Here is a 270,977-nt window from a genome sequence, read left to right on the forward strand (position 1 = left end):
TCCACTACTGAACATACCGTTCGTTGCAACCCGTTACGCTCGCTGTTCCAGCTCGCTTCACTACTGGATATACCGTTTGTCACAACCCGTTACGCTCGCTGTTCCAGCTCGCTTCACTACTACGCGATCGCGTTCGGTGCTCGAAGGTCCAGCATGCTTGAAGGTTCGGGGTGCTTAAAGTTCCTGCGGGAGGTGCTTGAAGGTCCGGGTTCACCCCTGTCCAGTGTATGTCTTGTATTTCGCGCGCTGTATCACGAAATGTGTGTGGCACCCTGAATAGCAATATATTCTAACAGAGAGAGCTTTGGCCAATCACAGAGCAGTAATAATATATTATATATTTAGCTCACGCCCAGAAGGTCGTCCTCTATTCACTTTATAGCGCTATCGCGCACATGTACAGGCTACTATGTCGCGGACGCAGCGCATCGTTGTCGCTGTGCGGCGCTCGCGTCCTGTGGGGCTCGCAGCGGCGCCCGACGTCCGAGCGCTTCCTTGCTCCGCCGCGCGCGGAATTCAAAAAAGGAAATGTGAACGCTGAGCCGAAATCGGCCAATCACAGCGCGTTATAATTATCACGCATGGCTATGCTGTAATATCGGGCAAACATAAGCCAATCGGGATGATGGTGAGATGCCATAGGGCAGGTTACTAATGCGCTAATGCAGGGCCGTAGGGCGATGCGCTACGGCAGGCTGATGCCCCAAGGGAGGGATACGACGGACAGGAGACAGACAGACTGGAGACTCTGTTAGTTGTAGGGGACTAGCCGATCGCCGCCGCTTCGCGGCGGTGTGTGTGTGGTTAGTCATAGGCGGTTACGCTCGCTGTTCCAGCTCGCTCCACTATTTGCCATAGCCCCCCTCCGCTTCGCTCCGGCGGAAGTACAGTACGTCCCAATCCGTTACGCTCGCTGTTCCAGCTCACTCCACTACTTGCCGTACTGTTCGTCCCAACTCGTTACGCTCGCTGTGCCAGCTCGCTACACTACTTGGCCTACCGTTCGTCCCAACCCGTTACGCTCGCTGTGCCAGCTCGCTTCACTACTGTATATACCGTTCGTCCCAACCCGTTACGCTCGCTGTGCCAGCTCGCTTCACTACTGGATATACCGTTCGTCCCAACCCGTTACGCTCGCTGTGCCAGCTCGCTCCACTACTCGCCATACCGTTCGTCACAACCCGTTACGCTCGCTGTGCCAGCTCGCTCCACTACTGAATATACCGTTTGTCCCAACCCGTTACGCTCGCTGTTCCAGCTCGCTCCACTACTGCGCGATCGCGTTCGGTGCTTGAAGGTCCGGTGTGCTAGAAGGTCCTGCGGGCTTCAAGGTCCGACGTGCTCGAAAGTCCATGTTTACCGTTGTCCAGCACACGTCTTGTATTTCGCGCGCTGTACACTACTTTGCCTACCGTTCGTCGCAACGCTGTGCCAGCTCACTCCACTACTGGACTTCCTGTTGGTCGCAACCCGTTACTCTCGCTGTGCCAGCTCGCTTCACTACTGTATATACCGTTCGTCCCAACCCGTTACGCTCGCTGTGCCAGCTCGCTTCACTACTGTATATACCGTTCGTCACAACCCGTTACGCTCGCTGTGCCAGCTCGCTCCTCTACTTGCGATACCGTTCGTCGCAGCCCGTTACGCTCGCTGTTCCAGCTCGCTCCACTACTTGACCTACTGTTTGTCTCAACCCGTTACGCTCGCTGTGCCAGCTCGCTCCACTACTTGGCCTACCGTTCGTCCCAACCCGTTACGCTCGCTGTTCCAGCTCGCTCCACTACTACGCGATCGCACACGGTTCTTGAAGGTCCATCGTGCTTGAAGGTCCTGCGTGCTTAAAGTTCCTGCAAGTCGCGTTTGAAGGTCTGGGTTCACCCCTGTCCAGCGCACGTCTTGTATTTCGCACGCTGTATCGCGAAATGTGTGTGGCACCCCGAATAGCAATATATTCTAATAGAGAGGATTTCGGCCAATCACAGAGCAGTAATAATATATTATGTATTTATCTCAGGCCCATAAGGTCGTCCACTATTCCCTTTAGGGCGCATGTACAGGTTGCTATGTCGCACACGCAGCGCACCGTCGTCGCTGTGCGGCGCTCGCGGACGGTGGGGCTCGCAGTGGCGCCCGACGTCCGCGCGCTGCGTCGCTTCGCCGCGTCCGAATTCGAATTCAGAAACGTAAAATTTAGCGCGGAGGCAATTTCAGCCAATCACAGGGCGTTATAAATATAACGCAAAAAATAAGCCAGTCCGGAAGATGGTGGTATGCCATAGGGCAGGTTACTAATGCATTAATGCAGGGCGGTAGGACGATGCTCTACCGTAGGCTAAGGCCCGAAGACAGAGAACGGACGGACTGACGGACAGACTGACAGGATACTCTGTTAGTTGTAGGGGATTTCGAAATGGCTAAGATAAAGACGAGCACGGCCGCGACGACAAAACAGCGGACAAGTAGAGGTAGCTGTGACCTGCGCCGTGAGCATTGTCAAGCCACAATACTAATTTCCTGGTATGGCACTATGTGTTCAGCGCGTGTTGAATACGCCATGCACTTCACAACTATACGAAACGGTATGTAGGGTGTACTCCCTGAGTATATTCGTGGTCTATCTAGATCTGTGTGTTGTGACTGTGGTGTTGGGTTTTGATTGTGAAGCGCCACGCCGAGGTCTAACGGCATCGAGGCTTTGAGAGGAGAAGACCGAGGCCTCCTATTGGCTACTCACATTTACCGCGCCAGAGTGACAGAAAGCTAGTTAGTGACTGTGGGGCTCGGCGGGTCCTAATAAATTCCCGCCGAGCCCCCCAGGTAGTCATAGTGGATACCCTTTTTGCCTCCTATTAGGAATCCGGACTTAAGACGAAGGCTCGTCCGGTTGTAGGATTAGACCGAAGGCTCGGTCCATATTAGATATTTGTATAGACATTAGGGATTAGTTATAGTCGAGGCTTCACCGCCTCTAACTATTAAATCAGAGCAGAATATTCCCCCCAAGCCATCAGGGTCAAGTCCGTCTACGGTAAGTCTAGCTAGCTTCGCTGTAGGGTCAGGATACGCTCGGCCGACGCGGGGTATGTCTGCCGGTGAGCTCAAGGTACATTGACCGAGAGTTCGCCCTGGTAAGGCCAAGAGTGGATAGTGGCCGAGTGTTGGGAGGTAGAGAGTCCTCCCTGTACGTTTGTACGTTGACCTGGGTGCGTGGCGTGACCCCCCAGTGTGTTTGACTCTTTGGCCGAGGTTTCACCTCGGCGCCCCTGTTAAAGGCCTTGACCGGCCCGGTACCCTTCCTTTCTGAGGGACCACAGCGGGTTTAGCGCGAAAGCGTTTATATTTACGCACCCCAGCCGTTGCTCGTGGCTGGCGGTGCCTGTGTGTGGGCTCTACCTACCTGACCGATACTTCAACACAGGGCATATTTCCAGCCCAGTGTAAGGGATCGGACCTGGTCTTCAGGTTTAATCCCAACAATCTTCGCCGACCTTTCGAGGGAAGCGTGTGTTGTTGGTGGGACTCGTCCCATTTGTCGAGGCTGAGGGACGAGGACTCGTAAAATCGTGAATTCCTACACGACAACTGGTGCCGCGACCCGGGACTGGTGTGACCGAGTGTTTGTTGTTACGGTCTGTGTAGGTATTGCCCCTTAACGAGCATTGAGGAGAGAAGGAGGTAGAAGAGAGAAGAGAACAAGAACAAGAAGAACAAGATGGCGAACGGATCCAAGTTAGCGGTACGAGCAACGCCGGCAAAGTCGACGCGCGGACCCACCGAGTACTCGTCAACCGTCGCTAGCGACTTGACGTCTCGGTTGTCGGTGATCACCGAACGGTCGGTCAGCTTCGAAGAGTCGGTGGATGAAGATTCCGACGCCAAAGATGAAATGATGGACTATGATGACCTGGAAGAGAAGTCATCTGCAGCGATGCAGGAGACGGACGACCAGGAAGACGCGATGTTGTCCGCGGGACACAGCGGGGTTCCCCGCTCGCTCTCGCGAAACCTCGTCGAAGAATTTGATGAAGTGGCGGAGCCGGACCACGCCTACGACGACAATGAGGACGGCACCGAGGGCTCGAAAGCCCTGGTGCAGGTTACTAAGGGTCCTCAAGTTGCCCAAGGCAACCGGCCGCCGATGAATGGCAGCCCTCCAGCTGCAAACAAGGTGCTTGGACGAGTGTTCAAGCAAATGATGGAAGAAAGCGAGTGGATGCAGCAATTCTCGCCCAAGTCGGTCCGACAGGCCATCTGGGTGGAGTTGAAGGGCGAGCTGGCCTGGCCAGTAAACTCTATCAATACCACTCAGGTGGCCGAGGACACGGTCTCGCTCATTCGGGCTATGGGGTGTGAGCCGCAAACTCACCCCTCGGATGCTGCAATCCGTAACTGGCCCCCTGCCATAGCTGGCCGTGAGCTCCAGAAGTGGAAGCGCAAGCTCCGTCTGAGCTTTGGCACCACAGACATCGGCCTGGCTGGCCAAACCAAGGCCTCGGCGGAGCAGGAGGAGGACGACCCGTCGAAAGTCCCACTCCCACAGACACCTCAGAAGAAACCAGAGAGCTCGACCAGACGGCAGACTACTGATGGTGTGTTTTCGGTCCGTACCGAGGGTACGCCGTACTTCCAAGATTCGCACATGGTGACTCCCCGGTCGACGAGCCGCGCGGAACGCATTTCGCGCACCGAGGAGTCGAAGCCCACTCGCAGTACACAACGCGGGAAAACAGACCGACGGTTCACCCCTCGATCGGCCTCCACTGACGAAGATGATGACGAGGATGATTACCTGGACCACGTTGACGGCCGCGACAGTCCTAGTGACGAATTGGCCCGCCAGGTCCGGGAGGTGAGCGAGATGGAGCGCTTGAGCTCGACGCCGAGACTTGAGCTCGCGACCCACCGACCCCTCGCTCAGATCAAACATTTTTCCGGAGCCCGCAACAAGAGTGAAAACTCGATGCAGTGGCTCCGAGCTTTCGTATACGAGATGAAAGGCACTCACACACCGCCCAACGAGTGGTGCATGGCGTTTGAGTTAAGCCTTCGGGATGGTGCCCTTCACTGGTACCGTCAACTTCCGAGGAAAACCAAACGTCAGTGGAAGTTGCTCAGCGACGCCATCATTAAGTACTACTGCTCGCAATTCAAGCAGTCTGCTAAGGCTCGGTACTACTCGGCGAAGAGGGATGGCGCCGAGCACATTTGCGACTACCTAAATCGACTGAATGGCTACGCTCGCAACGCTGGCCTCCAGTTCGAGAAGGGTGGTCTCGATGCGAAAGACCATGTGCACCGATTCCTCGAGTCGTGTGGGGACCGAGGGCTCGAACGGCGGCTCTGCCACGTTCGAGTGAAGGACATTCACGAGTTGGAAGACATGATTAATGACATCTTGAAGTTGGAAGAGCGTGGACAGTCCCGCGAGACTTCGGCTTACCCACCGAGAAGCCGTGAGAGTACTCGCAGACGCGATGCCAAACGCCCCGAGGCATCGTGGGACAGTTACCGACGCGATGACCGACGCACCGACTCTTCGCGTGACGGTTACCGTCGCGACCGATACAATCGTCGGGACCGAGACTTTGACCGCCGTCGCGATGACTCGCGCCATGTGCCGCGAATCTCGTTGGCAGAGGCTTCGCTCGCCGACATGATGACCGAACTCCAAGTCCGAGGGTCTAGGGGTGGCCGTACCGAGCGTTCGTCACCACACCGACACTCGTACAGCAGTAGCGAGAGCGAAGCTGGCAACGGCCTCTACTCTGAGGACGATCTAAGTGGCGGCGACTATAGTGATGACTACAACTCCGAAGATGAAGGTGGGCATGTAGCCGCGGCGAACGATCATGAAAGACGTGCAGCGGCAGACGGGACCTATGCCCGCTCCGACCACCGTCAGCGCAAGAATGGCGACTCGGTCGAAACGTCGACCGAGGAAATCGAAACCTCGGCCGCGATAACCGCGAGGGTCGCCCCCGTCAATGTGGACCGTGCGCTGCATGCGGAGGGCTCGGTCACTCGGCCCACTACTGCTACCGTCGCTGCAAGCTATGTCAGCAAGTGCATGATGTCGGAAAATGTGAAGCTCTGCAAGCGCTCACTTCTCTCCTTCGAACGAAGGTTGAGAAGAAGGACCTCACCCCCGAGCTCCAAGGCCTAGTCTTCGGTGGCCATTTAAACTAGGCAGCCCGCCAACTGAAACTGGGTTGGTCCCAATCGGGCTGCCACAGTTAGCCGAACCCGCGATCGACGCAGACTGTGTCTACGCATTCGTGGGGAAGTGCAAATGGCCGAACCATGACAAGGAATGTATGAACCCGATGGAAAATGAAAAGGAGAGAGGTGGAAACCTCGGTGGAGGTGAAATGAGCGACGCGAATGATGAAGATGAAGATGGAAATGGCACAGAGGCTTGGGTTTCAAGCGCGGTGCCGGTAGGACGCACCAGCCCAAAGCTCGGTGGAGTGCTGAAGCTACTCCCGGGCGAGAGGCTGGGGTGGTGGTCCGCGTGGAAATTCGACCAGAGGGCTCGGATGAGAGCTCTGGCCCGAGGCGCAGTGAATGATGTGCGCACCCGAGTCCTTTTGGACACAGGAGCGAATGTGAGTGTGATGTCGGAGAGATTTGCAAAGAAGTTGCGGCTGCGTGAAATTCAGGGTCACGGCCGCTGTATGGAAATACAAGGGTTTACCAAAGGAAACGATGGCTACAGAGCGCCGAGCCTTGGTCAAAGTGACGCTCGGCTGGGAACGAGTGTACGAGTTTGAATTGTGGATTATGGATCATGGCGCCGGTGTGGACGTAGTCCTCGGCACCGACTTTATGATTCCGGCTGGAGTGCGCCTGGACATGTTCCACGCGACTGCCAAACTGCCGGGCGAGGTGAGCATTCCGCTCATCAAGACGAAGAACATGCTCGATGAACGAAGTCTCGGTCCGCACATCAACAGCGGACCCGCCGAGGATTTACTTATCCCCGGTCACGAGTGGGTTGACTATCGACCACCGAAGCGCCAACCCTCGGAGGAGACCCACGAGCTGTGGATACGCCGGACCGAGACGTTGGTGCCCACGGTGAAAGCGTTTAGACGGGGCAAGGTCTCTCGAGTACGAGTGACAAATGTGAGCGACCGGCTGTTGTCTTGCCGAGCTCACACGCCCCTGCTCCTGTGGGTCCCAATTGGGGACCTCCCGTATGATGAGGGGTACACTCGGTTGGAGTCGACCAAGTACCGAGAGTGGCAAGTGGCCGCATTTGAGGAATCTCGCGACGAGGATTTGCTCCAGCGCGAGTACGAACTCTACCAGAAGTGGCTAGCCGCGCAACCACCGGCGGTTGATCTGCCGAGTTATCCAACCCCGGCCGGAATAAAACCTCGGCCGCCTGATGACTCGCCGGGCCAGGCATGCCGTTTAAGCTGCGCCAAGCTTTGGGAACGGGAACTCGCGAGGCGCGAGGAGATGGAGCAACTTGCCGCCGACGGCTCACCAGTGGGTGATGATCCGGCGGCGCTCCCTACTCAGCGCGCCGAGCTTGAGTACACCAGTACCGAGACCTCGGCGAAAGTTACGAACGAGGTCACGTTCGACCAGCCCAGCGACGGTGGCTCCGACGTGAGCTCGGAACTAAGCGTGTCTACCGATGAGGTCCCAGAGGCGGCGGAATCCACTTATTACCAGCGTAAGCCTGGGCTGTCTGAAGACTCGGCCGAGGAGGCGGCGGGGGAAGACTCGACGGATACCCTAGAAGCGACGTACCTGTCTGTAGCTACTGCGTTGGCGACGGAAGAGGGCGCAGATGACGGGGGTGATCAACCCTCGTCGGAGCATATGCCCAATGAAATCAACTTAGAGGACTACGCTCACGAACTGGCGTTCCTTCCCGACCTAACGGAGACCTCGGTGACAGACCTCGACTACTCGGCGCCGAATGTGCGTCTCCCAGGAGTGAGTGCGGAACGCCAGGATCGCGTGTGGAAGTGCTCAAGAAGCACGAGAAGATCATGATCTCTAGTGGAAATGCTTTGCCTCCACCCGCTTATGGGGTGGTGTGTGATATCGATGTGAACGAACACTCGCCCATCAAACAGAGAGCTCGGCGAGTGCCCCTTCGGCACCTACGGAAGTTGTACGAACTACTACGAGGCCTGCTCAAGGCGGGCCTGATAGCGTTTTCGAACAGCCCGTGGGCTTCGCCAATCGTGATTGTGTTGAAAAAAGAACGGCGAGGACATCCGGCTATGCATTGATTACAAGATGGTGAATGCTATCACCGCAATCATGGAATATGCAATGCCTCTGGTCGATGACCTTCTCACAGACCTCGAGAAGTATCTGTGGTACTGCTCGTTGGATGCGGCAAGTGGATTTTGGGCGATTATGATGACAACGAGGGCTCGCCAAATCTCGGCCTTCGTGTGTGCCCTCGGTCATTTTGAGTGGCTCAGGATGCCTTTTGGACTAAAGAATGCACCGATGATTTACCAACGCATGCTCGATAATGCACTGTGGGGGTTTGTACAACCGAAAGGTGGATGGAAACACTACGCAGAGTTAATGCGGTGTGCGGAGGAGAGTGACCGAGGCCTTGGTCGAACCCTCGGACTGACCCTGGCTGAACCGTCGGACGATCCGTCACCTGACCCAAACCAAACACCCACGAAGTTTGAAGCAAGCTGCGACAGCACTCGGGCCGAAGACTCGGTCGCGGAACTCATTAATAGCCGGGCAGCCGACATGTTCGCAACTGGAGAACCCGACGAGTCCTCGCTAGTCCCGGTGTTTGAGCGTCGATCATTTGTGGACGATATTTGCTTCGGGGGTGAGTCGTTTGATGACTGCCTCGAGACTTTGGACCGACAGCTCGCCCGCTTCGAAGAGTGCCGTATTAGTGTGAGCTTCACTAAGAGCATCTTTGTGCAGCCCAAGGTTGATTTTTTGTCGCATGAGGTGACGCGAGAAGGCATTAGAGCTGACCCCAAAAAGCTCAAGGCCGTAGCCGAGCTTTCATTTCCTCGGTCGAAAAAGGGGGTACAAGCATTCCTCGGTGCGCTAAATTACTACAGCCGGTTCATCCAAGACTTTGCAGTATATGGAGCGACACTATACCAGCTGAAGGACGAAGATTTCACTGACGGGGGTGACCTCAGTGTCACCAAGCGAAGCTTTGCTGCGTTACAACGAAAGGTCGGTGAGGCACCGATCCTCCGACACTTCGACCGTGACCGAGCAGTCCACGTAACACTCTTTGCCAATGAGTGGGCGCTCAGTACAACGCTGATGCAAGAACACGGTGGCAAAATGCACCCAGTACGATTCTGCGACCGAGTCCTCAAGGACGCAGAGATGAATTATCACCCGGCCGAAAAGGAGGTCCTGGCCCTGCTCCAAATGTTGAAGGTGTGTTACACCCAACTCGCAGGCCGGACCATCCATGTCTACACGCGATTTTCAACGCTCGACTGGGTCCACAAGTCGAAGACTCTGTTTGGACGAGCTACCCAATTTGCGGTATTACTGTCGCCGTGGCACCTGGTGTTGCAGCGAGTTAAGGAGAAAGATTGCGCTTTTGCGCAACTTTTGCAGTCGACCATTACTAGTTTCGTCGACCTCGAAGACTCGCTGGCCTCGGTAACCCCACCGACATGTGGTTCCCCGATTGTTCGTATGAACCCCCAGTTGCTATATGCGCGACTACCCCGTGCACACCGAGGTTTTGTACTCTCGTTCGATGGATCAGCCAAAACCGAAAAACACGGTGGCTATGGCAGTTGTGCCTGGATTTTGTGGAAACTCCCGGAATGGAATATAGTGATCGCTGCGAGTGCTTTTCTCGAGACCACGACGGTAAACCTCGCCGAGTACACCAGCATGAATAACGGCGTCTCGGCGACCCTAGAACATGGGACCGAGGACTTAGTTATCGTGGGAGACTCGAGACTCGCAATCCAGCAATCCCTAGGGGTGATCGCTTGTCGTAAGGAGTCGTTAATGGCACAACTGAACAAGCACAAGGAACTCACGGCGAGACTTCGCTCGGTGAAATACTTGCATGCAATACGTGAATTCAATGCGGCCGCTGATTCGCTCGCGAGCGAAACATTGGAAAAGAAAGCCTCGGTGGTAGTGGACAGTGAAGAAAGGAAGCAAGAATTGATGGAGTTGAATCGAATCCGAGAAGTTATCTACGAAGGCTCGGCGGACGCTGTGGAAAACTCGGCGGAAGAGACTACACGTTCTGTCAACTCAGTCCAAGTACTGACACCGCACGACCAAAACCGTAGTCGAACGTTTTTCGATTTTGTACGGGAATCGGGATATGTAGCCGCGGTGACCAGACGCCAAGCAAAAGAGCGGCGGAAACACGTCCGCTTTGCGAAGGAAGTCTCGGTGATCGATCCAGGCCGCGTAGAACACGCGTCAGGCCCAACTGGGGCCAACACCGAGGGTTTAAACGACGAACAGGCCCAACCGAGGCTTGATGCAACAGCGGTGCACGAACCGAGTGCTGACGACATCGACCCCACGGTGGTGCAGGAAGAGCGCCGCCGACGCATAAGCGACGCCCAAGATGAAGAATTACGCTGGTCGAACCTAAAGATGGTGCTGAAAGGAGAAGAGGCAAATCTGAGTTACAAAGCCGCTCGCGAAGCCTGGAAAATGACCGACAAGTTTGCACTGAGTGAAGATGGATTGCTTTATTTCCTTGGAGTGAACCGTCGGTGGCGAAAGGAACGGACCGACGAGACTACATTTAGGATGGTGGTACCGACAACGATGGTCCAGGAGGTCCTACAGAGCTGCCATGACTCACTGGAGGGCGGACATCAAGATATCGTCCGCACCTACCACCGAGTTAAGGCGGACTATTACTGGATCGGCCTGTTCGCTGATGTGGAGCGGCACGTGCGCTCGTGCCCGGACTGTAGCTCAAGTAAAAGCGTCCCACAATTCCGTGGGTACTCACCAGGGAACATCCTAGCCGAGCGACCGATGCAAATAGTATCGATGGACTTCGTTATACCTCTGCCGAGGTCTCGGCGAGGGAACACCGCACTGTTGCTATTTCAGTGCGCATTCACGGGTTTTGTCATGGGCAAAGCCATGGCCGACACTTCAGCCCTCTGCGTGGCACAAGCGTTCGAGGAATGCGTCTACCGAAGGTTCGGTGCGCCGTCGTTGATACGTCACGACCGAGATCCTCGTTTCATGAGCGAGGTCTTCCAAGCATTCACCGAGATGATGCAATCGAGGTCTCGGGCTACACTAAGCTATCGTCCACAAGCAAATGGCCAGCAGGAACGCTCGGTTAAGACCGTAATGCAGTCTGTGCGAGTGTATGCGGAGGACCCGCTCCAGCAAGATTGGGATGAGATTGTGGAAAAGCTCATCTTCGCTATCAACAATTCGCATGATGCTACAAGGAAGGACACCCCATTCTATCTCGTGCATGGTTGGGACGCTCGATCGAGTCTTCGAGCGATGTCTTCGTCTCTTAAGCGAATGCTCGGCCGGCAGTCCAACGCCTTAGCGTGGCGACGTGAAGTCAACCGACAACAAGAGATCGCCCTGGCTATGGCTAAAGAGTATCAGGCGACCGAGAAGGCCCGGCGTGCTGAGAAGCATAACGCCACGTTGAACGGACTGGAGAGGGCAGCCATGCCTGGGTCAGTACAGGACGACGTTTCCGACGGTGAACGAGGAGTCGGCAGAACTGATGGAGCCGACGAAGAGTCGGTGGCGAACTCTCTGTTCAAACCTGGAGATCGAGTGTGGTTATACATGGAGCGCGTGAAACATGGGCTGACAAAGAAACTTGCACATCGCTGGCATGGACCTTTCCGTGTCAAGAAAAAGGTCGACGAGTATGCATATGAGTTGGAGCTGCCTGATCGAAGTGGATACCGGTTCTACCCGGTGGTACATGTGTCGCGATTAAAAACTGTGAGCGAATTCGGCGATCGACCGAGAACTCGGCTGACCCCAGAGGTCACCGAGGGATCGAGACTTGACTTTGACGAGGAGCTGCTGCCCGAGGACAGCTGGGAGCCAGACCAGCTCGCTGGCGAGTACGAGGTGGAGGCGATCTTAGACGATCGAGTTCCACTCTCGAACAGCACCGAGCGCTCGGTCAGAGAGTTCCTGGTGAAGTGGGCCGGTTACGACGAGCCCTCGTGGGAGCCAGCCGCCAACTTGTCTTGCGGCGGCCTGCTGTATGACTACTTGCGCGAGAAACGCCGCGACCGACGGTTGCAAATGGTCCAAGTCGCTGACGAGGACTAGCTGCAACCTGTCGCGAATGATGAACTGCCGGTGGGGCGATGCAGCCTACCCAAGCAGACGAAAATGACTACTGCACCAAAATGATTGTATATTTGCATGTAATTTGGAACGAGCTTACGAGTGGAGATTACGATTGGAGTAAGGTGACGAGATACGTAAAGATGATGAAAAGACGATTAGCGAAAACCTGTAGTGGGTCTAACTTGACTCACTACTTTAGCTTACACGTTGCGCAACGTGTATGAGGAAGCGTAAGTACTTAGTAATTACTTAGGTTAATTATATTTGAATACACAAATATAAGTTAACTTAGACAAGACTCCAAGTAGCTAGTTTAAGGTAAAATGAGAACTGTATTGTTTGTAAATTGATCTTCCTCTAAAATCTGCTAAAAACTGTTTATCATCTATGAAAGGGTTGGCAGCGGCTGGCTGTCAGAGCCCCGCTAATATGCATGTCTCTGATTGGTAGAAAGATGCTGCTTTCTACCAATAGGATCTTTGGGTATGTGTGGACCACTCACTGTGGTGGTCCACTTCAATGTATCCATCGGTGTGTCTTACACCAATGTGAGGAAGTATCCAAAACGTTTAACAGATAACCTATCTGTAAAAATTAACAAGTGGCTTGCAGCCACTTGTACGTGTAACCCCGTTACACCATCCCCCCCTTAAGGTTAGACGCGCGGGGTCCCCGCACGTCAATCTTTTGGAATTGACCATTCGTCAATTCTCCGCGTTTGGAGAAGAAACCCGCGCTCATTCAACGATGAGCGCGCCTCAGAAGAAGTCCGCAAAGTCGGTGGGGAGTCATCTCTCCATCGACGACTACTTCGAACGCCAGAAGGCGAAGTACGGCGACGTCGTCGACTTCGACGACGACGATGAAGACATGGAGGGCGAGGAGGACTCGCCCTCAAAGCGTAAAGACTCAGTGTCGAGCGAATCGCTCGACCCTCACGCCAAGAACGTCCGCCCGCGTGAAGGGGACGAATCGGACGCTTCGAGTTCGAAGCGTTCGCGAACTGAGAGTGATACCCCACTCGCTTCCGCTGGGGCTCTCAGTTCTCCGCGCGCTGCAACTGCAGCGCGTGATTCAACAGCTCAAGGCTCTCCGCGCGCTGCGCCTGCAGCGCGCGATCCATGGATGCCGTCCGCGTCCGAGATCGCGGACCGGTATGGGAACTCGGTACCTCCGAATGAGGTGCCGCTGTACGTATGCAGCGCCATCAAAGATGACGCTGTGGCTGCCGAGCTGCACTTTGATGCGGAAACGCATCAAAGGCGCGATTACTACATCGGACTCTTTCATGAGCTCCGATGGTTTCAAAGCAAGAAGGCCTCTTCTCGCAGCAAAGTGCCCGAATGGCAGGCACTTTGTCAAAGCTGGAATGCCTTTGTTGAGAACTTCAACAAGAGGCCGATTGCTTACCGTGATCGGATTAAGCAAGCGCGTGATCGCTTCGAGACGTACTCGAAGCGTGGAAAGCTGGAGCAACTTCATGTTGCTGCTGAGGAGGCAAATGTGCCGTGCGCTGTGCCCGAGGGCTTTCAGTGCACGAAGTGCTTTCCAGGCGCGGTCCGCTTGAGCGACCGCGACCTGAACGGGTACACGTCGTTCCGTGTGCCCGAGAGTCTCAAAGCGCTCCGTGCTAAGTTCTTAGCACGTGAGGGTTCGGGCGCTGGCGATGATCGCAGCGCTCGTATTACTTCCGCTGCACCAGCGCGTACTGCACCTCGTACGCCCTCACCATTTCCGGAACGTCCTCCAGCAAGACGTTCCGCGGCTCCCATGTATCTTGATGGGGAGGAAATCCTCTCCAACGAATGCGAAAACGAGCCCCTTGAGGGTTCGTTTTCGGGATACAATGGTTAACAATCCGCTCAACAATCCAGCGGGTTGAGCCGCGGGCGTCACGGATCGGCGGTGGCGGGAGTGGGAACACGCCCCGGGTATGATCATCCCCGGGCTGATCAGTATGCGCCTCTCCACGACCGGGTGACCGCCGTGGAGCGTCTGCAGGGCGCTGAGTTCGCCGCCCTGAAACAGGAGCTGGCGAACCAGAAGGCCCAAGTCGCGGCGGTCTCGCAGACCGCCTCGAATATCCAGGTCGAGCTGGGGACCCAGATGAAGGGGGTTGCTCCAGCGCGTCCGCGCGCTGGAGGAGAGGTTGCTCGTCGCCGAGGCCAAGTCCTCCGCTTCTGCCTCGGCTCCTGCCGAGGCTTCGGGTCAGCCGAGCTAGATGGCTCGTGCTGCCGGTATGGCTTCAGCCGTCCGACGTAAAAGGTCGGATGGAGGCGCATGCTAGACGGTATGTCTAGCGTGTATGCGTTGCCGTGCCGTGCCAACACAGTGAACGGCCCGATGAAGCGCGGAGCAAGCTTGCTTGCTCCGACATCCGAAACTGCATGTCTAGGCAGGTTTTGTGTAGCTAACAAAACTAATGAACCAACTTTAAATTCATTTGTGTTGCCTCTGCCCGCATTGTCTGCGTTCAGCTTCTGTTGATCAACAGAAGCTGCTATAGTGTCTTGGACAAACCGAATCACGGCTTGTCTTTTGGTGATGAAACTGATTGCATCCGAGCTGAAGTCATTCAGCTCGCTCTCCGCTAGAGGCCCGGCCTCTGCGTGGTTCTTTGCGGTGTCTGCGCCCTGCGCAGACCCGTGGTCGTTGGCCATATTGTTGGGGGAGTCTGCGCCCTGCGCAGACTCATGTGGTTTGTCCATTGTTGCAGCTGACACTGTGCAAGTGTCAGCGGTTTTCTGCGGCTGCTGTATTGCAGTCGTAGATCCTTCCCCACTTAAAGTGGGAGCCATCACTCCGAGTAAACTCGGTAGGCGTGGATGCCGCATGGCATTCACGTAGAACGGTGTATGCCCTGTTGAGGCATGCACTGAGTTATTGATGGCAAACTCTGCCATCGATAGGCACTCGCTCCAGTATTGGAACGAGTGAGCGTAGCTCTTCAGAATGTCGACGAGCACGCGGTTCACGCGCTCGGTTTGACCGTCCGTCTGCGGATGATCCGCAGTCGACATGGAAAGCTGGCTCCCGAGAAGTGTAAACACTTCTTGCCACAGGTGCGCTGTGAAGCGCGGGTCTCTGTCCGACACGATGTCGGACGGCATGCCATGGTGTTTGAACACCATGTCGACGAACAGACGGGCCGTCTGCTTCGCGGTCACTTCTGCCGGCACCGCAGCAAGATGTACCATCTTGCTGAAGCGGTCGACGAAGACCACAACACCGGTATTCCCTCCACTGTCCGGGGGAAGACCAAAGATGAAGTCCAAAGCCATGGACTTCCAACACTCCGACGGAGTCGGTAGTGATTGTAACGGAGCCTGCGCGAATGGCGCAGGCTTTACGCGTTGGCATACCTCGCAAGCACGGACGTACTTGCGCACCCACTTATACTGGTGGTGCCAGTAGAAGTCACGCGTGAGATGGACGTATGTCTTCTCACGTCCGAGATGTCCCGCAGTCGGGGCATCATGGTATTAGTACATGATCCTGAGTCGCAGGTCATGGTCATTCGGCACGACAACGCGGTCCGCGTTGTCGTCGACTGCATTATAAAGCAGTAATCCGTCGTGCACTCGAAAGCGGTGTGCACGCGCTCGAAGGTGCTTGGGCAGCTTCTGACGGGGCTTGTCAGAAGGCGCTGTGCCATAGGCCAGCAAGAGCCTCGTGTCCGCGCCGTGCGCGTACGCGGCCTTCACATCGTCCAACAGAGACGACGTGGGTTTGCTCGATCGCGTGACGTAAATGGTATTGACGTCAGCGGCTTCTGCGTAGTCCGGCCGACGTGATAACGCGTCGGCCACCACGTTCAATCTTCCGGGTTTGTATTCGACCCGGAAGTTATACTCCGCAAAGAATGAGAGCCATCTCGCCATTCTTTGTGATATGTGTGGTGACTTCACTGCAGTGCGCAGTGATGCATGGTCGGTGTAGACCACAAATGGTCTACTCCCAAGCAAGTACACTCGGAATTTTGCGAGTGCATACTTCATGGCAAGGAGTTCCTTGTCATGCACCGGATAGTTGCGCTCAGCTGGCTTCAGCTGACGCGATTGGTAGTAGACGACACGATCACGGCCCTCGTGATCGTGCTGCATTAACGCGCATCCGATCGCGAAATCGGATGCGTCACACACTACGTGAAATGGGCGATCTTGGTCAGCTACTGCTAAGATCGGCGCCTCAGTCAAGCCCCGCTTGACTGCATCGAATGCCTTTTGGCAATCGGGTGTCCAATTCCACACAGCTTCTTTCTTAAGAAGCTGTGACAGCGGGCGGATCTTGCCCGCATAATCCTCCACGTACTTGCACAAGTACGTGGCCAAGCCAAGGAACTGCCTCAGTTCCTTGACACTTGAAGGTGTTGGCCATTCATTTATCACTCTGACCTTTTCCGGGTCAGGGCGAACACCATTCTTCCCTACGAGACACCCGAGGACGGGTATCTCGCTCGCCCCGAAGATATACTTCTTCAGGTTCGCGTAGAGCTTATGCTTTCGCATAAGCTCAAGTAGCTGCCGGAGATGCACCCTGTGCATCTCTACGTCGGTCTTCCCGTCCACAGCCCGGCTGTGGATGAATACATCATCGAAGTAGCTCGGTGCGAAGTCGCGCACCGAGCGCAACAAGTGCGTCACGCACCTGTTGAAAGTCGCAGGGGCGTTCTTAAGCCCCGGTGGCATTACTAGCTACTCCCAGAGCATGCCGCTTGGCGTGCTCACTGCCGTGAGAGGGATATCGCTCTCACGCATTAGGATTTGATAAAATCCATCTCGCAAGTCGAGAGCACTGTAAACGGTGCTCCCGGCCATCGAATCGATGATAACATCTTTTCGTGGTATCGGCGTCTGCGCCGGTACCGTCGCATCGTTCAGCTTGTTGTAGGCATGAACGATGCGCCATCCGCCCTGTGGCTTCTTGACACAGAACGTCGGAGCACTGTGCGGGGACTTTGATTCCCGCACTTGTCCTGCTTTACGACGACTTTCAAAGAAGTCGTCGATCGCTTTCACTTGCTCTCGCGGCAGTGGCCGCTGCCGCGTGACACAGTACTTCGTGCCCGGCACGAGATCAATCTCGTGCTGAATGCCCTTATCCTGCGGAAGCTCCGCAGGAATCTCTTCCGGGAGTACGTCTTTGTACTCCCTCGACAATTCGTAATAGGGACTCGACTTCAGCGAGTCCCAACCTTGTTCCTCGAAGCGCTCTCGCTTCGTCTTCGCACTGAGAGTGTCTTCACTCTCAGTGGTACTTCCCATGAAGAGCTGCCTCAGCTCTTCGCTCTCGCTCGCCGTTCTTTTGCTGTCCGAAAGAACGCAGACTTGCTCGATGCGTCCATCGTGCAAGTCGCGCGTGAAGCGATTCCAGCTCATGGCTGGAAGCGAAGTCAACTCCGACGCCGTCGTCGGAGGACTAGCGAGTTCCATGTCACGATACTGGAATCCAGTATCGGTGCGCGTCAAGACGCTTAGCGTCTTGACATTCGGCGTCACCGCCGCAGTCTGCCCAGCAGACTGCTCTTGTTGCGTATCGGTCCCGGACCGAGACTTGCGCAGCGTTTTCCGCTTGCGCCGTCTTCTTGTTGTGCGGAGCCCGGCTCCGCACAGTTGTTCTTCTGGTCCAGGCCCGGCCGTGGACTGTCGTTCGCCGGCGGACCCTGTCCGCGGGCGCGCGGTATCAAGCCCGGCTTGATCGCATGGCGCTTCGTCGTGCAGCCCGGCTGCACGACAGCATGCAAATTGCGTCAGTGCGGTACGTTTGCAACCGTCCGCACTGTTTGCAGCGTCAACTCCCGGAGTTGACACGCCTTCGTCACCTCGACGCCATTCATTGGCGGAGCCCCTCATGACCGAGGGTGCGTCGGCTCCCGGAGCCGACGCGTCGTTGTCGACCTGACCGCTTCGGGTCAGGGACTGTCCCTTACACGCTTGAACGTGGGTGTTGGTTCCCGGAACCAACACATCTTTTGTCTTCCGACGTCGGCAGCATTGCCGACGTGGGTCTCACTGTGCGCGCCCTCGCGCACTTCTTGGGCACTCCGGGACAGCAGCATAAAGCGCTGTCTCGACTGGTGAGCCGCGCGCACCTGCTGGTGCGCGCGCTGCGTTAACAGGGCCATCGCTCTCTGTTCCGCTGTCGCGTCCGAAGCGCACGAGCGTGCCCTTCCTCGAGTCTATCACCGGATCATGCCGTGCAAGCCACGGCATGCCCATTACCACGTCGAACTTATCGTCCAGGTCCAGGACGATAAAGTGTTCGACAAACACTCGTTGTTTGTACGAGAAGCGCACGTTCACGACGCGCTTCTCGGTCTTCACGATGGCACCTGTTGCCAGTCATACCTCCAGAAGACTTCGAGGTGTATCTACCTCCTCGAAGTCAAGTCTCGGCAGGCTTCGTAGTCGAACAAAGTTGTTCGACGCGCCTGAATCTACCAAAGCTCGAAGAGAGTCATTCGCTCTCTTCGAGTAAACCTCAAGATGACTAGGTTCGGCCTGTCATCTTGTTTCTTGCAGTGAGAGCTGGTCTCACTGGGGCTGCAGTCCTCAGTGTCGCGTGCCCGATATCGGCACGCGCGACTGCATTACCAGTAGGGCGCCCCGCGCCTACTGGATGTTCGCGTTTTTGTTGGTCCGCGGCGATGCCTAGCATCGCCACGACGGCCACCTCCAGGGGCATGGGAGCTGTGCACTCCCGTGCAAAGTGACCGATCCTTCCGCAACGGAAGCATCGCACGTTACCTCCCTGCTGCTGGTAACCAGCAGTTGTTACATTCGAGAGGTCCATTGGTTCTGGACCTCCCGGCCTCGCTACCGGGCGCGGTTGCGGCCTCGGTACGTTCACGTGTAGTTTAGCCTGCCGCAGGCTAAACTCTTCTTGCATGGCAAGAGTGATTGCAGCTTCGAGAGTACTCGGGTACTCTCGGAAGAGATAGGTCTTCACGGGCCCATCTCTAAGCCCCTTCATGAACGTGACGACCTTGGTCGCCTCGTCAATTGGGTTAGTCACGATATTTGATACCAAATATCGTGCGCGCTGCGCGTAAGCATGGACGCCATGCTTACCCTGCTGAAGGTCGAGGAACTCCGCCCTCGACCGGAACTCGTTTTGCGGGGGCTCAAACGCTTGTTTGAGCTCCTCTTTGAACACTTCGTACGTGCTGAAGCACGTAGAATCGGAGAGTCGGCGTCCATACGCCCAACTCCTTGCGCGTCCGCCAAGGCAGGACATGGCGAACGCGACCTTCGACAGCGGGTCGACGATGCGTCGAGCCGCTATGGCTGTGTCGAGTTCGACAAGCCATCGGAGGAAAGGCTCGCCCTCTCTTCCCACGTAATTGCTTACGCTCAACTTTAATGGTTGAGCACGCGGTGTCGTCCCTGACGACGCCGTCACTGAGGAAGCAGCGTCACGCTGCTCCTTCATGATGAACCCCAGAGCAACACCATGTTGCTCCGTCGGCGATAGCGTACGCAGCATTGTAGCTATCGCCGCTTCTCCAATGACTGTTGACAGTCGTTGGAGGGCCTCCCACTCTGGGTCAGACAGGTGGGGGCAGTCAGCGCGTGCAACATGCGTTGCAGGCGTGTTGGAGCTCTCCATGGGCACCTCCGTGCTCATGTGGTTCTCGGCTCCGCGTTCGTACACCGCGTACGAACGTCAAGCAGTCGGTCGTTGGACGGACTACAAAGTGCTACCAGGTGTAGTGGGTCTAACTTGACTCACTACTTTAGCTTACACGTTGCGCAACGTGTATGAGGAAGCGTAAGTACTTAGAAATTACTTAGGTTAATTATATTTGAATACACAAATATAAGTTAACTTAGACAAGACTCCAAGTAGCTAGTTTAAGGTAAAATGAGAACTGTATTGTTTGTAAATTGATCTTCCTCTAAAATCTGCTAAAAACTGTTTATCATCTATGAAAGGGTTGGCAGCGGCTGGCTGTCAGAGCCCCGCTAATATGCATGTCTCTGATTGGTAGAAAGATGCTGCTTTCTACCAATAGGATCTTTGGGTATGTGTGGACCACTCACTGTGGTGGTCCACTTCAATGTATCCATCGGTGTGTCTTACACCAATGTGAGGAAGTATCCAAAACGTTTAACAGATAACCTATCTGTTAAATTCACAAGTGGCTTGCAGCCACTTGTACGTGTAACCCCGTTACAAAACCTGAGAGCTAGCTACCCTTACGCTACGACAACTCGGTGACTCTGAGTTAACTACGGCTGCGAACGTGGAAGCGGAAACGAGGGCTCGAGGTCTCAGTGGCCCGAGTTGGAGGCGACCGAGCGAAGATGTCTCCTCGGCGCGCCGCTTCGGAAGCGTCGCCCGAGTTATCCACCCGAGTGTTCAGGCCCGAGCGTTCGGGCCTGAGAGTTCGGTTCCGAGAGTTCGGCACTTGGGGCCGGGTCGACAACGGCTTGGTCGTCACCGAAGCGGAGGCAACACTCCGAGACGCGACCCTTCGGCGCGCCTTTTCGCCATGTCGCTTCTGAAGCGTCGCCCCGACTTGGGCGCGCCCGAGCGATCAGGCCCGAGCATTCAGCACTCGGGGCCGAGTCTCTGACGGCTCGGTCGCCATCAAAGTCTCGTCCCTTGAGTGCTCGGCCGACGACTCTGTCGAAACGTCGGGGCGCCCCGCTGTTGGAGGCGGAGGCGAGGGTTGAGACCGCCGCGGCTGCGGCCAACCGAGAAGGCGCCGGTTGACTAAGGCACACCAGTAGACGAAGGCGCGGTGTGCGCATGCGTGTCATACTGCAGCAGATGAAGATACCGAAGATGTTAGCAAGGAAAATAGGAGAAGCCGCAGCACTTCGCATAGCTTACCGTGAGCTCACGGCAGACGTCTCTCGCCGCGGGACGACACACTTGTTACGCCGAAGGCTCGGCGGGCGCGACATGCTGGCGATAGGAGAAGCGCACCACGACGCTCACCACTTGGGAAGGATCGTGTCGAGGTGGGGGCCGTTGTGGTGTTGGGTTTTGATTGTGAAGCGCCACGCCGAGGTCTAACGGCATCGAGGCTTTGAGAGGAGAAGACCGAGGCCTCCTATTGGCTACTCACATTTACCGCGCCAGAGTGACAGAAAGCTAGTTAGTGACTGTGGGGCTCGGCGGGTCCTAATAAATTCCCGCCGAGCCCCCCAGGTAGTCATAGTGGATACCCTTTTTGCCTCCTATTAGGAATCCGGACTTAAGACGAAGGCTCGTCCGGTTGTAGGATTAGACCGAAGGCTCGGTCCATATTAGATATTTGTATAGACATTAGGGATTAGTTATAGTCGAGGCTTCACCGCCTCTAACTATTAAATCAGAGCAGAATATTCCCCCCAAGCCATCAGGGTCAAGTCCGTCTACGGTAAGTCTAGCTAGCTTCGCTGTAGGGTCAGGATACGCTCGGCCGACGCGGGGTATGTCTGCCGGTGAGCTTAAGGTACATTGACCGAGAGTTCGCCCTGGTAAGGCCAAGAGTGGATAGTGGCCGAGTGTTGGGAGGTAGAGAGTCCTCCCTGTACGTTTGTACGTTGACCTGGGTGCGTGGCGTGACCCCCCAGTGTGTTTGACTCTTTGGCCGAGGTTTCACCTCGGCGCCCCTGTTAAAGGCCTTGACCGGCCCGGTACCCTTCCTTTCTGAGGGACCACAGTGGGTTTAGCGCGAAAGCGTTTATATTTACGCACCCCAGCCGTTGCTCGTGGCTGGCGGTGCCTGTGTGTGGGCTCTACCTACCTGACCGATACTTCAACACAAGGCATATTTCCAGCCCGGTGTAAGGGATCGGACCTGGTCTTCAGGTTTAATCCCAACAATCTTCGCCGACCTTTCGAGGGAAGCGTGTGTTGTTGGTAGGACTCGTCCCATTTGTCGAGGCTGAGGGACAAGGACTCGTAAAATCGTGAATTCCTACACGACATGACGTTTTGCTGGGGGGAAAAGATACCAGTGATGGTGCTGTTGAAGCATCACTGCCATGTCGAAACATCGATTCTACGATGGAAGGCGATCCAGCGATAGAGGCGCCGACGCCAATGGAACCGATGACGGATCGACCTGCTCGAGCCCGAGCATTAAAGCTGGCAAAGCATCTCCGCCGTAAGTAAGAAAGGGGGTATAAAGGTGGTTAAATCTAACACATTAAAATGCTTGCTAATAGGTAAAGAGGTGCATTCTCTACGTGTCCTTCTAGCCACATATGCACGCAGCTTTAAGAAAAGCAAGAAGTGCGGGGACGAAGACGAGTAGTGAATGTTGTACTTGTCAACGATTGGGGGTGTATGTTTATAATAATCTAACTGCTAATAAAAATGTTGTGGTTGTGGACGTGCAGCCACTGACCGCAATCTCAAACAGTGTTTCTCTCGATTTCCATGAGGCGGTGTGCGTTGAGTCCGATTGCTATCTTCGAGCGTGACTGCTTACTCCATGTTGCCCATAAAGAGCTGCCGACAGCGTATTGTCCTGGCGTAGCGTGTGATCTCACCTGAGATCAGATAGCGCTCTTGACTTGCATCGCTGGTGGTGCTGTGCTCTTCAGTAGCGGTCGATTTAGAGTCTGGTCGCCAATTACCTGGCACCCAACTTGTTTACATCTTCGCTATCGTTTTAGTGATTGTCAAAGATCTGAAAGGGAATTAAACATATCGTCGGCGCGCTTAGAAGTTGGCACGTCAAGTAGTGGATCAGGCGTGTGTGAGGATAGGTAGATTGTGTTACCGTGGTCTCATTGCCGCATTGTGAGCAATCGCTATTTGCTTCATCGCATTGATTGTAGGTAGTGCGGCAAGCTTGATTTTCTCGACAGCATTCTGAATGCGACGTTCTTCATCTCTAAATATTTGGCAAGTCTCAGTTGAACTCGTCAGTTTGTCCAAAGTCAATGGAGTCGTAAATGCAATGTCATCGCGAGAGCGAACCCTTGACAAAGCTACGTAAGCAAACGATGTATTGGGAATAAATAGCGAATGGAAAACTATCTTGGGGCAGGTGAGGCCCTGAACTTTATGGACGGTCATTGCATAAGCTAATCGCACTGGTATTCCCTCTCGAAAGACAATTAAATCACTGTTTTTGTCCAACTTATTTTTCTTAGTATAATGGGAATAATGTTGGGCACGTCGGGTAAAAACGACAGTCCATTGTACATATCTGTGATCTGCACCAGTATTATAGGTAATTCATCCGAAGACGGAAAAATGAAGTCAAATATTACTGCATTTGTTCCATTGCAAAGACCTGCACGTTGCTTCATGTTGAAGGTCTTACACCATGCTACGAGATACACCACTGGAGCTAGAACACACATCGTTTATTCAGACTGAATATCTACTTCTCAATCGAATGCGGAGACCTCCGCGCTGCACGGTCAATAGCAGAGATATTTTCGCACATCATATCAAAGCTGACGTCGGAGCGAATCTTCATGAGATGGTCAGCATAGAATCGACCCTTGACTTCGTGAAACTCACGCCGTCTCTTTTTCTCCGCTGCAAGAGCTGCCACGGTTCTTCGAGCACGCTCCCGCCGAGTTTCGTGTGCTCTCTTCAGATATCTCTCCCGAGGAGTGGATGGCTCTCGGTCTTCAAGATCCCACTGAATAAAACTGGGGGCAGCGCATTCTTGGTCGTCTTGGCTTGACACTGCGTCGTTTGATCGTGGAAAGGTGGCAAAGAGTGCTTGGTCACCGCTGAGTGCTTGGGCTTGCTCAGCGCTGAACGAAGCACTTTACGCTTCTTAAACGGTGTAGGTAGCGGGCTTGTCGCGGTGACCCGTTTTGTATTATGTAAACTCCGGCAGTTGGAGCGCGTTGGTGATCCCAGCTCACTAGTAGCCAATACGCCCCGTGTAGGTTCGGCCTCCATACCTTTTACTATACCCACGCAGCGCAATTCAAACAATGAACAAACCCCACCACAGTCACTGTGGCCTCGACCCAAGCCTTTGTCACGTTGAAACGCCTGAGCGATATCATATCCTTTACTCCACCACACGAATATCACCAAACCAGCACCGACGCGGTGACGCATATCATGGCTTCTCTTGTACAGCGTGTTATTGTATAATCTTGCTGCTTGTAAAACAGGCGGGCAGCCGCTAGCATCTCGTCCAACCGCTCCAGCAACTTATTCTTCTTCCGCCGGGAGTTCCGGACCATCTCGACTCTAAGTCGCTGTGTCCACAAAGGCGACTTCGGCACAATGTACCGCAGCGCGTAATTACACCTACACCCTTTTTACGTGGCCATAAACTCACACAGGTTTTGCCTGTTATTAAGACCTTTACAAGGGGCTCCAAGCAATGGCTTCAGAATCTAAAAATCGCATTTTTAGGCCATTTCTAAGGTCTCCGCATTGAAAGGTCGTTTCCCTAATAAATAGATCTGCCCCCGCGTTTAATGACCACTGGTTCTTAAACCGAAGAGTCGAAACGACCAAAATGTCAAATCCTGGTAATGATCCTATATCAAAATGTTCTTATACACAGGTTTTTTTTCGATTTTTGGCCTCCAGTAGAGAGATTCCTAAATCCTTAACCTAACCCATTTCCAAAACTAATGCACCCATCTCGTAAAAACCTAAATAGGAGTGTAAATGAGAGTCCCATGATTATAGGGGGGGCTTCGCCCCAACAATCCTGCGTTCGTAGCAGATCCTAAATGTGGCGGTACTTGTACCCATGTAGCGGCTCGTTGACAATCTCCCTCATCCATTCTCGGTATACATACATGTATATGGAGTTCTTATTGCTGTTCGTTTGCTAGAACGCGGGTAATTCGGTGGTGTTCTTCAAATGAGTGTTCATCGCGAATGAGTCCAATCCAAATATCCGTGGTTTTTCGATGTAAGCCCCCATCCATGAAGATGTTTTGTGTTTGTCGAGTTATCTGATCCGTCCGCATGCGAAATTCTAAAGCTGGGCACATGCGCTGACGGCACCTGCACTGCTACTTGTGTCGATGGTGAAGGCAGACAGCAGATAAGTAGAGTACCCAGGAATTTGTAGATTGTATTGAGGCCACCTAGGTAACTACGTGTATCTGAGTTCAAAACAAAACGAGTTTCGAACTCCACCAGTTTTCAGCCAATGTCAAGGATTCTAGAGCTGGACACCAGCGCTGACGGTGCCTGCACCGCTGCTCGTGTCAATGGTGAACTGCGCGCACAGCGGGTTCGTGATGTTGTCCCCGTACACATTGCACCACGTGTCCGGCTTGATGGCCACCACATAGTTGCTGTCTTCGACGATACGCTTGAGGCCGTGGCCGATCTGCGGCTGGTACACGCCCCAGTCCTCCGACGACAGCGAGAACGACACATCCGCCGACTCGCCCGCCTGCAGCTCGATCTTCTTGAACTTCTTGAGCATCTTCATCTCTGGTACCGAAATCTTGCGGTACGGCTGGATCAGGAACAGCATCACCGTCTCCTTGCCCGCGCGGGAGCCCACGTTCGTCACGGTCACCGTGGCCGTCAGCGTGTCGTCCGCGTTCGCGATGGCCGTCTTGTCCAGCGTGACGGACGAGTAGTTGAACTTGGTGTAGCTGAGCCCGGCGCCGAAGTCCCATTGCATCCAGCAGTTGTCCCACATGCAGCGCGTCGTCACGCGGTGGTTGTACGGGATGGCGATATTAGCCGGGTCCTTCGGGTATGTGATCGGTAGCTTGCCGCTCGGGTTCACGTCGCCGTACAGGATCTCGGCGATGGCCTGGCCGCCGAGCTCGCACGGCAGCATGCCATCGATGATGGCGACGGCGTGGTCGGGGATGGATCCAAGCAGGCGCGGACGGCCACCAAAGAGCACAACGACGACCTTGGTGCCTGTAGCCGCCAGTTTCTCGATGAATTTCTCCTGGCCCTCAGGCAGGGCGGGGTTGTCGATGTCACCGGGCTTCTCCGTGTACGACGACTCGCCAATTACCGCAATGGTGTACTTGTGCTGACCAGCGAGCTGGACAGCCTTGGCCATATCCGCATCCGAAATCGATCCGTCCGGCTGCAGACCATTGAAGTACGTGAAGGAGTCGTTACCGACCATGTTTTCCAGACCTTTTCGGACGGACACGCCGTGCGGGAACATCGCGTTGCCCGAGTGTCCCTGCCAGATCAACGTCCAGCCGCCGCACTGGTAGCCGACATTGTCAGCCGAGTGGCCCGTGAGGAAAACCGAGGAGCTCTTCGGCAGGGGGAGGGAATCGTTTTCGTTCTTGAGCAGCACGATAGATTCGCGAGCCATCTCCAGCGCAGTCTCCTTGTCCTTCTCGTTACCCACCATGGACACATACTCCGCGCCCGGCACCGGGTTGTCGTAGAGTCCAAGCTGGAGCTTCATCTTGATGACACGCTTGGCCGACTCACGTAGACGGGCTTCTTGGTCCGGGTTCTCCTTCAGCATGTTCTCTGCGTACGTAATGAAATCCGTATCTGACGGCACCATGCTCACGTCAATTGACGTCTGCTGTAGGGAGGTAGAGACTGCGATCTCACGGGTGCTCGCAACGCGGTGGAAATCGTGGAGGTTGTAAATCTCGTTCCAGTCAGTAAGGAGAACTCCTTCGAAGCCAAGATCCGTTCGAAGGAGATCGTTCAAAATTCGCGAGCTTTCCACGACCGGGTCACCGTTGAGAGAAATGTAGTTCTCCATCGTGGACAAAGCGCCAGCCTCAAAAGCAGCCTTGAACGGTGGCATGAAGTAGTTCAAAAGGTCGAAGTCGCTCATGAGCACGTTGTCGCGGTCGTGTCCTGTGGGTGTCTTGGAGTAGCCGATGAAGTGCTTGACACAGGCAGCTGTCTGGTTGTAGCTTTGAAGTCCGCGAACGTAAGACGCCCCCATGACCGAAGCCAAGTACGGGTCCTCTCCGTACGTCTCGTAGGTGCGGGCCCAGAGCGTGTTTTGCGATATGTCGAGGATAGGTCCGAAGATCCAAGGGATACCCGCAGCTTCGGTGTCGCGCGCAGTCACTTGGCCCACCTTGTAAACCAGGTCGGGGTTGAAGCTCGCGCCACTGTTGATTTCATGGGGAAACAGCATGGCGCCCGCGACATAGCTAGCGCCGTGGATGGAGTCGATGCCGTAGATCATAGGGTGGCCGCCGTTCTCCTCCATGGTGATCTCTTGGATGCGCTTGATCATGGAGCGGAAGCCGGTGGCGTTGAAGCCGTAGCTACCGTTGATCGGTTGGTCTCCCCAGTTCGTGTTGAGGTACGAGCCGACATTCAGCTTGGCGAATGCGCGCACCGCGGTTTCGTTCAGAGAATGATCGCTGCCATTGATGATCAAACTCAGATCGAGCTGAGTCATTTGGCCAATAACTTGAGCGGCGGAAAATCCGTCGACAATTGCTCGAGCTTGAGCATCGTAGGAATTGAGTTGGCCAGCAGAGAGCGCCGTTGCCACACCAGGAAGGGACAGCATCGATGCCGCCAACCAGGACTTCATCGTAGCGTTGGTTGGGCGAAGTCTTCTTGGTGGAGCTGGTACTGCAATGCGAAGTGCGGAAATTGGAGAATGAGATATCGATCACCGCTGAACTTGGACGCCGATAGCTTTTCTATAAGAAGAACAACGTGACTGCGGCCGTCACTGTTGGAACGCCTGGACTAGGTGACGCATTTGGTGTAATCAAGGATAACGTGCAGCACCAGGAGCCATATTGCGATGGGGTTACCGTACATATATGCCATAGAAATACCCTAAAAGACAGCTCACAACCGGAAGAAGCGCCATACCGACCACTAAAGTTCAAATCGCGGCTCGAACGGATTTGTTTTCCAATACATGTAAGGTACTGTACAAACGAAATCCTGGCATTTTCGCTCCACATGTATACTGAAGTACATGCATATCGAATCCAAGTAATCATGTATTATGTCGATAACGCACTTGTGTATGACAGCTGCAGTCGTAGCCTTGTTTGGATTGTCCAGTCTCACATATGTTCATGACACTTGGGGCACCACATTTCCTCGGAATCCACATATTTTAATTAAAATAAAAGGATCCTTAGGCCCGATACTGGGGAATCGACTAGACACAGTGCGTGCCCCTGCACGGAGGTATTTAAGTTCGCATTTATAGATAATGTAAGAGTGCCCTTTTGAAGGACATCAATTGCAATCCCATCCCTGTAGATGTACATTTGATTATGCTCAACAATTTCACGACAACTGAGCGAGCGTGAACAATGTGGGAAAGGACTGAGCATTTGCAACAATGTTTACATTGTGCAGTACATCACACCGTTGGTATCGAATTCGGGTGCAGAGAAGGCAGGAAGCAAATTCAACTGTATCTGTGCATACTATAGTATCAACCGCAATGAGATCCTACTACATGTACCCTCATACAGACAATCCCTCCCCAGTCATGGCTTTATTTATTCCTAGGTGAGGGTATTCCTGTCATGGAGGGTATTCCTGTCATGGGGTGTGTCACAGCTGTGGTGCAGTACATCACATATACTGTGGCCGTTACCTTGTAGGACATTGAGAGCCATCGCGATGTGTGTGTGTGTGTGGGGGGCTATTTACTCCGACTCAGAGGAATGGGGTGGGCAAACACGTTGAAGTTCGAAGTTAAAAGTGGAGTTGAGAGCTTTGTGGTCGGCAACCTCCTAAGTATTTGATCCGATGCTGCAACATGTCATACTAGCCCATTTTAAACGACCTCGACGTAGTAAATATTAATCAGACGTAAATTTGGGGTATGCCCTTATTTACATATTTACATAATGGGTATTTTCTATAGTTAATCACCCCAGAAATACCATATGTGCGATTTTGAATTCCTTATGACGGTTGAGGGGTAAGGGGAATGATTACTTGACCTTGTATTGTCATTTCCGCCCAAATTTGCCGCAGGCGGGTGATTTGGAGAAAGGCAGTAAATCAACGCGTAGCTGTGAGTGGTCAAAATTGAGCTATAATAACCAATGGGGTGCTCGCATTATGTTGAAGTGCGCACCGCGCGGAGAGGACTATGGAGGAGCAGTGATGGCCAAAACTGTATTGCGGGTATTGGCATTTTGCAATACCAGCAGAAATACTTTATTGCAAGCGCTCTGGGGCATTGCAATACGTATTGCAGCGCCGCCGGATATTGCAGTACTTATTTTCAAGCGATTCCGGGATCCCTTTTCAAGGTGATATCCAAAGGTCCCGCTGATTTACGCATCGAGCGCTTTTGGCGCGAACTGCGAGGCGTGTGGTCACGAGAGCTCGGCCTCCAAATTTGGGCGCGAACTCGTTAGTTGGAGCTGTGAGCAGGTCTCACTTTGGTTTTTGCCTTCTAAGCAGCAGACGCAATGGCCCTCCACTCCAGCCCACTTTCGATCGACAGCGTTCCTGGCGACGTCCGCTTCTACTACAACATCTCTCTCGCCGACGGCGTGGTCTCGTATCAATGCCGGAAGTGCCCCACCAGACCGAAACAGGCTTGGAAGTCTGGATACTCGAACGTGCGGAAGCATCTCGCGAGCTGCATTGGAGTTGATTACATGGAGAGATACGAGCAGAGTATTCGTGCTCAACCTAATTCACTGGGATTTGTTCGTGAGCAGTACCTGTCCGGGAAGGAGTTGAGCGTATTTAGGTGGCGATGGAGGGGGGCAACGGCAGCAGCGACGCTAGTGTTGAGGGGTAGTATTGCAATAGTATTGCAAACAAACCAGGTATTGCAGTACTTACTGCAGGACCGGAGAGTAGTTGCAGTAGATATTGCGTGCTTTTTACTTTTTTACAATGCCCAGCAATGTATTTTTGGCCATCACTGTGGAGGAGGCTGCTACACGGCAACTAACACGGTGTACCATTGCTTGTTTGCGTACTACAAGCTCGGGGCACCTGGCACATATCTTCAACAAGTCCACACAGCCTTTATGATGTCATCAAAAGAATTCCCACTGAAAACAGCGGTGCTAAGAGTCTCAGCCGACGTATCGAGTTGATTGGTCGACGCCTTCACGATAGGCCGAACAAGCAGCTGATAAAGATCGTCAGGGGCTGCCGTAGTCGCTGCGGTTGTAGGCGTAGCTGTCGGAATCCCTTCGGCCGCCGTAGTGACTGCAGAATCGGGTGGGGCAAGTTGTAGTGAAGGTGCACTCGCAGAATCATCCGTGTGATCCACGACAGCACTCGGTTATTCGCTCATTGGCAGCTGCCTTAGTTGAAGAGAGGGACTTCTCTTTCCGTCTCGCGATGCATGAATGCCCGAATGGAGGCGCGCGTGTGTTGTGGCGGCTCAGCAGCGTTCGGAGCATCGACGAGCTTGTCGTATTGCACAGTGCGCCTACAGCAGGAGTGATGGTTACTGTCGGATAGAATATTCCGTATGACAGGATGTTGCATTGCCTCCTCGATTGGGATCACGGAAATTTCGAATGGAACGCACAATATATTGAATACAACTGTAACTCGAAAATCGTCTGGAGAGGGTATTCCTTACCTAGGGATTACTACCGAGGGGATCGTCTGTATACGTATGCCGTACACGTTTGAAGAATAGGAAAGCATGCTCACCGGACGTCAATTCCTAAGCCAACTTTGTATTCTTGTTACATGCGTGAGCACACAACTGCAACTCAACACGCCAGTGGAAATTGGTTGTCCTTAATTTAGGATAAGATTTGTTTGGTTAGAATTCTTAAACTAGTAACTTGCAGCGACGTCCTCAACTAGTCACATGAGAATGACAGTGCTAATTGTACTCCGGGATCCGTCATCGCGTCCTTCGCTGCGCTAGGGATCTCACGGGAACCTACTCAGGTCGACCGCGAAACGCACGACCTCCGGTACGCTCCGGTTGCAGACAGTCTCTCTAAGGCTTCACTCGGCAAGACCCGCCTTCGGCGGGCGTTGGTGCTCCTACCCAGGGTACAGTAACCAGTCGAAAATGTATTTTGCAATTAGATAACAGACGCAAAAACCATCCTCGCAGAAAACTGATGTAAATGCAATTACAGGCGTTTTTTAGATTTTTTCAGAACGCAGATGAAGCTATCTCGCAATACACTGTTATTTCGAACAGATTCGAATCTCGGCACAAAATTTGTGCCTATTTAATATCACAGCAGCGGATTCGAGCCTGGAACAAGTACGATCCTATGAAAAAGTGTTGGCTACATTTGTGGCTCCAAAATTTATTTTTTTTAGGGATTCTGGTCGAATGGTTCTCTAAATATCTGCTGCTAAAATTCAAGTAGGAAAGAACCAATGAACTGCCGTCGCGAGTAGGTTGGCAATCTTGTAACCCCACTGGCGAGTAAGACGGTCTAGGACTTGGGCGGCGGTGGTCGGCATCTTGCTGCTGGAATGTTTAGAAATGAGGCTCAATCAGGCTGATCTTGTGCCGCGAATGGCTCATCAGTAACGGACTGGTATTTTGCGAAAGTTATGTACTTTTTAGATAAGGCAGTCTCGTAACAGGACGAAATTTCACGAAGGCAAAATATAGCTCTGTGGTTGGCTAAACGAAGCTGTATGCACCAACAGGGAGTATGCAACAGACAGAAGGAATACGGCATTGCATTTCCAATGACTAGGCCAGTCAAGCACATGGTCTACTAGCACGTGTTCGACCTGCGCGTTCACAGTAAGCTGACCTCTTTGTAGACCAACCACTCACACGGGGCTCGCCGGCGAGGTGGTAGGATAGCAAGGTGTGACAATTTCGAGCCCCTAAGATGGTCACTGATCAGGCTGACGTGTTTATATATGAGACCGCGGCAAACAAAAAGATGCTTAGCCACCACTTAGAGTTTTCGAGATAATCGTGTTTAAAGTTGACCAATAAAAAATCGTACATAACCGGACATCACAAACATTAAAGCTAAAAACACTCGTCGAAAACGAAAACAACCCTAATTCGATTGCTTTTTACGCGAGATTTTCGACAATATACAATATGTTAAAATTGAAAAAGTATTGAGGTCACACGACCCGAATAAAACCCCGGCTTTCGGGGGTCCGGAAATCCGGAAATGGAGCTTTTTTTTACCGATGTAACTCCACGAGTTCTTAACATTTTCTAACGATCAGTAGCTTAAAAGAAGTTAAATCGCGATTCGTACTTAGATTCGTAAGCATTTTTTTATTTGACGCGGTCTCATATATGCATTTTCTTTAGGTTTACACTCGTATACGAACCTAAAGAGAATGTGAAGGTGGTACATACGTACTGGCTTGCCGAACAGCGTCTTCTCAAGCTTGCGCCAGTATTACACGAAGTTAAATATCCCCCTCCGGATTCCACTCTTGTAGGGGTTTTTTCGACGGGGGGGGGGGGGCGTGAAGAGTGCGACATTAAGAGAAGTTCTCGATGAAAAAGTCGAGCGATTCACTCAATGTCGGGAGGTCATCGACGTCCATGAGGGCGAAGACCGAGTCGTCAAACAGGAACGACGACGACACCGAGGACGGCGACGCTCCGTCGTTGTCCATGATGGGGTTGAAGTCCTTATCGTTTAGCACAATGGTGGGGCGCTGAAACTCGGGTGCTTTAGTCTGCTCCGCCGCCACCGCGGGTGTTGTCACAACGGGCGCATGTTTCGCCTCGTTGGGGCGACTCCGTCGTGGGTGCTGGTTGCGCACTTCGGACGGAAAGCTGATGAGCGTGTGCAGCGCCAAAATGTCGTGGTCGATGCGGTGTTCACGCCGCAGTCGAATGGCTTTGCCCGTTTGCATGCCGTGCAGACGGCGCGACACTTTTTCCTGGTACTTCTGAGCATGCGTCTGCACCTGGCGGACAGATCGTGTGCCGACATACTCGGTGATGGCTTTCCACGGGCCCTGCGGGTACCTCTTGAGTGCCTCGAGGAAGCGGTCGTGCTCCTCGCTGGACCAGACGCCCACCGCTCGACTGGGGTGGGCCGTCTTGCTGGTGTTGGGTTTGGTGGAGATGGTCGGGCTGTCTGCAGCAGCCACCGCGGTCGGGGAGGTTAGCATCGTCATTGCCGAGTCGGGAGGTGGCGACGTGGTGTCAACTGAGAAGCTGGTCGAGGCTCGTGCTGTTGCAATGGCCGCCATAAGGAAAATGGGGGAGTGACTGCCTCCGAGGCGAGTGAAGGACGATCGCAAGCGAAGCAAAGACACTGGGACAGGCTCGCGAGTCGCCAACACATATGCGGAGACTCTCGACCACAGACGCGGGCTCGGTCGATCAGCGCTTCCGTCCCGCAATACTCTGGCTGTCGCACAGCTTTTGCAGACGCCCGCCAACAGCGATCGTATCGAGAGTGGGCGTGCGAGTTGAAGCGCTCGGCACAACATATTCCGGGCTGCAGCGCCGATCATTGGGTCCGTTGCCGCGCGCAGTCCAGATAGCGCCGCGAATTTCAACACAGAAGGCCGCAAGTCTCCAGTGACGCCTGATTCTAGTGACCGGATGGGGCTCATTTGCCAGGCCTGTGGCCAGCGACGGCTTGGCCCGAGCCTCGACAGGAATCAACTTCGGTGCCGGCGGGGGGCCCTGCACAGCCACATTGTGGAGTCCCAGAAGATCGGTCGTACACACACACACACGCACGCCTCGAGTGGCGCGGCCTGGACATGTGTTTGCTTTGGTTAGCCATTTCAGATTCCAGAGTTTAGTGTCTCCGACGCGAACGAATTTTGCTCGAGCAAGTGTCGAGACGGTTGAAACCGCGCGAGGTTAGAATGCAGACTAGGCGTGTCGACACTTTCGCTCTCAACGGAGAACTCTGGCACCTCGGAGCCTGTTCCAGGCTGGAACTTTCATCTCCCTCAGAGCTCTTCGAGATGCGGAGATCGATGCCCGCGCTTCCACGTCCGGCATCATTTCTTCATATCGCAGCTGTGCACGCAGTCGCGCCCAGCGGCAACTCTGTCCACTGGTCAGCGCTTTCTGGGCTTGAACGCGCACGCACGCGCGGCATATTAAGTGCTGACATGGCTGCAGAGGGCGTGGGCTCAAGCTCTTCACAGCTCTTGCAGTCCAGACAACACCGACACGAACGTTTGCCGGCGATCCAAGTGGTGAGCAACCTGCAGAGCTGTCAAACCTCCTCGCCGTGTCGGCTGAGAGGCCAGAGGCCGTCGCGAATCAAGTCTGACACGAACAAAAGTCACAGGCTTTCGCTGTGCCTTTCGCCTGCAGAAATTCTGAGCCATCGGTCGTATGATCAATCCGTCTTGTTTCCTCCTTCTGTTAGTGTCCTGGTGGCTCCCGTACGGCGAAAAGATTGAGGGCCCTCGCTGCCACCGAAGCCGACCGAGGCGTCACTCCTGGCTAACCATTCTACCACTAAACACATACCTACCTATCCATAGGCTGCCACTCGATCTAGTTCGTCCCGACGCCTTTACCGGCGCATCCATGTTATCAAAAGGCCTCGCTCGCCTTCAACGCGCCCTACTTGTTCCGATGGAAGAACGAGTTGCGCGGGTTGTGCTCGCCGCTGTGGTTGCTGCGGCCTGAGCGGAAAATACTCGAACGGTAGCTGCTCGGACTGCCGGACGAGATGGCCGAGCTCGACTCCATCGGGGACAGACTCAGCGTGGACGCCGACATGCGGCTGCTCGAATTCCGGCTATTCGAGTTCGCGAGGATCGAGATGCGCTGGAAGTCCTCGACCTCCATCGGAGGTGAGCGTTCTACACGCGGGTGGGCCGTCGTCGAGCGGTGGCTACCCTGCTGCTCCAACTGTGACAGCGTGATCCGCATGCTCGTGCCGATAAACTCCTTCGTGTGCACGTGCACCTGGATATCTGGCCGCTCCGCGAGCTTGGGAATCACGAGTTGCATAAATCCATCCAGCATCATCGGCGTCACGTACTTGAGCTCGACGCCCATAGGGAACGTGTCCGACACGATCGGACCGCCGTCCAACACGTTCTTGAGCCATCGCGTCATGTAGTCTAGCTTCTTCGGGTTGCCCTGCGCCCAGTCCGTAAGCAGTCGCTTCCACGGCACCGAGCCCAGCGTGTAGTGCATGGGCGGTGGGTAGTTGCGGATCTCCTCCCAGTGGTCCTTGACCCGACGCGCGTTGCCCTTGCTTGAGACCTTGCTCTTCGCGTGTGCGATACGGGCCGCGCTCTTCAGCAGCAAGTGGTGCGCCTCGGCCGACTTCTGGTCCATGATGCCATTAGCCGCCGCGGTGGCGAGCAGGGACTTGTCCGACGACAGTGAGGTCAGCGAACCGCGGCCGCCAGTAGTGGGTGCCGCTGCGTTTGCCTGGGTAATACTACCAATATCGGTTGGCAGCTCGCGCGTCTCGCAAATGTACGAGCGAAGCTTCTCGTACTCCGTCTCGATCGCTGCCAGGTACGTCAGGTCCTTGCTCTCCTGGTCGCGGTGCGCCAGCTTCTGCACTTGTTCGCCCACTTCCTTGGACTGCTGCCAGTTCTTCAATGTGCGGTTCTCGGTCTTCAACCGCTGGATCTCAGCCTCCTGCTTCTCGAGCTGCTGACGCAGCTTCTCGTTCTCTTCATGGAGAGCAGTAATCACTTCGTGGCTTTCGTCCAGTATGCCGCTGGTGCCGCTGAAGCGACTGTTAATCATCGAGCCCCGAGTGGAGCTACTGCTGTTCGTTCCGCGGTCACTGCCGGGTCCCGACGTGTGCGGCGCATCTGACGGGCTGGGTGACCGAGCCTTACCAGACGGCGACATCTTCGCTCCGGTGTGCACCTGCTTCCTGTCCAACTTCATCTGGAGTTGCGCCACCTTCGATCCCAGCTCTTTGTACGCCTTCTCCTTCTCCATCTTCCGCAGGAACACAAGACGCAGGAGCGAGAAGCGGAAGAAACCCTGTAGCCGCCTCACAGCAGCCAACTTCTTCAAGTATCGCTGGCGCTCAGTGTGCATGCGGCAGTACGCCTGGAAACGCACGATGCGGTAGTCAAACTTGAGCACGCGGTACATCTTGCGAGCTGACATACCGCGCACTTGAGCCTGGAGCAATACCACGCCTCGGCGCAGCGTAAGATGCCGCTTGTGCACCACGTAACGACGCCAGTACTTCTGGATAACCACAATTTGCTGCTTTTGCCGCAAGTAGCGTCGGCGCATTAGCCAACAGCGCACGTTCTTCTGCAGCACGATGGCGTACTTGCGCAGCGCCCAGCCACGCTTGGTCTCCAGCTCTTCCAGCACACCTTCGCGGAAGTACACGCGGGTCAGACCCACCTGGTAGTCCTGGATGTTGCGTCCTGGCAGCAATTTATCCATCAATTCCTCGCATTTGGATTTGATATCCGGGTCCGACTCGCTGATGAATTTGCCTTGTGTTGGGACGACACCTGTAAGCAACACGCGGAACTTCTTGATGCATTCCAGGTGAGGCATTCGGCTTGGGTACGCACTACGAGAGACGCGAATGGCTTCGATGACACCGGCACAACGCAACTGGCTCACGATATCCCCGTGCGCAAAGCAGTTGGCGCTCTTCAGCGGGTTGGGCTTCAGACAACGCACATAGTGCACCTCTGTGAGTCCGATCTTCTCCATAAGCTGGGACAGACTCTCCTTGAACTGGGTGCCCACAGTAGTGCGTCGTGTCTGAGCGTGGCCTCCCTTCTTGTTGCTGCTACGTGAACGGCTACGGGACGAAGATGCGGTCGTGTTAGCACTGCTGGCGTTCACGTCGGCCGTGAACATCTTGGACAAGATTGTCAGCTTCGACTTGCTCATGCACTGCTTAATATCCGGCAAGATGGCGTCACGGTGCTTGTCGAGGAAACCCGACGCGTCGTAGGTCACCTTACCAGCGTAGTGGTAAATGGAGAAGGCGCACTTGTTTAGCCGCGGGGTCTCCAGCAGCGGGTTGTTCTCCATCACCGCACCCAACTTGCTCGCGAACGAAGCGTCCGTGCCGGTGGCGAGCAGCGATTCTTCGTTCAGGAAGCTAATCACACCCAGGCGGCCTTCGATGAGATTCAGCACGTCCTGGTTGTCGGCGAAAGTAATGTGCGACCACGTAATATTCTCCTCCTCGTACTCGATCTGCACGGTCTTGAGCACGTCCTGCACGAACTTCTGCTGCAGTTTCTCGTTAGCGTAGTTGATGCAGAACTGCTCGAACGAGTTGGTCTCGAAGTGCTCGAAACCGAAGATATCGAGAATGCCGATGAACGAGCCCGCGCCCTTGGTCTTGACGCCGATCGTCTCGTTAATCTGCTCCACCAGCCACAGGAACAGCTTCGAGTACAAGCTCTTGGCCAGCGCATCTCGGCAGTCCGCCGCCTGGTCCTGCGTCATGGGCTTCAGGATGACTTCGCGACCCACGAACACGTTGCGGTTGCACACGGCGCGCTCGAGGGCGTCCACCTCGACTCCGAGTAGTCGACAGGCCACCGTGAAATGTTTCAAGTCGACGAGCTGCGAGGCGTCGACGTCTCCGTTGCGCGTGGTGAACTCGGTCTCTCCGAGGTGCAGCACGGCCGCCAGAATCTGCATGATCTCCTGCTGCAGCGGCTGCTCGATGCCCACGACTTGGAGCGCCTCTCGCGTCCTGCTGAGATCTCCCTCCTCGTCTCCGCCGGGGGCCTCCGCCCTTGTGGACACGTACTTGAACGAGTCGAGCATGTCGAGCGCGAGGTCCGGGAACTGCTTGCGCTGCGCCAGCAGCTGGTAGAAGATGTGGAAGTTGCGCTCTCCGTCGGCCTGCGTCGTGACGCGGCTCTTCTCGAGCAGGTACGTGCGCGAGCGCGCGCCGATGAGCTGGCCCTCGAGCGTGAACTGCAGCTCCGTGAACTTGCCGAAGCGGCTCGAGTTGTCGTTGCGCACGGTCTTGGCGTTGCCGAAGGACTCGAGCAGCGGGTTGGCCTGGATGATCTGCTGGATGACCTTGGAGTTGGAGTTGGTGGCCAGCGCGGCCAGGTGGCTCATGACGATCTTGGTGGTCTCCGTCTTGCCGGCGCCGGACTCGCCCGAGACGAGGATGCTCTGGTTCTCCTGCTTCTGCCGCATGTTGAAGAAGGCCTCCATGGACACGGCGTACACGTGCGGGGGCTTGTTCTCGCGCTTGCCGTCGCTGAACTTGTCCATCAGGGCCTTCGAGTACAGGTCCAGCCACTGGTACGGGTTCACGGCGATGCAGATGCGCCCCGTGTACGTGTCTGCGGCTCGCAATTATTGCGTCGGCATATTTAAATTATAATATTGTCAGTCCAAGACAAGAGACATGGCAGCGCAAAAAAATCTCTAACCTGGTTAGAGACGTTTGCTCTTGTGTCTCTCTAACCTGGTTAGAGAATTTTTCCCTCTTGTGTCTAAACTACGTACATGGCAACTGGCGGAAGAACCGGCGGCGCAGGTTGTAGAGGATGGAGGCCTCGTGCAGGTGGTCGATGAGGATCATGTCCTCGAAGCCGCTGGCGCTCTCGCTGCTATTCTGCAACGGCAGCGACGGCTTGTTGTCCCCGGACTCCACCGACGTGTTCTTGGCGCTCAGCGCCTCCAGCACAGACGCGTCCGTCAGGTCCACGGCGCGCTGCGAGCCGGCCAGCGCTCGCAGCTCGCGCTCCGACTCGATGCGCTCCAGCGCCGCCGCGTCGCGCGGCCCCACCACCTCGTCCAGCCGCACGGTCAGCTGCTTGCCGTCGCCCGCAGCGGCGCAGATCACGCCGGGCAGCCACACGTGCTCCGGGTCCGGCGTATACACCTGGAGAGGGAGGTTTAAGGTTAGCGTAAAGCGACAGGGGCGGCTGGTGTTAACACTAGCCTAACGGCGGTAGTCACCTTAATCCCCTCCATGGCTGTGCGTGTGTCTCTATATGGCTGTCTTTTCGACGCCGCGTCGGCCTGGGGAGTGACTGACTGACGCTGTCGTCTGTGCGTGGCGAGTGCTCGACGTGCTCGACGCTCCTTTTCTCCTTTGCCTTTTGCTCCCCCTGTTGGGATAGGTCAATCGGCCGGCCAATCGCAGCGCCAGGAAGCGCGCCAAATGGCTTCACTGGTGTGCCGCACACATTTTGCGACGACCGCGACACCTTGACGTGCGTGGATTTTCCCGCTCTACGCGGCGCCGTCTCGGCGATAAACAGTTTATCGCCTGGGTGGGGCTTTCCGCCACGCATAAGCGGAGGCTGAAGTCACCGGCGTCAGATGGCGGCATGCTAGTCGCAGCAGCCACCCCGAAAGAGAGACCCAAAAAAATCAGAGGCGGGACCAAAAGGCGAAATAAAGCGCGATCCTTTTTTTGCAAAATAGTCCATCACAATTGCACCGAGATAGTCCGACACATTTCGAGCGGCCACGATGGTGCGCACAATGCTGGGGCTGGGCGCCGCTGCACGCCAGTCACCGTGGTCTCGCCGATGTCTGCACCGCTCCGCATTGACCAGACAGCAGCTCGGATGCTTCGCGTCCGCCGACTCGTCCTGGGAGTGGCTCAAAGACCCGGCCAACCCGCGTCTGCAGCAGTTCCTCAAGGTTCGGACTCCTGTCAGCCACGCATGTAGCTCTGCAACGCTGCTAACCGCTGCGTGCTGCACTCTTTATATTGCCTGCTGCCGCAGCTGGAGCGCAACTACCTGGCCAACCAGCTGTCGAAGCCCAAGTTCCGCAAGGTGGGGCGCGCGTTCCACGTGGAGCTGCGTAACCGCCTGCTGCGCGAGGACTTCAGCGTTCCCGAGTGCGTCGGCGACTTCGAGTACTTCATGCGGCAGGCGCCGGGCGAGAACTTTCCCGTGTACTACCGCCGGCGTCGCCAGCTTTCCGCAGAATCAGACACAAGTGCAAGTGCAACGGCAACTTCAACGACCAACGACGACGAGGAGGTCGTGCTCAACCAGAACGTGGAGTCGGCGCTCAACCACGGCTTCCAGTTCGTCGCCGGCATGAAAATCTCGCCTGACGCGACGCAGCTGCTGTTGGTGATGGAGAACGACCACGAGCAGTGTCGAGCGGTGCTCAGGGACCTGAAAACGGGCAAGTTGCAGCCTCTGGAGGACGTCGCGGGCATCAAAAACGTCGAGTGGAGCTCGGCGCCCGCGCCGACGAGGGTCTTTTACTACACCAAAGTGGACGGCCACGGGCGGCCATGCGCGGTGTACAGGTACAATCTTGTGACTCACGCGATCGAACTGGTACGTGACGTGATCGCTGGCTCTACCACTTCAGGTTCTGCTTCAGACTTGGAAGTGGAAAGTTCAGCAATGACGAACAGCAAGGGGGATGGGCTTTTAACATGGCTACACATGTTGCACTTAGATCTACGAGGAGCAGGACGAAGCCTTCTTCGTAGATGTATCGCAGACCAAGGACGCGCGTTTCGTGCTGATCAACTGCAACTCCAAGAACACGTCCGAGATCTACGCGCTGGATGGACGGGACATCGCCGCCCGGCCACAGTTGCTGCGTCCGCGCGAGGCGGGCACGCTGTACTTTGCGGACCACGCTGCTGGCCAGTTCTTCATTGTCACGAACGCGGACGGCGCACTCAACTACAAGATCGCAACGTCCAAGTGGGACGCAGAGGCGGCGTCCTCAGTTGGGCAATGGAATACCCTTGTTCCTGAGCACGAGGACGTGAAGATCGAGGACGTGGATCTGTTCGAGAAGTATCTTGTGTTGTACGAGCGAGTGAACAGTGTACCGCGCATCCGAGTCTGCAATCTGGATAGGCAGATCGACGCTGACAACGATGCGCATTACATTCCGCTGCCGAAAGAGCTCGAAATCTGCCGCATATCGCCTGGAATCAACCGAGACTATGAAGCTCACCACGTACGATTCCAATTGTCCACTGCATTGGTTCCTGAGACCGTGTTCGATTACGACATGAAGAACAGAGAACTGCACGTCCTCAAGGAGACGGAGCTCACGGACAGGTCAATCACTCAAGAGCGCAAGCGTAATAAGGACACGCAGTCGACGTTTGACCCGAAGATGTACACTTGCCAACGGTGCTATGTGCCCAGCATGAGCAGTGTTGGTGTGAAGATCCCCATGACTCTCATCCACCGCCGCGATATCACGCTGAATGGACAGAACCCGACGTTACTTATCGGGTATGGAGCGTATGGCACAAATCTAGAGGCTGACTTCGAGCTCGAGCATTTGAGCTTGTTAGAGCGCGGCTGGGTGATTGCACTTGCTCATGTTCGTGGCGGAGGTGAGCTGGGCTTGCAATGGTACCAGGCTGGCAAGGGCTTGCAATGGTACCAGGCTGGCAAGGGCATGCAAAAGCGCCACACTTTCGACGACTACGTGTCGTGTACCCACCATCTGCTCGACGCAGGCTTCACAAACCCGAAGCGTCTTGCTGGGAAGGGGGTGAGTGCTGGCGGACTCATCATGGGATACGTGGCGAACGAGTACCCGCATCTATACCAGGCTCTGGTAATGAAGGTGCCCTTCGTAGACATCTTGGCCACGATGCAAGACCCGACTTTGCCGCTCACAGTCCACGAATACGATGAGTGGGGTGACCCGAGAGGACCGAAGGCGCACGAATACATTCAGTCGTACGCCCCGTGCGAGAACGTGCGCGAGAACCAGGTCTATCCAGCCATGTTTGTCACTGGTAGCCTGAACGACCAGCGTGTGCAGTTCTGGGAGCCCGCCAAGTGGATGTACAAGATGCGAAAAGTTCAGGCATCGCTGCCGAAAAGCGACAAGCGTCTCATGTTGCTGAAAATGGGCGAAGACGATGGTCACTTCGGTGGCGGTGGCCGCCTCGAGCAGCTGGAGGAGAGTGCTATGGAGATCGCGTTCCTATATCGAGCGCTGCACCTGCCATCCCCGCAAAAATAATTCCTCGCGCTTGTTTTTCGTGACCATGTCTGTAAATAGAGGTCTCTGGTTGTGGAACAGGGAGTTTTGTGAATGTCGTGAGTTTAAAGCACTCGCGCGTTGTGAATTCGGTGGAAGAGCACTACAAAGTGGTGTTCTCGCTCTTCCGTAGACAATGTCATCTACGACGCAAGAGCTGGAAAATGAAATCGCGCAAATGGAAGATCGGCTTGCAAACGTAAAAGTGGTGGTCGAGGTGGAGAAAGAGGCCTGGCGACGTAGCTCACGGACTGGAAAGCGCGGTACTAAGTGGAAGGGGGCAGCACCTCCGCGTACTAAAGACAAAGACTCGACCCCATCTTCGACATCTAGCGCGAATAATACGGAGAGTTATGATATCGATGAAGCTGTGACTATTATGCCAGAGTACTGGGACTCGTTGGAGCTCGCGCAGTATCTAAAATCCAAGCAACTCGGGAGCTATGCGCAAGTGGTGGTGTACGAGCAAATCACAGGCAAAGTGCTGCTAGACACCCCAGCACCGAAGCTTCGCAAGCTTTTTGAGGTCGTAGACACCTCGGCGAATGACCCCAATTGGAAGGCCTTCCAGAACGAGTATGTGAAACTGAAGAAGCATCAACGACGTCTTGAAAAAGCTATCGCTACTGGCAGATCGCAGCCTGACTCCGCTCGCTCTCTAGACTCATCGGCTGAAGGAAGTGACCGCCGACCTTCGCCATCTGCAGTTATGAGCTCAGCAGGTGTGGCCCTCGTCTTCCCACTGATTTCGCCTCGAGCACTAGCCGTGAACAGCTCAAGTCAAGTGCAGCAGCCACAAGGAGCGAAGCCTCCAACGGGGTCGAAGCCTCCGTTTCCATTACGGAAGCCAACGTCGTCTAGCAACATCCCCATGGCGACTTGCTGGAACTGCAAAACGCGGTTCTTTCGTCCACACGTCAAGCGGCCAGCAGGAGGAGCCGCTAGTGTCGACCCAACGCAGCCGGTTGTTTCGTCCTCGATGCGTGCTTCGCTCGTTTCACGCGCGTACTGCTCTAGAGTCTGCCAGGAAAGCATCGAGTCCAGTGATATCCGCATCTCGCCCTCTCTCAGTGCTCGTGTCAAGGTTACGTTTGGAGCTTCAACTGCCCCACTTGAAGAGAAAACCAAGCGCACTCGGCCCTCTCGTGTAGCAACCGGGCTCGCTTCCATGTCGTCGTTAACGAGCGATCAATTAGATCCAGACGCTCTATCGCGCAGTGACGGTATTGCTGCGAATCGACTCGGAGTTAGTACAAATGCGGGCGGCAGCAGTGGCCCCCCACAGAAAACGAAACACTTGCGGAAGTTCAATACATTCGCTCGACGATCGTCCAGACCAGACGCATCGCTAGACGGTCCTAGCAACTTTGATTTCCTTCACGTGGCAGCTCCTAGACGTGAGGCGACAGCTTTACCGTCAGCGTCTCCGCGGCAAGAGTACGCAGAGGGATATTCACACGCGAACTTGGTTTACGGTGGTCGCCAGGCATTTGAAGGAGCGAATTCACCTGGCACATTCACGATGTGCCCTTCAGCTACTTCACTTGCGATTAACTCGTATCGAACTGCTGGAACAACTGGTGAACCTATGAATCGCTCACCAAACACCAAACCTGCCCCGCAAGAACTGATGCTCAGTAACTCGGCGCAACAAACCGGACAAAAGCAATCCAAAGTGTACCAGCAATCCCGGTATAAGCTGGACCCTGACCTATTCCAAGCCCACCAAGAAACCTTCTCGAGTTGCTTTGGTGCGCTGCCACCGAGCAATCGTTCTTACAGACCCGGTGCTTCGCGCATTGACCACGGTCGTGGTAACCTTCTGCAGTTGCAACAGTTCCTCACTGTTCGCGCATTGCACCGACTGAGCTTGACATCTCGTGCGTGGTATGATCTGATCACGGTGCCATCGACCTTCAGCGATGCGCTTTGGGGTGTTCACGTACTGCATATATGGCGGCCGTCGGAGGATGACGAAGTATTCTTGCACGACATTGGCGTGCTCAAGAAGCCTGAGCGGCCTCGACGTATGCTGCAGATACTCACTCGACAGGTGTCTCGCGTAATGGTAGAAAACATGAAGGTGCTTCTGAACGCTGAGAGCTGGCAGCTAGCCACAATCATGACGCCGAATGAAGGCGAGGGCATAGTCTCGTTGAGTAAGATGTTGGCGAGGAAGCGAGATCGACCTGTCAATCGAGAAGAAGGCGAGCTTGAACACCAAAACCGCCATCCTCCACCCGAGCTGTATGAGCAGATCACAGCCATCTACACTCGCGCTGGCGAAATCGTGGCTGTTTGCGCTCGACAACTCATCCGGCCAGTAGATCCCATGGCGCTGCTCACCGATATTCTGCAAGGGCTCAAGAGTGGCGAGCTATCGCGCATGCAGTGCCGCCGCCTTCGATTATTCTCGCAGGCAAACCGACTGGCCTTCGACCAGTGGGGGTTTCTACCCCACTGCAATCGCACTGTGGTGGAGTTCTTCTGGACCGGATCAGGCTCGGAGGCCGGCGTCGTGCCGCCGCTGGTGCTGCCCGTGTGGCACCAGAAGATTTTCAGTAAGCTCCAGCACTCGCTGCAGCAGCGACTGCTAGGCAAGGACAGCGTCAACTTCGTCATCAAGGTCGCCCACGACCAGAGCGCGTCTGTGCCCGTACTTCTCTCGCTCGAGAAGTTCCTCACGCGTTGCCATAGCCACGCTGTGGCCACCAGTAGCAGCCAGCAGCCACGAACAAGCGAGTCAAACGCAGCAGGGCAATGGGTGGCTACACTTTTTGATTAGTACAGTATTTTGATTATGGCGGCGACTACCGGATGGTACACTGTACCGTGCAACGTGGGGTTCATAAGGTCGCCAACACAGTTACGAGTCTCTTAACTCAAGTCCCCCCACCCACCCACCGCGAAAGTATCATTCACCATCGTGGTCGCGCCGTTCGTAGCTCTAGTCACCACGGCGCGCCGGCCACTACACTGCGTGGACGCATACATGTACATGGCTCTCGCTAGTGGACAGCAAAACGAAGTGTACGACAGGCCAATTGGCCAACCTGCCTACGGTAAGTCAGGATGACGACCACTCTGGTCATGCAGGATTTTTCCCTGCAGTGTCTGCGTTGCGTTTCCGCAGCGAAGCTGAATCTCGACCGGAACCGAGCGAAAGCTTCTCGCCCCTCGAGCGGTTGAGATTGGCGCCGGAGAGAGCGGAGACCGACTGCCGTCCAGTCCTTGGACGCCACGCTCGTTCTGCGCCCGCTTATGCCAGCCTTGCGCGTGAGGTGAGCACAAGCATCGTCATTGAGCGTGAGTCTGAGCGGGTCCGTCTGCGGCGCCCTCGTCCACGCACACCAGCGCCGCAACCGATGAAAAATCCAACCGATGCGATCGCCTCAGCCGGGTACCCATCAAGGCCGGCGATCCTCGCACAGCAAAAAAGCGAAACGCTGTTGGCTGTGCCAGCCTGGCACACCAAAAATGGGCTGCGCGTCTACAGCTCCGCTGGTGTGGATAGGCTCTACTAACGTTAGAGCAGACTGAGGCGGGACCGCAGCCGAGATTCGGCGACGCCGTTAATCGCCTTTGTCACCTTGCCCACGTGGGGCTGTTGCGCGAGGTGATGGTTTCTTCGCGTGCATTGTGATCTCGCTGCATTTACTTGAAGACTTGTGGGCAGCAGTGCGGTTGGCATCTTGGCGATTGCAGATCGTGCCGCACGTTGAAGCGGGTTACGCGACAATCACAGAGTCGGAGGAGAAGCGCTGGCCGTGTCGGTAAACGAACCCACATCGCCCGTGCAGTGAGGAATGGTGTTGGCTTGACGGCGCACCGTGTCCAAGAAGCACCGCGCGTATGACTCTCGCGCCGTCGCTTGGATTCTCGCCCGCCCCTGCTCACCTCGGCGCGGAGTTTGACACAAGGCTCCAGCTAATAGCAGCTCCGCTGACGAAACACCAGCGGAACATAAGCTGGGGGATATACCAGCAGCAGCAGACGGACAGCGAGCGAGCGTATCACTCGACTCCCCGTTGCAGTCAACAACAGGCAGCAGAGACCCCGCGCCAGCGGCGGTCCAGCCCAGTTCGGATTTCGCCTCACAGCACGCACAGCTCGCAGTCAGTCGCTCAGCGCTTAGTCATGTTGAAACTAGCCAACACGCGCAACACCGAGCGGGGCCTCTGGTCGGGCGAGGAGCACGACCGCTTCTTGGACGGGCTCAAGCTCTACCCGCACGGCCCGTGGAAGAAGATCGCGAGCTACGTGGGCACGCGCTCGCCGCGCCAGGTGCAGACGCACGCGCAAAAGTACTACGAGAAGGTGGGGCGCCGCCTGCGCGGGCTGCGCAAGGACCGCAAGAAGCTCGTGCGCCCCGAGCACAGGCTCGACGAGGACATGGTGCAGCTCTGCCAGCTGGCCAAGACCAAGAAGGACCCAAGCGGCCGCGTGGACCCGATGCTCGCCAGCCGCCTGCGCGCGCCGCTGTCGTCGCCCTCCAAGATCAGCATCTCGCTGCTGGCCGTGGAGGCGGCCGAGCTCTCGACGCCAACGTCCTTCCAGGAGGGGCTGCAGCAGGCCTCCTCGCCCTCTTCGGCCTCCACCGACAGCGACGCCACCATGGACCTGTCGGACTTCGACGACTCGTGCCTCGACTTCCTCATCGAGGTGCTGAGTGGCGCGGACGCTGCATCTGGCAGCAGCAGCACCGGAGACGTGGTGATCAACGTGTGACGACTCCCCAGGCGGCGTCAGTATTGTGCAGATTTAGTAATAGCTATGAAGCGACCAGCAGCATCCGGTAGAACACGGAGCTGACACCACCACCACTACCGCCGCAGCAGCAGGCGACAGACCTCCCCCACTCCTTCGCAGCGTCGAGCGTACATAACTTATAAACGAAGAAGCCCCTTTTGAGTCTCAGCAATATGGAGTCGGTCGCAGCAGCGGATTGGTTAGCGCGCGTCTGGCAATCATCTTGAACTTTGTATGCCCAAAAATCCAGTACCCGTCGGGCGCAGCAGCGGCTGATCACGAGATGACCAGGAGGATGTGTCGCGTCAACATCGGACAGCAAAAAACGGTACAGTGTACCGTCGCGGCAAAATTTTGCGTCCACATCCGCCGAGCGACTTCAACCACCAACGAGGTGCGACCGCCCCCAAGTCATTAGCGCTCCATGGTGAAGGTCCAGCATTCCACGGCACGTGGCCGAGGAAGCTCTTCAAATGAATGTCTTAAGCACTTGAGTATGCACGTCTTATAGTCTGCCAACGCCTACAGTACACTCTCACCAGCAAATGCCCGCGGCCAGCACGGCAGATGCAGTGGCAGCAGCCAGCCACCACGTCGCCGTCGCCGTCGCCATCACCGCCGCGCTGCTGACTGTGCTGCCGGTGGTACCGTCCGCACCAACGCGCGACTGGCTGCTGCTGCTGTCGCCGGCGTCGTACGCGGCCTGGTCCGCCGCCGAGATGGCCGGGAAGTTGCTCAGGTCCACGTCCAATTGCGCCGTGGCGTCGCTGGCCTCAGCCCGCAGCACGGCCAGCAGTGCTGAGTTCTCCGCCGCCAGCCGCGGAGCGCCAGCGGCGTAGCCGTCCGCGCAACTGGATCCCTGAGCCACCACCTCCCACGTCGTGCGGTTGCTGCTGCTCACGCACGCCACGTGACTGATGCTCGACGAGTCCGCCACACCGTACCACCTGCCGTCCGCCGCCGAGAGCTGCACGGCCGTGGCGGTGCCCACGTCCGGCTCGTTCTCGGCCCAGGACCAGACCAGCGCAGCCATCACCGTGCCGTCGAGGCCATCCGGGGCCAGGACGTTCACGCCGGCGGCCACGAAGACCGGCAGACTCGAGGCGTTCACGTGGCCGGGCTCAGTAGCAGTGTCCACCTCCACGCTGTCACCACTCAGGGCGTCTTCAGTAAGTGTGGCGTAGTGCAACTCGCTCTTGAACGCACGCACGAGCGTGCCGGCGTTCATGGTCTCGCCGAAGAAGGTGCCGGACGAGCCGGTCGTGCTGCTCGGGACGTCCGCCCAGCCCGCGCACAGCTCGCGCATGTAGAACATCTCGTCGTTCGCCTCGGGCGTGGCCACCAAGATGACCTGCTTGCCCTGGCCGATGAGAGATTCCAGTGTGAAGCTGTTCCAGTCGCTACCAGCGCTCTTGAAGTCGGACGGCGAGAAGAGCAGGTCTCCGAACGCGGTCGTGTACAGCTCCAGCAGAGCGTCCGTCTGCTTGAATGTGCTCACCTCGACTCCGATCTCCGTGTAGATCACGACCAGATCGTCCGGGTGGCCTGACAGCCAAGTGGCGATCTCGGCCAGCGACTCGTTGTGCAAACGCTGCTCGTTGGCCTTGATGCCGCTCAGCGAAGGCAAACAACCCACCAGCGCCGACTCCCATTGAACCGTGCTGTCTTCGCCGCTGGCGTCCAGGACGGACTCCAATGCAGACACCAACGCCGCTGCGGCGTCGTCGACGAAAGCGATTCCGAACTCGGAGCAGTGAGCGCTGCGCAGCGAAGAGGCGAAGTAGTGCACGTCCAGCTCCACGAAACGCACGCCGAGGTCCAGCTGATCGGTGAGGCTCAGGAACTGGTTGCTGGTGCGCATGTACGAGTCGGCGTTCGAGGCGTTTAGCTTCGCGTTGAAGAGCTGGTCGCGGTTCCCGTAGCCGCGGGCTTGGGTGATGATGCTGTTGTGGGTCGCTGGGATTTCCGCGTAGCACAGCGTCTCCGCGTACGAAAGATTGCGCTGGTAGGTGATGGCGCGAGCCACCCACGGCTCGATGAGCGCAGTCCCCGCCTCGCACACCTTGCTGCAGACGTCGTCGCCATCGCAGAAGTTCACCCGCGTACACGTAACGTTCTCCGGAGATAGTGTCTTGCTCTCCGCGGCGGTGCTGCTGGATGAGGAGCCTGCACTGGAACTCGAGCTGGAGATTGTGAAGGATGGTGACGTGCACGTGGAGCCGAAGCTGCAGCCCTGGATCGTTGAGTAAAGGGAGGAAAACTGCGTCGCGGCGTTCTGCCGACTGGTGATGAGGGTGAACAGCTCCGCCATCGTGTTACCCGACAAGTGCGTCGCTACTGCGTCCACACTCTCCAAGAAGGAAGACAGTGGCAAGGCACAGCACGACGCCGCATAGTACGAGATATCCTTGCCACTGGCCAGGCCGCTGGCCAGGCTGGTGGTCTCCAGCGTTGAGCACACGTCGCTCTCGGAGGCAGCATACAGCGGAACGCCAGCCTGGAAGATGATGGCGCCAAGCAGCGACGACTCGTCGCTCGTCACGACACCAGACAAGTACGAGCTCAAGGGCACCGAGCATAGCTCATCGTTGGAGCTCGTGGTCGTGCACAGGGTCTGGTGCAGCCCGTTGATCAAGCCCAGCAGCGTCTGCTCGAGCGTCTGGCCCGTCGGGACGATGAGCTTAGCCACCTCGAGGTATCCGTTGAGTTCACTGCAGCACGTGGCGTCGCTATCCAGGAGCGAGATGAGCTCCGGCAGCAGCGCCTCCACGCAGGGCCCCGCCTGCGTGTTCATGACGTCGCAGAAGCCCTTCAGGGTGCTGCTGTCGTCGCTCCACGAGGACAAGGCGCTGGATAGGTCCACCGATCCCGACCCGGAGCTGCTGGAGCTCACGACGCCGGTGAGAAGCAGGTCCACCACCTCCGTGAACGCGGCCGAGTCGGCCGAGTCGCCGCTCACGAGCGAGCTGAGCGTCGTGAGGTTGCACTGCGAGCCCGAGCCGGCGATGGACGGGTACAGCTGCGCGATGTTGGAGGCGATGCAGCCCTGCAGCCCGGCGACGGACGGCAGCGCCGACAGGTACGTGGACAGCACGCTGCTGCTGGCGCTGGCGTTGCAGGCGGCCTCGTCGTCCGCCATGGCCACCTGCTCCTCCAGCAGCCGCGCATAGACCTCCTGGTCACTGGCGCTCAGTTGTCGATGCGGCGAGCTCGACACGACGGCAGCGAAGGCGGTGAGCAAAAGCAGCAGCAGGGCGAGCCATGGTCGGTAGAGCGCCATGGCGGGGTGAGACTCCGGCGTAGCTGGTAGCCGGCAGGTCCGGGAATGAGCGCAAGGGAGCCAGCAGCAGGTCAGAGCGGCAACGGTCCCTGTACTCTGTTAGAGCCGCATGAGCCGTTATTTCAGTTGACGTTGGATAACGTTTTAGTATTGATGTTAGTAAAAACGAGTCGAGTACCCTTCGAAGAAGTCCACGCTGTAGCCATTTTGCCAGCCGTCCGGGTATGTAGCAAAGCTCGGGATTCATTTGGGCGCGACTAGAGGATGAACAAGTGAGCAAGGCGAATCGTCATGGCTGCGTGCCTCGGAGACTTGCGCACGTGGCTGCATGCTGTCACTGAGTTAATTTTTTTAAGTTTGCATACACGAGACCCAACGTTGCCACCCCAGCTATTGCTCCGCGTTGGACAGCGCCGATAGCGACTCCATCTTCGTCGAAGGCGCTTCTTCAATCGTCGTGACATGCGCCCGCAGTTCACGCTGACGGCGATGACTGCGTCAACGATTTGTAGTCGCCATCGGACTCCGTAAACAAACAGGGTCCGCCAACTCCGCCAACGGCGTTTAAATGTACATGTACTGGTATGGAACGCCTTCAACACCTAGACATGGGCCGGCTTTAGCCCAAGTTGATCAATAACATTGTGAACAGGTACACAAAACATTGCAAGAAAGCTTTCATTTGTCGTTACCCCAGTTTTTTTCTCTTCTCGTAGAGCATGAGCCCACTGCATCGAAGAGTGTGACCGTCTAAGTCACGATTTGCGTGTTGGAACCACTGGGGTTGAATTGGGCGGTCGCCTCAGTCGAGGAGCTGCCGAGGTCCACAGCTAATTGAGCCGCCACATTGCCCCCCTCCGCCCGCAGTGCTGTCAATAGCGCCACGTTCTCTACCGCCAGTCGAGGAGCTCCGGTGGTGTATCCGCTGGGGCAGATTGAGCCCTGGCGGACCACCTTCCACTCCATGCGGTTGCTGCAGCTCACACACGCGACGTGGGAGATACTGGTTGAGTCGACCACGCCGTGCCAGCGACCGTCGGCACCCGAAAGCTGGACGGCGACAGAACCAGAAGGCGGCTCATTCTCCGCCCACGTCCAGACCATTGCAGCCATCGTCGCACCGTCTAGTCCGTCCGGGCTCAGGATGTTCACTCCAGCATCCACGAATACGGGGAGACTTGTTGCGTTCACGTTGCCAGGTTCCGCGGCAGTGTCAACGTTCTCGGTGCCGTTGGCCGAGCCTCCAGCGTTGAGAGTGGCGTAGTGCAGTTCACTCTCGAAGGCGCGAATGACCTTACCGGCGTTCATCTTCTCGCCGAAGAAGGTGCCGGAAGGACCCGACTTACTGGTCGGAATTTCCGCCCAGCCAGCACACACCTCGCGCATGTAGAACATTTGGTCATTCGCTTCAGACTTGGTCACCAGGATGAGACGCTTGCCCTGAGCAATGAGGTCCTCTAGCTTGAATCCATTCCAGTCGGCACCGGCGATCTCAAAGTCGGACGGGGTGAAGACAAGATCTCCAAAAGTATCCGCGTAGAGTTTCAAGAGTGCGTTCATCTTCGAAAAGGTCTTCACCTCGTCTCCGATCTCCACGTAGATCACGACTAGATCGTCGGGGTGGCTTGTCAGCCACGACGCAACCTCAACTAGCGATTCGTTGTGCAGACGCTGGTCTTCGGCGCGGATGCCACTCAGTGAAGGTAAACAACCAACCAATGACGACTCCCATTCGACCGTGCGGTCTACTCCACTGGCATACTCAGCAGATTTCAGCGAGGCCACCATACTTGCCGACAGTCTGTCGATGGTGACCCCCACGCTAGAGCAGTGGCCCTCACGCAGTGACGAAGCAAAGTAATGGGCGTCCAACTCCAGGAACCGCGCTCCCAAGTTGAGCTGGTCCGTCAGACTCAAGAATTGGTTGTTAGTGCGCATGTACGAGTCGGTGTTGGAGACGTTTAGCACCGCATTGAAGAGTTGATCGCGGTTGCCGTACCCGCGGGCCTGGGTGATGACGCTGTTGTGCGTTCCTGGCAGTTCTGTGTAGCACAGTGACTGTGCGTAGGACAAATAGCGCTGGTACGAGATGGCGTTCGCCACCCACGGCTCGATACTCGCAGTTCCGACTTCACAAATCACGCTACAGACGCCGTCGTTGTCGCACAAGCGCGTTGACGTGCACGTCAAGTTTTGCGGGGAGCGAGTCTTGCTGTCGACGGCCTCCCTGCTAAGCGGCGAGGTAGCGTTTGAGCTGTTGGAGGCAGACATCGTGAAGTTCGGCTTGATACACACGCAGCCGAAGTTACATTCCTGGACGGCAACAGGGTAGACCGTCGAGAATTGCGAGGCAGCATTATGACGACCGGTGATGAGGTTGAAGAGCTCGGCCATCGAGTTGCCCGACAAGTGCGTCACGACAGAGTCCAAGCTCTGCAGAAATGACGAAAACCCCGAAGCACAACAAGACGCCGCGTAGTAGGGAATGCTCGCACCACTGGCCAGCCCGCTGATCAGACTGGGTGTCTCCAACGACGAACAGATATCGCTCTCAGCAGCAGCGTAGAGCGGCACTCCCGCTTTGAAAATGATGGCCCCGATCAGTGAGTCATCACGAGTGACGACACCTGACAAGTACGAGCTCATAGACGCTGAGCAGAGCTCTCCGTCCGAGTTCGTAGTGGTACACATCGTTTGGTGGAGACCATCGACCAGGCCGAAGATTGTTTCTTCGAGCGTCTGGCCAGTCGGGACGAGAAGCTTCAGAACTTCCAGGTATCCGTTCAACTCGTGGCAACACATCGCATCACTCTTCAAGAGCGAAATCAACGCGGGAACCAACGCCTCAATGCACGGGCCAGCTTGATCGTTCATCATGTTACAGAAACCTTGAAGGGTGCTGGTGTTGGAGCTCCACGAAGACAGCGTGGATGCTAAATTAGCACTGCTGTTCGCGCCAGCCACACCGCTCAACAGCGTGCCCATCACTTCCATGAATGCCGCGGAGTCGTTCGAGTCTCCAAGCACCAGCGATGCGAGGGCCCCAAGACCACATTTCGAGTGCTCGATCGCTGAGTAAAGATCGAAGAGGTTGGCGTTGACACAGGTTTGGAAGCCGCCAAAGGCCGGGAGCTTCGTCATGTACCCGGATAGAAAGCTATCCTGGAGCATTTCTTCGCAGGTCGCTTGGTTGTCTGCCATTTCTGCTTGCTCATTGAGTAGGCGCTGGTAAATTTCTCGATCACTCAGCCGCCGAAGTTGGTGCAGTGGCAAACTCCACGCCTTCGTCACCATGACCAAAATCGTAGCCAGAACGACAAGCCATGCGCGCCGAACGAACATGGTGATAAGGTCTTGTGTTGGTGGTGGCAGAAGTGAGAATGAATGGACATGGACTTGAATACCCCTAGCAGATATAAGTTCGCCTCTGTTTAGGGGCATGCAGCGGCGGCGAGTAAACCGTCAACGTGAGTGAACGATGCCTTCAGGATAACATGTGCGATGGGAACGACGGAGAACAGCGTATTTGATGATCAATACAGTACATACATGTATATGCAGGCCAATCCGCGTACATATCTTGGCGTCATATCGTCAGTCCTAGGTTTCTCCGTCTGTGTCTGCGTCCGGGGATAAACGACGTCGCAATCCCCCGATGCTGTCCCCAGATTGCTGGAGCTTGGGTTGGTGTTGCTGCTACACATACCCTGTCAAAATCGTTTTCTAGCTTGAGCCTCCTCTCAGTTGGAAATTTTCGTCATAGCGGCGTGTCATGGAGATGCCCGCGCTGGATGCGGCGCTCCGCCTGCTGGACTTCCCACCCCCTGCGCAGCCCGCCACTGTGAGTGTCGCTGGCGACGGAGAAGATTCCGCCCGCGAAGAAGCTCCGACTGAGCCGGAGCGCGTAAATGGTCACCAATAGACAAGCGCTGCAGCGTAGTCGCCTTGGCAACCACGGGATTGTCTGCCTCTCCAAATTGATGCCTATCTCGGAATAAAATCCTCAAACAATACCCACCCCCTTGGAGGTGGGAATTAATGGCTTGTCCGGGGATAAACAGCCAGCAATCAGAATTGTTCGATTTATTCCGAGACTCAGACAGAGTCTGACAGACACGGACTGAGAAACCAGGGGGCCTCAGTGACGCCAATATATCTCACGAAGCACGATGTGTTGACATGCCGCGTGAGGAACTACGACTTTCATGTGCGCTGTATGACTTAATGCCACCTGATCCTATTGCAGCACTAGTAGTCCCGAAGGTTTATGAGTAGCGTTCGGTTGTGTCGCATGTACGCATTTGTCGATGCCAATCTGCACCAGTGCATACCGTATGCACCTGTGGGCAACCCTATTCTCTGCAATTTGGACGGGGCAATCATTTTGGTTTATTAACCCGCGTGATCTGCGAAACCATTGACGATTCATCAATGACGAAGCAGAGCAACGATTTGTTTTTTTAAATCCCTTTAAGGGTTTGATACGACAGGGTGCAAACGTACAATAGTATCCGCAGCTACATTAATATGAAAGAGTGAATCATATACCCGCGGTCTAGTCGATAGAAACGTAGAACTAACTCAACCAGCAAGTTAGTCTTTTTATGCACAGTATTGCAAACGCTATACAGGTAATAGCGTTTATACCTGGTAATACTCAATGAATATAACGTTACAGTTAATACACTACACTGCCCTGTCTACTGGGCTACTGGGTTGATCGTGAGACAACGCAACGGCAAAATAGGCTTTGCGGCGGGCAACACATCGCGTTCGTAATCATCGTAGGCCACGCAATGCCAACAAATGTAGCGTCCAGCTTCAAGCCAGAGAACTCAACGTTACAGTCGTATGGTAGGTTTGTACACCATTTCCTTACCTACACGTAGAGAACATGCAAAGTTTCCCCAGCAATGTAAAAGGGGGATGAGCTTAAAAAACACGGCAGGTCAAGACAGAAGAAGGCATATTTCCCAGTTGAGCCAATTTTGCCCATCACCCGTTCCAAGCAAAGCGAAAGGCGCCAACTTTTGGCAGTGAGCAGCCATCTGTCCAGAACTGTGCACTACGGGAACAGGCAGGTACTGCTATGGCTGGGCCCGTACAGTCCCATGTTGAATCCCATCGAGGGGTGTTGGGATGTGTTCAAGCCCGCTTCATGGCTACGAAGAAGCAAGAGCTACTGGTTTGGGAGAGTATGACATCTACACGGAGCAATCACCCGGCGCCTCGTTTGGTGGCTTGAGCGTCATGCGGTCAAGGCGTGCACCTTGGCGGCAGGGAGTTAGGCCCTTAAGTTTAGATTTCACTTTGGTTGGAACGCGTGATGGGCAAATGTGTGGAAAATGAATCTTTGTTAACGTAAAACCTCATTTTAGGTCTTTCTCTAAAGACCTCGATTTCATTTTGGTTGGGAAACTTTGCAAATACTGGTAGTTTGGGAAATGGTGTATGAACATTGCAACTCCGTACCGATATTTTATCATTGATGTCTTTGTCGTCGGCTAATACCGTGTACTATTAGACGAGCGCAAAGCCTAACAAATGGCAAGATTCTTGCAGTACCACGTTGACTGCTTCAAATTCGCCTAGGTCTCCTGTTAAATAGTACTATCACTGACATAAATCCCACTGTTCACGCATTAAACGCGTATTATCGAGGCTTTGGCCGTGTATGCAAGTCACCTGGGGAATTATTCGGCGCTGATTGAGATTTTCACCTGTGCAGCAGTGCCCTCCCTTTTAAAATTAATACAAAGTTGTAGGCACGAGTCGCGTCATTCGGGTGACGGCGGCCAACGTGAGCATTCTGAGTCGACACCAGCGGTGATCGACTTGACGATCGAGTAACATGGCGAGCGTCGGCACGGACGGTGACCACATGAGTGGCAAGGGCGGCGAACGGTGACAGGAGCGAGCCAGCCGGCTCGAGCCACAGCAAGGAGGTCCAGATTGAAGCACGGCGACGGCAGAAGATCGCGAGGAGAGGTGAACGGCGGACGGCGACGGAGAGCGAGTATCGACGAAAGCGAGGCGACATCGACGGCCGCAGCGAGCGGCCAGCAAGCGACGAGAGCGGGGATGAGACCCCGGGGGGAGAGGCCCAGATCGTAGGAGTAGGAAGGCGCCGTAGGTAGGAGCGGGTAGGTCGACGGGGGGTAGTTTAAGTGGGGGCACCGAGCTGCGGCTGCAGCTCGACCCTCAGTTGCGATTTGGTTACAGGCTTGTAACTAGTCTCAGCTAATACAGAATTGCGCCGCAAGAGCACGGGTTCCAGCGTCTGGTACTGCGACCGCGGGGAAGGTCGGCTGGCGCACGGAGTAACAGTGAGGTAGGCGATAGTGGCGGGCAGCGCACAAGGGGCGTATGTTAGTCGAATATGATGGCGGGACCGTGGGGAGAGACCACGGGGGCACGAGGAACGCTTGGAGATGAGGAGCACCTTGGCCGAGTGGGAAGAGCCCCGAGCGAGCCGCAATGGCGCGTGGTGACGGACCTCTTCCTCCCATGTGCATGTTGTATATCCGGACTGGACCTGCTGGGGGCAGCCTGTGGATACCGGAGCCCAGGTGCCGAAAACGCTCCCTCCTTGCCGTCTCTATCTCGAGGGCGTCTGGTCGATGGGCCAGTAGCTGTCTGGTTGACTACTACGGCTCGCGCTTGCTGGCAGTCGGCCCCTACTCGCTGACCTAGGTGTTGACGGTCAACTCGGCTGTGAGAACGGAATGGGCACGGTGGACGTGCAATGGAAACGGGAGTGCGGTTGGAGAAAGCTTCATGGTGGTCATACAGGGGCCTTCCCGGCACAACTGTGGGGACTAGTTGTTGCGGGCTTGGCGTCAGAGGCTTAACCCCGCAGGCGAACCGGAGTACGTGATGGGGACGGAAACGGGTAGCTAAGTGTGAATGTGTTGTATGATTTAAGGTTAACGGAAGAGAACGGAAGAGATGACTACGAACGTGGGAGTGGTTGCGCGCGACCAGCGCACCGAGCGACGCTCGTCGGAGCGGGCGAAGCAGCAGGCTACGATCACAGTGGACGCGGACGACGGCGGCACCGTGACGTTGAAGACGGAGGAAATCCGCGGCGTCTCCGGCAACACGTCGATGGGGGCTGCCAGCGGCACGAGCGTGACGATCGACGACGGAGCGGGGCCTAGCGACGTCGGCGCGTCAAGAGGCAACGACGGAGGACGAGCGTCTGGTAACCGGGGCGGCGATCAAGCCGGCGGTGGTGACGGTGGACGCCCCACGAGCGGTCAAGGCGGCGCCCAGACGAGGGGTGACGGTGGGGACGCGCCGTCTGGCGCGACTGGCGAAGCGGCCGGTGGGCCGACTAGGACGACGTACGGCAATGGTGGAGCTGGATCTGGTTGGGCACCACCTGCGCGACGGGCGGTGGAAGCGATAGCGATGGGCGGCACGGCCGGAGTGACGCCGCAGCAGATCGTGGTCCGCGAGCGTCCGAAGTCCCTGAAGCTGACCAAGTTCAAGGGCTTGGACGACACCATGCCCGTGACAATGTGGCTGAAGACGGTGAGGGCCGAGGTGCGCCGGCAGGCGGTGGCCATGGGCGTGCAGTGGACCGGCGCGCAGCTGTACCACGAGGTGGCTCTGAACCTCGACGGCGAGGCGAAGCGCTGGTTCGCGACGGTCATGGAGTCGGTGCCCCCGGAGGAGGAGACGATCAACACCTCGGCGGGGATGCTTAGGACGAAGTATATGACGCAGAGGTCCGGCCCGGAGGTGGTTAATCTGCTGAATACGCGGCGACAGATGCGCGGGGAGCGCTTGGTGGACTACGCGCAGTCCCTGCACGAAATCGCGGAACGAGGGGAGATCGGCGACGACTGGAAGGTGAGCGCGTTCCTCAATGGCATGAGCAGCGTGGCGGGGGCGACACACGTGCGCGGCCATCGGCCCCGGACTCCCGACGAAGCCTTGAACGTGGCGACCCCGCTGGTGGTGGAGTATGGAGAAGGTTATGGAGTCGGGCTGGTGGCGGCCATCGCAGCGTGGGACGCGAGGGAGGCCACGGCAGGGCATGGCCCCTTGGCGGCGACCACACCAAGGGTGCACGACAAGGAACAGTCCGGGCTCGACGGGAACTTGGGGAATGTGGTGTCCGGATACGGCCCGGCGTTGGGCACGGCACCGAAACAGCCTCGGTTCGATACTGAAGGGAGACCAGTGGACGGAGGGAAAGTCAGTGCGGGCGAATGGTGGAAGGCGATCCCACCAGGGTTCCAACTGGTACCCACCGGCACCAATCAGACCACGTCTAGCAGTTTGAAATGTCAAACGCCCAGCAACGGCCCGGATCAGACTGGTGGGCGGTACAAGCGGCAGGAAGCAACGGACCACCATGGGAAGCATCCGGCCAAGACGCTGAAGATCGAGGGGGTGTACGGCGGCATAGCGGGCCAGGGCGACGGCTACAACAACCCTGCGCTCGCTACGCGCGAAGGCCGCCTGCGCAATCACGAGAGGTACCTGAGCGAGAGACGGCGGCGAGGGGCAGGAGGGGCCGACTTCTGTTTCTACTGCGGTAAGCCAGGGCACTTTGCCCGGGACTGTCGCTTGAAGGCGGCGGACCTGGCGGCAAGTGGCACCCCGACGACAGCGGGATCTTCTCAGGCGCGAGGTGACGACCTGGGAATCGAGCAGCGAGCGTAGGGGACCCGACCCTACGCCTCGCTGAACCGGGATCGGGAAGACCGGCGGTCGTGCGGGCGAAGCAAGGGGAACGACGGCCGACGGAGCAGCGGCAAGGCGGCCAGCAGCGGAGAGTGACGTTTGAGAGGGGGGATGGTGCGGCGGAAACTGTGCGCGAGGTGACAACGGAAGCGGCGGTGGGTCTTCAGTCTGTGGATGGCGCAGCAGCCACTACACGGCTGCGGGCCACCAACGCGACGGCGGGTTGTTCTCGGACTGGGGATGGCGACGACGGACCCGGCGAACCGGTCAGGCCCACAGCGCAGGCGACGGAGTGCCGTGGCGCAACGATGGAGACGCCGGCAATGGAACAAGATAATGACCAGCCGGAGACGAAGGTGGTAAACGCCGAGAGCAGCCAGTACGGCGGCGGGGTGACCGGCGAGACTCACGAGAAGGAGGTGACAGCGGCGGTGACGAAGCAGTTGGATGCGTGGGTAATCGCGCAAGGTGACAGCGGAGTCGCAGGAAGCAGCGCAACGCCGAGTGTGGTCCAAGCGGCGCTGGAAGAGGAGATGCAGGCGAAGGACGTCGAGAGGAGGCGCGTGCTGCTGGCAAAGGCGAGCACATTACAAAACGAGGCGGTACAGACGCACGAGGCTGACCAGCAGCGGCGCCGACGGCAGAAGCGGGTGGAGCGGACGAAGGCTCGGCGTGAGCGAAGAGCCGATCGAGAACACGCGGTCGTCAGCGCTGGCGGCAGTGGAGCGGCGAATGGCAAACGGTCGCCGACCGAAGCCTCGAAAGAGAACGCGGTGAGCGAGGACACGGGGAACGTGAACACGGCCGAGATGATCACAGATGGACACAACGATGCCCTAGGCGAGGAGCAGTACAGGCACGCGGCGGAGTGGAGGGCGTACATGACCGGTGCGCTCGAGGCTTTGCAGCGAAAGGAGCATCAGCTGAGAGCTGGTCTTGGCGAGGCCGTGGTACACGGCGAGGGCGACGGGAGCGCGAAGGCGGCAACCACGGCTCTGCGCGCTTCCCGGACGCGGCGACGATTTGAGAAGATGGTGACGAAGGCCCGGGCGAAGGCGAAACGCGAGCTGCTCGCGTGGCTAGCGGCTCGAGAGTGCCCAGTGAGGCGTACTTCGTGTTCGACGAGATGTGGCGGTACGACAGGGACACACCAGCGCGGCCCCAGACGCGTGAGGAAGCTGAAGCTGTGGGATTTGTGGCCCCACAGTCGACGGAGATGGTGACCAAGCGGCGTGGCCGGCGAGGGCACGAGAAGCGGTACGAGTACTGATGTGGCAGCGTGGACCAAGGCCAGGGCGTGAAGAAGATTAGCGGAGGCGACTACCCTGTGAGAGTCGGACGACTGCGGGCAGTGCATGCCCCGGCGGTGGACGCCCTGCCAACGGCGATAGTGAAGGCCAGGACGGGGTGGAAGCGTATCAAGTTCGAAACGGGTGCGCAGTATAGCATCGCCAGTGAGGCGTGGAAAGAGGAGGGCGTGTTGCAACAAGTGGTCCGCCAGTTGACTACGTTGAAGGCCTTACGGGGGCGATAGCGCGCGGGCTGGGCGTGCGCAGGTTCAAGTTCCTGACGCAGTACGGCCAGGAAATGGAGGTCGACGCGTTGGTGGTGGAAGGAGCTGCCGACGAGTTCCTCCTCGGTGAAGATTGGATGCTGCCCAACGGCGTGAAGATCGACTTCACGTCGTGCGAGATGAAATGGTACGACGGCGACGATAAGAAGATCGTGCCGTTCAGCTGCCAGAAGCACGGGCGGCTGGACGAGCACACAGTACGAGTCCGGTTGGTGAAGGGGGCGAAGGTAACGACGAGTACGTGCAGGAGGGTGGAGTTGGCGGTGGTGGCGCCGGAAGGCACGACGGGTCTGTTCATGCCCGCGCAGCGAGCCGAACCCCATTTGATGCTGGCGCCCACGCTGACTACGGTACACGACAGCAAGGTCGTGGTTCCGGTGATGAGTTTGGTGGTGTCCACCACCAAGTTGCCGGTGAGGGAGGCGCTCGGCACGTTGACGCCGACGTCCGAGGATATGGAAGTGCTGAAGGTAGGCGGCATGCTCACCAGGAGTGCGGTGCGGCGATGGTTGAACGGGCCGGGCCGGAGCGAGAAGCTGCCCAGCAACGAGCAGGATCTGGATATCGGCGGCATGGCAGAAGAGGACAAGCAACTACTGCTGACGCTGTTGCGTCGTTACCCGACGCTGTTGGAGCCGAGAGAAGGATGCCCGCCCATGACAACATTGGGCGTGGAACATGAGATCCACACGGGGACGGAGGCACCGGTCATGGTGCGCCCGCGAAGGCACGCGCATGAAGAGCAGCGCGTCATCGATGGCGAAGTGGACTCAATGCTGAAGACGGGGTGATTAAAGAGGGGAGTGGCGCGTGGAGATTCCCCGTGGTGTTGGTCAAGAAGAAGGACGGCACGGTGAGGTTTTGCATTGACAATCGGCTACTCAATGCAATTACGAAGCAGGATGTCTACCCCCTCCCTAGGATAGATGACACCCTCGATAACCTGCACGGCGCGAGGCGGTTCACTAGCCTTGTAACGGGGTTACACACACAAGTGACAACTGTCACTTGTGCATGACAATTGTCACTTATGGTTTAACAGATAAATATCTGTTAAAGGTTTCAGATACTTCCTCACATTGGTGTAAGGCACACCAATGGATACATTGAAGTGGGCCACCACAACGAACGGTCCACACCTACTCAAAGATCCTATTGGTAGAAAGCAGCATCTTTCTACCAATTAGAGACGTGCATATGAGCGGGGATCTGACAGCCAGCCGCTGTTAATCCCTTTCATAGACGATAAACAGTTTTAGCAGATTTAGGAGGAAGATCAATTTATAAACAATACAGTTCTCATTTTACCTAATCTACGTCACTTGGAGTCTTATCTGATTTAAATTATATTTGTGTATTCAAATATAATTAACTCAAGTAATTACTAAGTACTTACGCTTCCTCATACACGTAGCGCAACGTGTAAGCTAAAGTAGTGAGTCAAGTTAGACCCACTACACCTGGTAGCACTTGTAGTCCGTCCAACGACCGAGTGCTTGACGTCGTACGAGGTGTACGAACGCGGAGACGAGAACCACATGAGCACGGAGGTGCCCATGGAGAGCTCCAATACGCCTGCAACGCATGTTGCACGCGCGGACTGCCCCCACCTGTCTGACCCAGAGTGGGAAGCCCTGCAACGACTGTCAACAGTCATTGGAGAAACGGCGATAGCTACGATGCTGCGTACGCTATCGCTGACGGAGCAACATGGTGTTGCTCTAGGATTCATCATGAAGGAGCAGCGTGATGCTGCTTCCTCAGTTACGGCGTCGTCAGGGACGACACCGCGAGCTCAATCATTGAAATTGAGCGTAAGCAATTACGCGGGAAGAGAGGGCGAGCCTCTCCTCCGATGGCTTGTCGAACTCGACACAGCCATAGCGGCTCGACGCATCGTCGACCCGTTGTCAAAGGTCGCGTTCGCCATGTCCTGCCTTGGCGGACGCGCAAAGAGTTGGGCATATGGACGCCGACTCTCCGATCCTACGTGTTTCAGCACGTACGAAATATTCAAAGAGGAGCTCAGACAAGCGTTTGAGCCCCCGCAAAACGAGTTCCGGTCGAGGGCGGAGTTCCTCGACCTTCAGCAGGGTAAGCATGACGTTCATGCTTACGCGCAGCGCGCACGATATTTGGTATCAAATATCGTGACTGATTCAATTGACGAGGCGACCAAGGTCGTCACGTTCATGAAGGGGCTTAGCGATGGGCCCGTGAAGACCTATCTCTTCCGAGAGTACCCGAGTACTCTCGAAGCTGCAATCACCCTTGCCATGCAAGAAGAGTTTAGCCTGCGGCAGGCTAAACTCCATGCAAATGTACCGAGGCCGCAACCGCGCCCGGTAGTGAGGACGGGAGGTCCAGAACCAATGGACCTCTCGAACGCAACAACTGCTGGTTACCAGCAGCAGGGAGGCAACGTGCGATGCTTCCGTTGCGGAAGGATCGGTCACTTTGCACGGGAGTGCACAGCTCCCATGCCCCCTGGAGGTGGCCGTCGTGGCGATGCTAGGCATCGCCGCGGACCAACAAAAAACGCGAACATCCAGTAGGCGCGGGGCGCCCTACTGGTAATGCAGTCACGCGTGCCGACATTGGGCACGTGACACTGAGGACTGCAGCCCCCAGTGAGACCAGATCTCGCTGCAAAAAGCAAGATAACAGGCCGAACCTGGTCATCTTGAAGGTAACGTCGAAGAGAGCGAGCGACTCTCTTCGCGCTCTGGTAGATTCGGGCGCGTCGAACAACTTTGTTCGACTGCGGAGTTTACCGAGTCTTGACTTCGAGGAGGTAAATGTACCTCGAAGTCTTCTGGAAGTTCGATTGGCAACAGGTGCCATCGGTAAGACCGAGAAGCGCGTCGTGAACGTGCGCTTCTCGTACAAACAACGAGTGTTTGTCGAACACTTTATCGTCCTGGACCTGGACGATAAGTTCGACGTGGTAATGGGCATGCCGTGGCTTGCACGGCATGATCCGGTAATTGACTGGAAGAAGCGCACGCTCGTGCGCTTCGGTCGCGACTGCGGAACAAAGCGCGATGGCCCTGTTACCGCAGCGCACGCACCAGCAGGTGCGCGCGACTCGCCAGTCGAGACAGCGCTTAATGCCGCTGTCCCGGAATGCCCAAGGGGTGCGCGAGGATGCGCACAATTGGGATCCACGTCGGCGGTGCTGCCGACGTCGGAAGATGAGGATGTGTTCGTTCCGGGAACCAACACTCGCGTTCAAGTACGCATGGGACAGTCCCTGACCCGAAGAGGTCATGTCGACAACGACGCATCGACTCCGGGAGTCGACGCACCCTCGGTGATGAGGGGCTCCGCCAAAACTGGCGTCGAGGTGACAAAGGCGTGTCAACTCCGGGAGTTGACGCTGCGAACAGTACGGACGGTTGCAAACGTCCGTACTGACGCAATTTGTATGCTGTCGTGCAGCCGGGCTGTACGACGAAGCGCCATGCGATCAAGCCGGGCTTGATATCGCGCGCCCGCAGACAGGGTCTGCCAGCGAAGGAACACATTACCGTGCAGCCGGGCTGCACGAAGAAACATGCGGTCAAGCCGGGCTTGATACCGCGCGCCCGCGGATAGGGTCCGTCGGCGAAAAACCGTCCATGGCCGGGCCTGGACCAGAAAAACCACCGTGCGGAGCCGGGCTCTGCACAACAAGAAGACGGCGCATGCGAAAAACGCTGCGCAAGTCTCGGTCCGGGACCGAGACGCTACAAGAACTGTCTGCCAGGCAGACAGAGGCGGTGACGCCGGGCGTTGAGACGCTGAACGTCTTGACGCGCACCGATACTGGATTCCAGTATCAGGAAATGGAATTCGTTAATCCTCCGACGACGGCGTCGGAGTTGACTTCGCTTCCAACCGTGAGCTGGAAGCGCTTCACACGCGACTTGCACGATGGACGCATCGAGCAAGTCTGCGTTCTTTCGGACAGCGAAAGAACGGAGAGCGAGAGCGAAGAGCTGAGGCAGCTCTTCATGGGAAGTACCACTGAGAGTGAAGACACTCTCAGTGCGAAGACGAAGCGAGAGCGCTTCGAGGAACAAGGTTGGGACTCGCTGAAGTCGAGTCCCTATTACGAATTGTTGAGGGAGTACAAAGACGTACTCCCGGAAGACATTCCTGCGGAGCTTCCGCAGGATAAGGGCATTCAGCACGAGATTGATCTCGTGCCGGGCACAAAGTATTGTGTTACGCGGCAGTGGCCACTGCCGCGAGAGCAAGTCAAGGCGATCGACGACTTCTTCGAAAGTCGTCGCAAAGCTGGCCAAGTGCGGGAATCGAAGTCCCCGCACAGTGCTCCGACGTTCTGTGTCAAAAAGCCACAGGGCGGATGGAGCATTGTTCATGCGTATAACAAGCTGAACGATGCGACGGTACCGGCGCAGACGCCGATACCACGAAAAGATGTCATCATCGATTCGATGGCCGGGAGCACCGTTTACAGTGCTCTCGACTTACGAGATGGATTCTATCAGATCCTAATGCGTGAGAGCGACATCCCTCTCACGGCAGTGAGCACGCCAAGTGGAGTGGCTAGTAATGCCGCAGGGGCTCAAGAACGCCCCTGCGACCTTCAACAGGTGCGTGACACAATTGTTGCGCTCGGTGCGCGACTTCGCGCCGAGCTACTTCGATGATGTGTTCATCCACAGCCGGGCTGTGGACGGGAAGACCGACGTAGAGATGCACAGGGTGCATCTCCGGAAGCTACTTGAGCTTATGCGAAAGCATAAGCTCTACGCGAACCTGAAGAAGTGTATCTTCGGGGCGAGCGAGATACCCGTCCTCGGGTGTCTCGTAGGGAAGAATGGTGTTCGCCCTGACCCGGAAAAGGTCAGAGTGATTAATGAATGGCCAACGCCTTCAAGTGTCAAGGAACTGAGGCAGTTCCTTGGCTTGGCCACGTACTTGTGCAAGTACGTGGAGGATTATGCGGGCAAGACCCGCCCGCTGTCACAGCTTCTTAAGAAGGAAGCTGTGTAGAATTGAACAACCGATTTCCAAAAGGCATTCGATGCAGTCAAGCGGGGCTTGACTGAGGCTCCGATCTTCGCAGTGGCCGACCAAGATCGTCCATTTCACGTCGTATGTGACGCATCCGACTTCGCGATCGGATGTGCGTTGATGCAGCACGATCACGAGGGCCGTGATCGTGTCGTCTATTACCAGTCGCGTCAGCTGAAAGCAGCTGAGCGTAATTATCCGGTACATGACAAGGAACACCTTGCCATGAAATATGCACTCGCAAAGTTCCGAGTGTATCTACTTGGAAGTAGACCATTTGTGGTCTACACCGACCATGCATCACTGCGCACCGCAGTGAAGTCGCCACACATATCACAAAGAATGGCGAGATGGCTCTCATTCTTTGCAGAATATAACTTCCGGGTCGAATACAAACCCGGAAGATTGAATGTAGTGGCCGACGCGTTATCACGTCGGCCAGACTACGCAGAAGCTGTTGACGTCAATGCCATTGACGCCATGCGATCGAGCAAACCCACATCATCTCTGTTGGATGATGTGAAGGCCGCGTACGCGCACGACGCGGACGCGAAACTCTTGCTGGCCTATAGCACAGCGCCTTCTGACAAGTCCCGTCAGAAGCTGCCCAAGCACCTTCGAGCGCGTGCACACCGCTTTCGTGTGCACGACGGACTACTGCTTTACAATGCAGTCGACGACAACGCGGATCGCGTTGTCGTGCCAAATGACCATGACCTGCGACTCAGGATCATGTACAAATATCATGATGCCCCGACTGCGGGACATCTCGGACGTGAGAAGACGTACGCCCTTCTCACACGCGACTTCTACTGGCACCACCAGTATAAGTGGGTGCGCAAGTACGTCCGTGCTTGCGAGGTATGCCAAAGCGTAAAGCCTGCGCCATTCGCGCAGGCTCCGTTACAATCACTACCGACTCCGTCGGAGTGTTGGAAGTCCATGTCTTTGGACTTCATCTTTGGTCTTCCCCCGGACAGCGGAGGGAATACCGGTGTTGTGGTCTTCGTCGACCACTTCAGCAAGATGGTACATCTTGCTGCGGTGCCGGCAGAGGTGACCGCGAAACAGACGACCCGTCTATTCGTCGACATGGTGTTCAAACACCATGGCATGCCGACCGACATCGTGTCGGACAGAGACCCGCGCTTCACAGCGCATCTGTGGCAAGAAGTGTTTACACGTCTTGGGAGCCAGCTTTCAATGTCGACTGCGGACCATCCGCAGACGGACGGCCAAACCGAGCGCGTGAATCGCGTGCTCGTCGATATATCGAAGAGCTACGCTCACTCGTTCCAATACTGGAGCGAGTGTTTGTCGATGGCGGAATTCGCCATCAACAACTCAGCGCATGACTCGACCTGGCATACACCGTTTTATGTGAATGCCATGCGGCATCCCCGTCTGTCGAGTTTACTCGAAGTGATGGCTCCCACTTTAAGTGAGGGAGGATCTACGACTGCAATACAGCAGCCGCAGAAAACCGCTGACACTTGCACAGTGTCAGCTGCAACAACGAACTAACCACATGAGTCTGCGCAAGGCGCTGACTCCTCAAACAACAAGGACAAAGACCACGGGTCTGCGCAGGGCGCAGACACCGCGAAGAACCACGCAGAGGCCGGGCCTCTAGCGGAGAGCGAGCTGAATGACTTCAGCTCGGATGCAATCAACTTCCTTACGAAAAGACAAGCCGTGATTCGGTTTGTCCAAGATGCAATAGCAGCTTCTGTTGATCAACAGAAGCTGAACGCAGACAATGCGGGCAGAGGCAACACAAATGAATTTAAAGTTGGTTCATTAGTTTTGCTAGCTACACAAAACCTGCCTAGACATGCAGTTTCGGATTTCGGAGCAAGCAAGCTTGCTCCGCGCTTCATCGGGCCGTTCACTGTGTTGGCACGGCACGGCAACGCATACACGCTAGACATACCGTCTAGCATGCGCCTCCATCCGACCTTTTACGTCGGACGGCTGAAGCCATACCGGCAGCACGAGCCATCTAGCTCGGCTGACCCGAAGCCTCGGCAGGAGCCGAGGCAGAAGCGGAGGACTTGGCCTCGGCGACGAGCAACCTCTCCTCCATCGCGCGGACGCGCTGGAGCAACCCCTTCATCTGGGTCCCCAGCTCGACCTCGATATTCGAGGCGGTCTGCGAGACCGCCGCGACTTGGGCCTTCTGGTTCGCCAGCACTTGCTTCAGGGCAGCGAACTCAGCGCCCTGCAGACGCTCCACGGCGGTCACCCGGTCGTGGAGAGACGTGTACGGATCAGCCCGGGGCTGATCATACCCGGGGCGTGTTCCCACCCCCGCCACCGCCGATCCGTGACGCCCGCGGCTCAACCCGCTGGATTGTTGAGCGGATTGTTGACCATAGTATCCCAAAACCGAACCCTCAAGGGGCTCGTTTTCGTATTCGTTGGAGCGGATTTCCTCCCCATCAAGATACATGGGAGCCGCGGAACGTCTTGCTGGAGGACGTTCCGGAAATGGTGAGGGCGTACGAGGAGCAGTACGCGCTGGCACAGCGGAAGTAATACGAGCGCTGCGATCATCGCTAGCGCCCGAACCCTCACGTGCTAAGAATTTAGCACGGAGCTCTTTGAGACTTTCGGGCACACGGAACGACGTGTACCCGTTCAGGTCGCGGTCGCTCAAGCGCACCGCGCCTGGAAAACACTTCGCGCACTGAAAGCCCTCGGGCACAGCGCACGGCACGTTAGCCTCCTCCGCGGCAACGTGGAGCTGCTCCAACTTTCCACGCTTCGAGTACGTCTCGAAGCGATCACGCGCTTGCTTAATCCGATCACGGTAAGCACTCGGCCTCTTGTTGAAGTTCTCAACAAAGGCATTCCAACTTTGCTGCGAGAAGATGTCTTCTTGCGTTGAAACCATCGGAGCTCATGGAAGAGTCCGATGTAATAATCGCGCCTTTGATGCGTTTCCGCATCAAAGTGCAGCTCGGCAGCCACAGCGTCATCTTTGATGGCGCTGCATACGTACAGCGGCACCTCATTCGGAGGTACCGAGTTCCCAAACCGGTCCGCGATCTCGGACGCGGACGGCATCCATGGATCGCGCGCTGCAGGCGCAGCGCGCGGAGAGCCTTGAGCTGTTGAATCACGCGCTGCAGTTGCAGCGCGCGGAGAACTGAGAGCCCCAGCGGAAGCGAGTGGGGTATCACTCTCAGTTCGCGAACGCTTCGAACTCGAAGCGTCCGATTCGTCCCCTTCACGCGGGCGAATGTTCTTAGTATTGGGGTCGAGCGATTCCCTCGACACTGAGTCTTTGCGCTTTGAGGATGAGTCCTTCTCGACCTCCATGTCTTCATCGTCGTCGTCGAAGTCGACGACGTCGCACATACTTCGCCTTCTGGCGCTCGAAGTAGTCATCGATGGAGTAATGACTCTCCACCGCCTTCGGGTTCTTCTTCTGGGGCGCGCTCATCGTTGAATGAGCGCGGATTTCTTCTCCAAACGCGGAGAATTGACGAATGGTCAATTCGGAAGATTGACGTGCGGAGACCCTGCGCGTCTAAGCTTAACGGGGGGGAATGGTGTAACGGGGTTACACACACAAGTGACAACTGTCACTTGTGCATGACAATTGTCACTTATGGTTTAACAGATAAATATCTGTTAAAGGTTTCAGATACTTCCTCACATTCGTGTAAGTCACACCAATGGATACATTGAAGTGGGCCACCACAACGAGCGGTCCACACCTACCCAAAAGATCCTATTGGTAGAAAGCAGCATTTTTCTACCAATTAGAGACGTGCATATGAGCGGGGATCTGACAGCCAGCCGCTGTTAATCCCTTTCATAGACGATAAACAGTTTTAGCAGATTTAGGAGGAAGATCAATTTATAAACAATACAGTTCTCATTTTACCTAATCTAAGTCACTTGGAGTCTTATCTGATTTAAATTATATTTGTGTATTCAAATATAATTAACTCAAGTAATTACTAAGTACTTACGCTTCCTCATACACGTAGCGCAACGTGTAAGCTAAAGTAGTGAGTCAAGTTAGACCCACTACACATGGGGCCCGGGCGATCACGGTGGTGCATGGGCTGGTGTGCATACAGATGGAGGACGGCGGCGCCCGGGTAGTGCTGCCCGTGGCGTTGCGCGCGAAGGCGTTGCGCGAGAGCCATGATTCTGTCTACGCGTGCCACCTCCGTACGCCGCAGACGTACGCGAGGCATGCAGTGGGTTACTGGTGGCCGGACATGGGCACGGATGTGCGCAAGTGGGTGCAGTCGTGCCGTGATTGCGGGTCGAGGAAAGCCAAGGCCAAGGAGGTGATCCCGCCTCTGAGGTGCCAAGGTGTTGGCAGTCCCGGTGACAGGTGGGCCCTGGACGTGGCAGGCCCCTTGCCCGTGACGGAAGATGGGAATCGGTACGTGGTGGCGGCTGTCGACTACGCTACCCGATACGCTGTGGTGCCGGCAACTCCACACCACACGGCGAAGGACATTGTGAAGTTCATTGCGGAGAAGTTGGTGCTGGTTCACGGCCCGATGAGAGAGATCGTGATGGACGGGGCCCCGGAGCTCAATGGCAACGTGGTGGAGGCGCTGGTGGAGGCGCTGCAAGCCAAACAGATGACACCGGTCCCCTACCGCCCTACTCTGTTAGGCCTGGTAGAGCGGTTCCACCGCACCTGGAAGGACATGGTCGCAATTTACGTGTCGGAGGCGCAAGACGACTGGGATACGTGACTGCCATGCGCTGCGTATGCGTATAACGGTGCGAAGCACTCGGCGTTGGGCTACAGTCCGAACGAGTTGAGGATGGGGCGGCGCTTGCGGGCGCCGAACGAGCTGTTTAGGACGAGCGAAGTCACGCAGATGGGGCCCTTTGCAGACTACCACACGGTGCTGGTCGACAACATTGCGCGGGCGTTGGCGGCAGCACGCGCGGCGCTCGAGCGAGATCAGCAGCGCAGAGAGAAGTACCACAATCGGCGGGTGTGGCGAACGATAGTATTCAGCGTCGGCGACTTGGTCTGGGTCCTAAAACCGCCGCGTGGCAAAGGGATCACCAGGCTCGCACATCAGATGGTCGGGCTGGCGAGGTTGGTACAAGATGCGGGCTACGACAACTGGGAAGTGCTGCGAGAGAACACGGGCGAGAACCTCCTGGTGCACAGCAGCTTCTTGGTCTCGAGTCATTGCCCGAGCCACTCCTTGGGATCGGTGGCGGAGCGAATCATCGCTGAGCTCGCGGACGAGGACTCGGACGTTGGTCCCAGTACCACGGCATTGACGGGGAGGGAGCAGACGGCAGAATTGGTGCAGTTAGCAGCAACGGCACCGGCAGACGCAGGTACAAGCAGCCTCATGGGCCAGGAGCGGCGCCGCGAAGACGGAGATCGCGGGCGCGGATCAGGGCGAGCGGCGTTGGGAACCGGTGAGCGCCGTGCAGGTGAAACGGCGGGCGGGAGTGCAGACGCCCATGGTTCAGGGTACCGGAGGCCGTTAGCGGTAGGCTATGGAACAGCTCCTGGTCAGCGGCCTGGAATAGCTGCAGCCGAAGCAGGGCAGACTAGGGCAGGACCGGCGGCAGCAAGCACTCGATGTAGTGGGTCTAACTTGACTCACTACTTTAGCTTACACGTTGCGCAACGTGTATGAGGAAGCGTAAGTACTTAGTAATTACTTGAGTTAATTATATTTGAATACACAAATATAATTTAAATCAGATAAGACTCCAAGTAGCTAGTTTAAGGTAAAATGAGAACTGTATTGTTTGTAAATTGATCTTCCTCTAAAATCTGCTAAAAACTGTTTATCATCTATGAAAGGGTTGGCAGCGGCTGGCTGTCAGAGCCCCGCTAATATGCATGTCTCTGATTGGTAGAAAGATGCTGCTTTCTACCAATAGGATCTTTTGGGTGTGTGTGGACCACTCACTGTGGTGGTCCACTTCAATGTATCCATCGGTGTGTCTTACACCAATGTGAGGAAGTATCCAAAACGTTTAACAGATAACCTATCTGTTAAATTCACAAGTGGCTTGCAGCCACTTGTACGTGTAACCCCGTTACACCATCCCCCCCTTAAGGTTAGACGCGCGGGGTCTCCGCACGTCAATCTTTGGAATTGACCATTCGTCAATTCTCCGCGTTTGGAGAAGAAATCCGCGCTCATTCAACGATGAGCGCGCCTCAGAAGAAGTCCGCAAAGTCGATGGGGAGTCATTACTCCATCGATGACTACTTCGAGCGCCAGAAGGCGAAGTATGTGCGACGTCGTCGACTTCGACGACGACGATGAAGACATGGAGGTCGAGAAGGACTCATCCTCAAAGCGCAAAGACTCAGTGTCGAGGGAATCGCTCGACCCCAATACTAAGAACATTCGCCCGCGTGAAGGGGACGAATCGGACGCTTCGAGTTCGAAGCGTTCGCGAACTGAGAGTGATACCCCACTCGCTTCCGCTGGGGCTCTCAGTTCTCCGCGCGCTGCAACTGCAGCGCGTGATTCAACAGCTCAAGGCTCTCCGCGCCGCCTGCAGCGCGCGATCCATGGATGCCGTCCGCGTCCGAGATCGCGGACCGGTTTGGGAACTCGGTACCTCCGAATGAGGTGCCGCTGTACGTATGCAGCGCCATCAAAGATGACGCTGTGGCTGCCGAGCTGCACTTTGATGCGGAAACGCATCAAAGGCACGATTACTACATCGGACTCTTTCATGAGCTCCGATGGTTTCAAAGCAAGAAGACCTCTTCTCGCAGCAAAGTGCCCGAATGGCAGGCACTTTGTCAAGCTGGAACGCCTTTGTTGAGAACTTCAACAAGAGGCCGAGTGCTTACCGTGATCGGATTAAGCAGCGTGATCGCTTCGAGACGTACTCGAAGCGTGGAAAGCTGGAGCAACTTCATGTTGCTGCTGAGGAGGCAAATGTGCCGTGCGCTGTGCCCGAGGGCTTTCAGTGCACGAAGTGCTTTCCAGGCGCGGTCCGCTTGAGCGACCGCGACCTGAACGGGTACACGTCGTTCCGTGTGCCCGAGAGTCTCAAGAGCTCCGTGCTAAGTTCTTAGCACGTGAGGGTTCGGGCGCTGGCGATGATCGCAGCGCTCGCTCTACTTCCGCTGTGCCAGCGCGTACTGCTCTTCGTACGCCCTCACCATTTCCGGAACGTCCTCCAGCAAGACGTTCCGCGGCTCCCATGTATCTCGATGGGGAGGAAATCCTCTCCATGAATACGAAAACGAGCCCCTTGAGGGTTCGTTTTCGGGATACTGTGGTCAACAATCCGCTCAACAATCCAGCGGGTTGAGCCGCGGGCGTCACGGATCGGCGGTGGCGGGGGTGGGAACACGCCCCGGGTATGATCAGCCCCGGGCTGATCAGTATGCGCCTCTCCACGACCGGGTGACCACCGTGGAGCGTCTGCAGGGCGTTGAATTCGCCGCCCTGAAGCAGGAGCTGGCGAACCAGAAGGCCCAAATCGCGGCGGTCTCGCAGACCGCCTCGAATATCGAGGTTGAGTTGGGGACCCAAATGAAGGGGTTGCTCCAGCGCGTCCGCGCGATGGAGGAGAGGTTGCTCGTCGCCGAGGCCAAGTCCTCCGCTTCTGCCTCGGCTCCTGCCGAGGCTTCGGGTCAGCCGAGCTAGATGGCTCGTGCTGCCGGTATGGCTTCAGCCGTCCGACGTAAAAGGTCGGATGGAGGCGCATGCTAGACGGTATGTCTAGCGTGTATGCGTTGCCGTGCCGTGCCAACACAGTGAACGGCCCGATGAAGCGCGGAGCAAGCTTGCTTGCTCCGAAATCCGAAACTGCATGTCTAGGCAGGTTTTGTGTAGCTAACAAAACTAATGAACCAACTTTAAATTCATTTGTGTTGCCTCTGCCCGCATTGTCTGCGTTCAGCTTCTGTTGATCAACAGAAGCTGCTATTGTGTCTTGGACAAACCGAATCACGGCTTGTCTTTTGGTGATGAAACTGATTGCATCCGAGCTGAAGTCATTCAGGTCGCTCTCCGCTAGAGGCCCGGCCTCTGCGTGGTTTCTTGCGGTGTCTGCGCCCTGCGCAGACCCGTGGTCGTTGGCCATGTTGTTAGGGGTGTCTGCGCCCTGCGCAGACTCATGTGGTTTGTCCATTGTTGCAGCTGACACTGTGCAAGTGTCAGCGGTTTCTGCGGCTGCTGTATTGCAGTCGTAGATCCTCCCCACTTAAAGTGGGAGCCATCACCCGAGTAAACTCGGGAGGCGTGGATGCCGCATGGCATTCACGTAGAACGGTGTATGCCCGGTCGAGGCATGCACTGAGTTATTGATGGCAAACTCTGCCATCGATAAACACTCGCTCCAGTATTGGAACGAGTGAGCGTAGCTATTTAACATATCGACGAGCACGCGATTCACGCGCTCGGTTTGACTGTCCGTCTGCGGATGATCCGCAGTCGACATGGAAAGTTGGCTCCCAAGAAGTGTAAACACTTCTTGCCACAGATGCGCTGTGAAGCGTGGGTCTCGTCCGACACGATGTCGGACGGCATGCCATGGTGTTTGAACACCATGTCGACGAGCAGACGGGCTGTCTGCTTCGCGGTCACCTCTGTTGGCACCGCAGCAAGATGTACCATCTTGCTGAAACGGTCTACAAAGACCACAACACCGGTGTTCCCTCCGCTGTCCGGGGAAGACCAAAGATGAAGTCCAAAGACATGGACTTCAACACTGACGGAGTCGGTAGTGATTGCAGTGGAGCCTGCGCGAATGGCGCAGGCTTTACGCGTTGGCATACCTCACAAGCACGGATGTACTTGCGCACCCACTTATACTGGTGGTGCCAGTAGAAGTCGCGCGTGAGGAGGACGTTTTTCTTCTCACGTCCGAGATTTCCCGCAGTCGGGGCATCATGATACTCGTACATGATCCTGAGTCGCAGGTCATGGTCATTTGGCACGACAACGCGATCCGCGTTGTCGTCGACTGTATTGTAAAGCAGTAGTCCGTCGTGCACACGAGAGCGGTGTGTACGCGCTCGAAGGTGTTTGGGCAGCTTCTGACGGGCCTTGTCAGAAGGCGCTGTGCCATCGACCAGTAAGACCTTCGCGTACGCGTCGTGCGCGTACGTGGCCTTCACATCATCCAACAGAGACGATGTGGGTTTGCTCGATCGCATGGCGTCAATGGCATTGACGTCAACAGCTTCTGCATAGTCTGGCCGACGTGATAACGCGTCGGCCACCACGTTCAATCTTCCGGGTTTGTATTCGACCCGGAAGTTATACTCCGCAAAGAATGAGAGCCATCTCGCCATTCTTTGTGAAATGTGGCGACTTCACTGCGGTGCGCAGTGATGCATGGTCGGTGTAGACCACAAATGGTCTACTCCCAAGCAAGTACACTCGGAACTTTGCGAGTGCATACTTCATGGCAAGGAGTTCCTTGTCATGCACCGGATAGTTGCGCTCAGCTGGCTTCAGCTGACGCGATTGGTAGACGACACGATCACGGCCCTCGTGATCGTGCTGCTAACGCGCATCCGATCGCGAAATCGGATGCGTCACACACTACGTGAATGGGCGATCTTGGTCAGCCACTGCCAAGATCGGCGCCTCAGTCAAGCCCCGCTTGACTGTATCGAATGCCTTTGGCAATCGGGTGTTCAATTCCCACACAGCTTCCTTCTTAAGAAGCTGTGACAGCGGGCGGATCTTGCCCGCATAGTCCTCCACGTACTTGCACAAGTACGTGGCCAAGGAACTGCCTCAGTTCCTTGACACTTGAAGGCGTTGGCCATTCATTAATCACTCTGACCTTTTCTGGGTCAGGGCGAACACCATTCTTCCCTACGAGACACCCGAGGACGGGTATCTCGCTCGCCCCGAAGATACACTTCTTCAGGTTCGCGTAGAGCTTATGCTTTCGCATAAGCTCGCGAGCTTCCGGAGATGCACCCTGTGCATCTCTACGTCGGTCTTTCCGTCCACAGCCCGGCTGTGGATGAATACATCATCGAAGTAGCTCGGTGCGAAGTCGCGCACCGAGCGCAACAAGTGCGTCACGCACCTGTTGAAAGTCGCAGGGGCATTCTTAAGCCCCTGCGGCATTACTAGCCACTCCACTTGGCGTGCTCACTGCCGTGAGAGGGATGTCGCTCTCACGCATTAGGATCTGATAGAATCCATCTCGCAAGTCGAGAGCACTGTAAACGGTGCTCCCGGCCATCGAATCGATGATAACATCTTTTCGTGGTATCGGCGTCTGCGCCGGTACCGTCGCATCGTTCAGCTTGTTGTAAGCATGAACGATGCGCCATCCGCCCTGTGGCTTTTCGACACAGAACGTCGGAGCACTGTGCGGGGACTTTGATTCCCGCACTTGTCTGCTTTACGACGACTTTCAAAGAAGTCGTCGATCGCTTTCACTTTGCTCTCGCGGCAGTGGCCACTGCCGCGTGACACAGTACTTCGTGCCCGGCACGAGATCAATCTCGTGCTGAATGCCCTTATCCTGCGGAAGCTCCGCAGGAATGTCTTCCGGGAGTACGTCTTTGTACTCCCTCAACAATTCGTAATAGGGACTCGACTTCAGCGAGTCCCAACCTTGTTCCTCGAAGCGCTCTCGCTTCGTCTTCGCACTGAGAGTGTCTTCACTCTCAGTGGTACTTCCCATGAAGAGCTGCCTCAGCTCTTCGCTCTCGCTCGCCGTTCTTTCGCTGTCCGAAAGAACGCAGACTTGTTCGATGCGTCCATCGTGCAAGTCGCGCGTGAAGCGCTTCCAGCTCATGGCTGGGAGCGAAGTCAACTCCGACGCCGTCGTCGGAGGACTAGCGAGTTCCGTGTCACGATACTGGAATCCAGTATCGGTGCGCGTCAAGACGCTTAGCGTCTTGACATTCGGCGTCACCGCCGCAGTCTGCCCAGCAGACTGTTTCTTGTTGCGTCTCGGTCCCGGACCGAGACTTGCGCAGCGTTTTCCGCTTGCGCCGTCTTCTTGTTGTGCGGAGCCCGGCTCCGCACAGTTGTTCTTCTGCTCCAGGCCCGGCCGTGGACAGTCGTTCGCCGGCGGACCCTGTCCGCGGGCGCGCGGTATCAAGCCCGGCTTGACCGCATTTTCCTTCGTGCAGCCCGGCTGCACGGTAATGTGTCCTTCGCCGGCAGACCCTGTCTGCGGGCGCGCGATATCAAGCCCGGCTTGATCGCATGAGCGCTTCGTCGTGCAGCCCGGCTGCACGATAGCATGTAATTGCGTCAGTGCGGTACGTTTGCAACCGTCCGCACTGTTTGCAGCGTCAACTCCCGGAGTTGACACGCCTTCGTCACCTCGACGCCATTCATTGGCGGAGCCCCTCATGACCGAGGGTGCGTCGACTCCCGGAGTCGATGCGTCGTTGTCGACATGACCTCTTCGGGTCAGGGACTGTCCCTTACACGCTTGAACGTGGGTGTTGGTTCCCGGAACCAACACATCTTTTTCTTCCGACGTCGGCAGCATTGCCGACGTGGGTCTCACTTGTGCGCGCCCTCGCGCACTTCCTGGCACTCCGGGACAGCAGCATGAAGCGCTGTCTCGACTGGTGAGCCGCGCGCACCTGCTGGTGCGCGCGCTGCGGTAACAGGGCCATCGCTCTCTGTTCCGCTATCGCGTCCGAAGCGCACGAGCGTGCGCTTCTTCCAGTCTATCACCGGATCATGCCGTGCAAGCCACGGCATGCCCATTACCACGTCGAACTTATCGTCCAGGTCCAGGACGATAAAGTGTTCGACAAACACTCGTTGTTTGTACGAGAAGCGCACGTTCACGACGCGCTTCTCGGTCTTCACGATGGCACCTGTTGCCAGTCGTACCTCCAGAAGACTTCGAGGTGTATCTACCTCCTCGAAGTCAAGTCTCGACAGGCTTCGTAGTCGAACAAAGTTGTTCGACGCGCCTGAGTCTACCAAAGCTCGAAGAGAGTCACTCGCTCTCTTCGAGTAAACATTCAAGATGACTAGGTTCGGCCTGTCATCTTGTTTCTTGCAGTGAGATCTGGTCTCACTGGGGCTGCAGTCCTTAGTGTCGCGTGCCCGATGTCGGCACGCGCGACTGCATTACCAGTAGGGCGCCCCGCGCCTACTGGATGTTCGCGTTTTTTGTTGGTCCGCGGCGATGCCTAGCATCGCCACGACGGCCACCTCCAGGGGGCATGGGAGCTGTGCACTCCCGTGCAAAGTGACCGATCCTTCCGCAGCATCGCGTTGCTCCTTCATGATGAACCCCAGAGCAACACCATGTTGCTCCGTCGGCGATAGCGTACGCAGCATTGTAGCTATCGCCGCTTCTCCAATGACTGTTGACAGTCGTTGGAGGGCCTCCCACTCTGGGTCAGACAGGTGGGGGCAGTCAGCGCGTGCAACATGCGTTGCAGGCGTGTTGGAGCTCTCCATGGGCACCTCCGTGCTCATGTGGTTCTCGGCTCCGCGTTCGTACACCGCGTACGAACGTCAAGCAGTCGGTCGTTGGACGGACTACAAAGTGTTACCAGGTGTAGTGGGTCTAACTTGACTCACTACTTTAGCTTACACGTTGCGCAACGTGTATGAGGAAGCGTAAGTACTTAGTAATTACTTAGGTTAATTATATTTGAGTACACAAATATAAGTTAACTTTAGACAAGACTCCAAGTAGCTAGTTTAAGGTAAAATGAGAACTGTATTGTTTGTAAATTGATCTTCCTCTAAAATCTGCTAAAAACTGTTTATCATCTATGAAAGGGTTGGCAGCGGCTGGCTGTCAGAGCCCCGCTAATATGCATGTCTCTGATTGGTAGAAAGATGCTGCTTTCTACCAATAGGATCTTTTGGGTGTGTGTGGACCACTCGCTGTGGTGGTCCACTTCAATGTATCCATCGGTGTGTCTTACACCAATGTGAGGAAGTATCCAAAACGTTTAACAGATAACCTATCTGTTAAATTCACAAGTGGCTTGCAGCCACTTGTACGTGTAACCCCGTTACACTCGACGTCAAACGACACAACGCGGACGACTGCGGAAGCGGAAGGTGGCGGTAGAAGATGCAAGGCGCGACGACGAAAAACGAGCAAGAGAACGACGTCGAGATCCAGACGCTGAACGGGAAGCTCGAGCGACACGGCGGCAAGCTCATCGTGACGAGTCGACGACGGCAACAGCCGAGGAAATAGGTACAGACGGTGTTGGTGGGGTTCGTTGCAGTGCAGATGACCTCCACGCTGGAGAGGGAGCGATTCGAGACGGTGGTGGCGGCCTGGGGGTCCGCGACGTTAGGCAAGACACCAGCGGCAGCAAGGGAAGACACGGGCGAATGCCAAAAACGCGTGATTCACCAGCGGAAAGCGGAACGGGGGCGGCAGCGACTGGGGCCGTGGCTGAGATGCTTCGAGGACGGGGCAGGCCGATGCGGCCAGAGCCAATGCCCGCCCTCCTACAGGTGCAAACAGCAGGCCATATCGTCGAGCAAGCACGACTGCGATCACGAAATCGTGCGGGTCGTTATGAAGTGGAGCACGAAGCCGAGTTCGGCAGCGCACTGGGCGGACCTACGGAGCGGCGGTGGTTATCACATGCAGCGTTTGAAGCATTGGCCGACGCAGGCAAGATCGCGGACGATCTTGTCGGCGGGGATGGCGTGTAGGCAGGGGTCGCGTCATTTGGGTGACGGCGTCCAACGTGAGCAGTCTGAGTCGACACTAGCGGTGATCGACTTGACGATCGAGTAACATGGCGAGCGTCGGCACGGACGGTGACCACATGAGTGGCAAGGGCGGCGAACGGTGACAGGAGCGAGCCAGCCGGCTCGAGCTACCGCAAGGAGGTCCAGGTTGAAGCACGGCGACGGCAGAAGATCGCGAGGAGAGGTGAACGGCAGACGGCGACGGAGAGCGAGTATCGACGAAGGCGAGGTAACATCGACGGCCGCAGCGAGCGGCTAGCAAGCGACGAGAGCGGGGATGAGACCCCGGGGGGAGAGGCCCAGATCGTAGGAGTAGGAAGGCGCCGTAGGTAGGAGCGGGTAGGTCGACGGGGGGTAGTTTAAGTGGGGGCACCGAGCTGCGGCTGCAGCTCGACCCTCAGTTGCGATTTGGTTACAGGCTTGTAACTAGTCTCAGCTAATACAGAATTGCGCCGCAAGAGCACGGGTTCCAGCGTCTGGTACTGCGACCGCGGGGAAGGTCGGCTGGCGCACGGAGTAACAGTGAGGTAGGCGATAGTGGCGGGCAGCGCACAAGGGGCGTATGTTAGTCGAATATGATGGCGGGACCGTGGGGAGAGACCACGGGGGCACGAGGAACGCTTGGAGATGAGGAGCACCTTGGCCGAGTGGGAAGAGCCCCGAGCGAGCCGCAATGGCGCGTGGTGACGGACCTCTTCCTCCCATGTGCATGTTGTATATCCGGACTGGACCTGCTGGGGGCAGCCTGTGGATACCGGAGCCCAGGTGCCGAAAACGCTCCCTCCTTGCCGTCTCTATCTCGAGGGCGTATGGTCGATGGGCCAGCAGCTGTCTGGTTGACTACTACGGCTCGAGCTTGCTGGCAGTCGGCCCCTACTCGCTGACCTAGGTGTTGACGGTCAACTCGGCTGTGAGAACGGAATGGGCACGGTGGACGTGCAATGGGAACGGGAGTGCGGTTGGAGAAAGCTACAAAGTAAATTGTGTTAAGTCAACCGACTTTGCTAACACTTTTTCCCTGTCGGCTAGTTAATACCATCCTGTAGCACAGGTTTCACAGGCGTGGCCCGACGTTCACGTGCTAGCGCTAGAAGCAGCAAAGTCTACGGTTTGACCGCCGTCGCGAGTTGGGCTCACCCAAACGACCGAGAGACACTGCGCCGCGAGCGATGCCGCCAACATCGTACATGACGCTGCCTGGGTGACAGGAGCAAGCAATCTACATTTTGGGAAAGCGACAGTAGAACGTTTGTCAATCATGGTATGGTAGTCGCCCCGCTCAGACCCCGCACATACACGCTAGCCATCCGAGGACGACCGTTGCTCAACGAACAGCATAAATTGCAGTGTGGATTTTCAAAAAGTTTCGGTGGGGCCGGCGGATGAAGCTATTCGCTCCGATTCCAGTCGAGAAGCCGGCAGAGTGATCGCATCAAACAAACATGAGCGTGAAAATCCTGCCTGGGATGGCTGTAAGCGGTGTCCGTTGCGCCCGTGGATGAACGTCACTCCACAATATTTTGTGCAGGTCTAAAGCCTAGCGCTTTACAAGTCACACCCACCACAGCCTCCAGCGCTGTCCCCACCCTCTCCTGCCGTCAGGAATACCCCACAGCGAACCAGCTCAATCCAACCGAGCCCAGCCCAGGTCATGACGAGCGGCACTTGGACCGAAGACGAGCACGACCGCTTCCTGCTCGCTATCAAGGAATACCCTCGCGGTCCCTGGTCGGTCATCGCACAGACTATCGGCACTCGGTCAGTCCGGCAGGTGCAGACCCACGCGCAAAAGTACTACGAGCAGATCATGCGTCGCGTGCGGGGACTTCGCAAGGACCGCAAGTCGTGGACACGTGTCGAGCACCGCATCGACGACGACATCCTGGCGTTCTGCAACCACGTCAAGGCTCACGGTATCAATTCCGACGCCAGTCCTCCAGGAGTGATGCAGATGCCGGTCGACGGGGCTGTGGCGTCCACACTGCTGTCGGATGGCTGCACAGACACATCGTGCGTGACCCCAATTGATTTCGACTGTGGAGTCGCCGAGATGACTGGCAACGAGGGGTTCGATACAACCTGTCTCGAGCTCGACACCGAGCTGGATCAACCGCTCGATTTCGACAACATGCTGGGACTGCCTCCGTTGGAAGAGGCACTTGACTTCCTCATCTCCGTGATGGAGGAGTGAGGCCTAGATAGCGACGGCCAGATTATTGGGCCAGGAACCACCATTTTTGCTTCACGAAAACAATAGATGTAGTTTAGAAGAAGAAAAAAATCGGGTGGTGCCGCGGTGCAGGTCCAATGCGTGACCCACTGCAGCTGCAAGCTGTAGCGGGCCAACCAACCCCCTTGAGTTGCTGATCCCCGCATAGACGGTGGTGCTCCCTGCCGACGTTGGTCTGGATGGTACGCCGTGAACAACTTCGAGCTTGCTTGGTCGACCCGCTCATCGAGGTACTTTGATCGCGAGAGTGGTGACCACCTAACGTCGTGCACTACGATCGGCAATGTTGCTTTTAAAAGCGACGGAGCCTGCTGTCCCATTACCCGTTGAAAAAAAATCCAATATATCGCGTTCAAGTTGAAGTTGTTGCTCAGTTTTTGTCGAGGCTCTATAGGTGGGACCGACATACATGCTCTCGCCGCCGCACTCCGAAGCAGTCTAGCCTCATCGATAGGCGCGATGGCAGATCTACAGTGCGAAGCACCCGATGCCAGCCATGCTGCACTCAGCTAGTAGCCACCCAGCCGATCAGAGCTACCGACAGAGCTGCTGGGTGTGGACAGTGCCTCCATCTAACCTCGCCGCGAAAAAATCAGACGGGGGCTGGTCGCCATCGTGATCGCGGTCGCTGGATGCTCTTCACGCGTCTTTGATCAGTAGACGGACAATGCGCTTTGGCGCGATCACGTGACGAGAAGACACGCGCACCGAGCCGAGTGTGGAGCGCGCCAAGTTTTCCTCAGTGACGGATTCCCCACCGAAGGCTCGCCAGCATGGCTACCTGAATTCTCTTCGCTCGAAGTTACTCGTACACATCGGGCAAGCGCATTCGTAGATATCCACGCCACCGCTCGATGGTCGATGGTTGATGGACCGTTGACCACTTCAACTTTGGGGTACACGGGTTACGTCGTTGGTTACACACCGGTTACCCAGTTCTCCCGAAACGCGGAAATGCTCATGCACGGCGCGCTCAGGTAAGCCTCCCCGCACAGCTTCTCCGGAGCGTACCTCGGCCGCCACTGCGCGCCCTCCATCCATCCCACCGTGCTCACATGCGCCTGTGTCTGCTCTTCCCGGCCATGCTGGAACCTCCTCCAACCGCCCCCGACAACGCGCACAACTGCAGCGCGTACCTCCGCGACTCGGCCGGCTCGCTGTCGGACCCGCTGCACGGCCACAGCTTCCTGTGCGTGCAGCTGCGGCTGCTGCCGACGGTGGACCGCAGCCTGCTCTTCTTCCGGGACTGTTTACTTTGCCGCGAGCGGCTGCTGGCCATCGGGCGGCCGCAGAACGCGCGGCGACGCCGACTGGCGGGCGCTGCGGCCGCCCAAGCCGCGCCCCGGGCGGCGAGCCCCGGCGTCTGCCAGTGCCTGAGCTGCGGCAGGTTCGCGCACCGCGAGTGCGTGAGCTTCTCGCACGCGCACCGCCACTGCAGGGGCCACGAGAGCCTCATGCCCGCTTGCAGCCACGCCGCGCCGTCGGCGGACGCGCTGCTGCTGCTGCCGCCGCCGACGGAGCAGCTCCAGAGCAACAGTAGGGAGGACGGTAAGGGTCAGAGGAGAAGCAGCGGCGGCAGGGCGGAGAGCTTCACGCTGGCCACGCTGATCGAGGAGCTGAACAGCAGCAGCGTCAGTGCTGCAGGCGTGGGCTCGGTCGTGAGCGCTGCGGGCGCGCAGAAGCAGCAGCAGCTGCTGCAGCTGCAGACGGCGTCCAAGATCGCCAAGAAGCTGGCGCCCGTGCTGGCGGCTGGCGGCGTGGTGGGGGCCATCGCCATGGGACCGGCGGCGGGCGTGCTGGCGGGGCTGAACATGCTGGTGGCCACTGTGGGCGCGGAGACGGTCATGGCGGGCATTGGACTCACGGCGAGTGCAGCGGCCGCTGCGACGGTGACCCACCAGAGCAAGGTGAGGGCTGCGCAGCGGAAGAAGGAGAGGCTGAGGAGGGGTGAGTGGGCGATGGAGATATGCTGGAACTGCAAGAAAAACTTCGACGGAGCCCCCTCGGACGAGGCCTGCAAGAAGGACGCAGAGTTCCTTCGTCGCTTCCAGCTGCCAGACCCACGACATCGCCAACGACACCACTCGGAAAAGGATGGGGATGATAGAACAGCGACGTCTTCAACAAGCGGAGAAGCCCTGGGAACGCAGGAAACCATGCCGGACGACGCCGAAGTGTACCGCTTTTTGTTCGGCATCTTTTCTTCGCCCAGCGAGCTTCTCGGCCAGATGAATGTGCAGTTGTGCGAGGCATTCCGTAAGCGTTTTGCCGAGAGGCATCAGAAGCAGCAGATTCGGCGACCGAGCTTCACGGGGAAGTCTAGCACCGCCGAGATAGCTGCCGCTCGCGCGCTAGCCAAGGATACTCTTCAAGATACGAAGATGTACATTGCGCACGTTCTGGGTGCGACCTTGCAGTGCTTTCCGAGTTTGGCGAGCACACCGGAAGCGGTCAACAGCTGTACTCTTGCGGTGGAACGCATTATTTACGACGACATCCACGCCATGGTGTTCGGCGAGTTCCAGCGCGCGTTCAAGGATGCGGACAACGCGTTTGCTGACAACTTGGCCGACATCCGACGAGAGCAGAAATATCACTCCGCGGCACTATTGCATTCCCAGCCAGAAGGTGCTAACAGTAAGCAGGCTCGCCACCCCGTGCTAGCCGAAGACCTCCAGAAAGCGGAAGCACATCTCGTCACCATGATGCAGGAGACGTCTTCGCCGCTGCTGAAGTTGGTGTTGCTCTGTGATGGCTTCCGGAGTATTTGCTGCTTTGCGGAGAAGCTGCACCAGTCGGCCTCGAATGCGGACATGTTAATACCGATTTTGTGCGCGTTCCTGGTCGAGTGTCCAAGATTGTGTCGTCCCGGCTCGGACTTCGTAGCAGAGATCACGTACATCTCCTTCTTCACGAATGGGGGTGGCAAAGGCGTCGAGGGCTACGTGTTGACCACGTTCCAGGCCGCCGTCCAGGTTATCGCTGCTGTGGACTTGCCGAGCGGCCACGCGAAGGAGCTGGAGCTCTTCATCAATGACGACGAAAGTGAAGCCGCCGACGATACAGAAGACGATGGGGAGGACGAGTTCTTTGACGCAGTGTCCACAACGACGCCGGCGTCTCAGTTGCAGATCTGACCCTGATTCGGAAGCCAGCGATAACAGTAGACTGTAGATAGGTGCGTAGGCCGTAGAGGAATATCACGCTGTGACTACCATTGAGACCGGATGCAAGGTGATTGACTAGCAAGACGTATCCTCTGAAAAATTGGGCTAGTCGACCCTGTAGCGCCGCAAGATCTGCGTTGCCGGTGCCAGTCTTCGGTGGAGCGATGGTTGTTCGGAAATCTCGAATAGCGAAAGCGTTCATTAGTGGCGCAGAGCTGGGCGCGTCTTCACTTTCGAACGCCGAACTCAGCGCAAAAGTCCTCGTGGCGGGTGGTTAAACCGACGGACACGAGCTAGACACAGTGGATTGCACCACACGTGTAAGTTAGTCGAGTTGACCGCGGAGCAGACCAGGGGGTCCGCTCCGCATTGCTGTGAATTCATCTGCACCGCATGCCAAGCCGGAACGCACTGTGGGGGACCGAACGGTGTTGCGACCTCTAACGGCGATCTTGCCGAGTGGAAGACATTTGAGACCGCGCGATGCACGTTGCCGGACTAGAGGACACGTTAGGGCGGGGGGCTTGATAGCTAGTCTTCACTTTTGAATTTACCCGCGACGGTGCCCCTTGCTCAACACGTACCAGCACTACGTACATCACTACCCAACCATGATCACCGGTCTCTGGTCTCAGGAAGAGCACGCCAAGTTCCTGGTCGCCATCAAGCTGTACCCGCACGGCCCGTGGCGCAAGGTCGCGGCGCACGTGGGCACGCGCTCCATCCGCCAGGTGCAGACGCACGCCCAGAAGTATCACGAGAAGGTCGTTCGACGCATGCGCGGACTGCACAAAGGCCGCAGGTCTTCCAGTCGCAAGGAGCACCGCATTGACGACGACCTGCTCGCCGCCTGCAAGGTGGGCGAGGGCTTCGGTGTCGTCCTCCCCAACCGTATCGGCTCCCCGCCGCAGAACCACCCAGCAAGTCCAACACTGGGCCCCACGGAGCTCATGCTCCCGCTCCTGCTGGATTCGACGCCTGGCTCCACGAGCCCCGACCGTGTGGACTCGAACGGAGTCGCTGACTGTGAAGCTGACGCGGAAGTCGTGGCCGCGTCTTGCCAACTCCCAACTATCGACGAGTCCCTCGACTTCTTGATTGAACGCTTGTCCAAGGCCGGCACCAAGGCTGTCGATGTAGTGCTCTGAAGAAGACCGTATAGATGCATGTGTATGCTTCAAACACGCATTTACACTAGCCCATCACTTCCCCTGCGTCTGTTAAAGATCAAAGTAATTCTACCAGCTACAAGTGTGAATGATCACGTGTACTAAGTCATCGGTGATAAGGGTGAAGTGTCCTCGCCGGGGCGGGGTTTTCCTAGCGAACTATTTCGCGGTGCTGATATCCGTCGTCAGCGACGGAAGTGTATAACGAAGCGATCGAGTCGCGTCTCCATGACTTCAATCAGAAAGTCGATCGCCTCTTCGAACGGTGGGAGCTCCAAAGCACTTACGCCTTCAAAGCTGAGCGAAAGATCGGGTATGTCCATCTTCGGCGAACATCTCTCCAGCTCGTGCTTGATCCTGGCGCCGTCCATTGCGAACGCCGCGCACCGTCGTAAGGGGCTGTTGTGCGGACTGATGCATCTGCTCTTGGCGTTTTTGGTGCGTGGTCGGTTGGACTTGGGGGTCGACGGCGACTCGCTCTCAGTCTTGCTGCTTGTCCTCATGAGCTCGCAGAACTGGAGGATGTCGTCGTCAATGCGGTGTTCGACCAGGGGTCCGACAATACAGTATTCTATTGTACTGCAAGTGCATGCCGAGCGTAGTAATAACGGCAATACGAAGCACAACAATAATAATAACTGGGCCAATATCAGTATATTGTTGCCGCATGTTACTCGTCCTCAGGTAAACGTCATCTACTCGGTGGTGAGAAGAGAAGTCGCGTTCCACAAGTCGCGATTCACGCGCAGGAACGCCAACATTTCGAAGTTAGCGGGCAGCATGCAAGACCGCTGGGGTGTAAGAATAAACTTACACTGCGAAAAGAGTCGCTCAACCGTGTTCGAGGTCGGTGGCACGACCTTCGCCAGGTCATGGTAGGTGGCCGACGCAGCACCAGATGATCTCGCCTTCTTTCCTCCTCGGAGAATCTCATTGGCGTAGTCGCTCGACGACCTCTCCTTCCTCTTGCCGCTGCTGGCAGGAGGGTCAACCACGAATCGCTGCACCGATCGGGCTTCAGCCGCAGTTAACTTGACCTTGTTCTCGATCTTGACCAGGGCCGCCTCAAACACAGGAGAATGCACGATTTTGCGCTTGGGCGCAAGTGGCTTGCCATATCCGGATAGTCGTCCGCCACCTGGTCAAACAGCACGCGCACGTCCGCCATGCTAATGCTCTCGCCCTGCAGTCTCTTGCACACGCTATCCAGTTTCTTCACTTCCTCCAGAAGCTCGAGTAACTTTTGTGAGTCGCACCCGCGGAATAAACTCTTCAACAGCATCAACCTGTCGAATCGAATCCCGGATTTTTGTAGCGGCGCACCATCTCGAATGTCGACGACCACCGTGTCACATTCCGTTTGACAGGTTTGAGGTCAGTGTACTTCGCCAACTCCGCTGCGTTGTTGACGTGCCGAAGCTGCACCATGAGACTGTTGACGGCAGCAAGCTCGGACTCGTAGGCAGCCAGGTATCGGTTGACTGCGAGGTTGTAGCGGTGACTCGCGCACCGACCAAGGGCAACTCCATTAGCGTAGCGATTCGGCGGTTGGTGGCGCAATTATCACCAACCAGAAAAGCCACCATTGAGACGTTCTTGTTGTACAGAGACAGTACACGCTTGAACATGGCGATGTGGACTTCCGCGTCTTGGCTACCGTCCACCAAAGGTGACAGCGACAGCAGTCGCTCACGGCGCTTGCCGTTTACGAAGGTCACGCCGTAGATACCCACGTAGTGCACGGTGCCATGGGTCCACCCGTCCCACATGACACCGAAAATGTCGCCCAGCTCCTTTTCAATCACGTCACCGACGTTCGCCGAGCACGTTTGCATGTCCAACTTCAACGTCTTGGACGATACAGGCTTCCAGCTTGCCATGGACCTCGTGAGGGGTCGTCTACCTCCGAGATGGGTATGTTGCGCTCCACCACCCACTGTAGCCACTGGTAGCGATGCTGGGTCGCCTCAGAGACGAACCCAAAGCTCGAGAGGGGCGCATCCGTAGCCACCGATGCCTGGTAGGTCTCCTCGAAGTCAGGGTGCGTGGAGGTGAGGTGGGACAGCAGATTGCTGTACCCGGAGCCGACTTGCTGCTTGCGAGAGGTACCGCAAAGCTGGCAGCGATAGTCACCTGGCCCTTGTCCTCGTAGAAAAAGCGCAGATCTCACGGTTGGGGCCATCTTGTCGAATTGGAAAATGAGGGAAGCTTGTTAGACTGCTAGGCAAGCGGCAAGGCGTCTGTGGTGTCTTGGTTGTCTACCAGTCGTTCTAACGACTGGCCGAGATCAGTCGAGTCACAAAATCGCTCTAAACCGGTATTGTACTGGTATTATTGGTACAATATCACATTTTATTGACTTTGTGAAGACCCAATAATAAATAATTGTACCGCAACAATACAGTAATTACTGAACTGCTATTATTTTTTCCGAGCACTGTGTTCGACCCTCGTCCACGTCCTGCGGTCCTTGCGAAGCCCTCGAACTCGCCTCATGATCTTCTCGTAGTATTTTTGCGTGTGCGTCTGCACCTGGCGCACGGAGCGCGTGCCGACCGCTTGGGCGATGGAGAACCACGGGCCTCGCGGAAACTCTCGGATGGCTGCGAGGAACCGGTCGTGTTCATCCTCAGACCAAATTCCGCTCCTCGAGTTGTGACAAGGACACTGCCTGTGAATGGGTGTTGGCATGGCCAGACTGCAATAACCCTCGAGATCCAAGTGAGGGCTCAAGCGAGGGAATCGCAGAATGAGACGTGATGGCGAGACTTTCGGTGGGGGATCCTCGTGACGAGTATCGTGCGTTGACGCGTTACACACCTTGGCTCGGTGCGCGTGTCTTCTCGTCACGTGATCGCGCCAAAGCGCACTATCCGTCCACTGATCAGAGACGCGTGAAGAGCATCCAGCGACCGCGATCACGATGGCGACCAGCCCCCGTCTAATTTTTTCGCGGCGAAGTTACATGGAGGCACTGTCCGCACCCAGCAGCTCTGTCGGTAGCTCTGATCGGCTGGGTGGCTACTAGCTGAGTGCAGCATGGCTGGCATCGGATGCTTCGCACTGTAGATCCGCCATCGCGCCTATCGATGGGGCTAGACTGCTTCGGAGTGCGGCGGCGAGAGCATGTATGTCGGTCCCACCTATAGAGCCTCGACAAAAACTGAGCAACAACTTCAACTTGAACGCGATATATTGGATTTTCTTTCAACGGGCAATGGGACAGCAGGCTCCGTCGCTTTTAAAAGCAACATTGCCGATCGTAGTGCACGACGTTAGGTGGTCACCACTCTCGTGATCAAAGTACCTCGATAAGCGGGTCGACCAAGCGAGCTCGAAGTTGTTCACGGCGTACCATCCAGACCAACGTCGGCAGGGAGCACCACCGTCTATGCGGGGATCAGCAACTCAAGGGGGTTGGTTGGCTCGCTACAGCTTGCAGCTGCAGTGGGTCACGCATTGGACCTGCACCGCGGCACCACCCGATTTTTTTTCTTCTTCTAAACTACATCTATTGTTTTCGTGAAGCAAAAATGGTGGTTCCTGGCCCAATAATCTGGCCGTCGCTATCTAGGCCTCACTCCTCCATCACGGAGATGAGGAAGTCAAGTGCCTCTTCCAACGGAGGCAGTCCCAGCATGTTGTCGAAATCGAGCGGTTGATCCAGCTCGGTGTCGAGCTCGAGACAAGTTGTATCGAACCCCTCGTTGCCAGTCATCTCGGCGACTCGACAGTCGAAATCAATTGGGGTCACGCACGATGTGTCTGTGCAGCCATCCGACAGCAGTGTGGACGCCACAGCCCCGTCGACCGGCATCTGCATCACTCCTGGAGGACTGGCGTCGGAATTGATACCGTGAGCCTTGACGTGGTTGCAGAACGCCAGGATGTCGTCGTCGATGCGGTGCTCGACACGTGTCCACGACTTGCGGTCCTTGCGAAGTCCCCGCACGCGACGCATGATCTGCTCGTAGTACTTTTGCGCGTGGGTCTGCACCTGCCGGACTGACCGAGTGCCGATAGTCTGTGCGATGACCGACCAGGGACCGCGAGGGTATTCCTTGATAGCGAGCAGGAAGCGGTCGTGCTCGTCTTCGGTCCAAGTGCCGCTCGTCATGACAGGGCTGGGCTCGGTTGGATTGAGCTGGTTCGTTGTGGGGTATTCCTGACGGCAGGAGAGGGTGGGGACAGCGCTGGAGGCTGTGGTGGGTGTGACTTGTAAAGTGCTAGGCTTTAGACCTGCACAAAATATTGTGGAGTGACGTTCATCCACGGGCGCAACGGACACCGCTTACAGCCATCCCAGGCAGGATTTTCACGCTCATGTTTGTTTGATGCGATCACTCTGCCGGCTTCTCGACTGGAATCGGAGCGAATAGCTTCATCCGCCGGCCCCACCGAAACTTTTTGAAAATCCACACTGCAATTTATGCTGTTCGTCGAACAACGGTCGTCCTCGTATGGCGAGCGTGTATGTGCGGGGTCTGAGCGGGGCGACTACTGTACCACGATCGACTAACATGCTGCTGTCGCTTTCCCAAAATGTAGGTTGCTTGCTACAGGCAGCATCACGTAGTATCACAACCCGAGCTTGATGTACTCAGACTTGGCAACTTGTAACGGAGTTCGAAGCTCAGACTACAGAATCGGTGCGATGTTGTTGGAGAGTAAGTCTACAACGGTGACCGCGTTTGCGCATTTTGCAGAGTCAATTGGCGTGTGCTCAACGTGTACGACGCAACACCCAGCATCCACTTTTGCTAGAGTACTAGGTGACGCGCTTGGGCCTCAGCTTTCCGGCGAAGGTCTCGGGTAATGCTCTACACCCTGAGAAGTAGGATCAAGTCCAAAATGATAGTATTCGCCACAGCGTAGGAGACATGTTGCGCTGGCCCGGCAAAGGAATTTATGAGTTTTTGGTCAGTATTTTACGTTTAAAACAGGGAGTATACAGGACGACGCTAACCGCAACAAACATTGACCGTAACAGAAACGAGCGGTTACGATATGGTGGCTATCATCGACGTTTGTACAGCCGCTCCGAGCACAGTAGTAATTAAGTTGCGAGTATGGTGTTGGCTTGCTTGCTCCATCAATACTGTGCTTCTTGAGCGAGCATTTCACAATTTGGACAGCGATGGATGCAGCACAGTAAAATATCAAATGCAAAATGCGAAAAGAGTGGAAATTTCCGATGCCCAATGCTAACCTATATAAACACCTTCAACGTTGAGGATTGTATTTGCCACCGTTACCCTGCTAAGGCAACGAGTTAGATACCACCGCAACGATATGAACGCCTTGGTTTCCTTCCCTTCTTCTACAAACGCCATACTCGAAAATTTTGTTAAACATCCCAACTGAGTTTAAAAGAGAGAACAGTACCGAATACGATAGCTACAGTATTCATCATCGACGTGTTTGTCAATGAAATAAGCGCAAAACCGACCTTTAAAGATTTTTTTTTACAAGGAAACTCTACACCTCTCAAACACATTGGCTCGTGCATATGTGCGCGACAGAAATGGCATTAATATGAATTGTCTCGCACGAATCGATTGCCCTTCTTACCAAAGATTTCTTGTTGTTCAAAGTTTGAACGTCAAGAAATCTTTGGTAAGAGTGAAATCTTCATGTATGGGCTACCGTGCCGCGTATATTTTTTTATTAATTTGAAGTTCATTGTTGTCATTTAGCTAATACTTAATTAAGTATCGTATACTCACCTGGCGTGTAAATGTGTGTGAGGGACCCAACAATTCTTTAAAATAAAGTGGACAAGAAATTCTTCGTCACCACTGTCCTCGAGCATTTGGTTGCTGTGTATGCTGGTTCAACCGAATCCCAGCTACGAGCCTGTTCAAACGATGGCGAAAACATATTTCATTGTGTACCAAAACAAGAAACAAAAGTTTCTACCAACTTAACGATGGTGATCTCGTCAAGGCTTTTGCTGCTTGTGTTACGACCATGAAGGCTGCGTGGAGCTTAACCAGGACGAATGTATGACATCGCCAGTGACTTTGAGACGTGGTATTTTTTGCGGCGTACCTCACATAGGTTGTCTCACAACTATTGCATTGTGGCAAGGGCTGCAGAACATGTCGAGCCGTATGTTTGGCATGCTCCACGATTGCAAATTATCGGTAGCCTGTGACAGAGGCAGTTCCCAGCGCACCGGTAGAAGAGGACGCGGTGTACATCGCGCATTCGACATTTTTTTTTCGGTAGCAGCACGCCACACTCTTGCCATACATGAAGAAAGTCGAGATATTTATTGTTTTGATTCCAATCCTGTGCACATTGATTCTGTGATAACTATTGTGTCAGGGGTTTCGGCGTTCGGTCAACTATTGACAAACGCGTCACCAAAGGGACACCGGTTGTCCCGACAGAAAATCTTCGATTCGGTTTGCTCCAGCTACAAAGATATAAAAAAAATCGTGAACTGGTGCCGTCTCTTCTTCATCTGTACAACCTAAATGGAGTGTTACGATTGCTATCGGGCCTTTTACTCCCTCCACACTTGCAGCAATGCCTAACGCTCTATTGCACCTTCCTGTTGGCGTGATGACTACGCGACGACTACCTGCCGATTGTATCTGTAAATTACAGGCTGTCACAGCCTGGCTGTATCCTTAGAAGTCAACTTTGAAGTTCCAGGGGATACAAGGAAAGTGTCAGACTAATCTAATCTAATCGCACGTGGGATCGGAAACCAGCTTCAACCCTGATATTGATCGCACAACAAAAGTCACCTTACCGCGGCGGTGTTCTGGTGATTGCAAGGTGCCAAAGCAGACATGTGAGGCTATTCGTCCGCGGGGTCAACTCGAAAAGCGTTTACGAGTGTCTGCCAGCCGCTAGATAAATATCACATCTGATACTCTGGGATCTGCATGTACCATGGTAACATGGTCTACAATGTCCCGTGCAATCTCCACATACCGTCCAGAGCACGTCGCACCGCACGGACGTGAGATGGGTGAGTCATCTCGAACCAGGCACCCCAGCTCATGCGCGGAAATGGTAACACGCAAATGCTGAAAAGGTGTTTCTGCACCATTGCTCAGAAGATACCTACCTTCCTGTCGCTAGTGATTCACCATTTTCAAGTTCGCGTTCGTGACAACCGCGTTGGGTTCACCGCGCGCCAGTTGTCGCTCGCAGTGCCACGACGCTCGTTACAAGCGTGTGCCGGTCTTGCCTCACCTGCGTTCACCTCGCGCCGATGCACGTACGTGTATCAGCCGAAGGGGCTTCGTCCGGCGGACAAGAAAATCCAGCCGCTGCTCTTAATTTGACCTAGTGAGGGAGGGCTGCGGTCGAGTTCAGCCGAGCCGTTAAAGCGCGTTGCGGTGCGCGCTGGTGGCGCTGGTGGTGAGATTTGCTGCTCATCAATCAAGGAGGCCTTCTCTTCCGAGGATACCGACGGTCGGTCTGACCACCGTCGCGTTATCCTTGGGGCTAGCGCCGACACGAACGCGGCCCGGAGAAAATCCACCCGGCCGAGCTCAGCTCGGGACGGACACTCGTGGCATCGCCGCTGGGCGAGAGTTGTCCTGGGATCTCCGCCAAGCAGGACCTGCCGCGTCGGAGCTGTGGCTGTTGCGTGCGTCGTGCAGCCCACAAACGATGTGACGGAGGTCTCTGACTGACAGACAGCCAAAGCCGAAGTGGGGGCGGCGACATACACTGGCCCACATGGGTTGCTGGTCAAGAATGCGGGGAAGTAACGACGGCCCGCACCTGCCCGCACGCCGAGCAAAATTTGGGGTGCTACCCACGGGTAGCGCAACGGCGCAAAAGGAAACTAATGCTGCAAAGCAGGCTGCATGCCTTTTCACGGTGCGAAATGGCTTGATTTCCGCAATGTTCCGAACGCCGCAGCAGGGGGTTATGTGCTGCGATAGTGTTGAAGTGGCTCAGAAACACGAAGGCACTCTGCAGCTAGCGTCCATCTCACAGGAGCCGTTCGCGAGCGATGCCGCTCGTCACTGAACTAGAGTCCGGCGCGCTCGCTCGCCTGGATTTTCGTGCCCTAGTGCGCGCGGTGAGAATGCCCAAACTTCCGTTGGCCCAAAGATATACTGCCAAGTACTGTGCGTTGCCAGCCCTCACTCGGGCTTTCGATATTTTCGCTGTTTGAGGGAAAGTTACCGTCGATTTGCTCGGTCAAGTCACTTCAAGGCCGTCGTGATAGAGAGGGGCTCGCGTACGTTCACGCCTCGCGCGCGTTGCACGATGCGTCATTCCACAATTCGTTGGGAAGGCCTCAAAGCTGCCCGAGGTGGTGGCTTTACCCAGACACACCTCACTGCTAGAGTATCCATTCCGCCTAAGCCGGAATACCCATGAAGCACGGCATCTGGTCCGAGGACGAGCACGACCGCTTCCTGCTCGCCATCAAGGAGTACCCGCGCGGCCCCTGGGGCTCCATCGCCTCGGCGGTCGGCACGCGCTCCGTGCGCCAGGTGCAGACCCACACGCAAAAGTACTACGAGAAGATCATGAGGCGGGTTCGAGGGCTTCGCAAGGACCGCAAGACGTGGGCGCGCGTCGAGCACCGCATCGACGACGACATCCTCCAGTTCTGCGAGTTCATGAAGAGCATGGGCAGCAACAAGGTCATGGTCACGTCCCCCGGCGCGCTCAAGATCAACGCCGCCGTGTCCCCGCCGTCCAGCGCCAGCTCCAGCCCGTGCACCAGCCCCGTGCAGTTCCGCCTCAGCCTCGAGGAGCCGGAGGAGGAGCTCGACACATCAGAACAGCAGCCTCTGACCATTGACACAACAGCACCACAGCTGGACCTTCCGCCTCTGGGGGAGGCGCTGGACTTCCTGATAACTGTCATGATGGAGAAGTGACCCCGTCCGTAGCTCATCAGATCAGTGTCAGCAGTCATCCACGTCGTCTCGGATAGCATAGCCCCCTACAGCAACAACAACACCACACCACACTACCCCGTGCAATGTTCTCTATAAGATCGCGGTTAATAAGAAATCATACTACTGCCATCCTTCGAACCGGCGGAGCTCGAACCTTCCCTGCGCTGCTCAGTCCTGCTCACGTCACCTCCGTGTCTTCTGTCGCTGACGGTAATAATCTTTATTGGTCCACAGGGACGATGTTCTCCTCGTCTACCACCAGCGTGTAGCTGTAGAACTGCAGATACTGCGAGAAGAAGGCCCCCTCGAGCGTGATCAGCACCTTGAAGATGTGGTCGTTCCACGTGAACGTAAACTCGCTGCCAGAGTCCCACAATATGTCGGACACGCTGCGGTTCTGCAGCAGCGACTCGCCGTCGAAGAGGATGGAGCGGAAGCCGCCGCGCAGACCGTGCTGCAGCTCCACACAATGTCGCTCTTCTGACCCCTCCAACTCGAAAATCCACCACACTTGTTTCCACGGGAACGTGAACAGCAGCGCGCTGGCGGGGTGCTTGATCTCCTCCAACGTGCAGTTCCATACCGTGTTGCCGTCGTCCAAGCTCAGAGTGCCCTTCCGAGACAGCGGCACACCATCGCGACCTTGAGAACTCGAGGCCAAGATGTTGCGCGACTCGAACACCGACATCTGCAGAATCGTCTCCTCCGCCAGGATCGTGCGGCAGCTCTCGTCCGGGACCTTAAACCACGTGCGATTTGGGTATCCGATACTCACCCAGCTCGGCGGCATAGCGTAGAGGTTATACAGCTCCTCTGATATCCGCACGAGAGTTCGTGGTGGGCCGTCTTCATTTTCACTCGTAGACTGCATGCTGAAGATGCTGCGACTGGATTGCCGACTCGTAAAGCTGCCTGTTCGTGGTCTTGCCGCATCAAGCGCCACCCACCCTTTTTCTTTCGTGAGTCGTACATACGTTTCCTGTGTACGTGGTAATGTGTACTCCATTTCGGCCGAGAAAATTGTGTTCGCGAACAGGTAGCGCACAACTTCGCTCGTCCGCTCGGGTGAAAGAAGCACTTCCTTCTTTTCGCTAATTACTCGGAAGAAGAACTTACCATTCTTCTTCTCTGGGTCTTCATCCACAGCCTCCAGCACTTGATCGCCACTAGGTGTTTGATCAAACAGCCACCCGTTGCAGGCGCTATTTGTTGACGGGTGCGAAGCGCTGGCCACTTTAATGTACGTGATGCGGCTGCCTGGTGGTGTGTACTGAAGGCTGCTTTCGAACACGGTACCTGCCGTCATTGGAGCCACACCAGGCAGTCTTGGACACTCGAAGTCTGGCGCGGAGCGCAAATACACTGGAACTAGGACGCGATAGAACTTGGGTAAATCACGGGTGACAGCATAGCCCTGAACCTGTTCCAGCAGGAGCTTGAACGGCGAGTGCAGCTGTCGCTCACATATCCAACCCACGTCGTGTCGAAGTTTGACAAAGCCTATCTGAGGCACATCAGCCTCACCGGCGTCTGCCAAAACCGGAGGCACCGCAGGCACAAGCCTTTCGCTGCACTCAATCAGCGTGTCTTTCAGACGCTTACGCCTACCGGGCGGGCTAGAAGGGGCCGAAGCACTTGAAATTGGTGGCCTCTTTCCGCCAGCCGGTGTGGGTAGCACATCCACGTCCTCCAGAACACGATAAAACAGTCGCTCTACTTGCCGCACCTTGGGCTCTGCCATAGGCTCCAGCACCACCTGTCCGTCCATGGTTGTCTCGAAAATCCATCCGCCGTGACACGATGGCGGTGCTGACAGCGACGAGAATTGCTTGTCCTCACTTAACGACTCGCCGCCACTATCACCGCTGCCACCTTCCGCACTATTCTTGCGGGCCATAGATTTCGGGCTCGATGCGCTCCCTGCATGGCTCCGCGAGCAGCCACAGCGTGAATTTTTATCCTTGCACACTCGAACATAGGTGATTTTACTGCCCGGCGGCGTGAATCGCTGCGAGGCCTCGACAATCGAGTGCAGCTTGAAGCCCTTCCCGGAGCGCTGCGCCATAATATGGGGCGCCACGCGTATGCCAACCGGGATCTTCACCACGTAGAAGAAGTGTCCGTACTGGATGTCCGGCTCCGTGGCGAGCCTCTCCAGCACCTTGATGCCCGAGTTGAGCGTCTCGAAGAGCCAGCCGTCCTCGTACGCCAGCTTGACGAACGTCACGCCGCTCTGCGGGCAGCGGTAGGTCTCGTGGCACTCGATGATCTCCTCTGCGTTCTTGAACACATGTCTCGAGATCACGGGCGCCAGCAGGTCGGGCGCCTTGCGCAGCTCGATGGGCACGAGCACGCGGTAGTAGAACCTGCCCTTGGCGACGACCGCCCTCTCGCTCTCGGGCAGCGGCTCCAGGAAGAGCTTCTCCGCGGCCGCGCCGGCCTCCGCCGTCTTGCTCGGCTCCTTGGTGGACAGCATCATGAAGGCGTTCTCCACGTGCGCCAGGCGGATGAACCACGTGGGCGCGTTGGTCGCGCCGAACAGGCACTGCAGCCGCCCGCTGCTGGCCACCACCTCCTCGGGCATCTTCATCACGCTGAAGGCTGCAACCAATAAAACCCACGTCAGCGCAATAAAACCCACCTCTCTCTCTATCTATCAATCTGTCTGCGCGCACCGTTGCGCTCCTGCTGCAGCATCTGCTGGCGGCTGCGGGCCGAGGCCGTGCGGCCGCTGCCGGCCTTGGCCAGCTCCTGGATGCGCACCACCTTGTAGTCGCTCTCGGCCAGCGACGTGGCGCGGCGCCGCAAGTCGTCGGCCTCGTCGTCGTCGTCGCCGTCGCCCGCCAGCAGCCCGCCGAAGTCGATGGAGTAGAGCTTGGCCTCCTGCAGCACGCGGTAGAAGCGCGCCTCCTGCAGCACCGCGTTGCGCAGCGTGCGCGCGGCCGACACGGCGCGGCTGCGCGTCGCGGAGGAAGCCAGGCCGTCGCCCGGCGACTCCAGCGCCGCCAGCGCCGCCGCCACCTGCTGCTCGTCGCTCGTCTGCGGGATCAGGCGCGCGTAGAAGGCCGCGGAGGCCGGCGCCATGCCGCGCACCCGCGACTCCATGGGTGCTTCGGGGGGCTTGATGTGAACTGGAAGAAGGCGTTCGAAATGGTGTGTGTCACACAGCTTATTGGTGCTGGAGGCTTCCAGGTACACGTGAAAGAATGAGGAAATTGCACATCTAGTCGGTAAGAGACGCTAAATAATAGGGGATTTTGACTTCGCGGTAGTCAGTTTGCATTGAGGGAAATTACAGATCGGTGCGCTCGCCCGCCACGTTGGGCACGGCGCTGGAGACGGGCAGGTCCACGTCGCGGTGGGCCGAGATGTCCATGTCCTGCATGACGCTGGCGAGCGTGGCCTCCTGCTGGTCGTGCGCCTTCTGCTTCTGCTGCTTGATGCGCGCCAGCAGGTCGGGCAGGTACTCGTCCTCGTACTGCTTGGCGGCCTTGTCCACGGCGGCGAAGAACTCGGGCATGCCCTCGCCCGTGGCGGCCGACACGCCGACCGACGTGAGGTTGTTGTAGAACTCCTCGAGCACGAGGCTGAGCGAGCGCGAGAGGCTGCCCATGTAGCTGTCGTCCTGCACGTCGTCCAGCGCCGTCTGGAAGGCCTCGAAGTCCGTCATCCACTCGGTGGCGAAGTCGTGGCGCAGCACGTCGATCTTGTTGAACACGACCACGAACGGCAGCTTCAACTTGTACAGGATGCTGCAGGCGTACAGCATGTTGGACATGAACGTGTTGGGGCTGGCCGTGCGCGGCGTGTCCACCACGTACACGATCACGGACGGGAACGTGGACGCCAGCGACTCGGTGATGATCTGGCCCGAGGCCGACCACGTGAACGCCTCGATCTGCCCCGGCGTGTCCACGATGGCGTAGCTGCAAACACCCCAATCTCCCACCCATTAGACCCAATTACACAATCACCCACCATTAGACCCAATCACCCAATCACCCAAGCGGGACGTACTCGAGGTCGTCGCTGCGCTTGCCCAGCAGGTCCACGACCTGGTCGAAGCGCGTGGCGAACAGGTTGAGCGACGTCATGATGGCGCCGTTCGGGCCCAGCCCGTATTCCTTCATGACCTGCTTGTAGTCCACCGTGTCGCGGATGTCCACGTTGGCTGTGTAGCCGGTCTTGCGCACCGCCGGGTCCAGGTTGATGACGTAGTTGCGCAGCCCCGCGTCCACGCCGTAGGCTGCCAGCCGCTGCAGCAGCGTCGTCTTGCCGCTGCCGGCCATGCCGATCACCAGCACGGTCACGGGCTTCGGGTAGATGCGCGGCAGGCTCGGGTCCGCGGCCGCGGCCGCGTACACATTGGCGGCGGGCGCGGGCGGCGGCGTCGCGGCCGCGTCGGCAGGTGCTTGGGTCGCCATTGAATCTCGCTGGTTGAAAAGTGGCGACGAAAATGGGTCCACTGGGTCTTTTGAAATTGGGACGACTTGGGTGATTAAGCAATCGTGGTTGGGTACTTTATTTAGGCAAGTTGAAGTGGAGTAGCCCATTTTTAGGGTGCAGTTGCTGGCTGTCGAGGTTGGTGCGGTCTCTAGTGGCTTCGGTGCCGATGCTGCCAAGCCAATGCTGATATTATAGAGTGAACTTCTGGTACCTGCGCAGGATCTTCTGCAATTGGCAGTGCACCTCGCCGACGCTGGGGCGCGCCTTCGGGTCCAAGTCCACGCAGGCGTGGCCCAGGTTCACGAGCGCTGCCGGCGCGTTGGAGGAGAACTCGATTCGGACGCGACCCATGGTCACCATCTCCATCAGCGCGGTCTCCGTCACCTTCTCGCCCGACTCGGACGTCAAGGAGGCGATCGCGCTCGCGTATGGCGTCAGGTGCGAGTCTAGCTCCGACAGGACGACGCCGAACGAGAAAATGCCAGTGCTCGTGTTATAGTGCTTGCCCATCATAACCTCAGGCTCCATCCACCGCCTCGTGCCGACGCCGGTCGTCATCGTGTCCACGGTCCACTTGCGCTAGACGCCAAAGTCCGTGAGCTTCGCGTCCCAGTCGGACGACAGCAGAATGGTCATGGACTTGAGGTCGCGGTGCAGAATAACGGGGTCGAGGGAGTGCAGATACGTCAGCGCCTGCGCCACGTGCAGCGCGATCTTGGCCTTGTCGACGTCAAAACCTTGAGCACGGTGCTCCACGCGGTCGAATCGGAGCTGTTGAAGTGCACGCGTGTACTGCAAGCGAGCGGCTGAGGATTGGCCGCAGAAGATGCGTCGGTAGGCGACGTTCCCTGCCACCTGAGAGTGGTAGCGCGGTAGTAGGTGCAAGGTACCATGGCTACATGTAGCTGGGGCTGAGTTAAGCTCAATCTCACTCTCTCTTTTACTGCGTCGTTAGCAAGTGCAATCCCGCCCGAGGGCAGGACATTCAACAGGAGCAGCAGCGGGAACAAGTCGCCCCCAGGCATGAACTCGGAGACTGCGCTGAGATCGCTTAGGGCATCCCACGCCACTCCGACGAAGCGCACGATGCGAGGGTGCTCCACCATCGCCATCATCTTGATCTCCGAGAGGAAGTTGTTGGTCTGACGCATGTCTTTCCTCTTCTCGGGCAGAAGCACCTTGATAGCGACGCACTCTCCGCGATACAGACCATGGTACACCTCGCCGTGCCCTCCCTCATTGATCAGCTCCTTGCGGATTAGTTTCTCCATGGGGATACGCGCTGCCAGAATGGCCTCGTCCACCCACAAGTTCGAGCTCGACTTGGTGGATTTCTTGGTTGTCACCGAAGCCGCGCTGCTTTCGAAGTGAACGTGGAGTCGAGGTTCGCGGTGCTGTCGAGGTTCACCGTCCTGTCGAAGTTGTTGGTCAGATCGCCAACCTGGATCGCGGGCGCTGGCGTGTAGTTTTCTAGCGCGATCGCATTGACCGCGGGCAGAGTGACTGGTGCTATGGCGTAAGAAGCGTCGAAGGAAGGCGACCTCGACGTCTGTTTCTGCTTCCTACGGCGATACAGCCAGAAGGCTATCCCCACGACCAGGAGAACTACTGCTATCGATCCGGCAACGATCCCGAAGACGGTTCCTGTGCTCACTCCTGCAAAGCCAAACACAACCGGTAAGTCGTTGTCGAACGGAAAATGTGAGAACGTGTGAAGCTCACCCTCGCTACTGCCTTGCAAACTGGTAAGCCCCGACGAGGCATCCCCGTCATCGGAGTGCGAATTCACATTGATGACCACCGTCGTGGAAGCGTTTGCAGTGGCGGAAGCCGAAGCCGGCGCAGAAGTCTCGGAAACCCCGCTGGAGCTCGAACTGGAAGTAGGCGCAGATGTCGACTCCGCTCCGCTCACTGCCGTCATCACTGTGGTTGTACTTGTCGGTGTTGACGTCTCTGTCGTGGACGTAGATGAAGTTGCAGTCGGCGCAGCGGTAGTCGCTGCTGGAGCCGAGGTAGTCGATGCGGGGGCGGCGGTGGTCGGAGCCCTGGTCGTTGGCGATGGAGTCCTGGTAGTTTGTGATGGAGTTCTGGTGGTTGGTGACGGAGTCCTGTCGTTGGAGTCGGCGTGGCTGTTGTCGCTGCCGGCGTGCTCGATGTGCCCGTCAAGTCCGTTGTGCATGTGATGATGTTCGATGCCGTCCCGAGAAGCGACATGGTGATCGACCTAGACTGGTTGAGTTCGAAAGCGACAGGATACCCTCCTCTTGGTCCCTGTGAAGATCCGGGCAATGTGTGTGAGGTGCCCTGCGCGTTCTGAACTGGTCTACGAGCAGGAAGGGGAGACCACGCGCTTCCCGAGGGCAAGACAGAAACGGCATTGAAAGTGCGGGCGGCCCGTGTCAACGACGTCGTCAGCGAGCCGCTTTGCCTCAAAGTCTTGAGGTCTATGCACGGCCAACATCCTCAGCGGCATCTTGACATGCATGGAGCGCTGCACGGATGTGTGCTACGTTTGACCGGGTGTCGGCGTTTTCGGTGGCTTCGATCGTGCGCGAGAAAGTTTCGGTGGCGTTGCCATGTTGGCAACTCGGATAGACAGCCTGGCATTGAACTGGATTACGATCGCTTTCGGGCTGCAGGCTCAGCTATATGTGCATGTAGTTCTTGCTTGTACCTACGGTCACAGCGTGTACAGCTCGTACGTCTGCAGTATGAGTTGCAGCTGGTAGTGCACTTCGCTGGCGCTGGGCCGAGTCAACGGGTTGAGGCTCACGCATGAGCGGCCGAGCTTGACGAGCTCTGCCGGCGCGTTCGATGAGAAGTCGATTCTCACTTGCCCCATTGTCACGAGCTGCAGCAGCGCTGCGTCGGGAACTCGTTGTCCGCTGCTGCTGTTTATCGGGGTTTCTGCGTACGGGTACAGGTGCGAGTCCAACTCGGAGAGCACAATACCGAACGAGAAGATGTCTGCGCTGGTGTCGTAGCGATCGCCCAGCATGACCTCCGGTGCCATCCACAGCGACGTCCCGACCGCGGCCGTCATGCTCGTGAAGCTGTATTTGCGAGCGAAGCCGAAGTCCGACACCTTGGCGTGCAATGAGGACGTCAACAGGATATTCCTCGATTTGAGGTCGCGGTGCAGCACCTTTGGGTCGAGCAAGTGCAAATACGTCAACGCCCGTGCGGTTTGGAGGGCGATCCGAGCCTTGTCGAGGTCGAATCCTCGAGGCCGCTGCTCCTGCTTGAACCGGTCAAGCATAGAGCGCAGGTCACCCCCTTCCATTAACTCCATCACAGCCGACAGATCCGAAAGCGAGTCCCAAGCTACAGCGAGGAATCGCACGATGCACGGGTGATCGATCGTTGCCATCATCTTGATCTCCGCCAGGAAGGCGTTGATCTGGTCGAGGTCCTTTTGCTTCTCAGGCAGCAGCACGTTGATCGTGACGGTCTCCTCGCGGTACACCCCACGGTAAACTTTACCGTAGCCGCCAGTGCTCACCACCTTCGTTATCGTGAGCTTTTCCATCGGCACGCGCATCGCTGTGATCACCTCGTCCTCCAACAAACTGGAACTCCTAGTTTCGTCCGACGCCGAATGAGGCTCACTATTTAGCCGTGCAGTGTGGAATGGGCCGAAGGACATCGACGTAGACGACGTCTCGAATCGCTCGATGCCCCGAGTGTTGAACACTGGGAGGTTTCCCGTCGCCCCAGTCTTACGTGGCTCACGGAGCTCAGCAGAAGTCGCCGACTTCGATGCAAACACCAGCTTACAAGAGGGCCAAGAGGAGGAATGCTCCTACTGCACTTAACCCGAAGCCGACTATACAGGCAGTGCTCGGGTCCGTGCCCGTCTCATCGGCAATCCCTGCTTCTCCGCTTCCTTGACTGCTTGATCTGCTGGAGCTTCCGAGGGAAGCGTCAACGTAGTTCTGCTCTCGACTCCCATGCAATTGTGCAAAGCTCGACCCGCTCCCACCCGAGATGGACAGACTAGCACTGCTGCTGTCGGCTGCACTTGGTGAAGCGGTGAAATTTGCTGGTGATGCCATCGTCACTGCTGGTGTCGCATTGCTGAGTGAAGACGCCGCATCGGAGACGCTCGAGCTGCTAGTACTCGAATTCGTAGCCGGTGCCGCCGTCGTTACCGTTGGTAGCGAAGTGACTGAGGATGGAGCGGCCGTCGTGGAAACAGGAGCGGAGGTGGAGTGAGCAGGCGCGGAAGTTGTCGATGCAGGTGCGGTGGTGCTAGTACTGGAGGGCGCGGATGTCGTTGAAGCTGGAGCAGACGTACTCGAACTCGTGGATGGAGATGCAGTGGGCGAAGGTGTTTGGCTGGACGAGGTGTCTGTGGTTCTTGTCAAGGTGGTCGCACCGTCTCGGTCACCGTACTCACCACGGATCCGATGAGCGCCTCCTTCATTTGTCGAGCAGTGACGATGGTTTGCAAGGGATACTCGGTACGAGTCAAAGTGCTTCGCCGCGACCAGCCAAGCGAGACCACGTCTGATACGATCCAAGCGCGCGGACATTCTCCACCGCAGCGTGCTGGGCCACGTTCATCGCGGAGGGTGTCGATGTGAGTCGCACTTTGACCTACGCGAAAGTTTGGCGAAATGGCTTCTACTGGTCGCAGTAGCATCATGGAGAGACGAGGCCGGACACCTTTTTCGAGTCGATGGGCTTGCACATTGCTCAGGCACCGGGTCTTGCCTCGTCTTCGGTGTGCGATCACGTGACGAGTCCCCACGCGGCGTCGACGACAGCGACAAAAATCCGAAGATCGTTCGCGATCGAAAGTCTCGGCCCACACGAATGCCATTCATTGAATGGGCAGACCAACGTGCACATGAGCGAGGATAGCCGCAAATGCCAGAGGCGTGGAATTGATCGTGAGACACACTTAACTCACGTCTTGCTAAGGCTTGTCGTTCAGATCGTGTAGGCCTCGTACATCCGGAGAATGAGCAGCAGTCGGTAGAGCACCTCGCTGGCACTCGGACGCGCGGTCGGGTCCAAGTCTACACACGCGTGACCTAAAGCCGCGAGCTCCGACGGTGCGTTGGACGAAAATTCAATGCGAAGGCGACCAACTCCACCAGAGCAGTCTCGGAGATTTTCTGACCGCTCGACGACCAAACCTCGCGGTACGGCGGCAGATGCGAGTCGAGCTCCGGTAGCACGATGCCGAACGAGATTCTGACATCTTCTCGTAACGAGAAGATGTCAGCGCTGGCTCCGTAGTGTTCTCCCAGCATAACCTCGGGGGCCATCCACAGCGCAGTCCCGACCCCGGCGGTCATGGTGTCGATGCTCCATTGCCGTGACACCCCGAAATCCGTGAGCTTGGCCTCCAACGTGTGCGTGAGCAGAATGTTCATTGACTTGAGGTCTCGATGGAGTATTCCAGTGAGTGCAAATATACCAGTGCAAGGACCACTTGCAGGGCAATGCGCGCTTTGTTGAAGTCGAAACCGTGCAGGCGATTGTTCGTCTCGAAATATTTGAGCAGCGAGTGCAAGTCGCCGCCCTCCATGAACTCCGACACGGCATACAGGTCTGTCAGAGAGTCCCATGCTACACCGATGAAGCGCGCGGGTGTTCGATACTCGCCATGATTTTGATCTCCGAGAGGAAGCTGTTCACTTCTTGGAGCCTTTTCCTCTTCTCAGGGATTAGGCGCTTGATCGCCACGCACTCGCCTCGATACATACCAAGATAAACCTCTCCGTGCCCTCCGTAGCTGATGAGTTTCGTGGTCGTGAGCTTTTCGAAAGGTATACCATTGCGGTGATGTCTTCGTGGCTATCGGCATTGATGAGGCGCTGGACGGAGGACTGCTATCCAGGTTATTGGTTTGAAAGGGGGAGCGCAGGTCAGTCACCGGCGTCTGCGCCCCGACGCAATGTTGTCTGCCGTAGCGTAGATACTCGGAGCAGTTGGTGTCGCCTTGCGAAACGAGCGCTTGGACTGAACGTACCACAAAGCCAATGCCCTGACCAGCAGCAATAAGCACGAGAAACTGACGGCGATTATCGATGCTGAGGTCAAACCTGCACAGAGAGTGTACGTCAGCTATGTTCACAAGCCTCCGAACGATTAAAGGTCGTATCTTCATCCTCAATTTCGCGTTGAATGATAATTTCGCCGAACGCTTCGCTACTGCCACGGTAGCTGGAGGAGCTGGAGCCGACTTGGTTGGTTACCTCGCCCATGCTGGCGCTCGAGGATCTATTCATACTTGAGAGCATCGAGGTACCCTCTGAGGATGACGAGGAACAGCCCGTGCCACTTGAATTGTCTGGCACAGCAGTCGAAGTAGACGCAGGCATGACTGTAGTTGCCGCTGGCGAAAGTAGTCGAGCTACTCGAAGAAGATGCCCACGATACCGCTTCCCCCTCACTTGCGCTCGCACTGGTGTCGTAGACCCTATCAGCGTGTCTGCTGTAGATTTCGCGGCATTGGTAATCGTGCCTACAGCAGCGCCGATGAGAGATTTGAGCATGACAACACCTTCGACGTTGATCTCAAGTGAATGCGACTAGTATCACACTGCGCAGCAACCAAAAAGAATCATGTTAGCCTTCTTTGTAGTGAAATAGTCCAGGTATCGGCTCTTACTGGTCTTATTGACGCATATTTAGACATATCTAAATTGTTGTGGCTGAAAGGGATTGTATACATTGATGATCCTGCCTCTGCCTTCACCAACTGAGGAGCGCGGCCACGCAATTTTGTTTGCTAAGTCAACATCGATAACCAGTGGTATGATACCACACAAGATACTTTCGATGACAGCTCTTGTGCAACAAACCGAACGCACACATTGATACACATAAGACGAAAGTGATTCCGCACCACAAGTTGTTGGCTCCAGTCTGCTGGGAAATATTTTTCTTAAAACGAGGCGGTCTCGTACGTGTTCATAATGAGTTGCAGTTTGTACAATACTTCACTTGCTGTCGGTCTTGCTTCAGGGTCCAGGTCCACGCACGCATGGGCCAGCTCAATAAGCGCTTGAGGCGCTTGAGAAGAAAACTCAATCCTCAGTAACCCTACCGACACGAGCTGCAGCAATGCCGTGTCTGGGATCAAACGCCCCGAGTCTGTCTCTTTCGTGGCTGCGTACGGCAGTAGATGAGAGTCCAATTCCGAGAGCACGACACCAAACGAGAAGATATCGGCGCTGGAACCATATCGCTCGCCCATCATAACCTCAGGGGCCATCCACAAGCACGTCCCGACTCCAGCCGTCATGGTCCGATCGCTACTTTCTCGAGATACTCCAAAGTCAGTGATTTTAGCTTCAGCGCTCTTTGTTAGTAAGATGTTCTTGGACTTGAGGTCGCGGTGAAGCACGAGCGGGTCAAGTGAGTGGAGATACGTCAGAGAGTGCGCGACGTGCAGCGCGATGCGTGCTTTCTCAAAATCAAATCCGTGCGGACGGTGTTCTTCGTATTCCACGTGATTGAGAAACGAGCGGAGATCGCCTCCTTCCATGTACTCGGCCACAGAGCAGAGGTCAGCGAGCGAGTCCCAAGCAACACCGATCAGCCGCACGATTCGGGGGTGGTCCATTGCCGCCATCAGCTTGATTTCAAACAGAAACGCGTTGATCTGGCGTAAGGTTTTCCTCTGCTCAGGCAGCAGTCTCTTGATAGCGACGGCTTCTCCACGATACGAGCCGCGGTACACCATGCCGTAGCCGCCTTGGTTGATCAGCTGCCCATACGTGATTTTCTCGAACGGAATTCGCATAGCTGTGATGATTTCGTCTTCCCACAAATCACCCTGTGCTGCTTGAAGTGACTTTGCGCTGGCCCCCATTGCACGTTCAGGACGCTGTCCTTCAGTGAATGGACCGGTAGAGGAAGTATCGAGGCGAGTGTTGACCGTATCTACAGACACGTTAACCTTCGGGTCCCTGGTGTGCTGGCGCTGGAACGGCGGGGATAGTGAGGCTTCGTCATCGCTTTCCCTTCGCTTATGACGCCAAGCACCAAGCCCCATGATAAGTAACACCACAGCAACCGCGGCAAGCGAAATGGAAGCGACCATCCATGCATTCACACCTAAAGCGCAACAGACCAGCACGGTTAGACGGATAGACCAGCCACCAAAACCCAAAAGCATGCATACCTTGTGAGCTAGTTTGTCCCGCTGAGTCTTGACTGGCAGCTAGTCCATGGCTGTTTAGTGAGCCAGCACTACCCCAGCCGCCTATGCTACCATCGGTGCTACTGGACAAGGAAGCAGTGGTAAATGCTGCGTCTGCTGATGCCGAGAGGGAGGTATCATTGGCTTCAATCGTCGGCACGGGGGTCTCCGGTGCTTCCGTTTGGGTAGATCCGCTGCTGGAGGTAGCTGGTTCGGGTGTGGGTTCTGGAGTGCTGGTTGATGTTGGGGACGGAATGAGTGCTTCTGTTGTAGGTTCAGGAGTTCTAGTCACAGGTCTCCTCGTGGTTGGCGCTGGTGTTTTAGTCGTGGGCGATGGAGCCCTCGTAGTTGGGGTGGGCGCTTCAGTCACGGGTGTCGGTGCTTGGGTTATTGGCGTGGGCGCGACCACAGGCTCCGGTGCGCTGGTGGGTTCTGGAGTGACCGTCTCGGTGGTGTCGCCGCCGCCAAGCACTGAGTTCACGATCGACCCGATAAGGCCCTGGAGCCTTCGCGGCTGCTCCAGCCGAGCCACTGCTGTCTATACACAAAGCGAAGCAGGTCAGAGCGTCACACCAACATCCAAATTCATCTCGCGGTTCGCGCACCATTGTCAGCAGGCGATCCGCTGTGATAATGGCTAGTGGACGTCACTGCCGCCCAATGGGGAACTGTCGATCCGCCAGAAACTCGATCGAGTACCATAAGGCACCGGTCAACGTGGTGGTCTTATCCCCTAGCTCCTACTGAAGTGGCAACATCGCCAAACCATCAACAAGATTGACAACGCAGCTGGCTGTACACACAAGAGCCCAAGTTCCGGAGATGAACAGGACAGAGGAATGATACAGTACAGAGCGACCAAAGTTTGAATCGAATAAACATCAGGAAGGATCTGAACCTGAGCTCGTGAACCTGACGCACAACCTGTATCACCCTCATCGGACGTGGTCATCAATTCAAACAAGGATGGTGCACCAATATTGCATACATTTGACTGTCTCACGCAAAATTACTAGCGTCTACCTGCCTTCCAGTAACTGCACGATCTGCTGCGCTGTAAGGCGCCTCGCCGGGTCCTGTTGACAGCACGCTTCACCAAGGTGTCGGATGAAACTCGGACACTCCGCGCTGAAGCTCGGTCGTAGTCGTCCTTCTTTCACCAGCTCGAGGGTCTCGGTTTGCTCCATGTTGCCTCCGTTGAGTGCAAGAGCGTCAAAGTAGGGCGCCCGGCACGTGTCCAGCTCGGCGAGCAGCACTTCGAACGAGTAAACGTCAGCTGCGGGGGAGTATGGTTCACCCTTTAGCACTTCGGGCGCGACCCAGTAGGCCTGGTGAGACTTTTGTTTCGCCCCGAGCGATGGTTTTGTCTCGGTTGAGCCGCAGCTAGCCAACTTCGCCTCCAGTTCGTCCGTCAGAAGCACGTTCTTGACACAAAGTTCGTGGTGGATGAAGGCGGGGGTCTGCTTGTGTAGATACGCCAGCCCTCGAGCGATTCCACCGGCGATCTTGGTCTTCTGCGACGTCCAAGCAGTCATACCATCCTGGTTCCGGTCCAAAAATGAGCGTAAAGTTCCCTGTGGGTGGAACTCGACGACCATGGCCAGATCCTGAGCCGAAGTCCAACCAGCTCCGATGAACTGGACCAGATTCCGATGACCGGTGTGGGCTCGGTTCTGGATCTCGAACGCGAGACTCTCCACTGCTGCAACGTTGACGCTCGAGCTTGGGGCAAGTCGCTTGATCAGAGCGTGTTGTCCGTCGTAGCTACCAATGAACGAATCGGTCTGGAGTGTCGTCATGGGGAGTTGGCGCTCGACTTGCAGCTGGTTGAGTTGAACGCGTCTGCGGTCAACGGACGGGTCGGCTGCCAGAACTTGCAATGCGTTGTGAGGGCCCATACCAAGAATCTTCTCGACATGGGTTGGTGCTGTCATCGGGTTTGAGGGTCTAGCACTGCGTCGGCGTTCCTTGAACTGAGAAGAGGCTACAGCAGCAACGCCAATATCAACAGCTTCGGATCCGAAAGAGTGCTCTACTGCTTCGTTCGACGTCGCCTGCTCCGGAGTTGGTTGTCGATAATCCCCCTGAGCTGGAGGAGGAGCTTGGTTTCGATTCTGGTGGCCCCTCTCGTAGCACGGAGGTAGACCCTCAGGAACGGCAGCTCGCTGGTTTCCACAATACAGTGGGGGTGGCCTAACACCGCTTTCGGTGCTAGGATTCGACCAGGCATCTTCTGATGAGCGCATCGTGGCCCTGGAGCGTTGGAACGGGTCTTCATTATCGGAGGGCCGCTGCGTAGGCGGCTTAGGACGATGATCGTATTGTCTTCCGTTGGGCGACGTCATCGCAACGTGATTGAACACCATCGGAGACGATCGATCACCCGAGTCATTGTCATTTGACTTCTTTCGTCGAGTGAACACAAACAATGCAACCAGAACAGCGACGAGCAGAAGACCGAGTCCTCCACCTACTGCTCCACCCAGCAACGCAACATTGGGACCAGCCTTGCCATCGGGTGGTGCAATGGACGCTGATGAATCTGTTGTCAGTGAGTTGGTACTGGAGGACGTCGATGGACTTTTGGTAGCAGTATGAGTGGATCCCGACGCTCCACCCCACACAGTCGCTGAGCTGCCAGTACTGGTAGACCCGGTGGCGTATGATTTCATCCACGACGTGACCCAGTCGGTCGGAGTTGGTACAGTTCTCTTGCTGCTCGGGATGTCATCGGATCCATAGCACGGGAAGTTGAGGTAGCCGTAGGTTTCGGTGCTAGGACAGGCCCCATAACTTCGCTCCGAGTCTGTGTTGAGCGTGTGGACTGCGTACACTTTGTAGCTCACCCCACCGTCCGTCCACGTGTGCTTCGCGAGCCCGATCTCCGGGACGGTGTCGATTCTCCGCCTACTGACCACGCCGCGAGGTTCAAGTTGGTCATAGTGAACTCATCAACGACGCACTTGGCCGCCGTCAGCATTTGAGTTCCCGTGCACAGGTGGTTGTTGTGAGCCATCGTGCCGTCCGGTTGCGTGCAATCGAATGTAGTGCACGTGGTTGCATCGAACTCGTCGAGTGTCAGTGCAATCTCCGCCATGGAGCGGCCGTCGAGCGTCCAGATCTGCTTGACGTCGTTGGCGGGCGTCAATGCGAAGCCGCTGTCCCAGAGCACAGCTCGCTGCGCAAAGCCGTCCAGATCGTCGAAAGCCACGTTGACATCGCCGAGCCGCGAGGTGACGGTATCCGGTATTGACGAGAGGCTCAGTTTGTCGAGCGTATCGCCAGCCTTGGAGCGCGTGTATAGCTGTAGGGCGAGGTCGGACGTGCTGCCGTCGAAGCTGAAGGTCCGAGTGGGCGCCCACGAGTCTTCCAGTTCTCGCCGCATTTGCAGGGTCGATCACTTGACCACGCTGTCGTTGAGGCGATTTTACTTGTGCAAACTGCCGCAAGTTTTCAACTGACGGAGCCGAGTGTAGCTGGTCTCCATGAGGGTATCCAAAGGCTAGAAAGCCTCCTCCGTTTCTCTTCCGCCTCTAGCGCTGGCGACTTGCACTGGAGACCTACAACGGACGTACGCACTAGAGTGATATGCTGCGGTAAACCCGGACCGATCTGCTCAATTGTCGTGCAGTGGTAAAGACGTATGCGCTGGTGTCTTCAGATGGCGCTGCAGGTGGTCGGCCACTCGGACCACGGAGGACCATCACGCCTCCAGCCGACGTAGAAGTTGGTCAGCCGTTGGTCGTCGGCGGGCATCCTGTTGGTAGCATCCGACGCTGATGACCCGAATCCGCCGAGGACAGTCGGCTCTGAAGCTCGGGCGCAGCGTACCCTGCATGACCTCGTTCAGCACTTGGATAGGTTTGAGTCTCGTGCCGACGGGCGACACGGCATCATAGACCGGGGGTCTCGCCGCGTCGAGCTCCGTGAGCAACACGCCGAAGGCGTACATGTCTGCCTTGGCAGTGTACGGTCTGCCGCGCAAAACCTCTGGCGCTGACCAGAACGGCGGTGGCCCCGCGACGTGACAGCGGTGGCTGTGCTCGTCCAGACAGGACGAGTCGAAGCCCGAGAGTTTCGCCCGCATGGCCTCGGTCAACAGCACGTTGCTGGCTCGCAAGTCGCGGTGGGCGACGGGGGTGGGCTGGCTGTGCAGATACGCCAAGGCTCGCGCGATGTCGATGGCCAAGCGATATTTGCCGCGCTCCCCGTCATGTACTCTCCGTAGTGGCTCAGGTACGAGAGCAGATCTCCCAACGGGTAGTGCTCTGTGACCAGCATCACGTCGGCCACGCTGCTCCACGCCACGCCCACCAGCGTCACAATGTTCGGATGCGAGATCGTGACGCGCAGCTGGAGTTGGTAGATGAACTCCTGCAGGTGGAAGACGTGCGAGCGCTTGGACTTGAGCAGGCGCTTGACGACAACCTGTCGGTTCTGGTACTCGCCAAGGCGGACTTCTCGGGTCTGGCTGGTGGCCAACCTCGCACGAAGCTTGAGCTCCTTGAACGGGATCCGCTTGCGCGTCACGTTTCGGTCTTCCTGCAGGCTTCTCCGGGCGTAGTTGGGACCCGAGTCCGACCCGAGTTCATAGGCATCTCGGTGAGGAACTCGTCGGAAGTGCGCCGTATCCTCCCCAGTCACGTGGTACATGCACACTGTTTGAATTGAGCTGGGCGTCACGACATCGCTCATGTCGCTCGGCCGACCAAGCTGAGAGAACGAGATAGCCACTGCTCGACGACCGCCGTGAGCACTGGGGCGTTCGCCCCTCCGCCCGGACTTCTCCCACTGCCGGTGCATCCAGCAGCAGCACAGCCCACCAAGGAGAAGCAGCACGGCCGTGCCGATGATCGGCACGAGGAGACCCACGTTGAAGTTCCTGTTGTCGTCGGACGGCGACGACGAAGACGAAGTCGACCCACTGAGCGAGCTGGTGTTTGGCATTGCGTAGTTGGTGAACAAAATGAAAGTGGAGGTGAGCTGTTGCAGCAGTTCAAGTCGAGGGGGACGGTGGATTCCAACCAGAACAAAGTCACCCACCAACAATAATTTTCTTCGACTCTCTTTCGAGCTCTGATGTGTTGGAGAAGAGTGTGACCACAGTTTTGGCAATCACTATTTGAACACCCGACGAAATTATGCTCGGCGGTCCATTGTACAGGTGAAGCACCCCGTACTTCACTTCGCTCTCGACTTCGTGAATGTGTTTCGGAATCAGCTGCATTTGCGATCACTTTGCCACCTCTCCACACAACCACTTGAAGCATGATGGAGCGCAGTTGAAATGAGGCCATGAGGATAGTGATGGCAGGATACTCAACGCTGTGGCGCTGGAGGAAGTACGCGTAGAACATTGACTTGCCATCTCCTGCAGCACGATTAGTTAGTTCGTAGCGACAGTTGATGCGTAAGAACAACAAAGACTTGCCTGGTGTTTCAGTGATAGAGATCAATTCAACATCTTTGTGGACAGAGGTTGTAGTAATGTCGATTTCGCACCTAAAGTAACATTAATAATTCGGAAGACGATTTTGATTTACTAACTGTATTAATATTACTAATTGGGAGCGTCGAAAATGAATTATTCATACAATAGGCACTAATAGTAAAATCAAAACTGCTAAACTGCCTTACACCAGATTCCGCTCGCATTTCCTCACCCGCTCGATCTCTACATCTTTGTGATGAAGAACTAGTTGGCGCTGGGCTCGCTCATGGCTCGTGCGTGTGCGGAGAGGGCTCAATACAAACGAAAAGACTGTTGAGGTGCAACGGGCGTCCCGATCTCGGGAGGGTTTGTAATGGCCAACCAACATCAGCCGAAATCCCAACACCAGATTCACGACTCGTTATTGCTTGAGTACGGTTGTCAGACTCCACGAGAGTAGCTTCATACACCTCCGTAGCCTGACTCGACACAGATATCACTTGACTGCTTGCTGGGGAGGCTCACCGTCCGGTTGATCTTTATTCCTGTACGTTAGAACGCACCCTGGACTGCAAAAGCCACGCATCGAGGTGGCCGCGTTAGATGCTAACAAACCATGGACCCTAGTAGTGCTGGCCATACTGTTTGGAAAGCTCAGCCTAACCCCAGAGTTAATTGCTGCAGATATGGTGAACAGGGTGACCGCAGATGCAAAACGGCGCCATTTCCGTCATATCAGTCAAACAGCAATCGGCCTTGGAGCACCTCATCGGACCCGGTTGCAATCTTCAGGGAGGGAAACACAAAACGAGCAGAAGAATACGACATAGCAACTCGGTAACCACCCATTGCGCGCTTCCTTTAAAGATGTTGACCTTGAACTTCAACCTGAAATTTAGTAGGACATTCAATAGTTTTTTTGTACTAATATCGTGTTTTTTCTACTAAGTTTCTGTTAGTACTAACAGCTATACTTGGGAGTTGTAATGTTACTATTACTAATAATAATATATTATTGTTAGTGTATACCGTACCTCACAGAAAGAATGCTTTGGGTGCCGCACGTTTGGCACTCTTCTTACCGTTTGCAGGCGTGCCAAAAAGGCAAATATGCATTCTTCATGTTAAGATTTAGCTTGCAAATTTCAAAAGGTGGAAAGCGTTCCACAGCTTCCCTACTCCAAAGAGACGTCGAAATTCAGCAGGAATAGGCTCCAGGACGGTGTTTAGCGTCATGTGCTCGATAAATGGTATCCATTTAGGGTAACACGAGTGCTTGGATACCCAATTGTAGAAAGTTGCATGTCGAACATCGAAAACCCTGAATATTACTTCGGCGTCCACGCTGCCAAGTGCTGGATGGAGATAGTAAAAGATGACTACCGATCTTTCCTTCCATGTCATCGTACTGTAGTTCTTGCTAGTGGGCAGGACGCCAAGTGGAGATTCGCCACATTGAAGCGACAGTTGTGCAAAGGCAACCTCAATCGTTGAAGCAATTGTGTCGCCACAAAATCTGCGAATTTTCTGCTGTTGAATTCTTGCTTCTGCAGCCTTGCCGTCGATGTTGGCCCTGGATTTACGTGACAGTTCTGGAAACGCCTGGATACGAATTTGCACGTTGACGCTGTTTTGCTTCGTGCGTGCCTCTTGAGCTGCCGCCCACCCTCCGTTTGAAGCATCTCGCAGCAGAAACTTCTTCGTAGGGACTACGGAAATCGGAGAATGATCTCACCTAGCTTTTCTCGTTGTTTTTGGCTTCTTATAATAGAACGGTTGCGCCCAAAGCTATTGTAATGGTATTTTGGGCTTCTAACATTAGGCAGGAAAGGCCCTAATGCATCAAATATCACGTTAGCCAGGAATTGGAAACTGCTTTCTTTGTGTTAATAGAGTGCTCTCAAACGAAACCAAATGCGCAAAAATCTGGTTTTGGCATTCTACTTGTTACGCATTCTTTCTGTGAGGTACGGTAGTACTAATCGTGATTTTACTACCAGTCTTTTTTTGTCGAGCCCCGCTTATGGTACCTGGAATTGGACATGAGCGATTAGATTTCAAACTGTTGGGTGATCTGTTTTCGAGAAGTGGTTGACAGAAGTAGTCTTTTGATGGACATTTCATGACTAGAGACTTTCCTGGTGTGACGACAGCCCCAGCTTCACGGACTCAACGTTTTCCTTGATGCCTCTTAACCGACTTTGGTAGTGCAACAAAACCCTTCCCCAGGCTCCACGCAATCAGTACTTGCGCAGGAGTGGCGTTTAGTTCGTTCGCAATCTGCGCGATGACAGGGTCATCTAACTTCTCAGCGCGGGCCAGCGGAGAAGAAGCCTCCACGATAATTTCATGGTTCTTGCAGAGCTTGGTCGTGTCGGAGCGAGCGAACCACGGATGCAGCTCGATCTGATTCACCGCCGGCTTTTACGCGCCAGGTCTTCGCCAACTTCAGTAGGTGCTGTTCACCGAAATTGGACACATCAATGTCGCGCACGAGTCCTTCGCCTGCATATCTTCGAGAGCTCTCCAAGCCTCGGCGCGGGTGGCAAGATCGCATGGAGCGTGTAGCAGATAGAGGTCGATGTATTCAAGCCCGAGCTTCTGATTGCTCTCGTGAACTGCGTCGATGACCTCCGGTAGCTCCACGGTTGTTTGGGTGCGGCCGACCATGGGACCCACGAGACCTCGAAGTACTTGGTTGTGACAAAAATCGCCCGGCGGGAAATGCCCGAGTCCGAATGGCTCTACCTACGTCGCTTTCATTTCGGTAGGCCGTTGCTGTGTCGATGTGGTGGTAGCCAATTTTCAGCGCCGTCAGCTCGGAGTTGTAGGTTTCAGGTCCAGGGCTTGTCCGGTAGACACTGAGTGCCACGACCGGGATGCCGTATCCGCTGGGCAAAGTCTTCGACTCGGCAAATGCGCTCATACGTTGGCTCGTGCACGCTGTGGAATATGTGAGCGCGTGCTGGAGAGTAACAAAATGAACGAATACCATCGAAATGCCAGGCCGGAACAACGAATCTCGACCGCTGCATCGTATACAAGGTGGATTACGGTGAATGCCAATGAATGCTGACGCCGCCCCTCCCCCCCCTAAAAAGATAAACAACTTGGAATATCGTAGGAAGAAGCAGCCTCTGCTCAATTCCTGTTCGCAAAGAGCTTAGTCGAAAAAGTTGAACGTCTTCCTACACCAATTCGTAAGTCGAAGCCAGTAGCCTGCTCCTCGGCCGTGGTTTTCGTCTTCGACGGCCCACATTCGACCCCCTACGAAGATATAGGTGCTGCTGTCAGGCGGCGAGTTGAAGCGACTCAAGCGATGCCAGTGGCGACAAGCAGCGATGGTTGCAATGATCACAAGCAGGATGATCAACAAAATTATCAGGAGCCACCACCAGCTGATACCACTGCCACCTTCTTTTCCCACATCCGTTGTTGCCGATGCGTGAGATGGCGCACCGGACGAGTGCGATATCGGCACAAGTTTTCTGTGCTCTGAAATCCATTTTGTGACCCAGTCTGACCCCTTCGGAGTTGTGATTCGGTCTCTTACTGAGTCTGGGACGGTATCATTGCCGAAGCACGGGATGACCAGTGACCCAGCCCATTGACCAGCAGGACATTCACCGGTCGCCGAAGGTTGATCTTCTGATGCTGTCGTGTGTATCAAGTAAACCGTGAAGTTGCATCCGCACGAGGTCATATCAACCGTTTTAACGACGCGGATATCTGGAATCACGGTTGAGCTGCCGCCAGTAGCCCACACAGTGCTGCTCGAGCTGCCGTCGCTTTCAAACACTTCGACAACGCACTTAGAGACTGCTAATACATCGACTGGACCATGACGACACGTTTCATAGATTTGTACTGCCTCGCCGTTTGAGTCGGTACACACCAACGCTTCGCATCCGGCGGTGTTTAACTCATCAACAGAGATCGCTATGTCTGCCATGGTGCGGTTATCCAGCGTCCAGACTTGAACAGCGCGATGACCGGAGGCGAGGGCGAATCCCGAGTCCCAGAGAACGGCGCGCTGCAGCAGGCCGGGAAGCTCCTCGAAATTCACCGAGAGATTGTCCAACCTCGACTTCACAGCACCCGGTACTACTTCCCGAGCTATTTGGTCAACTTCATCGCCGGCTTCGTAGAACTTATAGAGCCACTGTGCGATATCCGATGCTGTACCGGCAAACGCCAACGAGTTTGACCCCTCAGCTGCTGCAATCCCTGTAGCCGATACCAACGTCGGCGGTGGCGAGCAGTCGCACGCACTGGGGCTGCCATCTTTGCTGGTGGGCGAGGGAAATCCTGATGACGACGGAATCGATGCCGACTCGGATCCAGAAGATGATGGCTCGGCCGAATTCGACCATGATGGAGTTGTTGTGCGTGGCGAATTGCCGGATCCGTCCCCGCAAGAGCTGGGGTTATTCCACGCGCAGCCACTCTTCATCAGGAGGAATGTACATACCGCAGCGATGAAGCTTCGAGGTCTCATGTTGCAATTGAAAAACACCAAATGGGCTTGAAGTCGTCATTACAACATATCGGAGATCAACGCTAACAGTGGCTGCCAAAGTTGAATTCGCGTCAGCCAGGACCTGCCAATCAAATTTGAAAATCTAGTTCACTTCAACTTGTGCGCTTCAACTTCCACGACCTGTGGCCGACGACGCTGCTTTGGCACGACTTGTATTGACGCAGAACTTGGACATTGTTACATAGTTCTCGCGGGTGCTGCTGTCGCACCAGCTTCTTTTCCCAGCCTAGTCCTGCCGGCCACCTTCAAGTTCCTGGACCAGCTCGCGCGCCGTTGGGCGAGCTGACGGGTCGATCGACAAGCACGCAAGGCCGATACGCTGGATGCGGGGCGGGCACTCGTTCGAGAAGCTGGGACGCAACTTGCCAGCCATGACGTCTTGCAAGATCTGGAACGGCTTGGGCATACCGCCACCCTCCGTCGCGGCATTGGAGTACGGGATCTTGCACGTATCCAGCTCCGTCAGCACCACGCCGAACGAGTAGATGTCCGCCTGCTCGGTGTACCGCTTGCCCTCCAGGATCTCGGGCGCCGTCCAGTACGGTGTGCCCACTCCAGCCGTCATGGTCAAGTCGATGGTATCCCGACTCACTCCGAAATCGATGAGCTTGGGCTCCAGCTGGTCTGTCAACAAAACGTTGTTGGACTTGAGGTCGCGGTGAATGAGAGGGGGTGTGCGAGCGTGCAGGTACTCCAGCGCTTGGGCCACGCCGATGGCCATGTGGATCTTGTCGCGCGCCCAGGACAGCAGGTCTCCGTGCTTCTGGAGGTAGTTCTGCAGATTGCCCTTGGGGAAGAACTCGAGCACCATGACGAGGTTGTTGAGGCTGTTCCAGGCGACGCCGACGAACTCGACGATGTGAGGGTGCACGAGGCTGGCGCTGAGCCGGATCTCCTCAGCGAAGGCCTGGACGTTCTCGGCCTTCTGGTCCTTGGTCTGCAGCAGTCTCTTGGCCGCCACCTTCTGCCCGTTGTACTCGCACACCCAGACTTCTCCCGACGCGCCCTTGGACAGAGCTCGCTCGAACGCGATGCTGTCGAACGGGATGCGCTTGCCCTGGAGCTGCTCACTACCCAGCAGAATCTTGAGCGTCTTGTTGGAGCCCGCGCTCTCGTACTGGCTGGACACGGTGGAGCCCTGCGTGGTCGGGTGGCTGCTCATCATGGTCGGGTGCAGGTCGGGCGTCCCCATAGCCACGTACTGATCCACCTCCAGCTCGCACGCTGCAGACGTGGATTTCTGCGCGCTTTGCCTGGCCCTGCGCTTCCAGCAGAACCAGCCGAGGCCCCCAATGACCGCGAGAGCTCCGAGGATGATCGGCACCAGCAGCACCATGTTGAATCCGTCGTCGTTCTGCGCGAACTCCTCCTGCAGCCACGTGGTGACCCACGCCGTGCCCGTGGGCGTCGTTGTGTTCTCCGCCATGTAGGCGTCCGTGAACTGGTCTCGTCGCGTGCAGGGAATGCTCACGGCGCCGTAGTCGCCGTCGTCCGGGCACGCGCCCCAGGCCACCTCCTTGGAGCTGGACACCGTGTGCACGACGTAGACGGAGAAGTAGGTGACGCCGCCAAAGGCGCTGATGTTCTCGGACCACGTGTGATCGCGCAGCTCGATCTCCGGCACCACGTCCGGGTCGCCCCCGCTCGCCCACATGTTGCCCAGGTACGTGGACGCCGCGTTGTCCTCGAAGGCGTCGGCCACACAGTGCGACGTGTTCTGCATCTGGTAGCCCGTGCACGTGTGGCTGTAGTAGGCGGTCACGCCGTCGGGCTGCGAGCAGTTGGTGAAGGTGCACTGCACGTTGCTCACCTCGTACTTCTGCACGGCGATGTCGGCCATGCTGCGGTTGCCCATGGGCCAGATCTGCACGGGCACGTTGCCCGGCGCGACGGCGAAGCCCGTGTCCCAGAGCACGGCGCGCTGCACGAGGCCGGGCAGGTCGTCGAAGTTGATGTTGAGAGGGTCCAGGCGGCTGCTCACGGCGGCGGGCACGGCCGAGAGCGACACGCGGTCGCGCGAGTCGCCCGCCTGGTGGCGGATGTAGAGCTGCCGCGCGATGTCCGAGTTGCTGCCGTTGAAGACGAAGGAGGAGGAGGCAGAAGCGGCACTGGAGGACGAAGTCTCCGCTTGCAGGCTGCGGAACGTGACGGTCTGGGCTGGAGCGAGGCCGGCGACGGCCGCCAGCAGCGCTGGCAGGATGCGCCACTGCATGGCTTGGATGTGGGGCGCGTGGTAGATTGGGGAGTGACTGGCCTTGTCTGTCGGTGCTCAGTGCCATGCTGTCATGTTGCCCCGCACTGCTGGTAACGGACGGGTCAGCACTGACAGAGATATCATAGCTGTACCCATTGCTAACTTCCCGGCTAGGCGGGTGCGGAAATAAGAGCAGTTTGGAATGTGTGGGATTTTGAAGTTGAAGTAGCGCTGTTGCGCTGTCTAAGTGCGGATTACTAGCGTGATGGGCGGACTCAACACTCGCCAACTGTCGGATCTGCTGTTCGAAGCGTGCCACTATGCAGCCATTTCGACCGAATAGGTTCCGAGCAGATGACTAGGTCGCGACCACTGCAACCAAGGTCCTCGGTCCGAGGGCCTTTACCTGTTCTTTGATTAAACGTCAACACGCTCTCGCTTGTGCCCCGCCGATCATCGGCGATGGGGGAGCTGGCAGTGGATTCCCAGCCTGGCACAGGATGCAACGTCGCCATCGGTTAATACCTGTAATAGCGAGCGACAGCAACAGCTCGGAATACCTATTAATACCGTACATGCTCAGAATACAACAAGCTGGCCTCGTATCCACCACGGGGTCGGCACAATTGTGCGCCTGCCATTCGGAGACCGGCAGCAAAAACTATTGTAGTCGTTAAGTGGCCTGTGTATAACTCGCAGCCGCTGCCAATTCGCCTTCTTGTTGCAATGCCCCGTACCGGTAAAAACGCCATTGAAACTTCGTGGCCAGTGGCAATGGGCTCAGATGCAGTGTGGCGTTAGTTATTAACGCCCCGAATGACGGTTCACTGGAAAGCGTTGGCTGTGCGTGCGGCGCGGACTTTCGCCCGTCGCGAAACGTGCAGGCAAATTGGCCCCAGTCGCAATCTCGCATTCTCCAGCGAGAGCGCGCTCTCCCTCCCAGTCAATCGATTCTTGCGATGGTTTTCGGCTGCGCCGATCGACGTCTCGCATCCGACTCGTCGTACAAGGACGCGGTGCTGCCTTCGAATGCCTCGTTCTTCGCCTTCGACGGCACCAACTCGGATCTGGCGACCCAGCTGTATCTGCGCGCCAAAGAAGGCGACGAGACGTCCAAGTTCACCAACTTTGCAGTCCCCGACGCCATTCAGCAGCGCCTGGATTCGCTCGACCTCGAGTGGGACGACCTGTCGGGCATCGCGCAGCGGGCGCTGCTGTGGGACTCGGGCTTCAGCGTCACAATGAACAACAAGGCGGTGCAGATCTGGCCGCTCGCGGGCCACTCCATGACGGACCTCGCCATTCCACTGGTCCAGTTCGAGTATGTGAAGTGCGTGGCGACAAACTGCACGCAGCCCGACGGCACACTGAGTCTGAGCAACCTCTACTGCAACGGAGACCAGATGCACGACGCAGCGCGCTGCGTCATGGAGGACTTCGCGGAGATCCAGGATATCCACGGGGCCATGTGGATGACTGGCGGCAACCTGAAGGTGGTCCCGACACCGCGGGCCAGGAAACACCAATGGAGAGACGCCTCAAACAACCATTCGTACACGGTTCTCGCCGTGCACACAGTGGCCCAGGAAGATGAAGCAGCGTACGACGCATGCCCAACATCTACGATGAACGGCGGGTACGGCTCGCTCGTGTTGTCGTGCTTATCGGAAAACAACATCACCGCCGAAGTACGAAGTGGAATAGTAGAAGTACAGGGAACGCCCTGGGTGTCTCGATGGCTGGTTGAAGATTTTTCCGGCAAGTCGACATCGACGTCCACCAGCACAGGTGGCTTTAACCCGGTCCTGATCACCCCTGTCGCGGCTGGAATTCTCGTCGTCATTGGACTCATTGCGCTCTTTGTGTGCGTCAAACGAAAGCGACAAAGCAGCGAAGAGACAGATGCACTCGAAGACTCGCTGATCTACTTGGAGACCTTCCGACCCCAGACTTTCAAGGAAAACAAGCCTGATTACGACTTCGCTCCTGACGGCTCCACCGCACCAACTATCGACGACACGCTCTCCAGTACACACCAGGACATCGACAAGACCATCAAATTTTTGTCGAGCTCTAGCTCCGCCAGCGACTTTGGATCCGGGTCGAACCAAACACTGCAGATTCTGCTCGGAAGTGAGTTCCTTGTGGGCAAGCGACTGCCATTCGAGAGTCTCGTCTTCAAGAGAGCTCTGTCAAAAGGTGCGTGCGGCGAGGTGTGGCTGGGAGAGTACCAGGGCCAGCAAGTTGCGATCAAGCGGCTGTTGCAAGCGAAGGCCCACCGAGCGGATGAGGTCGAGGTGTTTGCGCAGGAGATCGAGCTCAGCGCTAGTTTGGTGCACCCAAATATTGTGTCGTTCATCGGCGTGGCCTGGAACAGCCTCAACAACTTGATCATGGCGCTCGACTTTTTCCCCATGGGAGACTTGCAAGCGTACTTGAGCAAGAATTCCGACTTGATGTCGTGGGGCCGAGAAAAGATCCACATTGCTGTCGGAGTGGGGCGTGCGCTAGAGTACCTGCACTCTCGAACTCCTCCGCTCATCCATCGAGACCTCAAGTCGAAGAACATCTTGCTGACACAAAGGCTGGAGGCAAAACTCATCGACTTCGGGGTGAGTCGATGCCGACAGGAGCATTCAATGACGGCTGGAGTTGGGACGCCCTACTGGACAGCACCAGAGGTTCTGGAAGGCAAACGATACACGGAGCAGGCGGATATCTACTCTTTCGGAGTTGTATTGTCCGAGCTTGACACGGGCAAAATCCCGTACCACGACGCGTTAACTTCCGAAGGGAAGAAGCCGAAGGCATTCCAGATCCTGACGGACGTGATGGCTGGAATGCTACGACCGAGTTTTTCGGAAGGATGCCCTCCTAGAATCCGACGTATCGGTGTGGTGTGCTGCCAACATGACCCTGCTCGACGACCTACAGCCGGACAAGTTGTAAATATGCTCGAAGCGTCCGAGTAAACCCAACCTAGACGATACGAAACCCTATAGACGACTTTGTGTTCATAAATTTACGAGCTACTCGTAGTTCTCCATTAAAAGAGCGACGTTCCTCCCTAGATAAATGAAAAAGTGCTTATATACCATCTGCAGTCTCCTTCGCACCACCGCTTTGAAGTTGTTGTACCAATTCGCATGCAGTTGGTCGGTTTCTTGGGTTAAGCGCCAAGCACGCCAAACCAATTTGTTTAATCCAGTCAGGGCAGTCTTTGGAGAAGCTAGGTCGCAATCTTCCAGCCATGACACCCTGTAGAACGTAGAACGGCTTCGGCATTCCTCCGTTTTCCGTCACAGCATCTGAGTACGGAGCTTTCCCAGTGTCTAGTTCGGACAGCACCACTCCAAAAGAATAGATGTCGGCTCTCTGCGAGTAGCGCTTGCCTTCGAGGACCTCTGGCGCCGTCCAGTATGGCGTTCCAATCCCGCCCGTCATCGTGAGGTCGATGGTATCACGACTGACACCAAAGTCGATCAACTTTGGCTCCAAAGTCTTCGTGAGTAAAATGTTGCTGGACTTGAGGTCACGATGAATCAGAGGTGGCCTCCGAGCGTGCAAATACTCCAGGGCTCCTCCAATCCCGACGGCCATGTTCATCTTCCCGTTGCACCAGGATAGGAACATCCCGTTCTCTCTCAGATAATGCTGCAAGCTTCCCATAGGCAGCAGCTCCATTACCATCACCAAATTGTTCAACGTATTCCAAGCCACCCCGATGAGTTCGACAACGTTTGGATGATTGAGACTTGCGCTCAGCTCAATCTCTTCGGCGAAAGCTTGTACATTGTGCGCCTTCTGATGTTTGGTCTGCAACAGTCTCTTCACCGCCACCTTTTGACCATTATACTCACAGATCCACACCTCTCCCGACGCCCCCTTCGAGATGGCTTTCTCAAACGCCAGGCTCTCAAATGGGATGTGTTTTCCTTCCAGGTGCTCACTGCCCAGTAGAATCTGGAGCGTTTTGTTCGAGCCAACACTCTCGTAATGGCTCGACAGCGTCGAGAACTGCGAGGTCAGCTGGCTGGTCACCACCATGGGCCGAACGACCATGTCCGGGGTGTCCCCACTCCAGTAGTTCGGCGAGACGCCGCCATACTCGTACGTCAGCTTCTCCGCTAACTTCTTCGCTCTGAGCCACCACAAGTACCCGCCAACACTTAACATAATGACCACACTCAGAAGAATGGGGATCAACAGCAGCTTGTTGAAGCCAGAGTCCCGCGCGAACTCCTCTTCCAGCCACGTCGTGACCCACGCACTGCCCGTGGGCACCGTCGTGTTTGCAGCCATGTAGGCGTCCGAGAACTGATCTCTTCGGTGGCAGGGCACCGTGAGCGACCCGTAGCCTGACGGACAGACGTCCCAAGCAGGGTCTTCTCCATTGGGCACCGTGTGCACCGCGTAGACGGAGAAGGTGATGTTGCCTCCGAACTCCTCGATGTCCTGCGTCCACGTGTGGTCTCTCAGTCGCAGCTCCGGGATCATGTCGGGATCACCGCCTGTCGACCACATTGTACCGAGGAAGCTGCTCGCCCCGGGGTCCTCGAACAGGTCCACGACGCAGCGAGAGGCGTTGAGGATCTGGTAGCCCGTGCAGTACTGCGTGCAGTAGGCCATCTCGCCGTTGGGCTGCGTGCAGTTGAGGTAGGTGCAGTCCACGTTGGCCACATCGGCCTTGGGGATGGCGATGTCGGCCATGGAGTAGTCGAACATGGTCCAGATCTGCACCGGGTCGTTGTCGGGCGAGACAGCGAAGCCCGAGTCCCAGAGCACGGCGCGCTGGACGAGTCCCGGCAGGTCGTTGAAGCGGATGTTGAGCCGACTGAGGCGCGTGGACACTGCACTAGGGACGGACGAGAGCTCGAGCGCGTCGCCCGAGTCGCCGGCCTTGTGGCGGATGTAGAGCTGCTGCGCGATGTCCGAGTTGGTGCCGTCGAAGGCGAAGGACGCGTTGGTTGGCAGCGACCCGGAGGAGGACGAGGACTCCGCCTCGAGGCTGCGGAACGTGACGGTCTGGCCGTGAGCCAGGCCCCAGGCCGTCATCGCCGCGACCAGCGCTGGGAGACGCATCCCCGACCAACTGTCGCTTCACGTGGCAAATCGCCGAGTGAGTGGGGCGCCGCGTACCATTCCATTCCGGAGACCATCAACCATCGTATCAGTCGCGCCGAAAGAAGAGATATCATATCTGCATTTGCCCGCAGTTGCACTCGAAGGCGTCCTTGACTGCTACCCCGCGGCCCTCGCTCACTGTCTGCACCGAAAAACACGTTCCAACTGATGGACAGATGCCTCCATGTCGCTCGAGCACCGCAAGTCCTGCGTGGCGAGTGCCGCCGCATTGGAAACGGATCGAGCATGGATGCGCGGTAGATTTCCAACGGACGTCGACGCCGAGCGATGGCTGCAAGTGTCGAAACGCACCACGCACGCGCTGACCAGGTCGCATGAACACCCGCCGACTAGAAGCTCCACCTCATTCCCCGTTCGCTCGCTTGTTCACTGCTGACGGATGAGCGAAGCCTCCGCGAACTACGCGGACGCGGTGCTGCCGTCCAACGACACGTTCTTCGCCTTCGACGGGACCAACTCGGACCTGGCCCGCCAGCTCTTCCTGCGCGCCAAAACCGGTGCCAATGCACCGCAGTTCAAGGGGCTGAGCGTGCCCTCCGCCGTCCAAGACCGACTGGACGGCCTCGGGCTCAGCTGGGATGACCTGCCGGGCGTCGCCCAGCGCGCGGTGCTCTGGGACTCGGGCTTCGGCGTGACGCCGACCAACGAGGCCGTGCGGATCAGGACGCTGAGCGGCCACGCCATGACGGACCTGGCCGTGCCGCTGGCCCAGTTCCAGGCCGTCGGCTGCGTCGAGCAGAACTGCTCGCAGCCCGACAACACCACGAGCTGGAGCAACCTGTACTGCAACGGAGACCAAATGCTCAGCGCGTCCAGGTGCGTCGTCGAGGACTTCACCGACAAGAGCGGCATCCACCTGGCCTTGTGGATGACCGGCGGCAACCCGAAGGTGGTCCCTGCGCCCACCGTCAGGAAGCACGTGTGGACGGACGACAGCTCCGGCATCCAGTACAATGTGGTCGCCGTGCACACGCTGGATCTAGACGATGAGCCCGCGTATGACGAATGCCCCGAGAAGTCTCAGAACGGCGGCTACGGATCGCTCGTGCTGCCTTGCTACACTACGGCGGACGTCTCGGGTGCCATCAACAGCGATTAGGAGGAGGTTCAGGGCTCGCCGTGGGTCTCTCGCTGGCTGGTGGAGGATTATTCAGGAGACGTCAAGACCACGATGGCATCGAAGAACAGCTCAGCAGGCTTGAAATTGGGCTACGTTCTCGCTCCCGTATGCGCCGTTCTAGTCGCTTGCGGCCTGGTGGGACTGTACGTCTACTCCAAGAGGAGACGGCGTGAAGTCGACGAGTCCGACCCGCTCGAAGACTCGCTGATCGACGGAGAGCGGTTTCACCCCCAAAGTACAAAAGATGCCCCAGTTCCTAACGATGAATTTGCACCGAACCAGTCCTCGACATCAACGCTGTACAGCTCCGCCTTGACATCACACGGAACTGTCGACCGGTCGACGTGGCTGCGATCGAGTGGCAGCTCATTCGACGAGGACTTCAGCTCTGGTTCCAACAACACCCTCAAGATCCTGCTCAACAGTGACGTCCTCGTCGGCCAACGCATTCCCTACGAAAGTATCTACTTCCAACAAGCGTTGTCGAAGGGAGCGAGCGGAGAGGTGTGGCTGAGCGAGTACCAGGGCCAGCAGGTCGCAGTCAAAAGGCTTTTGCAGGCCAAAGCTCACAGCGCTGGCAAAGTGGAGGAATTCGCGAAAGAGATTGAACTCAGCGCCGGCCGAACATCGTGTCGTTCGTTGGCGTGGCTTGGAACAGCCTAAACAACCTGGTCATGGTGCTCGAGTTCTTCCCCATGGGCGACCTGCAATCGTATCTGGAGAAGAACGCAGACCTCATGACGTGGGCGAAAGACAAAATCCACATCGCCGTAGGAATTGGATGTGCGCTCCAGTATCTCCACGCTCGTACCCCACCGCTCATCCACCGCAACCTCAAGTCGAAGAATATCCTGCTGACGAAAATGCTCGAGGCAAAGCTGATCGACTTCGGCGTGAGTCGAGATTGTCAGGAACACTCGATGACTGCTGGCGTTGGAACACCGTATTGACGGCACCGGAGATCCTGGAAGGCAACAGGTATACTGAGCAAGCTGATATGTATTCGTTCGGCGTGGTGTTGTCCGAGTTGGACACGGGCAAAATCCCGTACCACGACGCTGTAGCCTCCGACGGGAAAAGCCGAAACCGTTCCAGATCTTGGCGGGTGCCATGGCGGGGGAGCTGAGACCAAGTTTCTTAGATCTGTGCCCTTCTCGCATCTTGCGTATTGGCACTGCGTGCTGCCAGCATGATCCTGATAAACGCCCTACCGCTGAGCAGGTGGTGGCAATGCTCCAAGCGACCGATTAAGGAAGCTTCCTAGTACAGTGGTAAATATGGTAGGGCTCGACGACTTTGTCATGAGCATTAAAAGGCTCCCGATTGACAAGATACTAAGTAAACAATTGAAAGTGGGAGACACCCGAATGCACTAGGATAGGTCTGGTGAATCTTTTTCATACGAAGCCTTGAGGTGACGATTTCGGCTCAGATTGAAGGGTTACTGTAAACCGAAAAACCTCTGGCGAGATGCATTTGTATTCGTTTGTAATCGTCCTAACGCATCAACACAGAGCTGTTAAACTTCACCAACGTTGAAATTTGATGTTTTGGTCTTATATTCATCACGCCAGCTTGTATGATACATATATATATATAACTGCCGTCGGACGGCAGTTGAGGTGGTTAGAATGCTGGAAGGCGCCGAGTATCAGTGAAGCCTCTCGTTGTGTTTAAACCTGTTTGGTATGAATAAACGTCCTTGTTGCATGAACTCAATTTCGAGTCAACGATCGACAAGTATGTGAAACCATCGTTTGGGCAGACTACGGAGTCGCATCGTGCAGGCACTTTGGTGAACTCAACTTTTCCGTAGCCATTCCGGTCGTCAAACCTGTGGTGTCCGAACTGCCAGTGGTTTATTGTTGCATTCGAAGGTAATGGTACTGCTGAGACCTTCACGAGTTCGAGCTCGTCAACTAAATGCACGCACCTGCGCTGGGATGACACCAGGAAGAACAGAGGCGTAGGAGCGCAATGTAGACAGGGGCCGAAAGCGTTTCGCGGTGCTCAGTGTGAAGGGCTCACTACTGGTACCATAACGCCGGTGGAAGAAGCGCACTGGCTGCAAAATAGGGTGCGCCGACACAACGGCACGCGCGTCTCGTGCGAACCCTTCACTTCAAGTCTTGCAGCTTTCGGAGGCCAGAAAATACCTGCGATGGAGGAGCGGCATCTTGCAACTTCGGGATCGTACGAGAGTGCAGAGCTGCCTTCAAGCAATTCCTCCTTCGCGTTTGACGGGACCAACTCCGACATCGCTCGTCAACTCTACTATCGCGACAAAGCTGGAGACTCGGCGTCAGCCTTTGAGGACCTCGAGGTACCGTCAACGGGCCAGTCTCGGCTTGATGGTCTTCAGCTTGACTGGAAAAAGCTCCCGGGCATTGTGCAATGAGCTCTGCTCTGGGACTCTGGCTACGGACTATCTCCGGACGACAAGCCTGTGAAGATTTGGACGCTTGGTGGGCACTCCATGTCGGACCTAGCAGTCCCAATAGACGAGTTTCTAGCCGTGAATTGCACCGAACACACGTGCCCACAGCCCGATGGCACCACCAGACTGAGCAATCAACAGTGCAGTGCACGGGAGCTGACATACTCAAGGCGACCAGGTGCGTCGTGGAGGATTTCGTTCAAACCATCGATATTCACATGGCTATGTGGGTGACCGGCGGCAATCCTAAAGTGGTTCCGACCCCGCAAATCTACAAACACGCCTGGAACGACAGCCTCGACCACAATTCGTACGTTGTTTTTGCCATCCACACCATAAAACGAGACTTCGAACCTGCGTGGAGCTAGTGCGCTACGGCTGACCAAAATGGCGGGTACGGGTCGTTGGTGCTGCCGTGCCACACAACAGCAAACATCTCGAACTTCGTCAACGACACGAAGCAAGAAGTACAGGGGAGTGCGTGGGTGTCGCGATGGCTTCGTGAAGATTACTTGGAGACTGCAGGTGCAGCATCCAGTGGTCACGGAAGCAACAAACTCAACCTGATGCTCCTAGTGCCAATCGTGGCTGGGGTTGTTGTTGTCATTGGCTTGATTGGGCTGTTCGTATTCATTAAGCGCAAGCGCCAAGCTAAGTCTGATCACATTGCGCTGGAGCAGTCTCCTGTCTGTCACTACCGAGACTGCGTGGGTACTCAATTCGCAGAAAATGGCTTTTTGCAGGGAAGATCGACAGCCCAGACGATTGAAGACACGGCAACGATCTCGAACCGAGGCGGCGACAAGACGATCAGGTTTAAGTCGATACAGGAGAGAGAACTCGATGCCGGATCGAATCTCACGTTCAAAATCCTCCTCGAGGTTTTGGCTGGAAAGCGCGTTCCGTATGAGAGCATCTTGTTCAAGCGAGCGCTTTCAAAAGGTGCCAACGGGGAAGTTTGGCAATGTGAATGTTATGACCAGCAAGCCGCCGTGAAGCGCTTACTTCAAAACACGACCCATCTAGCGGACGAAGTCGAAGCGTTCGCCAAGGAAATTGAGCTCAGCGCCAGCTTGGTTCATCCGAATATCGTGTCCTTCGTGGGGGTTGCGTGGAATACGCTCGACAATTTGGTCATGGTGCTCGAGTTCTTCCCCATAGGAGACCTTCAGACGTATTTGACCAAGAACGGCGACTTGATGTCATGGACCAGGGACAAAATATACATTGCCGTCGGAGTGGCACACGCATTGGAGTACATGCACTCTAGGTCGCCTCCACTTATCCATCGCGACCTCAAGTCGAAGAATATTATGCTTACAAGGATGTTGGAGGCAAAACTTATCGACTTCGGCGTCAGTCGTGAACGACAAGAGAACTCCATGACTGCTGGAGTAGGAACGCCGTACTGGACTGCCCCAGAGATTCTCCAAGGCAATCGGTATACTGAGCAAGCGGACGTTTATTCATTCGGAGTCGTGTTATCGGAGCTTGACACCGGCAAACTCCCGTACCACGACGCGTTGACGTCGAATGGGAAGAAGCCGAAACCAGTTCAGATCTTGTCGGATGTAATGTCCGGGATGCTGCGCCCGAGTTTTTTGGAAGACTGCCCTAGACGTATCCGTCGTATCGGCGTCGCTCGTTGCCAACAGGACCCGATCAGACGTCCAAACGCTGGCCAAGTGGTGCGAATGCTAGAAGGAGCTGACTAGGCTTGCGATGTACACGATAAATTCGAGTTTAATCATTTTTTTTTATCGTAGCCTAAGTATGTGCGCTTGCCTGTTTCGTTAGCTGAAAATGCATTATTTTTACCTAAATCTGTGCGAGTGGGCTTTGTTTTTACAAGCGCAAGTATGTGCGTGAGCATGACTAAGAGCCGGCATAACCTGCCATCGTTCTGAATAGCACGCCTTTCCTTAAAATTTGTGCGGTGATTTGGATATGTAGCAAGAAGGAAGCGGGTTATGTAGATCATCGGAGGCAGAAACAAGTTTATCTAGCAAAGAACCAACAACCGATGGGATCATGGAGCCATTTCTTAGCCAAACGCGATGGCTACTCATATGCAGGAGTACCTCGGTGCGGACCTCATTTTGCCTTTTCCGGCTTCCTGAACACCACAAGTCCAAGGATCTCACTACATGAGGATGAAGGTCGAGTATATTCGCCGCCTTGAAGCCTCGGGGTCGTACGAAGACGCGGTGTTGCCCTCCGAAGGCATTTTCTTCGCGTTCGACGGTACCAACTCTGACCTCGCCCGACAACTTTACTTCCGAGCAAAAGCTGGAGCTTCAGCGTCCCAACTCGATAGTTTTGACCTGCCGTCCGCTGTAAAACGCCGACTCGATGGTTTGCAGCTCTCCTGGGATAAGCTGTCTGGAATCGCACAACGCGCGTTGTTGTGGGACACTGGCTTTGCGTTGTCTCCGAAGAATATACCAGTGCAGATCTGGACGCTGGGTGGGTACTCAGTCACGGATCTAGCCGTTCCACTTGTCGAGTTTGAGGACGTCGGGTGTGTCGCGATGAATTGCTCCCAGCCGAATAACATCACGAGCTATAGCAACCTCTACTGCAGTGGCAACAAAATGATCAGTGTTGCGCGATGTATCATCGAGGACTTTACAGATACAAGCGACCCAAACGTCCCGATGTGGGAAACTGGCGGAGACCCCAAGGTGATCCCCACTCCGTTGATAATGAAGCACATCTGGAAAGACAAGAGCACTGGTATTTCCTACGAAGTCGCCGCGATTCATACCATCGACATGAACGATGAGCCAAGCTACGGTGCGTGCGCCACAAGTGAGCAGAACAGCGGATACGGGTCTTTGGTACTACCCTGCTATTCGACTGCGAACGTTTCCGACAAAGTCGACGCACAGAAGCAAGAAGTACAAGGCAGCGCCTGGGTCTCTCGGTGGCTGGTAGAAGACTATTCCGCTACTGCGGGCTCGACATACAGCGACGGCGGATTTAACTTTGTGCTGCTGGTGCCGATCATCGGCGCGACCCTCGTCATGGGTCTGGTCCTGCTCTTCCTGCTCAGGAAGCGAAGACATCGAGCCCGAACTGACATCAACACTCTTGGTCAAGCACTAGCTGATCCACAGAACTTTTATCAAGCTTGTAGGGATGTTGATTCCGTTGAAGAGGCCTCAGGTCGGGGACGTTCAACACTTCAAACTATTGAAGACAGCGAGGCTACGTCCCGCACTGGGATTGATGGCACAATTCGACTGACGGCAACGTTCCAAGAAGATCTTAGCACCGGGTCTAACCTCACGCTGAAGACGCTTCTTGGCAGCCACCACCTTATCGGGAAGCGCGTTCCGTACGATACTATAAACTTCCTCCGAGCCCTGTCCAAGGGCGCGAACGGAGAAGTGTGGCTCTGTGTTTACCATGGCCAGCAGGTCGCTGCTAAAAGACTTTTAGAGCACAAGGCCCACCGCGCAGGCGAAGTGGAGGAGTTCGCTCAGGAGATCGAGCTGAGCGCCAGCTTAGTTCACCCGAACATCGCCTCGTTCATCGCCGTCTCCTGGAACAGCCTCAACAATCTGGTAATGCTGCTCGAGTGGCTGCCCATGGGGGACCTGCAGTCGTATTTGTTCAAGAACGGCGACCTCATGACGTGGGCGAGAGATAAAATCCACATCGCCGTAGGGGTCGCCTGTGCGTTGGAGTATTTGCACGCCTTGTCGCCGCCCCTTATCCACCGAGACCTCAAGTCCAAGAACGTACTGCTGACCAGGATGCTGGAGGCGAAGCTCATCGACTTTGGGGTGAGTCGAGGTCGACAGGATAACTCCATGACCGCCGGAGTCGGCACGCCGTACTGGACAGCCCCAGAGATACTCGAAGGCAAGAAGTACTCAGAACTAGCAGACATTTACTCCTTCGGCGTCGTCTTGACCGAGCTGGACACGTGCAAGACCCCGTACCAGGACGCGTCCACTTCGAGAGGAGCCAAGCCCAAGCCGTTCCAGATCCTGGCGGACGTGATCGCAGGTGTGCTGCGTCCAAGCTTCACGGACGAGTGTCCCACCCGAATTCGCCGGATCGGCGTGGCATGCTGCCAATACGACCCCGCACTACGACCTACCGCGGCTCAAGTGGTGCGGATGCTGGAAGAGGCCGACCAAGGCAGCAGCGAATTGTAGTTGCATGTGTTCCTACTTTTGTAGTACTGCAGGTCTTCATGCACTACAGACAACTAAGGTTAATTTCAATTAGGGCAGTACGAGTTCTACGATACAATTTCTATTCAGAACAAATCCATGAACTCAGGAGTGATATCCAAACCATTGTTTTCTCCCCAGTAGAGTGTGCGCGACGTTGGACTTGCAACCAACGCAGTCGTCATCGTCATCGCAGCTTCAAGTAGTTATAGCTCGATTCTGTCCTAATGCAGCGCGTGAAGTCCACGACAGTTGAAACTACTGGTCACTCGGGATTTCGCCATGCTGCATCGAGGCATGCAGAGTCGGCGTCGTCTGGCGTCGTCTTCAGCGTCGTACCAGGACGCCAAGCTCCCCTCGAACGACAGCTACTTCGCCTTCGACGGGACCAACTCGGACCTGGCGCGCCAGTTGTATTTCCGAGCCAAAGCGGGCGACTCGGCCGCTCAGTTCAAGAACTTCAGTGTCCCTAGCGCAGTCCAGGCGCGACTCGATGAGCTGGAGCTGGACTGGGCCAAACTGCCGGGGATCGCCCAGCGGGCGCTGCTCTGGGACTCGGGCTTCGGCGTCACCAAGGACAGCGCCCCGGTGCAGATCTGGACGCTGAACGGCCACTCGATGGCGGATCTGGCAGTGCCGCTGCCCCAGTTCCAGGCTGCCGGATGCGAGGAGAAGCTCTGCGTGCAGCCAGACAATACCACCAGCTACAGCAATATGTGGTGCGGTGGGGCTCAGATGCTCGAGGTTGCGAGGTGCGTGGTGGAGGATTTCGTGGACGACGACGAAATCCACGCGGCCATGTGGGTAACCGGTGGCAACCCGGCCGAGGTGCCGACGATGCGGGTCCGGAAGCACCAGTGGAAGGACGAGCGCGACGGCAACAGCTACGTGGTCTTCGCTGTGCACACGCTGGAGCTGTCGGACGAGCCGTCGTGGAATAGCTGCGCGTTGGCCACTCAAAACGACGGCTTCGGGTCCTTGGTGCTGCCCTGCTACACGACAGTGAACATCACGGACGGGATAAGGAGCGGCATGGAAGAGAGTCGAGGCAGTCCCTGGGTCTCCAGGTGGTTGCGTGAAGACTACGCCACCACAGCCAAAATGATGGCGTCGGGCGGGTTCAACTTGGTGCTACTTGTTCCGATCATCTTCGGAGCGATAATAGTAATCGCTCTTGTTGGGCTGATGTGGCTAGTTCAAAAGCGGCGAAAGGAGCGGAGTCGCGATGATGAAATGGGTGGAACAGTGGCCAGCCCCAGCAACGTACAGCTAGACGCCAGAAATCGCGGGCTTCAAGACCAATCTACAGTTCAGGCAGTCGGCATAGACTCTACTTTCTTTAACAACTCGACTATGCAGACATCAAATTACGAGGACGCGTTGCCAAACGCGACGCTGAAAACTCTGCTAACCAGCGAATTTCTGTCCGGGAAGCGCATTTCGTACGAGAGCATCATATTCGAACGCGTGATATCAAAAGGAGCGTACGGAGAAGTGTGGCTCGCAGAAATCGCCGGGCAGCAGGTGGCTGTGAAAAGACTACTGCAGAGTAAGACCCATCTCGCAGAGGAAGTGGAGGAGTTCGCGAGGGAGATCGAGATTAGCGCCAGCTTAGTGCACCCGAGCATTGTCGCATTCATTGGGGTTTCTTGGAACAGTCTCAACAATCTAGTCATGGTGATCGAGTATTTCCCGACTGGAGACCTACAGACATATCTACGCAAGAACTTCGATTTGCTGTCGTGGTTCAAGGATAAAATCGACGTTGCAGTCGGGATTGCACTTGCCCTGAGGTATTTACACTCCAGGACGCCGCCTCTCATCCATCGAGACCTCAAGTCGAAGAATGTGCTGCTTACAAAAAGCCTGGAAGCCAAACTTATCGACTTCGGCGTCAGTCGAGGCCGCCAAGAGAATTCCATGACTGCAGGGGTTGGTACACCATATTGGTCAGCGCCCGAGGTCCTGGAAGGCAGACTATACACGGAGCAGGCGGATATTTACTCCTTTGGAGTGGTGATATCGGAGCTAGACACCGGCATGGTCCCCTACCACGACACGCTCGCTTCGGACAGCAAGAAGGTGAAGCCGATTCAGATCTTGGCGGAGGTGGTAGCTGGGAGATTGCGGCCAACTTTATCGGAAGGCTGTCCCCAGCAAATCCGCCAAATATGCGAGGCTTGCTACCACCAAGACCCCGATCAACGACCTACGGCAGCTCAAGTTGTAAAAATGCTACAAAACACGCACAAGTTAGACAAGGAGCACAACTAAAGTTTCCGAATAACACCAGGACTGTCGCTGAGAGAGAGGATTTTTCATTTCAACGAGTACACCAGTCCGCTGTCATTTCCTTCGAGCTGAAACAAAACCTGCTGAGCAGATGGTCGCTGAAGCGGATCGCGCGCCGTGCACGATAATCCAACTCGTCGAATCCTTAAAGGTCCTCGCGTATTGAAGACGCAAGGTGCTGACTGCTAAGCAAGATCTTAAGAGTTTTGCACGACCCAGGGCTTTCATACGATTCCGCGAGACTGGAAAAGGACGACCCCAACGTAGTAAGCCGGCTGGTCAAGGTTGTCTGGCGGAGTGTGGCGGGCGTGTCGGCTGCAAGCGTCGGTCGAGAAGCTGTGTTTTCAGCTCGATACTGCGGAGAGATGCCGACGAGTTCGCACGTGGTGAACATGGATTCCTCCTCGATCTTGCTCTTAGCTCTGCCTCTCCAGCAAAACCAACCGATGCCAGCCCAGCGATCAAGGCTACGGCACCCAAGATAGTCGGAATCAGCAACAGTTTATCAAAGCCTGACCTCTCGCCAAACTCCTCTTTCAACCAGGTCGTGACCCAAGCGCTTCCGGTTGGTTTCGTCATCGCCACCATCTCCGCATCCGCGAACTCGTCTCTCCTGTGGCAGGGCACCGTCAACGCCGCGTATCCATCGTCTGTGGGGCATACATTCCACGCCGGGTCGTCGGCGTTCGAGACGGTGTGGATTGCGTACACACGGTACGAAGCATTGGAGACCGGGTCCTCCCACGCGTGGTTCCGAAGCCGGAGCTGCGGGAGCATGTCGGGATCACCTCCGACCGACCACATCGAGCCCATGTAGCTCGTCGCAGCCGAGTTCTCGAAGGTGTCCGCCACGCACCTCGACACGTTCAGCATTTGGTCTCCAGAGCAGATCAACGTGTAGTAGGCCGTGACATCGTTCGGCTGCGAGTAGTTCTTGAAGGTGCAGCCTTCGCCGCTGACGTCGTCCTTGGGGACTGCGAGGTCGGCCATGGTGTAGTCGTTCATGGTCCAGATTGCACGGGGTCGTTCGAGGGCGAGATGGCGGAATCTGTGTCCCAGAGCACCGCGCGCTGGATGATGCCGGGTAAATCGGTGAAGTCGATGCTGAGGGGATCAAGGCGTTTGGTCACCGAAGTGGGTACGGAGTTGAGCGAGACTTTGCCGTCGGTGGCTCCTGCTTTGTGGCGGATGTAGAGCTGCTGGGCGATGTCCGAGTTGGTGCCGTCGAAAGCGAAGTACAAGGACAGGTTCGAAGACAATGGGGGAGACGACGATGAGGTTGACTCGAGACTTCTGAAGGTGATTGTTTGAGGCCCCAGCTCGTTGCGAGGACTAAAAAGCCTGTGACGCGCATTGCGATCGAGCTGGCGTGTCAACGAGCGGTGTCGACCGCTGGAAGCCTCCGATATTGAGCTGGGTTCAGTCTTAATCGCTTGGCGAGTAGCTTCGGCGACGAGTTCAGCTCATGTATTTGAACGAAGACTTCGTTCATCGTTGCAGAACCCAAGCCGGGTTACTGCTTGGCTTGACGAGTCAAACGCAACACAAACTCACAGAAACGTGAAGGACCAAGATGAATCCCTGGAGACGGTCGAAGCGTTGGTACGCAATACCTTTCAAGACGTGCACACCTACTAAACGAATGGCCTAGGGATTTCTTCGATCGTTGCGGAGGTTCGCCTCCATCAATGCCGCAAGAGCGTACAACAATCAAGGTGAACATCTTCGTGTGTGGTCTAGTCGAAGCTCAAGCCTGCACTGTAGCCAGCTGTGCTGGTGGCGGATGCCATGCTGTTATGTGGCGGCGGGTGCTCAGTGATGCATGCTCCAAGTGTATGTCGTCAATCGGGCCTGAGGTCTCTTGCATCCGCAGTGGCACTTGCACACGAAAAGCGCGGCAATGTGGCGCCTAGTCGAACACCGTGGCGTGGCGTGCGAGCTGTGCGGTCGAAATTAACGCGGCTGTGCCCCTAGTGTCTGCTCAGGCAGCAGATGATCTCACGCGCTCGAGTGTCCGCCGCCCAAAAAATACGAATGCGAGTTCCCCGGAGCCCCATGGATTTGAATCCTTGCTCTAGCAGTGCAAGTTGCAGACCGAAGCCAGCTAGTAACGCGGCAAGCTGTTTCTGACAAGCAGACAAGCAGTCTGCGGCCGCCGTTGTTGATGCCAAGTCGAGCGCTGCATATGCGCGAAAGATTGCGACAAAGTGTAGGTGTTCATGTGTGTACATGTACACCTGAGAATGGCCTGCACTTATGTTCTAGATGAATGACTTGATTCAAAGTAAGTTACAGCGTCTTGCAGTGCTAACGACGAATTCGCCGATAGCCTTCCGCGCAGAGCCTTGCCGAGCGAGCAGCTTGCACAATGACCGCTCTGGACAGGCGTCGAGAATGGATCGTACGGTGTGTGTACTTTCGATCCGTGGCTCAGCGAAGTGAGGTATGCTGAAACAGACTGATGGTAGATATTGACACCTGAGCCATGCAAAGTCCCGATCCGAAGATGCCTCCGTATCTCGAAGTCGCACCTGACCATGGCGCCGTCCGTCCATCGAGGCCCAGCAGAGTAAAATGCACTGCAGTGTAATAGGTCGCCTGCTTTCTCTCACTCTTCTGCTTCTGTCGGGAAGCGATCTACGTTGAACATCTTTCGTAACAATGACCGGCGGTGGTCGAATTCGCCGTTGAAAAAGCTGATGCGGCGCTGAGATGATCGAGCGCGAGTCGCTTTCCAAAACTTTGGCAAATCGCGGAGGACGCACTGTGGACCGGACCACAGCGAGCGAGCTGCAGTGTCTCTGCTGCCCGGGTCAATCCAGCCACGGTCTCTCGCCGCGTGAGGCAAATCGCTGGCCCCCAGTTGATTTCAACGAAAACTTTGTCTCTTCCCCCTGAAATCGAGACTCGGAGGCAGCGCTGGCAGCGCCATTCACGGGGCCCAAGTATGGCAGACCCCTTTCGATGCACGAGGTCCTGGCATCGCGATGAACGGGTATGCGATTTGACTCGAGACTCGGGACACAACGGACAAGTGCTGCTTGTTTGCGGTCCCCCGTTTGCGTGGGTTAACACCGTCGCGGCAGCTTATTCGACCAGTTCGGAAAACTCGACCGGCGGCGTAGTCATAGCCGTCAGGGCAGTCCCTGACAGAGATCTGAGTCACTCACTCTCCGCTGCTTTCGTTCCGTCGACGCCACGCTGGACCATTTTACAATTACTTGGAGCGACAACAGGTATCCATAGACAGACAGGTAGCGCAGCATGGCGCGTCGACGTCGCACCCGACTCGCGTCGTTGGTCGCGGTCGCAAACTTGGCGGCGATGGTGTTCGACTCTGCTGAGGCGACGTTGAGCTTCACGTCCGAGGCGCAGGCGGGGTCGACGCTGCCGACCGCTAGCGACTCGTTCGAGTTCGACGGCACCACTTCCGACATTGCACGCCAACTGTACTTGAGGCACGCCGCAGGTGAGACCGTGGACCCCGTGCAGCCCAACTCGGTCCCCGCTGCCGTCACGGCTCGACTGGCGCCGCTGAATGTGTCGTACGACAACCTACCGGGCCTGCTACAGCGCGCGCTGCTCTGGGATTCGGGCTACGTGATCTCACCCGACAACGACGCGGTGCAGATCTGGACGCTCGGGGGCCGGTCGATGGCCAACCTGGCCGTCTCCAAGGTGGAGTTCGACACGACCGGCTGCACGGCGCTGGACTGCAGCCAGCCGGACAACAGCTCGTACTACGCCAACCAGTTCTGCTCGGGCACGCAGATGCTCACGGCCGCCAAGTGCTTGATGGACGACTTCGACTCGGACGCGAGCGCGCACCTGGCTATGTGGTCGAACGGCGGCGACCCCGACATGGTCCCGGAGATCCGCGCGGTGCTGCACGGCTGGCGAGACTTGTCCACGAACAACTCGTACCTGGTGTACGCGGTGCACACGATGTCGCAGGCCTCGGAGCCCGCGTACGGCACGTGCAACACGGACGGCTACGGCTCGCTGGTCGTGCCGTGCTACCCGCTGAGCAACACGTCGGCGGACGTAGTGGCGGTGATGGCGGCGCCCGTCGCGACTCCGTGGCTCACGACGTGGGTCAAGCAGTACCAGCCGACCACGGACACGACGGTGAGCAGCGAGTCTGACAGCGACGGTAGCGGCTTCAACCTCTGGCTGCTGATCCCCATCATCCTCTCAGCGTTGGCGGCGGCAGCGCTGATCTTCGCTGCGGTGTTCAAGAAGCGTCGGCGCCTGCGGTCGGTGTACTGGCAGCGCGATTCCCCGGCCGACAGCGACTGCTCTGGCCGGAAGTCGAAGCCGTCGGGACCCCTAACTGCGCCTCGACGCGCTGCCATCAACCGAACAAGCCTCCGACGCACGGAGCAGGAAACCATCGGCGAGTTCAACCGCACTCTCCGTCTGCCGGGGGACGACGACAACTCGTCCCCAGTCGAGGAACCCTCGCCCGATTTCGACGAAGTGCTTCCTCGTCCGCGTCGGAACACTGCTCCGGCCACGAGAACTGCCGCGCCACCGACTCGAGGACCTACTGCTGCTGCTGCGCGTGGCAGTCTTCCAGCTGTCCAAAGCAACGTGCCGATAGTTCGGAGAGGCACCGTGCCAGCGGCTCGGAGCTCCACCCCGACAGCTCCGAATCAACACCCGGGTTGGGCTGTCACCCCTGCGATGCGAAGTCAACCAGGAGCTCGGAAATCGACAGCATCGGCTCGGGACCAACAAGCTGCTCGACCAGGAACCAAACGCACGTCAGAAGGCCGAAGCACGACCTCAGGAAGGCGGAGTCAGTCGGCTCGTAATATTGCGCCGGCCTCCCGGAAGCGTTCACCCGTGGCTCAAGACCACTTGCCAACGCTTCGCGAGTCGTCTTCGATGCCGTCGACCCGCGAGTTGATGCCGTCGATCAGAGATTCCATTCAAGCGGACCGCGAGTCGATTCCTGCCATGCGCGAGACCTTCTGTCGCTACTCTGCGGCGGACAACGTGCAGTACACGTTGACGACGGACTCCAATTTGATCGGGAAGCGGATCGCGTGGGAGCGCATTGAACTCGGCCGCCTGCTCTCCAGAGGCGCGTTCGGTGAGGTGTGGGCGTGTCGATATGCGGGCAAGAAGGTGGCCGTCAAGCGCTTGCTGCAGTCGAAGAAGCCCACGTTCCACGAGACCGAGAAGTTCACGAACGAGATCCAGCTCACCGCGAGTCTGAACCACCCGAACATCGTGCGCTTCATCGGCGTGACCTGGAGCAGCCTGGAGAACCTGGCCATGGTGGAGGAGTACCTCCCTCGAGGCGATCTGCAGCAGTATCTGCAGCGCAATGGAGACTTGATGACCTGGGCGTGCGACAAGATCTACATGGCCATCGGCATCGCGAAGGCGATCCAGTACTTGCACAGTCGCGACGTCATCCACCGCGACATCAAGGCGCGTAACGTGCTGCTGACCAAGCGCCTGCAGCCGAAGCTCATCGACTTTGGCGCTAGTCGCCTGTGCGCCCCGTTCGACATGTCGGCCGGGGTGGGCACCCCCTTTTGGACTGCGCCGGAGGTGCTCGAGAGCACCTCGTACACGGAGAAGGCAGATATTTATTCGTTCGGAGCGCTGCTGACGGAGCTGGACACTTGCGAGGCCCCGTTCCACAGCGCCTTGGGGGCGAATGGCGAGAAGATGAAGCCGTTCCTCATCCTCAAGCAAGTGGTGGATGGCCTGCTGAGACCGAGTCTCTCGGACGGGTGTCCACAGCGGATCCGCAAGGCAGCCGACGCGTGCTTCCAGCACGACCCGGAGCAGCGGCCGTCAGCTTCGGAGCTCGTCAAGTTGCTGGAAGGCTAGAAGCGTACACATGAACAAGAAGGACAGGTAGGACAAACATACACTAATGACAAACTGAAATACAAGTTAACTTACAGCTTTACTCGCCCTGGAGCATGTCCACCAGCTGAGCAGCGGTAGGTCGTCGCGCGGGGTCGTGCTGGCAGCACGCGATACCGATGCGACGGATTCGAGGAGGACATTCCTCCGAGAAGCTTGGACGCAGAACACCGAGCATGACCTCTTGCAGGATCCGGAATGGCTTGGCCTTCTTCCCGTTCGTCCCCATGCAGTCGTGGAACGGGATCTTGCACGTGTCCAGCTCCGACAGCACCACTCCGAACGAGTAGATGTCGGCCTGCTCCGTGTACCGCTTTCCCTCGAGGATCTCCGGCGCCGTCCAGTACGGCGTGCCCACTCCTGCAGTCATGGTGTTGTCCAGCCGCCCTCGACTCACACCGAAGTCGATCACCTTGGCCTCCAGCAGCTTCGTGAGCAAAATGTTCTTGGACTTGAGGTCACGGTGGATGATCGGGGGCGAGTAGGCGTGCAGGTACTCGAGGGCCCTCGCAACGCCGACGGCCATGTGAATTTTATCTCTGGCCCACGACAACAGGTCCGAGTTCTTCCTCAGGTAGCTCTGCAGGTCGCCCAGCGGGAAGTACTCGATCACCATGGTGAGGTTGTTGAGGCTGCTCCACGCGACGCCGATGAACGCGCCGATGTTGGGGTGCTGCAAGTGGGCGTTCAGCTCGATTTCAAGAGCGAACTCGTGCACGTCCTCAGCCTTGGGCTCCTTGGCCTGCAGCAGCCTCTTGGCCGCCACCTTCTGGCCGGCGTACTCGCAGGCCCACACCTCTCCCGACGCGCCCTTGGACAGGGCCTTCTCGAAGACCAAGTTGTCCAGCGGGATCCGCTTCCCAACCAGCACCTCGCTGGTCAGCAGCACCTTCAGCGTGGTGTTGGACCCGGCCGAGACGAAGTCGCTGTCGAACGCGCCCGGGAACTGGATGGTCTGGTCGGCGCCCGCGTACGTGGACACCGTCATGTCCTCGCTGGCCGCGAACGTGGGTCGGGCGAGTGTCTCGCGCTGGCCCGACGAGTTCTTGTCGCCCGACGGCGCGTAGTACGGCGTCTGGCCCGTGGCTGTGCTGTCCTCGTCCTGCTTGTGGTTCTGCTGCCGCTTTTTGCGTCTGCAGTAGAAGAAGAGCGCGATGAGTGCGAGCACCAGCAGCGCGCCCAGGATAATGGGCACCAGCAGGACCATGTTGAAGCTGCTCGAGTCCGCGGCCTTGGCCGTGGCCGAGTAGTCCTCCACCAGCCAGTCGTGCACCCACTGGCTGCCCTGCACCTCCTTCTTGTCGGCCTCGTTGGCCGCCGTCAGGTTGGCCGTCGTGCGGCACGGGAACACCAGCGACCCGTAGCCGCCGTTCATGGAGGCGTCCGGGCACGCGTCCCAGCCGGGCTCGTTGCTCATGCTCACGGTGTGCAGCGCCATGACCACGTAGTGGGTGTTGTTGTCCACCCAGTCGTGCTTGGCCACGCGCAGGCTCGGGGCGGCCGCCGGGTCGCCGCCGACGCCCCACATGGCCGCGTTGTACGTCTGGTCGTCGTCGAACTCGTCGACGACGCACTTGGCGGCGTTGTTCATCTGCGCGCCGTTGCAGTGCCAGCTCTCGTAGAGCGTCGAGTTGTCCGGCTGCGAGCAGTTCTTGGGCAGGCAGCCGGCCGCCTCGTACTCGTCCAGCGTGAGCGCCAAGGAGGACATGTTGTGGTCCCCGAGCGTCCACATCTGGACGGCCACGTTCTTGAGGTTCACGGCGAAGCCCGAGTCCCAGAGCAGCGCGAGCTGCGCCAGGCCCGGCAGCTTGCTCCAGTCGAGCTGCATGTCGCCCAGGCGGCTCTGCACGGCGTCGGGCGCGGCGAGCGTCAGCTGGTCCACGGCGTCGCCCGCCTTGGCCCGGTAGTACAGCTGCCGGGCCAGGTCGGAGCTCGTGCCGTCCAGCGCGATGGAGCTCGACATGGCGGCGAAGGCGGCGGTGTTGGCGCAGGCCGGCGCGTTGAGGAATGGCCGTCGCCGTCCAGCGGAGACCGTCGGCGGGGCCGGTTGAGACCGTCAGGGCCGGTGGCATGTTTGGGTCCAGGCGACTGAACCCATGTGGGTGTGCGCAGTGGCTTCTGACAAAATGGGTGGCAAACCTCGTGCTCTCTCTCGCTCTCGCTCAGATGAGCCGGTGACCGCGATGGCGCACACGTGTTTTCACATCGATCTATTAGCCGGTTTGCAGCGTTCAATCAGATTAGGGGTCAATGTGGTTCATTTGGTTAAGGTCAAAGGCATGAAGACGCCTTGCCTAGCTTGAGAAGCAAGGTGCCGAGTGGCAACCCCTATCAGGGATGGTGGGTGGGTTGAATTCCTACAACTACGCCGATATGGCAGGCGTGGTGCTGGACGCAACGCTGGTGAAACGCCCACAGAACTTGTACGGCGCGGCGTCGACTCCAAATGAACCACGACAGGAAGGGGGGCCAAGATTCCTGGGCATTGGCCAGCCCACCTACCCATTTCCTGCACAACTAGATGTTGGGTCTTCAATTTGAGGTCTTGGTCGTAATGTCTTCATTCTGCTTCAAAACATCTTTTCCCCAGCTTCGTCCGCTTGCTCATTCCGCCTTGCTTCAACACTGCACTCACTTCGCGTGGAAAACTACCCTTCAGTCTGCCTGCCTGCCTGAGGTCACCTCAGTGAGGTGCAGCGGGGCCGAGGTAGCGAAAAGTCCACTGCGCTGGTCGTTCGACCTCGGCGCGGTCTCGTTGAAGTTGCCTTCAGCGCGCATGTGGACATGTACATCCGGTTGTCGACCACCAAGGCGGTCTGGATCTGGTCGAGGCGAATGGGTTCTCACAATGCCGTGGCGATGGGTGCCGGACCGTCCCACGTAGTACGGCGCCTGTGTGGATGGCGCTCCGAGCTTCAGCCTTCCGGCCGGGCGCTTTGGCGCGCGCTGATGACAACGCGGCAGGTGCTGCGGTGGTCGACGCTGCTGCTGCAGATGTCTCGGCCGAAGCGAAGCGCGGCGCGATCCGATCCGTCCGTCAGTTGTGAAAAGGATTCCCCGCCATGAACGCGCTGCGACGAAAGCTCGTCGACTCCAGAGCCTCGGGGCCAGCGGACTCGCCACCGCCACTGCAGGGCTACGGTCGCCAACACTTTGCACCGTACTTGGTGATCCCGCTGGCCGTGGGCGGCCTGATCCTCGTGGCCGTGTTCTGGGTCGGGCTCTGCTACCGTCGGCGAGTGATGCAGCGTCGACGCGGGGAGCTGATGGTGGGGTCGCCCTCCAGCCACCCCAGCGTGCCGACATACGCGGCGTACGAACAGCACTCGCCGAGCTCCGAGCGGTGGCACACGCTGTCGGTCGGAACTAGCCGTGCCAACCCGCTCGCACTCGACCAGACGTACCGAGTGCCGCCGAGACATGACGAGGCGAACTGCTGCGACGACATCTTGCATCGGTTGCTGCAGAGTCCGCGGCTGGCCGGCAAACGCATTCCGTTCCAGCGTCTCCGGTTCAGGGCCACGCTCTCGAGCGGCGCGTCCGGGGAGGTGTGGCTCGCGCTGTACAGAGGCCAGCAGGTGGCGGTCAAGCAGCTCCTGCAGACCCACGAGCACTCGGCCAAGGACGTGCGGGCCTTCGCTGAGGAGATCGCGCTCACCGCCAGCTTGAGCCACCCGCACGTCGTTGCGTTCGTCGGGGTGGCCTGGGGCAGCGTCGACAGCCTGGCCATGGTGATGGAGTACTGCCCCATGGGAGACCTGAGGCGGTTCCTCAAGGAGAGCGGCCGGTTGTTGTCCTGGACGCGTGACAAGCTCCGCATGGCCGTCGGCGTCGCCCACGCGCTCCGCTACATCCACGGCCGAGAGCCGCCCATCATCCACCGGGACCTCAAGTCCATGAACATCCTGCTGACGGAGACGCTGGAGACGAGGGTCGTCGACTTTGGCGTCAGTCGCGCCTGCGAGGGCGGCGCCATGTCGGCCGGGGTGGGGACGCCGTACTGGATCGCGCCCGAAGTGCTGGAGGGCAGGCGCTACTCGCAGCAGGCGGACATCTACTCGTTCGGCGTGGTGCTGGCCGAGCTGGACACTTGTCGGACGCCGTTCGCCGACGTCGTCACGGCGCAGGGCGAGAAGCCCAAGCCGCTCCAGATCCTGCGCTGGGTGCTGGACGGCCGCCTCGCGCCGACCTTCTCGGAGGACTGTCCGCGCTGGATCCGCTCGGTCGGCCGCCAGTGTCTGCAACGCGACCCGGAGCTGCGCCCCACGGCGGCCGAGCTCACGCAGATGCTGAGGTTGGATGCAAGGCACCGAATTTATACGCTGTAGGATGCGATGATATCCTACGACTCAACTCATGTGTACGATGCAAGGGGAGATGTGGGTGATGTGGATAACCATGGATACCAAAGTTTGTTTTACCGTCCGTGCGTGGACTTTGAAGTGACCAGTTGCCAAGATCCAAACTGCAGACCCATCGCCATGGCCTGTTTCACCAACACGATCTCCGAGTTGCGTGGTCTGGAGGAGGCTCCTTCGTCCCTGTCGAACGAGTCGTTCGTCTTTGACGGCAGCAATTCCGACATCGCCCGGCAGCTCTACATCCGTCATCAAGCTGGAGATAGCAAAGACCAGGTCAACCTTACGACAGTGCCGACAGCGGTGGCCGACCGACTCGACCCGCTCAATATCGCCTTCGGTGACCTACCCGGATTGGTTCAGCGTGCTGTTCTGTGGGACTCGGGGTTCGCCATTTCGCCCGGAAATGACCCCGTGCAGATCTGGACGCTGTACAAGCACTCGATGGCAAACCTCGCGCTGCCGGTTTCTGATGTGAGCGCGGTGGACTGCACCACGATTAATTGCTCCCAGCCGAACAACGTCACAGCCTATTATACTCAATATTGTTCAAGCTCGCAGATCCTCAACATGGTGCGCTGTGTGGCGGGTAAGTTTAAAGATGAAGGTGCCGGTGTCTTCTTGGGCCCATTCTGGTCTGTCGGAGGAAACCCCAACAGCATGCCGGAGCTGCTTCTGAATGAGCACACGTGGACAGAAGCAACTGCACAAGGTAAAACCGTTAAAAACAGTCTCTACGCTGTTCACACAATCCCCAGTGCCGATGACGTCGCCTGGGGTGCATGTCCATCCGATAATGGGTATGCGTCGCTAACCATTCCTTGTCGTCGAAGAGATGATTATCCAGGTGATATTGCTGGTCTGGGTATCCCGAAAGGAAGTCTTTGGGTGACGAAGTGGCTGAAGGAGGAGTTTGCTCGTACTTTTCGTGTGAGTTTGGTCATCGCAGCAATGGCTGTTTTGATCGCTGCAATTAGCATCGGTGGTTTTTGTTGGCGTCGGAGAACACAACGTGCGAAGCAGCTTTCATCTGCATCAAACGAAGCAAGGCTACGACCCCCAACAGTATCCTCCGACGGCACCTACGAAGATGCAGGCACGAACAAGACGCTTCAGCTACTTCTGAATAGTGAATATCTCCAAGGGAAACGCATTTCCTATGAGACTTTGGTGTTTGAGAAAGTTCTCTCGAAAGGAGCGTTTGGAGAAGTTTGGGCGTGTGAGTACGACCAGCAAAAGGTGGCGGTCAAGAGACTACTGCAGACCAAAGAGCAGAAAGCTGAAAAGGTGCAAGCATTTGCGGAGGAGATTGAGCTGAGCGCTAGTCTCGCTCACCCTCACATCGTCGAATTCATCGGGGTAGCATGGAACAATCTCACCAACTTGGCGATGGTGGTCGAATTCTTTCCGAAGGGGGATCTACAGAACTACCTGCACCAGAATGGGTACCAGCTATCGTGGACAGGTGACAAAATCTTCCTGGCCGCTGGAATCGCTCAAGCGCTGGAATACTTGCACGCTCGGACGCCTCCTCTGATTCATCGCGACCTCAAGTCGAACAATATTCTGCTCACAGATAAGTTGGAACCCAAGCTGACCGACTTTGGCGTAAGTCGCGACCGCATTGATACCACGATGACCGCTGGAGTGGGCACGCCGTACTGGACAGCGCCGGAGATCCTGGAAGGCAAGCGGTACGACGAGAAGGCAGATATTTATTCGTTCGGCGTGGTGCTGTCGGAGTTGGACACGTGCAAGATCCCCTTCTCGGATGCTTTGACAGAAGACGGAAGCAAGGCGAAGCCGTTCCAGATCTTGCAGAGCGTGATGAGCGGCACGTTGCTCCCGAGATTCTCAAGTGACTGCCCTCAGTCGATTCTGCAGATTGCTCTTTCGTGCCTGAAGCTGGACCCAACGGATCGCCCGACAGCTCGTCAACTCGTTCAACATCTTGAAAGCAGTGGCCGTGAGTAGACATCAAAGTAGTGGTGGCGAGCGAACGAACGAGCGAGCGAGTATCTTCCCAGACGGAGTCTTTCGAAAGGGAGCAGATGGAGACGCGTCAAGTGAGGGACGCACGTCCTGGCCATCCAACGATCAGAGAGAGAGGATTGAATTAAAGTCTTATTAATTCGTCATAGAGTCACAGAGCGCTAGAACACGGCCACCATCGCTCCTTGCCAGTCTGATCACACAGCCCGCTTGCTCTAATCTTACATGGTCGCTGTTTAGATCTTCACGTTGCAAATCTGTCACTGAATCAAGCAGCAGACGTTTATGCTTGATCATCCCGCAGTTCGTAATGCTCAAGAGCTTCCCATCCAAACCTTTTTTGTCATTTTAGCGACAAATTATGGTGAGGCTCCACAAAATGGTTCCAGATGACAGCAGCCATGTGCACGACTCCCCTGCCGTCGAGTTAACCTGCACACTGCAAAGCTGCTATAAATTACTCCCGCGTCCATGTGTCCTCGCTGCAGGCACGTCGATGAGCTCGTCACCATAAGGACCACCCATGGTCACCATTTCTAAATCTGCGGACAGACTCGCAGACATGCGAGCACCAGCTCTCGCAGCTATTCTTGCGGCCAGCTCTGCCATGGCCCAAGACTACACCATCACCTTCCGAAGCCTGGAGGAGACTTCTTCTTCGTCATTGCCGTCGTTTCTACCGGCCAACGACTCCTCCTTCGTCTTCGATGGTACCAACTCCGACATTGCGCAGCAGCTCTACATCCGCCACCAGGCTGGCGACATCGCAGACGCACTCGAACTCAACTCGATCCCGGCGTTCGTGACTAAAAGACTCGACCCGCTCATGATCAGCTTCGGCGACCTGCCCGGACTTGCCCAGCGTGCTCTGCTATGGGACTCCGGCTTCGCTATCTCGCCTGACAATGACCCAGTGCAGATCTGGGCCATGCCAGACTACACCATGGCCAATATTTCAGTACCGAAAGAAGACATCGCCGAAGTTAATTGCACAACACTGGAGTGCCCGCAACCCAACGGCGTACCAGCTTACTCCAGCCAATATTGCACCGGCGCTCAGATTCTCAACGTGTCGCGCTGCGTCGCTGATACATTTGAGGATTCTGGTGCGTCGGGTTTTCTTGGAGTGATGTGGTCGACAGGTGGAAATGCCAACGTGACTCCACACATGCGACTGCGAGATCACTCCTGGACTGAACCGACAACGGGCACTGCATATGAACTCTATGCTATTCACACAGTATCAAGCGCCGATGATCCGACCTGGAACCAATGCCCCGCCAACAAGGGCTATTCATCACTAATTGTCCCTTGCCACAAGAGAAGCGAGTTCACGGATAGCGAAATCGCTGCCATGACTAAACCGGCAGGAAGCGACTGGGTGACGAATTGGCTCAAGGAGGAATTCGCGGTGAAGAAATCCGGTTTCAATAAACTGCTGCTGATCCCGATTACCTTGGGCTCTCTGGTAGTAGTTGGTGCCATCGCCTTTGTGGGTTTGTATTTGAAACGAAGAGCTAAGAGGAGGAAAGACCAGGTACCGGCCGATTTTGAAGCGTTTTCGCATCATTACGTCGCCGGAGAGTCTTACGACGCAGTTACCTCACCAGTGATGAGCACCGATCCAAGTTTTGAGTTTTCTAGCTCCGGCCGGACTGTGGGCTACGAAAGTGTTGGCTCGAACCAAACCTTCAAGATACTGCTGCACAGCCCGCACCTCCAGGGGAACCGAATCCCCTACGACAATCTCGTTTTCGAGTCGGAACTGTCGAAGGGAGCGTCCGGTGTGGTTTGGCTCTGCAAGTACGGCGGGCAGCAAGTTGCGGCGAAGAAACTGCTACTTACCCGAGGCATAAAGGCGGATGACGTGCAATCATTCGCTGAAGAGATCGAGCTGACCGCCAGCATGGTGCACCCGTACATCGTCAAGTTCATCGGCGTGGCGTGGAACAACCTCACGAACTTGTCTATGGTTCTCGAGTACGTTCCAAATGGAAACCTCCAGGACTACCTGGACAGGAACATTCGGATCCTCTCGTGGGCGAGGAACAAAATCCACATTGCCATTGCGATCGCCGAAGCGCTCGAGTACTTGCACAGTCGCACGCCTGGGGTTATCCACCGCGACCTCAAGTCAAACAACATTTTATTGTCGAAACACCTCGAACCGAAGCTCACTGACTTCGGAGTAAGTCGCGGAATTGTTGAAAGTACAATGACGGCGGGAGTGGGCACTCCGTATTGGACTGCGCCAGAAATCCTCGAAGGCAACCGATACACTGAGAAGTCCGACATCTACTCGTTCGGAGTGGTGCTATCGGAGCTGGACACAGGGCGAATCCCCTACTTCGACGCGGTGATGGAAGACGGCAGCACGGTAAGGCCATTCCATATCTTACAGGAGGTGATGTCGGGCACAATGCGTCCGAGTTTCTGTCGAGACTGTCCACCTCGGATCCAGCACATCGGTGCAGCGTGTTTATCCCTCGATCCTCGAAAACGTCCGACAGCACGGGAGCTCGTTCTGGAGCTCTTAGGTAAGTATAGCGATGTAATGTGAAAAATATCTACAACAACAACGAATTTCTAAGCTCTGCAAAGGGTAGTGTTCCCTTCGTTCTCACCGTGTTTCAGAGATCCTCTATTTATGTTATGTTAAAACTATAGAGTTCTGAATTTTCTGTAGGCTGAGCCTAATTGAAGCGTTGTCTGGTGGCCGTCCTGGGCTTGTAGTGCGCATCCAACGCTGTCTGAGGGAATCTTGGATTCTTGGAGAGAGGCTTGTAAAGTCAAAAGTACCGGAGGGTAGTACTCTCTTGGTCACCAGCTTGAGTATTGTCTTCGTTATTGATATTTCCTTCAATGTTGTGTGCTGCCATGTGAACGAATTAAACTCGTCAAAGAGTTTGCGATTTGCCTCCGAATTTTTCTTATGTGTCGTGCTCTGTAGGACAACATGAGTTGTGCTGGGTAATATCGTCGCTTTGATGCGCTGCAGTGCCATGTTGATGACTCTTAGGTTTACTTCTGTTGCATTGGTTGTTCTCGAACTTGAAAGTATTCCGATCGCTTCAAGACCTACTGGTTGTAGCGCATCCGGTCTCCATAGAGCCCATGCCCCCACGAATCCTTGATTGTTCCTAATGATGTGAAAGTGTAATATCCAAGTTTGCAGGAACAGCGGCGTGTGTTCCCTTCGTTCTACTAGTCGACTGTGAACGGATACCGTCGCCTCAAAACGTCGTGCGTCTACTCTACTAAGATCGACGGAGAGACCATGGCTGGCAGCCACACCATAACCTTACGTGGTCTGGAGGCGGATTCATCGTCTTCGCCTTCGCTTCGCTCCCTTCCAATGACTCGTTCGTCTTCGATGGAACCCATTCCGACATCGCCCAACAGCTCTACATCCGCCATCAAGCAGGAGATATTCGTGACAGAGTCGCCCTCAAGTTTGTTCCACCGGTGGTGAGCGACCGATTGAGCCCGCTCAACATCGACTTCGACGATCTCCCGGGAATTGTCCAGCGTGCAGTGCTCTGGGACACTGGTTTTGCCATTGCCCCGGGCGGCATCCCTGTTCAGATCTGGCCCATGGGGGACCGCACCATGGCCGATATTGCCGTGGAAAAGCAGGAGGTGCTCAACGTAAACTGCACCTTCGCGAGCTGCCCACAGCCGAATAACGTGACGGCCTACTACACTCAGTACTGCACAGGTTATCAGATGGGTAATACGTCGCACTGCGTGGCCGGTAACTTCGGGGAATTTCTTCGGCAATATGTGGGCGAAAGGAGGTGACCCCGACGTGGTTCCGGAGATTGAGATGAGGGACCACGACTGGACGCAGAACATCATCGAGTTTGGCGGCGACACTCATTTCTCGGTCTATGCGGTGCATACAATACCAAGTTTACTAAAGGACGTAGCTTATGGATTGTGGCCCGACAATGGCGGCTACGGAACAGTGACTATTCCCTGTATTAGAAGGGACTACGTCTCGGACGCGTTCATGGCTGCAAACACGACAACGCCCAACGGAAGTACGTGGGTCACTACGTGGTTGCAAGAAGCGTTTGCTCGAGAGTGGTTGAAAGAAGAGGTTGCTCGAGATGAAGGTGTTGACTCAGGTGTGATAGTTCTGATCGTCTTGACTGTGGTTGCCCTGGCTGGTGCGGGTTGGTTTGGCTGGCGACGTAGAGCCAAGTTTCTCAAGATACTGCACGAAGTCATGTCCGGCACGTTGCGCCCAATTTTCTCCGACGAGTGTCCACCGAGAATTCAGCGGATTAGCTCTGCGTGTTTGTCGCCTGATCCGGAAAATCGTCCGACAGCACAGGAGCTGGTACAAGAGCTCGAAGGCAACGCCACCGACTCAAAGGAGTAAAGAAGATATTTATTTGCACGTAGCTTTAACATTCAATCTCCTGGCCATAGCTACTCGGGATCTTGTAGCATTTTCAATACTTCAGAAGCTGTGGGGCGTTGCGTGGAAACAAGTCGGCAACAGGCTGAACCGATGCGACGAATTCGAGACGGGCATTTCTGTGAGAAACTTGGACGCAACTTCCCTTCCATCACGTCCGTCAATACCTGAATAGGCTTATGTTGTTGTCCCTCAGGTGTCAAGATGTCGTGGTACGGGATCTTGCCGGTGTCCAGCTCGGATAGCACCACCCCAAACGAGTAGATGTCAGCCTTCTCCGTGTACCTCTTTCCCTCGAGAATTTCGGGGGCTGTCCAGTACGGAGTGCCAACGCCAGCCGTCATGGATAGCTCTTGGCAGTCTCTGCTCACCCCGAAATCGATCAGCTTCGCGTCTAGTGACGTAGTAAGCAAGATATTCTTCGATTTGAGGTCTCGATGGATGAGCGGGGGAGCACGCGAGTGAAGGTACTCGAGTCCGCGAACAACATCCACGGCGATGTGAAGTAATTCTTTGCTCCAAGACAGCGAGTCGAAATTGTCGCGCAAGAACCTTTGTAAGTCGCCCGTGGGGAAGAACTCGAGCACCATCACCAGGTTACTGAGACTGTTCCACGCGACACCAACAAACGACACAACGTTGGGGTGTGCCAGACTAGCGCTGAGCTCGATTTCTTTCGCGAACTCCTCCACCTCGTACGCTTGATGAGTCTTCGTCTGCAAAAGTCTCTTCACAGCGACCTGTTGGCCCTGGTATTCGCCCAGCCATACTTCCCCGTGAGCTCCCTTGGATATGGCTCGTTCAAACTTCACGCTCTCGTACGGAATGCACTTCCCCACCAGAAACTTACTGCCAAGCAGAGTTTTGAGCGTGAAATTCCACTCCGAGTTCAACTCTTGGTACGCTGGAGCGATGCTGCTCGTTTTGCCAACAATTCTGTCCGGCACAATATCATTATCTTCCAGGGTTGGAACCGTCGACCGATCTCCGCCGGAGTCGCGCGGAGATGAACCTTGGCGATTGTTGCCTGCACAAGTGTCTGTTTCTGCCAGTGCAGTACTGCTCGCGTGTTTTTTCCTCCTCCGCTTGATCACTACAAGCAACACAACGAGAGCGATGAAGATAATTCCGCAAATGATAGCAATTATCAGCGACACGTTGATGGCATCGTGGGAACTAACCGCGTAGTCCTCGACGAGCCATTGCGAGACCCACGCGCTCCCGTTGACTTGCTGCTTCTCACTCTTGATCGTATCGGAGGCGTTCGATGTCAAGTAGCACGGGAACACAAGCGACCCGTAGCCGCCGTTCTGGTCACTGGCAGCGCACGTGTTGTAAGATGGCTCGTCGTTCAGATCCATCGTGTGAATGGCAGGGACCTTGTACGAGTCGCCGGTGCTGTAGTCTCTCCACGTGTGCTTCGTGATCCACGGAGCTGGAACCGCGTCCGGGTCACCGCCGATCTCCCACATGGCAGTGTTGGGGTTGCTGCTGTCGTCGAAGTCGTCCACGACACACCGAGCCGCGGCGACCATTTTGACCCCGGAGCAGTAGTGGTTGCTGGAGCTCGTGGTATTGTCTGGCTGCGTACAGTTCTTCTCCTCGCAGCCGACGGCGTGGAAATCCACGAGCGGGACGGCCAAGTTCGTCATGGAGTGGCCGCTGAGCGGCCAGATCTGCACTGCCTGGTTGCTCAGGGATACTACAAAGCCAGAGTCCCAGAGTAGCGCTCGCTGGGCGACGCCAGGTAGACTCCCCCATTCCAGCTTGAGCTCGTCGAGTCGAGTCTGCACTGCCACTGGTAGAGTGAAGCTGTCAAGTTGTTCTACTTGGCCCCCCGCCTTGGCCCGGAGGTAGAGCTGTCGAGCGAGGTCGGACGAGGTCCCGTCGAGGGCGAAGTCGTCGCTGGATGGGAGCTCGGCGCTCTCGTACGAGTTTGAAGCTTCTAGACGGCGGTCATAGTCACAGCGCAACTTCATTGCGGCGTGCTCCTCGAGACAGAGCGAGCGAAAGCGTCAATGAAGTGTCCACTTGATCCCCTCAGCGAAGAGCTGCGTAGCTTATTTGCGTTGGCTTCGGCGGCCGCCGATCGGGAATCCAGTCCAAGTGGCTACCCTCGGCAATGCTATGCGTCTTGAATCCACCAAGCATCCCCATCTACTCGGCGGTATGGTGGCATGCACCACGGTATCAGTTCAACCATGGTAGACCGTCCGAGCGAAAGTCTGCTTGTAGGGGGTTTCGTGACAGGCAAAATGGAAGTCGCGCGAGTTAGCTGAGCCCCATGAGTTCCACGACCACGTAACGGAGACCTTGGCCTTGTGGTGGCCACGGGGACACCGTCGTCCATCGCCAGGTTTTCATGCTGGCCTCTTTTTCGCTGCGCTGCACGGTTCCATTCTTGGCGCTGGAGATCCGTTTCGGCCGACACCTTCCTCCTTCTCGCTTCGGTTCCTGTGCTGTTCATGCGTTCGGGACCCATTCCAATTATTGCCTTCCGAGCTGTACAGCATGCGAGTATCGGCGCTCGTGGCCCAGTACGCAGCGCTGGTGACGACAGTGAGAAGTCGACAAGCCTTCCGAGACTTGGAGTCCATTTCTTCGTCTTCATTGCTGCCTGCGGCCGGCTCGTTCGTGTTCGACGGCACGAATTCCGACTTCGCCAGGCAGCTCTACATCCGCCACAAAGCTGGCGACACGGGCGACGCAGTCTCCCTTACCTCCGTCCCCGCTGCTGTGAAGGCCCGACTCGACCCGTTGAACGTCAAATTTGACGACCTACCGGGGCTTGTACAGCGCGCCGTGCTCTGGGACTCGGGCTTCGGCGTCTCGCCGAACAATGAGGCCGTGCAGGTCTGGCCGATCGACAACCACACCATGGCCGACATCGCCATCCCGAAAGCAGAAGTCGGCGGGGCCGGCTGCACCTTCAAGAACTGCTCGCAGCCGAACGACGTGATCGCGTACTTCACGCTCATCTGTTCCGGGGACCAAATGCTCAGCGTCGCGCGCTGTGTAGCCGACACGTTCGAAGACGACGGCGCTGCCGGCTATTTGGGCGCGATGTGGTCGAACGGCGCCGACCCCGACATGGCTCCGCAGATTCGGCTGCGAGATCACTCGTGGACCGACCCCGTCTCGAACCACTCGTACAGCGTCTACGCGGTTCACACGGTGCCCACCGCGTTGGACGTGGCTTGGAACCAGTGCCCGGCCAGCGACGAATACGCGTCCGTCGCAGTGCCGTGCCACCGGAGAGACAGCTACTCGGACGAGGAGATCGCAGCCATGACTGCGCCGACAGGAAGCGCGTGGGTGACAGCGTGGCTGAACGAAGAGTTCGCTAAGGACGTCAGCAGCTTCAACCTCCTGATGGTCGTCCTGATCGCCCTCGGTATCGTACTCATGGCAGCGATCGGGCTGGGCTGGTACTGTTGGCGTCGCAGGTTAAACAGCAAGCCGGATCTAACTGCTTCGCCTGAGTGTGACCTTGGCGCCGACTCCACGTGCTATCTGGATGGAGGCACACCGGAGGTACCAACTCGTCCTACGACGTATTCGACTCGACCTACTACGCAGTTATCCTGCTTCAGCCACTTGGACGACTACGAGAGTGCGGGGTCGAACATGACGCTCAAGATTCTGCTCAACAGCGTCCACCTCCAGGGCCGCCGCATTCCGTACGAAAGCCTCTCGTTCGAGAAGGCCCTTTCAAAGGGGGCGTCGGGGGAAGTCTGGGTCGGGAGCTACGCTGGACGCAAAGTTGCGATCAAGAAGCTGCTACAGCTAAACGACCAGAAGGCGGAGAGCGTCGAGGCGTTCGCCGAGGAGATCGAGCTCAGCGCCAGCCTCGTGCACCCGCACATTGTCGAATTCCTTGGCGTGGCCTGGAACAGTCTCAGCAACCTCACCATGGTCATGGAGTTCTTCCCGAGGGGGAACTTGCAGGGCTATCTCCAGAAGAACGTCGACTTGCTGTCGTGGGCGCGAGACCGCGTTCAGATGGCCGTCGCCATCGCCCAGGCGCTGCACTACCTGCACACTCGGTCACCCCCGATCATCCACCGCGACCTCAAATCAAACAACATTTTGCTCACGGAGAAGCTCGAGCCCAAGCTAATCGACTTTGGTGTGAGTCGCGGCCTCACGGACTTGACCATGACCGCGGGGGTGGGCACGCCCTACTGGACGGCACCCGAGATCCTCGAGGGAAAACGGTATACCGAGCAAGCCGACATCTACTCGTTCGGCGTGGTCTTGTCCGAGCTGGACACGGGTAAAATCCCGTACCATGACACGGTGACGGAGGGCGGGGGCAAGGCGAAACCCTTTCAGGTGCTGCAGGACGTCATGGCCGGCACATTACGGCCAAGCTTCTCCAGAGACTGTCCGCCTCGGATCCAGCGGATCGGCTTGGCGTGCCTCGCTTTTGATCCCTCAAGTCGCCCGACCGCTTCGCAGTTGATCGAAGAGCTCGAAGGCAACTCTACCGAGCTCGTGTACTCATTTTGACCCGGCAGTTCGGCGCAGGTGCATGTACAGTACATGTATGTAGGCTAATGGAAGTAGAGATTGGGAGGACGCACTTCAAGATCAACCGTGGCGAATGTGTAAATTGTGCGGGCGCCAAAACTTGCATCCATCGATCGTGTGGCAATGCGGGTCTACGGACGCGTCTCACACCGAGGACAGTGCAATGGCCCCATCCATGAGCAGGAAGTAAGGCATCGATCCCACACTTTCGGCTTTCGTACATTTGTGCCAAGTGATCACGGTCACTCTCGATGCTCCATGTAGTACTCGAGTCTTCGCCGGAAGCAGCAGGCGGTGTCGTGGCTGCACTGCACTGCAACTCCAATACAGGCACTGCGATCTGTTTGGAGTTCGCCGTCGCCAACGTTAGCGCGCAGGTCCGGCGCTGTGCGGTGGTTGACTCGTTTCGGTCACCTCGAGGTGTCGTAATGTAGGCCCCGTGACTCAGCAAATCGACCTGGAGCGATACCACATTCCTGAATCGCCGGGTCACAGCCATTCGGGCGACTGCAGTCGCGGTATTTCTCGGAGTCACGTCGACCATGGTCGAGGCCCGCACGATTACCTTGCGGAGTCTCGAGTCGACCTCGTCGTCGTCTTCTTCGCTCCCTTCGAACTCGTCCTTCGTCTTCGATGGCACCAACTCGGACATCGCCCAGCAGCTCTACATCCGCCACAAAGCCGGAGACACGGACGCCAAACTCTCGCTCAACTCCGTACCCACTGCGGTGATCAAACGCCTTGATCCCCTCAGCATCGTCTTCACCGAGTTACCCGGCCTCGTCCAGCGTGCGGTGCTCTGGGACACAGGTTTCGCCATCTCGCCCTCGAACGACCCCGTGCAGATCTGGACCATGGACGACTACACCATGGCCGACCTCGCAGTCCCCAAGGACGACGTCAGCGGCGAAGGCTGCACCTTCAAGAACTGCTCGCAGCCGAACGATGTCACGGCCTACTACACGTTGATCTGCTCTGGAGACCAAATGCTGAACGTGTCGAGGTGCGTGGCGGATACCTTCGAGGACTCGGCTGCGACGAGCTACATGGGCTCGATGTGGTCGGTGGGCGGTGATCCCGACATGCTCCCGCAGCTCCGCCTTCGGAACCACGCGTGGGAGGACCCGGTCTCCAATGCTTCGTACAGTGTGTACGCTGTTCATACAGTCTCGAACGCCGACGACCCGGCGTGGAATGTATGCCCCACAGACGATGGATACGCGGCGTTGACGGTGCCCTGCCACAGGAGAGATGAATACACGGACGCGGAGATGGCTGCGATGACGAAACCAACCGGAAGCGCCTGGGTCACGACGTGGCTGGAGGAAGAGTTTGGTGAAAACTCGGGAGGGTTCGACATGCTCTTGCTGATCCCGATCATCTTAGGCACTGTGGTTGTGGTCGCTGCTGCTGGCATCGGCTGGTTTTGTTGGAGGAAGAGGGCGAAGAAGTCCTACAAGCGACGATATGGGCCGGGGGAGCTGGAGGATGTAGGCATGAACTACTTCGATGGCGGCACGCCGGTGCTGGCGCTGGCCAACCAGGTCTCCACCATCGAGTCTTCGGGCTCCTGTCGCTCGGGGAGTGCCGGCTCCAACACGACGCTGCAGATATTGCTCGACAGCACGCATCTGCTGGGGAAGCGGATCCCGTACGACAGCCTGACGTTCCAGACAGCACTGTCCAAGGGCGCGTCGGGGGAAGTCTGGATATGCCAGTACAACGGACGCACCGTGGCGGGCAAGAAGCTGCTGGGCAAGAACCAGAAGGCCAAGCACGTGCAGTCCTTCGCCGAGGAGATCGAGCTGAGTGCCAGCCTCGTCCACCCCAACATCGTCGAGTTCATCGGCGTGGCCTGGAACAGCCTCAACAACCTGGTGATGGTGATCGAGTACGTCCCGATGGGGAGTCTGCGCAAGTACCTCAAGAAGAACGCCGACCTGCTTTCGTGGGCCAGAGATAAAATCCACCTGGCCGTCGGAATCGCACGGGCGCTCGAGTACCTGCACGGCCAAAGCCCGCCGTTGATCCACCGCGACGTCAAGTCGAACAACATCCTGCTGACAGACAAACTCGAGCCAAAGCTCATCGACTTCGGAGTGAGTCGCGGGACGGTCGAGCTCACCATGACGGCAGGGGTTGGCACGCCGTACTGGACGGCGCCGGAGATTCTTGAGGGCAAGCGGTACACGGAGCAGGCAGATATTTATTCGTTCGGTGTGGTGCTGTCAGAGCTGGACACGGGCAAGGTGCCGTACTTCGACGCCGTGACGAAAGGCGGGACAAAGCTGAAGGCGGTGCAGGTCTTGCAGCACGTGTTGGCTGGCACGATCCAGCTGAGCTTCAGTCAGGACTGTCCTCCGCGGATTCGGCGCATCGGTTCGGCGTGCTTGGAGCACGATCCGTCGAGGCGGCCGACTGCGCGTCAATTAGTGCACGAACTTTGTGGCGACCGAGCGTCCGACGCAGCGAGTCCGTAGAGTGCATGTACTTCCTCCATCCACAGATCCAGATAATGTAAAGTGCCCTTCAAAGTTGACAACCTGCAGCGCTCACACCGAACTCAGTACAGTACATGTAGCGACACGAAAGTTGTGCGTCCAGCATCTGCAGACGCACCGGATAGAATTCCTGCACAGGTGTTGAGCGTGAGGCATGCGGTGCGGTCCGTACATCTGCTCGGTTGAAGAGAAACCTTGACTGTGCTGGTTTCGCTAAAAGCATCGGGCCGTGGCGTCACTGAGGTTGCGCGGGTGATAAGTGCTGAGCTCTTCATACAGATACATGTACATGTACCGATCGAGGCGGTCTGCATTTCCTGCAGACACCCGTCCATTTGGTTGACATCGCCGTGACTTACAGCGTCCCCTTCTGCTCTTGAAGCGACGTGTTGACCCGGTCAAGTCTCGACAGCAGCAAGAGCTCTGACTCGATGCAAATCCAATGCGGGAGATCTGCTACGCGACCAGCCGATTTACGCGGTTCATGACGGTCGTCCTTCCATCAGTCCAAGAATCTCTAAACACGTAGCGATGCGGGGGACTGCGCTCGCAGTTTTCCTTGCCATCGCCTCAAGTATGACTCATGGGCACACGATAAACCTGCGGAGTCTGGTGTCGACTTCGTCACTGCCTTCGAACTCGTCCTTCGTCTTCGATGGCACCAACTCGGACATCGCCCAGCAGCTCTACATCCGCCACAAAGCCGGAGACACGGACGCCAAACTCTCGCTCAACTCCGTACCCACTGCGGTGATCAAGCGCCTTGATCCCCTCAGCATCGTCTTCACCGAGTTACCCGGCCTCGTCCAGCGTGCGGTGCTCTGGGACACAGGTTTCGCCATCTCGCCCTCGAACGACCCCGTGCAGATCTGGACCATGGACGACTACACCATGGCCGACCTCGCAGTCCCCAAGGACGACGTCAGCGGCGAAGGCTGCACCTTCAAGAACTGCTCGCAGCCGAACGATGTCACGGCCTACTACACGTTGATCTGCTCTGGAGACCAAATGCTGAACGTGTCGAGGTGCGTGGCGGATACCTTCGAGGACTCGGCTGCGACGAGCTACATGGGCTCGATGTGGTCGGTGGGCGGTGATCCCGATATGTTACCTCAACTTCGGCTGAGGGATCACGCGTGGGAAGACCCCGTCACGAAAGACTCGTATAGCGTGTACGCAATCCACACCGTCTCGAACGCCGATGACCCGGCGTGGAATGTATGCCCCGCTGATGATGGTTACGCGGCCTTGGCAGTGCCTTGCCACAGGAGAGACGAGTTCACGGATGCGGAGATGGCCGCGATGACGAAACCAACCGGAAGCGCTTGGGTCACGACCTGGTTGAAAGAGGAGTTTGGCAAAAGCTCAGGCTTTGATAAGCTGTTGCTGGTTCCGATCATATTGGGTACCGTAGTCTTGGTCGCTGGGGCTGGCATCGGTTGGTTTTGGTGGAGACGCAGAGCTAAGAGCAAGATCGAGGAGGAGTCCATGTCCACCACGTGCGAACTCGTCGGCATCTCTCCGCAGTATCGAGCTGAAAAAACAGCTTCTCGACCGACGCTTGCAGCCGACACGCCCGCCACACTCCGCCAGACAACCTTGACCAGCCGGCTTACCACGTTGGGGTCGTCCTTTTCCAGTCTCGCGGAAGCGTATGAAAGCCCTGGGTCGTGCAAAACTCTTAAGATCTTGCTTAGCAGCCAGCACCTTGTGGAGAAGCGTCTTCAATACGAGAGCATCACGTTCCAGGCTGCGTTGTCGAAGGGGTCCTCGGGAGAAGTCTGGGTCTGTGAGCACAACGGCCAGCAAGTCGCAGTGAAGAGGCTGCTCCAGACCAAAGAGCAGAAGGCAGAGAATGTCCTAGAGTTCGCCGAAGAGATCGAACTCACTGCCAGCCTTGAGCACCCGAATATCGTCGGCTTCGTCGGTGTGGCCTGGAACACGCTGAACAATCTGCTCCTGGTGCTCGAGTACGTCCCGATGGGGAGCTTGCAGACGTATCTGCAGAAGAACGCGGACCTGCTGTCGTGGGCTAGAGATAAGGTCCACATGGCTGTCGGTATCGCGGAAGCTCTGGAGTATTTGCACGGCCACACTCCAGCTTTAATTCATCGCGACCTCAAGTCGAACAACATCCTGCTGACAGATAGACTCCGGCCAAAGCTCATCGACTTCGGCGTGAGTCGCGGAGCCATCGAGCTCACCATGACGGCAGGAGTTGGCACGCCGTACTGGACGGCGCCGGAGATCCTCGAGGGCAAGCGATACACGGAGCAGGCAGATATTTATTCGTTCGGCGTGGTGCTGTCAGAGCTGGACACGGGCAGGATTCCCTACCACGACGCGCTGACAGAGGGAGGCGGCAAGGCCAAGCCCGTCCAGATTCTGCAGGACGTCGTGTGCGGCACTCTTCGTCCGACCTTCACGAACGACTGTCCTCCGCGCATTCTGCGCGTTGGCTCAGCCTGCTTGGCACAGGATCCCTTGTGTCGGCCGACAGCAGAGCAGCTTATCCAGGAGCTGCGGGGCCGAGACAACGAGCAGGAGTATGCCTTGTAAAGTATGTAGAGCAGTCATAATATCTATAACGGAGACACGGGACGCATGAGCGGTACAAAGAGGCTCTATCGCCATCCATCTATTAGTCGGGCCGTCGCGCATACCTGGTGCTCCGCCCCTAGTCGAACTCGTCCTCGTCAAAGTCATCACCATCGAACTCGTCGTCGTCGTCATCGTCGTCCTCAAAGATCACTCCGTCTTCGTCTTCGTCGTCGTCGTCGTCGTCGTCTTCCCAGTACTGGAGTGAATGAACGCGCACACAACAACAGCGTCAGCGCACCACTTCAACCTCCTCAGCCGTCTCAGGCTGCTACCGTGCAGTACTCACCCCGTCCGCCCGCAGCGCGTCGTTCACATACTCCATGAACCTGCCCAGCCGCTCGACGTCCTCGGCCGAGTACTGCTCCTGCGTCAGGTCCACCAGCGGGTCGTACGTCTGCCCTCAGCAGCAACAGCAACAGCAACAGCAACACCAACAGTCACGATGAGTCATCATCCAGACGTGTGTCCTCCTCGTAGCAACATTGTCCTCCGCACCTCGGGCGAGAAGTCCACCTCGTTGACGCGGCCGTGCTCGATCAGGGCCGCCACGTCCTCGTAGCGGCGCTGCCGCATGACGGCCACCAGCACGGGCTGGAACGTCCGCTCCGAGGGCCGCACGTCGTGCTGCGCCGTGACGCGCCGGAGGATCTCCGCGGCCTCGTCCACGCGGCGCGCGGCCACCAGCGCGCGCAGCAGCGCGTCCACCGCCGGCAGGTCCACGAGGACGTCGTGCTCGCGCGCGGCCGCGAACAGCAGCAGCGCGTCCTCCAGCCGCCGCTGCCGCAGACACGCGTCCAGCGCGTAGATGGCGGCCAGCTGCGTGGCGTCGTCCGCCGCGAAGCCCGGCTGGGCCAGTAGCCCGCACAGCATCTGCGCCGCGCGCGGGGCCTCGTGCGGCTGCCCGCGCTTGGCCACGAGCAGCGCGAGCCGCTGCAGCAGCCCCGGGTCGCTCTGCTGCGCCGGCTGCAGCTGGTCGAAGGCGGCCAGAGCGCGCGACGACTCGCGGCGAGCGATGCAGCTCTCCAGAGATACGTGGACGTCTTGCGAAGGTGCGGGCGACGCGCGCGCCGCCGCCGAGATCGACAGCCCGCGCTGCAGCAGGCGCCGCAGGACGCCTCGGCGAGCGGAGCTGCGCAGCATCAGCATCGGCTGAAAAATATTTGGCAGCGCAATGAATTACAATGTGGAGGGATCGCAATTTGGAGGTGATCCACATAGCAACCATCCGAAAGGCTATTTCATACAAGAGGTATCACTAGATAGAAATATCTGGTCTTCATCCGCTCCTGATTGGTCAATAAATAGAACGAGTTTTGTGGGCCAATCACGGCCGACGTTGAACTGCTCAACGCTTCGCTTGCGTATCAATTTTCGTAGCTCTTCGAGCAGCCAACGCTAGCATGGCTCCGCGGCCGGAGTCTCCTGCGGCCGGCGCCGGCCCGAGGGCTCTGGGCGCTGCGATGGAACATACGAGCGTGGACGATAGGGACTTGATACTGCAGCACGTGTTCGTGATGTTCCGGCACGGCGACCGGTCCCCGATCAGCCGCAGGGTCAGCGCCAAGGTGGCCATGACGCAGCGCGAGACGGACTTCTGGGTCTCGCGCCTGGCCGAGCTCAGCGTCGTGGGCGCGCTCAACAGCGGCACGCGCGTGGTGAGCCACCACGCCGGCGACTGCGGCGAGCCATGCGGTGGCCCGCAGTTCGACGTGCCGCCGCCCCAGCAGGGCGGGCGCTGGCCCTGCGGCCAGCTGACGGCCAAGGGCATCGCCATGATGCGCGACCGCGGCCAGCAGCTGCGGGAGCGCTACAAGCTGTTGCTGGAGGACGCCGACCCCGTCCACCACGTGCACGTGCAGTCCACCAACATCCGGAGGACCATTCGCTCGGCGCAAAGTGTCCTGGCGGGTCTGTTCCCCGAGCACTTCGTCAACGTGGACGCCGGCAGCCAAATGGGAGCCAACGAGAGCTTGCTTCCGGACAGCAGGAGGTTCTTAAGCCACGTGCAGTCGGACAGAAGGAGCAAGAAGGACGAGGTGCTCATAATCCACGCGGACGACTCCAACAGCCTCGCGCCGCAGCACTCGTATGAGCTGTACCGCGACCTGGGCAAGATGCTCGCGGACGAGCTGCGGCAGCACGCACCACCGGGCTTTGCTGAGGCCTCGCAGAGGATCAGTACCATCATTGGAGCAGGCTCCAGCAAACTCGTCGCCTGGACAGGGTGTAAGTTTACTGTTGGTTGAATTGGTGGGAGCGTGTGGGGTGGCTAACTGTTGAGGGATATTGTTGTTACAGTGCGCGAGGTGCTGGTCTGCCGCCAGGCGCACGGCTTGGCCTTCCCGGACGGACTCGACCAGCAGCTCTTCGCACAGATCTGCGAGTACGACGCGTGGCTGTGGCACCACCTGTACGGCAATCTGGACTTCTGCCGCGCCAGCTTCCGCGCCGGCGTGCAGCGCATTTACTCGTACCTGACGGGGGTCGTGGAGGTCAGTACCCTGTTGTCCGTTGTCCATTTTTCTTTAACCCATCCGCTTACGCACGCCTCTTTTGCTTGCCGGAGCAGGGTCAGACCCAGCACAAGCTGTTGCTGTTCTCGGCGCACGACAACTCACTCGTGGCGCTCGTGAACGCGCTACAGCTTCAGGTGCCGCGCGTGATCCCTCCGTACGGCGCCATGCTGACCTTCGAGCTCTTCCGGCACCGCGTCACGGGCGAGGTCTACCTGCGGGCGCTGTTCGAGGGCGCCGAGGTGGCCTTCGCAGGCCACGAGCACGCGGCGCTCTGCCCGTTCGCCGTGTTCCAGCAGTCGGTGCAGAGCTTCCTGCACGGTTCGGCTCTGTGAGTTGAAAAGTGTTAATACCGATCCACCAATAATGTCCTCCATTGTCCTCTATTGTCTCTATTATCCTCCATTGTTGACACGCACGACGTCTGATTCAGATGCGGCGCCCTACGCGGATTGGTCGGAAAAGGGTATGCACAAAATAAATTACGCATATACATTTCTGATTCGTCCAGGAAACACCTAAATATTATGGCCCTGGTCCAAGTACCAGAATCTGTTCTGTACTGAAAGCTAAACGTTTCGCTACCCGGCAAAACTGAGGTGGTATATAGTACTTTCCGTATGTTCGGTTGACCTGTAGAGTGTGTGGACATCACGTGCTCTTTAAGCCCCAAGAGCACGCGACGTCACTAGGCAACCGCGTGCCAGTGACAATTGACTTGACGGACAATGGTGTGGAGCACAACACCATGGTTGGTGACGAGTGAAGGCAAGGTCGTGGCGGGAGAAGCTGCGGTCACCGGAAGTGTTGAAGCTGCGAAGAGTCGGTTGACGTTGACAAGATCGAAGATCGCAAGGAGAGCAGACATGGAGGGCGAAGGACAGTGGCGAGTATAATCGCCGGGCGAGGCGACGCAGACTGTAGGTAGGCGGTAGGTATAGGCGGCGGGGACTAGCTAGGAGAACTCTGTGTGTGCGGCTGGCCTCACATCTCTCAGTTGCAATTTGGACGGGAGTAGTCCAGATAAAGCAGCTAAATAATACGCGTAGTGTTTTGCGGCAGGGGCCAGCACTACCCAACAACAGAAGAGGTTCTTATCGTTTCGTACTGCGGCCAAGGGGGTCTGCGAGGCGTGCGGGTCATTGTAAGGTAGTGCTGAGTAGTTTAGAGGACGAGCAATGACGAACTTAATGTGTCACAGGGTGGCTGGGAGCGTGGTTAGTGACCACGAGGGCGCGAGGGGACTATTGATGTCCTCTTGGCCGTGGAGTGCAGGGCCCGGAGTGGACCCGATGGGTGTGTCTACGCAGGAACGGTCCTCACTCAACCTTGTATTTACATTCGGGCTTACAGAAGGCGCGAGGACAGGCCCACAGACCTGCCCGGGTTGCCGGCTGCCTAACAATGTCCTCTCCCTAAGCCGGTCCCTGGTGCGGTTGACATCAATTGGTCCCCCGACGTCCGCGTCGGCGATGCAACGGTTCTAGCTCCTGCTCATGTACTTACCCTCCCCTCCGAGTTGGGTCTCTGCACTTGTGCAGCGTAGTAGTAAGTGAAACCGACAAGTGCATCGATGGGAGACACGAGAGCTACCAAAATTAGGTAATTATTTTGTCAATATTCGTATTTTTACAGAATGCACTCAAATATAGCCCTTTAGGCCAATACACAAGTGTTTAGGATTATCAAACACATAGTGGAAGGGGTGGTCCGATTCCAGCCAAACCGTCAGCTGCATCCAGAAGGGTGCGAGCTGCGCCGCAAGTTTCCGGTCCTTGGGCATGTCCTTCTTACCTAGAGCGCTTCAACGAGGCCCTTCGTGCGTTTTAGGGACTATTTTGGGTTTTTGATTGTTCCGCAGAACTTCTGAGGGCTTTTGGTGTCATGACACCATCATTCATAAAAATGACTAAATTCATGTAAACCGTCCACCCTTATTATACATAATAGTCGGGCCCTCAGTATAATAATTGTGGTGGAATGTTTTTTTGTCTAAAATCCGATTTCAAACCGATATTTTGTGCACAATACCGGTTCAAACTTTAAACCGAGCATACTGGAGGAGAGGTCTCGCTGAGATCTGCCCAAAACCAGTCTTTTTGATACATAATATGGAGATTTGTAAAGATCCCAGTCACTAAAACGCCAGTGCATGGCTAATCGCACGACTACTGTAAAACCTGTGATTATGCCGCCTCCCTTTAATAGTACCCCACCCTAGAAGGTTTAAACAACTGGGTGGGGACTTGCGATAGTGCCCCCTCCCTGTTTTAGTACCCCACCTCTGATTCAAATTATCAGAATTATTAGGTAACCGTAGATAAGCAAAAACCAACTTTGGCGCTTAAAAAGGTCTAGCCGGTTTGGTTCGATCTCTCTCATTGTCAAATTTGAGTCGTGACGATGACGCGCAAGTTCACCGTGGAAGATAAATTGGCTGTGGTCAAGGAGCTGGAATCGTTGAGTCTCCGTGCTGTCGCGAAAAAGCACAAACTTGACAGGAAGACGGTTCGTAAGTGGAGGGAGCATCAGCGAGAGCTTCACTTTGTGAACAGCAGAAGTTATCGCCTTCCTCATGGAGGGCGTTTCGTTGTCTCGGATGAGATTGAATTCACGTTGCTTGGGATGGTCAAGGAATGACGTAGTTCTTGCGCGCGGGTCACTCGGAACATGATCGTCCACTGGGCTACGAACTGAGTCGCTGAAAACGCTAGGACAGCACCAACGGGTGGCTTCAAACGTTCCTGGAGCGTAATAATCTTGTGCTCCGCCGTGCCACGAGCAAGCCCAAGCTGTCTCCAGAAGCTCCGCGTTCATCGACATCATCGGAGAGGCTGATCTGTAAGCAAGCACATGCGGCTTGTAGGACTCTTCCTGAATCAACAGTACCCACCTGTAATAGTACCCCATCCTAGCAGTGGGGTACTAGTACTCACTATAGCAGTGCCCCATGGGGCATAATCATAATAAGTCACCTGGGCCAGGGCCTAGCGGAGATTCAAGCGCGCATGCGTCGGTGCGTGGTCTCCGTCCGGCAGACGATGAGCCCACTTTGCAATCTTCCAGCAGACCCACGAGCGTCCACCGAGACCGATCTCCAACAATGGCTACACCCTCTTCAACCGGCAATAACACCACCGGTAGTCGCGACTTGACGCTGCGCCACGCGCTCATCTTCCACCGCCACGGAGACCGGACGCCCGTGCTCACGTCCATCGGCTCCAAGGTGCAGGCCACGCAGGACGAGAAGGACTTCTGGGCCTCCAAGGTGGCCACGCCCGAGCAGCTCGAGCGGCTACAGCAGACGGCCAAGCCCGTGGGCGCCGACGAGACGCAGCCACCGGTGATCCGGCCCTCCAAGGAGTCCCAGTTCCCGTACGGGCTGCTGACCCAGAAGGGTGTCGAGCACATGACAGGCAAAGGACGCGCGCTGCGCCAGCGCTACGGCCAGCTCCTGGGCGACGACGTCACGGCCCAGGACGTGTACGTGCTGTCTAGCAGCGTGCCGCGCACCATCGAGTCGGTGCAGTGTCTGCTGCGCGGCTTCTTCTACGACGACGAGCAGGGCAGCAAGGCCCCGCAGTTCTACGTACACACGTACGCGCGCAACGTGCTGGCACCCATGCACCCGCTGCAGGTGTTCAACGAGATCGAGCTCATTGTACACGATGACGTGCTCAAGCTCAGGAGCAAGATCGAGCGAGACGCCATGGAGAAGCTCGGCCTGCACCTGCGCGAGTGCCTCGGCGTGCCCGACGACCAGCCTCTGTCCTGGACGGCAGTGCGCGACGCGCTCACGTGTCGCGAGGCGCACGGCTGGCCGTTCCCTGACGGAGTCGACCACAAGATCTTCGAGCAGGTCGAGGCGTACGACACGTGGCTCTGGCAGCGACTGTACCACCGCAAGGACTTCTGCTACGGCGCGTTCAAGGACGGCGTGAAGGAGGTGTACGGCTTCGTGAAGTCGGTGGTGGAGAGCAAACAGCCGGCTAAACTGTCCTTCTTCTCGGCGCACGACAACTCCATTGTGGCACTGCTGGGTGCTCTGCAGATTGACGTGGGCTCGCAGCTACCCGAGTACGGCACTATGGTGGCGTTCGAGGTGTACGAGGACAAGGCCACGCACGAGTTTTTCATCAAGCCGCGTTACGAGAACGAGGAGGTGACTTTCGCGGGTCACAAGCAGGACCCGCTCTGCCCATTCTCTCACTTCGAGGCGCTGGCGCTCGAGTTCCTTTCCTACAAGGCCTAGACTGAACATGCTGTCAAGAGTGTGTATTTACTACTTCCTGGGTGTCATCGAAGCCGACCAGGTGTGGTTTGTAAGTAGTGGGCTGCGCGGAGTGCGGGCGTCACCGTCGATAGGCTTAGCCTTATCCTTCGCGAGAATATCCATGTAATCGGTGCCTTTGTACGTGGAGTCCTTCCACCACGACTCCGCTTCGTCATCGTCATCCTTGGAGCTCTTCTTTGACTTGGCGTTCTGCGAGCTCTTCTTCTTCTGGAACGAGGCCAGCAAAGTCGCCTTGGCCATCCTCTCCTTGGTCTTACTGCCACTACCGGATGCGGCGCCCCACCACGACGGTGGGGCGAGCCACCACGCACTCGGGTCCTTGGTCTCTTTATCCTTGGCTCCACCGTCGCTGCTTTGCTTGGGCTTCCACAACTCGAGGTTCTTGGCCTCGATAGCTTTCAACAGCGACTCGAAGCGCCAGAACTCGCTCTCGATGTACAAGTCTCGCAGCAGCTTCGGGTCCGACGGCAAGATGCCGTCGCGCAGGAACCGCAGGATGTGTCGGAACAAGCTCCAGTCCCGATCCACACGGAAGCAGCCACTTTCAGCTGCAGTGAGCGGGGAATCGTCCTGAACGAACGCGGCGAGCAGTGATACTGGGTCTTTCGAGGCCACAGCAACCGACAGCTCGAATAGCTGGCCGCCGACGTCCACAGTCACGCGGCGATCACTAGCAGCAGGGAATGCTGCAAGGTAGAACCAATCCGACGAACGAGAAGCGTCGAAACGCTCTCGCTCGGAGGTCAGCAGAGCGTGCTGCAGCAACAACTTGCGCTTTTCGCGTCTGATGAAGGCTCGCTGCTTGGCCACCTGGGAAATTCAGCGGCAATAGGTCAGCGTTGAGTAGAGCATTGGGTCATCCACTCCGTGCAAACGTCGACGCGCCACGCACTCGCTCGTACTGCAGCTCGAGGTTCTGCCGCTTAGAAGCCACCACTGTGCGGTGCAGCAGTGCCTGCTCCTCTTCTTGAGCCTGTAGAGCTCGCTTCCAGCGCGCTCGACTGTCGTCGTCGGTGATGCCGTCGTCAAAGAGTGCCTCGGTCGAGTCCGGAGCCCAAGCCGAGCCCTTACGAGGCTTCCGGGATGCCATTGAACTGCGCCGGGGACAGTTCGCGAGTGGCAGTTATAGGCAAAGAGCACAAGTTCCAGTGTCTGGAACGGTCGTGCTTAGTGATGAAGAAGGTGGCAAGTTAGAATGACCAAGCTATGGACTCCTACGCAGCACTCCCAGCTCTTCCCACTACAAGGGTAGCGTTGCAAGAAGTGCTGCCACTACTGAGACCAGCGTGGCGCTCTTCCGATTGAAGGTTGCGGTGTTGGTCTCCGACGACGAAGTTGATCCCGAGCTAGCAATTGCTGCTGCCGACTCCGATCCGACTGCAGGTCCCGGACCTGACATCGACGCCGATGACCCGATCGCAGTAGCGCATTCTCCTTCGAACGCGAGCGTGAGCGAGGGGTTGACACAGTGGGCGTTCTGAAGGAGACACGCGTTGCCGTACGTGACGCCGTCCGAGCCGCACTGCGGGATGAACTCCTTCGTGCAGACACTTTCGACGCAGTCTCCATGAGAGGCAGAGCCCAGAGCTCCAATGTCGTCCATGGCGGAGCTGCTGGTCGTGCTGCACTCGCCGCTAGATGCCACGGTCAGGGTCAGATCAGAGCACTGAGCTCGACTCAAGAAGCACTGGTTGCTGTAGGTCTGTCCGTCCGAGCCGCACACTGGCGCGTACACGTCCAGACACGCGAACTCCTGGAGGCAACTGGTTCCGCTTCCTCTTCCACTGCTGCCGCTAGCACTGGAGCACGATCCTCGCGCCACGATCTCAAGTGTGTCGTTGCCAGAAACGCATTTTGTCCGGTTAAATTCGCACTCGTTGCTGAACGTCTGACCGCTCGAGGCGCACATGGGGTCGAAGATGGCCAAGCAGGCGAAGTCGCAGCCCGAACTCGACTGCGAGCTCACCGCAGCCATATCGTTTCTCGGGGAGAACGGAGGGGTTCGTCGCGGGTTCGGAACTGGAGCAGCATCCCGACCAAGAGGATACTTGGTGGCCAACTTCAACACCACCTACCAAGCGACACCATGACTCACAAGCTTCTTGTCGGCCGTAGCATCACTCGCGGTGACAATGGCTCTCGCATTGTTTCAACGCTAACCGAGAGCGTTCATGACAGCATGGTACGAGGCGGCAGACGGTAGAGCTGTAGCCAGATGTGGCCATTCGTCATCGATAACGTCCTCGACGCCTTGACACGCATGCGGGAGATGGCTCTCTCTCACTCCGCAGTTCGATTGCATGGCATAGCTCGATCAACGCTACACCGCCCACCCAGTTCGTGCTCAATCTAGGAGTCCATGTTGCGGAGCTTGCAGATCCTCCAGGTCGTGTTGCAAGTCTCAGTATTGGTGCTGGTGATCGTTGCCGTGCGTCTGCACTCCTGGGTCGTCATCGAGTTCAAGTCGTTCGACTCGCCAAGCAGCGACGGTAATGCAGTGCAGCAGCTTGCGTTTGCACCCGACGGCTACTGCATGCGGCTCGGAAACGGCAGCTCGGAGTGCCAGCCGTTCCTGCACGCCATCCTCGAGAACTCGCATCAGCCTGACGTCTGGCCCAGTGCCGCCCCCGATCCGCTCGCCATGCTACCGACACACCTAGAAAGAGACAATGCGAGCAACGAAGACTCCGTGGTCACCCAAGCGCTGTCCTGCTGGTGCCAGACGCGAGGAGAACTCACCTGGTACATGCAGGGCGCGCAGAACGTGGCGTGTCTTGTAGTGCTGGAGACCACCAAGTACGCCATGGCGCTGTGGGGCTTCTTCGCGACGGTGAGTCTGGGGATGTCGGATATGTTCTTCCCGCGAAGCTTCACGGGTTGTCACGCGTTCGCGAGCTTCACGAGCGCCATGCTCGGGTTCCTGGTGACCGTGGCGTGGTGGTATTACAGCAGCACGTACATCGACCGCGACTACCTCGACGAGCTCACGCTGCACTGGCAGCACGGAGCCTCTTACCACTGCGCTCTGGTAGCATTCGCGCTTGCGACTGCTAATGCGCAGATCGCGTTCGATGCTGCGGGCCCAGCAGGGACTCAAAAGTTCACTCGTCGCTTTATCAGACCGACGCCGCGAATTGAACAATCGGATGAATGGGACCCGCTGTCCTGCCCAGCCAACTATCTCGTGTAGTGGAGGATGAAAGGATCTGGAGTTGTTGGCATTTTTTAACTATCAATGAAGTGTAAGTTTTGTAACCCCAAGTTCAGATTCTACCAGCAGTATCTTCGCCAAGCTGACAGCCACCCTCTTAGTCGGTAACGAGACTTCTCCTGTTAGCTTCGAGAGCCGTAGCTTCGCTATAACTGCGTCGTCGGAATACTCCATGCTGGCCGACTTCGCCCACATCTTGAGGCTTTCCCAGAAGCCACTTTCTTCAGAACCGTCCAAGCTGGATGCAGCCTTGTCAACGTGAGAATACTTGCTTTGGCTAGGCTCTGTAGTCAAAACGCTTAGAGCGAGGAAGATGAACACCACCACCAGTTGCAGGTAGTGGACGAAACCCATGGCCGAGAACGAAGATATGAAGTCATTGGTGTTATCGAAGCTTGGGGTCGTATGAGTGAATTGTGTAGTGATAAGATAACTAATTAATGAAATTTCCCGTTCTGATACCTTCGGAGACAGATCCCATAGTGCGAAAACTGGCTCAAGATTCGTGTAACTACTAATACGTGTATTGGATCCGATGGACCACGACAGCGTTAGACAGGAGGCGCCGTTGTGTGGTATTATCTTCTCTTTACTCAACACACATCGAACCGGCGTATACCAGCATACCTTACACGTATCACTCTGGTTCGCCATTATTTGCACATGAGTCCAACGAGACAATGTCCATCCATTATTCTTGGTAGCACTATGCACACCGGAAGCCTGCACTCTAGTAGATCTCCGCCATAATGTTCACCACGAGCGCCGTCCAGCCCGAGAACGGGTGGCACCGCTGTCCCTGGCCATAGTGCTGCTTGTCACTGATGTCGCCGTTGTACTGCTCCCACAGGTATCCTGTGCGCTCGTATTCGCGATAGACGTTGGCGATCACGTTCATTCGCAACGCAGAGTACGCCCTTTCAAACTCCTTCTGGAACGGGCTGCCCGTACTCGGTTGCGCGTAGTGGTGTAGCGCATCCAAAGCCAGGTAGTTGGCGTTCATCCAGATAGCTCCACGCCAGTACGGGTTGTCACCTGGCGCGTTCTCTTGCTCGTAGAACTGGTCCCGCGTTGACAAGGAGCGCAATCCGAACGGCGACCACAGGTGCGCAGGGTCCGTGATCTGCTTCAGAAGAGCAAGCAGCTTCGGAGAGTCCGGTGGCAACACCTTCAATAGCAGCGGGAACACGCTGACGTAACCAACGTGCTTCACATGCTGCAACTCTGTGGTGCGGGGAACGAACACGGGCAGCATCTGCAGTCCACCGCGACCGTCACCCAGCGGGAACATGAAATTAGGGTGACTCGCTGGGCACTTGACGTTCCTCGTCTCAATCTGTGCAATAGGCGCCGTAGCATCGACCACCTGTCCCTCCTCATTGCGGCAGCGGATGGCAACCTGGTATTGAATGACACCGTCCTCGCTGTGATCACCCACGTCAAAGTACGATTGAGCTTCCTCGTTCCAGTGGTGCTTGTCTAGTCCGGTGAAGAAGTGTTCACTGTTTTTCTCAAAGAGCTGCACATCGGCTTCCTGGCCGATAAAAGCAGCAAGCTTGGCCATCACATCGCTCGACCGAATCATCCATGAAAGCAAGTCCACATGCATTTCATTCTCACTGGGCACTGACGCGCGCGGGTAGTCGTCCAAGCCCGACGAAAGCGTGTTGGAGATCAGCTTGCCATCGTTGGGGTGGCGGCCGCGCCAACGAAAGCTCGCAGTGTGCGGCCCATATTGTGTCTTCAAAAACCAACTGTACCATCGCTTCAGGAAAGGGAAGATAGTACGCACGAACTCCTGCAAGTCCTTGTCTGAGTCAGCATTCTTGTGCCACTGCATCATTTTCTCCAGCGCGATCAGAAGTGTAGGCGGGTTAGCTTGCTCCACGTGCTGCACCAAGAATTCCGCTGGCACACGACGGCGCGCAGCTTGACCCAAGATCTGTTCCCGAGCAATATAGCCGTCCTCTTCCATAAGTCCAAGCCAGTGAGCGATCACGTCACGCGTAATGGTGTCATCGAACGCCGAGACACCAATCTGGTGAAAGCCTTCGTCCCACACAAAGCCTCGCGGGAAGAACGAACGCGACGGGACAGCTGTGAACAGCGGCTTCACGGGCGACTCAACGCTCTCGGGGTTCTCCGGGTCATGCTGCACCAGCGAGCTGCCGTAGAAGTAGCCCGTACCTCCAATCAAGTTACTGAAAGCAGCCTTCGCGAAAGCCACGAGACTGTCGTTGAACGGCTCCTCCTCGCCATCGTTCGTCGGCCACGTCTTCGCAGACAGGTGGAAAGCTTCCTCGAACTTCTCATCGAACTGCTGCGAGTACTCGGCCAGCTTTCCAGAGATGAGACTGTCAATCGGCTTCTTCACGACTTCCGCCGCGGTCGACGTCACAGCCTCATTGAACAGCACGTCCAGCACCACGTCGCCGTCCTTAAACGTGGCGACGTCCACGTCCACGATCGCCTGCACCACCACGAGCGTGCTGCCCTCCTCGATGAAGTTCTCCAGTTGGATCTCCTTGTCCGCCTTCAGGTCCTTGCTTCCTTCACCACCGGGCCGCTGGGCCAGCGCCACCAGCCTGTCCTTCACGTTGAGCACGTTGGCGTTCTTGAGGCCGGCGTAGTGCAGCTCCGCGGCGCGCACACTGGGGCGCGTCTTGAGCTGCACCTGCATCTGGAAGGCCAAGGGCGCCGCGTTCTCCTCCGCCTCCTGTTGCTCCCCGTCGGGCCCTTCACTCGCCAGCACCATCTGCACACACTGCTCGTCCCCGCACTGCACGCGCGCGGGCTCGGCCGCGACCTCCACGAGGTTCTGCAGCTTGAGGCGGCACTCGTTCTGCAGAGCCTCGTCCCCGCAGCCCAGGGCCACGTAGAAGAAGAGCGACACCTTGTTGCGCGGCACCTGCTTGCGCGCGAGCCGCTCGTCCCTGGGGGTCAGCGGCCCGGCCTGCACCCTGGCGGCCCAGCCCTGCGCCAGGTCGGCCTGCAGCCTGGCGTAGCTGGTGCTGAGCTGCAGGCGGTTGAATTGGTCCTCCACGGCCTGCCGCCCGTAATTGGTCCCGTCGTGCTCGAGCCAGCCGTAGCGTTGCAGTCGGTCCTCCTGGCGGCACTGGTGTCTGATTTGTGACACGTCCTCCAGCTGCGAGCCCCACAATAGTCCGGCCGACACAAATTCCGGTGCCGTGCGCGACCGCAGACCCAAATACAGGCCCGGCCGGTACGTGCCCCAGCGGAAGCGCGCGGCCGAATTGGTCCGCGTCAATTGGTCCAGCGCCGACGCGTCCAGCGCGCGCGAGGAAGCGCCCGGGGACGGCGCCGACAGGTCCATGGGCCCGTACAGCGCCGTGTACGTCGAGATGATCATGGCCACCAGCGACGCGCCCACGTAGACCATGCGGAAGCGCCGCGCGCTCTCCTCCGCCGTCGGGACCGCCATGGCCGATACCAGTATGTCGTCCACGTGTGCGCGGACTAAAAAAAACTGCGTCTCCCGAAATGTGCATTATCAAAAAAAAAAAGTGAACTCTCACAAACCTGCTGTCCGGTGTACCCTGTCCGTCCTGAAGACAACTTGACTCTGAAACGAGACAGTTTCCGCAGAACAGAGCAAAGTAATTGCTCCTGGACAGCTCATTTTCGATCCTCCACGTGGCGAGCCTTCACCTCGAGCGGGGGACGATGGCGCGCGGGATGACGATGACGCGCGCGCTGGCGCTGCTGGCGGCGCTGCTGCTGGTGGCCAGCTGGTCGGGCCAGGACGTGGAGGTGGCGGCCAAGAAGAGCCGCAAGGCGCCGCTCAAGGGCGCGGAGAAGCTGGCGCAGCTGCAGGGCCGCGTGCGCGACGGCGTCGTGCCCTTCACGAACGAGCTGTTCGCGCGCTACGCGGCGCGGCCCGACCGGCCGTACCACCTGGTGCTGCTGTTCACGGCCACGGCCGCCAAGTACAAGTGCGAGACGTGCGCGCAGGTGGCGCCCGAGTTCGAGACGCTGGGCGAGAGCTACGAGGCCGCCAAGCAGGTCAAGGTGGACACGCGCGACGGGCTCGAGGTCTTCTTCGGCGTCGTGGACTTCGAGGCCAACCAGGAGGCCTTCGGCATGTACGAGTTCACCTCGGCGCCCCACGTGGTGTACGTGGCGCCCGACCGCTCGCTCGACGCGGGCGAGCGCGCGCCCAAGAAGGCCAAGGTGGAGCCGCAGAACCTCTACAACGTGTACTCGCAGGGCAAGGAGGCCGAGGCCATGGCCGCCTTCGTCAAGCAGCGCACGGGCTTCGACTTCGCCATCCAGCGCTCCAAGACCTTCCTCTACGTGCTGCTGGCGGCGGCGCTGGGCTCCACGGCCGTCACGGCCAAGCTGGTGCTGAGCCACCTGGACCTTGTCCTGGCCAAGCTGCGCCGCAAGCAGCTCTGGATGACCGTGTCGCTGCTGTTCTACGGGCTGTCCGTCTCGGGCATGGTCTACTGCATCATCCGCAACCCGCCGCCCTACTCGGCCGACCGCAACGGCAACATCCAGTACTTCCACCCGCAGGGCCGCCAGCAGTTCGTGTACGAGGGCCTGATCGTGGGCGGCTACGACGTGGCCGCCGCCATCTTCATGATCTTGCTCTCGCAGTGGGCGCTGTACGTGCGCAACCCGGCCGTGCGCTACGTGTCCATCGTGGGCTGCGCGCTCGGCTTCTTCTTCATGTACCGCCAGATGACGGACGCCTACAAGTTCAAGAACCGCTGGTACACGGGCTGGATGGGCTTCTAGACGCGGCGGACTCGGCGCTGCGAACGCGTCGAGACGGTCGACGGACGACGACGACGACGACGACGACGCAGCCATTTTGCTGTTGAACCACGAGCGAGGAGACATCGAGAGAGAGAGAGAGAGTCAAGAGGCTGAGTGAATGAGCGAAGTCGCGCCTTGTAGACGCGCTGTTGCAGCAATACCCTCGAGCTCACATTGAACACGTTGTCACACGTTTAGTGCAGTTTGTGTGCGTCTGGTGTGGTTCGGGAGCCATAATCGTCCCAACGGGCCCGTCTCTGCTCCCGCTCTGCCCAATCGCAGCTGCGGATTGCATCCGTCGGCCCAAAATGTCCCAATCCGTCGCAAAAGCTGAGCTCAGTCGTAAAATCCGCCACGGGCAGCAAAGTCTCCGCTGCCTCGCCACCTCGTCGCCTCCGCTCCCGAGCCCGCGCGCGACCATGGAGGGCTGGCTCACCAAGCGCCGCGACCACATGAACCTCATCTGGCGTACGCTCCGTCCGCGCGTGCAACTTGCGTCTCCCACCTCGCAGTAGAAGTCCTAAAATCTATGTGTCACAAATTGTCGTTCCTTGTCTGCAGTGGATCGCTACTTCCTGCTGGACGGCAACCAGCTCCGCTACTACCGCAAGCGCGGCGACCCGGCGCCTCGAGGCACGTACATCCTGACGGACGCGTGCGTGGTGAGCCCCGTGTTCAACTCGGAGGAGAAGCACAAGCACCACGGGCCCGTCTGGATGTTCCGCATCACGTTCGCCGTGGGCGACGCCGGCGCCGGCGAGAAGTCGTACAAGAAGGACCGGTTCCTGGACCTGGGCGCCAAGAGCGAGGAGAACGCCAGGGAGTGGAAGCGCGCGCTCGAGAACGCCGTGCGCTCCATCCGCGAGCTCGTGGCGCACCAGAAGAAGCTCAAGACGGACGCCGAGATCTTCCCCACGCCCACGCACGTGCCGCGGCTGCTGAAGACCGACGAGGACACGGTGTCGCTCTTCAATCTGGACGCGGACAACGTCAAGGCGGAGCAGGCCTGGTGGCTGGCCAGGGTGGAGGGAGGCCTCCGGATCATGCAGGAGTGTCCGCTCGGGCCGAACGTCGCGGCCAATCTGTACGCGCAGCACGCAGCCACCACGAACGGACTCATCTTCAGTGCCCTCGTGGGCGCGGCCTTGAGTTTCAGTAGCATGTACTCGTTCGCGAACAATATGCTGCTGAGCTTCCTGACGGCGCTGGCGGCCATTGCCGTGTGCTGCGCTGCGGTGACGCCGACGCAGGCGCCGGAGATCCCGAGCTTCCGGGTCTCGCAGGTCGTGCACGGATCCCCGACGGAGGTCTTCAGGCTCATCATGAACTCCAAGAGATTCCAGAGATGGGACTCGGCCACGGCCACCATGCGCGTGATTCAGCAGCTGGACGACCACGCCGATATCGTCTACGTGACGCAGCGGCCAACGCACTTGTGGCCACTGTGGCAAAAGGCGCGCGACCTCGTGCTCATGCGCTACTGGCGCCGTGAGGAGGACGGATCCTACTTTGTCATGTACCAGAGCATCGAGCACCCAGAGTGCCGTGTGCGTCACAACTACGTCCGTGCTAACCTGCTGGGCGGTGGCTTTGTCATTGCTCCTCAGCGTGTTCCTAGTGGATCCATTCGTACGCTGGTTACCTACGTGCTCCGATACGACCCGGGTGGCTGGTCGCGCATTTACCACCAACTCGGTATGGATGTGGATCTGGTCATGCCGATGTTGCGCAGCGTTGTTGGCATCCGCGATGAAATGAGCGCCACGGACTTCGTTACACCTAACGTCTCGGTGGCACCTGCTGGAGAAGGCGAGGGTTCGGAGGTTGGCCAGGAAGATTCGGTCATTACACAGCGCACAAGTGTGGACTCCATGGGCGTTGTTATGGGCGTGCAGAAGCTTCAAACCAGTCTACCGGAGAAGATGTGGGCCGAACCCGATGCGTCGCTCTTTAGCGTGCGTGGCCACAACTACCTGAGCGACAAGAAGAAGATCCCGTCGGCGCCGGCAATGTTCCACACAGTGGGCGTGGATTTACTGTCGTTCGAGAGTGCTGCCGAAAGGTACAACATCTCTTCTCGGCCGGACAGCATTGGACGTACGAGCTCCAGATTCACATTCGTCGTGAACATGATCATCCCAGGACCGGAGAACACGTGCATGGTATTCTACTTCCAGCCCGTGCGTGACAACGTGTTCGAGGACGGCTCGCCCTTCTCGGAGTTGCTGAACGACTTCTTCGATGGCGACGACCAGTTCCGGAACTCGCGCTTCAAGCTCATTCCCACCGTCGTCGAGGGTAGCTTCATCATCAAGCAGTCGGTCGGCTCCAAGCCCACGCTGCTCGGCAACAAGCTGAAGTGTCCGTACCACCGTGGAGAGAACTACTTCGAGGTGGATATCGACATTTCGTCCAACTCAGTCGCCAATACTGTCGTCGGCATGGTGCAAGGGGTGACCAAGTCGCTAGTGGTGGACATGGCTTTCCTGCTGGAGGCCCAGACCGACGAAGAACTGCCTGAAATTATCCTCGGAGCTGTTCGCATGCAGCACATTTCGCTGGACAACCCCCGCCGGATGCCGAAGCTTTCGCCGTGAGCGTAGTGTATGAGTACTTCTCTTAATCTCAAGATTTCAAGATGACGGTGATAAAGCTCATGGTCGGGCATTTACACAGCGTCCAGCGGGCATGATCCTCTCCGTTGATCCTCGAGTGGAAAGGATCCAGAGAGGTGGGCAAGAAACGCGCTCCCAATGATCCATTCAATCGGTCGTGTTGTACGTGTACTCAGCACATTCATTTGGCTCGCTGCTTGCTGTGTGCTCATCGGCGGCGCGGCTAATACAGTTCCTATGGTGTTCCTATCCTACTACAAGCTAATAATTATCTGTACGTTGTATCCTATCCTACTTACCTAAGCGCCGAGAGCACAGCAAGATTTGGTTCGCGCTTGACCACCACCACTTGCCTGCTCGAAGCACGCACTTCCTGCTTGACCGGAGTTTCCAGTATCTTTTTGTTTTGCGAGGCAGCAACGTTCGCCTCTGTGGGGATGAAGTTGGCGTGGTCCCACACCGTGTCGCCGAGAGCGACCTGGTTCCAGAGGTGACTCACCAAGCTGGCATTGTGCAGATCAGCGTTATCGAGGAAGCGGAAGATTTTCGCGCTAACGCCGCTCTCCAACGGAGGGAGGGTAACTCCAAACAGAGGTAGCACAAACACCCGCTCAGTTCCGACAGAGGAACGTACCACAGCCGATAATGCAGCCTTCACGACGCTGTTGTTGATTTTGCATGCAAACGCGTACTGTTGCAACTCGCGCTCCTTCGTAGACCTCACACTGGGTGCAGCTCCGCTGTTGGCACCGCGTTGCTCTTCGCCCTCACCACTAAGTGGTGACATGCCATGGGGCCGTTTGGTTCCAACTCTCACTTGAGGTGTAGGCGGTGACGTGAACGGCACTGCCCTCACTCTCGATCGTACTGGAGTGCTGCTACTGCCACTGGAACCTGTGGAAGCCAGCATTCTCGACTGCAACCGCTCTGTGCGTTCGCGCTCGCGTCGGGGTGAGGCCTCGAATGGTGACGAGAAGTCTTTTTTCCAGGTCTCGCGATCGATTCGCATACGCTTCCGAACGCCCTGAAGAACTGGCGAAACAAAGGTCTCGTCGATCTCGTTGGCAATACGCGCAGGAGTTCCACCGACAGTCAAACCCACGGTTGCAACTCCGCTTGCGTGGGCGACACATGGAGCCTGATTCTTGCAGTCCTGTCCAAGGAGAAACCGTAGATACGAGGTTAGAGGACGCTACGAAAGCAATAGGACCGAGTCGGCGGCGGCGATTACGTACAATGCATCGGCAGTTTTCACCGCACGGCACTCCTGCCTGGAAGCATTCGCAGTACTTCTTTTGACAAGCTGACTTTTTGCAATGGCATCCGTGCTTGTGCATTTTCGTAGACAATAAGCCAGCTCTCAAGAGTTGTTGCCGCTGCTGGTAGCTCAGCTGACCCGATGGTGACAAGAAGGTTCCCGGTGAAGCCTGGCTACCTCCAGGTGCACCGGCAGATAATCGTCGAGTGGTTACTGGAGTCATTGAAGGTGTCGCGCCGATCTTGGGCTTGAACGCGTTCGGATTCTTCTCCAAACGCGCTGCGATAGCTTGCTGCCGTACCTCCTCACTCGCGGTTGTGTTCGAACAGTCAAGGCAATTGCAGCTCTCATCGCAATACCCACCACTGGCAAAGCACTCGCAGTACAACTTGAGGCACTTGGACTTTTTGCAGTTGCACGGGGCCTTTTTAAGCGCCTGCGCTGACACCACCACAGGTGTTAGGCTCAGTGGGGCCTTCGATGCTGATTGCAGCGATACTGCCAACGATGATGACGAGCCCACAGGTGCCGGTGTCTTCAACATACTGCTGTCGAAAGGAGTCAAGCAACTTGAATTGCTGGTTGCGGTCATCTGTGGTGTAAATACGTTGTAGCTGCCTTGTGGCGTAGCTATCGCCTCCCGTTTGATTTGCTTCGCTGGTGTTACAGCGAGCGCTACTGCCTGGCGAATACCGAGCGGGGATTTCTGCATCTTGAATCCTGAAATATTAGCCATCGAAGACGGCATCGTAACACAGTGCACTGCTTTCCGCTTCCTCCTGTTGCTGAACGGCGTCGATGGTGCTACTGACACCGGCTCCGCGGCTGGAATCAATTTGCGCGCTACAGGTGGCGATGGAGGTGCCGCCAGCATTTCGTCGTTCAGTTTTTGACTTGGAGCTAGCTTTCGAGGTGTGGGTGTCTTGAACATGCTTCCTTGCGGAGTTTGCCCGTTCCACGGATGCAGCGGCGACCGAGTGGTTGTGTGCGGTGAGGTTGCCGTTTTCACCGGCGTCTGCAACAGTTTACGCTGGACATTGGTAGAAGACGAAGCTTTCGTCATTTGGCGTTCCTCAGCCTTGCGTCGGCGAATGTACTTCTTCTTTTTGCTATACAAGTACACACCAGTCAAAACCGAGTCAGTTTACCTGTCTTGGAATGCCAGCATACCATGAAGCTATCAATTCGATGTAATCCACGGTACAAACGTACAGGCTGTTGTTGATTGCTTGGATCTCACGCGTGGGGTGCGAATCGAGCAATGATGGAGAAGCTCCAAATGACGTGTGAAGCTTCATCTTCATGACGCTATGGCCACCAAGCTTTGAGCGCTCATCTTTTCCAGGCGTGGCATTAGTAGACGCCTGAATGTTTGGGAACGATTCACTGAAGAAGTTTGGAGATGCTAGCACAGATGCCGACCCGGGGGCTGAAATGCCACCGCCTGCTAGAGACCCCGCCGATGACAGTCCCCGGTTGTTCTTCGATGTATTCTTTGGTGTCTTGAGAATCGTCGGTGTGCCATCGTGTACCCCGGTAGCTGGGCTTTTTGCTTGGCCGCCAGTGTGTTCCGGCTCAGGAAACGGTGGCAGTCTGTAAACGACAGAAAAGCAAAATGTCAGAATGAGGCTAACGCAGATGGAGCGATCTCGGCAAGCAGTCAACATACAATCTCGGAAGGTCGTAGGAGGTGAGAGCCACCAGCGGCGACAGTTTGACTGACATGAAGCTGTTTTCAAACTCCTCCGCCGGCATCAAAGGCGACAGCGAGTTGGCGAACGAGAAGAACGAGTCGTGCTCACTCGGGCTCGTCATGAGTCCGCTGGGCACGCACTGGATGTCATCCGCGTCAAGAAGCGAGGGCGTGGTGTCGACTCTGCGCGTCTTCTTGCCGGCAACGGCAGGCGACTTCATCGCTCCGCGAACAACCTCCCGCTCCTCGTCGTCGTCCGCGCGGTCGAACACGTCCTTCAGGCGGCGCGAGAGCAGCTGCTGCCGTATCGAGGGCGACGGCGTCCGCGGAGGCGTCGAGGCCGTCGAAGCCTTCCGCACCGGCCGAGCACTTGCCGCCTGCACGCTGTCTGCGTTGACTATTCCCTGCTTCACCTCGACTGCGACGGGCGCTGGGGGCTTCTCCTCGTGTTGGCCGAGCGAGTCGATGGCCTCCAACAGCCGCTTGGGGGCGCCCAGTCTCGTGGGGACGACGCTCCTGCTCTGCGGCGTCTTGGGCGCCTTCTTGCGGGCGCTCCTACCGCCTGTAGTGGGCGCCAGCGGAGACCTGAAGAACCTGGAGGGCGAGCACGCGGCGCTGGAGGCTCTGGACGACAGCGGCGGCGACGCCAGAGGCCCTAGCAGCTCCAGCTCCACGTCCAAGGGGCCGGAGAAGAGGCCGCGCCGGTGCGACGGCGACGGCGACGGCGACGGCGTCAGCAGCGACGACAGGCCCGCGTGCGCGTCCTCCGCGCCGAGCTGCAGGAAGTCGAAGTCGCTGTCGTGCGGCGACGCGTCGCTGGAGAGAACGCTCAGCGGCTCGTCGCGCTCGGGCGTCTGCGCCTCCTGCTCCTGCTCGGGTTCGTCTGTCTGCGTCTCGCTCCGAGGGCTCTTCGCTGCGTCTGCGAGGCTGCGGCGCTCCTGTATTGGGGCGGGCGGGGCCGCGACGTCGCCCCGCGCGGGACTGGAGTCGCCCATGGACTTTACTTGCTTGTATGGGCTGTAGGGGCGGCTCCAGGGCGGCTGCGGAGACGAGGGAGGCGGCGTCGCACGCGCCGGCGTCTGCTCTGTCGCCTGGCGCGCGTGGGGCGGGGCGGCGGGCGGCGGAAGCTCCGAGACTGCGCGTGACGATTCGGCGCAGCGGCGCGCGACTGACCTGGTGGCGACTGGCGCGCTTTGAAAATGTGGCGCCAAAAAGCAGCGAAAAACGACGCGGGAAAAGAACGGAGCATTTTAGGCCAATAGCAGGGGGATTAACTCTTGAATCCGCCAATCACAGCGAAGACGAAAGGTAGGAAGGGCGAGACAGTGTGAGTACAAGTACGATAGATGGTGTCAAGGAATGTGGCAAACGAATTGAATAGTTGTCTGAGGACTGCTTCAAGGTGGAGAGGACCCTGATGCACATCAAATATGGAGCGCTAACACCAGGCCGCACCGCTGGTGGATATGAATTGCTGGTCGACGGAGTCGCGTGCGAGCTGCTCAGTGGCGGTAGTACGAGCCCGAGGTGGAGCTCCAGCTCCAGTCCGAGCCCACCGGCCTGCCGACAGCGCAGGCGATGCGAGGAGCTACTTTGCCGCACACGGCGTGGAGGATGATGTTCCACTCGGGCGTGTTCTCGCTCGGCTGCGGGTAGTTGGGGTCGTACCACTCGCCCATGACCTTCTTGTCGCCGTCCAGCTCAAAGAGCCCGAGCTTGCCGGCCAGGTCGCCCTTCTCGCAGACCAGCGGGTTCTTGCCGTATGCGTCCGGGTTGCAGTTGTACAGCGGCGACTTGAGCTGGCACTCTGGCGTGCCGGCGAACTCGGAGTCGGGGCTGCACGCCTTGAGCGGGTCGTAGTGGTTGCCCGTGATGGGGAGCGCGCACTTCTCGAACGACTCGGAGTCGTAGTCGTTCGGCCACTTGACGTGGATGTGCCACTTGTACTGCGTCACCTCCGCCGTGCAGTTGCCGTTGAAGGCCATGATCTCGCTCTGGTCCACGTCGCTGAAGTCGAGGTCGGCTTTGATCACCGCGAAGGTTGAGAAGGGCCCGGCGTACTGCACGTTGATGGTGCCGCTCACGCCCGCCGAGTACTCGGGGTCGAACTTGTAGGCGAAAGCCGGCAGCGCGCTGTAGTCGCCGTAGTAGCTGCTACCTTCGTCGTAGTAGTTGCTACCTTGGACGTAGTAGTTGCTGCTCTCGTCAGTGTAGTAGCTGCTACCTTCACTGTAGTAGCTGCTACCGTCGTCGTAGTAGCTGCTACCTTCGTCGTAGTAGTTGCTGCCCTCGTCGGCGTAGTAGCTGCTGCCTTGATCGTCGTAGTTGTCCGAGGTGTACTCGTCGGCTTGGGCACCGAGCGCAAAGGCCGCGAGCGCGCAGGCAGCGAGGGTCTTGGAGCTTAGCATCGTCGGGTCAGGAGGCCGCTAAGTGTTGTTGGTGGAGCTTGGCAGATCGGGGAATGAGCTGACGGTCGCAGTGAGCAGCGCCCAAGGGAGGGCTCGAGGTAAGACATTCGCGCTCTGGTTCGACTTCGTCAGGATCGCGTGCCGCTTCGCCGTTCGCCTGAGTTGGCTTGGCTGTGAATCAGGAGCAAGCAGTTGAAGTGCCCTTGACCACACAAGGCGAACCTGTTGTTAAACCGCGCGTGGATTCTCGGCTGCGACCGTCTCACCACCTCGCAAGTCGTCGAGTTGAGCCGAGTGCAGTTCCTTGCATACCATGAAAAACCGTGATTACTTTGGTAGTTCGAAGGTGCGAGTTGCTGTCGCGACCTGCTTGTACAGCATCAGCAACTAAAGTACCGATGCAGAGGCTCTCGCAGCGTCCGTCATGTAACGTTAGTTATCTGTTCGTTTTAGTCCGAATTGCATCCTCTTTTGATCCCAATTAGTCCACCGCTACTATTCCGAAACACAAATCACACAAACTGACTCGAATGCAGGACGCGGCGCGGACGTCGGAGGCGTGGGCGTCGCTGGCGGACTCGCTCGTCATGGACGCTCGCTCTGTCGATGCGCTACCGCGCTGCGACTCGACCGATGCGAGTGCGACCAAACCGCGCGACCGGAAGCGCGTGCGCCGCATGCAGGTAGAGCTGCCGTTCTTCCGCCACCAGGTGCACGAGCTCGAGTTCAAGCTCAAGCGACTCAAGCTGCAGCGTGTGTCGCCCGTGGCTGGCAGCGTCAAAACTGAGCTGCACTCGCCGCGGTCGGTGCAGATTTTGGTCCAAAAAGGGTCGGCGGCGGACCAAAACTCGGTCTGGAACGGCATCGCGGAGCGCCAGCTCAAGGAGCGACTGCGCGCGGAGCAGCAGCAGCAGCAATTGAAGCAGACGCACGTGGAGCTGCTGGGCCTGTCCGTGGAGCTGCAAACACTGCTGCGGAAGTGCGACGAGCATCAGGTCGAGTTGACAGGGGTAACTTCAAGTTGGACCATTCCGTGACCGGCGACTGATGGAATTTGTGTCGTTGCGATTTATAACGTGCAGCATGAAGTGGTGGAACGAGTGGGGGCCGGAGTGCAGTCACACCGTTATTGGGACTGCAAAAAGGATCTGCCAGAGGACATATTTGCGGACCAATTGTCCACCGTCGCGCGAATGCGACTACAGATGCAGATGCAAAGTCCCAGTAGAGCACTATACCCTGGGTCTGGGTTGTCCTTGGGTCCGGAAATGGTCAGGTGGGACCCGAGCATCAAGGCCGGCTTCAAGCTGGAGCTGCAGGGCGGGACTGTCCTACCGTTCGGGCTGGAGGTGGCAGCGGATGCGTATTGGCGGTTCTTCGGGCATGCGTGGGAGACGCGAGTCGCGCGAGACGAGTCTGACCTGTCGGTAAGTTTGCATTGCGAGCGTCTATCATTGAGGGTGACTTGGGCTAAAGGGAGTTGCAGACAGATACGATAGCGCGGTCTTTCAATGTCCAAGCGGATTTCGAGGGCTTCACCTCCAAGGTGGCCGGCAAGTACACTGCCCGGAGATACGTGGATGAGGATGGCACGGTTGTCGTCGCGTGGGCTTCCGTCGGCGACATTCAGGAATTCGACGACATTAGTTTCCACGGCTTCCAAATCCACAAAAAAGGCTATTTCAAGTTCCGACGGGTTCCGAGACAAGGCCCTGGATCGCACTCCACTTCGACCGTAGTGGAGGCCTCACTGGAGACGATTCCTGTGTTCCATGAGAGTGTTACAAGCGCCGACAAGGCCCAGCAGACGCGCACCTTCCTCAGCGCGCTCGACAAGTCGTTCGTCAAAGTCGACAAGGTCTTTTGCCAGCGGATGGGTGCTCTGCTAGTGGAGTTGGACTGCAGGGCCTCCTTTGGCCGCGAAGCCATGCTAGAAGCTCGGTGAGGTCGATCAAAGTAACCACGTCTGGGATCAAAGTAGGTTCATTCACATATATCGCATCGACTTGAGCCCGTCGCAGCCAAGAATCCACGCGGTTTAACACGACCGGTTCACTTTGTTGCGGTCAAGGGCACTTCAACTGCACCTGATTCACATCCATGGTATAACTCAGGATACTTCGAACGGCGAAAATGTCACCCAGCTCAGCTAATGCAGGCGCTGCTCACTGCGACCGTCAGTCCATTCCCCAATTTGCCAAGCACCACACACCAACAACCACACCTCCTCACGACCTCCCGATCCAACTAACAATGCTGAGCTCCAAGGTTCTCGCTGTCTACGCGCTCGCGGCCTTTGCGCTCGGTGCCCAAGCCGACGAGTACACCTCGGACAACTACGACGATCAAGGCAGCAGCTACTACGCCGACGAGGGCAGCAACTACTACGACGAAGGTAGCAGCTACTACGACGACGGTAGCAGCTACTACAGTGAAGATAGCAGCTACTACACTGACGAGAGCAGCAACTACTACGTCCAAGGTAGCAACTACTACGACGAAGGTAGCAGCTACTACGGCGACTACAGCGCGCTGCCGGCTTTCGCCTACAAGTTCGACCCCGAGTACTCGGCGGGCGTGAGCGGCACCATCAACGTGCAGTACGCCGGGCCCTTCTCAACCTTCGCGGTGATCAAAGCCGACCTCGACTTCAGCGACGTGGACCAGAGCGAGATCATGGCCTTCAACGGCAACTGCACGGCGGAGGTGACGCAGTACAAGTGGCACATCCACGTCAAGTGGCCGAACGACTACGACTCCGAGTCGTTCGAGAAGTGCGCGCTCCCCATCACGGGCAACCACTACGACCCGCTCAAGGCGTGCAGCCCCGACTCCGAGTTCGCCGGCACGCCAGAGTGCCAGCTCAAGTCGCCGCTGTACAACTGCAACCCGGACGCGTACGGCAAGAACCCGCTGGTCTGCGAGAAGGGCGACCTGGCCGGCAAGCTCGGGCTCTTTGAGCTGGACGGCGACAAGAAGGTCATGGGCGAGTGGTACGACCCCAACTACCCGCAGCCGAGCGAGAACACGCCCGAGTGGAACATCATCCTCCACGCCGTGTGCGGCAAAGTGGCTCCTCGCATCGCCTGCGCTGTCGGCAGGCCGGTGGGCTCGGACTGGAGCTGGAGCTCCACCTCGGGCTCGGACTGGAGCTCCACTTCGGGCTCGTACTACCGGCAATGAAGGCGGACCAGTTATGACAGGGAGCGTTGAGCTCCTGTGGGTTTATATCGACAAACGGCGCAGCATCGTGTTAGCATTATTCATATTTGGTGTGCATTGGAGTTCTCAGAGTTGTTCTGAAGCAGTTCTCAAACACAATTCAATTCGTTTGTCACTTTTTACATCTCTACCTTTCGTACCGACCTGCGGATGTGCAACCTTGGACCATTTCGACTTGCATTGTGTAGGCCAGGAATTGGTCAGGTTGGTTAGGTGGGATCAAGGTTGGCATCAAACTCGATGTTGAGGGCGGTTGTTCGGGTAAGACTGTCGGCAGCAAGCGTGCATTGCGGCATCTATCATGATACGCACTTCCCGAGAATGGACGGCGGTGTAGCCATCGTGTGGGGGACGTCGAGGAGACCGACGAAGTGCGAATTCACGGTCGCCAGTACGCCTCCAGCAACACGTACCCATTCGCTGGGAGAAGAACACGCCAACTAGCCGATCGCCACCTGCCTCTGCTGGCCTTTGTTAGCAATCCTCTCGCAGACAAGCAGGCTTGACTCTAGCGAGACCTCGAAATCGAGTGATTCCCACAGCCTCGTCCCGAAGGTCACTATAGGTGGAGTCCATCGTGGGGAGCCACTCTCGGCCGCGAAGCCATGATCGAGGCGCAGGGTATCGACCAAAGTAATCACGGTTTTTCATGGTATGCAAGGAACTGCACTCGGCTCAACTCGACGACTTGCGAGGTGGTGAGACGGTCGCAGCCGAGAATCCACGCGCGGTTTAACAACAGGTTCGCCTTGTGTGGTCAAGGGCACTTCAACTGCTTGCTCCTGATTCACAGCCAAGCCAACTCAGGCGAACGGCGAAGCGGCACGCGATCCTGACGAAGTCGAACCAGAGCGCGAATGTCTTACCTCGAGCCCTCCCTTGGGCGCTGCTCACTGCGACCGTCAGCTCATTCCCCGATCTGCCAAGCTCCACCAACAACACTTAGCGGCCTCCTGACCCGACGATGCTAAGCTCCAAGACCCTCGCTGCCTGCGCGCTCGCGGCCTTTGCGCTCGGTGCCCAAGCCGACGAGTACACCTCGGACAACTACGACGATCAAGGCAGCAGCTACTACGCCGACGAGGGCAGCAACTACTACGACGAAGGTAGCAGCTACTACGACGACGGTAGCAGCTACTACAGTGAAGGTAGCAGCTACTACACTGACGAGAGCAGCAACTACTACGTCCAAGGTAGCAACTACTACGACGAAGGTAGCAGCTACTACGGCGACTACAGCGCGCTGCCGGCTTTCGCCTACAAGTTCGACCCCGAGTACTCGGCGGGCGTGAGCGGCACCATCAACGTGCAGTACGCCGGGCCCTTCTCAACCTTCGCGGTGATCAAAGCCGACCTCGACTTCAGCGACGTGGACCAGAGCGAGATCATGGCCTTCAACGGCAACTGCACGGCGGAGGTGACGCAGTACAAGTGGCACATCCACGTCAAGTGGCCGAACGACTACGACTCCGAGTCGTTCGAGAAGTGCGCGCTCCCCATCACGGGCAACCACTACGACCCGCTCAAGGCGTGCAGCCCCGACTCCGAGTTCGCCGGCACGCCAGAGTGCCAGCTCAAGTCGCCGCTGTACAACTGCAACCCGGACGCGTACGGCAAGAACCCGCTGGTCTGCGAGAAGGGCGACCTGGCCGGCAAGCTCGGGCTCTTTGAGCTGGACGGCGACAAGAAGGTCATGGGCGAGTGGTACGACCCCAACTACCCGCAGCCGAGCGAGAACACGCCCGAGTGGAACATCATCCTCCACGCCGTGTGCGGCAAAGTAGCTCCTCGCATCGCCTGCGCTGTCGGCAGGCCGGTGGGCTCGGACTGGAGCTGGAGCTCCACCTCGGGCTCGTACTACCGCCACTGAGCAGCTCGCACGCGACTCCGTCGACCAGCAATTCATATCCACCAGCGGTGCGGCCTGGTGTTAGCGCTCCATATTTGATGTGCATCAGGGTCCTCTCCACCTTGAAGCAGTCCTCAGACAACTATTCAATTCGTTTGCCACATTCCTTGACACCATCTATCGTACTTGTACTCACTCTTCTTCACCTTTTACTGCCTCGCTCGCTCGGTATCACTTCCCATGTTGCACTTGTCCCACGGGCTTGCTCGATGCCAGACTCGCAGAATCTGCAAGCCAACGCAAGCCACAAACACAGAACGCATGTGAGACGGCAGCACAGCACGACGCGCGAGAACGCCAAACACACAATGCAAAAGCAAGAAGCGAGGTCGCCTCCCTCTTATCAAAGCAATCCATGCAAAATGTATAGTCGCTCCGACTCGCCCACTCTGCCTACCAGCTGCAATCAGGAGCGCTCGCTGTTTCTGTCGTTTTGCTGTTTACAGGTCTCGCACGAGCAGGAAGATGACTTTGAACACCAGCCAAATCTGCTCACCCGAGCAGAGGCTAACTCGCAGCTTGTCTCTCGAAAACACGCTCTCCGCTACGCGATTTCGGTGAATGAACTAGTGACTCTACAGTCCAAACAACGTACACACATAGAAGTGGTTAGTCTATGGATATGAAAGTCAGCAGAGAACTTTTACTCAACGGAACTACACCTCCTAGCAGTTCACATGCATTTCAGCTCACCCACCACATGCCACGGTCACCCAGTTGCAAGCACACTAGGCCGCGCTGCGCTCCTGCTTAATGCGTGGCCGCTCTGCATCCCGCCGGCCCGTACGACCGGTTTCGTACTTGCTTCCTTTGTTTGTGCGCGCACTTCTCGAAGACGACGATGGAGAGGGGTCTTCGCTTCGATAATAGTACTGACTACGGTCTCGGCTGTGACTTCGGCTAGAGCTGCGGCTCCGACTGTCCGAACGCCCTCGGCTGCTATAGTTTCGTTTGCGTTTCCTGCTGCTCCTCGAGGATTGCCGTGGGCTCCGCGACCGGCTCCTACTGCGGCTGTTGCTGCGACTGTCGTGATCACGATGACCATTCCCGCTGTCGCGATCAGATTTACGCTCACGACGGTCGAAATACGAAGGATCGCGCCGGTAATCGAGGTCTCGGGTATCGCGTCGGTCATAGCCTCGGTCGTCTCGGTCATAGACCCGATCATTTCGGTCGTAGCCTCGGTCATCTCGGTCGTAGCTCCGGTCATCTCTGTCATATTCCCGGTCATCTCTGTCGTAGCTCGAATATTTGTCGCGCGAGCTGTACTTGTCATCACGTCTGCTGCTTTCACGATACCGATCACGGTCATCATAGTCGTCATAGTCATATCTGTCTCGATCACGACGATCTCCACTCCGTGGCCGATTGTCGTCCCGTTCGTATTCACTGCGGCTTCGACTACGGCTACGACTTTGTTCCCGGTAGCGATCACGGTCTCGAGCTCGGTCATCAGAGTGACGATAGTCATTATCTTGGTCGCTAACTTGATACCGGATCTCCTCCTTGATTCGCGGTTCATCATCTCGGTATCTTCGCGACGAAGTAGAATCAGAGCTTCGATCATCGCGCCTAGAAGATTTTTGACCATTTGATCGATATCCGCCGCCGTTAGTTTTGCCGGTTTTAATCCATTCCTTGGAGTCCTCCTCTGTCTTCTTAGTAAACTCGGCCTCATTTAGGATGCCCGAGGGGTCAAGACGTAGCCCACCAAGCTGAGGCTTAAAAGCCTCCTTGAGTTTGGCAGTTTCGTCGCCTTCAAATGAACTTGATGACTTGACTAGGGCATCAAATTCCGCTTGTTGACTTTTCTTCCACCGCTGTAGTGACCTGTAACTTCGAAGGGCATCCTCTGCAAAAGCACACAAAATGCTCCTGTGAGCAAAAGTATGGTTTCGTTCAAACCATGAGTACGTACTTGCTGTTCGCTCGTTGAAGATGTGACCCTCAGGGCTGGGACTGCACCATTTAAACTTGAAGTCCTTGCCCTTGTTCCAAGTTGCGATATAAGCGGCTGCTTCTCCGAGTAGCTGCGGGGAGATATCCACACACATTGGCAAAAAGAACCTACAGGATGCATAACACTGTTAGATATATAATTACATCAGGCCGAGAGAGTGCTTCAGCCATTACGTACAATTCTTCGAGGACAGTTTGCGCATCGTCGTTAATGGCGTCACGAACTGGAATCACAAATAATGTAAACACTGCCAGGATACCCTCGTTTCGAATAGCAGCTTCGCAAGTACGTACACTTTTCCGGCATCTTCTCCAGCACACGACGCAAATAATAGAAGGGCATCTCTGTGGTGAGCTCGAAGTTGATGCCCTGCAAGACCTCCATCTCGTAGAATAGTAGTTGCAGGCGCTCGATCTCGAGCAACTCCTCGTCACCAGCAAACAGCGGGGTTTCCAAAATGTCGTACATAATCCGCACCATCCGCAATAGCTTCATGCGCTTGCTGGAAGCCTTGGCCGAAAGGAAGAGGCAGGCTGCTGCGAATTTGTACCGCTCCCTTGCGTAAATGCCGCGGTCAAACACGCGATGGAAGAAAATGCACGCAGTAAGCGCGATATCGCTGCTCAGCCCGAGACACCGCGACAAGATGTCGATGAAGGCTATCGCCGTGTAGCGCCAGTGCTGCTTCTCCTCCGGTTTGCTGTCAAAGTTCTGGCGTTCGAAAACCAGGGGGCAGTTGGACCGGTCCAGTTGCAGCTGAGGCGTGCTTGGCGGTGGTAGCTCGAACTGCTGAAGCTGGTCAGGAGCTTCAGCTTGTCGTTCCGTCTCGCCGCGCGGCAACGGCACCGGGGCCCTTCGAGGCTTGCATTCTCCCATGACGAGTCCCTTCCAGGCCTTGATTTTCCTCGGATACAGCTTCAGTTCTTCCCACCGAGCAAGCGTCTGTAGCACAGAGCAGGGTGACGAAATTAGTCCAGAATGTCCAGCCACTTTCAACACGTCTAGCATCCTTCAGATCACCTTGAAGACGCGCTTCCGGTTCTCCTCCGAGTTGCGCTTGTCTCCGTAGCGGATCTCCCTCGCGCAGGCGTTGAGCACCTCGTCGACGGTCTGGAACCACTCGCGCTGCACCTGCAGCAGCCGCTCGCCCTCGAAGGACTTGAGAAACTCGTGCAGCACGTAGAACAGCATGAGCTTGGCCTGGAACCCGCGCGCGCCCTCCGCGTACGCTCGCTGCAGTCAAGACACGACACGACAAGACAAGACACAAAGGCAAGCGTTAGTACGTTACCGCTCCCGCAGCTCAGACAACAACAACAGAACGCAGGCAGGACTCGACTACTGAGGTCTTTCTATTAGGCGCGCCGCCACCACTGCACCGCCGGCCTCAGCGAGTAGATACCGTAGTAAATAAATAAATAAATAAATAGTATGCACTCCACTCCTTTACAGTGAGAGGGGGCGGGGGCACTGGGCGGCGTTTTAGTGGCGAGGCGGCGGCGAATTAACGGAAGGCGGCGTGGATTTAGTCTCTGGTACCTGCTTCATCTTGATCTGGAAGCGCAGCGCGTGCTGCGGGAACGAGGCCATGTACTCGGCCGTGCGCGCCACCAGGTCGCGGTTGGTCACGCAGTGCAGCACGTCGTTGAGCACCGTGCCGAAGCCCGCGATCTCCTTCTCCCACTGCGACTCGGACAGCAGCGGCCGCTCCGGCGCGGGCGCGGGCGCCTCGGGCGGCGTCTGCAGCGGCGTGCTGCCGCCGCTCTTGCGGCGCTTGGGCGGCGCGCTGGGCGGCGGGGCCGCGGGCTTGCGCGCCTTCTCGGGCCGCGGCGGCCGCTGCCGGTCGGACGCGTCGGCGCTCGAGGCCTCTTCTGACTCTTGTGGGGCGCCGTTGGCGGCGGCGCGCGGCTCGGAGGACGCGCCGGACGCAGACGCGTCTACTGGCGTGCGCGGGTCGGCGCGCGCGGCCCCCGCGGCGCGGGCCTTGCCGCCCGGAGACGGCGGTCGAGCGCGACCATTGTCCCCCATGGAGCTTCCCTTCTTTCGCCTTTGGAGGTCCAAACACTCGGCCGAAACTCGGACTTAAGCGGGATCATATGGATTTCCGTTTCGAAAAAGTTTATTTACTTCGAAGGAGATGGCTACATTTTTTTTACGATTTGGCTTGTTGCTGGTCATTGCATCATGGCCAGCTCCATCTCCGTGGCGATCGAGATGTTGTGTGTGGGGCGGTTCCAGTCCGACTCGACCGTCTCCGTGTTGTATTGACCGGGGCCCTGCAAATGCAAGTGCAAAAGATACTCGTTAGTAGACTGCGGTAGAGGAAAAAAATGTCGAGCCAGCCTGTCGTACCAGCACTGGCGCCTTCGCTCGTTGGTCCTTGAATCGAGGTTCCTAGATCGAAGCAAACGACAACGGGTGAGTCCACAATATCTAGGTGGAACCAATGTTGTTGTGACGTCGCGCACCGTGGCGTAGAATACGTTCGGTCGGGCTTTGTGAAGAGGCTTCTGTTCTAAACGCTGCGTCGAGTACGATCCCGGTCCCTGTTTTCCAAGCAGCAATGGCAATGAGGAAAAACTATCCGTGACAGCATTCGAATGGAGTGCGGACTCACCGGGACGAACACGGTTGGACTTGGTTTGTCTTTCATTCGGTCGATGCCGGACTTGAACGCGCCTTGTGCTCCCGACGCGTTCCACGAGCGTTGGATCTGGAAAGCGCCAGTACAGAAAACACGATGTCAGCAATCGATAGCCTGGATTAAAGAGTTTTCGAATCCATGCGTGCAAACCTCGTAGTCGCCTGGTGACGGTCCTGTAGCCTTTTCGATTTGGTGCGGCCGATTCGTTGACGACGCGAACATTGACGACGCCTTGGGCTGTTGCCGTTTCTTGGAGCCCTGCCCTTGTTGTCGCCGCTCCGATTCCTGTGTCTTCATATCACGTTCTAGCTGCGACTCAATACTCTCACGTACGCCCGACGAAATAGTGTCGAAGCGTCTTGTGGTGCTGCCAAAGTTGGTTACTCGACTTGTCTGCGTGGAGGACACGTGAGTGAAAGTGACGACACCCTCATCGCGGTGAAACCAAAAGCTTACCACTTTGTTTAGGACTTCGGATACTGCTGACGGGATTTCATACGACCCTGGTGCCGCGAGACACTGATCTCTGTCTTTCAGCTCTTCAAAGCGCTCCTTCTTGGAGCTAAACGGTGCTTTTTTTCTGCTAGGAACTGAACGTGGCTGCTGCTGGCTGTTGCCTGAGGGTGGATAATAGTATGCACCAGGGCCAGGAACGAATGCCTCACTAGCCAGAGGGAAATTCGTGACAGGTGGTCAGCTGACACTTGCAAAGCTATCGCATGAATAAAAAAAGCTCGTGCTTACCGCTGCGATCCCTCGAACCTATTGGACGTGCTACCGAAGAATTGAAGATGCTCGGGTTTCGTCTCGGACGCAAACCCGTGAATTTGATTTGGATGGTAGGCCCCTGGGCCTGGTACATTCTTTGTCGTGGCGGTTGGCGCAGCTTGTTCCCGGGTCAAAGCGGACTTGAACACCGCATTGACCCGTGCGGGATCTTTAGGTATTGTGGTGTCCCCAGTGTTTTTGTACTCGCCTGGACCGGGCACCTCTGCTTTTGATCGTACTTCATTTTCAATGAATCGAGTCACTTTGCCCTTTGAGAAATCTGTTGTACGGGTCTTGTTCATGTTTTTCAAGCCTCTCATCGGCTCGTACTCGCCCGGTCCGAGGGTATCGCTCCCACAACCCGTGTGGCCGACTTTGGCGGGCTCGTGGCGAACCAGCTTGCCATAGGCCCCCTGCTCGTAGCCAAAACTTTGCGAAACAGTAGGAATCGACGGAGCAGTGGGAAGCCTTGTCCACCTAATCTTGTTATTCGACGGGGGTGTCCTCACTAGCGGGTTTCCGAGACTCGAGTGCCTATCAGACAAAATTTAAGCGATGATTAGTTCCCGCAGCTCATACCGGTAGCGGAACCAACGCGTACGCTTTCGATTTTTGTGCGAACGGGTCTTCCTTGGAGTATGCTCCTGGGCCTGGGGTGCTGAATCCGCGGCGGAGCTTGACCTCGCCGAGCCGCTGGGACTTGGACTGGAAGATCGACGTGGCTGGCGCCTTGCTCTTCGTGGGCGAGTCCCAGCTCGTTTGGTTGTTCGTAGCGTACGAACCGGGGCCCGGCGTGATCATCGTCAAGCCTTTGGTGGAGCCGGCATTGGCCCCGCGAATGAGCTTCTCGCCCGAGCCGAAACCAGTCGCATTCGGCCGCACCTTGCGAGAAGGAGACGTTTCGTAGCACCCGGGGCCAAGACTCACAGACGTGCTCGCCTTGACCCGCAGCCCGCCGGGGCAGTTGTCACGCGTTGTGCGGTTCACCCACGCCATGGCGCCCACCTTCGTCGATGGATGCCCGCGTATCAACAAGGGGCCTCAAACCAGGCCAAGTCACTGCGTATAAATAGTAGCCCAGTCGAGCCAAGCTGAAATCAAGTTGGAATTAGCCCGGAGTCGAGTGCCTATGTTTTAGTCTCAGTGTGGCGATATGAAGCAATGTGTGACAGCGAAAGGTAGCGAGTAGCGACTAGACCGCGGAAGTTGCAGTGATTGAAGTTGGCATCGCGGCATACAAACTCCAAGTGACTCGCCGTCACTAAAGTGGGCATCCAAGTTGAAGTTGACGAGTGTTGATCCCTCGCTCGAGTGCCGCGTATCGAACTTTCCCCGCGTCATTCTCCAATTCACTCCTCACTTGCCATGGCGTCAACCGCCACGATGGTGGACCCGCAGAGCCGCTGCAGCGGCAACGCCGAGCTCTACCGCGTACGGCTCAGGCCAGGCCATCTGCAGGTGTGCATAGACTGATCGATGCTTCTGCTGCCTCGCAGGACGCAGACGGCGTGCGCTGGAGCTTCATGCTCAACCTGACGGACATCTCCTACGGTACCTACGGGTGAGACGGGGCGGCCTGCACTGAGTGGTAGAGTGGTGGAGAGCCTAACGTTTGACGTCTGATGCGCAGCAACAACAAGTTCTACATGGGGCAGCTCATCGTGGACCGCGGCGGCTTCGTGGTCTTCCGCAAGTGGGGCCGCGTCGGCGCCAAGGCGCCGCAGTCCAAGATGGAGCTCTTCAGCTCCATCGAGGCGGCCGAGAAGGCCTTCCAGAAGGTCTTCCGGGCCAAGAGCGGCAACAAATGGCCGCTCGCGCAGCCCTTCGAGCGCAAGAAGGGCAAGTACTTCCTCGTCGGTAAGCCTCCCGTGTCTGCCGCGGTCGTTAGCGGGCGGTTGGCCCAAGTGATGTGATGTGATGTGACTATGCTGCGTGGCAGAGCTGGACAACGGAGAGCCAGAAGCAGCTGGTGCCGGTGAGGCGAAGGCTGAGCAGGAGGAGGAGGAGGTGGCCTCCAAGCTACCGCAGGACGTGCAGAACATCGTCCAGGTAGAGGAGGGAGGGAGGGCACTTGCAACCGATTAGTTAATGGTTTCAGAAGATTAATTGTTTGTTGGTTTATAATGCTACGACAGCTCATCTGTGATCCAGAGGTGGTGAAGCGCGAAATGGTCAGCCTGAACGTCGATTTGAATCGCTTCCCACTCGGTGAGCTCTCAATGGCCGTTGGAGTTGTTTTCCAGGCCTTTGTATGGTGTTGACACATGTGTTTTATTTTACAGGCAAATTGTCGAAGGCGCAGATCTCGCAGGGCTACGACATTCTGCAACGCATATCGACCACCCTGGAAGAACTCGAAGAACTCACGAAAACTCCTCCTGCGCCGGCAAAAAGGACGAAAGCCGGCGGGAAGGGAAGACTAAAGGCGAAAGCCAAGGCCAAGGGGGCTGTGGCAGCCACCAACGCCAGCGTAGCCGGCTGTCATGATGCGCTTAAGTCTCTATCGAGCGAGTTTTACTCGCTAATTCCGCATGATTTCGGTCGCTCGCTACCGCCGGTCATCGCCAATATGGCGGATCTCAAGTTGAAGCTTGAACTGCTGGAGGTGCTGTCGAACTTGGAGATCTCCCAGATGTTGCAGAAGCAAGAGGCTGAGAAGCCGAAGGGGCCGGAGATCCACCCGCTCGACCTTCACTACGGCATGCTGAACACGAACATGGATCCTCTGGACAAGAGCGGCAAGGAGTACAAGATCATCGAAAAGTGTGGTGATGGCAAAAACTACGAGCGATGTACTGCTGGTTTACTGATTTGTTTGTTTGTTTGTCGTGGTAGGTTTATCACGAAGACAAACGGTGGAAGCAAGCTCAGGATTAACACGATTCTGAAGATTGGGCGCCCAGATGAAGAGAGCCACAAGGTCGTCCTCGGATCGCTCGACAATCACATGGTACACCGTGCTTCTTGTATAAATATTAATTTTTTACAAGGACGTTTGACATGCTGGTTGTGCGGTGGCTTGGCGATTGTAGCTGCTGTGGCATGGCTCCCGACTGTCGAACTTTGTTGGTATCTTAGCGCAAGGACTACGTATTGCTCCGCCCGAGGCTCCCAGGAATGGATATCAATTCGGCAAGGGGGTATGCGCTAAGCGATGCACTACTTGGATGGTTTGATGAGTGCTATAGCGCTAACACTGTGCATGTTAAGCTTTACTTCGCAGATGCCTTGGCGAAATCCGCGAACTATTGCTGCGCGACGACTCGAAACCCGACTGTGAGTCCACCTTGGTGGTAATTATTTGCACAACTATTATCTGCGAGTCTAACTCCGACCAATGTTTTTTTTTCAGGCGATACTTCTACTCGCTGATGTCGCTTTGGGAACGCCATACATGACACCAAACGGGGAATTCCTGGACTACAGTATGGTCAAGGACCAGCACGGATGCGACAGCACGCACGGTCTGGGTCGGATGGCGCCAGCGGAAGATGAGTTCGAGACGCTGCCGGACGGCGTAGTGGTTCCGGCGGGTACGCTGAAGCCCGTCGCTGGCAAGCAGCACTTGCTGTACAACGAATTCATTGTGTATCGCCGCGAACAAGTCCAGCTTCGCTACCTCGTGGCCCTGGATCTCCAGAACGTGGCGTACGCCTGGTAGAAACCAAGACTACAAAACACAGCCACAACAACTATCTTATGAGGTCAGCTTCAAGTAGGACGCAAGTGTAGCCATGTGCATTGATATGGCTACACTCGTCCTCACGATTAATTGGTCAATATCTATTTCAACCAACCAACACTGCGTCCGTTGACATGCAAATTGGCGGGAGCTCAATTGCGATGGCTCGTCCGACTGCAGCGAAGCGCGTGGACCCGCTCAGCGGCTGCGCGAGCTCCGCAGAGCTTTACCAGGTGATGATCCGTCTCAGGCCACTCGCCCCAATTCCGCGTGGCTAACCGTTGCTTGTGCTGCTCGCGCAGGACGCCGATGGCGTCGCCTGGAGCTTCATGCTCAACTACACCAACATCTCCTTTGGAACCTACGGGTGTGTACCCAGCTAGCGATTGGAGGGCAGTGCAATGGCCCTGTAGCAACTACTAAGCGGTAGCTGGTGACGCAGCAACAACAAATTCTACATGGTGCAGCTGATCCAGGACGGGGACTCGTTCATGGTCTTCCGCAAGTGGGGACGTGTCGGCGCCAAGAACCCGCAGGTGGGCGGGGCTAGTAGTTGCCACGGAAAGTTCTATCAGGTGGGTGACAATTCATCTTCTTGCCACTTGAGCAGCGAGCGCTGGAGCGCTACAATTCGTCGCTGGAGAAGGCACAGGCCTCATTCACCAAGAAGTTCCTGGACAAGAGCGGCAACGAGTGGCCGCTGAAGGGGCCTTTCGAGAGGGTGGAGGGCAAATACGTGCTCGTTGGTGGGTTGATGGACTAGATGGTTGTGCGTTGAACTTGTTATTTATTGACGTGGATACAATCTTGATGGCTTTTCAGAGCTTGATGATGAGGTGCCGGAAGAGGAGGCGGACGAGGGCATGAGCGTAGGCGAGCAGGAAGAAGAGGTGCTGTCTGGTCTGCACGAGACTGTTCAGGACGTAATGAAGGTACGTTTTGTGAGGGTTTTGGTGGTGGCGAGCACGAGGTGGATAAACGCTCTGACTTTCTGCGTCTTCAGCTAATCTGTGATGCCGACTTGATTGCACGAGAAGTGGCAAACATGAACCTTGACTTGAAGCGGCTTCCGTTAGGTTCGTGGTGATATGGCAATGCCTGGTAGCTCGGTTTGAACTGACACTCAATCGCGTCTCTACCAGGCAAGCTTTCGAAAGCCCAAATCTCTCAGGGATACGCTTTGCTACAGCAGCTCTCTGAAGCCCTGAGGGAGATTGAGGGGCTAAGCAAGGTTGTCTCGGACAAAAAGGCGGATCCGACCCCGAAACGAACTGGAACTCGCCGGTCCACTCGTGTGAAGCGAACGGCTAACCCGAATGCCGCTCAAATTCGGCGCCTAAAGAGCAGCTTGAAGACACTTTCGAGTGATTTCTACACGTTGATCCCACATGATTTCGGCCGAAACTTACCCCCACCGATTGATTCCATGGACGAGGTAAAACTGAAGATTGACTTGCTTGAAGTGTTGGCAAATATCGAGACCTCACAGAAGTTGCAAGCGGAGAAGAAGCGGAACGCGAAGAAGAAGTCCGGCGACGACGAACCGAAGTTGAACTCCCTGGATGCCCAGTACAACCTGCTCAATGTGAAGATGGAGCCTCTGCCTGAGACGACCGACGAGTATAAGATCATCGAAAGGTACGGCGCCATGAGAGTCAATTGCGTTGGTTGTGCTGATGCTGACATTGAACTGTTGCAGATACGTGGAAACTACACACGCTCCAACCCACGTGCAGTATAAGTTGCGCATCAAATCCGTTCTCAAGATTGCTCGGCCGGATGAAGAGAAGTTCGAAGACTTTTTCCAATCTGTGGATAACCACAAGGTTCGTCCTACATTCTCAACTGCGGTTAAGTTATGCGCATGAGCTCACAATTGGTCATTTCATTGTACGCAGCTGTTGTGGCACGGGTCGCGACTTTCAAACGTTGCCGGTATTCTATTCAAAGGACTTCGCGTGGCTCCGCCCGAGGCGCCCAACAACGGATACATGTTCGGCAAAGGAGTACGTATACTCTCATTCGTTCAAGTCGCAGATTTTTCGTGGGCTCACTGTTGCTTCCCGGACTCGTAGATCTACTTTGCTGACTCCGTGTCCAAGTCAGCAAACTACTGCTGGACGACGCCTCAAAACCCGAAGGTGCAAACATTTGTTTAAATGATGTATCGCACAGGAGCCTTACGATCGTTTGGTATACCAGGGCGTTTTGATTCTTGCCGAAGTGGCCCTGGGAACCCCGTACAAGGCGGAAGAAGCAGAAGACCTGACGTACAGCAGCCTGAAGAAAACCAAGGGATGCGACAGCACTCACGGTGTCGGCCGCATGGCTGCTCCCGAGGAGGACTACGAGACCATGTACGTTATAGTTCTTCCTCATTCGGTGATGCTTTTTGCTCTCGACATTGAATGCCCGAGTGCTAATGAATTTTAAATTTGTTTTGTTTGATGCAATGCGTGTAGGGGCGATGGCGTGGTGGTCCCCATTGGCGAATTCATGCCGTCGGATGGCAACGGGTCGCTGCTGTACAACGAGTTCATTGTGTATCGCCAGGAGCAAGTGAAGCTGCGCTACCTGGTCAACCTCGATTTTCTCTACGAAGAGGAGGACGAGGAATAGATGGGTGCATCTGAGGCATAGAGGACAGTTTTGGTCGCTTGTGGACACAATAAAGCATGGACAAAAACTGTGCAGCTCAGAGTTGCGATTAGCGAATGCGAATGATGCTCACAGTCCAAATCGTCACTAAAGCGGATCATCAGTTGAAGTTCATGAGTGATGGTCCCTCGATGGAGTGTCATGTATCATCCTCGTTGCTCCTCAGCGCACTCACTTTTCAATTCGCACCATGACGTCAACTGCCTCCCTCGTCGACCCGCAGAGCTACTGCAGCCCTAGGGCCGAAATCTACCGCGTACGCTGCAACTCCAGCACTGATGTTATTGAGATCGAAGAATTCTAACACTAGTTGAATGGTGCAGGACGCGAACGGCGTGCGCTGGAGTTTCATGCTCAACCTGACAGACATCTCCTACGGCACCTACGGGTGAGACACGCAGATTTAAATCTTATTCGATAACGTGTGAGGTTGCTCACGTAGGACAAACTTGACGTTATCTGCAGCAACAACAAGTTCTACACGGGACAGCTCATCGTCGACTGCGGGCGGTTCGTGGTCTTCCGCAAGTGGGGACGCGTGGGCGCCAAGACGCCGCAGTCGAAGGTCGAGTCGTACTCCAGCGCGGACGCGGCTGAGGCATCCTTCAACAAGGCGTTCCAGTCCAAGAGCGGGAATCAATGGCCGCTCACGAAGCCATTCGCGCGCAAGAAAGGCAAATACTTCCTCGTCGGTACGCTTGGGGTAGTTTTGTGTGGGGGTATCGTATCCCAAGAGTGCTTACTTTGATGCGTTGAATGCTGAATCATGACAGAGCTGGATGACGGAGAACCGGACACCGCCGATGATGTTGCTGCTGAGAAGGTGGAGGAGAAGGGGCTAGTGCCCTCTAAGCTTCCGCAGGAGGTGCAGAACATCGTGCAGGTAAAACAGGCTGCGAAGGTGTCTGCTATATTTCAGATCTAATGATGTTTTATCTGTACAATGCCAGCTAATCTGCGATCCGGATGTAGTGACACGGGAGATGGCCAGCTTGAATGTCGACTTGAAGCGCTTTCCGCTCGGTAAGTGAGATCGTCAACCGCCACGAAGCTGCCCTGTGCTCTAATGAACGTATTTCCATTGTTTTTGCAGGCAAACTGTCGAAGGCGCAGATCTCCCAGGGTTACGACATCCTGCAGCGCATTTCGACCACCCTAGAAGAACTGGAAGGACTCACCAAAGCCCCTACTGCCCCCGAGAAGACGACGAAAGCCGGCGGGAAGGGGAGGCGACAGGCCAAAGCGAAAGCGAAGGCGCCAGCAGCAACCAACACCAAAAGCGTGGCCAGCTACCGCAAGGATCTACAAACCCTGTCGAGTGAGTTCTACTCGCTTATCCCGCATGATTTCGGTCGTTCGCTACCACCGGTCATCGCGACTATAGAAGATCTGAAGCTGAAGCTCGAACTGCTGGAAGTGCTGTCCAACCTGGAAATCTCCCAGACGCTGCAAAAGCAGGAGGCTGAGAAGCCGAGGGGTCCAGCAGCGATCCACCCGCTCGATCTTCAATACGGAATGCTGAATACGGATATGGAGCCTATGGACAAGAGCGGCAAGGAGTACAAGATCATCGAAAAGTGCGATGATGCCAGCACTCGAGTGGTATCCTGCTCGTTTGCTAACATTTTTGTTTGGTTGTCTTGGTAGGTTCATCGAGAAGACGAACGGCGGGAGGAAGCTGGATATCAATACGATTCTCAAGATTGAACGTCCGGATGAAGAGAGCCATAAGGACGTCCTCGGATCGCTCGACAATCACAAGGTACGCCACGCGTGTAGGAATTGAGTTTTTTTACAAAGACGCTCGAGGTACTGATTATGAAGTGGTTTGGCGAATCTAGCTGCTGTGGCACGGCTCCCGACTGTCAAACTTTGTTGGTATCCTATCGCAAGGGCTACGTATTGCTCCACCCGAGGCACCAGTGAATGGTTACTACTTTGGCAAAGGGGTAAGCACTACACATGCTGGCGTTGCGTTTTGAGAAGCTCTAATATTGGTTTTGCGCATACCTTTTAGCTGTACTTCGCTGATGCCTTGGCGAAATCGGCGAACTACTGCTGCGCGTCAACACAAAACCCGATTGTGAGTCCACGTTCCTACAAAGTTACTTTAGGTCTGAAACCCAAGAGTTCACTCGAAAATATTGTTTCTGTTTCTTGTCCTCCAGGCGATACTTCTACTCGCTGATGTCGCTTTGGGAACGCAGTACAAGACACCGGACGGCGAATATCTGGACTACAAAACAGTGAAGAACCAGCGTGGTTGCGATAGCACGCACGGTCTTGGTCGGATGGCGCCAGCGGAAGACGAGTTCGAGACGCTGTCGGACGGCGTGGTGGTTCCAGCGGGAACGTTGAAACCTGTGGCTGGCAACCAGCACTTGCTGTACAGCGAGTTCATCGTGTATCGCCGCGAGCAAGTCCAGCTTCGCTACCTCGTGGCCCTGAATCTCCACAACTTGGGCTTCGGCTGGTAACTCGACCACCCGACAATGTTAATACTAGCTAATACTCCCAAAATTAAGTAGATTGATGCTTGTCTGGACGATAGACATAAAAACCATTTAACAAGACATGCTTTGCGAGCGAGACACAGTAGCAGTCCATATCGATGTTGTCCTGTCTTCTAACTTTATCCCTAATGTGCATCGCCGACTGCTTCGATAGCTCCAGGACACTACTATCGCCTACGCCCGAGTCGAGCCAGTTGAGTGAGCGATCTCTTACCGCCGCTACCAAAAAGTGTGAACCACAACTGCGCGCTTGGCCCGCAAAAATACAAAGCATCGTGAGAGTGAGCGAGATTTTGGATCCTTTCCCCCACTAGCTCTCGCGGTACACCTGCGTCACTAAATAGGCAATCACGTCTTGCGCGTAGCGGTCGATGTCGCCGTCCCCGTCAAAGCTGCGCTGCAGCTCCTCGCGGCACTCGGCCAGCGGCAGGCTGAAGAGCGGGATGACCTTGTCTGCTAGTTCCTGGAAGTACCTGCACACCTGCTTCTCACCCCGGATGAAGAACAGTGCCTGGATGCGGTTCGAGAACAGCGGGTACTGCTTTGAGGCCAGCAGCTCGTTGTCCTCCTCGATGGTCGTGTCGTAGAGGCTGAGCTGGTGGGTCATGAGGTTGCGCAGGTACTGCAGCGCGCGGATCTCGTTGTCAAAGGAGATGGGCGGCGACGAGTGCGCGGGGCTCTTCATCTTCATGGTGGAGAACTCGTCCTCGGCCGCCACAATGAGGCGCGCGAAGCTGAAGCCCTCGCGCGTGTTGGCGTCCGAGTGCGAGCAGCTGAGCCGCGCGTCCATGGTGTAGATGCCGCTCTCGTGCAGGTACGCGCGCTTGTCGTAGAATAGCTGTCCGTCCGCGGGGGAGAGCTGGAAGTCGATGAGCACCTCGTTCGGGTTGCGGCCGTCCTCCTCCGTGTTGTCCTCGACGGCGAAGCCGTAGTTGAGCAGGAAGCGGTGGTTGCACTTCTTGCCGTACGAGTCGTAGACCTGCGCGCCCGTGCCGATGGTGCCGAGTGACGTGATGGTGAAGGCGTCGATGCTCTGGTCGAAGGTCCAGCTGGTCTCGCGCGGGCGGTAGTGGTTGAGCATGTCGGCGAAGGGCACGAGCGCGGCCGTCTTGACGCCGTCGATGGTGAGCCCGAAGTTGCGGCTGCACACGATCATGCGCGCCCAGCTGAAGCGCTCGAGCGAGAAGCGCGCGAAGGCCGGGTCGAGCCTGCAGATGACGTCGTAGTCCTTGCGGATGGCGGCCTTGCGCTCCTGGATCTGCTGGATGATGTACGAGCCCTTGAGCCAGCCGAGCTCCTCGTCGGACCAGAAGATGGGCATGTTGCTGAGCGTGGAGGGCAGCGTGCCGTAGTAGTTGCGGAAGAAGGACGCGTCGGCGCGCTCCATGTCCGTGAGCAGGAACATCATGAGGAAGATGTGCTTGGGCGCCACGAAGTCCACGCCGCGCGCCAGCAGCTTGCGCCCGATGTCGGTCTGCTTGCCCATCTCCACCGTGATCAGGCACTTCTTGGGCACCACCAGGATGCGCTCGCCGGGCGCCAGCACCTTGCGGCTGTGCACGCCGCGCACCTCGGGCGCGTACTCCTGCAGCGCCAGCTTGCGCGTGTCGGCGCCGTTGGCCTCCAGCCAGCGGATCAGCTCCTGGCCCACCACGTCCACGCGCGCGTCCTCGCCGTTGCGCGGCGGCTGCGGCTGCGTGGGCTCCTTGGCGACGGGCGCGCCGCCCGCGGACGGCGGCGGAGGAGCGCTCATGGCCAAGCAAGCGAGTGTCGGTGAGGTCGAGTGGGCTGCGCTGGGTCGGATTCGCGCGCGGCGCCGGATTGGACGAAAAGAAGGCCGCGTGCTATTGGAGGGAAATAGAGAGTGGATGCAAATGATTGCGACGTCGAAGTCGAAGTTGACCAGCGACCGCAAAAGTCTTGGCACGCACCATGTGCGCTCGACGGCATGGCGCGCCTGCAGCTGGACACCGATCGATCAGCTAAGTAGAACACTGCAACCTCATGTTCGCCGGATATTTGACGCGACCACCGACGTGGGGACGGTCATCGTGGCCAGGTGGCGAATGGGGATGACTTGACGCCGGCAGACTGTAGACGCACGTCTGGAGCGGGACAATTGACGATCGCCCGACTGAGGACTTGTGGCCGACACTCGCACATTCTGCACGACGCCCGGAATTCCTGACGTCCTCCGATTCGGAGTCCGAAGTCCGGAGTCCGGACGTGCTCTTCCACTTCAAGCTGAAGCCCGTCCAAGTCGGTAGCGGATTTGAGAGGGGAGAGAGACCGTCATTTACACACACGAGACTGGTTTTTCGTATATCCACATACAAACTCCGAGTTAAACGGATGCATAACCGGGACTGCTGCCACGCTGGCCGCGCTTTCGAGCAACGAGGTTGAAGTGCGTCAATCACTCGGCTGCACTGTCGTCCTCGGTGACAGTTTTGTCGGCGGCACGCCGTCGCGCACTGCCACCGTCGCTGCCGCCAACCCCCGCCAAGTGCTCGACTTGGACGATTGCGGTGCGGAAGTGGGTGGCTTGCCTCATAACACGCGGCGCAGCCTTTCCCGATCTCTGCCGATGGACGGACCGAACGTCGGCCTTTACACCGGATCCACCCCAGGAGCGTGAGCTGCGCGCCTCGAAAGCGGAGCGCTGCGCCACGCTGACTTGAGGCAGCAGTGCATAGAGCTCCGACACCCCGCGCAGGTTGAAGTGCGCGCGTGCAGTACAGCGGTCTACTAAACGCGGCCGCGTCGACTCGGGCAGCTTGAGGTTTGGCCTGCTGCCCGTACGATGGCACCACGGCGCCGCGGCTCTGACCTCGCCCCTTTTTCTTCAAGCGAGTGGAGATCCGCGAAGCGCTGCACTGCGCTGCCGCAGCGCACTGCTCGGCGCCTGGCACTCGACAGCCAGTGGAGTCATCGGCGCAGCGGCGAGCGCAGTGGGCGCTGGCTGGCAAGCCGCGTACTGCTCTAAAGGCGCGCGGCGTCCGCCAACTGCCCCCTCGAGCGCAGAAACGGGACACACTCACCCCGAATTAGCGCGCAGAGATAGCGCGCACTCGCGTGCCCGTCTGCCGCCGGCTCGCCAGACTCCGCGTCAGTCGGTCGCGCTAGCCGCCGCCGCCCTCAGCCAAATCGGGCGCGACCACATCGCAAACAGCAAACGGGCAGCGGCCAGCAGCAGCTCGAGGCTAGACAGGAGAGCGTAGGAGAGCGCAGTAGAGGCCGCCGCCGCCATGCGCATGCTGGCGATGAACCCGCGGATGCACGACGCCGAGCGCCGGCGCGAGGAGCACGCGCGCGCCGGCCCGCGCAGCCCGCTGGGCAGCGGCGACACGGACAAGGAGGGCCTGGAGGAGGACGGCGAGCTCGAGGAGGAGGACGAGGACGCCGACGACGACGACGTGCGCGAGCTGGACCCCGTGGACGGCTTCCCCAGCCCGCCCACGCGCGCGCGCTCGCGCCGGCGCTTCGTCAAGCCGGCGCAGACCACGTACGCGCTGTCCTTCTCCAGACGCCACGCGCTGGCGCGCCGCCGCGCCAAGGCCGCGAGCGACGACGCGCAGGACCGCGACGAGTGCCGGCCGGCGCTGCCCGGCGCCTCCTCCTCCTCCGCCGCCGTGTCGTCGCTCTCGAGCGTGCTGACCGAGGTCATGAGCGGCAAGACCACGGCGCTCAACAACTTCGTGGACACGACGCCGCCGCAGCCCAACGTGACGTACGTGGTGCGCACGGCGGCGGACGGCACGCCCTACGTGGCCGCGTCCGACGGCTCCAGGTACTTCGAGAACTCGACCATCGGCCAGATCTTCCTCAAGCCCGCGCCCCACCAGGCGGGCGTGGGCGCGAGCTCGCGCGGCAGGCGCTCCGACCTGGACTTCCTGCAGTCCGGCGGCTGGCGCCAGCAACAGCAACAGCAGCAGCAACAGCAGCAGCTGCAGCAGCCCACGCGGCGCTCGGACTTCGTGGGCGGCGAGGCCCCCGCCGGCGCCACGTCGCCCAAGGGCTTCAGCGAGCAGAACGACATCGACGCCAAGAAGGGCTCCAAGCCGCTGCTCGGCTTCAAGGGCTTACACATCGGCAAGAAGAAGGACAAGAAGGGCTCGTCCAGCGACCTCAACGCCGTGCTGGAGCAGGAGCGCGCAGACGCGCACCAGCACATCGACAACGAGTTCCCGATGCTGGACCCGGAGAAGGTGGACCGGAGCCGCGGAGATTCGAGCTGGGAGATACCGGCGGTGCAGATCAATGCGCGGCAGGAGACCGAAGAGCAGGATCAGCCGGTGACGAGGCTGCTGGACTCGGCCGGCATGCAGACTGCTCATCAAGCGAACGCAGGCCTGCAGGCCGGCTCCACTGGGAGCAGTGAAAGTAGCAGCAGCGGCAACTCTTCCAGTGCGTCTAGCTCGACAAGTTCAGGAGCTGCAGCGACCACGACATCAAAGCTGCCTCGACTGCAGCCGAAGAAGGACTTGCCAGCGCCGCCGCTGGCATTCGACGCGTACGACGAAGACGACAACCCGCTGTGTCGGTCGTTCCAGAACGTGCGTGATGTGGATTTGATCAGTTCGAAGTCGGATGAATTTGAAGACGACGAGCAGGCTCATGTCGAAGACGAGGCAGCAGCGGCTACAGTGGACGACGACTTTCCCGATGTGGATTCGCCTGACTTCGCCGGCCGTGTTCGAGTGTCATCAGGCGCAACCAGCGTGGCGGAGTTTGTGGGTGGATTCAAAGGACAGCTCTCTCGGCGATCAGGCACCAGCGGCCTGGTGAACCGCAAGCGCGCTGCGCGGCATGCACGTTTGACGGCGGAGGAGCAGAAGGCGGCGGACCTTGCACAGAAAATCCGTGAGGCGCGCAACCGCGTTCCGCTCGAGTTCAGGGACGAGTACATGTCCCTCGCAGCGCAAAATGAGCTGAAGAAGAAGAAGAAGCGGCGAGCTCTCGGCCGACACGTCCGCTTTAACCCGGAAGTGCAGTGCCGAGAGTTTGAGGTCGAGTCGGAGGATGAGGACGACGGCTACGACAGCCCGGATGAGATTGTGGATGCTGTGCAACTGGTGAGCAAGCGTGACGTTGTTCACGCCGAGGACGTCGTTGCTGGGTTCCCGATGGGACAGGGCATGGAGGCTATGGTGCATGGCTTCGAATCCCCCTCACCGCCAGCTCTTGGCACAGCTAGCGATGGGAACAGAGGTGACCCGATGACGTTCTCTCACGACACGCGAATGTCGTTCTCCGATCTGTGATAGCTGGAATAAGATAAAAGGAGGCACCCGACAGGGTAGTAAGTAGTGTATCTATTTGGAGGAGAGCAAGGCGGGACGATAGCACTGACGTGCATCGCTTCCGCTTGCTTCGCCGCACGTAATTGAGAATCATTGGTTTTTGTATTCCTTTCGACGTCCGAGGAGCTACACGCACTGGCATGGACGGCCAGGTTTCTACGAGCAACAGTGCAACAAAAATCACTCGTTGACGTTGTGGTGGATCTGGTTCACGTCCTCGTCCTCGTTGAGCGCGTCGATGAGCTTGTCAAAGGTCTCACGCTGCTCGCCCTCCAGGTCCAGGAACTCCTTTGGGTTGTAGATTAGCTCAGAGATGGCCGGCTCCAGCCCGGCCTCCGTGAAGCCCTTGCGCACAGCAGCCAGCTCGCTGGGGTCGCATGTAACTTGAGCCAAGCCCTCGCGCATCTCCACATCGTCCGCCCCAGCCTCCAGCTAGGCGTATTGCGAACGACAGCACAGCAGCAACGGTCAAAACCAAGACTACAGTCACACGACAAGGAGTTTCGGCACCGTACCGCAATCTCCATGAGCGAGTCCTCGTCGATCTCGGGCTTCTCCTCAGGCAATTCAATCTGCGGATCCAAGCGCACAACACCGATTAGCACTAGTTGTAGTATTCATGCCAAGCCTCGCTTGAAGCTACTGAAGTCCGCACCTCGAGGTAGCCCTTGCGCTCGAACATCCAGGCCACCGAGCCGTTGGTGCCAAGAGCGCCATTGTACTTGCCCAAGATGTGACGTAGCGCAGGGGCCGTCCGGCGCTTGTTGTCCGTCAGCGTCTCAATCTAAGCATCAACGATAAAAGAAGGCGCCATCAGCGACAGTACTCGCAGCCGAAACCCAAGCCACGCCTCAGTTCACCATGAGCGCACTGCCGGCAGGACCCGAGGCCTCGTACAACACCGCCTCCGCATTGCTGCCTATACATAACCACCGTCCAGCCTTCCATCAGTGAAACGGAGAATCCAAGCCCAGCACTACCTAGCACGATTCTACCGTCTTTGCCCTCCACCCCGCGCTTGATGGCCGCCTCGATCTTGTCCTTGGGCATGTTGGCGGCCTTGGCCTTGTTCACCGCCGCCACAAGCCGCTGCACCGACACAAAACCGCATCAAGCAGCACAGTAAGAACCCGCCTCCAGCAAGAGCCCTCACTAATTAGACGCCACGCACCACGTTGTTCACGTCTCCTCCCACCGCTGAGCACACACAAAACCTGCGCTTTAGCGACTAAAACGCCCCAACCCACCCCTTAATCGCAGCCCCTCACACTTGGAGATGACCATGATCTCCCGCGCCAGCTTGGCATTGGTCGCCGTGCGTTTCTGCAGTACAAACAACAAATAAATAGATAAATAATGCGTGAGCCGCGGCAGATTTTTTTTTATTATTTTCCGCTGCGCACCGCGTCCGTGGCGTTTTTCTTGCCCTGGATGGTGGGGCCGCGGCCCATCCAGCGCACGCTCTGGCAGCCCACGCCCCGGAGGGCGGCGGCGCAGCGGCGAGCGAGCATCATGGCGACCACGTGTGGCTCAGATGGGACAGTCACTTGGGGAGAATGATCATCCGCTTGGAGAGCGGTTTGGATTTGAGAGCGGAGTTGTGATTGGCTGCGACCGGCTCACTTCAACTTGCCGTTTAACTGTACGTTGACGCTACGTCACTTGACCACGATGGACAGGTCTCGCCCCCACTGTGTGACGACCCAAGAGAGCTCATTCCCACACTCCAATGACGGACGAGGAGCTGCTCAACGCAGTGTTTCGCTTCAAGCACAAGGCCCCCAGCGTCGCCCAGGACGTAGCCACGTGCAAGGCTCTGGCCGAGCGCTTTGCCGCATTCGTGGGGAGTCTGGAGGGCGTGGATGTGGACGGCCATCTGTGCGGTCGCAAGGACCCTCTGGCGGACGACCGAGTCGTCCCCGTGGGCTCCTTCGCTTCGCACGAAGTGGACGTCTTGCGGGGCGCTTGCCATGGGGTGTTGGCGTCTCCCGGTGGGAGACACAAGAGAGGGGACGTGTGGCTCGACCCGTGGCTGCCGAAGTACGGCTGCGCTATCCAACGGACTGTGGTGAGCGCCGCTGTGGTGAAGCTGGAGGTGCTGTTCGTCGACGGCTGGGAGCGCACGCTGCACTTTTTGCCGACTGGAGAGTGCGTCCACAGCTCTGTCCCGACGTCTCACCGCGTCTTGCACTGCGCGGATCTAAAGGCGACACTGACTGCGGAGTTTCGCGACGTTTTTGCGTCTAAGCTGCGCGAAGCTCAGCAGTGCGAGAGATCTGAACGCAGCGCAGCGACAAACGAGTTGGGTCACCAGAAGACCCCGCAGTTTATCGCAGCGGTGGCCCGTCGAGCGGTTGCTTCGATCACAGGGTTCACTGAAGCGAACCCCCCGCTTCCTAGAGGAGGGACGACGGATGTGGGCCAGCACACGGGGGGCCAACCCCGAGACACGTGCTGGCCTCTTGTTCAGGCTGGAATCGCTCAAAATCTCTGCTGTGGTCAAGGACTCGCTCGGAAGGTGTGGGTAATATTCCAGCTGAGCTTGCTGCAATCAGCAATGTGTGATGTTGAGCGTGTATTTCGGTGTGGTGGCGTTGACGTCAAACATGGGTGCGCTGTTGTGGACGATTTGTTTTTCATGCTGCGAACTGTTGTCCTGGGTGCTGTCGAGCTTTTGGATTGCGGATACGACGTTGAGGCAGTACAGGATCAGTGCGCCGCTCTGAAGTCCAGCGTTGATGAATTCGTGAGCTCACTGAACTGCCAGACTGCAGTACGCTACCGCCTGCCAGAATCTAGGATCTTGCAGCAACTACATGAAGTGCGCTGTGATGTGCAGATTGTTCCGCCGGAGGTGTACAAAGATTCCAAAGGCGACGAAAGCTGTGAGAACCGTCGTCTTCGCGCATTGGGAAATCTGGCGGGATGTCGCTTTATCGATGCCAGCGCATGTTCTCTAGAGGAACTGCTTGAATGGGTACAAGCTGGCGCCGCAGCAAAATCTCAGAAGCACAACCTCATCTTGCGGACTGTCGAAAATTTCATGTTTAAAAGTTCTGTTCGGCTGAATTCAGAATTTCCTTCGATTATTGAAAAGGGTGACAGCGGTGAGCGCGATATAGAGCTAATGCAAGCGCTGGTCACAGAATATCTAAGCACTGCTGGAAAATGGCACCAGCTTCCTCGAAAAATGTCCATTCTAGCCGTGGAACAGCGCAGTCGCGAAATGCTGGTGCTGTGGATTGCATTTTGTCTAGTTCACCGAAGGTGTGTTGCTGAAGTACCTCTTTGTGGGGAGTACAATATCGCGCTCAGCTGGAAGGACTTGAAGGTGGCTGTTCTTAGAGATGAAGCTACCATTTATGCTCTCCAGAGCGTTGCCCAGTACATCCGTGCGTGGAATACTAAAACTCTCGGCCCCGCACTGTTTCATCTGACTGATCAAACAGCAACGCTTGATTTCGCTCGAGCGTATGGATTAAGTAGCACGAGTATGAACGCTTTGTACGATCGCGACATCGCGTACTGGGAAGCACACATGAAGAGGAAGTGGCAGGAAATTGAGCGAAAGAAGCAAGAAGCAGCTCGACTTCGGGAAGAAATTCGTTCTCAAGAACAACTTTGGCGTTTAAATCAAAGTGAGCTTGAAGACGAAGAAGACCGCCTACGTCGGGAATACCCGAACGCTTACAACTACGGGAGTCGCCTTAGAAGACAACTGAGGGGCAAAGCTCGCCAGATCTGCGCAAGGATTGAGTGGACAAAGTCAACGCTAAGCAAAGCACTCGCTGTTCCGTCGTACCCGGTCAGACCCCTCCCACCGTCAAAGAGTGACGCCCTTCAGATAATTTTTATGCTGAGGATGCCACGAATTCTCGAAATTCTGGGAAATTTGTGTATGACAGCACAGCGAGCTCTTGCTCCTACTGAGATTACATCTGAAATGGCGGCAAAGCCCCGAGACAGATCCATCACATGGGCTGGCTTTTACTACGAGCACGCGCCGTCCCGGGCATTTGCTGAATCGGCTACAATATTTACTGTACGTCCCAGCTCTTTCAGCCTACCGAGATCACACGGGCCAACTAGTGTGGACGAGCTCGTAAGCTTTTCTGAATACTCGGAGAAGTGTATTTGGGATCCTACGTTAGTGGGTACCACGATGACGTGGACGGATGGGGCCGGAGTGTCTGTGAATCCTTTCAATGCTTCACGTACAGACATCATCGGTAGTTTCGTTGAAAAGTTGCCAGCTTCATTTCGCGGATTTCAGTGGATGAATGCATGGCCTGGTGAAGACGATTCGCGAGGAAACATGGCATACGCAAACTTGTACCAGAAGCCGGAAGATTTTGAAAAGATCTCATTCATTGCGCTCGGATCTTTGCGTGCATTTCCTCACCAGCAATTCCGAAAATTGCTATGTGCCTTGCTTGATGACACGCTGCCATGGTCAAATCCGCTTGTGGAGATTATTGTACGACAGTCACTTTACCAAATAGGAGATCTCACGGATGAGGCTAAGCCGCAACTACTCTGGAAGACAGATATGCTTCAAAGCAAGAACGCATTGGAAACGTTTTGTATGACACTCAAAACCATCGCTGATAAATTGGAGCAGACACCACGCAGCTTTGAATGTGTGCCACTTCTGAGTGAGGTAGCGGGGTATGTAAATCAGTTTGCATATGACCCACCAATTGTGAAAACATTTGCAAGAATGGCGAGATGTTGGGCAGAGAATGAGCAAAAATCACGACAGGAATACGCCGTGGATAGCTCATCGCGTCGTATTGCCGAAGCTCGTCAGAAGGAATGCGTGTTGTATGGCTATTCTTTGTTAGCATACACGCTGGGGACGTGGGACAGTGAAATTGCACAGGATGTTTGCGAGCTGCTTGTATTGTTCCGCAATTCACATTTTTGCGCTAGCGTGAACTTGCCGTCGACCGAAAAGATGCGCCTGCTGGAGAGCAGTATAGAGGAAATGATGTCTCGTCGAATAACAGACGTAATAGCGTTTGTAAGGATGCGTGGCGTTGACACAGTGCTTACGGGCTTGGTGCATTTGGTGAGTGAGACGTCCCCATTAAACTTGACTTGGAACGAATTCGGCAATGTATCACGGGATCGTGTACACTTTGGAAGTTGTTTTGAAGCCGTGGATCCAAAGACGCATACACATTACTCCATCAATCTGTTTACGGGAAGTGTTCTGACAGACGGTTATACCCCTGGAGGACTCCCAACAGCTATCCGAGAACACTCTAGGTTCAGAGCACTGTTCAATTGCTGTAACTTTGAGGTTTTCGTCCGTAACGGTGTGATGCGTACGGAACGCAAACATTACGACCGCTTGTATGATTTCGCACTACAAGCAGATGGAGATCTGTTCGTTCGTGAGCTCAGCCCAGACGCATCAGGGGCGATCAACAGTACACTCCAATTGTGCTCTAAACATTGGAGAGAAAAGTTTAGCCGGATCTTCCCATCGCGACTGCAAAAATTGTATTCGCACTGGCACTGGGCGAAGCAAAAGTGCATCCTTTTTCGGCCGAAGGCAGCAAAGGACAGGGAGGTGTTTTTCATTGCAAAATATGACGAAGGTGGTCTTCTGAAATGCTACAAGGTGCCGTTGAGCGAGAAGAAGTATTCATACCCTGAGATTTTAAGTCATCTCCCAGACTACGACCACTTCATCCAGAGAGATCAACGTATTCTCTCGGTCTTGAACGTGCTCGAGAAATTCGAGTACGAGCAATTTCTACACGCTCTGAGATCCCCAGAAGGTGTTGTAAAGGTCGAGGTGCCGCGGTATCAATTGATGTTTTTACTTAACGAGAAGTTGCAGTTCGAGTCGGTTGAGCACAAGGGATATATCTTGGCAAAAAATCAGAAGTTGGATAATTTCTTGCCTCGATTTAATCGATACCTGGTGCTAGAACTGCAAGATAAATCGGACACGGCACGGCCGGAAATACGTCTAGTTCTTCCTGTCGGAAAGGTGGTGGAATCGTCTGATGGGATGGTTGACATCGAAATCCCCACCCAACCTGACAGCAGCATCGACATCGCATGTTTTGACGAGCACCGTCGATTGAAAGTGTTTGAGACGGAAACAATCGGCGCGAGATTACAATTGGCAGCGGTTTGTGCTTACGCTGGGACGAATGTGCCATCCAAGCGGTTGCTTATGACGGGAGCGGAGATGGCGTTGCAGATGCTACGAGCTTGTCGGTCCAGTAGACCATATTCTGAGTTTGACAGGAATACCTTACTTTCGATACGCAGGCGGAGCTACCGTGAACCAGCAGTGGGGATTCTAGCTACGTCGTTGCTGGTAGATTCAGATCGGCTAGCGTTCCTATTCGGACAGACCCAGCTGCTGGACTCTGGTATGCAGTGTGCCGACGAGAAAACAGAGTACACAGATATGTGTACTGAGAGAATTCAACGGAATCCTCTGCGCTGTCAGTTCCGAAGCAACGAGGAGAGACTCATCTTCGGTCGAATGCAGCACTCTCCAGTTTGTGTCTCTGCGCAAGGTGTGGTGTCCTTAGACCCCCCTCCTGTTGGAAACGACTACGTGAAGCGTATCGAGATGCGACTCAGTTCTTTTGTCAGGGATTCCGACACGGTACAGCCAGAAGCTCCTGCGTTGCCACTGGATAGCAGCACTGGCAGTGCAACGAGCAAAAGTATGTTGCAGGAGTTGCAACTCAGCTGGAAATGTCACCACTCTCAAGCCCAACTGGAGCTTAAAACTTCACCACATGAACTGGTCAAGGCATTTACGGCTTTGCTTGCTGAAATCTCATCGCAAAGGTGCCAGATGGAGCATTATTTGTTGGATTGTTTTACAAAAGCTACCAGCAGCAAACGTGATCGTCTTCTAATCCTTGTCAATTTCGTTCCTGCATTAACGATGCGCGATATTGTGCGATGCGCTTTCGAAGATGAAACCCTGTACACACTGGTGCCATCATTGAGTGCAAATGCGAGGGAAAAGTACAAGAGGTATATCTATAGGTTCATGGAGCTTTGCGTTCTGGAAGACAAGATGGAGAGAATCGTTCGGACAGTGAAGTACAGTGTTGGTCTACCAGATTCGCAACTCGTGCAGGAGCTGACCAACATACGAAGGTGGAATTCGGCAGACTTTCCGTACTGGCTAGCGTTCGAGGTGGAAGGAAGACTGCAGATCCGGCACGAGCAGTTTGTGATCGCTCACCACCTCATTATCCAGCCTGGCTCTGTTTGCCAGTTGAATATGGGCTGTGGTAAAACGCGGGTGATCCTCCCGATGCTGTTTTTGCACTTCACGCGAAGCAACTGCACACGAGTTGTGCGTGCACATTTTCTGAGCTCCTTATTGAGCGAAGCACGCCAATTCCTGCATCGCTTCTTGTCAGCATCCACTGCACATCTAGGCATTTTCGAACAGCCTTTTCATCGACAAATTGACCTGGATATGGACAAGATTGAGTTGATCCGTGATACCCTCCAAGAGCTAGCAACTTTTGGCGGAATTCAGATCGTAGCTCCCGAGCATCGGATGTCGTTGGAGCTCAAGCGGTTAGAACTTCGCTATGACGACCCCACTGCCGCTACACTGGATGAAATTCTCGCTAGTGATCAATACGTGAATGTACTCGATGAGTGCGACGCGCTGTTGCACCATAAGTACCATGTGGTGTATGCGGTGGGTGACCCTGCTGATCTTTGTTCCGGGATTGAGCGCTGGCAGGCTGCAGAGGCTCTGCTGCGAATTGTGACCAGCAAAGACCCCGAATCCAGAGTCCGTAAGGTGCTATTCGCTCCCCATGTCTCGTGTGTGGCACCCGACTACACAAGTCGCCTGGGAGCGTTTGCTGGCACCCGACTTAATGCGGCTACGAGCAGCACCGAAGTTTTGCGACAGCAATTGAAGAAGGCGATGGTGTTAGACCTGATCGACAACGCTCCTTTTGAGCTCATGTGGTTAAATATCTCCGGGTGTGGGATTGCTCAAATATCGCTTGTTCGGGCTATCAGTGATTCACGCACGAGTCTAGAGGAAGCTCTCGGTGATCAAATGAAGAAGTTTGCTCCGTACAAGTCTCAGCTATTAGCCTTGAGAGGACTGATTGCATTCGGAGTGCTGGAGCACTGTTTAGAGAAACGATATCGAGTCGACTTCGGACTTCCTCTCCCTGGTTCTCGGCCCAAGAAAACCGCTATTCCATACCGCGCAGCGGATGTTCCGTCTGAGCGATCGGAATTCAGCCACCCCGACGTCTGTATCGTACTCACGCTGCTTGGATACTACCACAACGGCCTCACCGATGAGGAGGTTAGAAACACATTTCGGATGCTGCTACGCCTGGATATTTCAGAGCAACAGCAGAAGTACAACCAGTGGTATGCGAGTGTCGAGGATGGTTTGAGCCTGGAGGACCAAAAGACTCTATGCGATGTGCGTCACGTCAGTCTGAGTGATACCCGACAATTCAGGATACTCTGCAGATCTTACAAGTTTTGCATGGAGGCGATCAATTTCTACTTGAACACGTGCGTATTCCCGAAGGATACCCAGCAATACCCACAGCGGTTGTCGCGAACAGCGTGGAATCTTGCGGCTGGAGACAACAACATCGGATTTTCGGGCACGAACGACAACCACCGCCTGCTCCCGCTCTCAGTGACGCAGAGAGAGCCGAACGAGCCTTCGCTGCTGGGAACTAACGGGAAAATGATCGACAAAATTTTGCAGGTAACACGGGGCTACGAAGTGCTACGTCCTGATCCAGGACGCACGCATATTCCATGGCAAAGTATTCTTCTATATGCCGTGGATAGGGGTGCTCAAGCTCTAATTGACACTGGTGCGCTGCTTGCTGGGGTTGCGAATCATGACGCAGCGGAATTTCTCCTACAGCAATCGGATTTTAAGTTTGCAGGAGTGACGTATTACGATAGCCGTGACGACTGCTGGATGATCACGGAGAAGGCTCGGCGCCTGGTGATGCCGCTAAAAAGCGCTTCGATGCAGGAGAAAGAGACGTTCGTGATTTTTGACGAGGCTCGATCAAGAGGGTCCGACATGAAGTTGCCCCACGAAGCCTCCGCCTTGCTGACACTAGGCCCCAAGCTTACAAAGGACAAATTTATGCAAGGCGCCGGGCGAATGCGACAGCTTGGATGTAACCAGACGCTGTGGATTGCGAGCTTCGACGAGGTTGCGCAAAGCGTTGTTCAAGTTAGTACGAAGAGTGAAGTCTCGGGTTTGACTGCGATCGATGTGTTGAATTGGGCCATTGATAACACAAAAGCTGAATCTGTGCGCGGGTTATTGGAATGGGCAAGCAATGGCATCCACTTTCGGAAGACCCAGATGCACCGAAACGCGGAGTTGGTGGATGAAGATTGGTCGCTGGAGACGTTGTACCAGGACAAACTTCACGTGGATACAATAGCTCGAATTATCCAGTCGAAGGCTGATTTCTTGTTTGAAGGAGACCTGGATGATAAACATGTCGCTCAAATCTGCAACAGGGGCTATGCATACGGAATCAGCGACGAAGTGTGCGTGACGTCGCACACGGACGAATGCGAGCGCGAGCTGCAAGTTGAAGAGGAGGTGCAGCATGAGCGAGAGCTGGAGGTCGCGCAGTACTCGCCCACACGAGAGAAGCCATGGAATTACGCTGTCGTACTCAATGCCCACTCAGTACAGGACATCAAAGATGCTGTGTGTGTGCTTAGCATGGAGAGGTACATGCTCTCATGGATGCCGCCAACGATGCTAGCAACACTGAACTGGTCAGCGGCTCAGATATTTATGACGGAAAACTTCGCGTCGACAATTCTATCGCGAACCAGGACAACTTGCGTGGCTGAGTTTCTGCGAGTCATTGATGCGCTGCTGGTATTTAAGACCGGACAAGTATTGTTGGTGTCCGAGTGCGAAGGTGACCACATCCTGGAACTTGTGTGGTCCGACACCCGCCCAAGCTTTCGGTTTGTGAATCTCGCCTTTGCTCGCGAAAGCATCGGTCGAGTCGGTGCACGATCAACATTTCGTGATGTTCAGCTGGCGCTTGGGTCTAGCCGCAGCGGCAATCTTCCACTGGTACCCACGATCGCGAGCCTTGTCTTCAACGGCGAGACGATGCTGTCGAAGGAGCAACAAGACGCACTTGAGCCCGTCTTTCGCGAGTTGTTACGCCCGTTAGCCCGACGAGAAACGACTTTAGGCAACTTTGTGAAATCGCGCGGCAACAGCCACAAGTGGACGCGATCCTTCCTGCATGAGATCTGCTATCGCATGGACTTGGAAGACTGCAAGTGAACAATACATGAAGTAGCTGAAGTAGCTGGATATTGAAGTTAACCCCACCGAGCCTACAAGTTGATCAACTTTAGTTCTTACAGACTTTGGTTTTTAGGCAAATACCAACGGCGGCGTGCTCTGAAGAGTTGTTTCTTTGGCTCAGCGAGAAGTTCAGTGACTTTACAACTCGCGTGGATGAGCTGCTGGACCCTTCAATCACAGTTTTCAATCACAGAGATGATGGAGAAGCACGGGTACACATGTCTGTAGACGGACACACCCCTGATAGATACATCGCCTCACTTTGCCATTTGCTTTCGTGAGTACAAGAAATCTGAGAAAGGGTAGATGGACGACGGACACCTCAACGCGGTGTTCCGCTTCAAACATAAGGCGCCAAGTGCTTGCCAGGATGCGACGATGTGCCGGACTTTAGTCGAGCACTTCGTCGTTTTCGTAGCCAATCTCAAGGCGACTGAAGGCGTTGACCTCAGCTGCGGCCGTGGAGATCCGCTCGCGGACGATCGAGTTGTGTCTGCTTCGGCCTTTGCAGTGCACGATCTTGAAGTGTTGAAGGAGGTCTGTCGACGTCTGACACCGGAAGAAAACCTGACACGAGGAGACGTGTGGTATGATCCGTGGCTGCACCAAGCTCAATAGTGCGCAGGTGAAGCTGGAAGTGATTTTTGTCGACGGGTGGGAGCGCGTCCTGCACTTCCTGCCAAGTGGAGAGTGCATTCATAGCTCCGTCCCTAAAACACACCACGTGTTGCACTGTGAAGTTTTGGACACGCAGTTGCCGGAGGAATTCGAGACAACGTTCGAGTCCGGGCTCCATGAGGCTCAGCAGAGCAAGAAGGCAAAGCGACGCGCGACTACCAACTGGTTGGGACATCAGAAGGCCCCGCAGTTTATCGCTGCTGTGGTGCATCGGTCCGTCGCGTTAGTTAACGGCCGCGGTGATGAAAACTCGTTTGTTCCCAATGGCGGCACGACAGACGTGGGGCAGCATACTGGTGGCCGCCCTCGCGATACTTGCTGGGCGCTCGTCAAGGAGGCGATTGAGAGGAACTTGTGCTGCGGGAATGGGTTGTTTCGCAAGACCATGTCACTGTTTGAGCTGAGTCTGCTCCAGTCCGAGATGGAAAAAGCGCCAAACGTTTTCTGTGCCAATGCCGTCGATGTGAAGAGTGGCTGTGACTGGGTGGACGACATGTTCTTCATGTTGCAAGTTGTTGTTCAGCATGTTATTGAGCTTCTTGAAGACGGATACGAAGTTGAGTCGTTCCAAGAGCAGTGCGCGTAGTTGCGAGCTAGTATCGATGACTTTGTCACGGCTCTAAACCTTGAGAACGCTAAGAAATATGTGCTGCCGGAAGCCACAGTTTTGCTAAAGCTCGACGGATTGAATTGTGGTGTGGAGATTTCCTCGCCTAAACGAGACAGCGAGTCCGGCAGCATTGAAAGTATCGAGGGCCGTCGACGTCGTGCACTGGTGAAGCTGGAACCGTGCCCATTCCTTGACGGAGCTTCGTGCAGTCTCAGCAATCTGCTCGAGTGGGTGAGATCCGACAACTTCGCCATGACATTCAAGTGCATTCTAAATGACAATCGAGGCGTTCATGTTCGCGAGGTCGAGCGAGCTGGTCAACGACGGGGAGCCTCGACACGCAGAAGGTGACGATGAGCTCTTCGTTGGGAACATGCAGTCGCTTGTCACTCAGTACCAGCAAATTGCAGGCGAGTGGTGCGAACTACCACGACAGACGTCCATTCTGGGCGTAGAGCAGCGAAGTCGCCAAATCCTGGTTATGTGAATTGAGTTTTGCCTCGTTCATCAGAGATGCCGACGCGAATTCCCTTTATGTTCCGAGTACAACATTGCTCTCGATTGGAAAGACCTGAAGGTCGCTGTCTTAAGCAATAGGGCTGCAGTCGAAACTCTCCAACGCGTTGCTCAGTACATCCGTGGATGGAATTTAAGAACCGGAGGAGACCCGCTGTTCCACTTGACTAAGCAAGGGCCAACATTTGCTTTCGCGTTGAAATTTGCGAAAAGTGACCCTAGCATGAAAGAGTGCTACCAGCACGAAGCTGAGGTGTGGAAAAGGCAATTGCAGACCAAGTGGGCTGAGATCAAGGCAAAGAAGGAAAGGGCTTACAACCTCCGCGCTGAAATTACGCGTCTCAACGAGGAACTTCACTCGAGCCAAAGCGGACTCGCACTTGAGGAAGCTCGTCTTCTGGTGGTGTTCCCTCATAGCAACCAGGCTTGCTATCGCCATAGCACGACAAAGTCCGAGCTACAGAACCGGATTAAGTACCTGACCACTACGCTTCAGCAACGGAGACAGAGCTACAGCAGACGATTGCCATGCCTTAATATCTGGTCCGACCGCTTCCACCTTCCAAGCAAGATGCCTGCAAAGTCCTGTTCATGCTGACAATGCCGTGCAACCTTGGTTTTGGGCAACGTGTGCTTAACTGCCGAGCGATCCCTTGCACCAGCCAAGCCTACAGCCGAGATGAAGAACGTGCCGAATCTTAGCGTTATTTCGTGGCGTCGATTTCATCATCAATATTCACCATCGGAGCCCTTTCCGGACGACAAGGTGTTCATCGCGAGCCCATGCGAGTTCACTCTCCCAAAAATCTTACGGCCCCCGTACTGTCGATCTCTTGTCGAGTCTAAACCAGTTTGAGTCGGGATGCGTGTGGGATCCTACCTTGCGTGGCACAGCTCTCAAATGGATGGATGACGCTCACGAGGTCGTGAATCCCTTGGCGCTACTCCGACAAGTGTGATAGCCAGCTTCATTGAGGAAATGTCGGAGCTATACTCGTGGATGAATGTTTGGCCTGGTGGAAGCGATACACGGGGAAACATGATATAGCGATTTTGCACCAACTCCCAACCTCTGGCTTCGCTAAGTCGTCGTTCATTGCTCTTGGGTCACTGCGTGCATTTCCGTGCCAACAATACCGTAAGCTGCTGCTAGCTTTACTGAACGACGTCTTTCCGTGGTCACCAGCGTACGCAGAAGACGCACCTTCATGCATTCGATCACCAGAATGCTGGCATTGCACATCTTGTACATGACGTACAGGTTACATCCTACCGTTGGGACTATTGTTCGGCAATCGCTTTACCAAGTCGGAGACCTCACGGATGAGAACCAACCGCAGCTACTGTGGAAAACGGATATGGTTCAGGACGAGAGGGGTTGGAGACATTTTGCTCAGTACTTCGACAGATCGCAAATAAGTTAAAACACACCCCACGCAGTTTTGACAGCGTCCCGCTTCTCAGCGAGTTGGCAGGATACGTTCTCCAGTTTACCACCGATGCTCTACCCATCGCAAAGACTTTTGCTGAAATGGCAAGACGCTGGGCTAGTGTTGTAGGAGATGGCTATGGGAAGGAATCGGATCCAAAGCGAGTTGCTGAAGCCAGGCAAAAGGAGCGCATTCTGTACGGGTACGCACTGCTGGCGTACACGCTGGGACCATGGAACGACGAAGCGGCCCGAGAAGCGTGTGAGATGATCGTTTGTTTTCGCAGGTCTTTCCTGTGCGCAAGCATTGATATATCGGCTACGGAAGAGATGCTTGGAGTTCAAAACCGAGTTTTTGAGATGATGGTACGTCGAGTGGCGGAGCTGGTTTCTTTCCTGGAAAAGAGCGACATTGATGATGTGCTAACTGGGTTAGTTCGCCTGGTGAGCGGGACGTGTCCAGCAAGGCTGAAGTGGAGAAAAGCAAGTGAGTCGTCGGCAGAGAATCGGCAGTTTGGGAGCTGCTTCGAAACACTCGACGCTCACTACGCTATTAACCTGTTCACGGGGATAGTTCTGACGGATGACAATCCGCCTGGGGGTCTTCCCACCGATATTCGGGAGCACAAACGGTTCTTGGACATGTTCGGGGCGCGCAATTTTGAAGTCGTTTCTGCTGGAGGTGGACTGCGTACTGCGCGCGCATTCTGCAAGCGGTTGTATGACTTTGCACTCCATGCTGGTGGGGAACTTTTCGTTCAAGAGCTCACCACAGATCCTGATGCGGACAATAAGATCAGTAGTACCCTGCAGTTGTGCTCTGGCAGCTGGATTGAATCGTTCGGTGTCCAGTTTCCAGCTCGAATGCGCGAGCTGTATTCTCATTGGTACTGGGTCGGGCAAAACTGCGTACTCTTCCGACCAATGCAAGCCAAATGCCGTGAGGTTTCCTTTGTGGCCACATTTGACGACGATGGCGATTTGCAGTGCTACCAAGTTCCGTTCAGTGACACCAACCGCTCGTATGAATTGATCATAGACCATCTTGACGAGTACGATCAGTTCGTTCAGAAGGAGGGGTTCCTTGTCAACGTATTGGCTGTGCTGGCAAAGTTCGAAGACGAGCATTTCTTACACCCACTCAAGTCCGCTAAAGGTACTCTGAAGATTGAACTTCCGCGGTACAAACTGACATTCAGTCTCAACGACAACATGGAATTCGAGTCCGTGGAGCACAAGGGGTACATATTGTCGACAAATCAGCAATTCGATGACTTCCTGCCTCGGTTCAGTCGATATCTGGTGCTGGAGCTGCAAGATAAGTCGGACACGTCGCGGCCAGAGGTGCGAATGCTGCTACCGGTTGGTCCCGTGGTCGACTTGTGCGAAGGTATGGTTGATATCGGTATTCCCACCGAAACCGACAGCCGTGTGGACATGGTATGCTACGATGTCCATCGTCGCTTACGGATGTTTGAAACCAAGACAATTGGGGTGAGACTGCAACTAGCTGCGGTTTGTGTTCGAGCTGGGACGAATGTACCGAGCAAGCGGCTGCAGATGACCGGCTCGAAGGCAGCCATACAAATGCTACGAGGTTGTCGCTCCAGCCAACCGTTTTCGGCTTTCGAGAGGGATACCTTAGAGAACCTATGCGCGCTAAGTTTCCGCGAGCCTGCGGTGAAAATTTTGGCTGTGGCTTCGATGAAGAGTGCAAATAACCTCTCGCTCCTGTTTGCTGAGGATGGCACATGCGCGCATTCAAACACTAAGAAGGTGATACGCAGCGTACATGAGAAAACGGAGTACGCTGACATGTGTGTATCGCACCTCCATCGAAATCCACTGCGCTCGCAATTACGAGCCACTGAGGAGAATCTCATTCTCGGTCGCGTTCAACACCTGCCAATGGTTGTCTTCTCATGATGAGCTGTCAGTGGCTGAGCTACCTGGTGTTGAGGATTTCGTGAAGACCGCCGAAAGTGAACTTGCACGCTTTCTAAGGTATGAACCAGCAGTGAAAACCACCTCTCAGCTCCAGATGGAATCGGGGCCAGCGAAGGAAATGATCAAAGAGATGCTGGACGAGCTTCAATGTAGCTGTGACTGCCATCACTCACAGGATCAAGTAACCCTCAACGAATCGTCGGGTAAGCTGGTCGAGCATTTGACGACGTTGTTGAGCGATGTTTTGTCGCGCCGAGATGAGATGGAAGCCTACTTGCGGGGCGCATTCGCAACCGCTACGAGCAACAAGCGAGATCGTCTTCTCGCCCTCATCAATTTCGTGCCATTGCTGACCATGAGTGATCTTGTCCGATGTGCGTTTGACGACGAAGCGCTTCATACACTGGTGCCGAAGCTAAGTGAGGAATCACGAGAGCGGTTCAAGAAAGGAATCCTCCGGTATATGGAGATTTGTGTACTGGAAGACAAAGTGGAGAGGCTAATCCGGAAAGCTAAGCGCCGAGATGAATTGTCCGACACGCAGCTAGTTGAGGAGCTCATGAACGTTCGTGAGTGGAAATCAAGTGAGTTCCCGTACTGGTTGGCGTTTGAGGTGGAGGGACGACTTCAGATTCGGCACGAGCAGTTTGTGGTCGCTCGCCACCTTATGACCGCCCTGGAACGGTTTGCCAGCTGAACATGGGCCGCGGGAAGACTCGAGTGATTCTGCCCATGCTGTTTCTTCATTTCACGCGAAGTCGAGATCCACGCGTTGTGCGCGCGCATTTCTTAGGGCCTCTACTAAGTGAAGCTCGAGCCCACATGCATCGTTACTTGTCAGCGTCCACCTTGTCTCTCGCTATGGTCGAGCAACAATTCAACCGGAGAATATGTGTGAGCGCTCGAAGGCTCGAGCTTATGCGGGATGCACTCGAAGAGCTGAAGACGCACGGTGGAATTCAAATTGTCGCTCCGGAGCATCGGATGTCTCTGGAACTGAAGAGATTGGAGCAAGCCGACGATACAGTTGTCGATATCCTGGACGACATTTTAGACAACTCAGTTTGTTGACATTCTCGACGAATGTGACGCATTGCTCCACCACAAGTATCACATGGTGTACGCAGTAGGCACTGCTGCTGCACTTGGAAACGGAATCGAGAGATGGGGTGCCGCAGAGGCCCTACTGCGAGTTCTGACTAGCAAAGCCCCTGCTTCTCGAGTGGCTCAGTTGCTCGATACTCCTTTTATGGCGTGCGTTGTACCGGACTACGCATCGCGCCTGGGTGCGTTCGACGGTACGCGCCTGAACATTGGCATGACACGAACTGAGGGCCTGTGAGAACAGCTGAAAGAGGTGTTGGTGCTGGATCTGATCGACAACGCCCCATTCGAGTTCATGTGGTTGAGCGCTTTTGGCGTCGGAAGTGCTGGCGATTCACTGGTTAAGGCCATCGTCGACTCCAGCGTGAGTCTGAAAGAAGTGCTCGGTGAGCACGAGCAAAAGTTCGCTCCGTACAAACCTCACCTGCAGGCCCTAAGAGGCCTGGTTGCAGTGGAGTGCTGGAGCACTGTTTAGAGAAACGCTATCGAGTCGACTTCGGCCTTCCGCCGCCGGGATCACGGCCGAAGAAAATCGCAGTCCCCTTCCGCGCGGCGGATATTCCGTCTGAGAGATCGGAGTTCAGCCACCCCGATGTTTGCATTGTACTCACCTTGCTTGGATTCTACCACAACGGACTCACGGACAAGGAAGTGAAAGAAGCTTTCGGGATGCTACTTCGCTTGGACATCTCGGAGCCGCGTCAAAAGTATAACCAATGGTTTGCTTGTGTCAAGGAAGGTTTGGATGTGGAGGATCGAAGAGCACTATGTGACGTGTGCCATATCAGTCTCAGCGACTGGGAACCAAACTATTAGTCCATCACGTTGGTAGCAGTCCAGCTTCTCCGTGCTACAATTGCGGTAAGCCTGGCCACACGGTTGTTCAATGCCGAGCTTCAACAGATCAATGGAAATCTACAGCAAACTGCATTACAGTAAATGCACAAGAACTCACCACACTTATCAAGCAAAAATCAACGATAACTAGCTTCGAAGAGCTTGAAGGTATATGGACGAGTCTACAGCATCGCGACGATGTAACTGAGCATCCTATTACTTCGCTAGCCACGAACAATAACGACGGAAACCAAGCCGAATCTCAAGCGGAAGTCCCAAGAGCAGTACCAGCGCCTATCTCAACGTGGATCATACCGAAGTCGCGAGGAAAACGCAGTAATGCCAGCTACAATCACATACAGAGCAAGAGTTTGTCATCATCAGAACTGCAAGTGTCCACAGACAACCATCAACAGAACGTGATAGATCTAGTCAGCGAAGACGGATCCCAGCAGGAATCGCAAGGTCGACCAGAAAAGGAAGCTGTAAAGCCGACAGATAGTGGCCCACGACAAATTCGTCGACCAGCAGCACTGTCCAAACAACAGAGATTAATCATGGAAGCGATAAGTCGCAGCAACCCGGAACCGAAGTGGGAGGACACTGAACAATTATGCAATCTTGTCATTGATGACCTGGAATGGGCAACGACAGCAGGCCACCAAGTCCTTGAATACTGTGGTCTAAAGGACGTAGCCACACCAGGAACAGGAAATTGCCAATACTATGCTATCGCCATGGCGCTACTCAACACAGATTTCACCACAGCCGAAAACCAGAAAGCCATCGAGAACTTAACCGCAAAACTAAAGAAAGGTTTGCAAATTGCTATGATGCATGGGTTTGACGAGGAGTACCAGCACGACGAACGTAAGTTACGATTACTAGCTTGCATGAAAAATACGAGTAACTTATCGGAAATGGAATCGAAGCAATTACTGATGGAGTACATGGAAGATATAGCTCAAACGAGCTCAAAGAGTGCAGCTTTCATCGCCAGAAGCTTCTGGGGCTCTGATTTTACGCTACGACTAGCTGCCAAGTTGCTACAACGACCGATCTTTGTAGTAGTAGCACGGAATGGACTTTCAAAGCCAAGCTACCAGATCTTCGATCCGTACACAGCTAAAACAGCGAACTTCATTTGGGAATCAGCTAAAGAAGTAATGATCGCTGAACCAGAGGCACAGTTGTGGCTGGAACGCCTTCAGGCAGAATGCCTGAATCCCAGAGGAAAAGAGCATCTGCCTATTGTACTAAAGTATGGTTCGGAGCACTACCAGTGGCTACAATTTGGAAACCGTCCGGTTAATCAACCTCAGACAGAGGAGGAGTCATCATGTCTTGACATGCCCCCAGAACTTGGTGAAGAAGGAAGTAAAACCGAGGACGCAACTCCTCCACAGCTGAACCCACTAGAAAACATTATAGCACCAACGAGCAACACAGATGCCCAGCCAATTGCTGTTCTAAACCAGTCAGGTCTTCCAGAGGGTGGTCGACAAGAGTCGAAAAAAATTATAGAACCAGGTGGACCACGAACAAAAGAATCGCTAGAGTTCTCGAATGTGGGAGCGTTTGGCCTTGCTCCAGTAGTACAAAAGTTACTGCTACAACTTGATTGGAATAACACGTCACAGAGACAGGCTTTGGAAACAATGACGGGTGCTGACGCTGAAACTTTACAACATTGGCAACAACAACTTCATGCCAACGGAATATCTAGCGCAAGCACACCAGAGGACAGCGACGTTGAAATGGATGAATCGCAAGAATCATCATGGTCGCCCCCACCGGAGATGGCAAGAAGCGACGCAAAGCACGACCCAGTCCCTCCAGATATACACCGAGACGATTTAACCACTCCAAGAGGAGGAAGATTTACAAGCCATCAGAAAACGGCTTCTGCTGGTCGGCGGGGGGAGATTAGCCAACGGAAGCAATGGAATGCGCTGGAACCTGATTGGAAGCAGATAAGCAACCTGAATTTTCCGGGTCTTCCAGCAGACACTACCACATGGAAGAATGCGGTTAAAGCTCACCCTGTGAAACTATTGCAAAGCTTGCAAGCGGTAGACTCACCCGAATATATTATTCGCTCAATAAATGCAAGCGTTCTACAAGACTGGACGAGAGGATTTCGAATCGACTGTCTAATTCAAGGCCTAATCGAGGTTCGCACTGCTCAACATGACGAACTGGCACAGACTGAACTAGACAATGAGATTAATTATCTGAAGACGGAACGCGACGAAATGATAAATGATTTCTATATTCATGGGAGGGACTACTGGATCAAGCTTCGAAAGTATGACGCTGACAAAAATGAACTACTCAAGATCTGCAAAAAAGCTCAGGCAGCACACCTTACTCGAATGATAATTGCAGCCTTCGCTTACGGTCCAGAGCTAGCTAGAATCAGTGGGAGGCCATTCCCTACAAACGCCATGGTAGTACCCTTGATCAAAATCTTACAAGGTGCACTCAAACAGGATTCCAGGTTAAAAAAGGCATTCTATGGGCAAGATTCCGACGGTGACCTAGCTAGCTTGGAATCGACGTTAGCGCATAGGTCAATCGACCCACCGCAACAAACCCCGAACATCCAATAATTATTCCAGCTCAGTCAACCAAGACGGTAACAGAATTATTCCCGGATCTGTATGCAGACCTGCATAACGTTGCAGAAATGTTTTACACTCCAGGACATTTGAAGCGAAAAGGAATAAAAGGGAGAACAGCACTTCAGGTTATTACACAAAATTTACAAGGATTTATTAGCAAGCGTCGGGAGGCATGGTTGCGCGGGTGGACACAACGCACCGACGTGGCTCCCGCAGAAATTAGTTTTGTTCAGGACACACATTTGAAGACGAAGGCAGACATTGCAGACATGACCGAAATGTGGAATCGCGTTTGTGGAGCAAAACAACCGCCTCATCCTCTTAGTTACTGGACAACTACAGCAACCAACTCAGGAGGAGTAGGAATACTATTACTACCACACGTTGCCGCACGAATTCATCCATGGAAACAGAATGATTGGAATGACAGAAGAATTGCGGTACAATTTGATGACTGGTGCTTGGCAAACATATACGCACCGACAAATAGAATCAAAAGAAATGATTTCTTCTCTGACTTGAACGATTGGATGGACTCAAAAATATCGACATTACTTGGTGGGGACTTCAATGCGGTACTAAATCCTCGGGTGGATCGTCTTGTTGATGGACTACCTAGTTTAGGTGCCTGTGAAAGCAAAGAACTTCATCATCTAATTGATAATCTTAATTTGATGGATGCCGTGACACTTTCATCTCACGCAGATGAAGACAATATCTTAGACCCCCTTACTCACTACACATACTGGCGAAAGCGCTCAGCGAGCAGGATCGATCGGTTCTACGTTAGCAGTGATATTGCCGGAACAGCGCAGTGGGTTGAAGCACGTGAACCAGTTGGCTACTCCGACCATCAGGAGCTCCGGTTGTGGCTAATGATGCAAAATTCACAGACTCGAAAACGCAAAGGGGTTACGCGATATCCATTCAGTAGTTCGAGGCCAGAATGCGTGCAAACTCAAATACAAAAGCGACTAAAAAGTTTGACCACTGAATTCCAGCGCCAAAGTAGTCCTGCCGTAGCCTGGGATACTTTTGCGAGGCAACTTTCGTTAATGATTGGTGAAGTAGCCCGTATGGACCGTGAATACACCGAACATTATTATGACCGTTTACAGACAAATCTCCGATCGCCACCATCAACAAGAACTGAAATACTACTAAAAACACAGCATCGCCGAGTACGACAGAGTAGTCGATCTTTTGGTCGATCTATACAACCTACTGCTTCTAATTTGAAGAAGTTTTACAAGAAACACGCTAACTGGCAGCGGGACCAATACGTAACAGGCATTGATCCATCTCCGGGACACTTCTATACTGAGAATATGTCTACAGCAGAAAGAATGGCATCAGAATGGAACGATATATTAGGAGCATCTCATGCAAAAGTTAGCCCCGATAACATTCAAGATGCTCTGAAAAAATTCCACGAAGTACCTGAACAAAACCGACTACAACCAGAGGAACAAACGAAATTGACAAGACCAATTGAAGAACAGGAAGTTCTAACTGCAATAGATCAGCTTCCACGGGATAAATCTGGAGGCTCCTCAGGACTATCTCACGATTTCTTCAAGGATTTCAAAGACGAACTGGTAGGAATCCTCACAGCGGTTTACCAGGATATTCAGAACGGTGCCGCAGTCCCGAAATCATTCCTGGATGCGGTGGTAGTACCGCTTCGCAAAAAAGGTGATTCAAAAAGCGCAATGGACTATAGACCAATATCTCTGTTGAACACAGCATACAAGATATTGGGAAGAATTTACGCTAATCGAATTCACCCCTTCTTACCACGACTAATTAGTAGTGGGCAACAGGGATTTGTGAGGGGAAGATTACTAACAAGGAGTGTAACAATGGTTCAAGCGCTGTTACGAACAGTAATAGATGATCCTACTATTGATTGGGCAGATTCCCCTGCGATTCTTTGTGTTGATCTCCAGAAGGCGTACGACACACTATGCAGAAACTTTATGGCGGCTGCGCTGGAGCAATATGGATTCCCCCAGCAATTTCTTGATGTATTTCATAATCTTCACAATGGAACCATGGCTAGCTATATAGTAAATGGAGAAGAATCAAGTAAATGGGCTGTGAACGCCGGCATACGACAGGGTTGTCCGTTAACACCTTTACTTTTCGTCTTTGCTGTTGATTTTCTAGGGAGAGCAATCCAAGCACATCCTGCCATCAAAGGAGTGGAAATTCCGGGATCAGGAGGAAGACGACATACATTCAGCGGATTTGTAGATGACAGTACAATATTTCTTTCGGCAACGAGAGAATTAGCACCTGTCAACGCAATGTTAAATCGTTTTGGTCAGCTCTCGGGGTTGAAAGTCCAACCGAGCAAAAGTATATTGATACCGCTCAATACAGCTTGGCATCAGACTAAATGCCACGGATATCCAGTATTGGCTCAAACGGCTACAACACGGATATTGGGGTACCATTTCGGAGTAAAAGATACTACTGACCTAAATTGGGAGCTTCGAGTGGAAAACATTAAAAAACGACTGCAAGTGGCAACACAAGTAATCAACTCTGTTAAACAACGAGTGGTTTTATTTAACACGATAGTACTGCCAGCGATCCAATTTACAGGCCAGCACATTTTGATCACTTCAAAAATGCTTCGCCAATTAGAAGAGCTACAGAAACGATTCATTTGGAAAGGAACAATAGGAGAGGAACAAGCTCGACATAAGTTAGTGTGGTATCGGGAAATGAAGCCAAGGCCAAAACCCAAAGGCGGGACGAGGGGCGAAGAAGACTCGAGGCGCCGGCGCTAACTGGCAAGTCACAACCCATCGCCAGTCATTGGACTAAACTCCCTGATCGCTGATTGGCCTAAATAGGCCGGTGACGATGACTCGTCGACGGTCCCAAGTCAAGCGCGGCGGTTGCAGCTCGCTAAGTACGGTGCGAACCAACTGGCAAGATCCGAACTTATGAGTCATCGGCGCCTGTCCCGAGTCGTCGGTGGCGTTTCAGCGGCCGTTCGAGTCGTCGGTAACGCCGCCACGTCGCAGAGAAAGCGCCGAAGAGTCGTGAGTTACAACTGGCGGTCCAAAACGGACGCGTTTATACTTGATATTTGTATTGATCGATAGGAAACTTAAGAGAAGACAAGATAAGCCTTCGGGCAACAATAACAGAACAGCTTTTCCTCCCAACCACGCAAGGGCGACACCGGTGCCTGCAGTGAACGACCTGCAGCTCAAGGTAAACCTGGTAGGTAGGATTATGACTGTCGGTGGGCACATCTACTAGTGTAGCGTGTGTTCATCCCTGGCAGGGCCAAGAGTTAGTGGCCGGTGTATTGGTAGCGACGAGTCGTCGCCAGGAACTGGAGGAGCGAGAGCGCACTCCATTTATTTCTTCCCGCCGGAGTATAGCTCCGGCACCCTCGTATCACGCCGTAAAAGGCCGGGACCCTTCCTTCTGAGGGCCTGCGAGGTATATTTTGTGTGTGAGAGCGTGCTAGCCTTTGCTCGTGGCTAGTGACGCTGAGTCTTCCGTCGGTCGACTAGCGGAAGCTCGGTACACAGGGGAAACATCAACCCGGTGCAAGGGAAAGTTCCTGGGCCTCCAGGTTCTAACCCTAACAAGCCCATTGAGTCTTCGGTGACTCGGTGGGTGTTGTTGGTGGGGAAAGTGTGCCATATATAATTTAGCGCGTGTTCCTACACGACAACTGGTGCCACGACCCGGGATTGGTGTGACCTTCTGTGTTTCGTGCTACTGCAGGTCGATCGACTTTACGAGCAACCAAGAAGAAGAAGAAGAACAAGAAAAAGAAGAAAAAAAAGAGACGAAGAAAGAAGAAAATGGCGAAAGGATCACGTTCAGCGGTACCAGCAACTCCGATGAAGACTGGAGGAACGCGTGGCGACGACTCGACGGCGGCCCTGATCACGCCGCACCTCGACCCGATTACTGAGCGGACCGTCAGCTTCGACGACTCGATGACTGGATCCGACGCCAAGGACGAAGAAATGGATGAAGACTACGACGATTACCTGGAGGAGAAGGCGCCTGCGCTAGCGGTGGTGACACCCGAGACTCCGGAAGATGCAGTGCTGTCTGCGGGACGCAGCGTGGGCACGCGCTCGTTGTCGCGAAACCTCGCGGTTGAGCTTGACGATGACACGCGTTCCGTGACGCGCAACCTCGCGGATGAACTGGATGATGTGGATGGCCCAGGGCCTGCATATGACGACTTGGAAGACTTTGAAGACGCCGCCGACGACTCGAGGTCACCAGTCCTGACGACTCAAGTGACCGAGCAAACCTCCGGTAACCGGCCGCCACTCAACGGTGACACGCCGGCGGCCAACAAGGTTCTCGGTCGACTATACGAAGAGATGAAGAAGAGCGACTGGGGTGAGCTATTCGAGCCAACGATGACTCGCCAGGCGGTTTGGGCCGATTTGTGTCACGAGTTGGCTCGCCCAGTGAGTTCGGTAACAATCGAACAAGTGGTGAAGGAAACCGAACGATTTCTGAAAGCATTGGGTCTTCGGCCTCTGGAGTACCCTTCGCCGTCGACTCTGGAGTGCTGGGTGCCGGCCGAAGCAGGCGCGGAGCTCTGGAAATGGAAGAAGCGACTCCGCACAGCCTTCGGCGTGAACTCGTTCACTCTGGACGACTCGCGGAAGACTCGTGCGACTCGCGAAGTGGTCGACCCGGCTAGCGTACCGCTGCCGACGACTCCGAAGAGGACAATCCGCGAAAACCCCAGCCGAAAACCCATCAGAGGGGTGTTTAGCGCGTCAGGAGAGCGATCCCCGTACTTTCAAGACTCCCACATGGTGACTCCACCAACTACGGGCTACTCAGACCGCGCTGGACGCACCACCGATGACTCAAAATCGGCCAGGGGCATGAAAAGCAACTCAAGACGGAGCACGAACCTCCGCAGCGGGCCCACCGACGACTCGTCGGACGAAGAAGCGGACTTTACCGGCGATGGAGGAGCGCAGATGGGCGAGTACCTGCGCCAAATCCGTGAGGTGACCGAATCCGAGTTGCTTAACGCGACTCCGAGGATCGAGGTGGCAACGCATCGCCCACTGGGGCAGATCAAGGCGTTTTCGGGCACCAGAAACAAGAGCGAGAACTCGATGCAATGGCTTCGCGCCTTTGTCTACGAGATGAAAGGAACACGAGCATTGCCCAACGATTGGTGCATGCCTTTCGAGCTGAGTCTTCGGGACGGCGCTCTACATTGGTACCGACAACTACCCAAGAAGACCAAGCGAACGTGGAGCCTCTTAAGCGAAGCTTTCATCAAGTACTATTGCTCCCAGTTCAGCCAGTCAGCGGAGACTCGCTACTACTCAGCCAAGCGCGAAGACAAGGAACATGTTTGCGACTACCTAAACCGGCTCAATGGCTATGCCAGGAACGCCGGAATTCGGTTTGAGAGCAACGGCCGCAAGGCACGCGACCACGTCAAGCGGTTCCTCGAGACTTGCGGCGACCGAGGACTCGAACGGCGCCTGTGCCACCTGCGCATCTCAGACATACATGAGTTGGAAGAGATGATCCAAGAGATACTGAAGATTGACGAGCGTAGTTCGTCCCGCGAGTCGTCGCTGCCTCACCCTCGAGCTCGGGATGCCTCCCGACGACGTGATGACAGACGTCGCGATGACTTGCGCCGCCACGAGCGCTCGGAGGACGCTCGCCGACGTGATGACCGCCGCCGCGACGACTCGCGGGATGCTTACAACCGTCGCGACCGACGCGAACGAGATTATGAGCGTCGTCACGACGATTCACGCAATATGCCTCGCGTGAGCCTAGCTGAAGCATCTGTCGCTGACATCGTCGCCGAACTTCATGGACGGGACACGCGAGACACGCGGAGCGAGCTGCAGCAACAACGCCACAGATATGATGGCGACAGCAACAGCGAAGATGGAAGTGAACACGGCAGCGACGACTCACAACGTTTCGGCGAAGACTGGGGTGATAGCTATTCGTCAGACGAAAGCGACCACTACCTTGCGGCAGCCAATGACAACGAACGACGAGTTGCCGCCGAAGGCACGTACGCCCGGTCCGCCAACCGACAACCCTGGGGTGACTCAGCGGGGCGCAGCCAAGGCCGGGACAATCGGCTCCAGAACCGCAGTCACCGCGACGAGAGACCTCGCCAGTATGGACCGTGCGCGGCCTGCGGGGGTCTCTATCACTCGGCGCACTACTGCCGACGTCGGTGCAAGCTGTGCAAACAAGTACACGACTCAGGAAAATGTGAAGTGTTCCAAGAAATCACCAAGATCATCAAGTCCAAGGTGGACAAGAAAGACCTCACACCCGAGCTCCAAGAACTCCTGTTTTCGGACCATTTAAACTAGGCAGCCCGCCAACTACGACTGGGTTGGTCCCAATCGGGCTGCCACAGTTAGCCGAGCCCGCAATTGAAGCCGAGTGCATCTTTGCATTTGTGGGCGAGTGCGAATGGACGAAGACTGAGCAAAACAACGACATGAAAACGACGGAATTGGAAAGGAGAGAGGCGATTGCCTCGGTGGAGGTGTATGGTGTGAAGAAGACGACAACGAAGAGGTGGGAGATACCGCCGAAGACTGGCTGACAAGCGCAATACAGGAAGACTCGCGCCGACGACTCGTTCCAGAAGTGCGACTCTTAGCTGGAGAACGGATGGGATGGTGGTCGGCGCAGAAATTTGACAAGCGTGTAAGGATGCGGACACTGGTGAACGGAGCCGTGAACGACTCGCGCACGAGGATATTGCTGGACACCGGGGCAAACGTCAGTGTCATCTCGGAAAAACTTGCCAAGCGACTGAAACTCCGCGAAGTAGTGGGGCATGGACGTTGCATGGATGTACAAGGGATCACCAAGGGCAAGATGATGACGACTCGCCGAGCGAAGGTGAAAGTCACCCTTGGATGGGAGCGCGTTTATGGTTTTGAAGTCTGGATAATGGATCACTGCGCCGGGGTAGAAGTGGTGCTTGGCACCGATTTTATGATCCCGGCCGGTATCCGACTGGACCTCCTAAACGCAACGGCCAAGCTCCCCGACGAGGTAATGATCCCGCTGATCAAGACTCAAAACATGATGGACGAGGCCGAAGGAAGCCACGTCGCGTACGGTCCGACGAAACCAATGCAAATACCGGGCCATGAATGGGACGAGTTCAAACTACAACGGCGACAACCCGAGCCGACGACTCACGTGCCGTGGATCCGCCGAACTGAGACGTTCATCCCGACTGTCACCAGGTTCTACAAGGGACGTCCGGTCAGGATTCGACTTACCAACGCCACGGATAGACTGGCGAGTTGTCCGGTACACTTCCCGGTGATAGTCTGGGTTCCAATTGGGTCGCTGCCGAAGACTGAAGGCTACGTGCGGCTAGAATCCGCAAAGTACAAGGAGTGGCAGGTACTCGCATACGCTGCCGCACGAGACAAGACACTACTCAAGTGGGAAGCTGAACTCTACCAACAATGGTTGGCCAAGCAGCCTCCAGCGGTGGAACAAGTGCGTTACCCGACACCCAAAGGTATCTTGCAGCGACCGGACAAAGACTCGGCCGCGAAACCACCCGTCAACAATGAACGTGACAGTGCCGACGACTCGTCGGTGACGGATGACTCAGAATGGATAGCGGAAGAACATCACCGACGACTCGACGCTACTGCCGGCAACTCGATGGGGGTGACGACGACTAACGATGAAGCCATGACTCCAGAAGCAGCTGGATCAGGACTGGAGACTGCTGAGTCGACGGTGCGCCGCGACGAAGACCGAGGACTAGAGTGCAGTCCGAAGAGGCATCCACCGATGACTCAGACTGCACCCAGCCGAGAAGCCGGAGACATCTCAACGACACTCGACCAGACGTTCATAGCAGTAATGCGTGTACTGGTCACGGAAGGTACCGTCGACAGTAACGACGAGACGGCGGAACACCCGGCAGCGGACATCGAACTGGAAGACTACGCGCATGAATTAGCGTTCCTCCCCGATTTATCGGAGCCAGAGCCGACTACACTCAACTACTCGGCGGCGAACGTCAAGAATCCCGAGTTGTCGGCAGACCAACAAGGGAGCCTGATCGAAGTACTCCGACGCCATGAAAGTATCATGATTGCAAGCGGGAATGCACTCCCACCGCCGGCATATGGCGTTGTCTGCGACATAGATGTGCAGGGGCATGCGCCGATCAAACAGCGGGCCCGACGGATCCCATTCAAGCATCTCAAGAAATTGTACGAACTCCTCAAAGGACTGCTCAAGGCAGGGCTCATCGCGTTCTCGGACAGCCCGTGGGCCTCGCCAATCGTCATTGTCCTCAAGAAGAATGGCCAAGACATCCGCCTCTGCATCGACTACAAGATGGTCAACGCGGTAACGGCAATCCTGGATTACGCCATGCCGCTCGTCGACGACTTGCTCACAGACTTGGAGACTTATCTTTGGTTCTGCTCGCTCGACGCGGCCAGCGGATTCTGGGCCATCCTGATGACTCTACGTGCGCGCAAGATTTCGGCATTTGTTTGTCCTCTGGGGCACTTCGAGTGGCTACGAATGCCTTTCGGCCTAAAAAATGCGCCGATGATCTACCAACGGATGATAGACAACGCGTTGTGGGGATTTGTGCAACCGAAGGGCGGCTGGAACGCCTTTGCCGCAAAAATGAAAGCCGCCGAAGACTCGGCAGAACACTGCCGATGACTCGAGTCGTCACCTCGCCTACCAGGCACTACAGCGACGACTCAAACCAAGTTTGCAGCCGCCCGCGATGACTCGAAGACGGCTGAACCCATTACTCAACTCATTAACAGCCCAGAAGCCGATATGTTTACGACCAACGAAGCCGACGAGTCGTCGCTGGTGCCTGTGTTCGACCGGCGATCCTTCGTGAACGATATCTGGTTCGGTGGCGAAGATTTCGACAGTTGTTTGGCGACGCTGGATCGGCTCCTCAGTCGTTTTGAAGAGTGCCGGATCGGCGTCAGCTTTACCAAGAGTATTTTCGTGCAAGGACGCGTCGACTTCCTGTCCCATGAAGTGTCAAAAGACGGCATTCGGCTCGATCCGAAGAAGCTGGACGCGATCACTAAGCTGTCTTTCCCACGAACGAAGAAGGGAATGCAGTCTTTCCTAGGTGCGCTGAATTATTACAGCCGCTTCATCCAAGACTTCGCTGTCTACGGCGCGGCGCTGTACCAGCTGAAGGAAGACGATTTCGCGCCGGAGGGTGACCTCACAGTTGCCCGCCGGAGTTTCCAAGCTCTCCAAGACAAGGTTACGGCAGCGCCGATACTCCGCCACTTCGACCGCACCAAGGACGTGCACATCATGCTGTTCGCAAACGAGTGGGCATTAAGCTCCACGCTGCTACAGCTGCATGATGACAAGTTGCACCCTGTCCGCTTCTGCGGACGTGTATTGAAGGAGGCCGAGATGAACTATCATGCGGCGGAAAAGAGGTGCTAGCACTGTTGCTACTGCTGAAGACTTGCTACACTCAGTTGGCGGGACGGACAATACGAGTTTACACTCGCTTCTCCACCTTGGAGTGGATTACCAAGTCAAAGTCACTCTTTGGGAGAGCTGTACAATTCGCGGTATTGCTCTCCCCGTGGCACCTGATCGTCCAACGAGTCAAGGAGAAGGACTGTGCCTTCACCCAGCTGCTCCAGTCGACGGTGACCAACTTCGTGGACCTCGATGACTCATTAGACCTGGTTGCCCCACCGACTAAAGGCTCACCGACGACTCGCATGGACCCAAACTTGCTCTATGCACGCCTACCGACGACTCATACAGGCTTCGTGGTCTCTTTCGATGGGTCAGCGAAGACTGAGAAGTACGGTGGTTACGGCAGTTGCTCATGGATCGTGTGGAGCCTTCCGGAGTGGAAAATAGTTATTGCAGCGAACGCTTACCTCGAGAAAACCACGGTCAATATCGCCGAGTATACCGGCATGAACAACGGCGTTCTCACCGCGATCGAACACGGCGCCGAAGACTTAGTGATCGTGGGAGACTCGAGACTCGCGATCCAGCAATCCCTAGGGGTGATAGCTTGCCGGAAGGAATCACTGATGGCACAGCTGAATCATCACAAGGAGATCACAGCACGGTTGCGGTCAGTCAAATACCTGCACGTGGTACGCGGATACAATGCTGCCGCGGACTCGTTGGCAACAGAAGCCTTGGAGTCAAAAGTTTCCAAGGTCATTCTGAGTGAGACCCGGAAAGCAGAGTTGGCCGGACTCAATCGGATACAAGAAGTGATCTACGAGTCGCCGCCGCAAGGATCAGAAGCACAAAACCTGGTTCCAGGAGGCTCTCTTCAAACTCTGAGCGGCGTCTCGACCGTGAAACGCAAGACATTTGCTGATTTCGTACGTCCAGAACCTGGAATGCTACTGGCGATGACTCGGGCGCAGACCAAGAGCAAGAAAAAACATGTCCGATTCACACACGATAAGCCGAAGTCACCGCCGAAGACTCGACCTAACCGGAAACCTCCTGAAATTCAACCCCCGGAAACGACCCAAGCTCCACCAGCAGCTCCTAACGCACAAGACATTGATCCTGTGGAAGTCCAAGAAGAAAGACGACGACGAATAGCTGCCGCTCAGGACGAAGAATTGCGATGGGCTAACCTGAAGACCCTGTTACGCGGAGAGGTGGAGAAACTTGGATACCGAGCCGCCAGAGATGCATGGAAAATCGCAGATAAGTTCGTATTGTCGGAAGACAATTTGCTACACTACATGGGAACGAGTCGTCGGCGTGAAGCTGAGTCGCATGAGGAGATCTCGTTGCGTCTGGTGGTACCCACCACGATGATTCAAGAAGTGCTCCAGAATTGCCATGACTCGCTGGAAGGCGGCCATCAGGGTGTGGTGAGAACCTACCAGCGAGTCAAGCGAGATTACTACTGGTTGGGACTCTACACCGATGTGGAGAAGCACGTGAGATCGTGCCCCGATTGCAGCACCAGCAAGAGCCGCCCCCAACTGAAGGGATACTCTCCTGGCAACGTGCTGGCGGAACGACCTTTCCAGTTAGTGTCTATGGATTTTGTGATACCACTGCCGAAGACTCGGAGGGGCAACACAGCCTTGCTACTCTTCCAATGTTCCTTTACGGGTTTCATCATTGCGAAAGCCATGGCGGATACGAGCGCACTCAAGGTGGCACAAGCATTCGAAGAATGCATATACCGACGATTCGGTGCGCCATCACTTATCCGTCATGACCGCGACCCACGGTTCATGAGCGAAGTGTTCCAAGCGTTTGCAGAAATGATGCAGTCAAGGTCACGAGCAACGCTGAGTTACCGGCCGCAAGCCAACGGACAGCAAGAACGGTCAGTCAAGACTGTAATGCAATCCGTCAAGGTATACGCCGAAGACCCGCTCCAACAAGACTGGGATGAAATCGTGGAGCGCTTAGTCTTCGCCATCAACAACTCACAAGACACGACTCGGAAGGAAACACCATTCTACTTGGTGCACGGGTGGGATGCCCAGTCAACGCTGAAAGCCATGTCATCCTCGCTCCGACACGGCACGCCGAAGCAGTCAGACGCACTGGCGTGGCGCCGCGAAGTCAACAGACAACAGCAGATTGCTATGGAAATGGCCAAGGAATACCAGGCCACCGAGAAGACTCGCAGAGCCCGGGAACACAACGCCAAACTCAGTAGGAAAGAGAAGACAATACTGGCGAAGACTCGGGATCACGAGTCGTCGGCGGCGGCACAAGACCAACCGTCTACGGGACAAGACACCCCGTCCCAAATCACCTGTCGCTCAAACCAAGTACGCATGTGCCACCGACGACTCGCGAGTCGTCGGCGGGTGCCCTGCACCAACCGTTTGTGGGACAGGGGGGACATGTCTCTCGGGACAGGGTGGGTCCACCGAAGACTGGCGGAAATGAGCCGATTGCAGGCCGAAAATCAATGCTACCGGTCCCGTTCGATGTCGGCAGCAGGGTCTGGTTGTACATGGAGAGAGTCAAGCCCGGCCTTACCAAGAAACTGGCACACCGTTGGCATGGACCCTTCCGGATAAAAAAGAAGATCGAAGACTACGCCTTCGAACTCGAGTTACCGGACCGCAGTGGATACCGATTTTACCCAGTCGTCCATATATCCCGACTAAAGCTGGTTGATGAGTTTGGAGATCGACCGAAGACTCGCCTCGCGCCCGGACTCGTCGACGACACGCGACTAGACTTTGACGAAGAACTGCTCCCTGAAGATAGTTGGGAGCCAGACCACGTGGCAGGAGAGTATGAAGTTGAAGCCATCCTCGACGACCGTGTGCCGTTGTCCACGGGAACTGAAAGAGCAGTGCGCGAGTTTAGAGTCAAATGGGTCGGCTACGATGAGCCGACGTGGGAGCCAGCCGCTAACCTTTCTTGCGGAGGGCTCCTCTATGATTACCTGCGGCGAAAACGAAGTGAACAGCGCCTGCAGATGGTTCAAGTTGCCGACGAAGACTAGGTGGCTATGAATCACCGCCATGACGACCTGTACTTGGGGCAACGCAGCCCAAGACCACAGGCGAAAACAGCTACTGCAGTACTACTTTTTTGCATTTGAAAATTAAACGCTACCAAGATGGACAGCCAAACTCAACGGCAACTCAGAAGCGGAATTGGAAACGAAAACCAAATGGATAGAAGACGCTGCCGACGACTCGCTTGAACCCGACTTCAACTCAATCAGGATCGGAGGCAACGGCTGCCCGAGCCAAGACACCAAGCAAGCTCGAGTCATCGGAACCACCAGCAGCATCCAGAACTGGTCCTCCCGGAACAGACGCAGCAGTCGGCGAAGACTCAGACGCAGCAGGAACGCGAGCACCACCAAACTCGGCCACCCATTCTGAGCTCAATTCACCCGGCTGCAGCGACGAACTTGGAACAACTCGACGACCAACATCGACGCGCGAAGAACCAGCCGGGACAAAGAGCGGAGCCGACGGGTTGCATGGGACGAACGTGGTGTTGTAGGGGTGCTGCTCCGGCACATCGATCCAGCCGTTCCGCCAAGGCTCCGCAGCATCCAGGGCAGCGACCTCGCTCAACCAGTCGGCAGTCTTGGGCTCCCAAGGCAAGTACTCCAGAGAATACCCAGGCATGGTCGGCTCAAGCATGAACTCGGGCTTCACCTCCGAGAAACTAGGATCCTGGCTGCTGCCCCACTTCCAGATGTAGGGGACCACCTTGGCGCGGAGACGGTCACTGCGTTTGTTGCGCTCGACCACGTACCTCGACCAGGCGGCTTTCAAAGTATCCAAGTCCTTCCTCGTCCGAGTCTTCCGCGCGGCAGTCCAGTCCATCATGTCCAAGTCAGCGGCAACTGCGGAGAACGTAGTCTCCACTGCCTTCGGAAGGATCCAGTGATCACGTTCCCAAAGCGAGAAGCCAAGGTCGACGTTGTCCGAGTCGCCGCTCCCACGAAAATTGCTCCAGTACCCCATCACTCGAGTCATCGGCGAAGCCCGCTGGGATACCTTGGAGTCGGGATCAAACTCTGAAGTGTCAAAAAGACACGCTTGAGACGGGAGTCGCCGGCGAAACTTCTGCCACGGATGATCAGGGTTTTTGTAGTCCGCGAATGCCGCGATGCCTTCGGGACTGGAAATAATTCGGAGATCCCGGGGCACCGGTGCAGGCAACCGAGCATTTAGCATCTGGGTCCAGCACTTGAGAGCCCCAGGACGCGTAAAAGGCGGCTCGATGTACGGCACAGCCCACTTAGCCACTTGCTTGGAAAATCGGACGAGGGGTAACTGACCCCGCGCCGGCGACGGCACCATCGGATGACGCCGGGGGCTGGAATCTGACCCAGGGGTGGACGACGAAGTGGCGACGACTCGGCTGCTTCCGGAAGACGCAGACTGGCGTGGGACGGAAGAACGACGGGGTTGTCGACGGTGACTCGTGTGAGTCTTCGGGGGGACAGGAGGTGTTTTCTTAGGCTCCACACCAGCACCTGAGATAGCTCCCGACGACTCAGAACCTGGGAGCTCCAAGAGAGAAGAGGATTGAGGGACGCCCACCGATAACTCAATCACTGATCCAACGACCAAATTCTCCGCCTCCGAACCAGTGTCCGGAAACCACTCGAGAGAAGCGCCAGAATCAACGTGAACTTGCTCGGAAGGAGGAGAAATAGTGCTCGACGAAACAGCATCTTCATCCGATGACTCCACCACACAAGACGGCTTGCGGGAAGGAACAACGGGTGAGCTGTCCGACGAAGACTTGGCAGCGACCCCGGAGAAGGCGGCACGAGCGGGCGAACCAGTAGATCGCTGAGAACGAGCCCATCGCCCCTGGGGTTTCCGCCTCGACTTGCCCTTGGACGACGAAACCCTGGAAGCACCCGGGGCTTGCACTGCCAACACGGGCAGAGACTCTGCGGCCGCAGGAACACTTCCGGAAGACTCGACAACCTCCACCTCCAATTCCAAGCGCTCACCATCTTGAGAAGGAGCCCGAGAACCACCAGGAGCTGTCACCGAAGACTCACGGCTACCACCTCGACGGGAAGAAGACGTACGAGAGCCACGGACAGCGGAAGCTGAGTCTTCGGCGGGGCAGCGAGGTCTCTTGCCCGGGCGACTGGCGGACGGACTGCGACGGAGTGACGAGGAACGAACCCGCTTTTGCGACGCCGGACGAGAAACAGAGCTTGACCGACGACGAACATGATGAGAACCGGCTTCCCTTTGCGAGGAACGCTTGCGTGAGCAACCAATCTGCGTAGCGCGCACAGCCCGGTCCGCTTCGATATCGGCAGCACGAGTTCCCGGCGTTGTCTTGTTCGCCTCAGCCGACCGCTCCTCCGACGACAACTCAACATGAGAGTCCGATTCCAGGAAAGCGGCACGGGCCAAGTCAACGGCAATGGCATCCTCGGTTCGAGACGGATCCGCATTGGCCAGCATGTCCTTGAGGACCCGCCGAGTCTCGTGGCTAATGTCCAGCAGGTCCCAGTTCAACTCGCCAGTCGACAAACCTGTAAAACATGAGTCATCGGCAGAATCAGAACACAAGCCAGCACATCCAGCAACACGACGACCGGTACGAACCTTCAGAGATCAGCACGAGGACGTCTGGATCCATGTCTTCAAACTTGACATGCGCCCGAAGAGTCCTGTTGGCGCGCGTGAGCCGCTTCACCTGCTCTTGAAGGTCTTCATTTCGGCGCTGGAGGCGAGTCGACGACGAGTCATCGCCGGCATCCAAGCGAGCCAGAAGATCGTGAAGACGCTTGCTCTGTGCAGTCGACGACGCCACAGCAGCCTTGAACACCGTCTGCTCGCGAGTGAGCTGTAGAGCCATGCGCTTGCACTCGTCGTCAGCAACTCTAACGCGGTTCTCCAAGCGGGCGGCCGTCTCGGTGTGCGCATCCACGGCTCCACGAAGACCCTCCATCTCCTGGAGGTAGTGAGCCTCCAGGACCCGCAGACGCTTGACCTCTTTCTTGGAGTGCTCGAGTTCCGCACGCGCTTGCTTGAGGAACACCATGGTGTTCTCGTGCTTGAACGACTCCTTCATTGCCGAGTTTTCGGCGGCAGCACGCGCAGCTTCAGCGGAGTGCAACTGACCTCGCATCACGGCCAAATCCAGATTGACGTCATCGTGGACCCCCATGTTGGGCTGAGCCGCCGCCACCACGTCTTCCAGCGAGCGAGCAGCGGCCAAGCGAGAGCCCACGTGGCGGTCCCCACGAATATTGGGACCCTGGTGCAGAGTGACACTGAGACGACCGATGAGATCCAACCGAGGACCCAACACCGCGATCACGCGCTCCGACGCCTCAGCACTGGCTTCCATGACGATTTGCTCAAGGGCCTCACGCGACACCGTGATCAGCGAGTCGTCGGTGGTGGAACGACTGGCCTCAGCGCTCAAAGTAGAGCACCGAGCAGCTAGCTCCGACGACTGGATCGAAACTGAGTCGCCGGCAGCACTACCAACAGGCACATCAACCAGGGAAGTATCCTGAGTGACAAGAAACGAAGGCAATAACTGTGAAGGTAAGCGAGAGCAGCTCAAGATCAAGGTGCCAGTCAACGAGACGTACCGAAGGAAGAGCCGGAGAGGTAGCCAGAGACGCGGACGACTCAGCTGAAGCGTCCAGCGAAGCTTGGCTCGGCGCATCGCCAACAGCGAGTGAGCCCAACTCCGGAGATGACAAGACAACCTGGGAAGCAGACGCACAAGCCGCCAGGCATCAGCATCCCACGTGAAGCTAACAAGAAAGCGTGAAGACGCCAGCAACTCACCGTGGCCGAACTGGCCGTCGACTCAGCAGCGCTCTCATCCTCAGACACCGCCGACTGCGAGGGAGCAGGAGCAGCAGGCGAACCACCAGCACCAAGCGAGCTTCCTCGACCTGGCGAAGACTGACCAAGATACGAAGATCCGGGTTAGGAGTGAAGACGGCAAGAGAACAAGGAGAAGACGGCTTACCTGGAGCGAAGACCGAGATACACCGAGAGCCCTGAGGGCCGAGTTCACGGCGGACTGGGCAGCGCGCGAAGAACCAACCATGGCACAGGAGCACCCCGACGCTCACCAGCACGCGGCTCGAGTCGCGGTGGGGGCAGTTGTGGTATCGGGAAATGAAGCCAAGGCCAAAACCCAAAGGCGGGACGAGGGGCGAAGAAGACTCGAGGCGCCGGCGCTAACTGGCAAGTCACAACCCATCGCCAGTCATTGGACTAAACTCCCTGATCGCTGATTGGCCTAAATAGGCCGGTGACGATGACTCGTCGACGGTCCCAAGTCAAGCGCGGCGGTTGCAGCTCGCTAAGTACGGTGCGAACCAACTGGCAAGATCCGAACTTATGAGTCATCGGCGCCTGTCCCGAGTCGTCGGTGGCGTTTCAGCGGCCGTTCGAGTCGTCGGTAACGCCGCCACGTCGCAGAGAAAGCGCCGAAGAGTCGTGAGTTACAACTGGCGGTCCAAAACGGACGCGTTTATACTTGATATTTGTATTGATCGATAGGAAACTTAAGAGAAGACAAGATAAGCCTTCGGGCAACAATAACAGAACAGCTTTTCCTCCCAACCACGCAAGGGCGACACCGGTGCCTGCAGTGAACGACCTGCAGCTCAAGGTAAACCTGGTAGGTAGGATTATGACTGTCGGTGGGCACATCTACTAGTGTAGCGTGTGTTCATCCCTGGCAGGGCCAAGAGTTAGTGGCCGGTGTATTGGTAGCGACGAGTCGTCGCCAGGAACTGGAGGAGCGAGAGCGCACTCCATTTATTTCTTCCCGCCGGAGTATAGCTCCGGCACCCTCGTATCACGCCGTAAAAGGCCGGGACCCTTCCTTCTGAGGGCCTGCGAGGTATATTTTGTGTGTGAGAGCGTGCTAGCCTTTGCTCGTGGCTAGTGACGCTGAGTCTTCCGTCGGTCGACTAGCGGAAGCTCGGTACACAGGGGAAACATCAACCCGGTGCAAGGGAAAGTTCCTGGGCCTCCAGGTTCTAACCCTAACAAGCCCATTGAGTCTTCGGTGACTCGGTGGGTGTTGTTGGTGGGGAAAGTGTGCCATATATAATTTAGCGCGTGTTCCTACACGACATTAGCCCCCGGATTGGTATTTGCTCCTGAAGAACAAGGCGGTTTAGGTCTACAAAACATCGAATTGGCGCTCCAAATCACACGCATGAATCAGGCAGAATATTGGATGCAATCTACACCAGATAGCTACACAGCGGCGTGGCACTCCCTTGCTCATCCCGACCAAATCAACTCGCCTGACTGCTGTGTATTTACACCTACGTTGAGGAATCGGATACGTTCTTGTCAAAGAAAATGGAATAAAGGAACTAGAACAACTGTCCAAGAACTGGGACGATATGAGGTTTGGGCAGATCAAACAGAACGGCTGCAACTTCATCCATCTTCAGGAACTGCTGATAGAGTCGCGAGCAACAAAGATACTATGATCTGCTATTGGCATCACAGCGGATCTCTCCAATGTGCGCTACAGGCACCTACTCCAGGGGAACCGAAAGGCGGGACTGTCGGGTTTCTACGAGCAGGAAGCTGGTGCGACAATGCGTGTGTTGTTGATCACAAAGGAAAACCACTGCAAGCGAGAGATTTTCCGTTGATATATCCATGCTCATTATTACATCTCCAAATATCAAGCTTAGGACCTGGCGAATTTATTCTGATTCCACCTATTCGCTTCCGCCCATTCAAGATACAGCACCATCGTCAAATACGTAAGTGGTGTGCAAGCATATTTCGAGTATTCCCGATAAGGTTTGGTCCCAACTACCAAATCCAGTAACCCCATGGTATCTCCCCACTTTGAAAAAAGAGTATCAATGGGTATCAACGTGGTATCATAAGGTGACGGCATTTTCTCTCACAGTACCACGAGGAGAAGCTTTTCAACTTAGTCAATACAACGATGGATGGACATGGAAAATCACAGAGCGAAACCATGACACTCGATTTGATGAAGATTTCGCAACGCTGCTGTATGTCGAAAGAACTAGCGGGATTGCCTTCCAAGACAACCCAAGTCTGTATTCAACACCATGGGAAGTCCCGCCAAAAACCTTGGCACGAAATCTACGTCAAACTATCCGAAAAATCCGAGCTAAACGCCTTCGGCGAAAACCCAAATTCTCTGTACAACATATCCTCAATCGAATGAGAGATGCCGCGGAAAAACACCCATGGATAGAAGCTACACAGCGGCAAAGCCCAGCCGTAATTTGGAAACATGATGGTATCTTGACAGACTATCAGCGATGGACGATCTACAGAATTTGCACTAGAACTTTGAACTTCTTTCATGCCGGATGGCCCAGTAATCGACGTTGTTCGTATGAACACTGCACAACATCACTGGAGACTATTGAACACATCCTCTGGGATTGTGCAAGAGCGCAAGGAGTTTGGCTAGCCTGGATTCCATCATGGCTTGGCCACCATCCAACGCATCAGGAGATGACCGAGTTGCGAAGCTTTACAGCAGATAGATCGACCCCATCAACCACTCCAGACTTTTTGGCAGCTGCGAGAAGCTCAATCTCTGAATGGTCGCACGAGCTTACCGAGGCGATGCAAACTCTGTGGCGTATTTGGACGACAAGCACACAATGCATGTTATGGAGAATACGTAACAAGGAAATCTTTGAAAATGTCCAGATACATCAGAAAGAAGCCGAAAAGATAGTGTGGAAGGCAGCAGACTTTCAGACAACAGCCGTAATTCTGGCGTGGACATCCAATACGGCAACCTATAATCAAGGATTTAGACTGGCCCAATGCTACAGTGTATTCAAGGGAGTGTCACCTTTGCAGCAAGCGATATTTCTACAAACATGGATCATTCAATATCATATAGTAAAACAGCCGAATGAATATCGCGGGGCCTGGATACTCCTAGGACCCAGCCAAGTGAACAGGATCACAGTCATTGGAATACAAGAACGACATGTTTACTGTTCGACTCAGGAGTGGATAAGAGAAATCCTTCAAGTAGCCCTGCAGAAGCTCCGTCAAATCACACTCCCCAGCACAGTACATGTCACGATTCAAGGTGCTGCACCGGCGACCCAACGCCCAGATGATCCAAGCATCTTCAACAAGTTCAATTCATATATGTGGGAAACAACCAGAATTCAAGAGGTGTCAGGCCCGGCGAACTTAATCAAACTGTCGCGACGAGGTACAATTACCCCAGGGATGTATGAGTTCAACAGCTTACCTCCAAGGCTTAAGGAAACATTAAGTCGGCGTTGTATTCGAGAATGTAGCCCAAAATGGCCACCGGATAACGCAACAATTAGGCAAAGCCTACAGAAATTTCAGGACTCTATAGTTAATTCCTAACAAAATAGAGGTTCTCTTACCCCCCCCCCCCCCCCCCAAATATCAGTCTCAGCGACGCCAGACAATTCGAGACACTCTGCCGATCTTACAAGTTTTGCAAGGGGGCGATCAATTTCTACTTGAACACGTGCGTATTCCCGACGGATACCCAGCAATACCCACAACGGTTGTCGCGAACGGCGTGGAATCTTGCGGCTGGAGACAACAACATCGGATTTTTGGGTACGAACGACAACCACCGCCTGCTCCCGCTTTCAGTGACGCAGCAAGAGCCGAATGAGCCTTCGCTGGTGGGAACCAACGGGAAAATGATCGACAAGATTTTGCAGGTAACCCGGATACGAAGTGATACGTCCCGATCCAGGACGCACGCATATTCCATGGCAGGCCGTTATCCTCTGTTGTAAGGACAAATGTGTGCAGGCTCTGATTGACACGGGCGCACTGCTTGCCGGTGTAGCAAACCACGATGCCGCGGAATTTATTCTGCAACGACCGAGTTTTGAGTTTGCTGGCGTGACGTATTACGATAGCCGCGAAGCATTTAATTGTTGGATGGTTGCAGAGAAGCACCGGCGTGTTATCACGCCGTTGAAAAGTGCATCAATGCAAGGGAGGGAGACGTTTGAGACGTTGTACCAAGAAAAAGTCAATGTAAACAAGATTACGACCGCCATTTAAGACAAAGCTCGACTCAGTTTTGAAGGAATGGACGACGCGCTGGTCGTTCGAATCTGTCGTCGAAAATGCGTGTTCGGACTAGACGACGAGGTATGCGTGACGTCGCGCACTGGTGAGTGTGAGCGCGAACTGCATGTGGAGGAGGAGGCTCAGCAAGAGCAAGAACTTGAAGTAGCAGATGGTGCTCTTGTGAAAGAGAAGCCCAGGGCTACAGCGAAATGCTGTGTGCTGACTCACTCGACGATATCACGAGGGTCGTAAAAGTGTCCGACATGGAGAGCTACGTATGCCAATGAATCTCGCCCAAGAATCTGGCATGTATGTCTTGGAGAAGTACTCAAATTTTCGGCACGGAAAGCTTTTTCGCGACGACTGTGGCTCGATTGGGTATGCAACGTATGAATTAGTGCCTGCGCGTAGTGGATACTATGTTGGTATTCAGCAATGTTGAGGTGTTGTCTGTGACTAACCGTGAAGCGGGTCACATCTTGGAGTTGCTTTGCACTGGTGAGGCCTCCACCACTAGCAACTTCCGTTCTTGATTTTTGCTTTCGCTTGCGATAGTACTGACCGTATTGGAGCGCAATCCAAGTTTCGAGATGTGCGTCTGGTGTTGGGCTCGCGTCTGGGCCAAGATCTCCCGTTGCTATTAACAATAGGCTGTCACCTTACAACGGGGAGACCATGCTGGCAAAGCACCAGCAAGCGGTGGTTACACCTGCTTTCCGTCATTTGCTTCGCCCGTTAGTCCAGCGAGAGACAACACTGAACAACTTCGTGAAGTCACAAGGAAATGGCCACAAGTGGACGCGATCGTTCCTGCACGAGTCCTGCTGTCGCATGAATCTGGAAGAGTGCAGTCATCGAGGTGTGGTTGAATACATTTGTTGACTTGCCGCAGTCACATGCACCTATTGGCAACGCTATAATGCCTAACACGTCAAGAACACTACGATACGGATAGTTCTCGGCTAACTAGCCTTTCCTATGCGCCTTACTTTCGCATCGGGAGGACGTCCGTGTGGTACTTCTTGCGGAAGTACGAGCGCACGGGGCCAAGTACCACGAAGTACTCGAAGAGAATGCTGGTGAAGAGGTTGCCCATGATGATGCCGAAGTACTTGAGACGGAAGCTCGTAGGCATTGCCACATCCGGTAATCCAACGACGTTGTTGCTGCTCGAAATGCGGAACCGGTCCGTGACAATGCTGGGCTCGCCGAGAACCAGGTACAGGTCGAGGGCTCCGACCACAGCGAAGAACGCCAAGAGCAGGTAGTTGCGCCAGATCGGTTGGCGGTAGATGGACCCGAAGCTGAACGTCCACGCCGCCGTGTGCTGCTGGAAGATGATGGAGAAGAAGAGGATCGTCGCCATGTGATTGTCCGAGAGCAGCCACCACTTGGCCACATCGACGTCGTTGGGCGAGAACGGGCAGTACCAGACCTCGTGCGTCAGCATGTGGACCCCGCAGCACAAGTAGATCACGTTGATGGCCTCCTAACCGAAGATCGACACCAGCGTGGTAGGGCCGATGAGGCTGGACGTCGGTCGCGTGTCCTTCAGTTCACCCAAAGGCTTCGACAGAGTGATCACGTACGAGCATCCAACGAGCGTGAAGCCGTCGGCCAGGATCCAGCACCACTGCGACATAATGACCGCGTGGTAGTACTGGAACAGGCGAAGCACCGACTCAATGAGGCCGTACACAATGAGGAACTTCACCGACGCGAAAGAGGTCGCCAAACTGCATCGACCCTCGCGACACAAGTCCACCACCGACTGAATCGTCTTTTCCCTGCTCGTGAACGGCGACACCACCGAAGCCTCCGCGTCACTGAGAGCGACACCGGCGTGCGCGAAACGCAGCGCCCCGCAGTCGTTGCCGCCGTCGCCGCACATGCCCGTCACCGCCCCCGTCTCCATGTGCAGCTTGACGCACTCCACCTTTCCGTCGGGCGTCATGCGGCTGAAGATGCGGATGTTGAGCAGCAGGCCCTTGATCTCGCCCATGGCCACCAGGTAGTCGAACGCCACTCCCGTGACGGCCAGCTCCACGTCCTCGCCGTGCGCGACCAGGTGCTTGACCCCGGGCAGGTCGTACTCCTCCTCCGAGTCCACGTCGCGCCACACGAGCTTCTTCGCCTCCTTCGTCGACACCATCTCGCCCAGGATCACGCGCGAGCTCGAGGCCACCATGCCGCTCTTGCGCGCAATGTAGCAGCCGCACATGGCGTTGTCGCCCGTGATCATGACGGTACGGATGTCGCCTCCCTTGAGCTTGGCGATGGCGTCGGCCGTGTCGTCCTTGAGCTCGTTGCGGAACAGGATGAGCCCCAGCAGCGACAGGTTCTCGTCCACGGCCTCACGGTTGTCGGCGAACGCCACCACTTGCTCGTGCGTCCAGTCGCTCGGCAGCTCGCGGAACGACAGACCCAGCACGTAGCACCCGTCCTTGGCGAGGCGGTCGGCCACGCTCTTGTAGTCGCCGGGCACGCTGGCCGCCGAGCTCAGCTGCTGCATGCGCTCGTACGAGCCCTTGCAGAACACGTAGTACTTGCCGCTCTTGCGGTTGCGCACCACCACGCTCATGGACATGCGGTGGTGGTCGAAGTCGTAGCGCTTGACGAACTCCAGCTCGAGTCCGGTCTCCACGTTCGACTTGACGTACGGCTGCTCGCCCTCCTTCTCCACCAGCTCCCAGCCCGTCGCCGTGAACATGCGCACCTCCACCTCGTTGCCCACGAGTCGGTCCTCCAGTGAGCCCACCGAGTGGCACGTCGACAGTGCGTACAGCAGCTCTTCGGACGACGGCGCGTCCTTGACGTCGTTCACGATCGGGGTGAACCGCGTGTCCTTGACGGGCTGCACGCCGAGGAAGTCGAGGCCTTGCTTGGTCAGCGTCCCCGTCTTGTCGAAGCAGAAAATGCGCACCTTGCCGCAGAGCGTGATCCGCTGGACGTTGAGAGAGAAGACGCCCTGCTTCTCGAGGCGCTGCGAAGCGTTCACTTGGCCAACCGTGATGACAACGGGTAGCAGCGGACTGATCACGCACGAAAGCACGAAAATCGCATAGCAGAAAGCAGCGTAGCGGTTGCTCAGCTTACCGTTGCTCAGCAGGAAGTTGATGACAAGGATGCACGCGATGACAGCGTAGATCAGCAGAAGCGAGATCAGCACCTTGAGGTGTTCGTTATACTTGAAGCGCATCGGGATCGGGAACAGGATCGACTGGATCAGCTGGCCCTTGGTCGTGTGGGCTCCCGTCGTCTGCACGATGGCCAGAATCTCCTCGTTGCGACCCGAGGACAGCACGCGCGTGCCGGCGAACAGCGTGTGCTTCTTGCTGCCCTTCTCGGGGTCGTACACCTCCGTGCTGCGCTCGGGGATCGGGAACTTCTGCACAGGCATCGACTCACCCGTCAGCATCGACTCGTCACACACCGTCGTGCCCTTCACGATGGCCATATCGCACGGCACCACCCAGTTCTCCGACACCTTCACGAGATCACCCGGAGCGATGTCGGGCGAAGACAACTCGCGCCACTCGCCGTCGCGGAACACCGTCACGTCCGTGCGGTAGCGGGTCATTTGCACGATGGACGACTGGATCTGTCGCTGAGTGTAGATGTTCACCACGGCAGCACCCAGTACCACGACCGTCATGACGATACCCATGTTCCAGTACGTGAAATAGTACCAGACGTAGTAGCACATGATCTGGTAGATGTAGAACAGTGTGAAGAACTCTTGCGCCATGGACATCGGCAGCGACGGCATCTCGACGTCAACCGAGTTGCTGCCCACCGTGTTGATGCGGTGCTTGGCCTCCGAGTCCGACAGGCCGCTAGACTCCTGCAGCATGTCGTTATACGTGCGGCCGAGTGCCACAGCGCCAGGCACGAAGCGCTGCTCTGTCTCCTCGTACACGTATCGCAAGTGCTGGAACTCCACGATACGCAGTCCGTCTACTTCAACCACCGGGACCGTGGTGCGGTAGCCGCTGATCTTGCCCTTGGACGCAAAGAAGCTTTCGATCTTGGCCACGAAGTCCGACACGCCCGAGCGATCGGCGAGCAGAACCTCGGTGTCGTCACGCTTGAGCATGTACACATACTGACATTTGTCGAGCGGTACACGCAGGCGGAAGAAGTTGTAGATACGATCTTGCAGCGCGACGATGGTCACGAACCAAACGGACGTGATGACCCACACCACAATGAAGACGACAGCGTTATCCTCCGACGCATCGAAAAGCGGTGGGTCGAATCGGCCGTAGTAGTCGGCAATGATGATGATAAGAAGCACGTTCAACGCGAGCGACGCCACCACCACGCACCCGAAAACAAATGTGCCGAGGTACGAGTTGGAGAACCCGGTCTGCAGGATTTCCTCAGCGGCCGCGATCTGCATACGGGTGTCTGAAGCCCGAACGCCCGTGTGACGACCGTGTGGGTTGCCTGCAACAGCCCTCGACGGCGTCTGGGGTGTTGCGATCAGCTTCTTGTTCATCTCGTTCACCGACTGATTCGTCTTTTGCATGTAATTCTTGTAGAACGTCCACCCTCCGAGTGCGATGAAGAACGCCAGATACAGCAAGTAGATGATGACCAGTGGGGTCTCTGTGTACTTTGTGAATCGGGGTGTCGTGGAGGTGGAACTCGAGGTACAGGCATTTTTTAACTCCGCATCGACCGTGCCATCTCGCAGCATGAGGCTGTAGCAGTTGGCACCCACGGGAAACGAGGCGTTGTTGTTGCGCACATATGGCGGCGTACGTCCAGAACACGGTGCTGTCCTGCGAGTCCGCAGCCAGCGACGAGTTCGAGTCGGCGCACTGCAACTGCTCCGTTAGCTCTCCCGTCTGCGTGTTGGCCACAGCTTGCACCCGACACACCGTGCTGGGCTCGTCGTAGTAGAACTCTTGCGTGTTCGGGTGGTACATGGTGTACGGGTAGTTGACTTGGCGCTGCTTGTTCCAGCCGTCCACGTAGTAGGACTCGTAGCCGCCGCCTGACGGCCGGTTGTACCTGGTGTAGAGCACCTTGGTGGTCTCCGAGTACTCGCAGCAGTAGTATTGCGGGCTGTGTCGGACCGGGCAGGCGGCGAAGTTCATTTGGTTGGCGGCACGGACTTGCATGGGTGCCAGCGTGGCAAGTGCCAGCGTTGGTAGGAGCGCGGGACTCCAACTTGGCATCTTCGGGGGCAATCGGCTGGGTGGTCCGGCGAAGATACTGCTGGAGGGAGGTGGTTGGTTGTGGAGCGGCCGATGCGAAATCCCGAATGACTGAGGCGGGTCCGGTGTAGCTGCGCTGAGGCAGCACTGCCAACGAGGCACATGAAGTGCGTCACCAAGTCGCTTAGCTCTGCAAATCCCCGTGGGCTCCTCGTCGAGCTGCGGTTCGGGCAGCCCGGTCACGTTCGCGCATCCAAACAACAACGACAACCAGAAAAAAACGCTCAACGAGTCGTAACGGTTGGCTCGCACCCCGCGAGCGACGCTGGTGGACTGGTGGCGACGGTCTGATGAGTTGGCGCAGTTTGCAGGAGACGAGGTTTCGTGGATCGCGATTGCATCGCAGTCGACCTTCGCCCTTTCACCAGAAAACACTTTCGTGCTAGACGAAAGCCACAGACACGCATACCTCTCCGAGACTCGAGTGATTGGCGAGCGAGGTGAGTACTAGTTCATTATAGTGTGAAGGCGCACTGCTGGGAGACCGGCCAAGCGCAGCGATCGCCCTGCGGATGGCGGCTGCGGTGCTGTTGCCTTGCAATCTTCTTTCGAGCGGATACCAGTACTCAATTCAAAACGCATTATTTTCTAATTTTCCAGTTGTTGAATTTAGTTCGCCAAAAGTTGGTATTCTGATTATTTTCCCCAAGTTCGCGTTTCTAGAGTGGCGCACACAGTACCAACTTCTGTCTAAAACATGTCGCAATACGGCTCGTTTATGTGCTTGATTGTTCCTCGCATTGATTCGTCGGAGCAGTCGATCGGGGTGCATCTCAGGCCAGGTTTGCACGCGCAACCTCTTTGCCAGTCTCGACAGTGCTGAAGCCCTTGCTCCTTCCATTCCGCCTAACCGATGAGGCCCTAATGGCCTCATCACGCGAATCGCAGCGAGCAGGCCGCAGCCTGATGGCCTCGTGCAATCGCATGCGACCGAGGCATCGCAGATGCACCTCGCCGGGCAAAGATGCTGTGTGCGAGAGTGACACGGTTCATGCACAGCTGGAGGTCACAATTCACGTCGCGCCCATTAACCTCCGCTTCCTGCGCGCGGAGGCTCATGCGCCGCCGCATCTATACCAGCCCATGCTCGGCGCTCGCCTTCCGCAGCTGCTGTCCCATCCACGGCGCGGGTCATCGTGGGATGGGGCTGCAGCGACCCGCGGGGGCGTTCGCCAAAGCGCCGAGCTGAAGCGAGCTGACCCAAGCCGCGCTCGAGCCCTCCGCGACGGCAGAGAGCTATGTCGGTGGAGTGGCGGCGTCGGGCGGACCGAACACTCGGCTCGCGTGTTCAGGAATGGATCCAGCGACGGGGAACACGCCGTTCCTCGCCTGAACACGCCGTTTAGTCTGATTGGCTGAAATTCGTTCGGCGTTGAAGTGCGACCGCAGTGTCGGGTGTCGGGTACATGTAGATTGCTCATTGCGGCGTTGCTTGAAGTCACACGACCACATCATGCGTACACGTGAAGCTTGAGTTTGGACGATATGCTCGATGCACATGTACTGGTACTGAATACGATACGATACGGGTGGCCACCGCGCGCAGGTTCAACCGCTGTGCAGGAAACGAGGGATCCACAACAATCCTCGACCTTCAGGGTGCAATAGAGCCAGAAAAGAAACGACGTCTCTTGCATGGCGCGCGCCTTGCAGGACAAGTCTGGTCAGCGCCATGGCGAGGTGGCTACGGGCGCGCTGCGAGCACTCGCCTCCATGCAGCAGCGAATGCCGGACGCGACCTAGTCCAACGCAGCAAGCTGGTCCAATGCTGAGCGTCTGTGGCTTTCAAGGTGGCGACTACCTAGAAAGCAGCTTGTTTCTTAGTGTAGGGCGTGGCGAGCGCGATTCACCACCGCACCACCGGCGTCACATCCGCGAGATAGTTTTCCGATCTTCGTGTGCTCGCATTGAAATTTTACGTTGCACAAGCTAATTTTTGCAGAAACAATTTTGGACAAAGCGCCAGGCGACAATCTGCACATGTAGATTTTGCTGCCGCACGGTGCTTCCACCTGTTGGTTTCGACTTAATCACCAACTACATTACATGTACTTCTGATCGCCACGGTACAAGTCCATCTTCCTCGCTGTGACAGCTTCAGCCTTACATCGTTCCGCTGTGGCTAAGCCTGGCTTGTCGAGACAAGCCAGACGATTAATTCTAGTGACAACCGTGTTCAGTTGCACCGATCCGGATATCCCATACATTTTAGTATCTGCAGACTTCAACGTCGCCGAAGTCTGTTTGCTGCTATTGCATGCATTACATGTGTAGCGCGTACCGCACTTCATTTCCAGTGTTATTTTCCAGACCCGAAGGCAACGATCGGTTGTATTTATCGTGCCCGGATGGTATCCATTCTGTTAGTGCATTAGACGTACCCAGCCGAGACTCGGGAAGCTGTAGCGCTACAACCGGGTCGGAGATACCAGAACCTGAGGTTGGGACAATGACATGTCCCGTGACCTGCCTGCAGCGGGTGCCGCCACCATGGTGAGTGATCTCTGCTACTGTAGTGTACCATGTCATAGCAGGACCCTGAGAAGTAAGGCAAACCCACCTGGATGCACCTGAAATGCCGGCTGCGGTGGGACTTTGTGGGTTTGCGCGGGCAAGTTCGATGGTGCGGCTAGCCCGATACCAGCTGGACGCTCGCTTTCTCGATTGTGTTGAGGCATGTACATGTTGGAACACGCTCTGCACAACTCGGCCGATTTGTCGGTGTCCGTAGAGGCCGACGCTGGCAAAAAGTTTTGACACTTCCCGTACAGGTTTTGCCGCATTTTTTAAATGATCCTCATGGGAACTTGAATAGCTCTCGCTAAGCTCCGCGATGCTACAGCCATCGGCACCTCCAGGGAAATAACGCTGCTTACTGCGAGCCTATTGATCAAAGCGATCCCTTGAAACAGCAGATCTTCTGCCCCATCCATGGTGCACTGCATAAAAGCTTGGATCAGTGAGCATGTACTGGGGCGAAGCGATGATGGCTCCGACAACTCGAGTTCCCACTACGAAGTGTCCGCCGAGATGCCGGCATCCGTCTTCTCGCTGCTGCAATGAAGCTATCACGCAGTGTTTAGCTATTCAAACTTGCAGCGCCGGAGTGCAGTCGCTCAACTCGGAAGCTAATCGTGTCTTGCGTTATTCATCGCAGAGCCCTTATTCACGACAACGAAGTCAAGCAGCGAAACCCTGGCTTGTCTTTTCTGATTAACAAGAGGCGTGTTCAGAGACGGTGGTGCCGCGCGACAGCTGGGTTAGGTTGTAGTCCCGATGAGTTCGCCCATGAGCTCGCCGCAGCCGAAGCCGCAGGAGGCGCAACCATCTCGCTGTCGCCTCAGATAAAAGCCGATTCATTCAGCAATTCGCACCGGCGCGCTCACATCAAACCTTCCTCCTGTCACTCACACCTCAAGTGGCTGACCGCATCTGACCAACCCGATCCCCATCAAACATGCCTCGCTGGGGTTCCGCGCTCCTGCCAACGCTGGCTCTAGCCACGCTGGCACCCACGCAAGTGCGCGCTGCTGCCGCCAACCAAATGGACTTCGCCGCCTGCCCGGTCCGACACAGCCCGCAATACTACTGCTGCGAGTACTCGGAGACCACCAAGGTGCTCTACACCAGGTACAACCAGCCGTCAGGCGGCGGCTACGAGTCCTACTACGTGGACGGCTGGAACAAGCAGCGCCAAGTCAACTACCCGTACACCATGTACCACCCGAACACGCAAGAGTTCTACTACGACGAGCCCAGCACGGTGTGTCGGGTGCAAGCTGTGGCCAACACGCAGACGGGAGAGCTAACGGAGCAGTTGCAGTGCGCCGACTCGAACTCGTCGCTGGCTGCGGACTCGCAGGACAGCACCGTGTTCTGGACGTACGCCGCCAATGTGCGCAACAACAACGCCTCGTTTCCCGTGGGTGCCAACTGCTACAGCCTCATGTTGCGAGATGGCACCGTCGACACAAACCTGAAGGACACCTGCACGTCCACATCTACGACGTCAACTCCTCGGTTCACCACCTTCACGGAGACTCCGTTGGTGATCATCTACCTGCTGTACTTGGCGTTCTTTATCATTCTTGGAAGCTGGACGGCCTTCAAGAGCCTCAAGCAGAATGCCAACCAGTCGGTGAACGAGATGAACAAGAAGCTGATCGCGACACCTCAGACGCCGTCGAGAGCTGTCGCGGGCAATGCACACGGTCGCCACACCAGTGTACGCGCCTCGGATACTCGCATGCAGATCGAGGCTGCCGAAGGAATTCTGCAGACCGGCTTCTCCGACTCGCGCTTGGGCTCCTTCGTGTTTGGTTGCGTCGTTGTGGCATCTCTCGGGCTGAACGTGCTCCTTATCATCGTCATCGCCGACTACTACGGCAACTTCGATCCCCCGCTCTTCGACGTTACCGAAGACAACGCCCTCGTATTCATCATCGTCTGGGTCATCACTGCCATTTGGTTTGTGGTCATCTTTTCGATGCAAGACCGAATCTTCAACTTCTTCCGCCTCCGCGTGCCGCTCGACGGGTGCCAGTACGTCTACATGCTCAAGCGTGACGACACCGAGGTTCTGCTCGCCGATCGCTCGGGCGTGTCGGACTTCGTGGCCAAGATCGAAAGCTTCTTTGCGTCCAAGGGCAAGATCAGCGGCTACCGCACCACGGTCCCGGTGGTTGAAGTAGACGGACTGCGTATCGTGGAGTTCCAGCACTTGCGATACGTGTACGAGGAGACAGAGCAGCGCTTCGTGCCTGGCGCTGTGGCACTCGGCCGCACGTATAACGACATGCTGCAGGAGTCTAGCGGCCTGTCGGACTCGGAGGCCAAGCACCGCATCAACACGGTGGGCAGCAACTCGGTTGACGTCGAGATGCCGTCGCTGCCGATGTCCATGGCGCAAGAGTTCTTCACACTGTTCTACATCTACCAGATCATGTGCTACTACGTCTGGTACTATTTCACGTACTGGAACATGGGTATCGTCATGACGGTCGTGGTACTGGGTGCTGCCGTGGTGAACATCTACACTCAGCGACAGATCCAGTCGTCCATCGTGCAAATGACCCGCTACCGCACGGACGTGACGGTGTTCCGCGACGGCGAGTGGCGCGAGTTGTCTTCGCCCGACATCGCTCCGGGTGATCTCGTGAAGGTGTCGGAGAACTGGGTGGTGCCGTGCGATATGGCCATCGTGAAGGGCACGACGGTGTGTGACGAGTCGATGCTGACGGGTGAGTCGATGCCTGTGCAGAAGTTCCCGATCCCCGAGCGCAGCACGGAGGTGTACGACCCCGAGAAGGGCAGCAAGAAGCACACGCTGTTCGCCGGCACGCGCGTGCTGTCCTCGGGTCGCAACGAGGAGATTCTGGCCATCGTGCAGACGACGGGAGCCCACACGACCAAGGGCCAGCTGATCCAGTCGATCCTGTTCCCGATCCCGATGCGCTTCAAGTATAACGAACACCTCAAGGTGCTGATCTCGCTTCTGCTGATCTACGCTGTCATCGCGTGCATCCTTGTCATCAACTTCCTGCTGAGCAACGGTAAGCTGAGCAACCGCTACGCTGCTTTCTGCTATGCGATTTTCGTGCTTTCGTGCGTGATCAGTCCGCTGCTACCCGTTGTCATCACGGTTGGCCAAGTGAACGCTTCGCAGCGCCTCGAGAAGCAGGGCGTCTTCTCTCAACGTCCAGCGGATCACGCTCTGCGGCAAGGTGCGCATTTTCTGCTTCGACAAGACGGGGACGCTGACCAAGCAAGGCCTCGACTTCCTCGGCGTGCAGCCCGTCAAGGACACGCGGTTCACCCCGATCGTGAACGACGTCAAGGACGCGCCGTCGTCCGAAGAGCTGCTGTACGCACTGTCGACGTGCCACTCGGTGGGCTCACTGGAGGACCGACTCGTGGGCAACGAGGTGGAGGTGCGCATGTTCACGGCGACGGGCTGGGAGCTGGTGGAGAAGGAGGGCGAGCAGCCGTACGTCAAGTCGAACGTGGAGACCGGACTCGAGCTGGAGTTCGTCAAGCGCTACGACTTCGACCACCACCGCATGTCCATGAGCGTGGTGGTGCGCAACCGCAAGAGCGGCAAGTACTACGTGTTCTGCAAGGGCTCGTACGAGCGCATGCAGCAGCTGAGCTCGGCGGCCAGCGTGCCCGGCGACTACAAGAGCGTGGCCGACCGCCTCGCCAAGGACGGGTGCTACGTGCTGGGTCTGTCGTTCCGCGAGCTGCCGAGCGACTGGACGCACGAGCAAGTGGTGGCGTTCGCCGACAACCGTGAGGCCGTGGACGAGAACCTGTCGCTGCTGGGGCTCATCCTGTTCCGCAACGAGCTCAAGGACGACACGGCCGACGCCATCGCCAAGCTCAAGGGAGGCGACATCCGTACCGTCATGATCACGGGCGACAACGCCATGTGCGGCTGCTACATTGCGCGCAAGAGCGGCATGGTGGCCTCGAGCTCGCGCGTGATCCTGGGCGAGATGGTGTCGACGAAGGAGGCGAAGAAGCTCGTGTGGCGCGACGTGGACTCGGAGGAGGAGTACGACCTGCCCGGGGTCAAGCACCTGGTCGCGCACGGCGAGGACGTGGAGCTGGCCGTCACGGGAGTGGCGTTCGACTACCTGGTGGCCATGGGCGAGATCAAGGGCCTGCTGCTCAACATCCGCATCTTCAGCCGCATGACGCCCGACGGAAAGGTGGAGTGCGTCAAGCTGCACATGGAGACGGGGGCGGTGACGGGCATGTGCGGCGACGGCGGCAACGACTGCGGGGCGCTGCGTTTCGCGCACGCCGGTGTCGCTCTCAGTGACGCGGAGGCTTCGGTGGTGTCGCCGTTCACGAGCAGGGAAAAGACGATTCAGTCGGTGGTGGACTTGTGTCGCGAGGGTCGATGCAGTTTGGCGACCTCTTTCGCGTCGGTGAAGTTTCTCGTCATGTACGGCCTCATCGGCTCCGTGCTGCGGATGTTCATGTACTACCACGCGATCAACCTGTCGCAGTGGTGCTGGATCTTGGTTGAGGGCTTCATGCTGGTGGGCTGCTCCTATGTGATCACTCTGTCGAAGCCTTTGGGTGAACTGAAGGACATGCGACCGACGTCCAGCCTGATTGGCCCCACGACGCTTATCTCCGTCCTAGGACAGGAGGCCATCAACGTCATTTATCTGGCTTGCAGTATCCACATGCTCTCAAGTGAAGTCTGGTACTGCCCGTTCTCCCCCGACAACGTGGATGTGGCCAAATGGTGGCTGATGTCTGACAACCATTTAGCTACGGTGCTCTTCTTCGCTGTTATCTTCCAGCAGCACATTGCCGCTTGGGTCTTCAGCTTCGGCTCGCAGTACCGCCAACCGATTTGGAAGAACTACCTGCTCCTGGCTTTCATTGCTGCAGTCACGGCGCTAGATCTCTACCTGCTGCTTGGTGAGCCCAGTATTGTCACGGACCGGTTCCGCATCTCGAGCAGCACGAATGTTGTGGGACTCCCCGACATTCCGATGCCCACGAGCTTCCGCCTCAAGTACCTTGGTATGATTCTGGGCAACGTTTTCACCTGCATCCTGTTCGAGTACGTCGTGGTTCTCGGCCCGGTGCGCTCGTACTTCCGCAACAAGTACCACACGGACTTGATCCCGATGAAGAAGTAAGGCTACACCGGGTGGGGTTACTTGTGCTGGATCGTGTCGCAGCAAGAGGCAGCGCAGTTGGTAAACAAAAATTGAATCCTATTTTATACGATCTGTAGGCACCATACTAGAGTGTGTGTTTGTTGTGTGCATTGAAGCTTGGTTGAAGTCCACATGCGCGTACTTTGTGTTTCACTCACAATGGTACCAAACCAACCGATAGCGTCGCAAAACACGAGTTTGCGATTAGAGTACGGGCTTCAGCGTCTGTACCACAGGCGCGGCTTACCGTTCGAATCCTCGCTAAATAGAGGCTCTTTGTTAAACAAAAAAAATTACGTAAGAGAACTTACGTAAAAGAAAAAATCTTAACGAGAGCCTCTCTCTTTGTTAAATTATGTTTTTTTTAGGAAGAGTGCTCTTCTTTGAAATGTCATGCTTCATGCAATGTCGTTGCGCGGCTTGTCCAGGCTAACATGAACGAGGCGTGAGGATAGCTTGGTCCGCCTGATCATGTGTGTGCACTACCCGGGCGGTGCGAGCTTCCACTCGATTCCGAGTTACTGGTGCAGACACAAAGCGGCACGATGGAAGCGCTTGCAAGCGACAATTCCAGCTCGAGTTGCCGCTGACACGTCACTGTTGGCTCGTTCGTGGACATGGGCGTGCTCGACGATGCTGCAAGCGTCGCACCGCTGCGGACGCTACCTCGCCGGGCCTGTGCTCCTCCCCCGCTTGCCGCTGTTGCCTCGCCTGCGGAGGCTGCTCGCGCGGCGGTGAGCAGTCGAAGTTTGCAAGTGCATGGCTACCCAGAAACGAAATTCACTACGCACAAACTTGTATATGGGCGAAAGTATACAAAACAGTTTCTTCCGGATCCAGAAAGATCTATGGCGCGATCTTGTGTCCGCCTGTTTGGCAGACTGGGTATGCGTTCTTGCAGGATGGGTTGTTTCCGGCCTAATTTCGGATTTCTGATTTTCAGGAATTAGGTTTCGAGTTCGAAACCAAGCCATTTGCTAATTTCTAATTTCGGACGACTGATCGGGTCTTGACTACTATCAAATTCCGAAACCGAGCCATTTGCCCTTACGCTAGTTTCGGTGCTAATTTCGGACAATTCGATTCGACGAGGTATCGATTCTTGAATTTTCTAAAATCGTTTTAGATTCCTAAATTTAAATTGGTGGCAAAATATGTACAGACCTAGTTTAGGACGCCTAAACTCGTTGTGCGGCCCACAATTGAAAGGCAAGGCCTCTCCGCGCCACCCGCCGCCATGGTCTTCGCGTCTCTGACCCGCTGCGCGCGCCCCGCGCCGCTGCGCCTGGCCCGCCGCCTGAGCACGTACAAGCCGGACATCGAGGCCGTGAAGAAGCTGCGCGCCGAGTCGCAGGCGCCGCTCAAGGACGTGCGCGCCGCGCTGGTGGCCACGGGCGGCGACTTCCCGGCCGCCTTCGAGTGGCTGCGCAAGAAGGGCATCGCGTCGGCCAGCAAGAAGGCCGGCCGCCACACGGCCGAGGGCCTCGTGGGCGTGCAGGTGGCCGACGGCGGCCTGGCCGCGGCCATGGTGGAGGTCAACAGCGAGACGGACTTCGTGGCCATGAACGACAAGTTCCAGGCGCTCGTCAGCAGCGTGGCCGGCGCGCTGGCCCAGCCCGCGGCCGCCGCCGAGCTGGTCACGCAGCTGCCCACGGACAAGCTGGCCCTCGTCCAGGTGGAGGGCGCCGCCGTGGCCGACAAGGTGCCCGAGCTGGTGGGCGTCGTGGGCGAGAACGTCGTGGCCAACCGCGCCGTGCAGTTCCAGCTCGAGGAGGGCACCATCTGCAGCTACCTGCACAACGTGGCCGCCCCCGGCCTGGGCCGCGCCGGCGCGCTCGTGGCGCTGCAGTTCCCGTCCAAGTCGGCCTCGGCCGAGCAGGTGGCCGGCGTCAGGGAGCTCGGCCACCGTCTGGCCATGCACATCGTGGCCGCCAAGCCGCGCTTCCTGTCGCGCGAGACCGTGCCCGAGGCGCTGGTCGAGAAGGAGCGCGCGTTCCTGGCCGACCAGGTCAAGGACTCGGGCAAGCCCGCGCACATCGTGGCCAAGATGACGGAGGGCCGCCTCAACAAGTTCTTCGGCGAGTTCACGCTGCTGGAGCAGGACCACTTCATTGAGGAGGGCAACCCCAAGGTCGGCGCCTTCGTGGCCGAGCAGGCCAAGAAGCTGGGCGTGGACGTGACTGTGGCCGCCTACGAGCGCTTCGAGGTCGGCGAGGGCAAGGAGGAGGAGGCCTAACTGGAGTGCCTGCATGATTTAGACGAGTCGGCGAGCTTCGGACCTCAGTTCGTCAGCAGTAGAGCAGCCAAGCCGAGAACTGCATAACGCAGTGACGGCGGACAGGTAGTAGAAACAAAAGCAGTGAACTGCACTTCCTTCAACCTTACCTGCTCGTGTTTGTCGTGGACGTTCAAGCCCAACGCGAAGTGATACATGGACATTTGCATGTTGGTACATGTATTAGGCTTCGTTGAAATATGCAGCTCTAGGATGTCGTTTGCACACAGGCTGGAGACGGATGAGAGTTTGTGTGTAGAATGGCATTTACAGAGTCAGCACGGAGGCTTTAGTACATGAAGACGGGGTTGTCCACCGTGATGACGCGCGTCTCGTTCTCGAGGGCCTCGCGCACGATCTTGGGCAGGCCAAAGAGGCCCATGTGGCTGACACCGTCGAGGAACTTGAGCGGCTTGCTGATGCGCGACTTGATGAGCTCGTCGGTGACGGCGATGCTGCGCTCGCGAATAGCGGTCACGGCGGCCACGCCGTCGCCGTCCTCGACGTTGGTGGCCATGTTGAAGGCCCAGATGCAGCCGAAGGACGGGATGTCCACCGTGTAGGCCGCGACCGTGTTGAAGTTGGTCTTGAGCGTGCAGTGGATGGACGAGAAGCACTCGTCCCAGTTGTACACGGCACCGGGGCCCGACTGGGTGACCATGAAGCCGCCCTTGTTGAGCTTGGTGAGCGCGTACTTGTAGAACTCCTCGGTGTACAGCACGTAGCCCGGGCCGGCCTCGATGGGGTCGGCGATGTCCATGATGATGACGTCGAACGTGCCGTCGTACTGCTTGAGGAAGGCGTGCGCGTCCGTGTAGTGCACCTCGAGGCGCGGGTCCTCGAAGGCGCCGTCGTTCCACTCGGGCATCTCCTTGCGGCACATGTTGCACACGAGCTCGTCGATGTCCACCATCACGACCTTCTCGACCGACTTGTGCTTGAGCACCTCGCGCGCCGTGGCGAACTCGCCGCCGCCGCCGATGTAGACGGTCTTGGGGTTGGGGTGTGCCAGCAGGGCCGGGTGCACGAGCGTCTCGTGGTAGATGGCCTCGTCGTTCTTGGCCGACTGCGTCTTGCCGTCCAGCACGAGCGTCTTGCCGAACGAGTGCGTCTCGATGATCTGCATGGTCTGGAACTTGGACTTGGCCTCGAACGTCACGGTCTTGAGCGCGGCCGACAGGTACAGGTCCTCGGTCAGCGCCTCCTTGTACCAGAACGACTTCTCCATCGGGGCCAGCTCGGCCTGCTCGGTGGCGATCGCCTCCTTCTTCTGCTGCTGCGGCTCGGCCATGCTTCTTGCTACTATCGAGGTGCGAATGCTAGAATGGCCAGGAATGACTTGAGCTCGAGTTGACACGCATCGGCAGCCAACCACTGCGGGATTAGGGGTCCGAGAGGCGAATGAGACTATCATATGCGCATGATGAGCAATCCAACCGATACTTTAGTCAAGTTAATAGTGGCCATTACGTGCTGAAATGACCGCACTTGTACATGTGAGGTACTTGTTGAAGAGAGGTGCTAAGAGGTAAGACCTCTTCTTGTTTTCCTATTGACAGGAAGACAACTAGAGAGTAGACGGGAGACAGTATACTGTATTTGCTTCGGTGGAATATTAGTGATGGATTATCAAATGACACCTGCTGCACGGTTTACATGTCAGTGGCAAGCCCTGTGTAGCTTTCACTTGGAGCCAAAAAGAGACGGGGGTAGCTCCACCGTAGTTACTTTGGGCTGCTTATCCGATGTGTCGCAGTCGGAGGTGGCGATAGACTGGATGCTCATACCGGCGTCGTCGCGATCGCGGTGCTTGCAGTGGCCAGATGCAATTTTGTAGAAGTTGGCGCGGCGTAACAGCATGTAGGCAACGCGAAGAAGCTGCAGGGCCTCCTTCTGTAAGGATATACAAACGCACATGAGAGTGAGATTTTACAACACAATATCCACGATACACCACCATTAACGACGCACCTCTAGACACGAACCAGCGGTGAACACGTCCAGTCCAAGTAACAGACCGGTTCCGAAGTCGCACTCGTCGCTAGCAATCGTCGCCCGAGTTACCAACTCGCTGAGCCTCTGCGCGACGACGACTTTTGTCCACGTCCTTTTCCACTTGGTACAGCAGGTCGGCAAGATCGCGCCCTGTGGTGGGAAGCTCGCGGTAGCCCGTCTTTGTCTTCGAGTCCACGGGGACCACGATGCCAAGCTGGTGCAGTGATGTCGCCACGCTCTCCTTCGCCCTCTTCGCTCGAAGCGCCGACTCTGATTGTCCCCTAGAACGAGCCTTCTCGCCGCGACGAGCTGTGATCGTCTGAAGTAGCGCGGTAGCTTTCTCAGCCCCGAGAGTCGACCGACGCTTCTCCAACGCGCTCTCCAGGACCTGGAACAAACTTCCCCCGACAATGTCGAACTTGCACTCACGGCTGCTCTCCGCGCAAACGACGTACTCTGGAACTTGGTCGGGGAATCCCTGTGGCACGCAACAATATGTTGTGCAGTCAGCGAGTCGGTGGTCAATTTACCACCAGCAGCAGGCACGCTACGATTGCGCAGCGTTACCTGAAGTATCCCCAGTGACGCGTCACGTCACTGGACGTGTCGGCCATGACAGCCGCCACCTCTGGGGGGTCGCAGAAGAAGCGACCGTGCAGGTGCAGGGGCTTGTCCACCGCAACCTCTCCTTCTTGGCGGCCGCCGCCAGCAGGTCGAATGGGCCGCACAGCCGGATCTCCAGTGTGTCCACGAACGCCTCTGCACCATAAAGCCAAAGCACCCATCACGCTTCAACTTGCACTGCCACTCAGTACGCCCCTGCACTGATGCCACGCACCGCACGGACTGTCGGGTCGCAGCTCCGTCGCCAACGCGAAGACGGTGTAGAACTCTCCGGGGACGTTCAAGAAGTACTTGGCCAGCAGGAACGCGCCCCACTGCTCCGTTGTCGCCACCTGCACTGCGGGTAGCGCTGCACTCGGGTCGGGCTTGTGGCGCTTGGCCGCGGTGGGGGCGTCGCCATCGGTGGCCTCCACCTCCTCGCGGCCGCGCAGCCTGGGACTCGAGCGGCGCATTACGAGACTGGTTATGGTCCACACGGGACCAAAGCACAAATTGGCAGATGGCTTCAAAAAGCTTTGTCAATTCTCTGGATTTTCTGGATTTTATCCAGAGTCCATAGGCGAGGCGCCAATATTGGTTTGTCACATATCCTGTTGAATATGATCTGTGGTGTACATGAGCGGTCCGTGTTTAATGCCTGTTATCTTGAATAGCCTATTTGTTTCACATATTATCCAGCTATATTGACCCATTCTCTTGAAATAAAATACCTGTTACAAATGATTTATTGGTCTACTCAACTGACATCCGTCGGATTTTTCTCTTCTCGAGCAACATCCAGATGGAGTTCTGCTTTTATAAAGCTCCCGACATCAGATTTGACTTCTATACGCTCTTACTCCTACATTCCTACATGTCGCAAACATACTGTCCTCCTCCGTCCGAATTCCTTTGCGAGGTCCATTACTCCAACAGAGAACACGTGGTACGACGCTCAAATTCGGCGGTCACAGGAAGCGACACTTTTATCGTTGAGGCTGTGGATGTTTTACTTGATGAATTTGGGAGAACCGATGGCCAGCGTAGCAAAGCTGCGCAACATGAGTTCCAATCTGGCAGTGTCAGGTAAATTATAGCTGTAGCTCTGTAAATGGAGACTATACTCCACCAAAACGGAAAAAAATATTATACCGCCGTAGATGCTGGTACGGAGGATAGAGAAACTCGCTAAAGAGTGCACCCTGAGCGCGAACGGCATCATCCGCGGAAATAAAATGAAAATAAGAGGATGCATGCCATGATCAAGCAAAACGAGTGGATTGAACTAAACCTTGACTGCTTTTGGTAGCACGAAACTTTACAGCATACACTACTTGAGGTCAATCTCTCAAAATTCATGGATTGCCAATATTTCTCGATCAAAACGTGCGACTTATGTGTCGAAGGTGCAACGATTTTGGGTGTAGAATAAAATTGTCTGACGAATAACCCGGACAATTTTGGTGCATCGTACGGTCCGCGCGAGCCAACATGTCCGTATTATTGACATAGTTCCTTGTGCAGACCCATATGCATGTGACACGCAACATGGTCAGTCTTATCTAGTAATACAGTGTCAGTTTCAAGCAGTGCTCTGACTACATTTAGTAAAAAGTGAAGGTGAACTTCCCATTTAGTATTGCAACGCAGTCTGTATTATCTCGTATTACTGTACTAGATCCGATTAGGGCAGTAGGACATGTGGAAGCAGCAATTAAACCACCTATTTCCTGTTATTAAATAAAAGATGAGAGCAGTACTGCAGCAAGAATCTACCTATTACTGCATGCTATCCGGTCCGCAAATTAAAATCTAGAGCTGTTCCGGATGAAGCACGGCTTTGTTCAGGAACGTCAATTCACAGCCGGACCTTTACATTTACTGCAACTTGAGTACCAAACTGGGTATTTAGTTGGGAGTTTTATTTTACTGGTACAAATTCTAGGATTTCCACTAAATGCTAGGAATTATTTGTTGTGCACGTTAGTATTTCGACTAAAACACCAATAGAGACGAAATGATGTTATTGTGAAAACCGGTGATTTTGTCACTCCGTATAGCTCTGTAAATCAGGGCTGTGAGCAAAAACGATACGTGGTAATTTGTACTGAATAGGATGTTAATGTGGGTACTAATCTGAGTAAGTCGGCTTAAATAGGAGATAGGAACTGGGCTCTAAAGCCATCTTGTCAGAACAGAGTGGTGAGGGAGAGAGACAGCGGAGGCACGATGTATGCCGCAGAATTTCGATGGAGAGCTGTGGTGCTGCACTACGCGTATGGTGTGCCATGCATATCTTATCTTGGCTAGTGTTTGTGTAGCCGCTTGCTCGGTGGATTTATTTGTGCGGACTTCCTCGGAATGCCGAGGTTGGAGCTGACATATCAGCCTATTTAGAGACCAAATCGATTCCGACTCTAAAATAGCTTTGACGCGATGCTGCATAAGACCGATTATAATTAGGGGTATCCAATTCTAAATATGGGATGGGTCGAAATAAATAAGGGTTACCGTCTCTAAATAAGGCACTAAATCAGCCGATTTACTATCCGATTAGACATTCTGAGTGCTTTTCACAATAGTATCTCGACTAAAACACCAATAGAGACGCATCATGCTGCTACATGTATTACTCGCCTGACGGCGACGATGGCCGCATGAGTGAGGCTACACGTACCAAAAGCATACAAGAGAAGGCACACATTGGGTTTTGTGTTGCCCTGTCGAGGGAGGACACAGCACGAAGGATGATTGAAGCTGTCGTCATTTTACTCCGTTAAGCATGCGTGTAGTGATCTGTCGGAGGAGGAACTGACTCATTATTGCATGGAGTCAAAACCAGACTGCGGCAAAGCGCCGAGGATGTAAGCATGGTGAAGCTGAAGTCGCGCGGCATGAGGCACTCGTTTGTGGCGCTCGGCTGCAGCGATTCCCAACAACGTTGCGAAGCGGGTGACAAGTACGGTTACACCTGCAGATGCTTTGGGCGCAGCTTCAAGATGCGGCTTTCGGATGGGAATTCATTAAGGAGGTCGGCAACAACCACCTTGCTGCAAGGACTTGCAGGCTAGAGTTCCTTTTTGCCGGATAGCATATGGCGATAACAATTCAGTCATGACCATGAGCATAGAATCATCGTGGATGACTCCTGCACACGAGCCTAACCTTCGTTTTCATTTCCGGATTTTCCGTCTGCAGCACTCAGCCGACTTTACAGTTAGCCACCGTCGCGGGCTTCGTCAATCTGTCCACGATGGGTCGACTCCAGCTCCTTGTCGCCGCAGCCTTGGCTTTCGTCGCGCCCTCCGCACACGCCGTCACGATCGGATCCCCTATTGGTATGGCCACCGGAACCACTGGCGGTGGCGACGTTGCTCCTGTCTATCCGAATACTACGAAAGAGCTGGTCGCCTACTTGAGAGACCCGGCGCCGCGGGTGGTTATCTTGACGAAAACCTTCGACTTCCGCGGGTTGGAGGGCAATACGACTGCCGAGGGTTGTCGCCCGGACTACATGCGCAGGTGCATTGCGCTCAACAATGGCTTCAAAAGCCAGGACGTGATCCTCCAGGACGGCGGCATGAGCAACACGGGCGGATGCACGAATGGCACCAGCGTCACAGTCACCTACGACAACGCCCCGTTCAACCGCCTGAACGTCAGGGGCAACAAAACCATCCGTGGCATCGGCAACAACGGAGTGATCATGGGCAAAGGTTTGGCGCTGAACGGCCACAACATCATCGTCCAGAACATTCACATAACCGAAATCAACGCACACCTCGTGTGGGGTGGCGACGCTATCACCATGCAGGGTCTCAGCGACGGCACGGTGCCCCTGGAGCACATTTGGCTCGATCACATCAAGATTTCGCGCGTCGGACGCCAATTCATCGCTGTTGACAAGGCTGGTGTGTCTAGCATGACCATCAGCAACTCGGATTTTGACGGACACACCGAGTTCTCCAAGACGTGCGACGGACACCACTACTGGAGCTTCCTCTTCTATGGCAAGTACACGGGGATCAGCATGATCAACAACTACATCCACTATTTGTCAGGTCGCCTCCCGAAGGTTGGCGGTATCTCTGACATCAGTGTTGTCACGCACATTGCCAACAACTACTACAAGGACAACTCCTACCACTCGATGGAGATCGGCACCAATGGTTACGTTCTAGCCGAAGGAAACTACTTCTTTAACACGACCAAGCCGCTGTACGACGGAGACGACCCGGACGTCCCTGGAATGGTCGATGGTTCTCTACGCACCCCTGCAGTCCTCAGAAGACGAGTGCACCGCCACTCTGGGCCGCCTCTGCGAAGAGAACGTGCTGGCGGA

At 56.3% G+C, this 270,977-nt stretch overlaps 70 protein-coding genes across 74 annotated transcripts; 37 read left to right on the plus strand and 33 right to left on the minus strand.

The window, feature by feature from the left end:
* Positions 1–25,408: 25,408 nt before the first annotated feature.
* On the minus strand, positions 25,409–27,748 carry IUM83_06121 (Lysosomal beta glucosidase; the record flags this gene model as incomplete). Its single annotated transcript, XM_067930302.1, has 2 exons — positions 25,409–26,707; positions 26,861–27,748. The coding sequence occupies 2 exons, from the start codon at positions 27,746–27,748 to the stop codon at positions 25,409–25,411; spliced, it is 2,187 nt and encodes a 728-aa protein (XP_067782803.1).
* A 4,859-nt stretch (positions 27,749–32,607) lies between these two features.
* Positions 32,608–33,255, minus strand: IUM83_06122 (putative myb-like DNA-binding protein; the record flags this gene model as incomplete). The annotated part of the gene is made up of 1 exon (XM_067930303.1): positions 32,608–33,255. The coding sequence occupies one exon, from the start codon at positions 33,253–33,255 to the stop codon at positions 32,608–32,610; it is 648 nt and encodes a 215-aa protein (XP_067782785.1).
* A 1,420-nt stretch (positions 33,256–34,675) lies between these two features.
* On the minus strand, positions 34,676–39,016 carry IUM83_06123 (myosin-like protein; the record flags this gene model as incomplete). The annotated part of the gene is made up of 3 exons (XM_067930304.1): positions 34,676–38,379; positions 38,546–38,924; positions 39,002–39,016. The coding sequence occupies 3 exons, from the start codon at positions 39,014–39,016 to the stop codon at positions 34,676–34,678; spliced, it is 4,098 nt and encodes a 1,365-aa protein (XP_067782784.1).
* A 504-nt stretch (positions 39,017–39,520) lies between these two features.
* IUM83_06124 (putative serine protease family S09A) lies at positions 39,521–42,019 on the plus strand (the record flags this gene model as incomplete). Its single annotated transcript, XM_067930305.1, has 3 exons — positions 39,521–39,694; positions 39,781–40,350; positions 40,475–42,019. The coding sequence occupies 3 exons, from the start codon at positions 39,521–39,523 to the stop codon at positions 42,017–42,019; spliced, it is 2,289 nt and encodes a 762-aa protein (XP_067782883.1).
* A 2,182-nt stretch (positions 42,020–44,201) lies between these two features.
* IUM83_06125 (uncharacterized protein) lies at positions 44,202–44,822 on the plus strand (the record flags this gene model as incomplete). Its single annotated transcript, XM_067930306.1, has 1 exon — positions 44,202–44,822. The coding sequence occupies one exon, from the start codon at positions 44,202–44,204 to the stop codon at positions 44,820–44,822; it is 621 nt and encodes a 206-aa protein (XP_067782778.1).
* A 1,352-nt stretch (positions 44,823–46,174) lies between these two features.
* IUM83_06126 (putative myb-like DNA-binding protein) lies at positions 46,175–46,765 on the plus strand (the record flags this gene model as incomplete). Its single annotated transcript, XM_067930307.1, has 1 exon — positions 46,175–46,765. One exon carries the CDS (start codon positions 46,175–46,177, stop codon positions 46,763–46,765), a length of 591 nt encoding a protein of 196 aa, XP_067782788.1.
* A 556-nt stretch (positions 46,766–47,321) lies between these two features.
* On the minus strand, positions 47,322–50,066 carry IUM83_06127 (uncharacterized protein; the record flags this gene model as incomplete). The annotated part of the gene is made up of 1 exon (XM_067930308.1): positions 47,322–50,066. The coding sequence occupies one exon, from the start codon at positions 50,064–50,066 to the stop codon at positions 47,322–47,324; it is 2,745 nt and encodes a 914-aa protein (XP_067782787.1).
* Positions 50,067–50,816: 750 nt separating this feature from the next.
* IUM83_06128 (uncharacterized protein) lies at positions 50,817–53,267 on the minus strand (the record flags this gene model as incomplete). Its single annotated transcript, XM_067930309.1, has 1 exon — positions 50,817–53,267. One exon carries the CDS (start codon positions 53,265–53,267, stop codon positions 50,817–50,819), a length of 2,451 nt encoding a protein of 816 aa, XP_067782783.1.
* A 3,747-nt stretch (positions 53,268–57,014) lies between these two features.
* Positions 57,015–58,742, plus strand: IUM83_06129 (Retrovirus Polyprotein; the record flags this gene model as incomplete). Its single annotated transcript, XM_067930310.1, has 1 exon — positions 57,015–58,742. The coding sequence occupies one exon, from the start codon at positions 57,015–57,017 to the stop codon at positions 58,740–58,742; it is 1,728 nt and encodes a 575-aa protein (XP_067782771.1).
* A 329-nt stretch (positions 58,743–59,071) lies between these two features.
* IUM83_06130 (RNA-dependent DNA polymerase) lies at positions 59,072–61,127 on the plus strand (the record flags this gene model as incomplete). Its single annotated transcript, XM_067930311.1, has 4 exons — positions 59,072–59,651; positions 59,795–59,897; positions 60,042–60,196; positions 60,265–61,127. The coding sequence occupies 4 exons, from the start codon at positions 59,072–59,074 to the stop codon at positions 61,125–61,127; spliced, it is 1,701 nt and encodes a 566-aa protein (XP_067782767.1).
* Positions 61,128–69,455: 8,328 nt separating this feature from the next.
* On the plus strand, positions 69,456–70,091 carry IUM83_06131 (Enzymatic Polyprotein; the record flags this gene model as incomplete). Its single annotated transcript, XM_067930312.1, has 1 exon — positions 69,456–70,091. The coding sequence occupies one exon, from the start codon at positions 69,456–69,458 to the stop codon at positions 70,089–70,091; it is 636 nt and encodes a 211-aa protein (XP_067782664.1).
* Positions 70,092–80,673: 10,582 nt separating this feature from the next.
* On the plus strand, positions 80,674–81,213 carry IUM83_06132 (putative myb-like DNA-binding protein; the record flags this gene model as incomplete). Its single annotated transcript, XM_067930313.1, has 1 exon — positions 80,674–81,213. The coding sequence occupies one exon, from the start codon at positions 80,674–80,676 to the stop codon at positions 81,211–81,213; it is 540 nt and encodes a 179-aa protein (XP_067782814.1).
* Positions 81,214–82,206: 993 nt separating this feature from the next.
* Positions 82,207–84,389, plus strand: IUM83_06133 (Vacuolar sorting protein 9; the record flags this gene model as incomplete). The annotated part of the gene is made up of 2 exons (XM_067930314.1): positions 82,207–82,229; positions 82,382–84,389. 2 exons carry the CDS (start codon positions 82,207–82,209, stop codon positions 84,387–84,389), a joined length of 2,031 nt encoding a protein of 676 aa, XP_067782841.1.
* Positions 84,390–85,030: 641 nt separating this feature from the next.
* Positions 85,031–85,567, plus strand: IUM83_06134 (Myb-like DNA-binding protein; the record flags this gene model as incomplete). Its single annotated transcript, XM_067930315.1, has 1 exon — positions 85,031–85,567. The coding sequence occupies one exon, from the start codon at positions 85,031–85,033 to the stop codon at positions 85,565–85,567; it is 537 nt and encodes a 178-aa protein (XP_067782603.1).
* A 716-nt stretch (positions 85,568–86,283) lies between these two features.
* Positions 86,284–87,468, minus strand: IUM83_06135 (the record flags this gene model as incomplete). 2 transcript variants are annotated; one of them, XM_067930316.1, is made up of 2 exons in its annotated part: positions 86,284–86,726; positions 87,099–87,468. In XM_067930316.1, 2 exons carry the CDS (start codon positions 87,466–87,468, stop codon positions 86,284–86,286), a joined length of 813 nt encoding a protein of 270 aa, XP_067782816.1. The 2 variants fall into 2 exon arrangements, with proteins under 2 accessions (XP_067782816.1, XP_067782815.1); XM_067930317.1 differs by lacking the exon at positions 86,284–86,726 and having other exon boundaries at positions 86,938–87,468.
* Positions 87,469–89,165: 1,697 nt separating this feature from the next.
* On the minus strand, positions 89,166–89,705 carry IUM83_06136 (putative myb-like DNA-binding protein; the record flags this gene model as incomplete). Its single annotated transcript, XM_067930318.1, has 1 exon — positions 89,166–89,705. The coding sequence occupies one exon, from the start codon at positions 89,703–89,705 to the stop codon at positions 89,166–89,168; it is 540 nt and encodes a 179-aa protein (XP_067782817.1).
* A 4,237-nt stretch (positions 89,706–93,942) lies between these two features.
* Positions 93,943–94,455, plus strand: IUM83_06137 (putative myb-like DNA-binding protein; the record flags this gene model as incomplete). The annotated part of the gene is made up of 1 exon (XM_067930319.1): positions 93,943–94,455. One exon carries the CDS (start codon positions 93,943–93,945, stop codon positions 94,453–94,455), a length of 513 nt encoding a protein of 170 aa, XP_067782668.1.
* Positions 94,456–94,696: 241 nt separating this feature from the next.
* On the minus strand, positions 94,697–97,581 carry IUM83_06138 (uncharacterized protein; the record flags this gene model as incomplete). The annotated part of the gene is made up of 2 exons (XM_067930320.1): positions 94,697–97,077; positions 97,152–97,581. 2 exons carry the CDS (start codon positions 97,579–97,581, stop codon positions 94,697–94,699), a joined length of 2,811 nt encoding a protein of 936 aa, XP_067782600.1.
* A 187-nt stretch (positions 97,582–97,768) lies between these two features.
* IUM83_06139 (GPN-loop GTPase 1) lies at positions 97,769–98,900 on the minus strand (the record flags this gene model as incomplete). Its single annotated transcript, XM_067930321.1, has 2 exons — positions 97,769–98,402; positions 98,494–98,900. 2 exons carry the CDS (start codon positions 98,898–98,900, stop codon positions 97,769–97,771), a joined length of 1,041 nt encoding a protein of 346 aa, XP_067782813.1.
* A 211-nt stretch (positions 98,901–99,111) lies between these two features.
* Positions 99,112–99,480, minus strand: IUM83_06140 (TKL protein kinase; the record flags this gene model as incomplete). The annotated part of the gene is made up of 1 exon (XM_067930322.1): positions 99,112–99,480. One exon carries the CDS (start codon positions 99,478–99,480, stop codon positions 99,112–99,114), a length of 369 nt encoding a protein of 122 aa, XP_067782657.1.
* Positions 99,481–99,501: 21 nt separating this feature from the next.
* IUM83_06141 (TKL protein kinase) lies at positions 99,502–100,193 on the minus strand (the record flags this gene model as incomplete). Its single annotated transcript, XM_067930323.1, has 2 exons — positions 99,502–99,777; positions 99,855–100,193. 2 exons carry the CDS (start codon positions 100,191–100,193, stop codon positions 99,502–99,504), a joined length of 615 nt encoding a protein of 204 aa, XP_067782641.1.
* A 278-nt stretch (positions 100,194–100,471) lies between these two features.
* Positions 100,472–100,917, plus strand: IUM83_06142 (uncharacterized protein; the record flags this gene model as incomplete). The annotated part of the gene is made up of 3 exons (XM_067930324.1): positions 100,472–100,599; positions 100,673–100,802; positions 100,891–100,917. The coding sequence occupies 3 exons, from the start codon at positions 100,472–100,474 to the stop codon at positions 100,915–100,917; spliced, it is 285 nt and encodes a 94-aa protein (XP_067782658.1).
* A 685-nt stretch (positions 100,918–101,602) lies between these two features.
* IUM83_06143 (TKL protein kinase) lies at positions 101,603–102,463 on the minus strand (the record flags this gene model as incomplete). 2 transcript variants are annotated; one of them, XM_067930326.1, is made up of 1 exon in its annotated part: positions 101,603–102,463. In XM_067930326.1, the coding sequence occupies one exon, from the start codon at positions 102,461–102,463 to the stop codon at positions 101,603–101,605; it is 861 nt and encodes a 286-aa protein (XP_067782722.1). The 2 variants fall into 2 exon arrangements, with proteins under 2 accessions (XP_067782722.1, XP_067782723.1); XM_067930325.1 differs by having other exon boundaries at positions 101,603–102,451.
* Positions 102,464–103,961: 1,498 nt separating this feature from the next.
* On the minus strand, positions 103,962–104,306 carry IUM83_06144 (TKL protein kinase; the record flags this gene model as incomplete). Its single annotated transcript, XM_067930327.1, has 1 exon — positions 103,962–104,306. The coding sequence occupies one exon, from the start codon at positions 104,304–104,306 to the stop codon at positions 103,962–103,964; it is 345 nt and encodes a 114-aa protein (XP_067782724.1).
* Positions 104,307–105,823: 1,517 nt separating this feature from the next.
* On the minus strand, positions 105,824–106,684 carry IUM83_06145 (TKL protein kinase; the record flags this gene model as incomplete). The annotated part of the gene is made up of 1 exon (XM_067930328.1): positions 105,824–106,684. One exon carries the CDS (start codon positions 106,682–106,684, stop codon positions 105,824–105,826), a length of 861 nt encoding a protein of 286 aa, XP_067782659.1.
* A 1,418-nt stretch (positions 106,685–108,102) lies between these two features.
* IUM83_06146 (TKL protein kinase) lies at positions 108,103–110,468 on the minus strand (the record flags this gene model as incomplete). Its single annotated transcript, XM_067930329.1, has 2 exons — positions 108,103–109,993; positions 110,047–110,468. 2 exons carry the CDS (start codon positions 110,466–110,468, stop codon positions 108,103–108,105), a joined length of 2,313 nt encoding a protein of 770 aa, XP_067782661.1.
* A 318-nt stretch (positions 110,469–110,786) lies between these two features.
* On the minus strand, positions 110,787–112,030 carry IUM83_06147 (TKL/DRK protein kinase; the record flags this gene model as incomplete). The annotated part of the gene is made up of 2 exons (XM_067930330.1): positions 110,787–111,231; positions 111,303–112,030. The coding sequence occupies 2 exons, from the start codon at positions 112,028–112,030 to the stop codon at positions 110,787–110,789; spliced, it is 1,173 nt and encodes a 390-aa protein (XP_067782660.1).
* Positions 112,031–117,280: 5,250 nt separating this feature from the next.
* Positions 117,281–119,266, minus strand: IUM83_06148 (TKL/DRK protein kinase; the record flags this gene model as incomplete). Its single annotated transcript, XM_067930331.1, has 1 exon — positions 117,281–119,266. The coding sequence occupies one exon, from the start codon at positions 119,264–119,266 to the stop codon at positions 117,281–117,283; it is 1,986 nt and encodes a 661-aa protein (XP_067782656.1).
* A 941-nt stretch (positions 119,267–120,207) lies between these two features.
* Positions 120,208–122,197, plus strand: IUM83_06149 (TKL/DRK protein kinase; the record flags this gene model as incomplete). Its single annotated transcript, XM_067930332.1, has 2 exons — positions 120,208–121,750; positions 122,127–122,197. The coding sequence occupies 2 exons, from the start codon at positions 120,208–120,210 to the stop codon at positions 122,195–122,197; spliced, it is 1,614 nt and encodes a 537-aa protein (XP_067782655.1).
* Positions 122,198–122,277: 80 nt separating this feature from the next.
* IUM83_06150 (TKL/DRK protein Kinase) lies at positions 122,278–124,303 on the minus strand (the record flags this gene model as incomplete). The annotated part of the gene is made up of 2 exons (XM_067930333.1): positions 122,278–122,315; positions 123,109–124,303. 2 exons carry the CDS (start codon positions 124,301–124,303, stop codon positions 122,278–122,280), a joined length of 1,233 nt encoding a protein of 410 aa, XP_067782839.1.
* Positions 124,304–124,772: 469 nt separating this feature from the next.
* On the plus strand, positions 124,773–125,492 carry IUM83_06151 (TKL protein kinase; the record flags this gene model as incomplete). The annotated part of the gene is made up of 1 exon (XM_067930334.1): positions 124,773–125,492. The coding sequence occupies one exon, from the start codon at positions 124,773–124,775 to the stop codon at positions 125,490–125,492; it is 720 nt and encodes a 239-aa protein (XP_067782840.1).
* A 72-nt stretch (positions 125,493–125,564) lies between these two features.
* IUM83_06152 (TKL/DRK protein kinase) lies at positions 125,565–126,176 on the plus strand (the record flags this gene model as incomplete). Its single annotated transcript, XM_067930335.1, has 1 exon — positions 125,565–126,176. The coding sequence occupies one exon, from the start codon at positions 125,565–125,567 to the stop codon at positions 126,174–126,176; it is 612 nt and encodes a 203-aa protein (XP_067782838.1).
* A 3,921-nt stretch (positions 126,177–130,097) lies between these two features.
* Positions 130,098–132,119, plus strand: IUM83_06153 (TKL protein kinase; the record flags this gene model as incomplete). The annotated part of the gene is made up of 2 exons (XM_067930336.1): positions 130,098–131,590; positions 131,711–132,119. The coding sequence occupies 2 exons, from the start codon at positions 130,098–130,100 to the stop codon at positions 132,117–132,119; spliced, it is 1,902 nt and encodes a 633-aa protein (XP_067782770.1).
* Positions 132,120–132,419: 300 nt separating this feature from the next.
* Positions 132,420–133,690, plus strand: IUM83_06154 (TKL protein kinase; the record flags this gene model as incomplete). The annotated part of the gene is made up of 2 exons (XM_067930337.1): positions 132,420–133,579; positions 133,645–133,690. 2 exons carry the CDS (start codon positions 132,420–132,422, stop codon positions 133,688–133,690), a joined length of 1,206 nt encoding a protein of 401 aa, XP_067782662.1.
* An 884-nt stretch (positions 133,691–134,574) lies between these two features.
* IUM83_06155 (TKL/DRK protein kinase) lies at positions 134,575–135,434 on the minus strand (the record flags this gene model as incomplete). Its single annotated transcript, XM_067930338.1, has 2 exons — positions 134,575–134,851; positions 134,947–135,434. The coding sequence occupies 2 exons, from the start codon at positions 135,432–135,434 to the stop codon at positions 134,575–134,577; spliced, it is 765 nt and encodes a 254-aa protein (XP_067782860.1).
* A 2,259-nt stretch (positions 135,435–137,693) lies between these two features.
* Positions 137,694–140,279, plus strand: IUM83_06156 (TKL protein kinase; the record flags this gene model as incomplete). Its single annotated transcript, XM_067930339.1, has 1 exon — positions 137,694–140,279. The coding sequence occupies one exon, from the start codon at positions 137,694–137,696 to the stop codon at positions 140,277–140,279; it is 2,586 nt and encodes an 861-aa protein (XP_067782837.1).
* A 79-nt stretch (positions 140,280–140,358) lies between these two features.
* IUM83_06157 (TKL protein kinase) lies at positions 140,359–142,281 on the minus strand (the record flags this gene model as incomplete). Its single annotated transcript, XM_067930340.1, has 1 exon — positions 140,359–142,281. The coding sequence occupies one exon, from the start codon at positions 142,279–142,281 to the stop codon at positions 140,359–140,361; it is 1,923 nt and encodes a 640-aa protein (XP_067782554.1).
* Positions 142,282–143,380: 1,099 nt separating this feature from the next.
* On the plus strand, positions 143,381–144,646 carry IUM83_06158 (TKL/DRK protein kinase; the record flags this gene model as incomplete). The annotated part of the gene is made up of 1 exon (XM_067930341.1): positions 143,381–144,646. One exon carries the CDS (start codon positions 143,381–143,383, stop codon positions 144,644–144,646), a length of 1,266 nt encoding a protein of 421 aa, XP_067782698.1.
* Positions 144,647–144,799: 153 nt separating this feature from the next.
* Positions 144,800–146,650, plus strand: IUM83_06159 (TKL/DRK protein kinase; the record flags this gene model as incomplete). The annotated part of the gene is made up of 2 exons (XM_067930342.1): positions 144,800–145,388; positions 146,346–146,650. The coding sequence occupies 2 exons, from the start codon at positions 144,800–144,802 to the stop codon at positions 146,648–146,650; spliced, it is 894 nt and encodes a 297-aa protein (XP_067782836.1).
* A 580-nt stretch (positions 146,651–147,230) lies between these two features.
* IUM83_06160 (TKL/DRK protein kinase) lies at positions 147,231–150,469 on the plus strand (the record flags this gene model as incomplete). Its single annotated transcript, XM_067930343.1, has 2 exons — positions 147,231–148,136; positions 149,957–150,469. 2 exons carry the CDS (start codon positions 147,231–147,233, stop codon positions 150,467–150,469), a joined length of 1,419 nt encoding a protein of 472 aa, XP_067782746.1.
* Positions 150,470–151,691: 1,222 nt separating this feature from the next.
* Positions 151,692–153,073, minus strand: IUM83_06161 (TKL protein kinase; the record flags this gene model as incomplete). Its single annotated transcript, XM_067930344.1, has 2 exons — positions 151,692–151,700; positions 151,787–153,073. The coding sequence occupies 2 exons, from the start codon at positions 153,071–153,073 to the stop codon at positions 151,692–151,694; spliced, it is 1,296 nt and encodes a 431-aa protein (XP_067782745.1).
* Positions 153,074–153,605: 532 nt separating this feature from the next.
* IUM83_06162 (TKL/DRK protein kinase) lies at positions 153,606–160,687 on the plus strand (the record flags this gene model as incomplete). The annotated part of the gene is made up of 4 exons (XM_067930345.1): positions 153,606–154,774; positions 156,382–157,575; positions 158,704–159,566; positions 160,440–160,687. 4 exons carry the CDS (start codon positions 153,606–153,608, stop codon positions 160,685–160,687), a joined length of 3,474 nt encoding a protein of 1,157 aa, XP_067782556.1.
* A 118-nt stretch (positions 160,688–160,805) lies between these two features.
* IUM83_06163 (mitochondrial protein) lies at positions 160,806–161,875 on the minus strand (the record flags this gene model as incomplete). Its single annotated transcript, XM_067930346.1, has 3 exons — positions 160,806–160,925; positions 161,016–161,123; positions 161,225–161,875. 3 exons carry the CDS (start codon positions 161,873–161,875, stop codon positions 160,806–160,808), a joined length of 879 nt encoding a protein of 292 aa, XP_067782741.1.
* Positions 161,876–162,129: 254 nt separating this feature from the next.
* IUM83_06164 (putative histidine acid phosphatase) lies at positions 162,130–163,577 on the plus strand (the record flags this gene model as incomplete). The annotated part of the gene is made up of 3 exons (XM_067930347.1): positions 162,130–162,955; positions 163,028–163,221; positions 163,299–163,577. 3 exons carry the CDS (start codon positions 162,130–162,132, stop codon positions 163,575–163,577), a joined length of 1,299 nt encoding a protein of 432 aa, XP_067782649.1.
* Positions 163,578–166,345: 2,768 nt separating this feature from the next.
* Positions 166,346–167,494, plus strand: IUM83_06165 (putative histidine acid phosphatase; the record flags this gene model as incomplete). Its single annotated transcript, XM_067930348.1, has 1 exon — positions 166,346–167,494. One exon carries the CDS (start codon positions 166,346–166,348, stop codon positions 167,492–167,494), a length of 1,149 nt encoding a protein of 382 aa, XP_067782735.1.
* A 30-nt stretch (positions 167,495–167,524) lies between these two features.
* On the minus strand, positions 167,525–168,626 carry IUM83_06166 (uncharacterized protein; the record flags this gene model as incomplete). The annotated part of the gene is made up of 2 exons (XM_067930349.1): positions 167,525–168,346; positions 168,429–168,626. 2 exons carry the CDS (start codon positions 168,624–168,626, stop codon positions 167,525–167,527), a joined length of 1,020 nt encoding a protein of 339 aa, XP_067782732.1.
* A 150-nt stretch (positions 168,627–168,776) lies between these two features.
* On the minus strand, positions 168,777–169,511 carry IUM83_06167 (Protease inhibitor protein; the record flags this gene model as incomplete). The annotated part of the gene is made up of 1 exon (XM_067930350.1): positions 168,777–169,511. One exon carries the CDS (start codon positions 169,509–169,511, stop codon positions 168,777–168,779), a length of 735 nt encoding a protein of 244 aa, XP_067782648.1.
* A 384-nt stretch (positions 169,512–169,895) lies between these two features.
* Positions 169,896–170,726, plus strand: IUM83_06168 (uncharacterized protein; the record flags this gene model as incomplete). Its single annotated transcript, XM_067930351.1, has 1 exon — positions 169,896–170,726. The coding sequence occupies one exon, from the start codon at positions 169,896–169,898 to the stop codon at positions 170,724–170,726; it is 831 nt and encodes a 276-aa protein (XP_067782650.1).
* A 751-nt stretch (positions 170,727–171,477) lies between these two features.
* IUM83_06169 (Mannosyl-oligosaccharide glucosidase) lies at positions 171,478–174,189 on the minus strand (the record flags this gene model as incomplete). Its single annotated transcript, XM_067930352.1, has 1 exon — positions 171,478–174,189. One exon carries the CDS (start codon positions 174,187–174,189, stop codon positions 171,478–171,480), a length of 2,712 nt encoding a protein of 903 aa, XP_067782565.1.
* A 242-nt stretch (positions 174,190–174,431) lies between these two features.
* Positions 174,432–175,508, plus strand: IUM83_06170 (magnesium transporter protein 1-like; the record flags this gene model as incomplete). The annotated part of the gene is made up of 1 exon (XM_067930353.1): positions 174,432–175,508. The coding sequence occupies one exon, from the start codon at positions 174,432–174,434 to the stop codon at positions 175,506–175,508; it is 1,077 nt and encodes a 358-aa protein (XP_067782832.1).
* Positions 175,509–175,948: 440 nt separating this feature from the next.
* IUM83_06171 (uncharacterized protein) lies at positions 175,949–178,126 on the plus strand (the record flags this gene model as incomplete). The annotated part of the gene is made up of 2 exons (XM_067930354.1): positions 175,949–175,997; positions 176,091–178,126. 2 exons carry the CDS (start codon positions 175,949–175,951, stop codon positions 178,124–178,126), a joined length of 2,085 nt encoding a protein of 694 aa, XP_067782588.1.
* Positions 178,127–178,439: 313 nt separating this feature from the next.
* IUM83_06172 (Metallothionein-like protein) lies at positions 178,440–182,090 on the minus strand (the record flags this gene model as incomplete). The annotated part of the gene is made up of 8 exons (XM_067930355.1): positions 178,440–178,706; positions 178,779–178,917; positions 179,068–179,297; positions 179,380–179,447; positions 179,766–179,843; positions 180,432–180,511; positions 180,615–180,995; positions 181,072–182,090. 8 exons carry the CDS (start codon positions 182,088–182,090, stop codon positions 178,440–178,442), a joined length of 2,262 nt encoding a protein of 753 aa, XP_067782589.1.
* A 1,943-nt stretch (positions 182,091–184,033) lies between these two features.
* On the plus strand, positions 184,034–185,448 carry IUM83_06173 (uncharacterized protein; the record flags this gene model as incomplete). The annotated part of the gene is made up of 3 exons (XM_067930356.1): positions 184,034–184,498; positions 184,586–184,930; positions 184,990–185,448. 3 exons carry the CDS (start codon positions 184,034–184,036, stop codon positions 185,446–185,448), a joined length of 1,269 nt encoding a protein of 422 aa, XP_067782571.1.
* A 3,357-nt stretch (positions 185,449–188,805) lies between these two features.
* Positions 188,806–192,622, minus strand: IUM83_06174 (Cyclin, N-terminal; the record flags this gene model as incomplete). Its single annotated transcript, XM_067930357.1, has 8 exons — positions 188,806–188,861; positions 189,032–189,070; positions 190,346–190,486; positions 190,553–190,701; positions 190,772–190,817; positions 190,888–191,536; positions 191,615–191,827; positions 192,134–192,622. The coding sequence occupies 8 exons, from the start codon at positions 192,620–192,622 to the stop codon at positions 188,806–188,808; spliced, it is 1,782 nt and encodes a 593-aa protein (XP_067782831.1).
* A 146-nt stretch (positions 192,623–192,768) lies between these two features.
* On the minus strand, positions 192,769–195,002 carry IUM83_06175 (Sperm-tail PG-rich repeat; the record flags this gene model as incomplete). The annotated part of the gene is made up of 8 exons (XM_067930358.1): positions 192,769–192,870; positions 192,947–192,988; positions 193,063–193,140; positions 193,212–193,307; positions 193,389–193,631; positions 193,695–193,902; positions 193,983–194,540; positions 194,608–195,002. 8 exons carry the CDS (start codon positions 195,000–195,002, stop codon positions 192,769–192,771), a joined length of 1,722 nt encoding a protein of 573 aa, XP_067782617.1.
* A 369-nt stretch (positions 195,003–195,371) lies between these two features.
* IUM83_06176 (poly polymerase catalytic domain containing protein) lies at positions 195,372–197,667 on the plus strand (the record flags this gene model as incomplete). The annotated part of the gene is made up of 10 exons (XM_067930359.1): positions 195,372–195,437; positions 195,503–195,567; positions 195,637–195,863; positions 195,946–196,055; positions 196,142–196,214; positions 196,289–196,769; positions 196,842–196,956; positions 197,039–197,146; positions 197,217–197,282; positions 197,359–197,667. The coding sequence occupies 10 exons, from the start codon at positions 195,372–195,374 to the stop codon at positions 197,665–197,667; spliced, it is 1,620 nt and encodes a 539-aa protein (XP_067782618.1).
* Positions 197,668–197,849: 182 nt separating this feature from the next.
* On the plus strand, positions 197,850–200,307 carry IUM83_06177 (poly polymerase catalytic domain containing protein; the record flags this gene model as incomplete). Its single annotated transcript, XM_067930360.1, has 12 exons — positions 197,850–197,921; positions 197,991–198,055; positions 198,131–198,224; positions 198,299–198,434; positions 198,511–198,620; positions 198,692–198,764; positions 198,831–199,326; positions 199,388–199,514; positions 199,587–199,694; positions 199,764–199,829; positions 199,891–200,045; positions 200,151–200,307. 12 exons carry the CDS (start codon positions 197,850–197,852, stop codon positions 200,305–200,307), a joined length of 1,659 nt encoding a protein of 552 aa, XP_067782619.1.
* Positions 200,308–200,536: 229 nt separating this feature from the next.
* IUM83_06178 (poly polymerase catalytic domain containing protein) lies at positions 200,537–202,823 on the plus strand (the record flags this gene model as incomplete). The annotated part of the gene is made up of 10 exons (XM_067930361.1): positions 200,537–200,602; positions 200,670–200,734; positions 200,812–201,038; positions 201,120–201,229; positions 201,297–201,369; positions 201,440–201,923; positions 201,994–202,108; positions 202,188–202,295; positions 202,364–202,429; positions 202,515–202,823. 10 exons carry the CDS (start codon positions 200,537–200,539, stop codon positions 202,821–202,823), a joined length of 1,623 nt encoding a protein of 540 aa, XP_067782833.1.
* A 149-nt stretch (positions 202,824–202,972) lies between these two features.
* On the minus strand, positions 202,973–204,612 carry IUM83_06179 (the record flags this gene model as incomplete). 2 transcript variants are annotated; one of them, XM_067930362.1, is made up of 2 exons in its annotated part: positions 202,973–202,976; positions 203,186–204,612. In XM_067930362.1, the coding sequence occupies 2 exons, from the start codon at positions 204,610–204,612 to the stop codon at positions 202,973–202,975; spliced, it is 1,431 nt and encodes a 476-aa protein (XP_067782623.1). The 2 variants fall into 2 exon arrangements, with proteins under 2 accessions (XP_067782623.1, XP_067782622.1); XM_067930363.1 differs by lacking the exon at positions 202,973–202,976 and having other exon boundaries at positions 203,170–204,612.
* A 1,495-nt stretch (positions 204,613–206,107) lies between these two features.
* IUM83_06180 (Lysosomal beta glucosidase) lies at positions 206,108–208,123 on the plus strand (the record flags this gene model as incomplete). The annotated part of the gene is made up of 1 exon (XM_067930364.1): positions 206,108–208,123. One exon carries the CDS (start codon positions 206,108–206,110, stop codon positions 208,121–208,123), a length of 2,016 nt encoding a protein of 671 aa, XP_067782681.1.
* Positions 208,124–208,342: 219 nt separating this feature from the next.
* On the minus strand, positions 208,343–209,676 carry IUM83_06181 (uncharacterized protein; the record flags this gene model as incomplete). Its single annotated transcript, XM_067930365.1, has 8 exons — positions 208,343–208,594; positions 208,678–208,734; positions 208,818–208,946; positions 209,023–209,081; positions 209,158–209,251; positions 209,334–209,359; positions 209,431–209,485; positions 209,566–209,676. The coding sequence occupies 8 exons, from the start codon at positions 209,674–209,676 to the stop codon at positions 208,343–208,345; spliced, it is 783 nt and encodes a 260-aa protein (XP_067782680.1).
* Positions 209,677–209,891: 215 nt separating this feature from the next.
* On the plus strand, positions 209,892–210,378 carry IUM83_06182 (uncharacterized protein; the record flags this gene model as incomplete). Its single annotated transcript, XM_067930366.1, has 2 exons — positions 209,892–210,310; positions 210,369–210,378. The coding sequence occupies 2 exons, from the start codon at positions 209,892–209,894 to the stop codon at positions 210,376–210,378; spliced, it is 429 nt and encodes a 142-aa protein (XP_067782683.1).
* Positions 210,379–215,717: 5,339 nt separating this feature from the next.
* On the plus strand, positions 215,718–218,492 carry IUM83_06183 (uncharacterized protein; the record flags this gene model as incomplete). Its single annotated transcript, XM_067930367.1, has 1 exon — positions 215,718–218,492. One exon carries the CDS (start codon positions 215,718–215,720, stop codon positions 218,490–218,492), a length of 2,775 nt encoding a protein of 924 aa, XP_067782682.1.
* Positions 218,493–219,105: 613 nt separating this feature from the next.
* On the plus strand, positions 219,106–219,780 carry IUM83_06184 (uncharacterized protein; the record flags this gene model as incomplete). The annotated part of the gene is made up of 1 exon (XM_067930368.1): positions 219,106–219,780. The coding sequence occupies one exon, from the start codon at positions 219,106–219,108 to the stop codon at positions 219,778–219,780; it is 675 nt and encodes a 224-aa protein (XP_067782834.1).
* A 2,893-nt stretch (positions 219,781–222,673) lies between these two features.
* IUM83_06185 (uncharacterized protein) lies at positions 222,674–224,393 on the plus strand (the record flags this gene model as incomplete). The annotated part of the gene is made up of 2 exons (XM_067930369.1): positions 222,674–223,189; positions 223,872–224,393. The coding sequence occupies 2 exons, from the start codon at positions 222,674–222,676 to the stop codon at positions 224,391–224,393; spliced, it is 1,038 nt and encodes a 345-aa protein (XP_067782631.1).
* A 25,447-nt stretch (positions 224,394–249,840) lies between these two features.
* Positions 249,841–253,984, minus strand: IUM83_06186 (P-type ATPase (P-ATPase) Superfamily; the record flags this gene model as incomplete). The annotated part of the gene is made up of 3 exons (XM_067930370.1): positions 249,841–250,185; positions 250,792–253,561; positions 253,623–253,984. The coding sequence occupies 3 exons, from the start codon at positions 253,982–253,984 to the stop codon at positions 249,841–249,843; spliced, it is 3,477 nt and encodes a 1,158-aa protein (XP_067782679.1).
* Positions 253,985–257,624: 3,640 nt separating this feature from the next.
* IUM83_06187 (P-type ATPase (P-ATPase) Superfamily) lies at positions 257,625–261,741 on the plus strand (the record flags this gene model as incomplete). Of its 2 annotated transcripts, XM_067930372.1 has the most annotated exons (3): positions 257,625–259,721; positions 259,783–260,790; positions 261,397–261,741. In XM_067930372.1, 3 exons carry the CDS (start codon positions 257,625–257,627, stop codon positions 261,739–261,741), a joined length of 3,450 nt encoding a protein of 1,149 aa, XP_067782678.1. The 2 variants fall into 2 exon arrangements, with proteins under 2 accessions (XP_067782678.1, XP_067782677.1); XM_067930371.1 differs by having other exon boundaries at positions 259,783–261,741.
* Positions 261,742–262,999: 1,258 nt separating this feature from the next.
* Positions 263,000–263,998, plus strand: IUM83_06188 (translation elongation factor Ts; the record flags this gene model as incomplete). Its single annotated transcript, XM_067930373.1, has 1 exon — positions 263,000–263,998. The coding sequence occupies one exon, from the start codon at positions 263,000–263,002 to the stop codon at positions 263,996–263,998; it is 999 nt and encodes a 332-aa protein (XP_067782685.1).
* Positions 263,999–264,326: 328 nt separating this feature from the next.
* Positions 264,327–265,328, minus strand: IUM83_06189 (spermidine synthase; the record flags this gene model as incomplete). Its single annotated transcript, XM_067930374.1, has 1 exon — positions 264,327–265,328. The coding sequence occupies one exon, from the start codon at positions 265,326–265,328 to the stop codon at positions 264,327–264,329; it is 1,002 nt and encodes a 333-aa protein (XP_067782684.1).
* A 392-nt stretch (positions 265,329–265,720) lies between these two features.
* Positions 265,721–267,108, minus strand: IUM83_06190 (histone PARylation factor 1; the record flags this gene model as incomplete). Its single annotated transcript, XM_067930375.1, has 5 exons — positions 265,721–265,930; positions 266,009–266,078; positions 266,161–266,510; positions 266,685–266,791; positions 266,871–267,108. The coding sequence occupies 5 exons, from the start codon at positions 267,106–267,108 to the stop codon at positions 265,721–265,723; spliced, it is 975 nt and encodes a 324-aa protein (XP_067782873.1).
* Positions 267,109–270,977: the final 3,869 nt, after the last annotated feature.

Source organism: Phytophthora cinnamomi, assembly GCF_018691715.1.
Source record: "Phytophthora cinnamomi strain GKB4 chromosome Unknown Contig104, whole genome shotgun sequence".
In the NCBI taxonomy this organism is placed as follows: domain Eukaryota; phylum Oomycota; class Peronosporomycetes; order Peronosporales; family Peronosporaceae; genus Phytophthora; species Phytophthora cinnamomi.